Source organism: Aulonocara stuartgranti, assembly GCF_965226115.1.
Source record: "Aulonocara stuartgranti genome assembly, chromosome: 10".
NCBI lineage: Eukaryota > Metazoa > Chordata > Actinopteri > Cichliformes > Cichlidae > Aulonocara > Aulonocara stuartgranti.
Genome location: NC_138946.1, coordinates 17,621,011 through 17,909,368, shown reverse-complemented (window position 1 = coordinate 17,909,368; position 288,358 = coordinate 17,621,011). Strand labels below are relative to the sequence as shown.

General features: G+C 40.8%; 7 protein-coding genes across 19 annotated transcripts; 4 read left to right on the top strand and 3 right to left on the bottom strand.

Moving 5' to 3' along the window:
* Positions 1-6,851: 6,851 nt before the first annotated feature.
* On the top strand, positions 6,852-93,946 carry dchs1b (dachsous cadherin-related 1b). Of its 2 annotated transcripts, XM_082549471.1 has the most exons (29): positions 6,852-7,462; positions 20,501-21,346; positions 21,431-21,628; positions 23,024-23,797; positions 69,998-70,186; positions 73,659-73,890; positions 74,016-74,252; positions 74,805-75,866; positions 76,080-76,267; positions 76,490-76,586; positions 76,690-76,847; positions 79,024-79,464; positions 79,785-80,080; positions 80,172-80,287; positions 83,068-83,307; positions 84,839-84,964; positions 85,100-85,309; positions 85,806-86,062; positions 86,153-86,359; positions 86,448-86,844; positions 86,960-87,073; positions 87,201-87,412; positions 87,542-87,693; positions 87,862-87,992; positions 88,159-88,445; positions 88,955-89,096; positions 89,205-89,376; positions 89,463-89,872; positions 89,975-93,946. In XM_082549471.1, the coding sequence occupies exons 2-29, from the start codon at positions 20,519-20,521 to the stop codon at positions 92,020-92,022; spliced, it is 9,921 nt and encodes a 3,306-aa protein (XP_082405597.1). In that variant the 5' UTR covers positions 6,852-7,462; positions 20,501-20,518; the 3' UTR covers positions 92,023-93,946. The 2 variants fall into 2 exon arrangements, with proteins under 2 accessions (XP_082405597.1, XP_082405598.1); XM_082549472.1 differs by lacking the exons at positions 6,852-7,462; positions 20,501-21,346; positions 21,431-21,628; positions 23,024-23,797 and adding an exon at positions 53,967-54,018.
* A 33,858-nt stretch (positions 93,947-127,804) lies between these two features.
* arfip2b (ADP-ribosylation factor interacting protein 2b) lies at positions 127,805-143,934 on the top strand. Of its 5 annotated transcripts, none has more exons than XM_082549140.1 (10): positions 127,805-128,096; positions 131,084-131,194; positions 134,481-134,513; positions 136,138-136,246; positions 137,216-137,272; positions 139,375-139,490; positions 139,626-139,847; positions 139,966-140,123; positions 140,839-141,013; positions 141,131-143,934. In XM_082549140.1, the coding sequence occupies exons 2-10, from the start codon at positions 131,096-131,098 to the stop codon at positions 141,284-141,286; spliced, it is 1,125 nt and encodes a 374-aa protein (XP_082405266.1). In that variant the 5' UTR covers positions 127,805-128,096; positions 131,084-131,095; the 3' UTR covers positions 141,287-143,934. The 5 variants fall into 5 exon arrangements, with proteins under 5 accessions (XP_082405266.1, XP_082405265.1, XP_082405268.1 ...); XM_082549139.1 differs by having other exon boundaries at positions 134,481-134,537; XM_082549142.1 differs by lacking the exon at positions 134,481-134,513.
* Positions 143,935-145,430: 1,496 nt separating this feature from the next.
* Positions 145,431-152,856, top strand: fhdc3 (FH2 domain containing 3). 5 transcript variants are annotated; one of them, XM_082548332.1, is made up of 14 exons: positions 145,431-145,567; positions 145,871-146,029; positions 146,110-146,273; positions 146,515-146,998; positions 147,267-147,328; positions 149,128-149,230; positions 149,528-149,613; positions 149,985-150,085; positions 150,191-150,261; positions 150,364-150,471; positions 150,685-150,755; positions 150,891-151,008; positions 151,101-151,265; positions 151,495-152,856. In XM_082548332.1, exons 4-14 carry the CDS (start codon positions 146,570-146,572, stop codon positions 152,530-152,532), a joined length of 2,352 nt encoding a protein of 783 aa, XP_082404458.1. In that variant the 5' UTR covers positions 145,431-145,567; positions 145,871-146,029; positions 146,110-146,273; positions 146,515-146,569; the 3' UTR covers positions 152,533-152,856. The 5 variants fall into 5 exon arrangements, with proteins under 5 accessions (XP_082404458.1, XP_082404460.1, XP_082404456.1 ...); XM_082548334.1 differs by having other exon boundaries at positions 145,868-145,961; positions 146,077-146,273; XM_082548330.1 differs by having other exon boundaries at positions 145,868-146,029.
* A 19,618-nt stretch (positions 152,857-172,474) lies between these two features.
* On the top strand, positions 172,475-187,363 carry trim3b (tripartite motif containing 3b). Of its 3 annotated transcripts, none has more exons than XM_082547880.1 (17): positions 172,475-172,676; positions 176,379-176,554; positions 178,439-178,568; positions 178,677-178,787; positions 178,941-179,092; positions 179,244-179,424; positions 179,641-179,742; positions 179,929-180,027; positions 180,536-180,688; positions 181,052-181,430; positions 181,938-182,041; positions 182,153-182,320; positions 182,481-182,649; positions 183,398-183,439; positions 184,142-184,212; positions 184,328-184,468; positions 184,571-187,363. In XM_082547880.1, exons 2-17 carry the CDS (start codon positions 176,421-176,423, stop codon positions 184,721-184,723), a joined length of 2,289 nt encoding a protein of 762 aa, XP_082404006.1. In that variant the 5' UTR covers positions 172,475-172,676; positions 176,379-176,420; the 3' UTR covers positions 184,724-187,363. The 3 variants fall into 3 exon arrangements, with proteins under 3 accessions (XP_082404006.1, XP_082404007.1, XP_082404008.1); XM_082547882.1 differs by lacking the exon at positions 172,475-172,676 and adding an exon at positions 176,729-177,267 and having other exon boundaries at positions 176,445-176,554; XM_082547881.1 differs by lacking the exon at positions 183,398-183,439.
* Positions 187,364-195,154: 7,791 nt separating this feature from the next.
* Positions 195,155-200,643, bottom strand: LOC309715018 (uncharacterized protein). Its single transcript, XM_082547796.1, has 2 exons — positions 195,892-200,643; positions 195,155-195,708 (listed from the first exon to the last, which is right to left on the bottom strand). The coding sequence occupies exon 1, from the start codon at positions 198,846-198,848 to the stop codon at positions 196,065-196,067; it is 2,784 nt and encodes a 927-aa protein (XP_082403922.1). The 5' UTR covers positions 198,849-200,643; the 3' UTR covers positions 195,155-195,708; positions 195,892-196,064.
* A 3,410-nt stretch (positions 200,644-204,053) lies between these two features.
* On the bottom strand, positions 204,054-213,592 carry trim47 (tripartite motif containing 47). The gene is made up of 8 exons (XM_082547883.1): positions 213,305-213,592; positions 212,722-212,933; positions 209,869-209,914; positions 209,607-209,702; positions 207,438-207,662; positions 206,463-206,485; positions 206,263-206,384; positions 204,054-205,839 (listed from the first exon to the last, which is right to left on the bottom strand). Exons 1-8 carry the CDS (start codon positions 213,485-213,487, stop codon positions 205,310-205,312), a joined length of 1,437 nt encoding a protein of 478 aa, XP_082404009.1. The 5' UTR covers positions 213,488-213,592; the 3' UTR covers positions 204,054-205,309.
* A 2,040-nt stretch (positions 213,593-215,632) lies between these two features.
* frem2a (FRAS1 related extracellular matrix 2a) lies at positions 215,633-284,637 on the bottom strand. 2 transcript variants are annotated; one of them, XM_082549113.1, is made up of 24 exons: positions 279,434-284,637; positions 276,643-276,732; positions 257,417-257,563; positions 244,817-245,047; positions 238,971-239,096; positions 236,654-236,905; positions 231,180-231,329; positions 230,856-231,065; positions 230,156-230,353; positions 229,612-229,776; positions 227,975-228,157; positions 226,814-226,944; positions 226,222-226,380; positions 225,115-225,418; positions 223,570-223,701; positions 222,861-223,192; positions 220,437-220,629; positions 220,183-220,308; positions 219,964-220,088; positions 219,707-219,841; positions 219,407-219,533; positions 218,877-219,064; positions 218,630-218,776; positions 215,633-218,237 (listed from the first exon to the last, which is right to left on the bottom strand). In XM_082549113.1, the coding sequence occupies exons 1-24, from the start codon at positions 284,415-284,417 to the stop codon at positions 217,689-217,691; spliced, it is 9,384 nt and encodes a 3,127-aa protein (XP_082405239.1). In that variant the 5' UTR covers positions 284,418-284,637; the 3' UTR covers positions 215,633-217,688. The 2 variants fall into 2 exon arrangements, with proteins under 2 accessions (XP_082405239.1, XP_082405240.1); XM_082549114.1 differs by lacking the exons at positions 215,633-218,237; positions 218,630-218,776; positions 218,877-219,064; positions 219,964-220,088; positions 220,183-220,308 and having other exon boundaries at positions 219,444-219,533.
* Between the last annotated feature and the right edge of the window lie 3,721 nt (positions 284,638-288,358).

Sequence of the window (288,358 nt, the reverse complement as noted above, 5' to 3'; positions counted from 1 at the left end):
ATCTTGATTATTGTCCTTTTGTGGAGGGCTATTTTTTTTGGAAAAGACATCTAAATGCTTCCAAAGAAACAAACAATCAAAGAAAGCTGGAACAGGAGGAGAAGACTGGACGTATAAATCACACTCAAGGAAAGCCGTAAAAGAAATCTCCAGCTTCTGCCCTGGCTCCATTCGCAGACAGCTGTGAGAGTTACAGAGCTGATTTTGGACTTCTTCTTGATCAACTTCCAGACACAAAGTAGCCTTAGGTTTCTGGTTTATGATTCCAAGAAGACAGGCAAAGCTGTGAATATAATCTATCAACTCTGTTGTCTCAGGGTAAACGTACACAGCTTAAACAAAACAATCGATCAAACAAACAAATAAACAACAAACAATTAAAGTGATTATTTTTGGGTGAGAAAATAATCCAAAAATCCTAATTAAATGCAATAATCTTTGCTCATTAGCTTCCAAAGATGTCTAATAAACTTGCACCATCTAAATGTGAGTAAATGTCAGGTCAGAGTGGTCATGTGACGAGGCGTGACAGTGCAGTGACCAGTACGGCTATCCGTCGCAGGATGTGCTTCTGTTCCGGTGGAGTCAAAGGCCAAAGCCGCGTATAACAACGCATCAGTGCAGCAATAAACAGGAAGCAGCTGATCCAGAAGGCCGACTTGAGTGACAACTTATCTCCCCCGGCGTACTTGACCTTGTCATCTTCCTCTTCCTCTGAAGTGTCCAGCACACACCTCACAGGCTAGGCCAAGGTTCAGAAATCCCATAACACGTGCGCAAGACACGTACACACATAAACAAAGCAGTCACTGCTGTCGCATGAAGCTGCAAATTTCATTTTGGAAAACTATAGATGATGAAACAAAGCGAGGGGATGGTATGTGTCTGTGTAGCATTATCCTTCTGGGGGGTATAAATTTGATCCAGAACATTCTCCTCCACCCTGCAAAGAATGTAGCAATGTAAGGTTTCGGGTAACGCAGCGCCTTTTTTTCATCTCTCTTTTTTCTTTCTTTCTTTTTTTCAGTCTCCAGCATGCAGACTTGTCTGTCATTAACACTATATATAGACTCATGGTGGCACATTCACAGCAAAATGTCACTATAGTTGTGCAACATGGCATCACATCTGGCTCACAACACCCACTAAATCTGCCCCCGTCTCTGCTGTTTTATGTGTTTGGTGACTGAGCCAGCTCGGTGTGTGGAAGTGCGACTCACTCTTTCCCACGATGCCGTGCATCAGCAGGCGGGGGGGGGGGGGGGGGGGGGGGGGGGGGGGGTGGAGGAAGCAGAGGAGATGGAATACTGAATGGCAAACACACACACACACACACACACACACACACACACACATACAACACACACACACACACACACACACACACACACTTAAGACACATTCAGGAACCTCCTGTGCCCATAGTGCAGAAGCTGGGCCCTAAATGGGCTTATACAGGAAGTTCTCAGCTTTGGCTACTTCCTGTTTGCTAGGAGCTTGTATTAGAAGCACATTGTGTGGTAGAAGGAGCTTTTCAGAAGAAATTCACTAAGTGTAACAAACCTTCATGCGACAGTGGAAGCAACTGTTCCAGCAGCAGTATCTCAGTCTCTACTAAATGCACACATTAAACATTTTTAGTAGAACTTCTGCTCATTTTATTTCTATGGAACGTGTCTTGAGTTACTCCAACTAAACAGTTTCCTATGACCACACGGCACGGTGGAGCCAATCAACTGCGGCTATTGTACGCACAAGTTTAATGTTCATCAGCATAACAATGATAAAACTGTTAAGTCCATGCTTTATGGTCGGCAAGGTTTTATAGCATGTCTGTCAGCCAGAGGCTAAATAGTTTCCTCAAAACCTAAACAATTTTAGGTCTTAAATCGAGGCTGTCGTACTTTTACTGTATCAGCCTGCTTGGTGCATTTGTTTTGTGACAATAAAACATTCTGATAGTGGGAGGAAGAAGGAGGAAGGGAGGTGTCATGCAGAGATAAATTAACGAGGAGGGGGAGGCAGGTTCGAAGGAGAGGAGGATGCAGCGTGCAGGTATTGTGTTGATGTGATGTCCAAGTCGTGCAAAGAAGGTCGATTGAGATAATGGCTGGAGCAGGAAATAATAAGGGAAAAGGGAGAACTCCTCGAGAGATATAAGAGAAGTGATTCTGGTGATCTTCCCAACAGCATGCAACAGCCTCAGATAGATTGCACCCAATTCATTTTCTTCGCTAAACAAAACCTGGAAGCTCGTCAGAGGAACTGCTCTGATATCAGCCTCCATGTAAAGATATGCAAAGTGTCAGGGGCATTGTAGCTGTTCAAAAGTTAAACTGCCACTTTCCTGTTTGGACTCTTTATGTCAGGAATAAAAAAATTACCAATAAAAAAAAATGCAATCATCATGTGTGAATGTGTAAGTTAATGTTTAGTTAATGCTGGGAGGTCTTGTTGAAGTGAGGCCTGCCAAGTGGAAAAAGGCCAGGCTGTGAAATCGAGTCTCCAGACTTATAACAGTTCAGACATAGATGATAAAGTTTTTAACATTTCTTCAACTGTAAGCATGTTATGGTGGTGACGTAGTTCGAGATAAGGGCTAAATATGAAGCTTAGAATTAGTGGAAATCTTCACTAAATGAAAAGAGGATTTAGTGAGGGATTTTGGAAAGCACTGAATTAAATATAGGAGATATTTCAGGGGTAAGTAGCTGCCACGGTGATATCTCAAGTCAAAACATTTCATTTCAGACATCATTTCCTTTTGGATGGAAGACATTATACGTGATTTGGTTCTTCGGAGCTCCATCTCTCACATCTCCTAGTAACAATGCCCTTTTCCTGCTCTGTCATTTATCATTCTATTTATCGTCGCAGTCTTTCCCTAAAAATAGTCCTGAAGCTGCACATGTCCATGCGGAAAACTCACCTAAACAATGCACCAGTAAAAATCACTGAACCTAAAAAAAAGGCAAGCGGAAACCACACATAACCAACAGGAAGTGTGATGCCAACACCCAGCAAAATGGCAAAACTTCAAAAACAAAGCATCTCCACTAAATTTATATTCAATTCAACTTTTACTTCCTTTTAAGTGGGATCAGCACAAATGGACAATGTAGAAGTTTTGAAAGAAGAGTGAAATCCACCGGCCTGGTGTGTGGTTGCATGGTTTGGAGAATGGCCTCAAAGCAAAGTAAGCTATAAAAATCTCTCTAAGAATACCCTAGAGGCACAGATGTGGACAAAGACAACTTTAGACGGTGTACTTTGGAAAACAGAAGAAAGACAGTATTAGTGAAAGTCTTGCTGGAGTTAAAAGAAAGGGCACTTATTCTGTAACATTTTTTAATGTCCAGGATTTTAAAAGTCTGGCTACATTTTGCTGGGAAGCTAATTAAAGATTTTAAAGGATAACACTAGCATTAGTCTGTATTTCTTTTCCAATTTTCGACAAATACAAAGCCCAAAATGAAGAAAAGACTGGCCATTTCTCAATGATTCACTACTTCTCGGCGTTATCTGTAGCGCTGATTCCAATCTGATTTATTTTGAGCCTTGTCATAGAACTTTCATTCATCTGTAAGAAGAATTGAGAGTCATTTTTGAAAACAACCGGGTACCAGACTTTAACTGATGGGAGTAAGCGGTACATTTGTTTAACCGTTACTGACTGCAAGACGTTTTATGATGTCTAGGCACTGATATCTAAAATACATCTAAAATACATAAACTGGCCCAAACAAAGCCATATAGTCAAAGCCAAAGTAAACGTTGTCATCTCCGCTATGTATGTCATTAGAAAAAAAAGAGATTCGAAGTATTTTTATTGTGAAATTGAATCAAAAAGTAGTTTCCCTTAAATTCCTAGTCATATGCGATGTCCAGACAAATTATGAGCAGAAACAGACAATCAGTTGAAATCCCTGAATCTATTTAAAATAAAAGAAACATATGATTTTTTTTAATCTTATAGACTTTGTCGACAAAGTCTTATATATAAGATATAAGATTTTTATGCCTTTTTTTAAAGAAATCAAAAATACTCCAAAGTGAACTTTTTGAATTACAGAAGTCCCCCATTAAGGGGATCAGTGGTGTTTTGGCCATGGGAAAGGAAGGTCTGAGTAAAGCACTGCTCTTTCCTCTTTTGGCACAGAGTCACAGAGTGACGCGGTGACCTCATCCCATCCTGTTGCACAGGAAAGGTGGATCAGATAGCCGGGGTCGGCACCTGCAGAGACACAGTGTGTGTGACTGAGAGACTCACAGAGAGAAGTGCCAAAAAACAAGAACTTGTGAACTTGTGCACAGACGATATTAGGTACCAACATAAGGACTGCAATGAAAACATTTTGATGTGTGTGAAAGTGGGAATAACATAAAATGGAAACAGACACATTTACCTCATACCTCAAAACAAAGGGAAAAATAATAATTTATAGTGTTGAAGTTGTTACATTTATGTTATCCGTTACTTACTGATAGCATCAGCTTGTTCCAGTAAGTTTCAAAGAAACTAAGTGAGCTGCAGTCAACTGTGCATGAGTGTTTGTATAGGATAGAGGTACCCTGCCAATGAGCCCAGTGGTACAGCCAATATAGACAGGCCCCTCCATTAGCTCCTAACGATGCAAGACCTCACAGCTAGTAAGTAGTTATAAGCTAACCACCACATTATATGTATTTCTGTAGTGTGCTTATAGATTGGGGTTTTTTATTCCCAGATAATGAAAATTAGTAGACATAACAGAAATATGAATTTATTCCTTTCTGTGGATGCTGGTTTAATCCGTTTTGCTATGGATGTACAGACTTGGAATGAATACAAAGCTTATCTAAGTGTTGACGTTCTATAAATTGATAACCCCCAAATTGATGAACTCCAGCTGATTGAGGTTATCATAGTCAGGATGTCGATTTTGTGGTTAGAGGGAGGAAATGACAGACAGGATAGACACAGGAGCCAAATAAATCCTTTCACGATATTCCATGGTCACGATGTATGTTTGCATGTAGGAGTATGTGTCTGTGCGTACGTGGGTGTCAGTATTTGACTGAGATATTACATTTATGAACGTGTGTGGCAATGACGTAAATCTCGCAGTGGTCTCCACCATGGTGGTGAGTCCCACCAAAAGTGTCACACCCAAACCATCTGCTCTTGGTTAAAGCTGTGTAATTGTTAGGCTGAGGCAAGTGTTCATGCAGCAGAATCAAGGCTAAATGAATTCACTCACAAACACCTAGAATATGGTTACAGTAGAGTTGGACTTTGGTTGGTCAATAGTGGTTTATAACCCACATATTTGTGTCCACATATATGTTGCCCAGTAGCCACCAGTATCATTTTCCTAACAGTTTCAAGTTAATTCTCAGCGAGCAAACCTTTGTCTGATCCGTTCACGACTTTGCACCTTTTAAACTTGTCAGAGCTTTTCTGCCAGGTAATGCTTTTCAAACCCAGCATGGTAAGTACTGAGCTCATAACTTCCAGGCAACAATTGTGCCTGTTTTTATAGATTTTTATATCCCGTGTCATATCCAGTTCAAGTGATTTTGTGGCCTCGGATTCAGCCAGGAAGTAAAAATACATTTCTTTTTTACACGGGATCAACTGGTTCTTTTACCTAACACTCAAACAACATCATAAAATGTGATAGGTGAATTTCTTATGTTCTCGTCCTCTTCTCCTTCCCTCTGGTATAAGATAATACTTTAACGTTAGCACACTGCACTACTGTCATGACTTATGGTTCAATCACAAAGTGACAAACATCATAATATGGGGAGATTATGCTTGTTTGTGTTTCATAAATCACTGTTGCCTGCTTTAGCCATTAACCAAACAGTTTTTAGTGTAAATTGGGTCTGTTGTAGAGTTCACTGGGTTTGAGTCCATGGTGTCTGGCCATCATGTCCCACTCGCTGTGGTTAAATATAGCACTTAGTGGTAAAAATGTTAAAGTACCACTTCCCCTATACTGACTGCAACAACACATCTATCTCTGGTGGACTCCTAAACCAAGAGGGGACTGACTGATTGCTGTCCTTGACACCACCACCACTCCCACGAGCCCCCTTTTCACACATTCTCCTGCGACACAGCTCTCCCTCATCTACCTCTCCTCCATTGCTCTGCTTCAGTGATGCAGGTAGAGGCTTGACCTAAAATCTGGGGTGATGAATGACTCTCATCTTGCTGATTCTAGTAGTGTGTGTGTGCGTGTACATGCATGGGTGATGGTTGTGTGGTCTATATGTGTCTGAACCTCAGCCCAGCCTGATCTGCTGCAGGTTATAGTCACAAGCTTTAAGATGCCTGTAAAATCTCATCAATTACCCTAAACACAACTTCAAAAAATAAATTTGGTTACATATGTAACAGTATTTCCTCCCATATGAAAAAAAAGGATTTAAGGCATTGTTGTGAAGTGTAAAAGTGTCATTCAATTGCATAAATATAAGTAATTGGTCATTTTATTTAACTGTAAACTATAATAATTTTATTATTACCATTTAAACTTGGAATTTAAATGCTAGTACAATTAGATATTCATGAGAACGCCGCATTCCCGAATCACTATCACATGGGCTATGATTCTAATTTTTCGTCATTAATAAAAAGGATCAGAAAGGTTAAAATGGAAAAATATATACAGGGACCTGCATAATGACTAGTGCTTTGATGGCGCATGGTGCGCTTCTTTGTTTCAAAGACTTGGCCACTTCCACTGAACGGAGCTGGGGGGCACCAAAGTCTGCTCTCCAGTCTTCCTCCCTACTGTATTTCACAGCCTCCCTCACGTCTGTCCCCCCTTTTGTGTAGCTACCCGAATAAATTAGCAATCCAAGTAAGTGAAGGAGGAAGGAAGAGGTGGAGGAGGGTATGGAGCTGAGTAGGGGGCTGGGCCTTGTGGCGGACGATTCGGCTTTCGGTTGGTGAGGTGCACTGTACCCTGAAGCGACTCTGTCTCAACACGCACAGACACACATCCAAAAAGCACCGTGTCTCAATGACTGGATGCTGAGAGAGAGAGAGAGAGGGAGCGAGAGAGAAGCGAAAAGTGAAACACTGAAGATCAACGAGAGACTGTGCAGAGGACCACAAGCGTCTCCTTTCTGCTGCAGATAGTGAAGAAGCCGTGCAGCTTCCCAGCTGATCCAAACGCGCTCACCTGACTCTCGGGGACGGAGACGCATAAAAACCCTTCCCTGTGGAATACCCAACCTGTCGGTCAGCGGGATTAGAGCATCTGTGGAATTAGCACTACTGGCGTTTTCTGTTGATATTATGGAACATCAAAAAGCCTAGTCCAGCTGGCCAGCAAGGTTCCATTCAAGATTCTGTCCTGGCGGATTGTCTGTCGTTTGTGAGGGACTGGAAACCCGTTTGCATACTAATCAGGTTGTGAAGGGGATATCCAGGGTGCACATCCAGAGCAGCGGGGGTCCGATGAGTGTAAGTGATCGCTTTTTACTTATCTAAACAGTGGTGTCTCATTCACGGAATAAGAATAAAGAATAAATGCAGGCAGACAGTCTCTTACTGGGAGGAGGCTGGTGGTTTCCCATGCAGACTGTGCAGAGGGGTATGCACCCTGCATCTGCACCTTGCGTGCATGGGCTGATAGCTGATCTCTGTACTGTGCTGTGGAAGGCTATACTAGAGAGACTCAAAAGTAGCACAAGATCAGCGCATCACAGTGATGCACTGTAACTTAATATTGATTATTGATTCCCAGTCAGAGAGGATGGAAAAAAAGAGTGATTCATCCCCATTTGAAATGAAAAAGCGGCCAATCCGGTCGACTACCACACAAGCTAATTACGCTTTATGGAGCTGGTAACGGCAAGTCAGTGGTTTCTTCCACAGTGTTGGCAGGCTCAGAGTAGCTACTCTTTTTATTTTGGAGGGACGACAGAACCACTTAATGGGAAACACCATGAAGTGCACAAAGTGGGTCAGCGTTTGTTAAAAGTATTTCTCAGGGAGACCAACTGGTGTGACAATGAAAAATGCCCGCAAGGCATCACTAGCGGAAAGAATTTTAAATATTGCTGTGTACCACTGAGCAGCAGACCCTATGTGTGCCTTACACATAGGGTCTGCTCTGCAAATGCTGCTGTAGCTCCTCATTTCTGCTTTTCTGATTATGAAAACAGAACCTCAGACTGGAGCTGGACTCTCTCAGTAGACATGGACTGTATACTTTAGTTTAGTTTGGACTGCTCATGGCAGTTTTGTTATGCGGCAAACAGATTTTGACTCAATCTAACTTTTCCCCCCTCTAACATAAAAGTGTTGTTATTTCAGCCATTTCTGTCTGTATATGTTTACATGGCCAAAAGCTAAAAATGGGAACCCACAGGCATATTTGAACTCCTAACCACAATACTTATTCCAGTCATATCTGGTGTCCACTGAGCTCCTCGGCACTTGGTTTTCTGCTGCATGCAGGGGATACTGATGTTTGCATTATTGCACTATCCACTTACATCGTCCCATGTGCTCCAGCCTTGCAGTACACTGACCTCAGAGACAGCCTCTGGTCTGCATAAAAACAGCAAGAGTTTGGTTTCTTGCAGAGTGATGAGGCGTGCAGCAAGACATTTTTCTAACAGGAACCATATGCATATCTAGTGCCACTAGTAGCTACAACTGAGCAGAGCCTCAGTTTATACTAACAACTTATAATTATTCACATCAACAGATCCTTCTTCGCAGGAGAAGGATTTTAAACAACCCGGGTTATTTTCACAGTTGTTTTTATCTCGTCCTGGTAAATTCATGCTCCCTGATGCAAGAGGAGTATATCTGGAGGCTGGATTAGCTTTTAATTTGATGCTGGGTGGGGCTCATTCTGTTTCTTCAATCTTGAAATCCTACATCTGAATCACACTGACATACAGCCAAATATTGTTCTATTTCAGTTTTTGAGCTGTCATCAATTTCTTTTTCCTTGTTCATTCTAATGCTCTTCCTTAAGGGATTGTCCAAGCTACCGCTTTATTCCTTTTTTGCAAATCTCAAGCAATGTTTGGGAGTTTACCCTGAAATACATAGGGTAATCAAATTGTGCATTTGCCACCCACATTGACACTGAAATTCTGTTAGTACTGTATACACCATTGTCCTCTTTGCAACTCCCACAAAAGCCACGTAAGAAAGAAAAATAGCTCTTTTCCCAGTCAGGTTTCATTACTTGCGTGATATAATCCCATAACTCTTTTCTCACTGTCTGATTTAAAAAAAAAAAAAGATTGCGAAAACAATACACATACAGTATTGCAGAGAAAACTGTAGCGGGTAAAATCTTTTGTGTTTCAGCTCATCATCTCAAACCACCAAGTGCTGCCAATGAGGGAGAGCGAAGTGAGAAAAACTGAAAATATCTTCCCCATCCAAATGATGCCTCTGAAGCAAAAAAAAAAAATCTAATTGTATCCCAGAACTGTTTTTTCCTGGGTTTTTGTTTCTCAAGCATGTGAAATCAGTGTCTGAGCACAAATATCGGAAAGTGACTCACAGACTCCTCTCCATCTAACTCTTCCTCTTGCACGCACACTCACACACAAATACACAACAAACCCTAACACGTGATAAATGCCAAGTTAGACTCGTGTTCTCTCAGGTATGCAAATATGATGCAGACGCACTACCAGCCAGCAAAACACAAACACAAACATAAACAGCAAAGGTTGTTTCCATTCTCTCTGGCTCCACGATGAGTAGCTCGTGTGTTAAATATTTACCCTCCATCTTTTTACTCACTGCATGCTGCTGCTGCCTCGAGACTGTGTCGGTGTTTTTATTTACCTCTCAGTCTGCCATCGTAGACATAACATAAGCCAAAGACCCAATATTTTGGGACTTTAATGCCATCTTAATTTATTACGGAGGGTGTAGACCATAAGCAGTTGTAGGCTGCAGTGCTGTGTGAGGGAGTAGCTCTGTTTTCCTGGAAAGTCACTTCTTGTTTGAATCACCATCCACACAGGAAGGCCAGACTGTTATTAATAGCTTTACTAGTAGAGTTAGAAGCAAGATTTCTGCTGATCAGGAGTCTCATCTGCTAACTATTCCTCGATTGTTCTTTGTTATAATCCCACGTCTTGATTAACAGCTACAATCGCCAAGTTGGTCATCTTGTTATCATTATGATTTGTGAAGTTTTCCCACTTTAAATCCTGGCTTACATGTGCATGGATTACCCAAAATGAAAATCACAGTTCTGTGTAGAACAGCCGCATTCTTGCTGCTGCAACTGCGGAAGATCATTTTTGAGTTATGAAGTACAAGATTATTCTTCCCACTGTGTGGTCATAGACTTGCTTATCTTATGAATATACTAGCAAACTTCATCAAACCCCCGTTAGTCAGTCATCCAAAGTCTTGCCTCATCTTTGAGCTCACACTGAAAACTATTTTCAGAGTTCTCTGTAGTCTGTCCCTCTTTGGGAAATACAGATCTTACCTTTCAATGTATGGAATGAAAATCCATTTATCTGTGGCACTGGAGAAGATATTACTGTAGGACAGTCTCAACCATTCAAAGGAAATGGCTTGACTCTCCTGTCAGACGCTGAGCTTTTGGTTTGTTCTGAAACCCATATTTTGAACTGCTGTCTTCATTCATGGTCTTTGTCCTGGCAGTGGGGATCCTACTGTAATGATAAACCGAACATGAAAAATTACAGACAAATGGGGAGAAAAAAAGAAGAGGCTTTCTGCATGGCTTTTGGACCAGTTTCCCTACTTTACCAAAGCGCTAAGCTTGAAATGCATTACCTTGCTACACTCTCATCTTAAAATTCAACATCAAACATTATCCCATAAACTGAGTGGCTTTTAGCTGATTCATGATTAAGACCTAGAAGACTGACTGCTTTGAATGGGTTGCTATATTCCTGATTGAAGCTGCAGATGGAAACCTCTAAAGCTTTATGTTGTCTCAAGTTTCAAGTTGGTGTGACACTGACTTCCAGAAGTGTGGCCAGACCACTGGAAATGTGAGTGCCTTGTTGTTGTAGCAGATGAATGGGTAAATGCATGCGTGTGTGCACGAAAGTAAGTGTGTGGCTATAGCTGAGATCTCTCATTAGGGGAGCAACTAATCACTATTTGCAATTAGCAATTAATCTCTCAGCTGTTTTCTTAACTAACACAGTAACCATTTAATCTGTCAGAAACTACTAGAAAACCCTTCTATAATTTCCAATATTCTAATACTCAACAGTCCAAAACTTAAACTTCGTTCATGTACATATGTGTATAACACTATTAGTGGCAGTTACGTAATTTGTTATCTTTGCAGCACTGTAGCCTTAGATAATAGCAGAAAGATTTCTGCTGAGATTGTTTTATTGATTCTCCCTCAGTGAGGAGATGATTAGTACTGGCAAATGCTCCACTTCTACTCACATGTATTGGAATGAAGTGATGTATTCATTTCATTAGACACACGAAGGGATGAATTTAGGCTCTGAACAAAGATGAATGAAATGCGGTAACTGGCTCCTGCCCATGTGAGCACTTTATGGATAAGGAGTGTCTGCGCTCAGAGTCAAGCACGCCGAGCGGGGAAGAAGAGAGAAGCTGTCTGTGTAGCGTCTCATGTGTTTTTAATGAAGTAAGTGAGATGATCTGAGCTTCTGGTAACTTCAAACACTTGCGGCGAGCTGAGAGCTGTATAGGGCATCGCAGCTCAGGTGAAGCAATGTGTTATGCAAGCTAAGGGATTCATTGCTGGATGTGTGTGTGGGCGGTTTGGAACAAAAAGGAGGGAAGAAAAAAAAGTTGGCTGGGAAGAAAGTTTTTGGGGCTCTTGATAACTTAGACACTTTTTATATGTGAACTATGTGAAAAGGAATCTGGATCCACATCAGTAGACGGTTCCTAGGTAGAAGGTGCAGGAGTGTGGGAGTGGAGGTAGAGTGGGGCATCTACCAGGTCGGGGGTTTGATCCCTGTCTAGTCTAGTCTGTGCATCAACGCATCCATAGACAAGATACTGAACCCCGAGCGGCCCCTGAAGCATCCGTGTGAGTGCATGTGCAAATTTTAGACGTTTGCACACACTTACACACCTCTGAAAAAGGACCTTTCACAAATCTGTGTGTGATTGGGTGAATAAAGGGTAGCATAAAGTGCTTTGAGGGCTCAATTAAATTAGAAAAGCACTTTATAAGTACCAGTCCATTTACCATTTACAAGATTTTGAGCTCAGTTAATGAGAATTTGATGAAGTTTGAAAAATTTGAAAAGCAGCCTTGAAGGTTGTGAAAAATGTTGTCTGTTGTTAACTTTTATGTCAAAGAGTGAGCTTCATGCATTACGCTTTCTATTGAAGCCTCAAGCTGTCTATCTCATCAGATTTTTTTTTGTCAGTGTTTAATTTTGTCGTATTAGCGTCATATAATTGATGTGTTTGGATGTCTGTTCAACTGTGTTGAACAAATTGAAAACAAAAGATAGACAGTTTTAATTCCCAGGCTTACCACAAGAAATATAATGGAGAAACATGATACAAAGGCATTTTCTTTGGAGAACAGCTGCCGGCGCACCACCAGCCCAAGAGTTGATGGAGAAATTAATAACTTATAGGCCAAGGCGCTGTCCTCAGCTACAGATGAGTAATTACACATTTTGATAGTTTCCCAGATAAGTCGCCAGAAAAGAAAGTTCAATGTCTCTCTTTAGGTTGTTTTTTTTTATTTTTAACAAAGATACTGACCTTTCTTCACCCTAAGAAATTGCTCTGATAGCTGGCAAGGTTTTCAACAAAACATTTTTATCACCATGATTAGTATTTATGTGTTTTCTGAAACAATAACATGACCTCATACGACTTTGTGCCTGGCTTGCCGTTAGGCCATGTCTCTGATGATTTCATTGGATGGAATACAGAAGGAGATTAAAGTGTGCACTCGCACACTTGTGTATCTCATTGTGTATGTTTAAGTTGCAAGACAGTGTGCCGTTTCCCTTTTACTAACCATGTTTTGGCTACCAGCTGGGTGTTTTGTCTTTGGACTTTTCCTCTTTTTCTTCATCTTTTCTTCATTAGCTGATTCTGTGAGTCTTCTGATATAACACTCTGCGCTTCATCACTTGTTGGGACAAAAGTCTGCCTCGTACACCTCCCTTACAGGGACCAGGTTTAATCCTCAGAAGGTTTAAGATTCATTTTAAAGTTTTAGGCCGAGAATTACGACTGGGTTGAAGAGGGGTTAAAGGTCGGGGTTAGGCATTTAAGGTTAGGATAAGCCTCTAGAGAATTAAAGTAAGTCAATGAAGTGTTCTCACAAGTATGTGTGGGTGTTAGTGATAGACACAGATATATATAAATCAACAATGGAATTTATTTGTTCAGGTTTTCATTTAAACATAATAAAGTGTACAGTGATTGGTAATTATATGGATTTACTTAATAATAACATCCAGAAATAATGAATAAAACATACAAACTATGAATAAAAACTTCCAGTGTAACAATATTTCTGTAACCGAGCACTATGGTTTAGAGCATTATGCAACCAAATGGACTCATTAAGTAGCTGTTGTTACATTTTAATGTCTTCCACATTCAACAATAATTCCTGATGTTTAATTGCTTCCAGTCGCTGTTTTCTTTTCACTGGACAAAATAGATGTTCTTCTCACGTACAGAGCTCAAAATGCAAACCATGAATAAAAAAAAAGGAATGCATGAGCTCCTGTCATGGTATTTTTTTTCATTTCACCTGCAGTGTAATATTGTTTGACATAGTCATGGATAAGGTTCAGCTCGACAGCTTGCCCATATGGGATATTAAACATGCTCTGCTGGTGAGGGGCAGCGAGTGATGTAGGTGGCAGCTGCTGCTTCACTTTATTAAACGTTTCACCACATAATCTTTTTTGTTTGCTTTCTTCCCCCTCTGTCTTTTGTCTTATTTTCATACTGAATTCTCTCTTATGCTGCTCTTTTTTGAAAAAACTTTTCATAAAACCTTTAAAACCTTGAGAAAAAACACACATATTCATCAGAAGAGCTAAGCTCACTGCACGTTCACTTGGCCTTGAAGGTTAAGAGGTGAGCGAAGCAGCTCCGGCTGTGTTTTCACTTGCTCCATGGCTTCACAGATGGTCCACAGGGTACACATTATTTATGTGTGTACATGTCAGTCTGCATTTGTGCGTTCGCTCACACTAACCTTTTTGTTTAGTTTTCTTTAAAGAAATCCTATTCTGAATCAAACTTTTCTTCTGCTGCATCTCTATTTTCTTTTCTTTCTCTGCTCTTTCCATCTGCACGGCGCCGTTCTCTGTCGGCCGGTAAAATCTAGGACGTTTTGTCACTGGGGACCTGGTGTAGTTTGTAACTGCGTGTGTCTGCATTCTGGCTTGACAGCCTCTGTGAGAGTAAATAAACAAATCTTGAGTCATCACACTAGCTTTGAATTGTCATCTTGGTGCTGCAGAGTTCTATGTCTTTTGCAGTCTTTTTTTTTTTGCTTCAGCTGGTATCCCCATTGAAGTAAGAATTTGAGTAGTAATGTGCAAAAATTAAAGCGTAACTTGTCTATTTTTGGAGCAGCATACTAAATTGAAATGGACTCGTAACTTTAGCCAGTAATGACTTCTAGGAATTTAGCACAATTACAGATAAGTAAGTCTAAGTAATGCTCAGAATATGTAGCTAGGCAGTGATTCCCAAGAGCTGTTATTGGTTTTATTCTGCCCCAGCTCATAGAAGAATGTGTGTGTGAGTGTATTTTTGGGATGTGACCTGATACATTGACAACAAAGCAAAATAGAAAGTATATATATGTAGAGCCAGATCCAAATGTTTTAAGATTTGGATACTATTACTATTTGGTAAAGAGAATAAGCAATCATTTTTTGAGTACTGCTATCTCCGATCCACCAGTGTCACCTGTGAATTTTATTAAATTCAATTTTATTTATATCACGCCAAATTGCACTTGATAATGTAAGGTGAAAAGTCTACAATAACACAGAAAAATCGCCAACAACCAGACAATCTCTCGTGTGAATGGAGCTGTTTTCTCTCCTGGCTCAAATGTAGGCTGTGCACTGTGAGACTCAAGAAAGACAAAGTATAAAAGCCAGACTGGGTAGCCTCCTTTTAAACATTCATGTGTTAGCAAAGGGAAATGCAGTCTCCTTGTCTGAAGGTGCTCCTTTCTCTCATTTTGGACTGAAAGCAGACCAAGTGCTACATTGACTCATTAGCCCACCTGGACCAGCGCTAACTGGTTGACATGCTAACTTCAGTAGAAATCTCTGCAGCACTGCACATGTTTGTCATAACTTCGTAGCTGTTAAGTCTTCACATTCTGGCGATAACAATAACTGTGTTTTCATTTTTCAAAATCTATTTTAAAGTTCTTACAGATTGCACCTTTAAATAAGTCATGACATGGTTTTATATCCAAATAAGAGTGTGGAGGCAAATAACTAACTTTCCAAATACCTTTGGATTAGACAGTTTTTTTTCTCTTATATTTACATCCTCAATCAGAAAGCCTATTGTTTGAACTTTTTTCATTTTCTATTTGATTTGGCATGAAAGCCACAAATGAAAACAGATTATGGACTTCATTCTTATTCTCAGTAGGTTCCTGGCACAGACCGCTGTGCTCTCTGTGAACTCACTTCCCCTTGCCCACCCTCTGCAGCCATGCTCATGTCACTCGACATAGGAAAAAGGTGATAAAATCAAACTCCAGAGCAACGTTTTATGGACAAAATTTAAAAAACAAACCAAAACCTTTCATAAAGTTGAGATAAATGTGTAATAAATGAGTCCTTATAAGAGAGTTTGTAATTGAGCTTTTAGCTCTTAGTAACAATTTGATAGGAAGAGAATTAAAAGTCAGAAATTTTATTCAAATTATAATAAGATATGTGAGATGAATTATGACACTATCCACAGGAGACCAACGCCCGACCAGTTTTAGCACGTTCTCTTTCACTTTTTTTACACTATCTGGTTGTGGATGGATTAGGACTGACGTCTAAAGCAGAGGAGTGCCAAGGAACTGGTTCTTATTCCAGCATAATTAATTCAAATGTACTTACTAAGGGCTTACCAGTCTTCACACTGGAATTAGGCTGCGTTTCACTGGTTGTGAGCGCTTTTACAATTACATGCATCCCTTGGGTGATGTACTCCAGTCATATGACACAGTCATGAACTCGCTCTATGAGTAGTAGTATTAATATTGATTGTGTTTTGGTGTAGCACAAACATGTATATTTCAGTGTGTGTGCAACTTTCCAGACAGTGGCCGTCTGGCTGTCTGAGAGCCTGGTGCTGTTATCCTTCAGAATCACTGGGTGGGGGTTGATTCAGTTGTGGAAATGAATTGAAATTGATATTCACCTTTAGTGTAGGTTCTTAAATTGAGGAAAAGTAAAAGCAGAGCCAGGGAATTACACGTAATATGCACAAAGACACACAGACGGCTCACACGCACATGTGCCTACTGCTGGTGACAACTGGGGTTAGAAATAGGACGTCTATATCCAGATATGCATGGCAAGGCAACTCAAGGGGACACAGCAGTCATTGTTTTTGTGCTCCTAAACACACACACGCGCACACATACACACAACCCAAGTGACATGAAAACTGAAGAACAAAGCTTTCCTCCATCCTATACCCCCTGCAAGACTCAGCCCTCCTTCCCTTGTCCCACAAAGCTTTTTTGGCACTGCAGACCGCTGCAGCCTGTTTCACTACAAACTGACCTAACCTTTCATTCTCAGTCATTTAAATGTAACCGTATACTTGCATAGAAAATGCTTTGTCATACTTTTACAAACCAGAGCATTGCCATGTTGGGGTTATCAAGCATGCAGGTCTTGTGCCTGATGATACACTAGATTTTAACAGATGGGGTTTTAAAAATGCAAAAAGATGGTTGTATTCAGTGTTCTGTCTTTGTGGCACATTTTATTGTTGACTTTTGACACAGCATGAAACCTTTTCCTTTTATTCTCTTCTCTTTCTGTCTTTACTGTCAATCACAAAGTTTGGCCAGTGTTCTGAGTGACACGGAAGCAGTTCCAGAAGTGACAAGTATCTATAGGCAAAGCCCTACCCTTTAACCACTGAGAAACCAGCTTAATGCAACCCTTTTGCTGTTCCATCAAAGCACAAGATGGCATAGATATCGGTGATACAGAGCAGCCTGTTTTTACTTGGAACTTTGTGACTTTGAGTCCTGTTTGGCTTGGCTGAGCGTAACTATGGCGTGCCCAGCCAGATCTGCTAAATACATTAGAGGGAACGGACAGAGGGAAGGAGGAGGAGGAGTAGAACATGCAAGGGATTGGGAGATGGCACCGCACGTGGAGAAGCTATTCCTGACAACTGAGTTTCGATAGTATAAACACATTTACACACATCCTCGCGCACATACCGTACTGCTTTAAATGGTCACATATAGAAAACGCTATGGTTTTCTATTATTTGGCTGCAGCGCTTAAGAGCGGAGGCCCATGCATTTGAGGCTTTGAGGGCTGCACACAGCAGAAGGAGATTATGGGGGTGCAATGCCAGATATAATGTGGCTGAGACTGCGTGGAGCCCTAAGGGTCTGCCCTGTCTGTCAATGTGGTCGCACACAGATGATATCACTGCTTGCATGCACATGTCATGCACACATGAAAGCCTGCAGACAGGTTGAATCTTGCTTGTTGTGCTGCTTGAACCCCTTTATGTCTTACTTTTCTGTTTTTTTTTAAGATTAGGAGAAATTCCAAACCTCTTTAAATTGGCCGTGCATAATTCATCATAATTTTAAAGAGAGCCACTAGAGGGAGTGTATCAGGTGATTATCTTTTACTCCGCTGACTCTTTGTTAAAGCCAGAGTACTTTCAATACGAGCTCTATTTTAGCCCCTGCACTCTCCATCCCTCGTCGGCTCGTGTTGTCCAAAGCAAACACAAGTGTATTGCAGCCCATGTCAAAGGTGGAGATGATGTCATGGACAGACTGCTCATTGACAGTGACAGATTGCAGCCATGCGATCAGTTCATCAATATTACCTTTCACTGACACTCAACTGAAGCAGTGAGAGAGAAAAGACGTAAAAAGACTGGAATACACCCTTTCTGACATCATAAGTTCTGCCTGCACAGTCCAGTGGTCTCTAAAGGCAACAGGCCTGCCAAGCCAAAGCAAACTGCAATGAATGTTACTTTTGCTATTGTGTTCCAAATCTGCTTTTTCCACGTCTCTGCTTTGTTCTTTTCATGCTGTTCTCCTTGGTCTGCTCAATGGCTGTGTTATGGTACTGAGTTAATTTCATCAGAGCGACGTCTCAAAAGGCCCAAGCTATGACTCTGAGTTTCCCTCACTGCAGTTAAAAGGCTTTGTTTTATCATCACACCCCTAATTGTCTCCCAGGCCTCTTTCAACTTCTCTCTCTCCTCTCTTTTCGTCTTGTTTCAGACAGACACAAACACTGACAACTACTTTGAAACACAGAGACAACAAAAGAAGGGCTTTGTGTGGAGACATGTGCTCAGCCTGAGCATTGTGTAGGAGTGCAGCAACTGTCCAGAGCAGCCGTCTGTACCAGATGTAGGGGTCAGTCAGAGGGGCCAGTATCAGTGTCCCCTTCCCCAGTCCCCGTGGAGCTATAGCCTTTATTAATCTTTCCTCCTCAGAGGCCTCATAAATGACCGCAGGTCAGAGTCAGTAGAAAGACTGGTAAAGTGGATGATAGCACGAGGATTCATCACATAAAATATTGTTTTATGTTTTATTTGTGTCATATGCATACTTAAAAGTTTTTAAGGAGACTTGTAAATCTAAACTACTAGCAAGAAACTCATTTCCTTCTGATTATTGTATATGAGATAGCAGTCATTCAAAAGGGTAAGTGTATGGTCCTTTTGTGTGTGAGACTATGAATTCTTTAGTTTAATGTATGTGCGAAATCTGCAGCCAGCAGCAGGCTGGCTTTTTCTCTAGAGGTGAAAGACATTCCTAAAGTTAACTGTCCAGATTATACATGCACTATGGGAGTGATTTTTTTTGGTGAATATGGCCATCCAGCAAGGGCCACCGCCCGCCATTGAAAACTTGTCTCTAGTTTGCTACTGGCCTTTTGCCTGCATCGCACATTTATAGTTTTGATAATTTAACAGCAACAGGGGCAGGAATCATTCACATTGCAGAGAGTTTAAACATTAATGTTCAGATCGCCGTAGAATATTGTTAAAGCATCATCTCTCTGGTCTCAAAAGTGTGATGAATGAGTTGTGTCAGGGCTGGACGGTTCTCCTCATTGCAGGATGTTTTGAAGAGTTATATGCTCAATAAATCTTCCCTTATAAATACGAGTGAAACGTGCATAAACAATTGGTCTCATTTTGAAAGTAATCTAAATATTTGTAGACTTCGCCAAGGGGTAAAACGTGCATCTATCTCGTGAGAGTCCAGTTAAACTTGTTCGGTTAAACTTGCCAGAACATTTATGAGCGTATTTCCAGGATTTTATGCTAGTATGCAAAAGTATGTGTCAAAACTGGGTCAGTTTCCATTTGCAGATAATTATTGGTGTTTGTTTTAACTTGCTGGAAGAACCAGATGGTGGTTATGCCGCAGGTTAGCTTAAAACACTGTCAGGTGAGTTTTAGTTTGACTTCGAAAATCTTGTGATTAAGGTTCCTGCTGTCGACATGTCACCATACCGCTTTCTGGCACAAGAGGCTAAGCATAAACAGTTGCTAGCAAGAAGCGTGTGACTCTGCAGGGGTTTGTGGACAGTTGTTCATCATTACTTCCATTGATTTGGCATTAGCATGAGGAGGATACTTTATGGAAGCGTGCATGATTTAAAGTTTGGGGAACCAGAGAGGCTAAGAGGCTAAGCTATAGGCATACTTTCCCAGGCTTTCTGCGTTATTGTAAGCATTTGCTGTTCTGATCTGTGTTATCTATAAAATATTTGACAAACAGATCTTAATTCCCAGTGTGTTATGTTCTGCCCACTTTAAGATATTGTCACAGAGTGGATAAAAGTTGTTATCCTGTGGATAATTATAAGTTATGACTGTCCTCAGTTTGGTCCACCCACTGTGGATCCTGGACAGACTCAGACGTCCATTGTCATGCTCTTTCAGTGCTTCCAGATCCAGCTGGAAACTTCTGTCTAAAATGTTATATATATCTATTTTATGGGGAAAAAGCTGAAATTCATCAGGCAGTGTCTTTAATATCTGTTCTATACCACTATAAATGTGTTAGCACCTTGTCATGCGGGGATTTAAGATACATACTCAGTGAAAATAAAAAAGAGATGAACATTCTCTTTTTGTTTCATGCAAAACAGCGAATTTTCAAGAGGGAATTTTCAATAGCGAATGAAAAGCGCTGTACACTTGCTCAATTCAGGTTTCATAAAATATACCTGCACTTTTAAAAAGTCATATTTTTGTGGCTAATATTGTCTTCCCTCTCTTCTTTTCTTCCAGGAGTTTTAGAACCCAGCCATGCCGATAACAAGTAAAGGGTCAAGAGGGAGGTTTTGGGTCAGTGAACCCTGTGTGCGCTCACGTCTTTGGCATCAGAAGGTCTATTTTTATTTCTGTGTCATCCTTGTTCTGGTCCAGACAACAACTGTTCTCGGTGCACTAGAACTCCAGCTGGATGAAGAGCAACCGGCAGGGACCATTGTTGGGGACATCAGTGCTGGGTTACCGCCTGGTGAAACTGCAAGTCTTTATTTCATCTCGGACCACGAAAGCACAGGTGTCAGCAATGACCTCAATATTGACGAGACCACAGGCATCATTACCACTGCACGCCGTCTGGATCGTGAACAGAGGGACCACTATAGCTTCATTGCTGTTACAATGACCGGGGTCACTATTGAAGTGTCAATCACTGTCAACGACATCAATGACCACGCACCTGTGTTCCCAAAAAAGAGTGCTGTTCTTAAGATCCCTGAGCACACAGCTGTGGGCACAAGGTTTTCTCTGGAGCCAGCGACCGATGCAGACAAGGACCAGCTGACCACCCAAGGCTATGCTATTCGTGAGGGCAATGTAGGCCAGACATTCAAACTTGAGACCAAGAGAGGTGCTAACAAGGTGCTATATCTAGACCTGGTAGTCAATGGACTGCTTGACAGGGAAAAACGCTCATCGTACACCCTGGTAATAGAGGCTTTTGACGGGGGCTCACCTAGGAAGATGGGATCTATGACCCTGGAGGTGACTGTGACTGACATAAATGACCACGCGCCAGTCTTCAATCAAAGCAGATACCACTCTATTATCTCTGAAAGTCTCCCGCAGGGAAGCAGTATCCTTCAGGTTAGTTTTTGTGCTCTAATTTGGTTCTAAAATAATGTTTTTGACTCCACATTCATCAGGATTTTGTTTTTGCTGTCTGTGCAGGTGTTTGCCACAGATGAGGATGAAGGTGATAATGGGTTGGTGCTTTATGAAATCAACCGACGTCAGAGTGACCCTGAATGCTACTTTGTCATTGATGTAAAGTCTGGGGTCATCACTCTGAATAAACCCCTGGACTATGAGCTTAAGAGGGTTCATGAACTGGTGGTCCAGGCCAGGGATAATGCCAGCCACCCTGAGGTAACTGCATTGTGGCCCCTTCATTATAGTGCATTAACAAAGCCGTGCAGTGTGTTTAATAGGTTGTAGCATATCGTATTATATACTTATATTAGATAGAAATTGCTAATGAGCCGCAAAGAGCACGAATCCTATTGATTGATACTGATGGTCCAAATTCATTATTATCTAGACATGGATTCCTCGCTGGTTCCATTCAATTTTGTGGTTCCCAGACGATGAATGTTAGTGACACATTGTGGTTGGTTTCACCTTTTTTAAGACAAATATTGTATGGCATTGCTATCTAGTCTGTTTCAGGATTTGTGATCCCCTGAGTTTCCTCTATCACCATCATCATGTCACAGTCTGGCGAGGGCAGACTGTATGAATTGAGAAAAGGACCCAAAACGCAGACTCCAAGGAACAGGGAACAGAACTTGAAATGTTAACAAAGGCGAGCCGTTTAATATGGCTGGTAGAAAAGGTACAAACAAAGGGCAAGGCAAACTGAAGCAAAATTAACACAAACCTAAACTGGGAAATCTAAACAAACAATAAGAAAAACCTAGACAAGAAACTTGGAAGCATGGCATAGGAAACATGGCGTGGACAACAGACGACCTGACAATCACACACTGAAAACAGAGGACTTAAATACACAGGAGGTGATTAGGGGAAACAGCTGACTAGGATAAACATAATGATGCACAGGCAAGAGTAAAACTAACCGCATGAGCACAGAACACAAGACCCCTTTTCAAAATAAAACAGGAAACATGCAGACGTAGACACGACAACCAGAACTTGACAACGTAAGACACAGACATGAAACGCATGAAGAGCAGGGGAGATTTAACATGGTCGGAAACGGAGGGGGAAATAATAAGAACTAGAAACACTTAGGCATAATAATACAAACTTGATAACATAAGACACGCAGCATGAAACACGAAGGGTGAGGGGAAGCTTAAATACAGGGGAAGAAAACACAAGGAGTCTAATAACCAAATGAACTTACATAACCTAATGAACAAAATAAACTCAAACTTAAAACACTGGGTCAAAAGACCCAGGACCATGACACATCAGGTCAAAGCTAATTTGTTTTTCCATCACTTTGGTTTAGAAGAGTGACTGTAGGCCTAGTAGCACCTCTAGTATGAAGAACAACTTTATTGCTTGACCAACACATTTCAGTCTGTAGCCTTCATCAGTGTCAACACGTGGTGACATGATGAAGTGTTGCTGGAGCTTGTTTTCCTGACCACTAACATGTTTAGCCTAAATTAGTCTTAAATAGTCGATTTAAGCATACCAACAGTACAAACTAATATAATGAATGTGAAGAACTTGTGCTGCGCTGATGAATTCCCAGTAGAAGAATTATCTAAATCCTATAACTTGTTTTCACAGGTGACCAATGCATTTGTGACTATTCATGTCCGTGACTACAATGATAATCAGCCTACTATGACCATCATCTTCCTCAGTGAGGATGGTTCTCCAAGAATCTCAGAAGGAGCCCAGCCTGGCCAATATGTAGCTCGGATATCTGTCACCGACCCAGATTATGGAGAGTACGCCAACGTCAATGTGTCTCTTGAGGGTGGTGATGGGAAGTTTGCTCTTACAACCAAGGACAGTATCATTTACCTTATATATGTTGACCAGGTCTTGGACAGAGAAGAGCGGGATTCGTATGACCTGAGGGTGATGGCCACAGATTCTGGCACACCCCCGCTCAGAGCAGAGTCCTCTTTCACCATCCAGGTGACTGATGTCAATGACAACCCCCCTCTGTTTGACCAGCAGGCGTACAGACAAACCATTCCTGAGGTTGTGTATCCTGGATCCTTTGTTCTTCAGGTTACTGCCAGGGACAAGGACCAGGGCCCCAATGGGGATGTGCGATATAGCCTGCTAAAGGGCAAAAACTCTCACTCTGATTGGTTTTCGATCGATCCAGTTACTGGGATCATTACCACAGCAACTGCTCTGGATTTTGAATCAGAGCCAGCGCCTAGTGTGACTGTGGTTGCGATGGATAGCGGACGCCCGCCGCTGTCATCGACAGCGAAAGTGGACATTGTGCTGCAGGATGTTAATGACAACACGCCGGTGTTCTCCAGCAACTTCTACAATACCTCCATCAAGGAAAACACCCCAGCGGGGACTTGCTTCTTAGAGGTAGGAGAAACCCTGACAGAGAAAGTTTTCTCTTCAGCCTTTTGCTTCTCCTTCTAACTTATAAATCTTTTATCTATTTTTCTCTCTACTTGTCTTCATTTTGTAGAGGAACTGACATTTTTAATTCTTTGAGAGCTCTATCTTGCAGTGTGTTGAACACAAAACTATTGTCCTACTTACGCAGCCAAAACCTAGTATTCACTGTCTTCCCAGTCCTCTCATCTCTTTATTCCCTCTCTCTTTCCACAAACACACTCCCCGTAAAACCCACTATGATTACTCCCCTGGCAAAGGCCTGATTTATACATCAATATAAAGTGGTCTGGAAATCAAAGTCACGTCTGAAGTGAAAAGCAGTCTCAAAGTCCTGCTTCACAATGGATGGGGCACTTGGAAGCACTGACACATTGTGATGTGATTCATAAAGTCTGGGATATTCAATGATCTCATTTAAAGGGAAACTATATCTAACAGAAAGAAGAAAAAGAAAAGCAGGGAGGGAGTCTTTACCTGAATTCCTGAAGCTCCTTTGAGGAGATTTACTCTCTTCTGGTGTGTCCTCTCTCTCACCTCGTAGGATTGCCATGGTAACTTAGCCAGAAATGTGGGGTGAGCCCTTGGTATCGGTGCAGTACCTCGCTTCGGCTTAACTGTCTTGTTTTCGTCACGATTTCAGCAGCTTTCATATATGAGGCGGACCTCGCCTGATTAAAAAGGAGCGCTAGATTGTCTTCCAGAAAGGTCTTAACATGGCATCGTGCACAGATCAGACCAGCAGATTTTACAAGCCAGTTTTAAACGCTTTGACATGAGGCAGAACCCCCCCCACCCCACCCCTTTTTCAAAAATTTTAAGATAGCTCACTGCTGGGCCTAAAACACCACTGAGATTCTAATAAAAGGCTCTGGTGCCGTATTAAAACCAGAAAGACTAGTAGAGTTTCATGTTCTTGTAGGTTCACTTACCATGCATTGGAAAAGCTGGCATATGGGCTGGCTCCTTTGGGAAGACATGAGACGTGACGAAATGTAATGAGGACTATAAGATGTAAATGAAGTAAAACAGCAGAGGAGAGAGGGATTGATATGTAGAAAGAACAAGAAATGCACAGATGGAACCTTTAAATGTTTTCACAGTCAGATCCAGGCGGTGATTTTGTCTGAACCCTGTACTTTGTCCTCAGTTAGCTTGCCCTTTTGCATTATTACATCCCTTAACCAACTAAATGAACCCTCTAGACCCTCATTCCAGTTGTTGCAACAGTTGTAATCAACTGTTACTGATTTTTTTCTTTCTAATCCTAGCCGGCAGTTATTCTGGCACTAGGTGCAGGCTAATCCCATGCCAGACATCACGGGTAGTTTTCCAGTGTGCCAGAGAGATTGAATTTAGTCATTCCGGCACGTTCCTCAATGCTTGCTTCATCTGTGCCGAGAAACTCCAGGCGAGAGTCTCCCCACAAGAGCTGCAGTTTTTCAGTATAATGGCAGCTGGTGTTAACTTTTTTCTTGGCCAGTGCAACATGGACACACAAGCGCACGAAATAATCTGAGACCTGACATCATAGCTTAATGAATCCTGTTCCAGATTTGTTTTGAACTGATCATTTAATTATTGTGATTTACTAGCATCATTTTTTTTTACACTGTCAGCTAGTGGGAAAGTCGAGATTTGGGTCAGCTGGCCTGCTTGGATTCAGTTTACATATTTTCTTGCGGTGTTATTTGGCACAGATTAGCCGTTTGTGAGATTTGTCACGGTCCGCACAGTCAAGACAATGGCAGAATTGTACAAATATTTACAATATTTAGCAATCACTGTTTGGAGTTTGGAATTACTACGCTGGCCTGGCTGGCTAAGTTTGGATTTCGGACACTTAAAAATGGGGGGAAATCAACTAATGTTTAATATCTAAACAAGGAAATGTGTTATCAGGAGACATGTATGAAGAACGTTCTATATGCTGCTTTTCTTCCAGTCTTTCCTGAGTCCCACAATTTGCTTTTTGTTTTGTCATATCTTTATTTTCATTGTCATTTGTTTTCTCCCAGTTTTTCCCTTGTTTCTGTCTCGTTACATCTTTCTCCATAGGTTGATTTTGCTTTCGCTCACTCTTCACCTACACATACACACATATAGTACATGCAGTGTGTAGGAAGCTTCTTATCAGTTTGGCCACTCTAGTAATCTGTAATGTGCTGCACTGTTTATATGGCCACGACACAAAGGGGTTATTTATTTCTCAGTTTCCTCGCTTTCCTTTTCTTCCGCTTCCTTAAAGTATTTCCCAGGCTGGTGAGGTTAAAAAGTGGCTGTGTGTGTTTGTGTGTGTGCGAGTGTGTAGCATACACATTCGCCGGAATCGGGTTCACAACCTGAGAAGGTAAAGGTCATGAGAACATTGGAGATTGTAACTGGTGGTGAAAAGCAAGCAAAGTTAGTCCTTAAAAACTAAAAATTTGCATGTGAAGGTCGCTGAAATCATCTGATCTCATGTCATCATTCTTTCTGAATGACTGCTACTTCTACTGAGTGCATATGATTACTTTCAGATTTCTTACTCGTTTAAAATTTGTGTTTTTCAGAGTTAAAGCATTTTTCCCATCTGTGTGGGTTGTTCCTTGCAGAGCCTCTGTCAAATCCAATGACATGCTGAGTTCCAGCATAACCTGACTGCTGGAAAGGCACTGTTAATCTCACAAGCAGTAGCACGCACACTCTGGTCGTAGCTCCAAAACAGCCTCAACTGACATCAGCGAATTGATGCTTTGCTTTGATTAAAGAATAAAGCAAATCAAGTCCAAATTAAATAAAAGTGAAATGATGATTTCAAAACAAAAAGATAAATTAGCTTCGATAGTTAAAAACAAAACAACAAAGCGGAAAGCACAAGTTTTTTTTGTGCGTGTATATACGAGTATGCGCATGTCCGTATGTCATCCAGTATGTCTGTGTATGTGTATGTGACCTCATTTTCAGCAGGTGATCTCCCCTGTGATGTTCAGCATGTGGTTTCCTGGTCAGGGCTGTTGAAAAACACTCATCCAGACAGACACAGATGTGCTCTTCTGGGAAATGTACTATATGAAGAGATGGGAAATGGCTTGTTGGCATTGCTCTACAAAAGCAGTGAAGCGCTCTAGTACCACAGCCCAAATACACAAATCTGCTTAGTAAACTCGAGTTATAAAATTAGAGCTGCTGGCTTCAGGCAACTGAGAACATGATGATTTTATGACAGTCTCACTAATCCAAAACGCTGTCACTCCTAAGTGGACACTTTTTGTTAGGCTTAGACACCAAAATATTCTGAAGTTCATTCAGACCACTTTGAGGTGCATACAGTACAGTACAATATAAAACATTTCCTGTTTCCACTTTGAGGCGCTCTAAAAGTTTCTTACTACTATGTGTTTGACGCACGACTCTCATCAAACCTGTTAAGTTTTGTGCAGACTGGACAATATATCTTTGAATTACAGCAATTGCGTGCTTCATGACAAAGCATCGAAATTTAACACGCTGGTAGGGTAACGCCCTGTGATGAAAACTTAGTTTACAAAATAATGTAACACCAACTCCTTAAGGCTTTCCCGAATAAATTTTAGATGTCTCAGGTCAGTCAGGTGGATCCAGTACCCCAAACTGTTAAAAATGTAATTTGAATGTTGCCACCATATGACTCTGTGACTGTCGTTTAATATTGCCCTATCACGCTTGAGAAGTTTGGGTCATTGTTTGAGGCATAGTTGTGCGGTAGTTGCACCATCACCTGAGACCAAGAAGTTCTTGAGTTCAAATCCATCAGCTGGCAGGAGTCTTTTTTCTGTGCTGTCACAGCAACTCACACAAGCACATATGGGCATGCCTTTGAAGGTAACCGAAACTAAGTGAAAAACATATAGGTGGGGGAGGTTTCTTTTAACAGGTGGAGTTAGTCTTTCTGAACCTACCAGAAAACCACTTAAGCAAACACAGTGTGTCTATCTGTCAGAGCAATCAGCCCTTTTGTTGTGAAGTCCAAAGTCAGAGATCCCACAGCTAAATTCTATTCAGCCTCTATAAGGAACGCTTACACACATCCACACTGAGACTAATCACATTTGATAAACCAATAGCAATAGCTCCAGAGATACATTGTGACTCACTGAAGGCAGGAAGGTATTCAGCATAAGCTTCCTGTAACACCAAACCAGTCTCCCAGTCTCCTGCTGGTGTTGCGCTGAATCTAACCCCCATGGAAACCAGAGCCAGAACAAACCACAGCTTCCACTTGGAGCCCATTCCCCTTTTCCAGCCCAGTCTCAAAACACACTATAGTTTTTTATTTAGCTTGAAAAAGTGTGAGGAAGATGAAATTTATTGTCCGCTTGACGTCTTCCCTCACTCTTGCTCTTGCACAGCAGTAGCTGGTCTTTAATAAGGCCCGCGCCTGTTGAAACTCTCGCCCGTGACTTGGGCGTTTTGATTAATCTGTCAGTGTGATGAATTTACTTGGATCAATAGCTGAATGGAAAAAGAGAAGAGTTTTCAGCGCTCGCTGTCATCACATGCCACAATTTGCATTTAACAGGTGATAGTCGACAACAAATGCAGGGTTTTGCACAAAGACGCGAGCGAGACTGAAAAGTTGGTGAATCGTTTCATGCTGTTAACAGCTGGCCCCTCTTCTCATATGCTTTTTGTCTGGTACAGTATTTCTGCCTCTTTTGGCCTCTCTCTCTCCGAGTCACACGTCTCTCAGCTGCCGGCGTTGTTGACAGGATGTGTGTGACGAGGGATCAGGATGGTGTGTCTGCTATGTGAACTATTCTCATAACATCCATCAACACTCACTCGGAATTCGTCACCTGTTTGCTACTGGAGGCTCAGATACCATGAAGAAAATCCATTTTGGTTTTCGACTTGTGCCTGTAAACTGTTGGCATAAAGAGGTGGGCTTTACTTCTTAAAATTATTGTAGTAATAACTTTCTAAGGTCTGAACTCAGGGGAGGTTCTCTGGTTTTATAAATGTTATATGCTACCCCCAAGGGTTTCTTTTGTTGGACACCTTTTTGCAGAATATATTAGATTGATTACTGCCACAGTGTGTCTTTTGTCCCCTCTCCTTCCCCTCATCCCTAATCAGTCATCAGTGCTTGCTCATAGGGGGCCATCTGATTGTTGGGGTTGTCTTTAAATTAAAATGTAAAGCATCTAGTTGTTGTGATTTAAAAGATCAGCCCTACGACTGTGGGTGTTGCTTGCTTTATAGCCCAAAAATGAGAATTTATTTCTATGAAAAAACATGGAATAGATGTCATTTGAAATTTGATGCTACTCAATCATATTCTTTGTTGGATCAGTTTGTGATTTGATGTTTTGAATTTTCATACAGTGGTATCACTGGGTCAAGCTTTCATATTGCCAGGACGCTGGTTTTTGACCACATGCATACAAATCTAATGACCTGAACACCAACCTTAGCTGTAATAGCATAATAATTAAACAATATGTCAAACTAGAATGGTGATCATGTTATAAATGAATTTATTGTGTAGTACTGTTGTGTCCCCTTAGAGCCTCTGGGTGAGTTAAAAGAGCTGATTATGGTTCTGACACTCTTAGATGCTGTTTTTTGCCAAAAAAATTTAAATCACACTTTGATTGTTTAGTTTAAAATACACTGTGGTGGTGTACAGAGGCAAGATTTGTGTCAAATTGTGTCATAATCCAAGAGTTCTGGTTTTATTTAGCTGGTGTTATTTCTGCAGACGTTTTTTGTAGCGACTGTTTCTCGAATGGAGAGTAGATCTAATGTGATTCTATGTGATTTTATTATATTAAGCATAAGCAAGTGTCTGCTGTAGTGAGATCTAGCTTCCACCAACTGCACCTTATCTCTAAGGCTAGGCATTATGTTCCGCATGAGGACCTGGAGCGGCTTATTCACGCTTTTGTGACCTCCAGGTTGGATTATTGTAACTCCTTGTACTATGGTCTTCCCTCTTCTCTTCTTCTTAGATTGCAAACTGTCCAAAATGCAGCAGCCCGCCTTTTGACTGGTACCAGGAAATTTTGCCATATTACTCCTGTCCTAGCTAGCCTGCATTGGCTGCCCATAAAGTACCGTATTCAATTTAAAATATTACTCCTTACTTTCAAAACTATTAATAAATTAGCGCCAAGTTATCTTAGTGAACTTCTCAAACCACATACTCCTGCTAGAACACTCAGATCTGCCACTCAACTACTTCTGACCCAACCCAGATCTCGACTGAAGTCCCGGGGTGACCGTGCGTTTGCTCTGGCTGCCCCGGTACTGTGGAATGCCCTTCCTCTCGACCTCCGCGCATCTGATTCCATTGCACTGTTCAAATCACGATTAAAAACCCACTTATTCAATCTTGCCTTTCCCTCTAGTTAATATGTCTTTTATGATTTTATATCATGCACTTTTATGCTCATTTAAATTCTTGTTTGCTCTGTACCTGTTGCTTCGTATCAGTGACAGTTATCTGCTTGCGTATTTAGTACTTGCTTTGGTCCTATTTCTATTTTTATTATCCTCCTCCTATTCTCTATCTTACTTGTTAAGCACCTTGGCATACCCTTGGTTTTTAAGTGTGCTTTATAAATAAAGTTTATTATTATATTACCCAAAACGATATTCTTTCCTTTTACCCGGCATTAGTGATATTTCTGATTCAGATGTATAAAGGAAATGTAACTAAGCAGGATGCTGCTGTTGAAAGCATCTGTGTATTTTATATACCTTTCAGCAACTCGGTGAGGCATTTTTAATGAATCCTGACCACATTGTGTCCAAAAGGAGATTTCAAGATATGTGTGCAAGTTGGTAGTGCTGTGGTAATGAAGGAAATGTCTCCAGCAGTTCCAGCAGGGTGTGATTTGGATGTCAGGAAGTGGAGCTGAGCTTTGATGGGATATGGTCCAATTTAACCTTTTCAATGCATAGATGCATTGGACTACATGCAGAAGCAAATCTGTGAGCTGTGAGGGTTTTTTAAGGCCCTATTTTCAGTTAACTGAGCAGGCAGCATTTTTAAGTCCATCATAAATTTGGTCCTATACATGGATAAGTGCTGTTCTTCTTCTTCCTCCTCTTGCATTTACAGGTGAGAGGCCTCACAGTGCATATATGCTGCTCCTGGGATTTGATATGGACAACCCTAAGCCTCCTAAGAACTTCAGGAGCTGTTTATATAAAACACTCTTGCTGTTATATAGAGGAAGTGGAAGTGATGCATATAACAAGACTTGCACTATATAACCTAACAATGTAAACCCTGCCCATTTAAAGTGGTTCTCTATTTGATGGTGGCACAGCTTCAGAGCCTCAGATTTTCCTCTGATCTCGACAGTATCTCTTTCTGCTAGAATATTTTCGGTTGTAATCAGATTGAAAATGTTGAAATCTTATCAGAACGCTTTCATTTTTCTCTCTCTTTTTGTTTTTATGCAAGCATTAGTTTGATTCCATATCACAAGTTGTTGGCATATGCTGTGTTGTAAACCTATCAGAGTATTCATTCATGTGTGATCTCACTGGCCAGTGCCTCTGTGGAGGGGATGGCCTCACGCCTCATTAAGCCCAATGCTCTGTACCATATGGCAGTGAGGGCTTTTCTTCTTTCACCCCTTTTTTCTGTCTCTCTCCAATCTGACTGCTTTCTCTTTCTTGCATTCATCTCATCTGGTAGTGACTACTTCCTTTCACTTTTCTTTTCTGGCGTGGATACACTGGATCTAACCAAAAGGTGTTTTCACACAAACACGCACATCTTGCTGCCATGAACTGTTCTAGAGGTTACCCGAAAGAGGAGCATGCAAGAATGTGAATTCCTGAATTAGCCATCTGGGAGTTAAAACAGTCTTTAACCTGTCAGCTTCTCAGTCTAAGTTCAGTCTGAAGTCCAGTTTTGCTCATGTGAGAACAGCTCAGGTATATCTCTGGTGACTTCACAGTTAGTGAGTGGATGTCATGTGTACTGTCTCCTGCATGCTCTATCTTGGTCTCGGCCTAAATCAGCAAGGGTATTTTCCAGGGAAACGAGAACGAGATTAAAGCAGACTATCGATTGCTGTGTGCTACGTGTGAGAAAGGGCAGCTTCTCTCACACTGTCAGCTGGTTGTTATGATGTTTTCCAATGTTTCAAATATTTCAACAATACTTGACTCGTCTTTCAAATGACAGAGGGGTTCTTGAACATATACCATTTTATCGTCTCTGCAATGGATGAAGGGGTATACATGACACAATGGTAAAATGTGAAGCTTATCTTTAGTGCAGAGGGTTTCTATCAGCAGTCTGAAACAGACAAGGTAGAGGCATTCAGCTTTAGCAAGAAAACAGTCGAGATAGCTCCCGTCGTCTGGTGAACAGGCCGATATCAAACATCTGCAGGCACTGGATCCTCCATACAGAACACAGAGAAAACTGCAGCCACACTCACACTCAGATGCACGATTTCTTTATCTCTCTTAGGACTATCTCCTTATTCCAGTTCTCCTGGGCAGCTCGTGCTTTGTGTTTCCTTTGTGCAATATTTTTTGTCCATACTTTGTCTCTGAGCATCCATTTTGTTGCTGTCACATCTGTTATTGGTTGAATCTGCCTTTTCTCTACCCGACAGTGGAGTTTGAGAGGGAAAGGGAAAAAACCCAGCCACACACATATACAAAGTGACAGAAAAGGGCACAAACGCACGTGAGCAGCAGGTTCATTAGGTCACACTAATCTAATTTCATGACACACTGAGTAGAGTTGGTGTAAATTAGCATGCTTCCTGTGTATCTTTATGTCATATTTGCTTTGGGAGGGGGTTCTGCAGTTTGGAACAGCAGGTGGTCAATAAGTTAGGGGAGAAGGGCAGTATGAGTGCTTGTTTCCCAGTATATCAGTTTCTGTCGGCTTTACAGAGGGATAGATTTTAGATTGAAGTCCCAGTTGGGTGTGACCATGATTTTTCTCTCTGAGGGCTTTGTTTGTGTCATATATGGATGATTTAATTTGTGTAATCCAGTTTGCCTTGTTGTCTTTTTCGCATTAGTTGGGCAGTTTGTTGTCTGCGTATATGTTATAGTGTACATATGTAGATATTTGTTGTCCTCTTCTACTTCCTTCTCACCTCAGGAGCTCAAATATGGAGAGATGCTCAGAGTAGCAGAGAGGGGGAATATTAGTATTCCAGATATAGTGCTTTGAAAAACCAACATTACACAACGTGGCTGGTTTTGCTTAGTCTATGTGATAGCACGGAAATCTCACTCATCAGTAAAATGGGTTTTATATCCAGCATGGTCCACATCACGTCTGTCATGCATGCACCTTATATCGTCTTTTCATCCGATTTCAGTTTTTATAAGGATGGCTCTCACCATGAGATGACTATTAAAGGTTTGAGCGGCATCAAAAAGAGTGGGAAAAAGTTTCCACTCCCCTATAGTGGAATCTTTTACAGGAGATCTTTTACTATTTCTCACCTGCCCACACTAACCTCCGTTACTGGCTTTTTCTTCCTCTTTTTCAACTCCTGTCTGGTGTTCCTGAACTATACAGAAATGAGGTACTTTATATGCACATACTCTGTGCTGCTTTTGTATAGCTGTAATTAGATAAAGAGCTAATAATTATTTTTTAAGTGAAAAATGCATGTGCAAAAAAAAAAGAAAAAAGAAAAGGAGCATATGATGAAACCATAAAGCATGGGCTCTAAGGATAGAAACCACAGTGAGTGGAAGAGTTATTTCCACTGTCAGCCTCTGTACATGTGAACATGCATAGTGTTTGTGGTTGCTGGCTGCGGTCTGTCAGACAGGGCTGGAAGCACTACACGAGTGGAAATAGCTTTACTGTTTGTATGGGCAACTGCTGTGATCTGTTTGGATTAACTGTGCAAATCTTCAATTGCGAGCGTGAATGGACAGGAATGAGTGAAAGAGTGATGACGACTAATGGTTCAATGAGGAATGATCAGAAAGGTTGGAAGAGAAAATCAGTAAACACGAGGAAATTTGATTTATGGAGTTTGATGATTAATTTTCCTCCATCAGCAGAAGACGTCCCATCTTCAGAGTTCAGAGTTGGTGATGTTTTTCTGCACTGCAGCCTAGTGCACTCTGTGAACCTGTCAATGTAGGACAAGCAGAACCTCAATTCAAATCGCAGCCTTAAGATGAGGAATAATGTTCCCTATCGTTTTTCCTTTTAAATGAAAAAAGTACTGAGGCATGAATTAAACTGTTTCAAAGGCAACAGTGTGCTTATGGCAGACTTTAATGTCCCCTCTCTAAATGTATCCCTCATGGATGGTGGTCTTATAGTTTTAGACCAAATCAGTGTTGTTGTGAATAAGCCCTCGATGGAGTATTAAAAAAAAAAGCTTCAAATATCAACATTTACAAAATATCTTTAACCCCCACAAGACTTCTGAGCTCTTGTTTGGGATGTTTCTCCTAGCTATTTGTGATTAGTTGGGACTGATAAGTATATATATGTACACTAAGCTTCCTCTTTGAACTTTGTTACTTAGTTATTACATACTTTTAACAAATATAAAACATACGTGCAGATATAAACTCACTGTGCCATATGTATGGGTTTATTGTACAGCATAACTACGGTGCAAACTAACGAACTGCAAACTAAAGACAGCAACAGCAAATAGAAAAAAGTACAACAGAAGTGAAATCAAACACAAAAGAAATAGAAAAAAGAAAAGACTGGAAGTAGAAAAAAACAAAATCTCTCAAAACACAACAGAAGTGTTTTTGGGCCGTCAACAACCAGATGGAACAGCTGTGTGATAGAAACCAAGTCATGTGAAGGATTCGTTGAGACACGCTTTGTCTAAAAACTTTAAACATCTTCTTCTGCAGGCTGCATTTCAAAATTCAACCCACATTTTAGCTGCTTCGGGGTGGTCTATTGTTCCTTCATCTCTCCTGTCACTTTGCCTGTCAGTATTCCCATGTTGCAATTTATTAAAAGTCTAGCAATTACAAAGTCCACGACAGAAGTTAGATGATGCATAAGGTGTTAGTGTTGGAATCGCGTAAGGACTCCGAGATGAATCTTTTTGACAAGAAACAGTAGTCGGTGTGTGATGTTTTAACCTCGAGTACATTTACAGGCGTTTGGCTTAGGCGATAGGTGCTGGCTGAGCTTAGGTAAATCCTCTGCTTTGGCCCAGGTTTTGTCTCGCTGCTGTAAGTGATTTCACTTTTAAAGCAAGGATGTGTTAGATTTAATGTCAATTTACAATAACCAACATTTCTGCTGCATGTAGACAAAATACAGTTTTGTGGTTTTGGATTAGATTTACTCTGGCCTAACACACCCTGGTATGTGTTGTACAGTTTAGGAGGTTCTTGGAAAAAAACACCCCCTTTTTTCAAATAACATGTCCGTCATATGGAATTTAGCAGTAAAAGTGCCTCTGGATGATGTTTTCAAGCCAAACTGTACTATCTAAAAAAACTGGTAGATGAGGTGTGTATTACTGTAAACCAGGGATGTCAAACATTAGGCCTGGGGGTCAAATTCGGCCTGACAGACTCTGGCACACCAGACTGCTTTGGAAAATGTGAAGGAGTGCATAAAGACTTTGAACACTCCCACCCGTTACTACGCCAGGGTAATTAAGTAATGGATAAACAATTAAATGACAGAAAAGTTAGAATTTTTACACAATATGCTAAAGAAATTTCTGTTTCATGATCAAAGGAACTGACAAAAGGAAAAGTAACAAGGAGTCGCACCGGCCGACTTTAGATGTCGACATCTGGTGTCTTAGCTGCTGTCACTCAGCGCAGCGTAATGTTTTCACATCACGGCTCAGCAGAGCGGGACTGTTGTGGCAGGCAGGAACAGTTGGATGGTTGGAAGATGAAATGAGATATAGCTTTATTCAATCCGATATCCCACTCATTCATTTTCACACAGAAAGGAAGAAAAATGGCTTTGGTTTGTAGCCATGAAAGAGCCAGATGTCAGAAATAGTGTACATCTCTTTTGAAAAAAAAATGCAAAGAAATAGATTTTAAAGCCCTTTTTAAACATCATTCAGAGCAAATGAATGCAAGGACTGAATCATGGTCTGCAGGCGAGCCAGATATTTTAAATCACGTGGTTTGTAGAACATACAAGGCGTGAAAATAGAGAAAGTCTGCAGTTGTATTTGTATATGATTATAAAAAACTATTTCCAGTCTAGACTGGTAAAAGAGGGAGAGCGTTCCTGTTGGTGATGCAGTCTCTTTCTCTGTCCCCAGCAGTCAGGGACGCTGGTCTCTTGGCCGGCGTCCAGCTCTCTGTAGGGGAATATCAATTTAGAAAGCTGGAAGTGATTTCTGATGCTGTCAAGTGGTGTTCACATACACAAACTACATACAGACTCACACACTTTTATGTATACCCATGCATACACGCTTCCCTGCAGTCATGTGCATTCTGGTAAACATCCACACCGCTGGCAGGCTGTAAAGAGTATTTTGTGCCCTGCTCCAGGGGACGATTACAGAGGAGCTGCTTGATTGCAAGGACCTCAGAGTGCCAGATCTGCGCCTCTAATACCGGATACAAGGGCTAATGCGAATCCATTGAAAGGATATTTTCTTCTCTCAAGGCTTTGTTTCTTATCTAAAGAACAGCTCTTTCAAGTCATACAGATCAAGAGTCCAAGATCACAGGAAGTGCAGTGCAGGTGATGTTTATTTTGGCGATAACACATAACACAATATAAACATTTCAGTGAAGCCTGCTGATAAAATGCAAAATTTGGCACCTTATCTTACAATATGATAATTTTATTTGTGTCTAATGTGCACATAAGGGAGTTAACGCATTTGGATTAGTGAGTGTAAAATCTTGAAGCTGAATAATAATCTAAATTAAAAGAGAAGATTCAAAATTTCAGCCTTTGTAGCCTTTTAATTGTCCTTTTCACCTTTTTATTGGTTTCCCTTGTTTGGATGCGGCAGCAAATGTCAAAGGTCCTTTTTTAAAGAGTAAATTTGCATTTGGAGGTTGAAAGGGTGGCACTGGTTCACTTGCTTTTCCCTTTTCCCTTTATCTAGCTCTTTAGCTTCAGGCACTCACAGCTGCTTGTTGTTGGTTTTGGAAAAGATTTGTGATTTTGATAAAAATGTGCCCCTTGACAGCATTAACCCAGCACACTAAAAAGTGATTCTTACTCAGTTCATTTTGATGTGAAGGCCAAGTTCCTTTACAAATGCTCATATATGACAAGTTTGGAGGGAGGCCTGGTGTGTCACGATATAGACACCCTATATCAAAATGGAGCTGTTTTCCCTCTCTGACAATGAGGGTTGGTTATACGTCATTGTAGAACCCAATGTGGGCCTTGAATTGAATCATCATGAAGCAAATTAGGGAGTAACTGACATAATAGGTCACATCACAATTTCAGCTCAGCTGCCTTTGATGCTGATTGATGCTACATAAGACAGATGTAGTGTGAGCATGGCTGAGAGGTACAATGGCAAAGCCATTAAGTTAAAAAAAAAAAATCCAGTTTCCTAAGGAGCACTTTCACTGCACAACTCTAGTTGGTCCAAGCATACAAGAAAAGCTTCACAAAAGGTCTTTGTGGAACATTATTATAGTATTATATGAAATATACAACACATGTACTGTTTTTGTGTGAACACCTAATGAAAAGGTGGATGATTCATAGTAAAGAAATAAAAGGCTTTGAAAGGAACGCAACTCAGCAGATTTCAGACAAGGAGTGAGGATAAGGAAAAAAAAATCTGATGAAAAGGATGGCTGGTGTGAAAGCATGAATGCAGGATGCAGTAGAGGTGCTGATGGTTACCATGACAATGAGAGAAGTAGAAAGAGGACAGGGGAGGTGGGGCCAAAGCGATTCATCACCATTGCTCGTATCTGTGTGTGTGCGTGCGTGTTTGTATGCATGCTTTCACCTCTATCTGTCTCAGTACCCTTGAAGGAGGCTATTTGTCTGTGGTCTACCTTCCTTGCAGACACGTTTAAGCACATATTTATCAAGAAGCAGAGCAGTGCAGTGGAGGATTGGATGTGGAGCAGACGGGTAGTGGATAGGGGAGCCATGCAGGGAAAGTGAAAGAAGACAAATATTTCAATCTCAGTCTTGTTCATGTTCAAGTCGACTGTCACTCACTTTATTATCTTTTCCACTGCACTTCTGAACTGAGAGTGGTATCCCAAAATGGCACAAGGATGCACTAGATGTTATCATTAGAGGATAATAGCTGCAGAGGACTTTGTCTTTGCAAATTTTAACAACTAGCTGAGAATGACTGTAGCATAGGCTCTCTTGTGCATGTACATGAATCTTCTGCCCAGTGATATTTTTCATCTCTGTCAAGGGGAGAGGGGGTCATGTTATTGTAACTGGGCACAGAGAGGAGCAGGCAGACGGACTTCGTACGAACACTCAGCCACGTGAAGGATGGTTGCCATTACTTCATACAGATAGCATGTGCAAGTGTGCATGTGTGTGTGGCTTTCAAAGGGTTGGAGCCATCGTTCAGCCGTAACCATGGTAACAGGACTCTCAGGACCACAGGGAAGAAAAAGAGAGGAGGTGGTAGAGGAAGGGGAGAAAGAGGGTGAGACAGAAGGAATTAGGCATGGGGGGGTACCCGTCTGTATCTTCTGATAAGCGGTGTCGAGCCAAAATGGGGGGGTCACTTCAGATGAGTTAGTGGTTCCTCATATCCTGGAATATGCAAAAACACGTACTTAAATCTTCACAGTTAACTCGAGCCGTTTCAGAAATAGCGAAGTCTTTTTTATTTAGCTTGTAGGAAACTACTTACGTAGGACTTTTCCTGTGTTTTGTGTGCGATTATGGGTAACATAATTTCACCGCACACTTGCTGGGCAGACTACGTGTGTCTATGAGTAAAACCCCAGCTTGCTTTCTCAGCACCTGAAGTGTGACATAATGTGAGGTTAATGATTCTCAGCCAGCTGTAAAGAAACAGCACGCGCTGGCGTTATTTACATCACCTTTAAATCGCTGTGGTCTGCTGCTGCTTTGAGGTAAACTGAGGTAATGAGTACTTTGCTTTCCACAACAATAAATAGTCCATGCATGCACCCCATTGACTGGTAGAGCAGCAGCAGCTCAGACCCAGTGGTTAGAATTAGAAAAATAAATGTGCTTTTTGGTCTTGCCTGCTTTTACTCATGGATTCTTTTCTTTTCTTGCTTATCTAAACTGACAGTCCAGGTTTACTGCAGCTTTTTAGGCTACTGCATCCACAATACTTCCCCTTCTGTCTTTTTCAATTCTGTAAAGAACTGATGAGGGACACACACAGGCACACACACGAAGTATACACAGCCTCCAACTGTGTTCCAACTGTGTGTCTAAATGGATTCCATTGTTTTCTTAATTGTCAAATTAAACATGTCACTCTATTTGAATGGGACATACATATGCCAGCTGCCAGCTCATCCATTGGAAAAAGGGGGGTTTAGCATTCATTCATTAAGATACAAGGCCCCTTCCCCCTAAAAAAACAACTTGAAGGCGCTTGAAAATTCCCCTTTTCTGTCTCACACACACATCTGTACATCCACATGCGCACACGGACGCACAATCAGGCGGGGATGAGGAAAAGTCAGCGTAATCTTTTGTCTATCTCTGAGCGAGGGTGGATGGACAACCCGCCTCATCTGGTAACAATCACCTCACAAGCTGCCTCCAGTATCTTTCCCGTGCGTGTGTGTGAGCATGTGTAGCACTTGCGAACATTTTAGGACATGCATGCATATGCGTGTCTGTATGTGTTTATATGTGTGTGCCTAATCCCAGAGTGCCACTAAAGAGCTTCATCCATCCCAGCCGTGTCTGAGAAATATGAAGGCGGAGCAAGGAGGGATAGGCTTTGAAAACGGAAACTGAAACATGGGATAGAGTGGACTCTTTCTGTTATCCCTTTTTTTTTGTGGCTGATTGTTTCGTAGTGTTTTTTCATTTCCCGTCCTCAGACCAGTCACACATCCACCATTTTACAAATTAGCTTGGCCTTTCTTGCAGCTGCTTCTCTTTCACAGTGGAGTGGATGTGAACCCCATGGAGCTGCCCACAGCTCCATACAAAGCACACCTATATTTCACGCTGCAGGAGCAATTCTGCTCCTTGTTCCATCGTGAATGCTGCAAAGTGTTTTGTAGAGGAAGGATCATTTAGCTTAATTAATGTCCCCCTGCTGCACAGCCCTGAAGACACATAATTAAAGCTTAGAATTCAGAGGCTTCTTTTAGTGGTTTAACATTCAAAAGAGCGAGGACTTGAACCTTGGCTTGAAATCCAATCAGTGGCTCATTCAGTACTTCTGAATGAAGGCATAGGTAGGGCCTACTGGGAGTATTTTGCAGGGCTTTAAGGAGACATTTTGGGTTTAAATAGACAAATAATCATATTATCTGGCAAAGAATTTGTCAGTGAGAAATCTGTATCCCTTGGTTAGATCTATATTTATTCCAAAAGCAAAACAGGTCCTCCTATTTTTGGAGGAACATTTTTCCTAACCACCTTCTTTCTTTCTTTCTTTCTTTTTTTTTTTTACATCATCTGTTTTGGTTTCAGGCATGGCTTGAATACAAACCAGCCTGTGCACTGTGTAATAAAGTGATTTGGCTCCTTCTTCCCTCTGCCATTTCATCTCTGTGATTTAGAGAACTCCACTCAAGTCTTCATTTTCACAAGGTCAAATTTGATGAATAAGACTTCGTCTGGCACAGCTTTTTGGGCATCTGAGAGTGCATGCATGTGAGCTTTTCGTCTCTCCCTCTCACTCTTTTGACTTAACATCACTGGGGCATGACATACACCAGAGACCATTTGGCTGAAATCCTAAATGAGATCCACTGAGTCACCAGTGTTACAGATAAAATTATGCCTCTGCATGAGGAGTTAAAAATAAAAGTAAAAGAAGATGCCGAATAAACGGGCAAGCATGCAGGTGGAGGAGCAAACAGGCTCATATTCAGCTATACACACAATTTCATGGCCTTTCCGTCTCATTATATGAGGTTAACACCATGCTGGTGGTCTGCATGGAGTTAGCGTGGTGAGTGTTCCATTAATTCAACTCTGCTGCACATTGCCCACTCCGATACACACACACACACACACACACACACACACACACACACACACACACACACACACACACACACATTGGACATCGCGCAGAAATCTACAGCCAAGATAGAGGAGAGCTGTGGCAATTATACACCTAATAAATCAGTCATTCACTCATTTTGTATGTGCGCTCTCACTGTGCACCCTCTCCCCAAGCTGGTCACTGCTGACTTGTACACACACATTTACACATATACAGAAACACATAAGCACACAGTCTCACAAATGTAGAGGCTTGTATAATCACGCTCATTCAGAGATCACCTTGGCTGGAGTGTATGGACGTAAAACAAAACACACACTTATTTCATGTCTGACTGCAAACTTATGAAGTGACTTACAGTAAGTATGACACTGAAATTCCACAGCTCATGCTTCTGGTTCGTCCCCAGCCCAAGGCAGACTCGTCTGGATTCCACTGTTGGGTGGAACAATGGAAGACTACTGTAGGTATCACAGTCCTGAATCAGAGATGTAAACACACTCTCTGGTTAAGCCATCAGTCGCTCGCTTCTCCTTTTTGGAAACCACAGAAGAAGAGATGTTGGGTTCTGCCTGTGTGCTACACTCAGCAGTGGGTTGGGCTCAGCTGGGCAGAACAGGATGGATATGTCAGATATTGTAGGTTTCTCAGGCGTGAGAGACAAAGGCACATTTACTTCTTAACATCTGCGACAGAATTACAGCTGGCAGTTCCATTTGTGGGGCGTAACCACAACTGCCACACAAATTCATATTCATATTAGAAGAACAAGGTTATTTTGCAGTGAAAAGAAATATGTGAAGGAATCCACAGCATTTATTATCTGAAATAGATAATTCAGCATCCTGGCTGTTTGGTTAACAGCTTTAAATATATTAGCCAAAGATTAAATTGTATATTTTCTCAGTTCAAGCCTTCTCCTGAAAGCTCTACTTTAAAGAGCTTATTGCCCTAAAATAAGTTCAGCTCCTTCTGCGTGCACAAGGTAACTGGTTGATTTTTAATATTCAAATTACACTTTTACATCTATTGATTATTTGTGCACAACCTGAACTCATTTTTGCTGGGTGAGAGGTAGCTGTGGTTCAGGAGGTAAAGCACGTCATCTACTAATTGGAAGGTTGGTGGTTTGATCCCTGGCAGCTCCAGTCTGCATGCTAAAGTATCCCTAGGCAAGATAATGAACCCCGAGTGTGATTGTGTATAAATGTTAGGTAGAAAGCACTTAGACATAGAAAAAGTGCTTGCATGAATGTGTGTGTGCATGAGATATATTGTCAAAAACTGCTTTGAGTGCTTAAGTAAAGTAAAGCACCGTGTAAGAACCAGTCCATTTATCTACAGGAAGTGCGACTATACTTTTGTATTTGTTTTCCAGTTTTGTGTTGGTCATTGACTCTATCGTGGAGACATAGATTCAGTTTCCCAGGATGACTTCACCTAAGAACTTTTTTTTAGGCCAGTTTTACATGGATTTGAATGTGAAAGCTGGGAATCAGGTGGATAGATAACCGCAGGTAAACTGAAGCAATAATTGAAACAGTAATTCTTGTAGACATATTGAATCATTAATATGATTTCCAGCACCTGAGTGCCAGACCATTTTTATATTACTTTAGACCCTTAGTGGCCCCTCTAGCTAGCTTATGGTGCCTTGTCTCCAGTTTGGAAACCACTGCATTAGGCTTAATGACACCTGAGAGAGACAGGAGTCAGGTTTGGGAGTAAGGAGTCAGGTTTGGTTAGTCAGCAGACCACAGAGTCAGGACAGAGGTAATGTGAGATGCAGGCTATAGAAGACCTATGGAAACAGAGAAAAGTCATTTTATAGTCCAGCTATAGAGATTTAATCTGCACTATTAAATTGGCTGGTGGCGTCGCTCTGCTGGTCTGCTCTTATGGGAATTTTCAAAGAGAACTATTACGGTGATTTACTGTGGACAGCTCTCAAATAGTCCAAGCTCTCCGCCTGTGTCTTTGGCTCTGTTCTTTTTCCTCTTTTTTTGCTCTTCTTCACTTTGCCTTTTTCTACTTGTGAAGTGAGCCAGACACACATGGAGGAGTTCAATACTTAACCCACCATATAGAGCAGAGAATGTGCCGTGTTTATACATTCAATAAACCTCTGAGTCTATGTGTGTACACAAATGGGTTTCTCTAGTACTTCCCCTAAGGGTCTCTGAGGTTAAGGTCAGAATCTCATGTAACCCACCCCTCCCAGTTTTAAACTTCAGCACCCTCTCAGTCTAACTCCAGAGTACTGATCATTTACAGCTATACGCGAGGCGCCTCCTTTCCTCAGCTCCACTATGTTCCCTTCTCACCTCATTGCCTAAATCGTTTTAGTCATGGTAAAGCGCAGTTGCTTGCCTAATTTTTCTGTGATGGAGGGCCTGGACAGAAGTGTAGCCTAACACAGGCAGCATATCAAGTAGGGGCTCTGCCTATCTGCAGTGCACTGGTTTCGCAATGATCACTTTTCTGTTTGGTATTTCATGCATAGCATCCAGATTCCACTCGTCACACTTTAAATTAAAATCATTTTCTACGCATCAGAGGCTCGATTTATTTCTTTAACTGAAAACTAATTTCTGACTTTTGTCACATCTTCTTCATTTTCTCCCCTCACACACACTTGGAAGTCATCTGGCACAGCCACATGAACACTGTCACATGTTTCGTCGCCTCGTGTTGCCCCTCAGATATTGAATGGTGGGAAAGAGTGAATTATCAACAATGATCTCAGCACTGTAGCTCTGTATTCTCCATCTGGCATACAGTTTAATGCTGACCTCCTCCAGGGTGAGTCAGCTGTGAGGAAATTAGTCTAATTGCTGATTTGAATTTGCAATGGCAGTGGCTTGGTAGCATAAAAGAAGGCACAAGGAAGACTTTGACTAGGCTAAAGGATGGTAGAATATTGAGAGCTTTGTTATCTCGGTTTCTTTGTCTGTGTTACACAACTAAGTTCACTCTTATTGTCTCTGCCTCCTTCTCTTAGCCGTTTTTACCATTAGGGATAGACGTAGAAGTCGTATGTAAATATTCACATATGCTTGTCTGGTTTATACATCTCGCTGATTAGGTTAAGAGTGGGGGCTGATATAAAGATTGGGGAGGGGGATAAGAGCTGAGCCTGGGACCTGCTGCTCATGCAAGGTGGTGAGTTGGGACCTTAAGCCATCTGTCAGCTCCATCTCTCTCGCACAATGTCCAAGAAGATGTAGAGGGGAAGTGAAACTACTCAAGCCTTGAGCGAAAACCCCTGTCACATATAGGGCTGAACGATTATGGAAAATAATCTAATTGCGATTTTTTGCCCCAATATTGCGATTGCGATGCGATATGCGATTATTTTTTAAGGTATTTGTCTTCTGTATTATTAAACAAAGACAAGCAATACATCATATAGTATGGCCAATACTATATTACATTAATTTTAAACTGTTCTTTCCTGGAAGACAGACCTCTGTTATGATGACATGAGGTGATGCATGAATTGATGACTGACATTTTTATTTAACTTCTTCAATCACAACAGTATATTTGAACATACACAATAGTTTATTTTTAGCTTACAAACATCTGAGCATAAAGTGCTGACAAGGAACCCTGGTGTAAACATTAAAATGAAAGTCAGTACAATGTGCAGATTGCAGAAATATACATAAAAAAAATCAGTGGCTTTACCACACTCAGTTTTTCAACATCTGTGAACTACTAGACAGTCATTCAATTAAAAAATAATATTAAATAAATAAAACTAATAAATAAAAAATACACACATCTTACTGATCTCTGCAGTCAGTAACATTACACATAAAGTGCAAACATAATAGCAATTGTATAAACACACACACAAACACGCCTTTAAAGTTTAAAGGCGTGAAATTGGACGGTCTAGTTCTGATTAGCGTCACCGCTGTCTCGGTGGAGTTTAATAAACTCGGCCGTCTGCTTCTTGCTATCTAAAATATAACCAGACACTGGTGTAAATTCTCGACTGTCTCATACTTCTGTTTAATAAGTTTTCTGTTTGACGTTTAGTCAGCTGTGTGAAAACCAAGGAGGAACCCACCCGGGGGATTAATAAAGTTTTATTTTATCTAATCTAATAACTTTAATCTCAGCCAAACCGATTTACTCACGAACAAACAAAACACTGAAAAAAGCCCAACAATAACATTTTTAGGTTGTCTAAGTGACTTATATATCACGTTTAACCCGAGCAGCGAAACTCCGCGGTGATCTGAAAATGATGTGCCGGGAGTTGTGCCGTTCTCGGCCGCATCAGTAACCCTCGAGCTCCCGGCTAGCTGTCGAGCTGGTGGGTAGCAGACGCCTCTGAAAACGTCGAAGCACTTTTGCAAATATGGGATATCTTGATAAACCGAGCAGATATTTGATGTTTACACAACTACTTTCTCGCCTGAAAATATGTTAAAAGTTTATTTTGTGACCCAGAAAGATTAGTATGAGTAATTTTAAAACTTAGTAGCGGCCGCCATTGCTGGAAACTGGAGTTTGGCTGGGCCGCGCTATGAATTCTGGGATATGGTAGTAATTTGGACAGCCTTCGGCGCGTCGCTGTGACGTAATCGGTCTACAAATGCGGCCTCAGGAGGATGCAGCCCATGAATTGTATAATATAATCGCAGTATAATCGCAGCCTTTGTGGTTAGAAAATTGCACTTGATCATGTCGCGATATTATCGCAAATGCGATATATCGTTCAGCCCTAGTCACATAATGCTAAAATTTACTGTTAGATTGGGTTAGATGGCCTGCATAAACTTCTTTTGTAGTACGTCACACACTGGCACCTGTGAAATTTGCCACAGACACAAGGTTTTGACTTTTATTTTTCATCAGTGGGACGAAATGGAAGATAAATTAAATGCTACACCTGTCAATTGCTAAACAGAGCAAAAATAGTTAAAATTAGGTAACAAGGTAAACTATTCTCATGTTGAATAGGTTTTGAGGTTTTGATACTTTGATTGAAGGGTCTCACTTTCGTTGAGAAAGTGATCATTAGCATGTTTTTCTGTGTCCTTGCTGGAGATCCTCACGGGGTCATTCGGGTTAATAGTGCAGTTCCAAAGTCCGTAAATCAGGAAAGGTGTAATTTGGAGTTGAACATGTGCGGCAGAAGGGGTTTGTCTCTTCTCAACCATTTAAAAAAAATGTAAACTTGCCTGTTGTATCAGTGTTTCTGTGCTTATTTCATACCAAAAAAAGTCGTATAAACATACGAAACACTGGATTAAAGCTGTAACAAGCTAGAACCTTCATTCCAACAGTCATATTTGAATTGCCTCCTCTCCCTCGACCCAGCTTCCTACCGAGCAGAGGTCAGCTTCCTTTGTCGTAAATACAGCCTATCATGTTACTCGTGTCGTAAAGCTGGACTCGCATTCAGGCCTAACTTTCGCTCATTCATGCCTAGTTGTCATTCAACACCCGCAGTAACCTGAGTTCAGCTCCACTACTGCACAATGGGCCGCATTTTGAAGTTACCTGAAGTGTATGCTCTAGATGTATTGTGCATACAGTGTGTATTGGGTTCGACTTCATTTGGTGTATATACATGCAAGTAAATCATGTGGAGCCAGGGTTGGGAAGAGTGTTTGTAAGAATGCGGGTGAGTGGAAGTGGAGTGCTTAAAGGTAATTTGTCATGTCAGCGGTTGTTGAATGGGAAGCCGGTGTTCGAGCTATGTAATGGTTTATATGTAAACAAATTACACATAATCTCCTTTAGTCTGTTTATGTGTATTTTGTCTTGTGAGGACAGATCATTTTACCAGCGACTGCCTGTGACAGTCACAAGTGTTATTGATGAAGTGCTGAAAATAATCACAAACTGAATTAAAGATCAATCAAATCATCGAGATAGAGTCTCAGGCTCTGTTCTCTGTCTTTGTCTCCTCCCTCAAACGCTGGTGTAGAGTAACTGAGGGTAGTTTATAATGCTGCCTGGCTCTCTAGGGTTACCCCCCTCCTGCTCCATGCTATATCCCAGGAGATTGTGTTTCACTCTTGCGCCTCAATATTTTATGCCCCTTGTAGCGTCAGTGCTACAACATTTACAGGCCTATTGATCATGTGCTGGTATGAAGGTGCTGTTTAGAGGACCACTTTCCCAAAACCAGACAGAATGCATCAAAACGTTGGCCCTAGATGTTTATACTACATGTCCACTTGCTGTACGGTCTGTCTGTGCTGTTCAGACTTTACCGACATCACAGCACGCCTAGCTCTAACTTTGGTAAGCCAAGTACCAGGGTTATCCCCCCTCTTTCTGAACTCTGCCATGCTGAAAATAATTTTCTGGAATTGAATTCCTTCGGAGATTTTTTTCCCCTCCTACACTCTAATGTCAAGACAACCGATTCATTTCTTCCAGGCAGTGCATTCCCTGAGCTGACAGAAGGAGGTACACTTTAGATGTTGTATTGATGGAACAGAAACAGACCGTACCCTAAACCTGGTCTTTATATTTCAGAATCAAATCAAAGTTTCCTTACAATTCTGTTTTGTGTCTAATGCCATCATATGTGAGCAGCATGTTGATCAAGGCTCTTTCGTTTTACTTTCAAAGCTTATGCGCAACCTTCCAGCTCCTCTGAATCAGTGACTGGAGAGCCTGAGAATATCACATACAGTGACGAGCTGTTGTATATTATGCTTTACCTTATCAAGGGAGCAATCAAATCATTTCGCAATGGGGATATAGACGCAAGCAAACAACAAGCTTGGTTTATATTATCTGCTGTCGCCACTGTTTACTTGGATAACAGGACCAAGATGGAACGGGGGATAGAAAAACAGCTGCATTAATTAAGATAGATGGATTAATTCAAACAATGGGAAGGCAGTATATTAAATCCTTGTGCTAATAATATTATAACAATATTATTCCTATTAATGTCACAGCAAGGCCATTAAAACTTTGTCAGTTATTATCTATCTCAAAGTTGATGGATTTTGACACACAAACTGCAAACTGCATATAAGTCCCAATGCAAAGAGACCACTTGATATGACTGCATGAAGAATCCAGATGTGTCCTCCTGCGAGTGTACTCCCATAATGAACCAACGATATGTCCATTCCACCTCAGCTTCTGTCTGCAAAGATTTTATTCTTTATTATTTTACAGAGCACTGGTCATGGCTGGGCGAGATGGGTTTTCACATGTAATCCCTAACGCCTAATATAGTCTCGCTGTCACTGTTGGGTGCTCAATTATGTACACATATTTATACTTTCACGCACGTTTGAGCACAGTGTCTCTGTAGCTGCGGGTAGCATGAAGTAATTCCATTTTTTCCACCATGTTCTGACTGACATGCATCTTTTTTTTCTCGTTTATAATGAGGCTCGCCGAGTGAATGGAGATGGCAGATCTGTACGAGCAAAGAGAAAGCTATACAAAGAGAGCATGCTCAACGTAGCTAAGCATTGGCTTCCTTGAGGCCATTTCAAGGCTCTACGCTGTGTCTACCAATTCTGTTTCCTACGCGTCTATGTTCGGTTGGTATGAGAAAATTTGGAGAATCTGGGATGTTGATAAAGAGTTTAAGATGTGTAAACCAGTGCTGTGTGCAACACAGAGACTTGGACATTGGAAATCGTATTGTGTGTGTGACAGAAAGGATGAGAGAAGGAGGGTTGTGCATATTCTCCTGGGGCTATACAGTAAGAGGGTTTAATTGATTCTGTGCAGGAGAGGTGTGAAATGCATGTCAGCAAACTGCAATTGTTGAGTCAGTCTAGTGAGTAAGTGACTGCTGGGGTTATCGTCTTCAATCACAAGGTTTCAGAAAAAGCATGGGGGATGAAAACGTGCAAAATCCAGTTTGGCAAAAGACTTCTTCCTTTCTGTTTGCAAAGCATGCACTCAGGTTCACCTCACCTGGGTCGTCATCAGATTTTTAATAGTTCTTTCATGGGTTCTTGATTAACCAATTTTTTTTTCTCAGCATGCGCAGACAGCTTTTTATTCTTTCTTATTAATACTTTGTCAGATATGTAGACTCTCAAATGTACAGATTTATACTCAAATGTAACACATTAAATTCTTGATAATTTTTTGAGGAAATATCATCATCAGCATATCTTTATGTTCACATAGAATATTTGAGGGTGTGTGTCTGTTCTCTTTCTGTGGTGCCTCCATGTGGATGTGCTTCTTGTGTGATTTCAGCACAGACGTCCAGTTCTTGAGCATATCGTCCTGAGCAGAGCTTCCGGTTTTTGGTCCTAACAATAGTGGCGAGTTCCTGAGTTATCGCATCATTTCCTGTCTCAGTTCTAAGACAGTCTCACACCACAGTGTCCGGTCCAAGAAACTGGAAATCCATCACTACCCCAAACAAGGAATCAAGGCCAGGGCAAAAGCTGAAAGGTCTTTGAAAGATAGTCCAACTTTTTGATTTGTGATTTAATTCACCAAAAATCTCTTTTTCAGTTCACTCAATAACCTGCAGGAAAACATGAACTCATTACAGTCAGCATATCTAGCACATCTAAACATCACTTGTTCAACATACCCTGAACTCTCTCTAATCTTCAGACATTTTTGAATTCATCACTCTATAGGACATGTTTGCCACTGATTTTCAGTCCATTTCTGCCTGTTTCCCTTGCTTAAGTATGGCTTCTTGACAGCAAACCTTCCACTGAGACCTTTTCTGATGAGGCTTCAGTGAACAGCAGATGGATCGACTGAACCTCCAGATGAATCTCAGGTCCTGTGTCAGATATTTTTCCTGATATTGTTTATCAGCTGTAGATAATTTATTTCAGATCTGTTATTTCTTGTCCTCCACTTGTCCAATTTGTTATGCTTCATTGTTTTAAGGATACACTGGACACCATGCAAAGAAATGTCAATCTTGTTGATGCAAAAGCTACAATTTTATGCCTGTCAAACTATTATCTTCGCCATTTTTCTGTAGATTCAGTTATCATCTTGCTTGCACATTGGTGACAAGTTAATCTAGTGCTTTAATTCATGCAACACCCACTCACATTCATGTCAGGGATATGGAGGAAACTGGAATGGCTCATTGTTGTGCAGAACTTTGTTTTTGTCATACATTTCACGTAGCCTGGGAAACTTATGTAATGGAAAAATCCGTGCAGTGCCATGCAGCAATGATGCATTGATTGAGTGCAACTTTTTGGGCTCATTTTAGCTTCTATCATATATAATCAAAAAGTCTGGCATAGCAGAAATGTAGAATGATTTTACTCTAATTACAACAGTTGGCTTCACCGTGGATGGGTTCATCAGACTCGAAGGTCGGATACCAAAATAGCTCTGTATATGACACAAATCTAAATATGTATGAATTTTATTGAATGTGTCTATTTCTGTCAGCATAGACAAAAACAGCCAAAAACAGTATTTATATATAACTGCTGCGATGATTGCAGACAGATATCTGCATCAGCCGAGTGCCAAAGAGCAAATCAGAGCATCGGGTTTTGAAGTGAGAATGCCACGAGGCAACACTTTTTGTGTCCAAGGATACCGAAACAGTGACTCACAGGGTGCTCATGGTTTCTATTTCAGATTGGCATTTTGCTGTGGTAAATTCTGCTCATGTTCCAGTAAAAGAGATGTCAGTTTCCATTCTTCAGATTTTTATTCAGAATTTTGTCAGAAAACATTTTGAAATTGCTGAAATCTCATCTTATCTGGGAGAAAACTTTCTTACACCATCCATGTGATTTGTTAAGTGTAGGAGAAAAGTGAAGTCTTTAGCAAACCATTATGCCTAATTTTTGTGGCCCATTCAGAGACACAGAGACACTGTTAATGATGAATACCTTTAAGTGAAGTAATCAGCTGAGTTTGGGTGTGTGTGTGACCCCACTCAGCCTTCTTTGTTTTCTGAACCTGACGCTGCTCAGTTTGCCATTTTTCTAAAACACAATGATGGGGCTATTTCTTTAATGGAAGCTGTTGTAATCCTAATTATGAATCCTAATTGTGCACCTGCAGATTTTGGTTTTCCAGATGTCTGCTTTAGAACTCTTTGTTTATTCTTATTGTACACGCCACAGCATAACTCCATTTGCATGCTTTGTTCAGAGACGTTCACAAAGATGTTTGAAGGCCTGCGTGCATGTACTCAGGGCTGTACATCTCTGTGCCAGTGTGTGCCACAGCGAGTGCTGGAGATTAGCGAAAGCTTCAAAGCAGCAAATCAGTGAAGCGGTGTTCGAGCAGTGGCTGAGTCTACTGCCCCCTAGCCTTCTGTCATCGGCCACACCTAGTAGAGAACAAAGGGAGCAGAGGCTGGCACTGACTGAAGTGTGCAGAAAATGAGGAGGAGGGGAGTGGGATGCAGAAGATGGAAGAGGCAAAAACAAAGATTTAAACTACCGGGGGTTGAAAAGACCTGGCAAGGTTACGACCGAGGAAGGCTTTAATAGATTTTTCCTGCTTTTAAGGGTTTCTGGCAGTCCCTTTGTGGGTTAGGGCCAGATGATGTCACATGCAAATATTCATATCAGTGTTGGCATCAGCGCACAGTTGTGTGCATCATAAAAGCTAAATCTTAGACTTTTCACAGCCTCGTTAATGTGACATTGATTGAAAGATAATATCAGTGCCATCCTGAGAATAAAATAATTATCATGGGAATAATCTAATGGTTAGAAGCTTTAAATATTTTAGTATTCTTCTCAGAAGTAACTGTAATTCTGAAGCTGTTTTCCTGTTTTTCTAACTAGTGTTTTGTAGGGGGGACAACTGAACATCCCCATCTGTTCATCACTAACATTGTTTACAGTATGTGTGCACGGTGGTTGTGTGCTGTGTCTTTGGGAACAGCAGGAGTTGGAGTCAATTTTAGCTTGTGGTCTGTTTAAGACAAAAAAATGAGATGACCATCCCATTTTCACTTTCAGAGCTTGTTGCAGTACAGAAACATAAAGTTTTATTAAAATGAAACTACACAGGAGTTCAAAAAATCATAAAAAGTGCTGTGTTTGTGGGAGGACAGTGATGATGATTAGTATCTTATCTGTCAGGTTTCCTTACAGCTTGGCTGACTTTTTCCCGCAGTGCGGTGCAGCCGCTGCTGGATGAATGTACAGCAGAGGAAACACAGTGCACCCTGAAAATAAAATAATACTCAACCAGAAATATTTTTGGGTTCGCTTCCTCAGACAAAACCAAAATGAGAGTGGAAAAAAAAAAAAAACACCCAAAAATGAATGCGACACACCCTGTCACTGTAACCAAAACTGAAAACAGAATAAAAAAAATGCACAAAATGTTAAAACCTGAAACACTTCTATAAAGATGACTTGGACAGAAATGTAAAGATTTAAAAATACAGATGGATTGCATTCACTTTAAATAAAATTGATTTAAGGATGGAGTGAAGGAAAAGAAATCAGTTTGTAGTTTAACAGGCAATTACCCTGGCTTTCTGGGTTTTACTCGCAGCAAAGAATATTGCACACACTGCCTTTAGAGCTCAAGGCAGTGGAGACAAGCTGTCAATAAAAGAGAGTCAGAAGACAGAGAGACCATGAAAGTAAGACTGGGGTGACCAGGATCGAAAAATGGACTCGAGTAGGAGAGTGGGATATAATACAGGGGAAACTGAGGTATAAAAGGAAGCAGCTTAAAAGGTGAATACCCTGTCAGTGAAGAGATGGGCCAGAAAGGGGGAACCTGGGAGAAGTTTTGGTTGGCCCTCCACACAAGGCGCCATTGTGTGTCTATAGTGGCTTGCTAACTGAGTTTGACGGGTCTGTTTTGACTGGCCCCTTTGGGAGCAATGTGTTTGAGATGGAAATTTACAGTGGCATGTTGTTTCTACATGTTCAAGCAGCTGCCGTCGTTTCCGTCACTGAAATTAGCCTCCTTTCATGCTTCATTGATACCTGTAAGGGATGGCCTTTTGTCACATGGGGGCATAAAGCTGCATGCTGGACTTTTGCTGCTGAGTAGAACGTCCCATGGACATGTAGCTGCTACATAACGTGCTAAAAAGATACATTTGCGCATGCTAGCACTTAGTGATTCCTCATACATGGATGTGTTGGTTAAGGTGTTGCAGCTAATACAGGGAGCGGGCGTGCTGTGTAATAAAGGATAAAAACCAATAAGCCTTTTAAGATAACACAGATCCCCCTTTCCCCCAAAGCTAGCTTGTTGTAAGCTTCGCCCCTCCATCCCTGTCTCTTTTTTTTTTTTTTACCTTTCTGCTGTTATATCTTATTCTGCTCTCGCCACTGTCTCTCTTCTGCAGTTGTATCAGTTGTCCCTATGTGGTTCTCCTTTGTAAGTGCTGAGCTGAGCTAAATGTGACCCTGGCGAGGGTAAGCTTTGCTGGCTAAGGCACGATACTGCTATCTGAGCCGTGTGTGTAGGGAGGGAGTTTAGGAGTGAGAAAAAATATCATCATGTTGATATCTTTTGGAGGTCAAGTAAATACACTTAAGGGTGAGCTAACAGAGAGGAAGCATGAGCAGAAGCTGTTTTTGGCAGGAGTATGGTATAGTGGGGGTTGGGAAAGTAGGGAGCAGTGGGATGCAAATCTGTCACAGCAGATGCACATTTCCTGTTTAAACCTGTTTTCTTTACCTAAAAGTGGGAGTCTGAGGTGAGCAATGACTAGAGGTTGTTATTATTTAAGCTGTTAACTTGTTTACTGTATCTCTACATCTTCATCCTTCCTTCGTCTCACATATTGGCTCTTTTTTCTCATTACTGAAACCCAAATTTGCTCTAACTTTGCTTTGATCTGGGTAATAATCTGCGCCACCCGTAGTCCGCCACCCCCTCTCATCCCACTCCTAGGCAGCTTTAGTGTGACCAGCCATGTGATAGCTGGGACCCCGTCATTTCCCATTACTGTGTGGCTTAGTGCATCTTAGTCAGCGCCTCCTACGTTGAACCCCTTGACTCACTGTGTTGGAGGTCTGTTTACCCCGTGACTTGAAGCTAATCCCCCCTCTAACTCTTAGCTAAACCTCCTAACCTTCATCGCCTCCTTTGTGGGTGAACTTGATGCCGAAATGGACAACTGAAAGAGTTAAGTCTTCCCATTTAGTAAGCACATTTCAAATAAAAGTCTACACAATGATAACAGTTTATCCTACCACCATTTTCCTTAGGCAAACTTTTCTCCTGTTTCTTTTGACTTTCTGGTCTTTCCCCGCTGCTTTGTCTTTCTTCCCCCTGTCTCATATCTTCAAAACACCACATTAGTTCATCTCTCTCTCTCCCTCCCTTCTTATGCACTTTTCCTCACGCACACTTAGTGTAACAATTTCCACTCCTCTGAACGCATCCTGACACCGACACTTTCACTACACGTCATCACCTCATCTCTCAGCATCATACACATTAGTGTAATCGCTCTTCCATCCCTTTAACTCCTGACTGACTTCTGTTTACACCTCCTTTCTTCCTATCTCGGATGGCAATGATGAGTGTGTTATGATTTATACGGCACAGTGCAACTGATCATGTCCAACATTTCTGTTTGGTCTTCATCGCAGCCTGTCCCGAACTCCCTGGAGTGCTAAGCAAATTCCTGCGTAGAGGCCCTCCTACCTGACCCATGAGCCATGTAAACCATTTTCTATACAGTCACAAAGGAAAAGTTCACATGCTTTTCTGACATTTAGTGCTGTTTATTCATTGAGATTGGTGTGAGTCGCCTAGTTTCAAACAGCATACTGTCTGTGTGAAGAAAACAAAAAGTCTTGCTGTCGCTTTGTGGTAGGCCAAAAAAAGGCCAAAAAAGATCTGAGATACACAATGTCTTGCTTTAGAAATCATGACCCAGTCTGGTCGGCACAATGTTGGCTTTTTAGAGACAAAAGTTGCCACATGTCAACAAGAAGGAGGAGTGCTAAGTGATAAGCTAATGCTAACAAGCTTGGTTAGCATTAGCGGAGTGCTAAGTGATAAGCTAATGCTAACAAGCTTGGTTAGCAAGCTGCTTCCATAAACTGTAAGGATACAAGATACAGAGACAGTTAGGGCTGATTAACAGACTAGAAGTTCACAAATGAAGAGTGTTTTTAAACTGTATTGTTATGTTTTCTTCTTAAGGACTCAAATAAATAGCTACTTGTAACAGTGGTAGGGAAATCTATGTTTATGTATCTGAAAGAAAAAAGTTTTGGCCGATATATGGGATTTTTAGATGACAACATATCAGTAGTCATAGGACATATTAGTTAGTTTCCTCTGTATTTGATTTGCAGTCAATTGTCCTTACAATTGATTAGGACTTTTTTTTCCCGTCTTGTGTGTGGGTAAATTAGCTAAAACTTTCAGCCTGAGACATGAGGTAATGGACAAAGTTTTTTTTATGATGATGTCAGAGATGGCGTGAAAATGATTTAGCGCTGTGGATGAAAGCAGCTGAGATACAAATAATAGGAAATATTTAGTGATGAAGACAGACAAAGCCCCTCAACTTATCAGTCGCCGGAGACTTATTATTTCTTTGTTTGAAGCCAAAGTGTCTCTGTATAGAGACTAGTCAGCATTAAATGAATCTTTATTCCCGCTTATCTTTGCTTCCACACTTCTGTTCAAGCAATTAAGATTTTTAGTTTCCCAACACTCAGATAAAGTAACTGTCTAAGCATTCAGCATTCCTTTGAATACCTGTGGTGTGCTTTTCTAGCGTTTTATTGGAGACAATGGAGTAATCTGTGGCTCAGACTCCGTCTCCCCGGTTCTTGTCCACAATGTTTTTGTTTGAAGCTACTGCTTTGCTGTGTTGTGCTTCAGGTCTGTCTTTGTGTTGAGAAGTTATTTCCCAGAGAGCTGATTGATGAAGTGCGGATGGCAGCTGATTTAAGTCTTCTTTCTGCACGCCTGTAGAATTGCAGCAATAGCCCCATTTACTGTACTGTACTAACCCCCCCCCATTTTTCTTGCCTGATTTGCTCCCAGCATGAGCTGGCTGCATCTCTGACCCCAGGGCTGCATCATGCATAGCCAACCTGTTTTTCTTGGAAATTTGAGTTGGCTGAGCTGATCGTGGAGGATGAAATGATAATTGTGGGGAACATCATCCACATGCATGTTTGTGCACCTCTACACATTTGATAGATGTTCTACAGCACTGACAACCTGGTTTACCGAGTATGATTGGGTATTAAAAGCCCTCTGCTGCTTGCTTCAGTCTGCGAGGTTCCCTGCTGCTTGACAGAGCCATCAGTGTCATCAGTGGCTGTCTTTAGTAAGCGGCAATATCAGAGGGACAGAGAAACAAATGAGAGAGAAAGTTGCCGACACAAAGGAACAATTAACTTTAATCCCCTCTCACGAAACTCATGAGAACAGATGAAAAGCACGAGGACTGAATCAATGGGAAAACAACAGAAAGTGAGGAAGATTTAAGCAGCTGAAATACCTTTGGACAGAACAGTTTATCCCAAGAGTAACTTGGCTGCCTCATCGAAGCACGGCATTTCTGCCGGATCAGGCTTTGGTTCTGCACGAACTGTGGTTTAACAGGTGCTTTAGGAATCAGGACTGTGTTTCTCACCACTTCCTCATATTCACCTCACATGTGCAGAGTCAGGAAATTAATTTAACAAGTATAAGCTAGTTTTTCACCCCCCCAGGCTGTGTATGAATTTGTAATCGCGGTGTCTAATACTCTCTACTCAGACACATGGAGGCTTCTTGTGTCTCTGCAGGTCAATTACGCACAACTGTGTGTGTGTGTGTGTGTGTGGGTGTGTGTGTAGAGCAGACAGAGTTTGTCTCCTGAACCTTCAGCAGAAAAAAGCTAATCAATAGAATTCATTAAGATGTAATAGCTTGGTGATCATTCAGCAGTTTGTGTGTTCGTGTGGGTGCGTAGTGGGTCTAACTTTCTAAATGACCAACAAGCACCATCTGCAGTCGTTAGACTACCTTCTCAGTATTAAATTTGCAGACCGTGATTCGTTTCAGCTTTAGACTCAGATGCTGATGAGCATTAACAAAGATAGAAGAACGTCTCTGTTTCCCTCAATAGTAACCTGCAAGTGACCCATCTCTTATGCTGGCTGTGGTTCAAGCTAGGTCATTGACAAGCTAATCCAGTTATACTAGCTGTCTGTTACTACTAACTGCACAATCAACTTAGCTCCATTGTCAGTCTGAGGTCCAGTATTAACACCCGTTGATCTTTGCTGCCTGTTGTTTGACAAGCATGATGCAAATGTAAATGCAGTAACTGCACGAGGTCAGGGTGATATCTAGCTGCAGAAATGATCCGCACGAATGCACACACATTACACAATTTTACTATTAGCTTGTGAAGTTCTCGTCCTCTTTGCATATCAGTTCTAAAGTAACAGATGTCTGCATGACCTCAGAATACAAACATTTTCGGGCAAGCGACCACCGTAAGAATTCAACAATGTGGTGATTTCTGTTTGAAGCCTGAAGAGCAATGATGAATTGCAATAAAACTGAAGTAATACTTGTAGTTTTTGGGTCCAGGTGGCCAGAAAATGTCCAAATTGGACAAAAGGCATCAAGGTTTAATCTGTGCAGTAAAATGTGTGACTAATGTTGTCAACTACAGAACATCTGGTTGTATTTCAGTGTCCCCCCCCCAAAAGTCCTATTGTTGGTTGTTTCCAAGATTGCCTTTATGAGACCTGAGAACATTGCTTATATTTTAGTAGTGTGCAACTACAAGTGTTATAAAAGGTTTATAAATCATAATTTTTACTATCATGCATGACATGCAGGACTTAACTTGATGTGAACATGGGAAAAAAATCAAAGGATTTGTATTAATTTCTGCATGTGGCTGCACAGGGATACTGGTGTACGTACAGTGTGTGTGAAAGAGAGACAGGAAGAGCATGAGTGAGCTTTTACAGTGGCTGTCATATACAGGAGTGTTAGTTGATGTCTGGCCTGGATTTCACCTTTGTTAAATGCTGTTTTGTATAATATTAAACAATGTTTATTGTCCCCAGTTCCGTGACATCACCCTGTGCACAGACGTGTTTCCTCTCTATTGTGATTTCTACATAAATTATGCAGACTTGGTATAAAATTGTGTATAAAATCACACAACAGCATTTGCACAAACCCTCTGATTTTCTCTCCCTCTCTATCTCTCTCTGCTGTCAACAACTATCAGAGTAACCCAATACCAGATGTAAGCTCAAAGCTCAGGGGGTGCTCCTGCTATCTTTTACTATTATCACCTCCCTGAGGTGGAGGTCAGTAACCGCCCGACCTCAGGAAGAACAAGGGAAACACGAAGCGACTTGGAGAAAGCACAGACATAGACAAGGGGTTCAGGGAAAGTGAACCCGCATGTGCACTCTTGAGCGATTTGTGTGGCTCTAATATAAAAGAAAGAAATGAAAAATAAAAGTGAGATTAACTGTACAGAATTACATCATCTGTGTTTTTGATTACACACTTATTTTGCCCAATATGACACAATTTGATTCCCTATAATCAAGTCTCCATTTTTCCCCCTTTTGTACAAAGATAACAGGTGTTTCTCTCCCCTGTTTTGACAGTGACACATTCAAGTCTCATTACGGCTGACCTGTTACACGAATGCACATGGTCTCTGGAGGTTAGAGAAAAAAGAGAGCCGCAGCTGGAAATCTGTCTCACCTTTGACCCTTGAGACGCTCGCTGATTTGATCACAGACAGACGCGCTTAGCGCACACTTGAGCACAGGGTTAGCACAGTTTGGAATGACCCTCGTCCCTGAAACTAATATTGTCAAATGAGCATTGGCTCTATGAGCGACCATTCCTGGAGGGCAAACAGAGGTGGTTTAGTCTGTCCCCAATAAAACCCATCTCACTTGTAATGATAAACACACTCCGCCTTATTAGAGCGAACCTCCCACATAGCTGCGTGTTGGTTTACAGATTGAGAAATAAAATGACACTGAAACATAAATGTTTATGTGAAGAAAATCAGGCTTCGACTGGATTCGAAGACTGCTGCTCCACCGAAGGGAGGACTTGGGTTCAATCAGATTTATTTTACGCACCCGCAATTTAGTTTGAATTGGAAACATGTCAGTATAGAATCCTTTAACTCCAGTTTGGCTAGATTTAAGCAAGTCGTAGCGCACGGGCAGGAGATAGTGATAGATAAATAGCGTAGTAGTAAGCCTTTGTTTTAAAGCCTTCCATCTGGCAAAGCGGGACAATGAGGCGGCACTGTGGGCGTGTGACACTAGGAATCACTGGGACAGTGATGAATGATTTTTGGAGTTTACCTCTGTGGTTGTTTGAGGCCAGCCATTTTTATCTGCCTTGTTTTGACTCTTTTTGTGGTGGAGAGTGGGGAGTAGTGGAAAGACGTGCGTGGCGTTTCAGTGAGTCATGTTTGGGTTCTCTTTTCAAACAAAAGCTCACAACACAATTTTTTTTATAGGGTGGTCACAGTCAGTTGATACATCCAAAAATTCCCAAGTTGCTCTAAAATTTAAAAAAAAAAACTTTTTGAAATAAGTGTTTTGCAAGTTTGTGGCACTGTGGTCAAAAATTACAATGTTAACACGCCATGTTTTTTTTAATATCTCATCTCACAATCAGTCAGATGTATGCAAAGTTACATGCAGCGTTAAACAATCAAAAAACCCTTTTGTAATGATGTCTCTCACCAGACAAAGCTTTTCAGTGTGTAAAGAAAGCTTATGGGAAATTGTTTTATTCATCATGACACTATTGAATCAGGGCCCAGCCCGAATTAGGATGGATGAATGTTGACGGTAAGGCGCTCTTGTGATTAAAATCTAGTTGCCATAATCAAAACTGTGCTTTATTTTAGCTGCCATCTGGTCTTAATTAATTTACCTCCATTGTCCTTAGTGTTGCAGAAAGACTGTTGACACGTGACTGATGAGGCCACGATGAATCTGTCCAGTGGCCACAGGGATCACATCCAGGAAGCTGGACTAAATTGGCGGAGGGTTGCAGAGGCTTATAGACACTATTTTGGTTAAGTGGAGCGAAGCTGTGCAATCAACGAGGATAAACCTGAACCGTTGTGTCGCGTGTTTAGAGGTCATTGTGTGTATCTATTTGTGAATGAACTTGAACCGTATTATTGAGAGGGCAGGAGTTTTTCCTGCTGGCCCGAGATTAGAAAAGTTTGTCTAAACATCTGAGACTAATGAAAAGATGGTGGTAAAGACGTTTATTTTAAGTCTGTAAAACATCAGCTTTGTCAGGATAAGCTCACCAGGAGTACATAAACATGGAGATGGGTCTTCCAAGAGAGCATGGCTGACTTAGGACTACATTTTTTTTCAGATTTTTTGTCTTCACTTTGTTGATGACAGAGTCTTATTTAGAAATACTTTTAGATCTCCGGAGAAGATTTAAATCCTTTTCTACTCCCTCAGCAGCTGTCTTCATGATAGATCGATCAAGTCACACCTATTGATCTTCTCGTTTCTGTGCTTTCTTTTTGCTGTCACAGATGGACTAATCAATAGCCTTAATCAGAACTGCTCACTGTGCACTGCGACTTTCCACAAAACGCAGGCACACAAAAATACTGTATATAGGAATACACATCTTCTAGTTTGCAAAAACCACACAATGAAATAATGACCAGCAGAACAGACAACTGATTTTACTGAGTCTCACAAAGCACCGAAATACTGTTTTCACTTGATAATACATTTTATTTTTTGCTGTGTATATACTTTAACATGATAGCAGATGTCCTAAAGGGGTAAAGAAAGTGGTAATATGACTAGTTCCAAATTTTATTACCGTGTCTCTATCTGTTTCTCTGTTTCCTTGCAGATGCGCTACGAACATAAAATACAAATTGGAAACAGTAATCAACAAGCAGATGCTAACCCTCAAATTCCAGGCACTGACTTCAGCACCCAAGAAAATAAAATCCTGTGGTGTGACAATTCAGGGAAAAAAAAAGAATGTCATGTTTTTATTGGATAAACCGCTGAAATGCCCAAAATTTATATATACACACACGTCTGCTCCCATTCTGAGACAAAGGCTGGAGCAGAAACACAGATGCATCCTCTTAAACACATACTGCTGTTTTTGATCGCTGGAGGATTTAAAATTACCCAGAGTGGTGTCCCTGAGGCAACTGTGAGCCGCTCACTCTCAATCATTCATCCTTTCATTCATTCAAAAGCCCAACAGTTCAGACAGTCTCAGACAACAGTCCCGCATCTGAGCCGGTCCAGCGCCTATCCGTCTTTGTGCTCTACTTTTTAATTACTGTTTTCTTCTCATCTTTGAAGCAAACTTGCAACCGAAAGACAATAAGTGACAATCTTTGGTTGCTTTGTATCACAGACCTTACTGCTTAAATCAAAGACGGTGCCCTGAAAAACTTACTTTCATGCAGTAGTGTGATAACTTTGAGATAAAACAGAACAGTTACACTGTTGATCAGCAGCATAACAGCGCTCAGCCTCATTAAGTTCACAAATATCTGAATTTGATTGCGGAATAAGGATCATTTGCAAGGGTGCAATATTGATTTCCCTAATTATGTTTAAAAGCAGCTATAATATTGAAAACTCTTGATAATTACAGAACATACAGCTTCTATTGTACACAGGCTCAGGACCATTTAAATAGGAATGATTATGCTTATTTTAAACTTCATGTTTTTCTTCATGGGCTCCACTACAGTAGCGTTGCATGATTCACAGGTCACAATAATCCTTATTTTTCGTCTTTACTGCGGGTATTGGTGCATCCCCTCAGTTCACCATCTAAAAACAGAGAATCTTTTTAACAGCAGGTTGCTGCTTAAGCATATCTCCTCTACCTGACAACATCAGAAATCAAATGTTTAGAGCTATGTGAAGCCTAAACCTTTGGCGCACATGGGTTATTTGCATATATGGTAGCCTCTTTATTTAAAACACTGTCCACAGTTTTAAACATGACAAAAAAAGAAAAAGCATAATAAGCTCATTTGAATGACCACAAGTTAAAACAGATGTCACCAGAACTCATAGTTATGGTACCTTAATGCCAAAATGAATTTAATGACTAGTAACATCAATCAGTCAAACAACAATTAAGGATTATCTGTGGTATAAAAATGTGCTAAAAATGCAACCAAGATGGCGACAGTGGCTTCATAATGGATTTTAGAAACCAGTGAGTAAAGTCATGGTAGCTACATCCATCTCTTATATTTTCTATGGTACTAACTACTGAATTTTTGGTGTGAGGCTGTGACATCCCTGAAAGTTAAAGTTACTTTTTATCTCTGGGTGGCACACACAACATTCCTTCTTTGATCTTAATATCTGACCTCGGTCTCCTCATTAGCTTTCTTGTTAGCAGCTAGCCACAATAAAATGTCTGGTATTTCGCAGATATGCAGGTCTTTTGCTAGCAGCTGCCGCACCAGTCAGAGTCGGTGCACTGAGGCCTGAGATGGGGTTTAAACGGCTATAAATATTTAACAATAAGTAAAAAATAGGTCTGATAAAGCCAGCTGTCAGTCAGAGCCCAGCGAATTCACTTTGAAAAAGGGAGGGGGAGAGGCAGGCACAGAGACACACGTACACAGCGCACGTAAAATTGCACAAGAGTAGCCAGATTGCAGGGCTTTGCACAAGATAGGATCGCTACCATCTAAATCTCCTGCGTTTCTTATCACTCCACAGAATCCAGTACAGTGATGTCATCCCACATTGTGCTCCTCTATCACTGTCCATCCCTGTAAACAGCTTTTTATCTCCTGCTGACCTCTCTTTTAACCTCCATTCACAACCCTTTTTTCAGAAAAGAGATGGCGAAGTTGTTCTTGACTCATGTTTTGATAGTTTGATTCTGATGGCTGACGTTGTCATATGGTACTAAAAATCGAAATCTAAAGTAATATTCTGAGTGTGTTTAGGGGGAAAAAAACAACCTCATAAAAATAGTCAACGGAGCAGTCAGAACTAACTGCCGATTGTTTTGATAATTTATGTATCAGAGTAAGTAGTCTTTGTTTCTAGCTTAAGTGAAAGAGAAGTTGAAGAAAATCTGAAGTAATCATGTCCACAAAGTGGTGTGATCATATGCTCGATCGTAACTCATTTCATTTATTGTGGTCTTGATCTCTTTTGGTCAGCAGAACCCTACGGCTGCGCTGCCTTGTCCACGATTTTAAGCAATGTATAATTGCACTTCAGTGAAGCCAAATGGCCACTCCTATCACCATTCTGTTGTTTCAAAGTGCTGAAGTGAGCCGCCCATTCAGAGGAACAGATTTCTGCTACGACCCATCTGCCACTAAGCTTTAAATATGAGCAGGGAGTGACAGCACGTTGGTAAACCAACACTGGTAAAGCATTCCTGGTGTCCTTTAACATGTGAAGCATCCCAAAGATAAACTTCCTAACAAACACCACATGTCCGCATGTTAAACTCCACAGGCTAAAGCTCTACCCACGCTACACTTTACTGCTAAGCTTTCAGCGTGGACCATCTTAGAAATGTGCCTCGCTGTGTGCGTGTATACAAGTATGTATGCACATTTGTGGGAGACAGAGGAAAAACAGAGTTTTTGGTGACCATCACCCCTTATTATGTTCATTAATAGTAATAGCATTCTTTCTTCCAAATATAGAAATCAATCTCTCGCTCTTGCTCGGTCTCTTTCACCTCCCTCCCCTTCCCTTTCTTTCAGAGGTTTGATGTTCCTAATCATTTCCAGCCGTGAACTCCACATGAAAGACAACAAGTACTTGGCGTAATAGGGTGCTGAAAGAACGAGTGAAAGAGAGGGAGAGCGAGAGAGAGGGCAGAAAAGAGTCGAGACTGTATAAAAGAAAAGGAAAGGTCAAGGGAGGAATAGATATTGAAGGAGAAGGGAGATGAGGCCTCAATCCTCCTCTTTCCCATTTCAAGGTCTCGTGTTATCGTTAGCCCAGCCTTTTGTTCTTCTGCCAGGATATTTCCCCTCCTTCATTTCCCTCTCCCACCTTCCCCTCCCTGCGCTCCTTCCCTTCCATATATCTTAATTGTACCCATAGTGCCTTAGCTCATTGGCAACAGCAAGTCAGAGATTGATTCTGAGACTCGAGAATGCCTAATATGAGGAATGCAGCTCACTAGAGAGCAAAGGAATGTACGAGTGGAAAAAGAGCAACACAAGTTAAATGAATGCTTTCTCTCCATCTGACACGGCGTAACCTTTAAATAACTTTTAAATCAAACAGCTTCGGCGTATGTGCAATTACCCAGCAGTGATGCATTCTGCTCACTAGCTAGCTCCAGATCCAGTATGCTCTTTTATGGTCACTGCTGTTCATGTAAAGAAAAATTCCATTTTATTAAGCACGGGTATAATTTTAGAGGGTTTTTTTTGTGGGGGCCATTATTTAAAGTGACTATAATATGCTCGCGCTCATTAAAGCTAATTTTGTAATCTGGCAGTGCAGTGACATCCTTAAAACAAGTTTAATGAAGGAAAGGAGCAAGACCATGGAAAGTCATGGTAAACAGTCAACCGCTTGTTTTTTTCAAATAAATAAAATCTCACTTTTGCCAAACTAGAAAATGAAGATTAGAAAAAAAATCCTAAGAACAACAGTTTTTCTTTTATGTAACTGAGGAAAAAACTGTCAGAGAATAAGTAAACATGACTAAGAATAAGTGGCAGTTAAATGCCACGGAGATGGTGGCCAAAGCTAATAAGTTGTAGCTGTAGTAGTGATATCATCGTAGAGCATCGATATTAGGCTTCTTCTTGGCCCGTCTGACTCAACCACTGATGATGGCTTTATAAACATTCAGGCCTGGCACTAGTCAGAAGGGAAAAAAAGTAGATTAGATCAGGACAGCTCTCTGTGTTTTACAGGTTTTACCATCAAAGCTTATAGATGCTCTCTCTCCCTCTCTGTTTCTCTCATGAGAAGCTGTAAAAGAACCTGAGTTGCGGCAGAACCGCAGCTGTGTCAGAGAAGCTGTGCGCAAGCTCCCTTTGACATTAGCTGATGTTTTACAGAGACAAACTGCAGAGAACAGCAGGATCTATCTGGACCTGCGCCCACATCTGGAGAAGATGAAAAAAGATGGGTTGGAAAAGAGTGCAAAAAAAAAAAAGAGTATGGCAAAAGGTATAAAGTCATGAGTATAATGAAAGAAAGGACATAAAATAAGGTGAAAAGAGGAAAAGCATAATCTAGTACAGAAGTAAGAGCATATAAAACCTGAAATGGGGTCAGCTGATGTAATACTTGTATCTATTGAGGTGTGAAAGTAAAGTATGGGCAGTTCTAAAGAAAAAGGCTTTGACCCACTGGTATCATTAAACATTACCTGTTAGCTTACACCACACCCCAGACAGGAGACCGCTCCGTCTCTGCATCACAAACTAATACTGACAGATAAATCTCTTTCACTCATGACCTGCGCTGAATGGCAGAGCGTGAGGCGTGTATCTGACATCTAAGTGGACCCTTGGTGAGACATCCAGTCTTTTTCAGAGAGAATTAGAGTGACAGTAGGCGCATAACAGAAAAGCTAAGTGGAAAGGTAGAGAGACGAGGGACACAAAAAAGGGAACAGTTGTGAAGAAGAGTGAGGCAAATGAATGATGAGGTCTGGCTCTTTGCTAATGCTCCGGTGAGTGATCGCTCTTCTACTCTCCCAGCCAAGGATGAATGGCTCTCTGTGGACAAAAAAGCTCCCAGCCTCAGTCCTGGGTGAATCTGATACTCGGCACGCTCTTCGCGACTGTTTTTCACATTGCCCTCGGCAGGCTTTGACTTCAAACTTCAGCTGTGCCTTTTAACAGATATACAGTCAGTCAATGGACTGCACCATAGGCAAATCAAAACTGTGTTTTTATGTGTAACAGTGTTTGATGCATTTCAAATTCAGATGCTTAAGTGAAGCATTGTTTCTTTTGTTTCTTTTAAGTCATTTTGTGTTTCACTGCTAAGTGCTCTGTAAGACTTTTGGTACCAGAAAGGCCAGAAAGGAAGTTATAAATATGGAATTTCAGAGGAAAGCATTTAGGACTTCACATACAAGATCTAGAGGTTAGTTACAATAAAATGACATTTTAGCCATGTTGCCTGCTTTTTTCACTCAGTTGAATATTTCCATCCAAACGGCTTTATTGCACACGGAGCCCTGGTATGAGGTTCCTCGTACTAATGGCTGATTTATGTTATCTTAACCCGCTGCTATCAGTAAATTCCTGCCTTATTTTTTCAATCTTTTCTCTAAAAATTTCTGCCTTTTCATACGTCAGGTGTGATATCAGCGTTCCCAAAGAAAGTAACCACATTAGTGGTTTTGCAAGATTTAGCCCATTAACTGCAAATTGTGTATACTTAGCATTACTGCCAAAGTGAACCACAGTTCAGGCATTTACCACCTTCCAGGCAGCCATTAGTTTCTCTTTGCTCCACTAAAATGTAAAAGATCAACTTGCAAAACCACTATTATTGTCCTTTCATGTCATATCGAGCACCATATGTGCTTCTTAATTCTGTGTCTGGCTATAGAGCTTCACAAAAAAAGGAAATGAATCTTTTTGGACTTTTTGTTTACAAAACAGATTCTCTAATAACTTGACTTTAAATATGCACAAACCCACAGAGAGACTTAGATGTTAAAAGGTACAGACGGGTGTCTGTTTTTGTGTTACTATGTAGCTACATGTTTACCTCCAGGATGTACGATAAGGAGTAGTTAAGCAGAGACGAAGCAGGCTGTTCATGGAGCACAGAGCAGGCTCCCTCGTTGGAGCGATTCGTCCCTGGCAGCAACCCTTTTCTGGCCTACCAGACCCCTTGATTTATGAAGACATGTCGAGTGTGTGTGTTTACAAGATTACCTTATTGGCTTTAAACCTGTGCTACTTTTTTTGTAAGTCGAGATAAGAGCTGTAGGTTATGGCAACAAATTGGAGGGGGAATTTCTGATATCTTATGGCATCCATCCTGTCGGCCTGTGCAGTCTAAACTAAACACGGTGCCATACGGGTTGCACTGTCAGATGGATTGACAGAGGAAAAAATGACTGATGACAGAGATAACTCTGTAAGCTCATGTCTTTTCAGGATTGTTGATTTGATGCTACACATCTCATTTAAAGATATTGTCATGTGCTCCATTCTTAAAGTTTTAACTCTGCATTTTTTTTTGTCACACACTGGCTTTTGAACAACACAGCCACTGTACTGTATACGGTTTGTAGCAGCATGAAAGCACAAATCATTTTGTCTTTTTTTTATAGCTCCCGTGGTTTATGTGAAAGTGAGCTTTCTAGCCATTTTCTACCACAGTCTTGTGTTTTTGTCTTGCATATTTTTCCAGCATGAAGAATCCATACCATACTGTTTAGGTTTTTACATTTTAGTGCGTGGAGAATCAATGTGCTGCTCTTCTTTTTTTCCCAGACTCCCTGTGCAGGTTTTTTTCCAGTCCAAGTCCATTAAAAAAAAAAAGAGAGAGTATTTCATAACCCATGTGTGTCATATAAGCCCAGCAAATTTAATTACACCTCCTGTGTTGTCCTACTTATGGTAGAACATCCTCTGCCCTGTCTTTATGGAGACATGCCTTTTGGGGTAAATATAGACATGTCCAAGTGGGCGGTCATGGATGTTTAATTATAATTAGTGAAAAAATTGGGCTCATCATATATACAAGCACGTGGACAATGGCCCAAATATTGTGACCACAGGTGGCTAATCCATCACAGACAGCTGGGAAGATATGATGAACATTCAGACATGAACCTAGATCCTGAAGATAGCATAGTCTCAACATTGTACTCAATAGGAAGTCCCAGCGATGATCTAAATCCCCCTTAGGTGTAAACACAGCCCCAAAAAAAGAGGCACAGTATAACCCCTCAAATCCACGACTGTCTCGCCATGGTAATGCAGCAACTGTAAATGAGCTCTACTAATATTACCATGTCTTAATTTCCTATATGAGAAACAGTATGAGTCAAGGTGGTAGTGTTCATCTGTAGCTAATAGGTAAGTGTAATGATGAAGACATGTGTTGCTGAGTTGGAAGGAAGACGAGCCGGATGTCTGCTACGGTGGTCCTGTCCTCTGTGGGGTTCTGGGCCAGAATGCAAGATTCAGATGTGTGACAAAGTCATTAAATAACAAGCACAGACATAAGGAACGTGTCTTTTACTTGCATATTTTATGATTTGAAATGACTTTTGAGAAGCTAGCAGGGAGGGAAAATCCTGTGCCAACACAAAAACATCTGAAGAAATGCAGAAATGTTTATATGATGAAGTTTGTAATTGATGGCTGTGGATGGTGGTGGCTCAGGTGGGAGAGCAGGCTGTTCACCAGTCAGAAGTTTGGTGGATTGATCCTCCTGTCCACGTGTTGCTGTATCCTTGAGCAAGATACTGAACTCTTGAGTTTTGTGTGTGTGTGAGTGTTAGATAAAAGTCCTTAGGTGAAGATAAAAGCACCGTATGAATGTATGGGACCTGGTGAAATGGACTTGCAGTAGAAAGTGCTTTGAGTGCTGCAATTGAGTTGAAAGGTACTATATAAATACCAATCCATTTACCATGTATATTGACTGGTCATTGTAGCCATGTTTGATAACCTGTGTGTTTTCTGTTTGTAGTCTGGGTTCTGGATCTGTGTGGAGACAAAAGAATGACAGCAGCCACCATAATTAAGTTTTGAAATTATCAGCTATAATCTGACACTGGTTTAGCTTTTTCTTATAGCTTTTTGTCCTCATCAGTAGGCAGTGACTAGAACAGGAAGTGTTAGCCCAAAAATCTGCTGGCTGCACTGAGTGTGGTAAGACCAGGTGTTAGCCAGGGCTGTAACTTCTAAAATGTTTTCTTATAAAATTACTGCTTAATTCTTAAACAAAAAATATCCAATATTCTCCAGGTCTGAAAATAAAAGCTGTTTTTTTTTCTATATAATACTGTGTCTTAGACAAGCTTCCTTTGTCAGAAAAAAATAAAAACCTAAATCCAAGATTTCAGATGTTGTAAGTTACTGTTGTTGATTTACCGTAAGAGAAGCGACTGTACTACTGAGAGGGAGCGATGTCGTGAGGCCTCCTGGATCTTGGCTCACCTTCAAGGCTTGGACATCTGAGCAACAATGTTACTTTTAACAAGGACCATAAATGCCACCAAACAAAGTTATGGAGTCGTGCAGAACTTAAGTCAGAAGCAGCACCCCAGAGAACACAGGCCGTTTCCTTTTTTGTGTTTTGCAAGGAAATCTTTGTGGTATTATAAATGTTTTAATAGAATTTGTCAGCACATACGGGTTAATGTATATTTATGTGGTGGGTGCTTTTCAGTTTGTGTGGTAAAACAAAAAGGATGTTAGGTAAATATGAGCAAATGGGTCTGAGGTTGGGCCATGCAGACCTGTTTAGAGGAAAGAAATAGAGAAATTTTCTGAGGTGTATTTAAGTGGTTCTCAAGTCGGGGTGTGTATCAGTCTGAATCATAGTTCAGTGTGATATGAAAGCCATCGTGTGCCACTTGACTTTTTCACATCCATTAGTGTCTTGTTTGAAGCCATAAGCTGGACTCCATAAACATCCACATACTCTTCTCTTCTCTTCTCTTCTCTTCTCTTCTCTTCTCTTCTCTTCTCTTCTCTTCTCTTCTCTTCTCTTCTCTTCTCTTCTCTTCCCTTCCCTTCTATATGCATGGTTTCTTTTGCCAGCTTTTCAAACACACCATTGGGGAGATCTACTTTTTTACATACCACAATCTGCGGTATATAAAAAAGAATTGCTCTCACAGATGCTCGTTTTTATAGTAGTCTGGAAATCATAACAAGTAGTGCTATGGTGTGTGATATTTGGACAAGCGCAGATGTATGGGCCTATGAGGTGATTGTGTTATGGGACATTATTGTGATAACAGAAAGGCCCTTAGCTCGTATATAATAGTCATGACACATGTAGGATTTATTTCATGCAGATTGTGGGACCTGCTGGATGTGATGGTCTTTGAAATCCTTATGTGTCTCTTAGGCTAGTTGGCACTGGCGAAGCATCTGTCTTACATTGGTCTCTTTTCCCCTCAGGTATCGGCCACAGATGAGGACCGTGGTTCTTTTGGTACTATAAGCTACAACCTGGGTTCAAGCTCTGGAAACACATTGCCAACCCAGTTTACCATCAACAAGGAGACTGGCCAACTTTGCACCAGCACAGCTCTGGACCGGGATGAGGGACTGGACAAGTTTGACCTGACTGTCACAGCAACAGATGGAGTAAGTAACTACAGAAAATCGTTGTAAGCTCTGCAAGGTTGAGATCTTACCAGAATATTCCTCGAAACATCAAGTGACATTTGAGGAATATGCTTCATTACTTTCTTGCAAAGAGACAGGATTGAAAGCTCTCTGTGTAATGTGGGAAAACTAGTAGCACCATCCTGCAAAACTGCAATATGTATTTCTTATATTAGGATAGATCCCAGTTTTTCTCGATTGCTTTGATGCAATGTTCACATCAGTTTATAGCAGAGGTGGGACCAAGTCATTGTTTTGCAAGTCTCAAGTAAGTCTCAAGTCTTTATCCTCAAGTCTCAAGTCAAGTCTCAAGTAATGTCAGGCAAGTCAGAGTCGAGTCTCAAGTCACTGGTGTAAAAGTCCGAGTCAAGTCACAAGTCTGAAACTTTGAATTTCAAGTCCTTTCGAGTCTTTAAAAAAAAAAAATGAAAAAATAATGTTGCAGTTATGCTAAATGTAAATATTAGACCATGTAATTTTAAAATCTGTGTTTTTCTCAACACATGACAAAATAGTGAACTTAGAAAATATACACAAATTGTGAAATTGCACCTCTTTAAAATGCAGCTCAATTAAACCTAGCTCCAAGAATAATTTTCACCGACAGTTCTGAGATAAGCTGCATGTTATTCTTGGATGCGGTTGTAGGACCAGCTTTAAAATCGCATGACAAAAATATCATACACATTAAAAAAAACTGTATCACCAACGTAGCCTGGACAACATTTGCTAGTTAGATGAAGTCAGCTATCTCATCTTAGCATATTTATATGCATATTTATAATTATACGCTTCTTGGAGTGAGTGCATACACTCATGAAGTTTAGTAACTTCAGGTCACTGCAACAAGTCCAGGTACAGTTTACCGACGGATGGGTGCAGGACCTTGAAATGCACCGTGTAGAACGAAAGACCATCGTACGTATCATAAGTTTACCAGTCTCACAAATTGTCGTCATAAATACACATTCCTTAACCGTTTATTAATAGGACCTTTGAGCTCAACGGTAATTAATTAGTAGTGGAAATAATTTCTGGTACCCATCACAGAAATGTAGCAGTGACAATAATACTGTATGCTGTAATCGTACTGGACAATTGGTGATACAAAAAACCTGTTTTATCCTGTGAATAAAAGTATATGTTTTTATCAGTGTACCATAATAACAGAAGCGAAACACAATATTGTGTCAGGACAATTCACTATTTATGCACAATAAACAAAGGAGCATAGCGCGACAATTTCTGTTCAGCGCCAGACTTGCTTGTAACCTATATCACCAGTTATGTTATGAAAAATGACGTATTAACTACTAAAAAACACTGACCTTCGTGTAAATGCTTGGAGCAGACTAACCTGTGAGCTGGAGTGTTGTTATATTTGATCTTTGAATGGCTGCAATCCAGGCCATCCGTAGCGTCTTTGTTACTTCGGAAACATGGCTCGAACAATTTCTCTTCAACGACGTAATCCGATAACAACCGATCTCTTTACCCGTCGGCTTCCCGTGGCTGTCATGCGACCGGCTATTGCAGTTAATAATACAACAGCTTCTTGACATTTTTGTGTTTCTTTTTATCGCTGTGTGACTGATTTTAATTGAAAGCCTGCGTGCGCTAGTACCGCTTGCCACGAGTTCCCAGAATCCTTTGCGGTTCTACCCGTGAATGACGTCACATTTTCAATCTCTATATAATATGTATGTTAAATTTTATATTTGGGGTAAAATATCAAGTCTTTTCAAGTAAACCGGTTCAAGTCCAATTCAAGTCCCAAGTCATTGGTGTAAAAGTCCAAGTCAAGTCACAAGTCTTAGAACATTTTTTCAAGTCAAGTCTAAAGTCATAAAATTAATGACTCGAGTCTGACTCGAGTCCAAGTCATGTGACTCGAGTCCACACCTCTGGTTTATAGGATGGCAGTGAGACTTAGGGATAGGTTAAAACAGAGGTAGATAATCCTTTAAAGGGAGCAGATGGAAGAAGAAGAAGCAGTAGGTGTTTTAAGAACTGCGTTAAGACTGGTGAGAATTACATTCCTGATGTGAGAACTGCATGTTAAATGTGAGAAAAAGTGTAACGACATATGTGTTAATTAGTGAGCCTTAGAGATTCTGCTGGAAATTCCTGTTTTCAGAGAAAATAAAATGCGCTTTTATGTGTTCCTCGTGCTAAGCTAAGCTAACCAGCCACAGTTACATATGGAGCATTTCAGCTACCTCTTTGAGTCAAAGCAAAAGCACATTAAATGCTGAAGTAATCCCTCATGCTTTGCATGTTTTTGCAATCAAAACCTAATTATTTGTAACTGAAATAGACTTCTGAAGGAGACGGAAAAAGTCAAAGGCTCGAACTTCAACGAAAGTCACGGCATTAGTTCTGTAGCTAGATGAGGGATATTTCAGCTGATTGAAGATGCTTCATGACAAAACACGTTGCCTGTTGCATATGTAATATTTCTTCTGATCAAAGTGACAGGGTTAAAGCAAATTAAAGAAGTCTAAAGCTGCACTCGAGTAAATCTGATCAAAGTGACAGGACGCGTTTAATGAGGACACTATCCAGTTCCTCGGCAGCTGGGCAAAACAATCAGAGGGAACTCCAAGAGGGATAAGGTTAAACTATCAGTTATTCCCAAAGGATTGACTTAAATAGGAATTGAAACTCCTATTTCGATAGTACATGTAATAAACCATTGAATCTCTTGATCATTGTTGGCTTACATAAGGTAATAGAAACGCAAGAATTGTTGTAAATTTGTTATTGTTAGTCATCGTGGTCCTGTAGTGTTACCTGCTCATTTCCAAATACTCAGCTCGCGTCTGCCCCTTGTCTCAGCTGTTTCTGTTTTTAATGGTCTCATAAAGAGAGATAGTGTAATGAGTGCAAACTCATTGACTAATGCATTCAACGGCATGGAGATGAAACTGTTCTAATAGTTTAATACCTTTAAAAGCCCTGCATTGTTACTTTTCACTAGGGGGTAATACACAGAGTGAATGCTGTTTTCCTTGTTACATTGTGCTAGAAGGGAGGGAGACGTTGGTTTAACTTAACTAGCACTTCTTATGGTTTAGCATCCAGTTATGGGTCAATAGTCAAGTCAGCAGAGCTCTGATATATCATTCGAGTTGTGGTTTCTGCTAAAGACAGCACATAAAACATGGATGTAGCTTCTGTGATGTCACCAACTGATGTGTGGATAATCCTGATAACCTACAGTAAATAACTTTCAGAAACTTTTAGAGCTGTTGGGCTGTTGATAGCAGCAAAGCAGGTTAAAAAAGCAGATTACACAGCACAATACAGTATTCCTCCTGCTGATCCAGTCTAGCACTGTCCTTTTCTTCTTTGTGCCTCCTCATGTAAGGTGGCTTAGCTTGCTGATACTTTAGGGTTTTCTGTAGTCAAATAAAGTAGACCAAACCATTTTTTAACATTTCCTTTACAGGGTGGTCTAAGTTCAGTAGCCCGTGTGAGGGTCACGGTGGTGGACATCAATGATAACCGGCCCATCTTCTATCCAGTCCTGTACACGGTCAGTCTCAGTACCCATAGTGCTCCAGGAACGTCTGTCGTCAAGGTAACAGCCAATGACCCTGATGTCGGAGAAAACGGAAGAGTAACCTACCGCACTGTACCTGGAGGAGGATCTAGTTTCTTTACCCTTAATAAGGACACAGGTGTGTAGTGTTTTATTATTATTGCATGTGCAGCACAATCATGTATGTTACGACCGTAACCAAGACATGTGAAAATGACTCACATAAAAATGAACTTGTTGTCTGTATGTATCTATTTTTTGCAGGTGTGATCTCTCTCTCCCGCTCACTCCATGGCAAAGCCAACACGGTAATCTCCATGGTCATATCGGCTGAGGATGGGGGCGGTCTTACAGCACCGGTAAATGCCAGAGTGAACGTGAGCGTCGTCGGGGGCTCAGTGGCGTCTCCGGTGTTTGAACAGGCACAGTACTTCTTTACCGTGTCGGAGGATGTTCTCAGGGGGACGGCAGTGGGAGTGGTTCGTGCTTCTGCTAAGACAGGTGAGGCCCTTGTACGCTCACATGCTTTATTGGATTCCTGGGTCTGCTTTGGTTATTTCAGGCTTGCTTTTAACACTTGCATACTTCCCTAGTGAGAAGCAGTTCTGTGCGGCTTGCCCATTTTCATCTTCCTGACAAGTACCAGGACAAAAATGCACTAATGGGCTGCAGCATGATGCCTTATCTCTCGAGTAGTTGTAGAAATAACCAAGCAACAATTGTATACACTCCATTAAGAAATCACATCCGCCTCACGGTGCACAATTTACTGGCGATTATTTTCTACTCGCACTCCTATTTTCTCTCACGGTTAATGATGGATTTTAATTGGGATGTAATTTTGAGTCAGAATAATCAGTGGTGTAGTTGACAGATGGCTGTGGTGGTATACAAGGCTCTCAGTGAATCTGATTCTTGGTCTTCATATTATTATTTCTTAGTAAACACTTAATATTTCAACCTCAGTTGTTTTCTGTTTTATTGTATTTTCATTTGAAAATCCCATGTGGCATAATTTCTCACTATTTCCTTACATCTTCTGTCTTCCATCAGGTGGCTCTAAGGATATTTTCTACTCTATTTCATCTGGAGACCCTCATGGCTACTTTACAGTGGACAGCGCCTCTGGTACCATTCGCACAGCCCTTCCTCTGGACCACGAGACCTGCTCCAGTCTTGACCTGGAGATCCAGGCACGATTTGGCTCTCCTCCGGCATATGGAATCAGCCGGGTACACATAACCATTGCAGACATCAACGACAATGCCCCTACCTTCCTGCCATCCTCATCAGAGTCCCTTCTTTTACCCGAGATCACCAAAATGGGGACGATTATCTACCGTATTCAGGCCACCGACAAAGACTCCGGCCATAACGGTCAGCTCAGCTTCGATCTAGTCTCTGCTGGGGCTGCAGGCAGCAGTGGCCAGAGGACATTTGGCGTCGACAGGGGCAGTGGGGAGGTACGTCTAATTGGGAGTTTATCATATGAAAGTGTCCCTCGCTATGACCTTCAGGTGGTTGCCAAGGATGGTGGAGCCCCTCAACTTAGCTCCACCTTCACCCTTGTGGTCCACATCCAAGCACAAGACGCACAAGGCCCAAACTTTGATACCCTTACGTACCGCGTGGAGCTACGTGAAAACACCCCTCTAAACACGCGTTTCCTTCAGGTCCGTGCACTTAACAGAGAAGCTTCTGGAAATGGTGGAAGCTCCTCCTCATCATCATCTTCCTCCTCTATTTCCTACCGCCTCAGACCTGATGGTGATGCCGCAGGTTTTGGCATCATGGCAGATAGCGGTTGGCTGTTTGTTCGGAGCTCTTTAGACCGAGAAGTCAAAGACATGTTCCTGTTGACTGTTCTTGCCACCTCGGGCCCAGGAGGTGCAGGAAGAACCGGCAGCGCGACCGTCCGGGTAACAGTGACGGATGAAAATGACAACTCCCCTCGACTGAGCCAGGAGAGGGTGTTTCTGGCTGTCAGAGAAAACCTGCACGCGGGAACGGGCTTCGGCAGGGTTTCTGCAACGGACAGAGACGCAGGACTAAATGCTCGACTCACCTACAGGCTGCTGCACACAGACAGGCATTTTCAGATAAACTCGCAAACAGGTAACAATAAACACCGTAACCATAACACAAATAGGGATAATAGTACACTTTTTTTTAACTGTGCTGCACAGCATGAAATGTAGTTACTTCATAAGCAGTGATAATACCAGCATAATTTCCCCTGTGGAGTTGATGATTTGCTCTTTCTCAATTAAATTAAATTAACACGGTAATTACTCAACGGCTTCCCTCGTGTCCTTTTTTTTGCTTTAGGTGAGATTAGCACCCGCCTTGCACTGGACAGAGAGCAGCAGTCCAGCTATCAGGTTATTGTGGTTGTACAGGACGGGGGTACGCCCCCTCGCAGTGCAACAGGGACTGCACATATCACTGTGCTGGATGAAAATGACCACGCCCCCAGTTTCATTCATGCCAGACCTGACAGGGAGCTGGTGCTTCAGGTGAGAAGGGAGGGGGAGATTAGTTATATCAGCAAGCAGCTTTGGGGGATAAATTTTATCTATCAATGAATCTAATTTTCTTTTATGCATGCTGGGGTTTTATTAGTGGGGTGTGACATAAACCCACAGAGAGGTGGTATCGTAGCAACTTGCCCTAAAAGTGAGGATTTAATGGATCTGCAGTTGCGTTCATTCCCGGTGAGTAACAATACTTCTTTGCAGGTGACTGAGGGGCTTCCATCAGGAACAGTCATAGGGACGCTGGCAGCTAAAGATCCAGACGAGGGAGAGAATGGCACCATCTATTACTCATTATCAGGTGAGCCTCATAATTCATCTTATAGCCACAAATTTACAGATTTTTCCACATGCCACGGCATCCACATAACATACATCGTTAATGTTTGTTTCATTTACTTCAGGCTCCAGAGCAGAGCGTTTCTCCATCAATCCAACCACCGGTGAGCTTAGAAGCGCTTCCCCTCTGAGATTGACAGAGCGAGCCGAGTACGCCTTCACTGTGACTGCTGCCGACCACGGCGCACCGACACTCAGCTCCACCTGCCAGCTACGAATACAAGTAAACACAATCTGCACATTTTCATATCCTCATCCAGCTGCCAAACATCTTCATATGCACTGAATTTCCAAAATATTCTGTGACGTCTCCTGATTGGACACAAAGTCTGGTGAGCGAACCTAAACATCTGTGCTTCACCTCAGTCCTTCTGCGTTTCTTTTTGTAACACAAGCTGTAATTTCCTCAATCTGAGGACAACAGTGAGCAGTTTGACTGTCAAAGGAATTTGGAAAAGAGGTAAATATGAGAAAGAGAGAAACTGAACCTGTGCCTTTATAAACAAAGAGCTCTATCCAATCTAGTGGGTGTTTCCTGATCCAAAGGTTAGAGGGGTAACTAGAACCCATGGTGCGAAAGACTGAGCTAATACTGTGAACTTTCTGGAGGAGGGTCAGTCCTCCATATCAACATACAATATCAGGAATTCAACTGCAGGGAAAAAAAAAGCTTAGGAGCTCAGTGTTTTTGTGCGATGTGGTTTCAGAAAGGAAAAGGATGCTAATTACGATGGGAGTCCTTGCCTTAGATTTCGCCTGTGCACTGCTTGTGCGGCTCTGAGATTAGACAGAGGGGAAACAGGCACCTTGGAATCAAATGCTCCCAGATGAGATCTGATGAAAGCCAGCTGCATCAAATCACACAGAGAGAAAGGGAATACACTGCAGTACAGTAGCAAGCAGTGATACATGCACGCACAGAGACACGCTCGCTGTAATGACACGTTCAAACACTTGCATGAGGTAACGTTTCCAGTTAATGATTTTGAGATAACATTTCCCTTAGCTGCGCGTAAAATCAGACACACGGATACCGTTGTACACCACATGTACTACAGTACACATGATAGTTAGCCTGTACAGAGAAAAGGCAAATGAGGCGAAAAAGTATAAGTAGTGCAGTGCAGCACATTTGTTAGTGCTGCCAGCTCATTAAATTATGTGATCTGAGGAAGTGCATTTAAGCAAATTACTTAAAAAACAGACTTTCACCAGCTGTAGTCATCCATTTGGAGCTTGAGCCCAGAATTTCAGTGCAATCAGTTATTGTTTGTGTCGGCACTACAATCAAGCACGGAGGAAAAGCTGCAACATACTTCTGCTTCTACTGCTGTTTTTTTTTTTTTTTTTTAATAAAAAGTGATCAAAAGTAGTGATGTAGTCCTATAGGCACTTGAGTTATAGCAACTGGAGGCTTCAAGGATAGAGGATAGAGGCTTTTTCAGTTCTAAAAACTGATGGAAAGTCCCCAAGAATTGAACTCTTACGAGTAAGAGTTAAAAGGTTGTTATTAAAGGTCTCATGGGTCAAGTTGTGAGTGAGTGGGGGTGAGGTAGTAACAAATGGGCCTTGATAACGTGTGGATAGTAGCGCATTTCACCTGCAAATACGTGCAAAAAGTGGTCAGACTTAACCACATCATGTCCCTCCTCTTTTAGTTTTAGTTTGAATCCAATTAATGGAGGAAAAAAACCTCCACTAATCGCTATAGGTATTGAGGACAAAGGAGTGTGTGTGTCCGTGTGTGTATTTCATGATGATGAAACCAGAAAATCTGCTTATATTTCCTCAGAGCTCTTTGATCCGTCCCAGAGCAGTGTTGAACCCTGAGGTGGTTCAAAGTGTCAAAGGCCCTCTGGCTCATATTTGTTTCCCATTGGAGCAGCCTGTAGCATATGTGGAGGTTGCTTATTGCTCTGAATTATTTGAACTGGAACACTTACAGTTTTCCCTACTATCACACCCTTCATTATTTTGTCACAGGTCACAAAGCCTGACTCTCAAGTTGAAGCCAGAATGCGGCAGTGTCAAGATATTTACTGGAAGGATTACACGTAATGCCTTCATGCACAGTGAGAGTGCCTGTGAAGGTTATTATAGCATTAACAACAAAACAGAAACAGACTACAGCCCAAGGCTATGTTTAGGGATGGGTTGGGGTGAGAGCCATATAGATGCATTGTCTGCAGAATATCAGAGGAAATCAGATCCTTTAACACACGTATACAGCTTCTTGCCGCTTTCCTCCTTTTTGTTACCGAGAAGTGTTGTTTCAGTCTGTTTTGGGACAGATCCAAGGATGAATTACACTGCAATTTAAATTACAATTATTATTGGAAAGACTTTACCACAAATACTCAGGAAATTGGTTTGTTTGACACTAGTTTCCTTTTCTTTAGGTTCTCAGCTCTTCCAGGTCCAGCCCCAAGCCCAACGTTCTCTCTATGTCCCTGAACACAGTCGAAGGGGCAGCTCCAGGTTCTGTCATTGGTTCAGTCCGTCCACCTGATCAGCATGAATCTGCTCTATTGGAAGGCCAGGTGACCTACCTGGTCGTGGGAGGGACAGATCGCGATGGGACCTTTATGGTGGACCACTTAAAGGGCGATGTGTACGTGGTCCGGGAGCTGGACTATGAGAAGGGCTCAAGATACACCCTGCACATCGAGGTGTCGGACTTCTCTCAGGCATTTCCCAGCAGCCACCTGGTGAAACTAGATATCAACGTGCAGGACAGCAATGACCATGCGCCCCAGTTCACTGAAGACCCCGTTACCATTGTGATCCACGAGAACATCGAACCAGGGGCTTCCATATACACCTTCCAAGCTGTGGATCAGGTAGGAAAGAGTGTATGGGATCAATATGCTTTCAATAAAGCACAGTTAATCTGAGTTATGTTGTTATTCATGTTCTTTTCAGCTTTGTATTCACTGTTTTTTGTCATTGTTTAATCCTAAAATATCAGTTATTCTGTTATCTGTTAACAGAACTGACATCTTCAAATTGATCGTTTTATCCTAATAAAGTATTTTATTAATTTAATGATCAATTCATTATCATTGTTGTTGTTGTTAAATTTTCTGCAGAAGAAAAGTAGAAGGAGAATAATCTATCCACTTCCTGTCTAATTTATCTATTCTTTCTTTTTGTTTTATAGGATGGCAGTGGACCCAACAGTGAGCTGCGCTATTCCATCGAGCACTTCTGGCCTGAAACTCCTGACTTCCTCATCCTTGACCCGTCAAGCGGAGTCCTCACCCTGGGGCAGAAGTTAGACCGTGAGTCCACACCCTCCCTTTACCTCGTGGTGCGAGCCACAGACCAGGCAGTGGATATCTCTCAGAGACGCTGGAGTTCGGTCACCGCCCGAGTGTTCGTGACAGACGAAAACGACAACGCGCCGGTCTTCAGCTCTCCATCTGCAGTCAGCGTCATGGAGGATCAGCCTGTAGGGTGAGTGTCACGTCAGTGTCGGTAATAAAATATCTTTGGAATCCTCAAGTGCATTTCCGTGATGATGTTTGGTTTGTGTCTTCGTTGACAGGTTTGTGATTTTGTACGTCATGGCTCGAGATTCAGACGAAGGAGAAAATGGCAGAGTATCATACAGAATTCAGGCAGGCAACAGTGCTGGTCGCTTCAGCCAGAACCCTGACACCGGTGAGCTTTGAGGGTGGGGCGTACCATTTGAAAATGCTGTAATGTGAAATCGATATCTCAAGACGTAGGGAACTTTCCATGACTATCCAATTTACACTCCATCAAAAAACGAGTAAAATTCACCACATAGTTCCTTGTGCTTTAAGTGATCTAACACAGCAGGACAAGCCTGTAGCCTTTTTCTTTGGGATTTAATGATTGATGGAAGCCGCCTGGATGAACAAAACTTTCCAGAAGATCATAATTAGACACTGAAGTGCTGCTGTGTAATATTTCTTTGGAATCATACTTGGTGTCCTTTTCTTGATGGATTTGTTCATGGGAACCAATCTTTATTTGGGCTCGAGATGTGGATAGCTCTTGATATTTTTTTTCTTCATATGTGATCTCTTCATTGTTGGAGCGTGGTGGTGTGGGCGTGCTCAGCGCTTTCTGGGATGAGATTAACAACTACGACACAGACACTTAATGTAGCTTCCAGATGGAAGAAAGTCTTTACGCCATTACTGTCAAGTGTCTGGCTCCTTAACAGGGAGTGATTTCACCTCTGGTTTGTTTCTCAGGCGTGTTGGTGTTAGGCTTTTGGTTATTAATAGCTGTAGTGACACATTAGCATGTATTGTGAAGACATGCACCAAACCCCTGGGCTAATGTGAAGGGTATCACTAGATTTATTATTGCTTATAAGTGATATATCTGCTCTGCAAGCTGTTCTAATTTTCAATTACTTTATTTTATGAACTACAATTTACATTTTATTGATTGCCTATAAAGTTCTATATCTGACTATTTAGAGCATCATTTAAGTAATATGCTTGGATAAATGGATACTTGGGTGATTTATGCGCTGTGGATTAAATATTCTTACTTACTTTGCAAAAGTTTTGAGCCACCCCTGATTTGTTTATATTTAGCTTCCAAGAAGCAACACTTTCTTCTAACTTTTTAAAGTGGCGTTGAGGAATAGTTCTCCAGGGTTTGTGAGGGTCTTTCAAAGTTCATCTTTGGACACTGGCTGCTTTTTCCCCCCTCGTTTTCAGTCCAAGTCTTGTGCCTGAGCATTTTCGAAGGAATGTTTTTGTTAAAACACTTAACTCTGACCTATGAATCATTCAAACACACAAAAGATTGAATGATTGAAGTAGTTTTTTGTCTAAGCATAAGAGACAACTTAAGGCGCTTTGTTACCAGCAGCCTGTCGCATAACACATATTTTTCCCCATTTCTTTAGTCGAATCTACAAAAAATGCCAAAGATAACACACTTTAACAGACATAAAATCAGATTTTTGCAACAACAATGTGACTCCCGAAGAGCTATTAGCTGAAAACTTGGCATATCTTCCCATGCTGTGCAGTGAAAAAGATGTGGCAGGCCTGTAAAATTATTTATAGAATATGAACAATACATGAAAGTCATGTCTTAAAGCAATATGAAAAAATCCAACAAAAAGTTGACACAGGACCTGCATCTGACCCTTCAGTTGATCAAACTAGTGTTTTCTAAAGCCTAATAATAAGCCTAATATTCAAGACTAATTGAAGAAATTATAAGAAGGCTTGCCCAAGTGAATTCAGGCTATGTTGAAGAATAAAGGTGGTCAGACCAAATATTAACTTTCAAGTTTGTTAGAGTTATAAAAACTGTTCAAAACACTGTTTTGCCTTATATACTGTTTTTGCCCTACTTATATAATATGTTTCTGTGTGTGGCGACACGTTTCAATAAATTGCTGCACCTGTTTCACATTTTCCTAACAAAATATAAAGAAATGAGGGCTTTTTTACAGCACTGCATTTTCTTTAATGTACATTTTCTTATATTTAATATGGCATTTGATGATAAAGGGTAACACCGCCTTTATCATATGGTCGATACTGTATCAGTAAAGCAAAATAGGCTCGAGTGTGTAATGCAATAGTTCGCTAGATGGTTTGCATCTGTTTTCTTTTAACTAAAACAGGGCAGCTAGCGAGACCTCACAGAAACATCAGAGCCTCAGCCTCACAAAAAGTTCTACACACAATGTATGTTTGGCAAGCTGTAACATTTAGAAATTACACACGTCTCTCAGGCTTCTGCATGCCGGCTAAGCTTGTAGACTCATGCGAAAAGTATACACACACACACACTTCATATGGCCTCTTACTTTGCCTTGAACGTCAGGGTGATGACTGGTTTGTGACATCTAGGTAAGAGTCTGAATCACAGACGCTGTGTAAACTGGTATGATTTACATAAAATACCCATTTCGGTTAATGGCTTGCAGACTTAAATGCAAACATATGATCGTGTTGCATTAAAAAAAAGCATATTGACCTAAGGCAAGGCCATGAGTTGATTTGGGATTGCAGCTCGAACAGAAGCGTGTGTTTACCTGTGTGCCTGTTTTACAGTGTTTACAGTAATCATACATGTTAAGTGATAATAAGTAGATACACATTTCAATGCATGTTCAAAGTGCCAGAATTGAATAGCTGGTATGAAGTAGCTGTACTTTCTGGGCTTTCAGTGGAAAATCTCATAAAGCAAAGCTGTGAAGGTTTTTGCTTTTACAAGTCCTTCAGGCATAAAAGATACAGAAAATCACAGGTACAGAAAATTGCACGTTCGCAAAAATAATCCAAACACACACTTAGACACAAAAACAGCAAGGAACACAGAAAAAGGCCAAAAAAAAAATCTGTTTTAGAGTATCTGTTTCAATTTGAGTATTTGGGGGAAAGTTTTCGAAAGCTGTTATGCAGCACTCTCTGATTATTCTTCTCTTTCCCTCCTAGGCTCTCTCTCCATCCTTAAATCCCTAGACCGTGAAGAGCAAGAAATCTTCAATCTCACTATTGTAGCAGAAGATCATGGAATACCGCAGCTTTCCACCTCTCAGGTGCTGTGCGTGCAGGTGATTGACGTGAATGACGAGGCTCCAGTGTTCCTGCGGGCAGAGTTCGAGGCACAGGTGATGGAAAACCAAGGACCAGGAGCCTCAGTGTTGACAGTAACGGCCACTGACCGGGACCAAGGTTGGTTTAAATGTTTTATTACAGTTTTAAGTTTAGAGTATGTGCAGTCAATAAGAAGAAGTGAGCTTAAAGGGCAGGGAGGATGTGCAGAAATATGTTCTGTTTGCTGCAGAATATATCTGCAATTTATGTCTTCAATTTGTCCGCTCAACTTGCTAGACATCTAAAAACATGGCCAGTGAACACTAGTAGGATATATGAGGTTAAAATGAAAGTGAATTTTCTTTTAAATAATTGGGACTGAACATATGAAGCTATAACAAATGAATGAGAGTTTAAGAGACTCAGCTTAATCTCAGTCATGACTGCTGAGCTGAGAGGTGGGAGAAGTGCTTGAGTTGGAGAGCAAGAGATTAAAATAGACCAATCATGACTTGACAAGACCACTTTATCTCAGTCACATGACTGATGGGTGACATTTTTCTCACTGCTGTTTAATGTTTTAAGTGAACTAGACTAGTAGGAATGTGAAAATAAGCCAACATAAGCATTAGCTGCAAAAAGTTTGTTTTATTTAGTAAAAGTAAAAAGAAATCATTTAGTAAAAAAAAAAGAAAGAAATACTTTACAAAAATAAGGTAAAATTCACCCAATATTGCTCCATCTATTCTGATTGGTTTTCTTTAATCGCAACACTTCTCCATAAGTTTGTATTTATCCAGCTTCCTTACTGATATAAACCTCAAAAACAACAACAAACCAATTTCTAATGACAGAATATACACACTGTGTAAAATATGAGTTATTATATCATCATGTTTTAAAACACTAAACTAAATCATGAAGTAGTAACTTGCTAAACAAAGACATTCACTGAAATTCTTCATTTTCTTCTTCTTTATATTTCATGAGTATCGTATCTTTATACCTTTTGTTAAGTGCTCTGTGTTTATGTTAAGTGAGCTTGTATTGAAATGAACTACTCTAAACTTTGAGGTGCGAATTTGAAGGGACCACCTATGGGAACAAAGGCTCCCAGTGACTAACATATGACAGAGTGTTATGTAAGCTAGTAGCTTGATACCTGTGCAGCAGCAGCTTGCATTGTATTTTAAAATTAAATAAATGTGTCCTAAAAATGAGACATTTTCCAATTGCTAATACATGGCTCTGACAAAAACGTCTTTAAAAAGTAAGATCTCGTTTAGTTCAGGATGAGCAAATTGTACAAATTGAAGACAGTTGTTATTTTTGGCCAAAGGAATAATGCCAAGAAAGTCACGATATGGAAGGAAAAAAAGGTTCCAAGTTTCAGTGCTGGTTTAATGAGTAAGAAGGAAGCCGATCAGCCCCCAAAACCATAGAACTAAACCACACACATAAATGGTTTTGAGAAACCAAATCTTTTTAAATCAATCACATGCAGATGCTAACGATAATGTGTGGTCACAATCTTCATCCAGAGCCTTATAAGTTTACGGCACCGGCACTTGCAGCTGTAATTCTTTGAAATTACTGCCTTATTACATTTAATGTAGCCAAGTGCATTGTGTGCCTTTATTTCTATTTGCGTCTTGTTTTTTTTATGAAGGTTCTAATGGACAAATAACATACGGAGGAGTATCAGAGGAAGGCTTTATAATCAACCCTGTGACAGGAGCCATCACCACCACAAAGGAACTGGACACAGAGCTACAGGATCACTACACTCTTACAGGTATTAAATCCCTTATGAGTTTATTTAAATGCTTTAATTAATGTGTTAGTTTAAGCATACATCAGCTCATATGAACAGTTTATTTTAACTTGCTTTACTCACTCTAACATCTCTTTTATTTCTGTCTCATATCAGTATATGCCAGGGATGGAGGCCTCCCTCCTAACTTTGCCAAGACTGTAGTCCGAGTGGAGGTGCAGGACGTGAATGACAACGCTCCAATCTTTGCAAAGCCGTTTTATGGACTTGAAGTGCCAGAGAACCAGGCTCCTGTAGAGCTTTGCATCCTCAAGGCCACAGACCCTGACTCAGGTCCTGGTGGAGAGCTGGAGTACAGAATTGCTGGTGAGAAACTGCATTGTGTGTCCAATCCAAGTATTTTATTAGATTTTAAAGAGTGATTTAGGTTCCCACAATTGCTGTAATTACTGTTTACTGGGAGAAACATTACATTTTTGTCATTTTTGTTGTTTTTTTAGAGGCCAGAAAATCATAAAGTTTGAATTTAGAGATTTTAATGTGTTACTAAAATTGACTCCTGGACCCATTTTTGCTGATATTGTACCTACTCTATTGTAAGAGTTTAGTCCTGACTAGGAGATTTTGGACTAATTTACCCTATTGTGTTTTACTAGACCCTGTTTCTCCCATATCTCAAATAAAACCTGCACAGAGTGGCCAAATGTTTGCTCCTGATATAGTCTTATCAAAAGCACTACTACCTCTCTAGAGAGAAAATCTGGACTAAGTGCAGAGCTGGCACAGATGTCTCCATTCCTCTCCGTCTTTCAGCATTAAATTCAGGTTGGTTTTTTGTTTTTTTTCTATCCACTTCTTCTAGCCGGGGACCCTGATGGAGATTTTCAACTCCACGCCAGCACAGGAGCTCTGTCGACGTCTCGCGGGCTCGACAGGGAGACGCATGCAAAGTACACTCTGGAGGTGGTGGCCACAGACCGAGGCAGCCCTGCTCTCAGTGCTACTGTCACAGTGGAGGTCAACGTGCTGGACGTCAATGACAACAACCCCGTCTTCAGCAAAAGTAGCTACTCGGTGGAAATTTCAGAGGATGCTATAGAGGGAGCACAGGTTCTTGAGGTGGGATGAAATGGAAATAAATATATTCAAAAATTGTAAATACTTGAAAAAATGTTTTTAATAATCTGACTTTTTTTTGTATGTATCTAGGTTTCAGCCACTGATACTGATGAAGACCTTAATGGGAAGGTTCTGTATTTCCTCAGTCGAGAGGCGCATGGCGCATTCAGTGTAGTTGAGCACAATGGTCGCATCACCACGTCAGCCCCTCTGGATCGCGAAAAACTGGCGTCATACAGCTTCCAGGTTTTTGCTGTTGACCTTTCACCGGCTGCACCTAGGAACTCGTCTGCTCAGGTAAATGAGGGGTTAGCTGTTTCAGGTGTTTAATGGGCTTGAATTTATGATCTGAAATCTAATTTCAGACATGATATCTTCCTTACAGGTGACAGTAACTGTCCTGGATGTCAACGACAACACCCCCTTCTTCATCCAAGATCCACTGGTCATTGAAGTGTCCAACAGGCGTTCCCAGCGGGTTTTAGCTACGATGAAAGCAGAGGACAAGGACTTTGGAGCAAATGGTTCTGTGTTTTACCGTTTCGCCACCCCAGTGAAAGGCTTCAGTATCAACTCCCTAACTGGGGAGATACAGGCCACTGAGCGACTGGCGGACCTCACCCAGGCACAAAGGACCCTGATAGTGGAGGCCATGGACCAAGGCAGCCCAGCTCAGTCGACACAGGGTGTTGTGATCATTTATGTGAAGGAGGTGGAATACAGCGGAATTCGTTTCTCGAGGAATGCTAGAGATGTCAGCATACAGGAGAATGCAGAGAAAGGTTGGGCAGTGTTATCAGGAATAGCAAGTAGTGCACCAGGTTTTAATTCTCCTATATCATTTTTTAAAACAATTACAAACACATTTTTTTTCTCTGCTCCACTGAAAAAATTCAGGTACCACTGTGGCTCAGGCTCAAGCTCAGTACCCAGATGGTTCTCGTAACGGTATCAGCTATAGCCTCTTCAGTGGGAACAGAAAGCAGGCCTTCAGTATCAGCTCTTCGACAGGTAACACTCACCCTTTAAGTGTTTCTTAAAGTATGTCTCGTGCAATGTGTTATCAAGATGGTTAATTAGTATAAGGATATTGTGATCTTCATTTTTTAATCAAATCTTCCTACTGTTTGTTCCACAGGTGAAATAAGGGTGCAGACCTCCAATGAACTAGACTTTGAAGACACCCCAAGACTCCGTCTTGTTGTGAAGGCTGAAACTGTGTCCTCTACATCTTACATGGCTTTCAACTTGATCCTGCAGGATGTCAATGACAACCTTCCTCGCTTCCAGCTGCAGAATTATGTGGCCTACATGAAGGAAGCACAAGGATATGAAATGCCAATCATACAGGTGCTCATAAATGTTAAAATAATAATAATAATAATACAGAGTTACAGAGATATTTGGTCTATTGGAGTTCTACAAAGGCTACAAATAAATTTCCTCCTCTTTGTTTCCCTTTCTGTCCTCGCTTTCCAGGTTGTTGCTGAGGATGTGGATCAGGGCCAAAATGGTCAGGTGACCTACTCCATCCAGTCATCAAGGATGAGTGGCCTCTTCAAGATTGATCCTGTGACAGGAAGCATTACCACAGCAGCCATCATGGACCGTGAGATCTTTACTCAAACTAAGTAAGAACTTCAACTTTTACTTTCTTGCTTTTGTAACCAAAATGTGATCAGTCTGAAACGGAATATTCACATAATTTTCAATCCAGTTAAATTCATTTCTATTCATGTAGCACCAAAGTGTAATAACAGAGGACAGTTTGGATTATCACCTTCTCTTCTCACCCACAGGCTGGTAGTTACAGCAACTGACAGAGGAAGTCCACGGCTCGCAGGTTCAGCCACACTGACGGTCATTATTGTTGACCAGAATGACAACAGTCCCACTATTCCCATACACCAGGAAATCCGCATCCCAGAGAGTAAGTTTTGCTGAATTTAAAAGGTATTGTTGGAGTTTCTGGTTAACACCCAGTGCTGACATTTACAAACAGTAAGGATCATCATCAAACAAATCATGCCTGTGCAATATATGTGGTGTGTTTGAATGCAACTAATAAGTTCATTTCCACTTTCTTTCTCTGTTAGATACTTTGATAGGCACTGAAATCACTCTCGTGACGGGCAACGACGTCGACTCCAGTCCTGCCCTCTCCTACTCTTTACAGCTAGACCCAACAGCACTAGGCAAGTTTGGGATTCACCGCTATAGTGGAGGCGTGTCACTCACTGCCCCTCTGGACTTTGAGGAGAAGACGTGGTACACCCTGACTGTCAGAGCCACTGACAGCCAGCACCAAACTGAGGCCAACATTACAATTTTGGTGGAAGATATTAATGACAATGCACCAGCATTTACACATGATCTTTATCAGGTATGCCGTTAATTTTATTTTTATTGTGTTTGTTGTTGTTTTCTAAAAATCCCAACAGGCACCTAAAGAGAAAGTTGCTTGAATGTGTTTTTGTCTGAGGTATTCACAAATTATAAGATCTTAAAAGAAAGTGAATTATTTTCAGAAACAGTTTATTTCTAGTAGACAACATTAAATGCACTTGTGGGCTTGAAACACATTGAATACACATTTGTACACTTCTGACTTGCACACAGTGGGTGTGATAAAATTTAACTGCCTAATATTAACTTGGGGACCATTGTGGAGATGAGCCTGTAAAAAATATACTACTCTGTCTCAGGAAATGACCTCAGTATAAAGAAAAACACACACAGGATAAAGGAACTACATTATAAAAAGTATTTTCCCCTCTGTGAAGGCAGTGCCTGTTGCCCTCCACACAGTGAGTTATAGGTTTATATGATCCAATGCTGGGGTGTTTGTTTCCTGTATCCAAATGTTAGAATTAATGTCTCTTTTTCTCTTAGGTTACTCTTCCTGAGCACACACCACCAGGAAGTGCAGTTATCACAGTAACAGCGACTGACAGGGACTCCGGCGAGAACGGCAGGATCACCTATAAAGTGATGTCGTCAACCAAGGAGGGTTTCTACATTGACCCGAGCAATGGTAAAGATAAGCTTGGCTGCTTCCTGCTCTATTTTATTTCCCTGCGCTCATTTTTAATAACACTTTTGGCACAATGAGTAAGTTCATCTCATTTCCTTCTGATTTCAGGAACTCTGTTCATCAATCACAGAGTTGAGTTTGACCCCGAGCGCCCATCAGTCAGCATCGTCATTGAAGCTCGCGACAGAGGCCTGCCCCCGCTCTCCTCTCTTACTACAGTCCAAGTTCAAATATCCGACGTCAACGACAACGCTCCTGTGTTTCACCAGTCGGAGTACAGGTCAGTCTGTGCTCATTAGAATTTGGACATATTGAGGTGCAACCCGAACAGCCGTCTTCACATAATACTCTTTGGTTGGTTTGCAGGGCTACGGTTTCTGAAGACACGATCCCAGGGTCGACAGTTCTCACTTTTGAAGCCTTCGACAGCGACCTCTCTCGAGAAAACTGCGGCTTCGACTTTGCCATTGCCAGCGGAAATGAAGGAAACGCATTCCAGATCGAAAGCAGCGTGCGCTTCCTGGAGGGACGGGGCTTTCAGACGGTTGGGACTCTGCTGTTGGCCGAGGGAGTTGACTTTGAAACCAAGTCACTGTACAACCTCACTGTGGTAGTGTCAGACCGCGGCGTACCGCAGAGGAGCTCTAGTGTTGCTGCGGTGATAACGATCGGTGATGTGAATGATAATCCTCCAGCATTCACCAGAGCAGAATACACCGTGTCACTGATTGAGGGTGCTACCGCTGGGACTGAGATCATACGACTGACTGCTACAGGTGGGTGTTCCTTCTTTCATCCAGTCACCTGTAAATGTTTCTCGCTGTCTTGTTTGGTCTCTCAGTTATATACTTGAACTCTGTTGTTGTATTTTTTAACAGACCCTGACTCAACTCCTAATGCTGAAGTCCAGTATTCTATCAGCTCTGGGAATGAGGTGAACTTATTTACTGTGGACCCGTGGAGTGGAGCCTTAAAGCTTCAGCGAGCACTCGATCGCGAGCACCAGCCCACACATGTTGTCATTGTTCAAGCGACAGATGGACAGGGTCACTTCGCCCTAGCTCCAGTCATTGTTGAGGTCAAAGACGTGAATGATAACCATCCGTTCTTCCCTGTGGATGTCCTGATAGCCAGTATCAGAGAAAACCAGCCAGCCAACTCAGCGGTGACTGTTCTGCACGCGATAGACCACGATACGGGGGTTTTTGGCCAGCTGAAGTATTACATGTTGGAACGGTCTGGGGCAGGAAAAGAAAGCTTTGCTGTGGACCAGAACTCAGGAGAAATCAGAAGCAAAATTCCATTTGACTTCGAGAAGGTCAACACCTTCAGTTTTGTCGCAGTGGCAGCGGATTCAGGCAACCATTCAGCCACTGTGACTGTACAGGTGTTTGTCACGGGTGAGGATGAGTATGACCCACTCTTCACATCCTCTGATTTCTCCTTTGAAGTTCCAGAGGGAGCCAAGAAAGGACAAAGCATTGGCCAGGTCCAGGCAAGTGATGAGGATGAAGGGGTGGATGGTATTGTTCTTTATTCTCTTACTGCCAGCTCTCCATATTTTGATGTAAACAAAACCACTGGGGTGGTCTTTCTCAAGCTGGACAGTTCAGGCAGCAGTAGCAGCAGTGGGTCGGGTCGGAGTAAACGGGAAACCAGAGTTATGACTTTAGACGTGCAAGCTCACAGCCCTCTGGATACATCTCGCACTACTACAGCCCAGGTCTCCATCGATGTGACAAACACCAACTTTGGCCTGGCCGCTGACGTCAACATCCTGGTTATTAGCATAGTTGCTGTGTCTCTTGGTTTTATCGTATTGCTTGTGGTCATGGCAGTGGTTGTGTTCCTGGTCAAGTCACGCAGGAGAAAGAAAGGCCAGGAGACAGGAAACAGAACTGTTGCCTCGGGAACTGCCTTGCAAAAACTGGATGATTGCAGCCCTGGGCCAGGGGGAGAAAGGATCTACCACCAGGCCTTGCCAGGCTATGCTGGTGACCAAGGTGGTGCTGGTGGCGGACCCTACACTAGAGGAGGGTCTTTGGATCCTTCTCACTCCAGTGGTAGAGGATCAGCTGAAGCAGCAGAGGATGATGAGATCAGGATGATAAATGAGTATCCCCGCGTTGCATCCATCACCTCATCAATGCAGGAGCACATCTCTGCCAGAGGACCAGACTCTGGAATCCAGCAGGATGCTGACCAGCTTTCTGATATTTCCTGTGAGCCTGCAGCTTTGGAGGGCAGCACTTGGTTCAAAGGAAAGAAGCTAGGTGGCAGCCTCAGTGGGACCTTACTCTCTGGACAGCTCCCGGTCTACAGGGATGAGGGAGGTGGTTACCTAGGAGTGGGCCGTGGTCTCAATATTTCCCTCCCCAAGGATTATGCCTTTCCGGAGGATGGGAAACCTTCCGTAGATGGTTCCCTCACAGCTATTGTTGCCAGTGACGAGGAGCTCCGTGGAAGCTATAACTGGGATTATCTACTCAACTGGTGCCCTCAGTTCCAGCCTCTTGCAAATGTCTTCACAGAGATTGCCAGGCTGAAAGATGAAACTGCTCAGCAAAGTCAGAACCCTCGCCAGCCCTTCCAGCCCAAGCCCAAAATGGATCCTAAACCTAGAATTGACCCTCCACCTCTCATCACATCAGTGGCCCACCCAGGAGCCATGTCAGTTCCTCCCAAAGTCCCTGTAATTGGGCGGACATTCCCCCACTTGGCTTCACTCCGCAGGTCCCCCATCAGTCACGAGGGATCTATTTCATCAGCAGCGATGTCACCGAGCTTCTCCCCGTCTCTGTCCCCTCTGGCAGCTCGATCGCCAGCTGTTTCTCCATTTGGAGTCAACCAAGGGCCCTCAGCGTCCATGATCAGCACCAGGGAGCCCTCACTGGAACAGAGTCCCGATCATGAGATGAGAATATAATTGAAACATTTGAAACATGACATTACTATTTAGGGAGAAACTCTAAGACGGACAACCTGAACAAAGCATGACTGACCAGCATTTGGATGTTCTTTTGCATGGATCAAAAGAAAGCAAGCGGTGATGGTGTCAGTTTTATTGTCATTCTCAAAAACATTTGTCTTATTCCACAAAAAGAAATCAAGGTTTCCCAAATTCCCCGCTAGTGACATTTGGTGGGCAATACCCACAAAAAATACTTAGCGTCTGTCTCCTGGTAGAATATTTGTACTGCCATTGTGTCGGCAGCTTTGCAGGAATATGTGTGATGGGCTCGACTGCAGCAGCCCACCCATCCACTACAAAGTGACGCAGGACTCCACGAACTGATCGGGGTTAAGAGCCAAATAGAAAATGTGCACTTACCATGCCCTGCAGTCAGAGATCCCTTAGTGTGTAGATAGATAAATGTGTAGTTTTCATGTTACCTCGCTGGCTGGCCAGAGAGCTAAGGACCTCGTTCCTCTCTTTGTGTCTGTGGACTTCTGTTTTTTTACCCTCCAGTATTAAACCCATCTAGTGGCTACTCTGAGAATGGTCTCTGGACGCACCCGTCGGATCATATGGACAGACAAACGGTGTGTGTTCACAGAGACACTGATTCATTGATTTGCCAATGCATTGCATAGTGAAAAAACAATTGAGATTATTATTTTTCTCACCTTTCGGACAACACTCGTTTGGATTTAACCTTTATTTTATATTTTTATATAAATTTATGATTTCAGATCCATTATTTCACATGAAGAGGTTATTGTTTTTGAGTATTTGAATATATGTGTATTTGTATGTATGTGGGCTACATTATGTGTACTGTATGTGTCTCCTAGGTTTATAGAGACTTGTGATTGTTCAGAATTGAGTGACAGGGAGGCGTTTGTGTTTTTAGCATTATTTATAATAAGAAAAGAGGACTTTCAACCACAAGCTTTGGAAACCATCAGCAGCTCACTTTATGCTGTGTTGAGATTTTTTTTTTGTCAAATTGTTGATCATCCTAAATCAAACACATATAAATCAGATGAAGAAAAATCTGTGATCAGTCTGTATTTCCACTTTGCAGCTGTTCAGCACTGTCGTGGCATGCACTTGCACTTGCACTTGCGCCACGCCGTGACAGAAGATTCCCTTTGTTATTCAGGGACAACTCGGTTTGCTGTTCACCTCTGTGTCTTTCAAAGAAAGTGCTTCCTAAAATCAGTTACATCACTCATTCACCTGAATGCGTTTTACTGTGAAGTTGTTCATCTCAGTACAAAGAAAACAACGATGAACAGGATGAGATTCTCAAATGGCAAAACCCGGAGAGATGTAGCACACGAGCCAGACAAGTGGCAACCAAAAGGCTGAATACATGAGCCCTAATGATTGTACAAGGATTTAGCCACCAGTGCTGTTTTTTATGTCTGTGACTTTACACATCGAGAATGTCAGTAGCATGATGAGGTGTTTTACACCAGCCCCCCCACCCACACCCACTGCTCAGACTCAGTTTTAGCAATCTTAAAATGTTGTTTTTGTTTTTCATTCTTTATATATACTCATCATCAAACTCATCATTTTAATTGCAGTGATTGGATGTCCTGATGTTTTCAAGATTTGGTTTCTACCTCTGTTCTGTGTTCAACCGTGCAGATCCCCATCATGCAAAGCTGGCACTGGTCCAGCTTAAAGTTACTCATGTCACGAGCCCAGCTCCAGCACTACATGCTCTTTGGCTGTTTCAGAAACATTTCTTTGTTTGAGAACCGCAGTTTGGAGTTCAGTTTGAGATGACTGCCAGTGACTGATCAGTGGAGCAATGGAAGACAGAAAGAAAAAAAGAAGAAGCTGTATTTCTTTTTTTAAAGCAAATAATAAATTCCTACTGATCTCTTTTGACAAATTGGAGTCGTACTTCATCTTTTTCAGGAGTCAAGACAGCGAGAGGAGAACTGAGAAGCGACTGATCTGAATGAATAATTGCAAAATGTTTATTTCATATGATGCATAGGCATGTTTGCATAGCTGCTTGGGATTTCTGCCTCATTTGGTCATCACGCACAGCCTCGCAGCATTTCTTTGTTATTGTTATGTACAGAAGGAGCTAGTCATGGATTATGACAAGGCCCAAGAGAAAGAGCCAGAGACAGAAGCTCCTGAGTGTAGGAGAGAAATGCAAGGCCTCAAATGAGAGGTGATGATGATCACTTCAACATGATCACTTGAACATATCACAGGGGCAATTACACACAGATAAATGCATTCTTCTGATATTAAACAGACAACTGTAGCTCATCTGGCTGCTTTGCAAATGAAACATATAACCCAAACTGTGGCCTTGCCAGAAAAATAAAGGGGCTTGCTGCCCCAGCTTGCCTGTTCACCTCCACACACAGCTGTGTGTACAGCCTGCTCTCCCAAGACTCCTTCACTAACCCCACACAACTTCAAATAATCACAACCACACATGTACTTAGAGGCTACTACACAGTGACACACATGGCCCAAAACAAATCTGCCCCAGCTGATATTGGCTACGATCCAGCTCCGACAGGCACATACTTGGCTGGTTCTTCAAGCTGCAAAATCTGGGAGAAATCTACGCGGAGCCGAGTGCAGGACAAGACGTAAGCCAAGTCTGAAATCCATGGTACAGTACTGTTGTGTCATAAAATATTGTTAGACTTTTTTGTAGCCGTAACAACATGCAGCATTTAAATATGCTTTAAACTAGATAAAAGAAAGCCCTGTAACCCAAGAAATCTCAGAGTATCAAAACTGAAATAGTAGCTCGTGAAAATAAAAATTAAAAGATGCACAGAATCATCACTGATGTCCATTTGACTTCCTCCTTTACATTTACTCTCCAAATTGATTTAAGGCCCCTCAGAACTTCACAGGTATACAATGAACACTGGGCACGCTGTGAGTTAATGGTCTATAAAGACAGTCTTGCCTAATCTCATCTTCTAAGATTCAATGGATGAAAAATGAGACTAGCTTAAGCCTAAAAGTTTTAGGAAAATTTGGACTGTTTTTTTGACATAAAACTGTAATTACCAGATAAGGGATCCCAAGTGTTTGGAAGCTCTGGCAAACGGGAACTTTGATGAATCTTATTCTCTCCACTCATTACATTCCAAGAAAGTACACACTGTTAAAGACTTTGTTTTCCTTCCAGTGGGTCTGGGTAATCTGCAGCTGCACTCAATGGGAATCAAGCCTGTAAACATCATATTAAACTTGGCCCACACTGTAGTTAAAACCCAGGTGCTCTCTCATTTTGACTTTGATCAGTTCGGTTTCATTAAGTGATGAATCGGTACATGTACCTAAATGTACTGGTACCTCAAAATAAGATATGCATGCTGCTGGTAAGGATGATGTACTGTATACAGTACGAGACACTATAAATGCACTCTATCAGTTGATGCATTACTCTTTAATGTAGGTCAGTGCAGAGAGAAAGAGAGGGGGGGGGAACTTTTAACTAGCTTTGAGTTCTTTCAGGGATTTACAGTATAAACTATTATTTACCAAAGAAAGATTAAAAATGAAAATTAAGACCAAAACAAGGCATCTGTGGCTCAACTGGAGCATTATAGTAAAAACACAGGTTACCCCAAGTAGGCATCCAAGGGGGAGAAGAGTTCAAAGACATTAATTATTTTGTCTTGTACTCGGAAATGAGTGCAAAGTATGAAAACCTATGACCCGAACTAACAAACTACTGTGTTTTCCTATTATATTGTGAATCAACGCACATATTTGGTGATCAAATATTTTAAGGAGCACAGTGCCGACTTTTCACATGAAACACGAGTGTGAACAGACGGACTATGAAAACATTTTACCATAGTTATGATTTCTTTCATGGGTCTCAATGAGTAATGTTGTGCTTTTTTTAAGGCCAAAGCTTTTATTTTTTCTGCATGGACAATTTAGCACTACAAATTACAAATATACAGATTATAAAATGGAAACATGAGTTTTGAAAGAAGCAAACTTCACACTTCCAGTGTGGCTGTGGATCAGGAGGTAGAGCAGGATGGTTGGTGGTACAGTGTGCGTACCTTGGGCGTGGGCCAAATACTGAGCCCTGAGTTTCTGCCAGTGAATTCATTAGAGTATCTATGTTAGATAGAAAGTACTTAGATGTAGAATAAAGTGTTTGTATGTGCTTATGTGCCCATGTGTGTAAATGGGCACATAAGCACTTTGAGTGCTCGTGAACGGCAGAATAGCACTATATAAGAAGCAGTCTTTTTTTAAATGGCATTGTGGGAAAGGTTATTGCTGCTTAATCCAAACTGGGAACCTCTCATCCTCACTGGAATGGCCTTTAAAAGAAATCCTGTTTAAAAAGACATTTATAGAACTGAAAGAGATGCATTCAGAATAAAATCGGCTCATCATTTTCCATTTCACTTCACTGGAGTCAACAATTTGATCGTCCCATGTAAGGTTTTATAAGAATAACTCAATTGATTCTGTCCAATCTAACCAGAGATATCTTTGAACACAGTCCCAGAACTACAAAGAGGACTTGTGGAAGTTGGCTAAATCAGCTTTTACTCCAAGGTCAGGGCTGACCTGGAGAAATTACCGTAAACGCACACTCATCCCTACGTTTCGTGACTCGAAGCCTCACAGGAGCTCCTTTGGTTCCAAGATCCAGTTTCATGCTGTTCATCACTTGTTGCTGTAAGGGAGCGTTGTGCATGTGTGTCCTGCCCATATGCGTTGAAAGGCTGAGATGTTTGTCTCCCTGTTTTTCATCTCTGAGCACATTGTCATGTGATCAACTTTCAAATATCAGCTTGATCGGTTGCTGTGCCTCACCTGGTTTTCATTAGCCACAAACAGTTGCAGAATTCTCGAAACTTTAAGTGCAAAATTTGCCAACATTGAACTCATTTCTGTTGCCTATGCAGAGTTCATTTCTCCCTCCTATTTATGTCGTGCCACTTTCATGACTAACAGGATCCATGGAGGGAAAACAGTCGCCGGGGCTATTTGGCTCTTGGCCTCCAAATTGCTATTTATAGTGAGTTTCCACTTTTTTTTCTGTGGTGTCAAGCAGAGGAAAAATGACAGAAGAAATGAGCCAGCTGAGTCAGTGTGAGGCTGGTTCTCATTTGTGCTGACCTTGTGTTACAGGACTCCCTCACTAGTGTCACTCACACTTCACACTGCAGGAAAAAGGAGGGTGAAGTAGAGGGGAGGAGAGGGCGCTGTGGAAATGGCAAGGGAGACTGTCCAAAAAAACAAAAAACCTCACAGTACCTGTTTGGTCATAAAAACCAAATGAAAGTTTGTGTTCCAGAGTCAGAATAACAAGCCAGCGATTGAACTCTGCTACTCTGTTAATTAGCGAGAAATTACAAGGATTGAAGGGAATGATTCCACAGAGACTGGGGTTCAGTTCAAGCCTTTCTAAATACATTTTTGAGTGAGTGTTTAATGCACGTTGTTTGTACATTGTTAAAATCGCAGCAATAATTAATTTTAAATGCTGAAAAAATAAACTCTTCTCTAGATTGCAGTGTAGAGCAATCAGTCTGTAAAGTATAAAGTATGAAAAATACACTGAGCTTCTGAGAAATAAAGCTCATTTCACCCCAACTCCTGAACTGAATGTTTCCTTGTGAGAGTGTGCAGGTGTCAAACATTCTGGTGAGGGTCCAAACATTTCCTTTATGGTCAGTAATTCAATCTGTTGGCTTTCAAAAGACTGAAAGCACCTTGAGCAAGGCATAATATATGAACTATGCCAAGCTGTTCCAGGAAATCTTTGCAAATGTCTGTTACATTTATGTGACAATACAACCTAACAGTCTATTTTTTTTTCCTCGTATGATGTGTGAGATGTATGATGGTTTTTTTTTTTTACAGTTTATGCAATTTTAATTTTACTGTTCTCGTGATTAAAGCACAAGAGTAGTAACAGTGTGTTTTAGTGCCTCATAGAAAGTGTTTTATAGCCATAAAGCGTCATAAAGTGTAGTCATAAAGACAGCAAATTGACCATTTCCATCACATATCTGTACCAAGTTAAAGTTTGCCAGCATGAGCCATCATAGCTGAACCAATCAAATCCCTTCTTTACTTCAACAAAGATGTTTTTTCATATCAAAGGTTTCAGATGTCAAGTTTACCTTTAAGTAGGAAAACTAACATATTAAGCATTTAAAATTTGGCAGACACAGTTGAAGTTAAGCAGGACAGCGTGGTGGTGCAGTAATCAGCATTGTTGCCTCACAAAAAAAGGGTCCAGGGTTTTAATCAATCGGCTGGCTGGGACTGTGCACTGGTTCTCTATTTGCACTTTGGCTTCCTCCCACAGTCTAGAGATATGCATGGGGTTAGGTGATTTTAAATTGGTTGTACATATGGATGGATATTTAAATGCAACATTACAGTATACAGTAACATACTGCAAAACCCTAAATGAGCTTATTAGATTTTGACCATTTCTTATGCATGACTGCAAGACTTCCTAGTGATGAGATAATACACCCAAATAAATTTGCTATTTCAAACCATTCTCCCTTTTTATATTTTGCTAATAACCATCCTTTTAATAGTCTTTTGCATTTTGACTTACGTTTCACAAATTTCCCTGTGGTTTTCCCACCTGAGGTGTGATGCAGGTTGAATAAGACACTCACCAGACAGCAGAAGGTCAAAATACACTCATCATTTGACACTATCCCCAAGACTTCTGTCTGCTTTTACTCATTATGAAGAATAAAGTACATATTCAAGATCTCATGGTCTGACCATGAATGGGACACTTGAACATGTGTATGATTTGGTGTCACTGGCCAAGACATTATGGGTGGAGTACATTTTTGGTTAGTAATTCTTTATTTACATGAATTAAAGGCCACATCTGCTTAGACTGGGTTCAAAGGTAATGTGGATGGCTTCCAGTTGGAAAGCATGGAGGAAAAGGGAGGGAGGTTGGCTGAGTGATTGCTGGGATTATTTTCTCGCAAAAGGTCTAATGGGCTCCGTACCTCTCTCTACCTTGTCTCTTCATTGTCTTCACTCTGTCCGTGACTGCATATTTCCACAGCACCTAAAAGCAGCAGGGGAACTGATACTGGTTTTAGCTCTTCTGCTAACAGCCCCATCCGTCCATGAGGGCTTTCTTAAAATCATATATATGCATGTATAATTTCCTATCAAAAGTTTTTCTTGCATTCAGTCTATTGTCGTGTGGCAGTCTCTACTTCTCCTCTATCTATTCCACTGTCAAACTACCTTCTTCCTCCCTCGTTCTCTCTCACAGCTCAAATTTATTTTCTGCCTTCTTTTTTGCGTGCAAGATGTGAGCCAAAGGTCTGACAGAGATACAGAACTTAAGAAAACACTCTTGGCCCTCAATCATGAAGGTTAAATCAACACCATAGGCAGCGGGGCAAAGCAAGAGGACAACAAAACCACTTCTCTCTGGTATCGCAAACAAAAAAGGCCCCGCGCCGTCCCATAAAAGGAAAAAACTGCGATTATAGTTGAAGCGAAAATATGTTTCACATTACAAGCTATTATGCTGATTTATGATTGATAGATTGATAGACTGCAGGTCAAGCCTTTTCTTACATGGAGAAATTCAGTCTATACTGCTGCATTGAATATCTAGAGCATGTTAAAACATCACAGTTGTTGGTTTATTTCCCAGCGGCTTTGCAGATCACGTGAACACCTGCTATTTATTCTGCTCTGTGATAGCCCAGATTTTGCACGGAGGTATAACAGTCAGTGATTCCTCTCTTTGTATGAAATGTCAGGCATTGTCCTCCACAGATTTTCCCCATAAAATCCAAAACAGTTAGTTTCATTTTTAAACTTTTCTTTTCAGTCATTTTCGATACTAACTCTTGAGCTAAACCTCATGCATATAAATCTTCATAATGGATTCAATTAGAGCAGAGCAAATCAGTGGGGACAGCAGATCTCAGTGCACCCATTTGCTGTTTTGCATTTTGGCCATATGCGGTGTAAACAATTGCAGAAGGTGGTTTTTTTTTTTACAGAGTCACAGAGTTTTCTGCAAGTTCCCTTTTGAATAAATTCTCTTTTCATTCTAATCTCCCATGACCATTATCTGACACAAATTTATTCAGGAACTTAAGCCATAAATAATTAGTTTCCACTGAGTTAACTGGCCTCCAGAATTCTTTTGTGGCAACTTCTGTTCACCCTGGTCTATTATGGCTTTCCTACAATTATTTAAATTTTATTCCTTGGCATTTGTAAACAACATCTGTCCTTCTGAACATGTAAATTTTCTGCTTGGCGGGCATGTGCCCATCAGCAGACACTCTCCGAGAGACTGATCAGAGTGGAATTTTATGAGTGGAATTAGATAAAAGCAGTAAAAAGGTAGCTCGCCAGAACTGTCCATCCTGTACTTGTATTTAACAAGTGTGATAAATATCCACGCATGTTGAAGATAATGAAAGTTAGCTTGCTTAATAAATCATTGCATGCTGTATTGTTCTTTACTTTTTCACAAAAAAAATTCTAATCAACAAAAATTGAAATTGAGAAAATAGAATGAAATCCCCAATCAGTCAAGTGCAAGCATCCGCAGGGCTGTGGCTTCACTGACATTTTTGCTTCTTTTCAATTCAAGTCTGAGTTGAAATGTGAGAGCAAATACCCTGCTTTTCTTCAAAACATGCTTCCTATTAATTACATTTATATGCAGCTATTCTGCAGAAGCATTTTTATGTTTAATGCTGGAATAGAGTGCAATGTTTCGACAATGAAAACAAAACGACATGTCTCGATGGAAGACAGACCATTGTTTAGTTTCTCTCCACAGAACACAGGTTACTTACGATTTTAGTAAACTTCCTTTTTTGTTTCTCCAAAATAAAATTATTTCTATGTATCAATCGAAAAGCAAAGATGCTGGTTTTTTTTTAAAGAATTTAAAATGATTATTAGCAGATTCATCTCACAAGTGTCCTTTTTCTGGCTTGAACCAGAAAAAGCTATATTTTATATTCAATGCAACTTACTGCAAACTTTTTAATGGCTGAATGAGAAGAGCCGTTGCGTCTTTCTCTCTTCACTTAATACAAGATGTCATTTTAGAGGATTCTGTCCAAAGTGGAGAAGAAAAACAAGGAATTAAGGAAAAATATGGGAAGAGGGAGATCAGTCGTATGGGGGAATTTTAGCCAAGAAGAGACGGGGATCAGACTTATCACTCAGACAAGCCAACTGCCTGTCATTTCAGCTTATAGCACAGGAACACTTAAGTACTCTAGGCACAGAAAAACTTGCTCAACGCTTTGTTTAGATTAAGCTGAAGGGGGGACGTATTGCTAAGCAGCAGGGCTTATATCCACACCATTTGCACTTAAATAAATTGACTACAAGTCAAGCAAAGCGTATTATGACAGACACATGTACAGCAACATCATGTTTGCAAAATGACTGAGTTTAGAGTTAAGAGAGAGACTCAAACAACATAAATATCAGTTGAATATATGGTAGATCACCAGTTTCCCTGCCTCTCAGCCTCCAGTGGCCCTGACTTTGATAAGTGGAAGAGGACAGATCGATGGATGGCATTAGCTTGCATAGTATCAAAATGAAATATATGACAAAGAAAACTCAGGACTGTTTAGCCGCTAGATTCCAACATCAGAAAAGAATGGGACAAGATTCCTCTCTAGGCAACTGGTCTCCTCAGTTCCAAGATATTTACAAGTGTTGTTAAACGAAGAGGGGATGCTACACAGTGGTACACATGGTCCTGTCCCAAATCTTTTGAGACATGTTGCTGCCATCAAATTCAAAATTAGCTGATATTTTTCCTAAAATGGTCCATTTTCTCAGTTTGAACCTTAATGAATTTTCTGTTGTGAATAAAATATGGATCAATGATTACATTTGAGAGATTTTCCCAACTCTTCTGGAGTTGGGTTTGAGGTATGCACTGGTGTAACAGTGTAGATTGGCATTATCTGCCCAGTAGCTCACCTTCACATTGGCTATAGACAATTAGTGTTGATTTTTGGAGTGCTTTTGTATGCATTTCACAGCTGCTAGTAGTGAATGGATGTGCTCAGGCTGGTCTTTTTATGCACCACACGGCGAGCACTTCCCTCACATTTTCCTGGTTCTCCGTTGCAGTTCTGTTATACAGTTTAGACTGGTTGTTCAGATTAAAATCAATACTTTCATAGCAGACACTTATTTGTGGTCCTCTGAGTCGTACAGTTAAGATCCAGCTGAATACTGTTTTCCTGTTTCTTTGTGTAGACCAAGGCCTTCTACAGGCTGCAGACTGGAGGCAGAGCTGGCCTGCTGAGGCTGGGCTGACCCACAGATCCCTGTGGAGGTTGTCAGCATACTAGAGAAGGTGACTGACCTGCAGCACAGCTGGCTGTTCTGTCCCTTTTGCAAGTGGGACACTCAACTGTTTATCCCTCTTAACTTTTCTATGTTAAATAATGTAGCCGAGACTGTTTCCCTTCTGATTTAAGTGTTTGTCTGATCGACAGAATACAATTCTGCTTGGAGATCCCCATTTTGCCCACTGTTGGTCAGACTGATTACACTTACTGTATAGTTGGGTCCATACTAAATAATAACATACTATTACAGGATATTACAAACTTACCTAGGAGTGTATGCCATACACAATGGGCCTGCCTTTATGTCATTGTAATCTTAATTCAGGTATAGCTAATGAAGACAGACCAACTTTTAAAAAACTCAGCAGGGATACTGACTAATCCAGTGTGCCCAATATATAATAAATCATTACTGGAAATGACATTCAAGTATGTCTTTGAAAAACCTGAGTCATCACAGCTGTCAGTAGAAGTAGTAGCTGACTCAGGATGCTGTGGCTCCTGTGTTTGATTATAACCCAGTGTGTATGGGCGCTACACCGCTCCCAGGGACTCTTTCATAGGCTGTTTCTGTGGTGAAAAATCAGGAAAACAAGGACAATCTGTTTTGGCCCAAATGAGTAATGAAACCACATTTCTTCTCTCTCGCACGGAAAGGAGTTAGAAAGCGAGAAGAGCCGTGGTACTGCAGAGATGTGAAATCATATAAATTTACAAGGTTTGGCTACTTCCAAAAATTGTTTTCTGACTAATAAAAACCTGGATTATTTTCACGGATTTATTACTTTTTTGGGGGGGTGGGGGGGCTTATTCTGAAGTCATTCGCGGTGCTTAAAAGGTCAAAAGACGTAAAAGGATTATTTCAGACAAAGTGGGTGGTGTAGCTGGAGATAAAATTGAGTGTTTTCTTTTAATGAACGGAAAAATTGGTTTGGCTTCTTAACCGATGAGAGCCACCGACTGTATAATAGAGATATCAGGCGGAGTGAGCTGTGAGCGATGAAGATTTACAGGGGTGCTGTGGATGTCTTCGAGGTGTCCCCCATGGCTCCCATGTTTCCTGTCATGTCCAGTAAGTTTACTCCCCCCGTAACCTGAGCATAAGAGTTCACTCTCATCACTGTCACCTCCTCTACTGTGTCCTCTTCTGCTAACTCCCTTTACCTCCCTTCTCCCTAAACTCTGATAGTTATAGAGATTTAGATAGATACTCTGGGGTATTGCACCTTTCCAAAAATCCCTTTTGTATCACACAGTGCACTGTCATTTTGAATTATATCTCCTGTGGAAAAACACAGGCTTAAACACTTGCTGATTGAGGAAAAACAAGTGCTGGCAGGGTATGGCGGCAGGGGGAGAGGGGGGGGGGGGGGGGGGGGTGGGACTCAAGCAAGGAAAAATATTTTGTTGCAAGTCACTGTGCTGCTGGTGATGTTTTGATCCGTTATTATCTATTTCTGATTTGGTGAAATTACTGCATAGTGCTCGGTCCTTCTAGGCCATATTTTATTTTTAAGGCTTTGCACAATGAAACACGGCACCGCTCTGTGTTTCAAGGTTTCTGTTCCAGCTGTGTCAGTGTGAAGGATGGCTGCACAGTAAGTCTTTTCCCTTGGAAAGAAACAGATCTGGATGTGGGCTTGGCTAAAACTTTCATAGTAAAGCATAGACACGATTCAGTGCCAGGGGAGTGTATACACAGAGCACAGAGGTCCATTTTACACCAAATTAAACTATATTCTAGGTCATGAAGAGATGGGGGGAAATTTGGAACAATACATAAATATAGTAAAAAAAAAACGAAACCCAACAACATTCATTTTTTCCCCCTAAGACCTACCGAATCTTTTATTTAAAGGTTTATCCAGGTTTAAAAAATAAGGGGCTTCCACAAAATTGTGAAAATATATATTTTAGAAGGAAAATAGTCTGTTCTGCTGCTTAGTCTAACGGTCACTGATTTGAAATCTTAGTCTCCAGCTGCAAGCTTTCTCCGCTTCACAGCACAGAATAACAACATCAGCTCGCTTTTTGTCGACCAGAAGAAAAAAGTTGCCTTTCAGATTTTAGAAGAGTCACAGGAGCTAATTTTGACATGTTTAGCTTTGCCTGGTTCACTCCCTCTTAGAGCAGAACTTCCATCCCCTCCTTCTCACGCCTCTCTCGGCCCCCGCTGTGTGAGCCTTCCAGGTTGTAAAGGATACGGTTTGTGGTTGTACGTAGCTCAGATGAACTGAATTCCTGGCAGCGTGGCATGTCACTCGGAGAAACAGTAAGATGTCAAGGGCAGCAAGCCATCACTGAAGGCGGGAGAAAGTGTGGGGGTTTGGGGGGGGGGGGGGGCCCTAGAGATTGTTTGTTGGAATAAGATGGATGAGGTGAGAATTACATTACATTACTCAAGCCAAACAGAGTAAAACACTTTTGGTGTAAAAAAAATTTCTGCTTAATATAAATTATTTTACACATCTGCAGATTGTGCAGGTATAAATCAGCAGCTGTGTGCCGTCAGGTGATTCCAGCATTTTAAACAAGTGGCACTGATAAAGCATAGCTGAATCAACCCAGTGTTGGATGTGGTTTGCAAAGACGACATACTTTGCACCGAAGAATTACAGGCTACGAGGTAGACGATATACTGTAATAACTTTCTGACAGGAATCACTGCTTGTTGTTCTCCACTCAACTTTGAAGGTAGAAAGACAAGATTTGAGCATCAGTTACAGTTCTGTACGTTTGTATCTTAATATTTTCTCCAAATGCTTTAAACCTGGTATACATACTGAGGGTTTGGGTAGTCTCAAGCAAAAGATAATCAATGTGAAAGAATTTTAAAGTGAGAGAGGTTCAAAGTTGGTCAGAGTTGTAACGGTGTTGCAATCACAGACACTTTGGAGCACTGTTGCCTTTGATACTGTAGGTGTGGTAATAATAAGGTCTTACTTAAGCTTATTATGCGCACAATGTGGCCTGCAATGAGCTTTTAAGCTTGTTTGTATGTTAATGTTTGTAGGCACAGTTAGAGAAACAGCTGCCAGCAATAGACAATTTATCACTGCATGTATCATTACATCATCTCATGGCATCTTACACCTCAGTGTGCTGTCCCAGAGGTCTCAAAGAAGTGTTCTAACAATTTGCAATGCAGACCTAGAACACAGCAATTCACTTCTGCTTTCCTGAGTGGCTGAAAATTCCTTTTAATTCATTTCGATTAAAGTCGTGTGTGAGCACAAACAATCAATTAAATTAGTATAATTTAAATGTACATAATAAATGGATGTGCTGGTACTTATTTGGCACTTTTTACACTGAGAACTCATAGTATTTTTTATTATGAGCCTCATTCACCCAATCATATCAGTGCTTTTTTTCTATACCTAGTTCACAAACACACTTGCTCTGATCCATCAAGGGGAACTCGGGGTTCAGCATCTTCGACATGCAGACTGGGATTAAACCACTGATTTTCTGACTGGTAGACAACCTGCTCTACCTACTAAGCCATACGCTGCCCTTAATAGTAAAAAATATTTACTTATTTTACAGTTATTGTTTCTGATTTTTCTTTCATAAAGGCACATTGCTTCATCTGCAGAGGACTGGAATTTCACTATACTTTTGAATTGTGGACCTTAAAAAGGTTTAGAAAACCTAGAGGACTTGCAACCCTCCAGACAGCTGTCAAACATACCTTAGGATGATGCAGAGGCTGCGTTCAACCTGCACAGCCACGCAAACTGAAATGAGCGTGAAAACAGCTCTTCAGGGCGAGTCCTCGAACACAACGGAAGAATGACTTCAGTGTGGATGCTTTTGTGTTTCATTGAATAATGGGTGTGTGGGAGACTGTTCACAAAATAAGCTACTGCCATTAATCACCTGCTAAAAATAAAACATGCAAAAGCACAACACTAAGTGATGGAGAAGGTGGCCAAAGCAGCGACTCTCCAGAGAGCACGGCCAGAGATGATGGGATGGAAGCAGCTTAATCACCATCTATAGTTTATGTGCACTTGCCTTTGCACCTGGCTTTACAAAACACACACAATAAATGTGTTTCACAGAAGGACTGTTGCTTATGGTAGCTCATGTTTGTTTGGAAAGCTCAACACACCTTTATTGTGAATGTCAAATATAAATGCATAGGTGTGTCCATTTTTTCCCCCAATTAACGTGCTCTTAAGCTTTCACACATTCTTCAGTCTCAGGCTTTTTGAATGGGTGGCAGTTTGGTTTGTCTGGATGGAGGATGCACAGTGCAGTCAGGTCACCCTCTTTGTGTAGAACAATGCAGATGGTGTGTTCATATGAGGATAAATAATGTGGCTGGTTATTTGCTAGCCTTTGTCTCACATTACAGTTAAGTGTTGCAAACATTTTTGCGAAGAAGACAAAATAAACGGCCTCACTATTTTCTAAACTTTTACTGTAAAGTATTGTGTGCCACTACAAAAACACTGTCAGCTAACCTCCGATGAACCTCACTCGGCATTGTTTAGCTGCAGCGCTCAACAAGGCATCTCACAGTTTTTGTTTTTGGGGTTTCTCTCACTCTCACCCTGTCATTGTGGAGGGTCTTGCCAATACCCCACACAGCCAACCAGCTTGGTGCAAAGCATATGTTTCCTGCATGCCTGTGTACTCTTTAAAGCCATTTCTCAAACATCTGTGTACAAACATGCAGATCTACATTCTTGTAAGCGCAGGCTGAATTTGCATATGTGTTCCTATCTGCGGTTCGAAACCTCTCGTTGAAGGCTCAGAGCACAGGTTGAAGAAAACTGGAATGAGGTCAGAAACAACGAGCAGAACAACAAGAGTCCAAGACTTCAAGTGGAAACTATTCCAGACTGACGTCCCATCTGCTTTCACTTTAGAGTCTGACTCTAAACTAAATAAAGATCCCTCCTGAACGCTTTTATTGCCCTTCGCTTTCTATCCATCCTTCTTTCTGCCCCAGTCTTTTCCCTGTATCTACTATTCCTAAGACAGATTGGCTTTAGTGTTACTTTGTGTGAGCTTTAGAGAGTTGACTCGAATGCGAGCGGGCTACATTTACTCTTCTTCTCTCTGCTTGTGAATAAAACTGTCCCTTGGTGTTACGAGTTAAAATGTTCTTGGTAAAAGCCAGATCTGAACCATCTCATATGCAACACTCAGGTTTCTTTACCTTCTTCGTCTCATGGGCTGTGCCTGCCTTCTTGTTGTTATTGGCCTATATCAAATGACCTGATGGCAGACATGTTTTACATTTTTTGGCTAAATCTACGGACGACTGGAAATGTGTAACTGTACTGCTAATATCTAATTCAGCTGTTCTTCTATCAGATGGAACAAATGTGTTGCCAGTACACTACAGGAGTTGGCCTTATACCTTAAACCACCACAAAAATGTCAAAAAAAGAGCTTTAAAGTCATTTTATCATAAAAAGCTGTCAAATTTTAGCACATTTGGATGACAGGTCTGTCTGCATAGATGCACCCTCCCTCTGGAACTCAGATACTGATTTGATCTATGGTTATGGTCACAACTCAGCAAATCCAATTCCTCTGACAAATCCGAAAAATTAACTGTGCTAACATTGGTATCTGTATTTCAAGAATGGGCATTCTGCTCATTAAATAACTGGTAGCAGGATAACGATAAATATTACACATTTTCATGTGTTTTTAGTCATTGTGCATACGTGTTTTGCTCTTGCCATCTGGGTCTCTCTTCCTACTGAGGACTCGATAAAAGGAATATGAGAAAAAAAGAGCAATAAAAGAAATGGGCAAAAGAATAACGGAATCAATTTTTGTTTATGATATCTGAGTCACGCTGAAAAAGAAAACACATTTTTAGTCCAATGCATGATTTAAAGTCCTTTCATTTATACGCCTTGAAGATCATAAGTTGATTAAGTCTAATGCTCTACACTTTAGTCTGAGGTTGCGTCATATAAAGAGGCTTGTCTCTGAAGACAAGAAAACATTTATCAAAGACATATTTGTTTTGCACTTTGCACTCTTCCCAGCAGTTCAAAAAAACCCACAGAGTAGCACGGCAGCATTTAATGTTCCAATCAATTCGGCAACAAAGAACTGTTGAGCGCTCAAAGCGGTCCCGCCATAATGAATGGTTACCACTCTAAACCAAGGTGACCCAACTGAGTCAACACGACTCTGAGTGCGATTAAATTCTCAGTGAGTAAAGAAAATACCAAGTACTGCTGGAGGTAGGCCAAAAGCCATTTGGATCAGCTTTTAAGTGTCTGTATTCAGAGTTAATATTATTTCAGCATGCTGCTTCTGTCTGCATGGTTTGCTTTGGACTGTCAAACTCTGCAGCCAGTGCAGTCACTGGGATACTCCCTGCTTTTGTTTGTCTTAAGAAACTGTCCATTTTTTCTTTGTGTCTCGAGTTTAAAAGGAGTGATTTGGTTCTTGAACAAAGGCTTCTTTGTCAACATAAATAATTCCTGAAATGAAGAGCCACACAGATCTGAAGATGCATCGGCTGAGAAAGTTAGAAAAGAATATAATCTTAAAGAGATAATTCTGCTTACCGATGAGGAGCCCCACGGGGCAGGGCAAACTTTCCTCCAAGACCTTTTGCCTAGTAGTGAGGTCAAATGTGACGTCCCGGTGCTGGAGACACCGAGAGTGCACTGCCTCCCATCCCTCTAATTCTTCCCATGGGACTCTAACCAGCCACACAGGACACATAAATAAGTCATGAAGTACCAATATCTTTTTTTATCTTAGGTGATGCTCCACTTTCCTCATTGGTATCCCCTTCTTTCTCTTTGCTTATTGCTCATTTATATTCAGAAGAAAGACTCTTCATTAAAGCAAAAAGAGCCTTCTAAGCTTCAGGGCCAGTTTTCCTTGAAAAGATATGGCTTTGCCCTTCTATTCGCCCATCCTCTATTCCTCCTCTGGGTCCTCTTGTGGTGAAGAGGGCAATTTATTCATCTATTGATTTACTCGTTTGTACGTTAACCCCCATGTGAGGGAGGGTGATTTCTCTGCTGGATTCTCAGTTGGCTGCAGCGAGCTCGGCTCTGGCCAACTCACTCAGATGGAGCAGACGAGTAAATCCCCTTTGCAAAACATCGAGACGTGTAAGATGAGGTCACAAAATGATGAATATGGGTCTGTAACTGCGAGATAAGAAGAAGGCAAAGGCGAAATATTTATGATTTGCTGGCTTATTTTTGTTCTGCTTGTTCGCTGAGGTGGCGTCCCATTGAACGTTTGTCTTTTCTGCTTGAGTTTGGGCCCAACCCCCCACGCAGAACATGATCTGCATGATTTGGGCATAGGGGTTAAAGGTCAAAATTCGAAGTGCTTATGACTGCTGAGAAAGGCTTCAAGGATGATTGACTATGAGAGAAAAGAAAACAAATTTAAACGGTAACCCGACGCTTCTTGGAACTAATTCATGTAAAAAGGGGCAGACGAGCAATAATCACCTTTGAAGGGGGAATGCAGTGAGACTAAAAGGGTCTCAGACACCTGATTTTTCCCATCACGTATCCTGCTGCCTCCCTGCAGAATATTTTTGGAACTTAAAATCAGATTTATGTCGGATTCTACTGTTGTATTTGTAACCACCTATTTACGGCCCGTTCATTTAATAAGAAAAAGTGCTCATATTAGCTGACGTAACACTGCCTTTGGTGTCATGTTGTGCTTTGTTGCTATGCGACTTTATTTGTGTAAACATTTGCTGGCCTCACGTCATTGGACATATCCAGCTCCATGAAACGACTAACAGCAGAACACTTTTGCAGGAAAACACTTTTGAGAACAAGCCAAAAAAAGAAAACAACAACAAAAAAAATCTTGGCAGGAAGTAAAGAGCAAACAGTCACAGACACAGGAGGTAGTAAATCAGAGTTGTAGTAAAGCTTCAGAATATCCCTCTGGTGTGTGGTACGGGTGTGTGTGCACATGCGTGGACACAAGTGTAAGCTGAAAACAAAATCTGCCCATCCTGATGTGCATTCACAGCAAAAAACAGAGGAATCAGAGGAAACGTGTATCTATTTTGGGAGGAAATTCCTTGGCAAGTGTAACTCAGAAGGCTCAAAACACAACCTGTTTTTTTCCCTTCCTTTTCTACGATTTATGACATCTAGTCAGATGGGAAAGAAAAACTTGCACTGGCTGATTTCAATGAATTACAAATCTTCCCTGTCACTAAAGATTGCTCAAAAAGCACGATAACGAATGTCACCTGATGGATGATGTCATAAAAGAACAAGTGGAAGGGGAGCATTTGTTGTTGAGATGAGAGGAAACACGACAGCGTTTGCAGTCAACATGCTTTTATTTGATACCTTTCCACAGCTGACAAAAAACAGCTGTGGAAAGGTAGTACACCTCCCACCCCATTCCCCTTTTTTGCCATTCAGCCTATTTTTGAAAGTAGAAGAAGTGAGAGAAAGAGAGTTGATAGTGGGGGTTTGGGTTTTTTTGTTTTTTTTGTTTTTTTACCAAAAAGAAGACATTAAAGTTCACTTTCCACATCTAAGTTATAATGCACGATTAAAAAAAAAAAAAAAACACTCTGTAAACTGCCAGTCTAAACCAAGCTGAGATTCAGGCAGCTGGGGGCATTTAACTGGTTCTTAAGCTTCTGCAGAGAAATATACAATGGTAAAACCCTTTTCTGTCTTACCCTAGATATGCTGTATGCACTCTTATGTGAGGTGGATGTGAGTGAGGAGCACAATAACCACTGTGCTGCATATTTCTCAACCGTGAAGGATGTATGTCTTAGTGCTATCTGAAGCAATTGTGGGGTTAACATGAGCAGCTTTAAGAGTAAGCCACAATGAAAGGCTTTGAGAAGCCATGATGGGCAGTGTTCTAAGCTGCGCTCACCAAGAATAAAGTTAACGCCGCTTTCCTGAACTTTTTCTCCCCCTTTAGGAGGATCAGGACTCGTACGAGAATGCGGGGCACGCTTTACTTTTACCCCAAGTTTCGACTGGTTTAATCTCCACAGCTGATCCGGCGAATGTTCAGAGGATAGAAATTGCTGGGAACATAAAAACCAGCTCACTCACTCACTGCTCGCCGTAAAGCGGAACATAAACCTCTGTGGCAGGTACATAAGAATGGTTGGATGGACTGAGATTCAGCAGCTGTAACCAAAGGTTGCAAAACCACAAAGAGAGGTTTTCTAATTATGGGTCTCTGTGATAAAAACAACTCAAATTTATGACATAAGTTGGCTCGCACTGTGAGTTTAAAAACAGATCAGCACTGGTTTGCAATCATCATAGCGGCTATAAAAAAATCACTCTTTGAGTCCTGCGAGTGCTAACCCAGGTTTACAGGTTTTGATATTCTCTAAACAAAACCAAGATTTAGTCCAGGCAGCAGCACAGTGAGGAAAAATTAGACCATGACCATATAAGGTCAACATGTCTCTGATCTACCATCTCAAAATACAGCTCCCTGTGTGCATGTGTGTGAGTGTACGCTTTAGAAGTAGCTCTTATATCTGCAGGTTTTTCAGAGTGAGGGCAATTTTCCTGACATTCACTTATTTAAGAAGGCAAATTCAGAAGTAAAATAAAGCTTGAGATTTAAGGTTATTCTAGAGTAAAACTCAACACAATGTGTTGTATCTTTGTGATGTGTTTGTTTTGTTGTTTTCTTTGAAAACTACAACTTGTTGGGATTGTACTCTTTTGCAGTTTAGCTGCTGATTTCTGGCAGAGTAGAGTATACACACAGAGCTGGATGTTGGTATATCTCATATCCAAATAATCCAAACAATGTATTTCACTCTGTAAATAAAAAACAAGGAACTTTTTTTTCTTTTTCCAATTTGCGAGTTGCTAGGTTGCCTCATCTTCACAAACAGACATTGGGGTATATCCTCAGTGTTCATCTGTGTGCATAAAAAGAACCGCAGTAAAAAGGGATACATTATCAAACACAGGGCCAGTTACAAAATGGAATGGATACACGAGTAAACAAAATCTCTGAATTTTAAAATCTACAAGTTGGGGGGACAAACAAGTAGGTGGGGAGAGCCTCTTGTCTGAGCTACAATCCTCCCTTTCACATGTAAAAGTGAGAGAGAGGAAGACTCTCGCACAGAAAACCATGTGAAAAAGAACGTTTTCACAGGGCTCTGTGGAATCCTGTGAAAAACCAAGCACAATGCACCATTCAATAGTTTGCAGAACCACCTTTAGAAGCAATAACTTGAAGTAACTGTTTTCCGTATGACTTTATCAGTCTCTCACATCATTGTGGAAGAATTTTGGCCCACTCTTCTTTACAACATTTCTTCAGTTCATTGAGGTTTTCAGGCATTCATTTGTGCCGAGTTCTACCGCATTGTTTTAATTGGGTTCAGGTCTGGACTTAGGGCCATTGCAACACCTTCATTCTTTTCTTGTTCAGCCCTTCTGTTGTAGATTTGCTGGTGTGCTTGGGGTCATTGTCCCGTTGCATGACTCAACTGACCACCGTAAACATGCTCCCCTGGAGTCCTCCAAAAATCAAAGTGCATGTTGTTGGATGTGGATGATATATGCACTGATTGAGTGTTTACTAGCTGACAAGTGGGCCACAATAGGGATGGGAGCAACAGTGTAGTTCACCGGGAATGGGAGAAGCACAAAAAAAAAAAAATATATATATATATATACATATATATTAGGGGTGCAACGATACACAAAATTCACGGTTCGGTTTGGTTCGATACTTTGGTGTCACGGTTCGATATTTTTTCGATACAAAAAATGTTCATGCTTTTTTAATTTGTTTATTAAAATTATAAATATATATTTTAACTCAAAAGTACAGTTTTTAAATTTAATGTTGCTGAAACAACAAAGTAATAAAAAAATCTGATCGAGAAATCACTCATCTTTGGAAAAGAGAGTTTATTACAGAGAAATGGCTCTTTCCAAAATAAAAGCTATACTATACGCTTCTTCTGGGCTATATTCTCAGCAGCATATTAAACATATCAAGTCCCCATGAGGAGAATCATGTGCTAACGGCTGTCTAAATGACTCGGGTAAAGTTTGTAGCATGCGTGCTTGTTGGGCGCTTGTTTTTGTCTGCTTCCACTTGTCTTTGCACTAGGATGATGTCGGTGTAAATGTGCAGTCATATTCGTTGTGTTCCCACTAGTGCTGTCAGCATTAATCTGAAATGACTTTAACGCCACAACACGGCAAATCTCCGTTAACGAGCTACCGCGGATCGCCCCGTGCGTGGGGTTGGACGGCGTCAACACGTTAACGAGCAAACTGTGCTAACGCACTAGTTCCCACCCATGTAATTGAGCATTGCGTGGCACATCCGACATACTGTTTTATTTTTGTCCATGACTCGCTTACCTTCAGGGTCATACTTCACATGAAAACCAAAATAGTTCCAAACGCCAGATCTGAATTAGGGTGGGGGAGGTTCAATTTGCCATGCTGCAAGGAGAGCTTAACTTCTGTCTCGCTAGCTTGCGTTGCGCTCAGTGAATCAGCGTTCGACTACTCCGCCTAGGCTGCACTGTCGAGCGCAGATCCACTGAGCGCTCAACACAGACAGCATCTCAGAAGGAATGTTGATAAAATAAATTAAACATTTTGTATTGTTCATACATATGCGTACCGAACCGAAAGCACTGTATCGAACGGTTCAATATCGATACGAGTATTGTTGCACCCCTAGTATATATATATATATATATATATATATATATATATATATATATATATATATATATATATATATATACATATATATATATATATATTAGTATCAGAACTACAGAAAGTGGCTGCAGTGGACACCTCTCTTTTTTTGTACTTGATTTCATTTCAGGTGTTTCTATGTTATCACTTTGTTCTTCTCTGTGGCTGCCTGATGGACCAACAACAGCACAAGCAAGTAGCCAGTATGGCCAGTCATCTTCAATTTAACATGCTATTGGTGGCCTATCCGGTCTGACGTCATTAGCTGTGTCTGCGCCCAAACTACGCTGCAAGTCCCTGAGTCAAACAATCACTGCGGGATCACTGAGAGTTGAAAAACTGTCTAAATTCTTTCATCTGTAATACAATGATCAGTGTGACTGCTCTACCAGGTGTAACAATTAAGTTTAACATCCAGGCATCCACGAAAACAGAATTTATGAACTTTAACAGAGTTAGAAGTTAGCAGGGAGTTAGCTCGCTAGTTCCCATCTAAATATAATACACCATGTTCTGACTGAAGGATTTCTAAAAAAAAAAAGAAGACGTACAGCTCTGCTATCACTTCCAATATAAATTAAGATAATCCATCCATAATATAAGGTTAGTCATTATTAATAAACTGCTGCATTGCCTGGGCTGTAGTTACATCGTACGGTTTTAAAAGCTGAACTTTAAAATAAATAGCGGTAATAAAAACCAAGAGAGGCCAACAGTGATCACTAACTGTTTTTAGGGCCTTGTTGAGATTATATATAACAAGATACAAAGGATTAAAACATGTGAAAAACCCAACAACCCTGATAAACAGAGAGTAGTTTGGGCCCGGAAGCAGGATTCATCATAGCATCACTTAAAGACTGGATTGGGTCTGAAATGTAGTTTTCTGTTTTGTTTTCATTTGAGCTCTTTTGGGTTTCCAGATTACAGCACTGTGTCAACACACCTCAATGCTCAGACCAGCAAACTACATGGTCACACTTGCTGATGATCAGCTAATCAAGTCTATTTGATGGGCAGCACTTGGCTGCTACTTACCTTCTTAATTCCCATGGAAGCAGTAAGTGTATGCCTAGTTTTGCACATGAATGAAAACTGTATTTTTCAAGACAGTAGTGACAGAGGGCATTTTGGATGTGCAGGATCTCAGGAATGCAAGGGCAGGTTTTTTGAGTATGCCCTTTGTTGGCCTTATTTCAACAGATTTGAAGGGTAAGTTCATTTTGATGAGCAGCCTTACCCATACTAGACAAGCTTAGGAAGTGGCTGTTTTGGGTGGCTGCAACCCCCTGCAAACCAAGATCCTTGTAAAGCTGTATAAATTAACCCCCTTGAGCAATTCACTTCCAGTTGAACTTGTGTGGCTTTCATTGTGTCTGGAAGGTTCACAGCAGGTTCACTGTTGATTGTTTGAAATGGATGACTTTAAAACACACAGCACCCTGTGTCAATTTATCTATTTTCATTCTATTAAACAGTCACCCAGTCAACAGTTAGCTTTTGCTTCCTTCCATCTTATTGGAAGGAAGCAAAACACTGTGATGATAGAAGAAAGAATAGGAATAGACAAAAGACGAGGAAAACAAGGTGAGCACAGGAAAGATTATTTGCTTTTTTTGCAGAGGAGGGAGATGGTTTTGTCATTTTAAAGGGTTTCGAGGGGATGTTTACTCACCTTCTTAATGGCTTAAAAGGACTGAAAGCATCCATCTTTCTCTGTGTGCTTTTGGGGGGGAGGTGACCCTGGAGGGATCTACCAATTCTGTCCGGTGACTGATTGCACGAAATCTAACAGATATGGCCCAGCACACATGGAAAAATACCATTATTAAAGTAAACATCCCAATGGAATTTCCATTTTGTTGACATCAAACTGGGATATACTCCGTATTACAGTTTTTTCTGATTGCTTAAGCACATTTTTTGTAACTATTGGCTAATTTTGCAAAACTCTTCACACAAATAAGAAAACCTGTCACCCAATAATCAAAACATTGTAGTTCTCTTGCAAAAGCAAACACAGCTAGATTAACTCCTCACACCTTCGTAAAAATGGTGTTTCCGTATCAAACAGTACACACAAGCCATCATCTACTAAGCACACAATGCGCCAACTGCACACTGATGGTATGAATACAAAACACATCTGGCTTTTGCTTTCTCTGTGCACAAGGTAGGCTATGTCAGTTTGAGCTCATACTTCTGTCATAGATCCATAAGCATAGATGGATCCAAACTTCAAGTACATCAAAACAAACACAAGTGTTTATTTCCAAGTATAGGATTATTTGCAATCGCCATAATGACTATATGGGTTACTTGGTCTGCAGTGAACATGCTTCCTCTGCCCCCAGCATCTGGTCATCTAGCAATTCTGTAAAGTAACAATTTCAGTATTTTTACATCAATGGTATTGGTGTGTTTCTCATTGGCATATGGCAGTGCTACAAATCTTTGTGCGAAGTGACTGTACTAACCGATTCTCATTTCAAGATGTCCCTATGGTACTTGCTACAGTGTAGCGGCTCGAGTTAGGCTGGACCTGTTGGCCAGCTACCCTCAGGGTCATTCCACGGTTGATTACATGGTCCACTATTGTAGCTCTGATGTCATCAGCAATTCTATTTCTTACTCTTCCTACCCTTCCTCTCCCCCCTCCTCATCTTCCTCTCCCTCCTCCTCGTCTTCCTCTTGCTCCTCCTTGTCCTTGTCGTCCTCTTCATCCTACTTCTTCACCTCCACGTCCTCTTCCTCGGCCTCCTCTACTTCTCACTCTTTCTGCTCCCTCCATTGTACTCCGCACACACAGCTTACCTGTATTATAGTGCTTAGGCTGATTGCAAAGTGAACGAATTATCTAAAAAAGTTTTCACATGTGAAAGTGTGCCAGACAGTTGGCAAGTTAGTGTTAATGATAGCCATACATGTGTATACTTTTGCTAGGAGTGTGTTGGAAATTTGGTAATTGAGTGTTGTGCAGTGAATTGTGCCTACAGTTTTGCAAAGTGTGTGTTACAAAATTGCAAACTGAGTGCAAAGCAGTTTTTGTGCTTTTAGTTTTGCAAACTCAGTGAGTGGTTTTGCTATAAGTCTGAATAGTTTTAGAGATTGTGCTACAGGAATCACAGTTAGGGTTTAAGCATTCAGAAAAAACTGTAATAGTCCCGTGAAACCAGTTTACATTTTAATGCACTCATCAGAAGCTTAGGCGAATATATTTTTCAACTTTAATAAAATTTTGAAACAAAATCAGTGCTTGGACCTTAGAAATATTTGTAGATAATATCTTTGCGTCATCACACTGTGGAACAATGTTTTATGCAGGCAGACTGCAAGCAGCTACTTTCGTCATCACAATCGATTTCAGTTCATTTAAACCAAATATGTTGACTGTGTATTTTTATGGTGTGATTGCAATGCTGAGTCCAATGCAGTAAAGTGATGGTGCAAAGTTGCATAGTGCAAGATATGTTATATATTATAGCAGGGGGGGGGGAAAGGCAGAATCAGCCTCTAAATCATTTACACTAGCTGCCACTGAGCATGACCAGTGATAGCAATCTGTTGTCTGCCAGGTTTCTGTCAGCAGAGCCTGGCACCTGAGGACCAAACAGACCTGGAAATCTCTGGGGGGCTGGATAGGCTCTTTCTCCACCTCCATGTCTTGCACATCTGGATTACTGCTCTTATGTTACGGCTGGGGGGTACAACGGGGTAAGGGAGGTGAGGAGAGGGTAAGATGTTATATTCTGGCGCGAAAGATGGGGTCTTACACATTACAGAGTCTTCTGTTCTGTGGTTTCTTGCTTTTTCTTCGGTGCGGCTTTTCTAAAAAGCTAATAAATTTTTGAAGATTTAGCTGCACATATTATGTGGTTCATTCTGTCGTTCTGAAGAAAAAGTAGAATTCCTTGTCTTTATTTATGTGTATGCGTATCTGTGCAGCTGCATCTCTGGCTTGTTAAGAGTTGTAATGCCTGCAATCACACTGGGTCTGTCAGTGGGTCGTTTGACATAAATTTGGATATGACATTAAATGCTTTCAAAGAATGAGTATACATGGATCAGACAAACCATTATAAGCAATGCCTGGTGAAAAGAATAGCAGTGATCCACATTTGCTTCAGTTCTTTGAGGTTTGTATTATTTTTTAGGCACAGTTCTTTTAAGGTCCTGCCACAGCATTTCAATTGGGTGAATCAACACCTTGATTCTTTTCTCTTTCAGCCTCTCAGATATAGATTTGCTGGTGTGCTTGGGGTCATTGTCCTACTGCATGCATACTCAATTTCAGCCCTAAAGCCATAATTACCACGCCTCCACCACCGTACTTGCAAGTTAGTATGAAGTCATTGTGCTGATATGCTAATAAATTCACTTCAATTCAACTTTATTTATATAGTGCCAAATCACAGCACCAATTGCCTCAAGATGCTTCACATTGTAAGGTAAAGACCCTGCAATAATACAAAGAAGACACAGAAAATTCCAACAATCATTCAACATCCTACAAGCAGGCGCTTTGGTGACACTGGGAAGGAAAAACTCCATTTTAACAGGAAGAAACCTCCAGCAGAACCAGGCTCAGTGAGGGTTGGCCATCTGCCGCGACTGATTGGGGTTATGGAAGGATAAAGAATAGCACTGATAAGTTTCTTCTAATGCAGCATTCTGCTTGCAAAATCTGGGTCCTGTGATTCATGTAGATGTTACTTTAAAAAGTACAACCCACCTAAAAGCATTGTTGCATACCAAGCATACCCCTTCATCACAAGGGCACTCCTTCATGTCAGCAGTCTCATTCAGCAGAACAATACATCCTGCTATGATGAAAAAACTACAGTACAAACAGCCCAAGGCAATGACCCCGCCTTTTAACCATAGCCTATTATGCATCCATGGAGTGAGTTTATTGTTGTGGCTGATAGAGGCATATTTCAACTACCTCTACAGTGGTAAATGCTGACTTTTGGTTCTGCTTCCAATCAATCATTTGGCAAATAAGGATTTCTACCTTTTTAATTATTCAACTTTAGGATTTACAGTGAGAACTGCTTCAGATATCAGTGAAGTATTTAGAATATCTCTTTTGTTGTGATGCCTAGTCCTGCAGAGGGACTCACACAGGACTTCAGCTCTCAAACCCAAGTATCCTATCTTTTCCGCTGCTCATCTGCCCTAAATTCTGCCTCTCCTTCTTCTGTTTGGTTTGACAGCTGACCAGTATAATAGAAAGATCCATACCAAGCCAGACTGGAGTCAATGCACAGTGCAATCTTCCTGACACTTCCATAAGGTTTAAATGGTGTACAAGGCTGAGGCCAAACAGACTGGCTGGAACTGTGTACAAAAGTGTATAATTCACCGAATTGAACGGTGTAGCAGTTTTAACTCATCCTGGGCTTACATACATACAATTTCTGAAGCCTCAAAGCCACATTTAACTCATTCAATCCACTGAATTCATATGGCCCTATCAATTTATGTCACAAATGAGAGAGGAAAAGTAATTCTAACATTTTATTACAGCTTCATAATAGAAGACCAACATTAAAAACACATTTTGGAAGACAACAGCGTGGAATGTCTATGGAAAAAAAAAGTGTTATTCCTTTCATTGTGTGGTGGTTGGCTGGATATGAATGCTTCTTAAACCCATGAATGCTTGGTGTTTCTGTGGTTGCTTGTTTGATTGCCGTCCACTTCCCCTCTCCCACAGCCCCACCAGGTGGCTGCTCGGCTCTTCTCTGCGAACCGAACTAACTGCGGTTTATAGTGTTGTGCAATTGTAATAGCATATCAAAACTTTATTTATAATGAGATGAAATGTACTTTGAATTTAAAATCCTGTCTATGAAAGGTTGTAAGCAATTCGGCGATGAGCTCACTAATCCAAGTACCACTGGGCAAATGTTTTTAGAGAGAAATATCCCTAAAGGTCTATAAATAACGTTAAGGTAAAGAATCATTGCTCATATTAAAAAGTGATTAAAACCAGATGTTGTAAATGTTTAGGAGATAACTCTTTATTTTATTTAATTTGCATTTTTCTCCACTTTTGTGATTAGATCTATGGATCCACAGTTTCCTGGCTGGATTAGTGTGTTTGCTTTGATGTGGGCTGTTTCGTGCTAAGTGTGTATGGGCAGGCCTCATACTCCTGTGTGTGTGTGTGGCATGGTTGAGGTGAGGGGGTATGTGCTAGCCCCCTTTATACTCTGGCGCTGTTTAGATGTAACGTGGAGTGCACTATAAACCTGGAGCTTCAGGAACAAATACAGCTGTAAAACACCAGTCTTGGCAACTAAGGCAAATGCTTTTGGCCACAGCCTTCTTATTTGACCACATCTGTGTCTATTATGCGAGTGTACATTGTACATTTGTGTGGTTTTTAACAAGCTATGGTGTGCTCTGCCAAGTGCAGGTAGCTGGTTTCAAAAGCAAAATAAACTTAGGAAGCATTAATAACATGTCTGGCATACAGGGGGAACACTGAATGCTTCCAGCATTGCAAAAGCCTCACAAGGAATTACTAATTCTTCAGTGGGAGAGTTTAATACTGTGTTCAACATGCATCTACATCAATGCTTATCAGTGATGAATCAGTGGTGGTAAGAAGCATTATCAGACTGTCAGTTGAGGTTCAAAGGTAAAACATTACAGCTAAAAAAAAATGAGAGTCCAGACTGTTGTTGCTATGGTAATAGCTGTTTGTGCCAATTAATGAGAGTTACCCGTAGGCTACTTTAAGTAGGGGTCAAACGCTTGAAGGCTCAAGGACAGCCTCTTGACATGGATAACCTAAAGTTACGTGCCATTGTGTGTCTATGTTTGGTCTGTGTGTTCTGAGGTCTCCCATTACAGACCATGGGCACCTGTGTAAAGATGTCAGCTGCCCATAAACATGTTTTCTGTTTGTCTACTAATTTTCTCCCTCTACATTTTTTACCTATTTTACATTTATTTGGTCTTTTTTTGTGAATAAATAATTTTCTTTGACATCTAAATCATCATGTTCTTCTTTATGTTGTAAGCTTTTTAACTCAAGGTCCACTTTCTTTTGCAGAGCATTCACTCACATTTCGGAGCATTCCTCTCTGAATACCTTTGCTCAGGTTGTCACTGAGGTAGCTCAGTTGACATGCCTACATCATGTGTTGACCCCATTTCAACTCTGCAACTCCATGCAAAGTGGTCTTGAATGTATTATTATCATTGTTGTGAATGTGCAAGCGACATTTATTAATTTAATCATGAAATCCATCCATTTTCTTTTGCTTGTCCAGTTCAGGGTTGTGGTAACAGATATTAAACCTAAAGAAATTGAAGGCCAGCTCAAGTAGTTGTCTTAATGGAATTTTAAACTGGCTCCTAAACAACGATGCTAGAAAAACATCCAAAAACACCACCTTCTTCTTTTAATTCTATTTATTTATAGATTGATTGATTCATAGTGAACTAAAATATTGCATAATTCTTTTCTAACTGACCCTTGAATGGACAGAAGCTCCAATTGAAGATTGGTCTATCCTGCTACGCTTTGGCGTTAATCAAAATATTAAACTCACATGATCTCAAAAAGCATACAAGAAATAGACATTTGTGAGCACGTGTGCCTGCTTCAAAGGAAACACATTAATCAAGTATCTTTTAATGGAGAGCATTCAGCTTGGGTGTTAAACAACCCCTGTGAGATCAAACCCTCTTTGTTTAAGAAGAGGGTGGGGTGTCTATCTACAATGTAAACACTTCAAAGAGAACATCAGTCTATTAGCAGCGTTTCTCATTAGCTGATGAACAAAGCAATCAAGGCTGCTGTGGTCTCTTAGAGAAAATACATCAGTGCCATTTGCTCAGGGCTTGGTGGTGACTGGCGTGTTCATTACAGGTCCTGTTTGCAATAAGCAGAGGAGACTACATGGAGTCAGCAGATGATTTCAAGCAGGTTTTAGATCATTAAATAAACATAAAAGCTGCCATGGTTATTATCATGTGGTCTCATCATATCTCTTAGAAGAGATGATATCAAAGAGGACTTGAGGAGTTTTTAAAGAGCGTAATGAGAGCAAAGGAAGCTTGCAGAAGTTTTTATATGATGTCTGTTTTTTTGTGTATTTGTAGAGATCAGCAACAAGATGAAAACCTGCTTGATATTAAGCAGGTCAGTGGATTGGATCGTTTGCCCCCAAGCCAAGAACATTCAATGTTGATGAGATGATCAATAATCTACAAGTAACCTGTCAGTGATTTTAACGCCGTGGCGCATTCTTTACTGGAAACATTAAACTTGGTTAGGTTTGGGATTTGGTGCCACCATGAGGACATATCAGGTATACAAAAAGTTAAAACTAATTCAGTATTTTCAAATCATGAATCAAATTTATTTATAAGCACATTTAAAAACAACACGGGTTGAACCAAAGTGCTGTACATAATGAAAATAATGAACATTTTGCCATGGAAGTGATGATATTCAGTTTGATAAACCGATTTATGATATTTGTCAAACTTTGCACAGGTCGCACATGTCAAATGTGCTGATTTCTAATTTCTTATGTGCAGTATGAGTGGGGAAAAACATCTTGTGTGCGATAGACTTTAAATGTGCGTGAATCTGTATGTGAGTCAACAGGTGAGTCTGCAAAATAATGAATGAGTAAGTAAAAAACATCTCCTGATTCCAGTAAACAGTGGCGGTACAGCCAGACTCACACTCACATGTGGCCGCTGACTAACCAAGAGATCAAAACTTTCTCTCTCACTTTCTACAACAGTAAAAATGTGTTCTTACCTCCTCTGTGTTTCACATGGCTAATTCTTCTTTTCTGGTAGCAGGAAAGCGTGGTGGTATTCACCCTACCAGTGCTCACGCCATCTCCATTTTTCCACATGTGTTCATTGACCTCATGTTGTTTGCATATTGACAAGTTTTCCTACTGATTTAACTACCAATGAGAGGAAAACCAGGAGGGGTTAATCGACAGTGGCTACTCAGCTAGTTACACTTGGTTGTTTGCTTTTTCACACAAATAACTAATCGGCCAATCACATAACAGAAAACTCAGTGCTTTTAGGCTTGGAGACAGAGTCAAGATGACCCGCTGAAGTTCAAATTGAGCATCAGAATGGGGAATAAAGGTGATTTAAGTGACTTTGAATGTGTCACAGTTGCTGGTGCCAGACTGGCTGGTCTGACTATTTCAGAAAATGCTGATCTACTGGGATTTTTCCACAAAGCCATTTCTGGGGTTTACAGAGAATGATCAAGTAAAGGAAAAATATCCAGTGAGGGGCAGTTAATATTAGAGATTAAATGAAAATGTCCAGACTGCTTTGAGCAAATAGGAAGCCAAGAATAACGCAGATGATGCCAAAGCATGCAGAAGAGCATCTCTAAATCCACAACATGTAAAACTTTTAAGCAGATGAGCTACAGCAGCAGAAGACCATAAAGGAACAGGAAACTGTGGCTTTAATTTGTACGGGCTCACCCAAGATTGGACAAGGAAATTTTTCCACCACCTTACTGAAGGTAAGCGAAATAAGGCAGGTCTGAAGGTAAAAGAGGGTCCAACCCAGTATTAGCAAGGTACCATAATAAAGTGGCCAATGTGTGTGTTATTTTTCGCATAAAAATCAGCTGAATTATGGCCCTTGATTTAAAGTTAAGGTGGTACAACTTTGCAATGAAGAGGACGTCCAACATAAGCTTTTGGGAAAGCAATTTTTGTCAACAGCACACTTTTTTTTATTCCAAATTACCATCCAGTTTTGGGATGAATTTAAATTAAATGAGAATTTAAAGAAGGCTTCTCTATAATTGTGAACATGAAAGTGAGTGCATAAATACCTTTCTGTACATTTTAGTGTAAGAGATAGTGATTCACATTTCATTTCACTAGTTGTCCCCCAGAAACAGCACACGCTTGTTTTCACATTTCTTTAAAGATCATCATTTATAAAAATGTTTTCATACTTGACTGCCTCTCAGATATCATCTCCCAGGTATTTATCATTTTATCTATCTCCCCTGTGTTAAACCACCTCAATGAAATAAATCAAGATTCACTGCACAATCATAACTATAAAAAATTGATGGTATCCGGCCAATCGCGGGTGGGACCACGGCGGGTGTAGGCTATAATCTGGGTGGACAGCACTGTGCACACACATTTGCAGTAGCAGCAGCTGTAGCTAATTATGGTGTATGTGATTATACTGTTAACATGTCTGCAAGCTGTAAAACACTTTCATTGCTTTAAAAGAAGAGGACAAGCTTCCACGTGTCCAGTCGAGCAGGCAGTGACAGAGACTGGTATCAACAAACAAACAAACAAATAAAAGAGGAGAAGAAAACAACAACACTTTTTAAAAAAAGAACAAGGAAAATCCCATATGAACAGCTGGAAAACTCATAGTGTATCCCAGCACACTTGCATTAGTAAAATGTTCCAATATGATATTTCACACCCTCTTCCAAAAAAGCCTGAAAGAGTTTCTTTTGGCTTCGCACTGCTTTCAACTTCCCTTCTGTTCATGAATAAAACACTCACTTTTTCCCTTTATTTTCACTTCCCAGCTCTTTCCTCAGAATATGAATGACTGCAGGAGCCGTTTGAAACTCCTCAGCCCATCACTAATCACAGGGCTTTCATTCATAACCTACACATACTGTCACATCAAGAATATGCTGTGTCTGTGTTATGCTCGCACATTTACTTCTTTCTGTCATCAAATTTCAATGAGAGGCTCAATCACACGCTAATGATCAGCGGGTTCCTGCAAGGGAGTGGAGTGGGCTGAGTATTAATGTGCTCAAAGGCACACATGAATTACTGGAGCACTTTTTTACTGCTGTTCACCTTCTGTGAAACAACTATTAATGCACCGCTGAGTCACCAGTATGTCTTTACATATTCACTATTATATTATAGATTTGATTTACTTTATAAAAACAAACAAACAAAATAAAAGCTTATCAATATTGTGAAATATATGATTATTGTTATTATGAGTACTATATATCATTTTACACTGTAAAATAGGAAAAGACACAAACAGCAGTGGCCCACAAGAGTTTCCTCGTCATTCAAATCACATACTAAAGCACACCCACAGAGGGCAGAGTTGTTACTTAACACAGAGGCTGAAATTTGGACGTTAAACCAACACAAAGAAGAGGACCACACAAATGAGATGGTCCTAAAACTCACTAAAGAGCGGTCGACGAGGCGATCGTGGCTCAAGAGTTGGCAGTTCGTCTTGGAAGGTTGCCGGTTCGAGCCCTGGCTTGGACAGTCTCGGTCGTTGTGTCCTTGGGCAAGACACTTCACCTACCGCCTAGTGGTGATGGCCAGAGGGGCCGATGGCACGATATGGCAGCCTCGCCTCTGTCAACCTACCCCAGGGCAGCTGTGGCTACAACTGTAGCTGCCTCCACCAGTGTGTGAATGTGAGAGTGAATGAATAGTGGCATTGTAAAAAGCGCTCTGAGGGTCTCGAAAAGCGCTATATAAATGCAATCCATTATTATTATTATTATTATAAAGATCTGTGAAATTAAAGACCAATGAAAGAAACCACAGATAACCCATCTCCAAAACAGCTGTGATCCTGTGTAAAATAACCCAATTTTTGAAGCGGTGGCTAGCACTGTTGTCTTATAGTAAGAAGGACCCGGGTTTAAATCTTTCTGGACTCTGGCTTCTTTAAAAATCACTTATAAGCTATAATGTCAGTGTACAGTAATAATGATGTATGCTAAAGTGTGTAGAACATGTTGTTGTTGTTTTTGCATATTTCCATTAAACTGACTGTAGTGTGGAAAACCCTTTTTCATTTTACAATTGAGTAAAGTGTTGTGCAAAAGTCTTGAGCTACCCTTCAAGTCTTTATATCTTCCTAGAAAGATGAGAATGCAGCAATTTATCGAAACATGTAGAGTATTTCATGCATGATTACACAAGGGGAAAAACAGAGGCGGAACAATTCTAACAAACTTGAAAGTCAAATGCTGGCATGACCACCTTTATTCCTCAGCACAGCCTGAACTCTCTTAGCCAAGCTTTCTTGTCGTTTCTATTAGTAGTCTTCATGAATAGTTAACCAGGTTTTTTGAAGGACATTCAAAGCTCTTATTTGGATGTTGGTTGCATTTCATTCTGTTCTCTGTCAACATTATTTCACACTGCTTCGACATTAAGAGGTCTTGGCTCTGGGGAGCCTAATACACGACTGATTGTCAGTGTGTTTGGGATCATTGTCATACTGAAAAATGAAGCTGTTGACAATCAGATGCTTTAATATGGTATTGCATGGTAGAGCAAAACCTGACGACACTTTCTGCATTCATAATTCTTCAGTTTTGACAAGATCTCCAATACTACAGGATCAAATGCAGCCCTAAACCATGTCACAGCCTCCATAGTCAGATGGCTGTAAAAACTGCTGTCTTACATTAGTGGCTGTCCAATTCATATACAATTTGACAGACATGTCTTTTCTCTTCCTTAAGAATAGCTTCCTGACACCCACCCTTCCATTGATGAGACTTCAACAAACTTTAGATGGCTCAACTGATGGGCCAGATGCATCCCCCAGGTTCTGTTTCAGGTCCTCTTTCCTCTCATAATTTTTAAGGGTGTGACTTTCTGATACTGTTCATTTACTGTACATTTTATTTAGGTTTTTAGTCCCGTCACTTCTTCTCTAGTCTGCCAATTGTCCAGTTTTCTCAATTTTTAAGGACATTATGCCAAGACATGCCATATTTTCAGGTACCGGTAATAGCTTTTTGTAAATCACCTGGATGGTGCAAAAATGTTCAGGTAAAAGGACTGGACTGAAAATAAATGAAAAAGCAGCCAATGTCCATAGAAAAACTTTGAAAGACCTGCAGAAAAGCTGGAGAACTACCGCTCAAGATCACTTATAAAATGCAAGAAAGTCTGGTTCATTGAAAATACAAAGAAATGAGGGGAGAGTCAAGACTTTTGTACATTACTGCATTGCAGCCACAGCGGGGCAGGGTTTCTTAGACTAAAGAAACCTGCCCCACATTTCCATTCACAGGGGTCATACGCTTTTCTTGGGGCAGTTAAAAGAACAAACATCTATGAGGTCACTGAACAAACACCTACATGAGTTTAATGTTCAGCAACCAAGAGTTTTCTGACACGTTCACGTACGCCCTGTCAAGATGCTCCCAAAGATGGGCCGTATCGAGGGCGAAGACACAAAAAACTAAGAAGTCTCACTCAGTTCGAATTTCCTGTAGGATTCAGAGTATGACTTATCCAGTGGCGTTTTCATTTTTCTTTCTTTAAAAAAAAAAAAAAAAAAAATCAGTTTATCAACTCAGTTTTAAACTAATGGACACTCATGATCAACCAAAGTAATTAATTATCATACTTTGTAGTCATTTGTTAATTAGTGCGCTTTCAGTTGTAACATTTATTTCTCAGTACATGAAACAAATATGTGAAGGCAACTCATTTCGTGTATATGATGTTTTCATATAAAAAAAGCAGGTATTTATATAATTATTTAGAAACATATATACATGTTTTAAATGTATTATAATAATTTTATTGTGGCAGTAAGCCGGGAAAGCGCCATTTGTAACGAGTGACCCGCCTGTTTGTAGACGATCTTTGGCTCGCAGTGCGTCTGCGAAATGAAATCCACGGTGTCGTCAGATCCGTAAAGCGTTCCCCCTCTGGCTTCATTAAACAGAAGATATTGGGGGAAAAAAGCTCAAAGACAAGAGCAGTAAGAACCAGACTTTTCTCGCAATGTCACTGAAACATCCTTAAAGAAGAGTATTGTGTCGTTGCCCACGGACACAGCAGCCTCCTCCGAGCCGCGCGTGAGCTGGGATGCACTGCCGCTAGCCTGCTATTAGCTTACGCGTTAGCTTTCCGAGCAGCTCTGTTTTTACGACGGGACCAAGCAGACCGTAAGTCAAGCTGTTTGAGAACTGCCACATTGCCTTTCTGTCTGCGTTCTGTCATATATTGTTTATTTATTTATTAATTTATTTTAATTTCTGCGTCTCTGAACCAGGCTTTGCACGTTGAGCTTGCAGATTTGTTTACCATTTCTCCAGCTTTTTCTCAACAGCTGCATATGTGAACTGGAAGCGGGCCTTCTTTTCGCACAAAAATGCATTTCTGCCTTAGTTCAGCAGATTTTTGTCAAATGGGCCCTCCATCACTGCGTTGTTCGCCCGAACTCACCGGCGACCTGAATATAGTGTTACCTGAGAAAACTGTACACCTGTGCTGGCGCACCTGTTAGGCTCGTATTTACTACTGCATCCGGGTTTCAGTACAGCTCCAGCCTGTTCTGCAGTATTTGCCTTAATATTTTTTTAAGCATTACGAACTCTTAAATTTGCCATTGATTTAAAGTTACTTGCATCCGTCGACTTATTGTACGTCAGTGTTTATTAATAGCGTTTGCCTCTGATGCTATTTTCGAAGCTGCTAATTACGAATAATTAATGAGACGAATATATGAAATAATGTGCCGTTTGGTATTTATTTAGCCTGTCTAGTTCACTTGATTGAGAGACAAAACCTACTGAACAGTAACTGAAGAATTGTTAAACTATCCGACCCACATTACAGTTGCAGTAAGCTGTCTTTATTGCCATGGGTGCTGTTGAACAAGAGAAACACGTTTTCTACATCTATTGTAATGTCGTAAGTCAACAGAGATGGCATGGCCAAGTGTGCATTCACAAATGGAAAAGCTCCTCAGGAGAGGCTTTAGCTAATGTAAACATGGACTACGTGTACTATACCTGCCTTCAAACAATAGGACATTAATACCAGGAAGGATCTACCAAAACCCTGCAACATACAGCAGCTGAATTTTAGTCTGCTAGTTAATAGCATAGTTCACAAGGACTCAAAGACTGTTTAAGTTACCAAAGTAACACAAATTGATCACAGAATTTGTAGCGAAGTTACTGATATTTCTTATGACCTTTTCATTAACTTGGGTTAGACAGTGAAGCTCTGCTTCATCAGTGCATTCATTTGTTACCTGCTAGACTCTCTTAAAAGTTACTTTAGTTCCCCAAAGCCAGGGACTGAGCCGCCTCAAAAGCCTTGCGCACACTCTTCTGCTCTCAAGTTTGTCACATTCAAATGCTGTCATAATAAGAAGAATATATTACAGTGGCATTGGAAACTAGGTGAGGGACTCAGCTTTGTATACCAAGTGGGGTCATGTGTTAAATGGAGTAATTGGCTTCGAAACTCCAGTTCTAAGATCTTTTCACATTCAGAATTAACAATATATACCACAAATCACCCACACATCCATAATTATCAACCTGCCTTTTTTTCTTGTCTTCAGAAATTTATCAACATTAGAGCAAGTTTTTTTTTTTTGTTTTGTTGGGGGGAATTCTAATTATCTCGTCAGTGTACATTGTAGAAACAGTGTTTTTGAAAAAGGCTTCCAAAATGCAGTTTTTGTATGTATTTTTGTATTTTATACTACACCCAGAGGAGCTGTTCGGTCATGGAAACCTAATGCCATTAAGCCCCTTTTATACAGTTTCTTTGTGCTGATGTTAATGTCAGTGGAGGTTTGAAACTGTGCAGTTGTTGAGTCGGGAGAGTGTTGGTGACGTTTACATTCTCAGCGCCTCAGCACTCGCCAACCATGCTCTCTAACTTTCCATGGAATACCACTTTTTGGATGAATTGATGTGGCTCTCAAATACTTCCACTTTGCAGTAATAATAAAACTGGCTTTAACAGTGTTATACTATTACAGTACCATACTTAAATTCAGTGAACTTTTTAGAGTGGCCTATTGTTTCACTAATATTTGTAAAGGCAGTCTGCATAGCTTGATTTTTATACGCCTTAGCAACTAGATGGAAAGAATTTGAATTCAGTGAGGCTGTGTTTCTCAAACCTTTTGCTTATGTAGTGTCTGAAAAAAGCCCTACTGATACAAGTTTGATTTCCATTTTCACTGTCTAATATGAACTCAATCGCTGACTTCACAGGTAAACCTCTGAAAGTGCTGGGAGAATTAGGTCTGGGCATTGTCCAAAGTTGCACACATGTAGCAAACAGTAAGAAATTTGGTGTATCAGATGCTACTTGAATTTGGTTTTGGCTACATGTGGTGCCTGGGTATAGCATGCCTGAAGGTGGACATGTGACACCAGCTCACTCACTGTGTATTGTTTGGACAATTACCTGCTTTGTTCTTATATGGTCTCAGTCAGATTAGCCTATTAAACAGGTTAAAGACAATTGAATACCCTGCTTGACTGATTTGGGCACATGTGTTTGCCAATACAGCTCCATCAGGTTATATCTGGAAAAGTTTTTGTGGAAAAATGTCATTATTATAGGCATTAGCTTTAGCATTTAGCTTTGTGCATTAAACTGAACTGTGGCCCTCATTAGTGAATTTATTATTACTGTCAAATATGATGTCCATATTACTGCGTGTTTATCTTTTTGGGTTTTAAATGAATGTGTGGCAGGCTGCATCAGTTTGAGCCATTAAAATGACTGGAGCGTTGTGATGTAAACATTTTGCTGTTTCCCTTCACTTTGGGTTTTTAGGGAGTGGATGCTGGTCACACAGTCGTGCAATTGTGCTTTAGAACAGAGTGGCCACTTAACCAAAGCGGCTCATTGTACTGTCTGCATCTGTGTGTAGTAGTCTTTCATAGGTGTGTTGTTTTTATGCTGAGCGGTAGCCTTGCTCTTTGAAAACCACCTCCTCACTTGTTTGTGGTAATTATAATCCCATCTGCTTAATGGTTGGGCTGTTTAGACTAAGCTCTTTTGGTCTCTTCCCTTCAAAGTGGCACAGTTTTTCTATCTCTGCCACTTTTAATTTATTTACACCTGGTAGTTTTTAGTTTACACACTTTGTCTCGCTCTCTCTTTCTCTCTCTCACAGGTGTAGTGCATTATGACAGACAGCATTATGAATAAAGCTGCCACAATGGAGATTCCTATCAACAGTAACGGTGACACAGGGACACTAACAGAAGACGACAGCCTTGAACAGGTAGGTCGGGCTGCCGTATCAGTTCAGTCTCTTGTGTGTAACACTTGTAGAAAACCCCTTTTTGGCTTTTTGTGAAACAACAAACTGTCAGCAAAACCTAATTTGTATTTTCAAGTCAGATAGCTGCCAACAGAGTACGCATGAAACGGAGCTGTTTATCTTTTTATTTGTTGTAAAGAATACATTAATTATCTTTTTTTGTGTTTGTATTTCTTTGTAAACAGTTTATGGTGTATTATAAATCTAAAAGGACTTTCTGTCTTTTGCCAGGCGCTCACATTATTTTGTGCTTCAATTTTTATCCAAAAGAATGAAACAAAGGAAAAGCATCGATGTTTCAGCCAGTGGTGTATCTTTCAAATTAGAGCCTGTAGGGAAAATTGAACCTAGATACTTTAGCCTTTTGATTACATCAGGTTTGATTATGTGTTGTTAATGGTGGTTGGCTCAGTAATATTAAAAATGGGTACTTTTTTGAGTTTGAAGTTTGAATTTGACATAGTGGATGTTTTTCTTAGCTGCTACAAGATTAGCCTGGTATGCTTGTTCCTTTCACACCATTCACAGCAAAGTGTGAATAAGTACAAGCTGTATGGACAGTACAGTTTAGATAATGTTATTATTAACAACTGTGAGCCTTGAGTGCTTTAGTATACGAACTAGTGACCTACTGTTTATTTACCTTTTTCCTTTATTTGACTTAATTCACTGAATGGTCACTCACAGGCAGGATCCAGATCTTACAGTAATTTTAAATGAAGTTAGTTTTCTGCACAGGTTTATCTGTTGTTTGACGCGTTGCCAACTACACAATATCACAAAGCCTTGTGTTATGTAGCTTGCATACCAAGAACTGTGGAAAGAGCTTCCATGGGGAAATCAGGTGTTGGAGACCAGCTGTTTCCCTGAGAACAGCTGTTCCCACTAACATATAAAGGGATATATATAAATATATATCAATCAATCAATCTCTGATGCAATATATGTCTATATTGATCTCAAGTGTTGGATTCTCACACATTTTTCCCCAGGTGAGAACGGCTTCAGAATGGGGGAGGGGAAAACACTTTAAATGGACAAGACAATATGAGATTTGGATTAAGTAAAGTAGTAGTGGATTCTCTGAGAGATATTGGGAACAGTTTGTTAGCTGTCTTCCATCTCAAGGCACACCTTGTTGGGCAAACAGACTGAAGATCCTGCCGGAAACACTGGCAGGGAACTGCATTAGGGTATTTGCTTACCAAACTATGTGCTCAGCTCACACGTAGTAAAAGAACAACCTTCCTTCTCGGAAAGCTTACAGTGTGTTGCGTGTGTTCAACCATTTGGTGTGACTACCTCAGTTTAATATGTTTATGTATGAGAAGTGTTCGGCTGCACTGTTTTGTATTGGATATTAACCAGTTGTCATAGCAACTCTGCAATTAATCTGAAACTGGCGATGCTTTGTCCTTGGTTGAAAGCCCTGTGAAATCAGATTGATATCTGCTGCGCAGCACTTGATTTAAAGCGGCACAAGTCTGTTATTTCTCACATGGGATGAAGACTGGCAGGTAAAGAAAAAGCAGGTCCAGTTTCAGATGTTGCAACATCATGTGCATGACAGAAAAAGGATGGTGACTGGCAGCTTGACGTGACAGAGACATCACTGACTGCCAACAACGTCTTGGCAGCAAAGGCTCTCTGGTGTCTCTTCAGATAACAGCATTTTAAGATGCTTGTACCATCATACACAGTTTCTCACAGGTGGTTACTTGTGCAAATAAATCTTTATTTATATAAATATCCCGTGGGTAGTTGTAAAGTTATATCTTTTCATGCTTTGGCTTGACTTGTGGTAGTTTGGCTGCAAAGGAATTGAACCTGTACAAACAAAGTGTCGAGGGAGGGATCGGCGTTTGCGTCAGCTTTCTCCCACATTAAACAGATGTCATAACACAAGGCAGAGCTGTAAGGAAGAGTTACAATGACTGAATGATGATAAAGCATAGACTTTTGGTTAAAATGTATTTGCGTAGATATAATGCCCCCCCCCTTTTTTTTTTTAAAGGTCTTTGTATTTAATTGTATGTTGTTTTTTTTGTTTTTTTTTTGTTTTGTTTTTTTAAGCCATTAAAAATTTTGTTTAGAACAGTAGAAAAACAAGAAAATGTTGACTTTACCTGTCAAGTCAAATTCAAATTGTGTTCAGTTTTTAAATGGTGTTCAGAATATAGGAAGTCCTGCTAATTCAAGCAGCCACGTGGAGCTACAGGTGCTCTTTACCCGCCTGGCATCTTTTTCCAGTTTGGGCCAGAGGTAAAGCAGATGTTTCCATAGAAAACGGGACATTGCCTTGACTAGACGGTTGAGGCTATGTGGCCACTGATCACTGTTATGCTTATTAGCATAAGCAAGGTACCGTCCCTACACACTGCTCCCCGGGCGCCTGCTTAGTGGGCTGCCCACTGCTTCACTGAGTGAATGGGTCAAATGCAGAGAAAAACAAGTAATTCCCCCATGGGGATCAATAAAGTATCCATTATTATTATTATTATTATTATTATTATTATTATTATTAAAGATAAGAGGTTTTATGAACTACTAACACAGGTTGGCTAAACCAATTGGTCGGCCTTTGCGGGATGGTCTAGACTGGCAACTATTATTATATTGAACTCTGTTTGGCTTGAAGGTAAAACATTATTTTGGCACGTTTGTTTCAGTTAAAGTATTGTTGGGGAATTTTTTTCCACTTGTCAGAGTTGTGAAATCTGGAGTTGGGGCACTAAAACTTTGCTTGTATGGATTTATTTTTGTGTCTACATTCAGTCCCTTTTAATATTTTTCCCCTCCCTTCTTAATGTTGTCACTTTTAATGTCCACGTCTTGTATGAATAGCTTAATTTTTACAGTGTTGTGTTAGAGTCTGTATTTTCTTTTTTCCAGACAGTGACAGTTAATATTATAAGCACCTATGGCATCACATTGGAGATCGAATGCAAACATGTTCACCATGTAGACTAGACTCTTGAAATTATCACATAATCTAGTCTAATGATGCAACCTGACAAGCTGTGATATAAGTCATCACTGCTCTCCATCCTGCATCACTGCTGTCTGTGGACATTGCAATGGTTTTTCTGAGATTTCGTTTGCATCCTCCTATCTTGTTTCATATTTCAGTCATGGATTTTTTCCCTTTTGTCTCCTTTTCTGTTTGTTTCTTTTTCTGTTGTTGTTCTTGTTGTGTTTGTCAACCCAACCCCCCCACCCCCACTCCCCCTCCTCCATCTCTGTGCAGGCTGCAAAGCTGCAGTGGAGCTTAGATGAGAAGGTAGGGAGCTCCAGAGGCACCAGGGTGAGCAGGCCATTTGTGCATTTGCGTGTATGTTGTAGTATGGTGTGTAGTACTGCTCAGTGGTTTGACTTCAAGGGGAATTAAATTGCCTTGCATCGCTGCACTGGTTTGTTTCACAAAATGTCAGATATTTGATCTTTAATTCAAACCACTGTGCAGCTTGCCTGGTAAACTTACTCCTACTAACTGTAGCTAGAAAGAGTCTCCAATGACTGACATGTTTCGTGGGATATCCGTCAATTTGAGATGTTATGCTCCATTTGATTATTAGATGCAAAGATGTCTAGTGTGTGTCGTTTTCGGTTGCCTAAGGTAGCCCAGATAGAGTGTGTGTGTGTGAGTGTGTGAGATGCCTAAATTTTTAGTGGGTGATGGTTAACAAAACAAGATTGTTCTGTTTTATACTAATGGTCTTTATTGTCATACTAATGCTGTGTTGTTGATGTGATTTTGCTTTACTTGTTTTGATGTGTAAGTCGGTGTTTATTACAAAAAAAAAGAAATATTTAATTCTGCAGGTCTGACTACAAGATGAGTCTTAAAAACCAGATAATGCCCTGAAGCAAAGCTTTCAGGACATTAAAGATGGGTCAAATCAAAGCAGTTGTAATTTTTTTTTCTGACTCTAAGGTTGTATCGCATATGTTATGTGTTTGTTTACAAAGCGGAAATAGCCATTTCCCTTGCAGGGCGTTATTCTGTAATTTCCTTATCACATACTGTGTAGTCTAAGCATGAGCATTTGAAAATGTGGGCTCCTTTGTTCTTTTTTTTTTTTTGTTTTGTTTTGTTTTTTTTTTTTTTAAATCGTCAGAAATAACAGAAAAAACAGACTTCCATTAAGTAACTCTGTTTATCTAAACTAAATGAGGCAAATGTTTAGCAACTTATCAGATGTCCAATTGTTACATCCTTTAAGTTTTTAGATGATTTAACTCATAGTTAAATTACTTGATGTATGAAAAAGAGGCTTTCCTGCAGACATGAACACATTTTCAGTCTTTTTTTAAGTTCTTAGGCTCCTTTTTTTCTCGATTTTCCTTCCTTATAATCCTACATATTTTTTAAATTGCTGATACTTCAGCAGGAAGTCAAACAAAAGAGAACCGCAGCTTAAACAAAACCCGAGGGAGAGAGTGGCTCATAATCCAACTCTGTTCCTGAGCCAAAACTTCAAAGAAGCCTCTGATGGCGATTATAAGTAGAAAATTACTTATTTGTGCTTTTCCATAGATCACTGAAATCACTGTCTGGATTAAACTCTGAGTTTATTACAGCTGTGTATAGAAGTTCAAGTTTGCAGGAGATTCAGATCACTTGGATTAATTATTGACGGACATGTTAGTCATGTGTTTTCTGTTTTTTTTTTTTTTTTTTAACACTTTCATACAGTTTTTCCATTTTGCTTCCTAACATTCCTCACGTGGTGTTTGTCTCACTGTCAGTGGATAACCTTTTGACTGAGGCTTTAGCCTATGTTATCTTAATTTGGCTCTCAAGTCACAATCTCCTTTCTGTATATTCCTTCCCCAACCCATCTTTTTATCCCGCCCATCCTTTTTCTTTTTTCTTTTTTTTTTGTTAACATTACATTTTGCAGGACCTGCAGCAGGTGATGGTATCAGGTCCCAATCTCAACGAGACTAGCATTGTATCTGGGGGCTATGGAGGAACAGCAGAGGGCATTATCCCCACCAGTTCAATCAAAGGTAGTGCTGCTTCACCCTTTGTTCCCATTACTCATTTGTGATGTTTTTTTCAGGCTCTGTACTGTCTCTGACTACCCACAAGATCATGCTGCAATTAATGTATTATTACCTACTGACTGTGCTTTAAAAGGTAGTGCCTGTTGTTACTTACTGTTGTCTTTTTGCTTTGTATCACCTCTTTTTGTGCCAGCAAAACAAAGAAAGATTCATTATAGTTAAATAACATTTTACCAGCATACAACTGATGGCACCCAAATGACAAACACTGGCGACCGCCATCAGTAAATGTCATTATTCACTGATGAGCTGGTTGCAGTCTACAACACTGATAACAGGGTTTGGGTGGTGTAGCTGTGCATTTCTAATACTGATTTTATGAAAGCACATTTTTCCATACGGTGATGCTTCTACTGGAAGTGCTGTGCATCGTAAAACATGTTCTTAAAATGCAGCTAAACCTGTTTGAAAACAAACGGTAGCCTTGATAGCAAGAGTCATTTACCATCACATATGGCTGAGGAGGGGGGAAAAGCAGTCCATGATTTATTAATGTTTTTTAAGCGGTAAGGTGATGGTGCAGAGGGCTTCAGCATGAAAACTCGGGCCTCTACACTGAAACGGAAATATCACCAAGGCCGTGCAATAGCCACAATGTTTGTACTTTTGTGAAAATAGTATTTTTTTTTTTTTTTTGTTGTTCCTTTGGCAACTAAAGAACCATTAAAAGAAATGACTTAATCCATGATGATGTTGTTTTTATGTATCTGATAATGGTGATCATAGATATTACTGAAGCTGGCTTATCTGTCCTTTCATCAACCTTAAAAAGATTTTTAAGAATTTGTTTTGCAATAAGAGGAGCAGAGGTTGTTGTTGTTTCAAATGATGGTGCATATAAAGAAAGTTTTAGATGGAAATAGTTAAAACTTTATTTAATAAAATAATTCTTTATCCCTCCCTCTCTCACAGGCCCTGCTGTGCACTACAATGCTGAGTTTAACAAAAGGATCCCAGTTACAGGATTAGGTGCCTTAACCTTATTGTTGTTAATAATAGAGAGCTTATTTCCAAAATACTATTTCTTTTTTACATTTCGCATTGTTTTTACAGTTACATCTGTAAATGCCATTGACAAGGTTAGTTAGGGTAAAGTAAGGTGATTAAAGAAGATCTCAAGTGCATTAAAAGTGCATTTTGATAGCTCATTTTGGAAATATGCTCTGTGTAGAGTGTCCTTTTCTTCCTTTTTTTTAGGTGACTGGGAATTGACTTGTCTGCCCTTTTTCACCAGTTTTTCCTCTTTTTCAGTGGAAACAAGGGCATTGCACTTACATCTGCCTGCTGCTCTTTTTGTAGACACCTTGTGGCTTTTTCTATAACAGTATTTCTTTCTCATTTGTAGGTTTTGGGTTGGTTTCTCTTGTAAGGTGTGGGTGTGCACCCACTGAACCAAATCCATCTTCATGCTTATTAACTCACTCAAGGAGGTTGTTTTTTTTTTGTAGTGTGTGTGCCATTCTTTGTCCAAGTAGCTTGAAAAGTTTTAAATGAATTCTGATAAAACTCTGCGTGGGTGTAGAGGGGGTCGTGTTAATAATACAATAAAATTTGACTTGCATCCATCAAGGTCTACAAGGTCGTCTTAATAATTTATTGATCAAAACAAGTTATAATTTAGAAACTATTATTCTTACAAGTATCTTGTGTATTGTCAACACTAAGTATCATGTCACATTTGACCTCTGACCTTTCCTTCAAGGTCAAAAGATTGATCTGAAGTGATAATAATATAATAATACGTATTAAAATTATTTTTCTTACTTCCATTATTTGCCTTTAAACATATAGTGAATGATATATGGGGATTGTAAGTGTCACGGTACTATAGACTTCTGACCTCTTCTCTAAGGTCAAATAAGGTAAAACTTTCTTAAAATGCGTTATCCTAATCTGTTTATATTGGGAATGTTTAGGAAATTATACTGATGTGTGTAATCCATGCAAACATTTGTCATGCTACACTAATATGAATCTTACTGTACTATGAACATCTTAAAGTATGTTTTAAAAGACCAAAGAAAACAAAATGAATATACACAAACTACAACCCTATTCCCATGAAAGTAAATACTGCCCCGAGAGTGAGGTCCCTTGGCTTGAGCTTTTTACATTTTACATTGTTAGTTTTTCCCATCTGCTGTTATTTAGTAAAAGCTTTAACCAGTCTGCTCCACACACAGCATCCTAGCAGTTAGTGTGACTGCAATTCAAACTCTGGTGATCATTGCTCATTTCTCTGCATTGTTCACTGACTGTCATGTACTTAATGTTGCCTTTTCATCTTTGTACTTTTCTATTTTTGTGCTCCACCTTCTTTTTGCAATTCCCTCCTACATGCATGATTCTTATCCCTTTCTCCCTTTGTTTATCTTGTGGTCTTGTTTGCATCTCCCTGCATTTTCCCACATCTTCCTCGTACCTCGTTATTATTCTACTTTTGACATTTTTCAACTGTTAACGACTGTTTAAAACATAAATATCAAATTACCCAAAATATTCCCTTAATTAGTAAAAACATGTAAATTCCACTCCCACTCCTTACCATAATGAATGCTCACTGAAAATCATTCTGTCGTCCAAACACCCATTTAACGTCATAGAGCTGCGTATGAAGGCCAGGCAAAGTAGCCGTCCTGCCATCTGTCCAATCAAGGTACTGAGGAGGGGAAAATGATGTTCGCAGCCTCTACGTTGATTAATTAGATTGCCAATATAACAGTGTGAATATTGCAGTATTTCTTTAATCAGCTTCATAAAAAGGATTTGGTGTCTTCCAAAAAAATCTTGTTTTTCTGTTCTGCCAGTATTTCTATTCAGTTTAGTTTTAGTATTTTCCTGCTCTGTAGTCACTCATTAACGCTCTCTGATTTATGTTTAAGGGTTGGCCGTGGCTTACAGAATAACAGATGTTAAACAATCCTCAGTCTAAACTTTCTTAGATCCTGGACACTTTCAGTGGTTAAAAAAATCCAGTTTCATCTGATTTTGTATGGGGTAATTTTGCTGTCCAAGAAGGTTTTGCTTGTGTTCATGTGTTTGTGTTACTATATCTGGGTGTTCCACCTCAGGTTCCAACATGCACCACAGCAGCAGCAGCTCATCAATGACGGCAGAGGAAACGACCCGCGGTGTGGCTGTGGAAAAGCTAGAAACAGTGAAGAAATGGGGTCTGAATACTTACAAGGTATCTGAGATTTTGTTATATTGACTGAGTAAAACTGTGATTAGCGAATAGCGTTATTGTAAAATGGTAATTTTTCAAATTTACATTTATTTTTGTGTAACTCATGTCTCTTTGTTCCTTCCCACCGTGTCATAGTGTACAAAGCAAATGATCTCAGAGCGTTTCGGTCGGGGTTCCCGGACTGTGGACCTGGAGCTGGAGGCTCAGATTGAGGTGCTGAGAGACACTAAACGGAAATACGAGAATGTGCTACGACTGGCCAGAGCTCTGACCAACCATTTCTACAACATGGTGCAGACACAGCATGCGCTTGGCGACACTTTTGCTGACCTCAGTCAGAAATCTCCCGAGCTTCGGGTGAGATGTCACTTTGTATTTTAACTGTTTGTGGCTTTGTTGGTGAGCCACACTGATGCCAGTATGATTATTAGGTTTATTTTAGCCATTTAAAAACTTTTTTTTTTGTTGCTTACAGGATGAATTCGGTTACAATGCAGAGACTCAGAAGTTGCTGTGTAAGAACGGAGAGACTTTACTTGGTGCCATTAACTTCTTTGTGTCCAGCATCAATACGTTAGTCAACAAGACCATGGAGGACACCCTGATGACTATCAAGATGTATGAAAATGCAAGGTTAGTACATGGAGTACATAATTAAATCAGGGGCCTTAGCATTATTCTAAATGGATAACTGTGTTTCATACCTGCTCTTTGCGTAAATCTGAAGCTGCTTGCTAACAAATTTACTATATCCACTTAAAAGATGGCAATAATGTCAGTAATGATGCATTCGGTGTGCTTCTACTGCCCTCCAGTGGCCAATATGATCTGTTAAAATAGTTTAATATAAAATATCTAAACTTTTATTTAATATATAATGTAAACAGTAATATTTTCAACTAGATAAATTATTACATTTATTAATGTGAAGAAATACACAGTTGGTTTAAGCAAGATTGGATGCAAACTGCATGTTGGCTGGTTGAATAAACCTCATCCCTCAGCAACTCTTAATTTAATGGTTGTGTCAAAATCGCCCATTAGCTGTGACCAGACCAACAGTTAGACCTTCGAGTCAATAGATCATTCGAATCATTAGGAAATATTTCTGAATGACCAGCTAAGGGGCAGAGTTGGCATATTATATATGAAACTGACAGATGAGAGAAATAACTTTTTTGATTTGTAGCTCTGAAAGAGAAACTGTTATTTTGTTTGATCCTTTATCTCCAAGGACCTCGCTAAAAACTTCTATTTTAATTTTATTTATGATGAAATTTTAAAACAAAGCATTATTTTGTCAAGATTGTTGCACTGTATCATCTCCTCTCCTTTTGTGTACTTTTAGACTAGAGTATGATGCCTACCGGTCAGACCTTGAGGAACTGAGTATGGGTCCAAGAGATGCTGTAGCCATGGCCCGTATAGAAGCTGCTCAGCAACAGTACCAAGTCCAAAAGGACAAGTACGAACGTCTTCGCTCAGATGTTGCCATTAAGCTCAAGTTTCTGGAGGAGAATAAGGTTAGAAGCATAATTACGTCATCATGAACGAAAAAAACATCTTTATCCAGGTTTAATTTAAGTTCTGTCATTCATGATGTGCACAGACTAAATCCCTAACTCTCTGGTGTCTTTCAGGTGAAGGTGATGCATAAGCAGCTCCTTCTCTTCCATAATGCCATATCAGCATACTTTGCTGGCAACCAGCAGCAGCTTGAGCAAACGCTGAAGCAGTTCAATGTAAAGTTGAAGCCCCCAGGGGCTGACAAGCCCTCCTGGTTAGAAGAGCAATGAGAGGCCCTCGCTGGACCTCCTGTAGCTTCCTTCTCAGCCAACAACTCCACCTGTTACCTGTTGAAACCCCCAATTTAACAGAGGACCACTACAGAGAGAAACAAAGAAATAACTGGTTGGATGAAGATTCAAGATGAATGCATGGCAGGATATTTGGACGGATGAATAACAGGGTATTAGTCGTGAATGAGCTAAGTGCAGCAGGAAACCAAGTGGCCAGTTTCATGAAGAGTCAGAGGGCTTTTAGTGCCTCTTTTCCCAATTTCCTTTTTTTCACTTTAACCTCTCTTTGTGCTTTGTTCCCTGAAAATCCTTTAACCGTTCCCTTCCCTCTCTTATACTTGACTCAATCCCAATCTATCTCAACACTCTTTTGCTGTGTGAACTTGTTAGTCATGTTTATGGCCATCATTGTATTCCTCAAGTGCTCCCAGTTCTTAACTTAAACCAGACACACACACACACACACACACACACACACACACACACACACACACTGAGATATCAGTAAACATCACTTCAAAACTCCCAGACCTTATCTCTCTCCTAGTGTGCCTCCTTATATATGAGCTGATCAGTTAAAAGAAAGCATGGCCTGAAGGAAGAAAGACAAGTTCATAAAAAAGGATTTCCATCCACACATGAAAGGGTTTTTACACTGTTCACTGGAATCTTCAAACTATCAAATCAATGTACATTTCAAATTTAAGTACTGTTTTATTTTTCAAATACATACGTGATTGTTTGTAGCACATTAAAAAAAAAAACACACAATGTTGTGTTTAGCCATTTGGTTAATTTGGCATCTGATCTCCTTTTTTTTCTTAATTATTTTCCATCTGTTCAGCTGTACTGTATGTCTCGTGTTTAAAGTGAAGGAAGGTCTGCTGTTTGGGACAATATGTGCTGGTCTTCTGGATTACAAGCACCGCAGTGCTCGGTCTGTAATTTTTACTCATAACATGAAAATCCTTTGACTTTGAATCTTATATGCAACAATCGTTGACGATTCCACAGCTTTCCAAAGTCATACTGGTTCAAGTCTTTACTAATTTTATTTTATTTTCCCAAAGAGAAGAGAGAGGCCTGTTTGTTGAATGACAGGACTTAATATGTTTACATTGGTTAAGCCTGGAGCATCCCTGTGAGAGATGGGTATTTCAAGCAAACTTGACTGGATTCACTTAACCGGAAATAATAAATTTCATTCTCTTTTACATTTGCACATGGTACATTAATATGTGCATTTTTGTTTTTTATTTTATCTTTTTAACGTTAACAAGGGCATGTTATTGGGTCATATCATTCAGTCCTCCTGAAGCAGAACACATTCGTCTATAGTTACCTTTCTTCATACTGAAGATTACTGTAGCTGTCTGATATAACTCATACTAATATTTAAACCTCTTGTGATTAGTGGTTGGGTTTGGATGTAATAACACTAATGATCCATCTGTGTTTTCTTAATGTAAACATTGTTATAGTAGTAAACAATCATCAGTCGTTGACAATTAAAATATAGCACATGTTGAACTTTTAATCATCACTGTATCACGTTTATTATATTTTGAATTCAACGTGTTGTACACAAAATTATCCAGTTTAAGACATTTTGCAGACGACATGCTGAAATGAATTCCTTTACCAAACCAAATCTGTAATTGAGCTACTCAAAACAACCTCTAAATTTAGAAAGTGACGTGGCAAACCTCTGTCAACTTGAAGGGAGAACCTAATGTAGTGAATGTTTAACCATGCTGCATTTAACTCATGGTAGCCTCTAGTGACAGATGGGAGTGCTCCACGAAACCTCCATCAGTTAATGGGTGACTTCTCTAGCTTCTTGTCCCTGCATTTGCATGACAGACAGCAAAGTATAGGTGCAGATATGTGCGCTCTCACTGATGTTGTGCTCTTTGCCTTCTGCGCGCTAGCTCGCATGGACTACGTCTGTTGATTTCAATTTTGGAAACGACTAAAGCAAAATCCACAACATTTCACTTTAAATGTGTACTCGTAAAGACAGCTTAGAAAAGCAAATGGTGAAATTCTAAAGTTTGTTTGGCTTCTGTTTTTTTTTGTTTTTTATTCCCCCCTGAATTTTATGAGTTTTGGCTAAAGAAGTCGTTCAGCATGACCCTGGCCTTTCTCGTGGCTAAAACTGCAGTTTCACTGGCCAGCTGCTGGTCTGTTTGACCATCACGAAGCAATATTAACAAGATGTGACTCCTCTTTTCCAAAAGCTGTCCTTTTGATATTCCTAACCCTTACACCAGACTGAATGGCAATAGGATTTGGTTTTGTTTCACTGTGGTAAATCCTCCCCTAAGTTTGGGGAAAAAACACCAACTGTGTGAAAAGTGGAAAACATTTGAAGTAACTTTTACTAGCAGCCTCGCTAGTCCTCTAGATTGTTGTCGAGAAAGATCAAGATTTATAAAATGAGATGTTTTATTTGTGTACAATCAATGTTTTCTAGGCTGAGCTGGTGTATTGTACTGTATGGATGATTGCAGACAAAATATTTATGATGATAAATGAAGTGGTGTCATGGATTGATGTGATATTTTGCCTTCATTCCTCACTCACACCTGAACAGTCCTACCCCACCCCAAGGGAACTGAAATTAAAAGTACACATTTTCAAAAGCTTTGTCTTCATTTTATTCTGTTTTGTGTTGCACTAAGAGTGTGTGTGCATTTGTTTACTTCCTGAAAGTAGATGAAGAAGTAACTCTGGAATCGGCTGAATAAACTTTAATAACCAGGTATTCAGGAAGTACCTTAACCATCATTTGTTCAAATTGCTCTACAGTTGGATTCTTTCTCAGAGTTACCTAAACTACTGTGCAAGTCTTGATCCACCTATCATTTCTCTATATTTTGATAGAAATGTGGAGATGGGTACAGCAAATTATTGAAAGTTACCCAAAGAATTACAGGCACCCTTCCACTGACACCATTTCTGATGAGGCTTTGGCAGAGGGCACTAAAGGGCCAGATGTATCTTGCAGCTCCTGTGGGATGTTGCACAGGACCCTGAAGCTCCCAGGCTTCTGGTAGAGGACCTGAGCTTGAATTATTATTTTTTTATACATAATATATAATCTTTTTTTTTTAAAGAGATGACACTTGTTTGTTTCTTTTTTTTTTTTTAAAGAACACACTGCACACCATGATATAGGTCAAGTTTTTGGTTCATAACTCTTAATGGGTTTTTTTAGTCCCAGTTTTATGTGTAAAACTGTTAATTTTGGTGGTTTTTTTTGTAGATTCGTCTAAAGAACAGAATAAATGTGCTTTTGTGACCAACTGCTAGTAAAGTGTACAGAGTACATTTTAAAAATCATTATTTGCCAAGTGTTCTGTTAAGGCTTGGCTAGAATGGGCCCAGCAAATGCTCCAATTTAGATGATTTTGGAAAATGTGAAAGAGGACTTAACTGTTACAAGTTCTACTGTTTTTCCTACTGATAAAGACCATGACTGTTCATACTACACCAAAGTCATTAAGTGATGTTTTACACATTTCCAATTTAAGCCAAAAGAGTCAAGCTGACAGACTCGTTACTACAGTATCATTTTTTTTATCATGTGGAAAAAGTCAGACATTCTGTCTGAATTGTGCTTCTTTTTCTTATAGTATTGATTGATTAGATGGTTAGTTAAAATTATGTATACTTACAGAAAGGGGGATTTCACTCGTCCAGCCCACATAAGATCAAAGTGGGTTGACATCTGTGGTGTAGACAACGTTATCCCTTGGTTTGGTCCCTTTTTAATGCTTGAATGATACAGAGGTCAGTGTTAAGTGGCTTAAAAAGAACTGGACTGAATATGAATGAAAAAGCAGCCAATGTCTAAAACAAAACTTTGAAAAACCTTCAGAAAGTCTGGAAAACGTTTTGTCAAGTTCCTTTTAAAACATCTGAAGAAAGTCCGGCTCCTTAGAAGTAAAATATAAAGAAATAAGGGGTGGCTCAAGACATTTGAACAGTACTGTATATCATTCATGATGTCAATGTATATAACAAACACATCCTTCAATTAACCTTACTGTTAGAAATAGTCTGGCCTTGTTGATCACCAACTCCTACCAATCTCCTTTACCTATTCACAGTGGGCGTTCCCACATGGAAATCGGCTTGTATTTGATTGGTGGAGGAGCTTCCCGCACCTGTGACTGCTGTTTGTCAGACTGCCTGCGTTCAGCAAAGGAACGAGGTCAAAACGGAGTGACGATTTTAAAACAAAGTATTTAAAAAAAAAAAAAAAAAATCACGGTGAGTAAAAATGAAAGGGATGGCTTATAAACATGTACGTCCATAAATAAGTTAACTGCGACTTTCATTGAATTCAACATCATTAATGTATTTTTTGAATTAGCTTTGATGGTGGTGATTTGGTTATCTAACATTGGTTGGTTTGTAAAAGCATTAACAAGCAGCTGTTTTCTCCTGACCACCTACGTAATGCCTAATGGGAAAAAAACATGTTTAATAAATGCATTTAACCTGTTTTAATACAGTTCTTCTTGGCGTTTGAAGCAATTAGGCTACCCATCTTCTCTCGCCTCTCCACAGAAGGGCGTTCCCTACTGTGGGGGGAAAATGAGTTGAATTTTAATTGGTGGAAACACCTGCACCTGGGACAGCTGTTCGTGATACACACTGCTGAGTATGTCCGAGCACGCGGCAGGATCACGTCAGAGGATTTGTTTAACAGCGACGTTTTAAAAGCAAAAGGTGAGTTAAATTAATGATTTCTTTTGTTTGTTTTTCACATAATGTAGTGTCCCGTTACAGTGCCTCTCTCTTTCATCAAGCTGCCTTTTGTGACGAAGAGTTAGTCTGACGTGTTAACGGCAAGCTGTTGGCAGCTTACTTTGGTCGCTTAGTTGCCAAGTGCGACTCTGGAAATTGTCAGAGTGGCTTTTCGCTTGTGACAACTTTTATATTCGACGGCTGAATGACCATATGCCACTACCAGGTAAGCATTATAGTTAATTACCGTTAGATCTGTTGCATCTTCCGCTTTTTTCTTTCTTTTAAATGAGAAATACTCCGCTTTTGCCTACTGATATTTGGTGTTAGTGAGTTAGTTGGATAATTAAGGACAATATTTTATACATGAAGCAAAGGTTAATTGGACAGAATTTCTTTGATATTTTGCTGAATCACCAATTGACTCTCTCTCTCTCTCTCATATATGGAATTATATTTTCCATCAGGTCTGAGTTGTCTGCTGCTGGACACTTCCATCATCTCTGGATTAGAGACAAACAGATGGAGGGAGTGCTGATTTTTAAATCGGCTTCTCTTCCCAACTGTTCACCTCCAGACTCGTCTTCTCTTCCTCTGTCAGCGCCTTCTGAGCCTCCTGCCATGCATGTTACAACTGTATCTCCAGTACCCCCACCACCACCTCCCCCACCACCCCCACCGCCACCTCCCCCACCTGTCCATTCCTCTTCTTTCGGGTCTCGCAACATTCAGAGACGTTCCATGAAAAAGCTGAACTGGGATACTATTCCCAGCCAGCGTGTCCTGGGCAAACTGAATGTGTGGACATCTAGTCGGCCCCAGAGGGACCTGGTGCTTGATATTCGGAGCATGGAGGAATTGTTCAGTCACGTAGACAAACGGGCCTCACTGTGCACTTCAACAAACCTGAAGAAATGTGATGGCACGGATCACCTTCCACAGGAGCCTCAGGTAAAGGGTTCATTGTACCTGATGCAGATGCTCTAAATTATTATGGACACAAAACACAGAAGGAACAAGCAAGGGAAGTGATTAACAGACATGGGAAGTAATTTTAGAAAAGTTCCAGCTAATCAAGTCCTGAGGGCAGAAGTGAAACTGTTCTGAAAGCATTTCAGCTTCCTCCAAAACTAGTTTGCCTTGTATAGATTATCCACTTTTCCTCTTATCTGAATATGTATTTTGTTTTTACATTTGTGTGTGACGTTGTTGTCTTTAGGTCACAATTCTCGACTCCAAAAGAAGTATGAATATCGGAATCTTCCTGAGGCATTTTAAGAGGTAATGATGCTGCTGAAGTGTAGCGACACATGATACCAGTGATGAAAAGAACTGCTTAAAAGTAAAAGAACATGATTAAAATGGCAGTGAAAGAGCATTGCAGTGCACCATTTGAAGACGATAACACAACAAGAACTAAATTGTCTTTTAAATTGAGTAACTACAGGAAGCGGTGGTCGGGGCAGTGCTTTTAACATCAAACGCAGTCAGAAATGCGGATCTTGACGCATGAGTCACTTCCGCTATGCTAATCATCTTCCAGCTGACAAGCTCTTTATCTTAGTTAACCATATGTAAATAAATGGAAATAAAATGTAACCTTCAATGAAAGATGTTAGCACTAACAGTAAGGGCAATGCCTTTTTAAAAACTTTTATGACACACTTTCATATCTAAATTGGAGGGAAGCATACTGCAAAGTAAGTGAGGCTCAACAGAGATGATGGAACATGCTCGATGTGTTTGCTATGAGGGATTATCATCGTATTTGCCTTCACACAGTTCCTCTTTAACAACTCCTCATTAAGTTTCTGGTCTGTGTTGCTGGGTGAGCTGTGTCATTGTGTGACAGCTGATTTTTTTTTGGGGCCCTCTGAGCAGTGATGAGTTGCCTTTTGTTTTTGCACGTGTACCTTTGTTTCTGAAATTATCACTCTGGCTAGCAGTTGGTGTCAGTTTGCTTCATATCAAGATGGTTGTCACCTTCAGTCCAAAGTTCAATTGGCTCTCACTTTGAATAACAAATTACCGCTCAATGTCTGTCGGCAGCTAAATGCTGTAATGTCGTCAGCGTTACCATCTCAGTCAAATTAAAAGGGTTTCTGCTTTTGTCTGGTAGTGACTTCATAAAGCTATTTGTATGTTGTCATTTACTGCTATTGCACGTATACTATTAAGCTCGCTGTAAAATCAGAAATTTGTTACATACAACCTTTTGACTACAAATCTTCCTGAATTCACAGTTTTAGTATTTCTATCAGTTATGGTCTACTGTTAGGACCTGAAGTATTTGAACAATTTTTATTTTTACTCCTAAATTGTGCATAAATGTTTGTATGGATGGAAGTGAATCATCCAAAATGGTTAACATTGGTGCTCCCCTGCCATCAAACATGAATGCATTATCTTTGTCAAACTCTTGAATTTAAGCTAAGTGTGCACTTTGCTCACATAGTGCTTTATTTATTATTATGTTTTTTTTTTTCTTCTCCTTTCCTTCTCATTGGCTTTTAGTTTCAGTTGGTTTCCAGACTGGGGGGTTTGGTTAAGTTTTTCTATGGTTTAAAAATGTTTAGTTTTTGTTAGTTTAACTGTTAATATTTTATTTACCAAGATTTAGGAAAATTAGTTACAGGTATTATAATGCAGACTGTCAAAGGCAGATGATTCTCAGTGTCAGACATCCAGTCTTGTCCCCCCAAAACCTTAGTCTTTATATTTGAACTACATTGTTGGCTGTTGTTTATTTTTTCAGCTTTAGTTTTTAAAACCTTAATGATGTGACGAGGCTGAAAATCTGTCAATGTCCAAATATTTATGGGCCTAACTGTGTCTCTTGGTTACACTTGAAGGGTTTACAACCAGTGCTACTGTAGAAGAAACTTCTCACCAGCAGTGTGGATAACTGAGGGAAGCGAGTCTTTGCGGTTTTCACGTTGTCTTGAGATAAATGTAAACTAGTGGCAGCATGGAAAATGGAAAACTGCGATAACTCTACAGCACTGTATTTAATAGGTCACGCCGATATGGCAAGAACTGAGTCAGTCTTGTCACTGCTGACTTTTTGTCTCCCTCCACAGGCCTGTGACAGAAATTGTGCAGGACATTTATCAAGGGAACTGGCTCCGGTTTGGAAATGGGAAGTTGAAAGAGCTTTGTAAGCTGCTGCCAGAGGAAAGTGAGGTAACAGCAGCTCCCACCATTGCTTCCCTTTTTTGTTTTTTTTAGCTTTGGTCATCTGTGCATAATATTAACTTAATGATTATTTAAAGTATTTTTACATGAGTAATGCCAGACTGAGTAGCCTTCTGAAATATAAATGTTTTTCTTTGAGGCTGTTAATTTTATTAAAATATAATTTTGAGACAGTATGTTCATTATCAGATGCATTTTATTTGGCCATTCCAAATAAATTTCTTGTAATATCTCCAACTGGCATGAATATTATCCTTGTTTACTGACACTCGTGTGATTGCACAGGTCAAACTGCTGATGTCGTTCAGTGGAAACCTTTCTGTTTTGGCTGAGGCTGACAAGTTTATGGTCCAGCTGGTCAAAGTACCAGGGTGCGTATGGAGTTTTCTAAAGCAGGGTTTTCAGTATTTATTTATTTTTGTCCTTTTTGGGGTGGTGTAACTCACACATTTGTGAAATATTTGACTGCATATTAAAGAAATGTTGCTTGAGATCTCAGATAAGCTTTGTTTGAAATATTTAACATTTTGCCACATACCAGCTCTTTGATTCATAGTCGTGCTGACAGTTTAAACATAAACCGGATTGTTTGTCTTTTGTATGATGTCGTTTTATAATTCTGCCAATTTTCCATATGTCTAATTTTGAAGTGTTCCCTTTAAAATGTTTCTCCACACTCAATAATGGGTTTAGAAAAACAAAATTACAACAGCTAATGCAGTTATTTGTTTCTTGGCTTTAGCTATGAGGAACGGTTGAAAATGATGGTGCTAAGGGAGGAATTTTTTCCTCTAATGGAGGAGGTGAAGAACTCAGTTGGCGTCATGTCCAAAGCAGCTAATGGTAATACTTTACACACATTGAGCTGACTTATCAAGTTCTACTAGAATTACACAACCTGTCTATTTTGATGGTTAAATTAAGTTTTCTTCCCCATTATTTTCTCAGAACTGTTGGACTGTGATGACCTCCACTCGGTCATTCGGCTGGTATTAAAAGCCGGGAACTACATGAACGCTGTTGGTATTTTTCTACACTTTTACACATATGTATATGTATGTTTATTTTTTTTCCCCCCAGGTCTTCATAGCTATTTTACTTATTGTTCATTTATTATTTAGGGTGGTCACAATTCCAATGTTATTGGCTTTAGGATGACCTCTCTGCTTAAGCTGGCAGACACAAAGGCCAACAAGCCAGGCATGAACCTCATGCACTACGTTGCCAAGGTGAGGAGGATCCTGGAAATGGAGGGATTCACATTTTGATTAAATCACAATGAATGAATTTTGGGAAGATCTTTTGCTTATCTAAAAAGCCTTTAACTCTCACTAGTCAGCCCAGTTGACTGATGTTCTGTCATCCTCAGATCTAAACAGTTATTTAACAGATTTATCCCGCAGCATTATTTTTGTTTCTTACTCCTTATCTCTCACCCACAGCAAGCAGAATACATTGATTCTGAGTTACTGACCTTTCCCAACCAGCTTGAACATATTGGGATGGCATCAAGGTGGTTATCACTTCATATCCTGTCATTTCATTGTCAGTTTAATTGCTGTCACATCGTTTGTTTATAGAAAATCGGTGAATAGTTCTGCACTGACGATGTCACTTTTTTCCCACAAATGTGCAAATGCTACCAAAGGATTTGTAAAGAGGAGGTCATCTCAGATTTTGAGAGGGAAGTCAAGAAGATCAAAGAAGTGAAATTGTACAGCAGCAGACATCCTGGCCTCATACAACAAATGGAGACGTTTTTAATTGTAAAGATTTCTCTTCTTATTTTACTTTTTTAAATGGCTCAATTTAAGATTGACTATTTTGTAATGTATAAAATCTCTGAATAACTTCTTAGAGGGCTGAGGCCAAGCTTGCAGAAGTGGAGTCCTCTCTCCAGGAGTTAAAATCTGTGAGCAATGCTGTTGCTGAATATTTCTGTGAAGACCCATCTACCTTTAAATTAGAGGAGTGCTGCTCTATTTTTCACTCATTTTGCAAGAGGTTTGACACAGCTGTGCAGGTAAGAATGTAATTTTGTGCAATAAAAATATTAACCAATGAAGATTCATCAGGGCAATAAATAAAACTTTGATTTTAAAGGTGTATTGTAATTTTCAAATTTTAAACCTGAGGGTTTAATGTTGAGAACTTTGAATTGCCTTGACATGCAAAATTGTGCTCTTGCACTCTTTGCATTAAGCTGCTGAGTTGTATCTTCCTAAATATACCCTCTCTCTTCACTGCTTTAGGAAAACCGAGAGCGAGAGGAAGCAGAGCGGCGGCACAAGCGGAAGGAGAGCATGCGTATAGCACCCAAACGCCGATCCACAGCATCAGGACCCAATGGTGAGTCGTCAAGCCTGGAGTCGGCCCTGCACAACTTTCTGTCTACAGTCCCAGAAGGTTTGGCCAGATGCAGAAAGAATGCACTGCCCCCAATCGAAGGGTCACCCTCGGAGTGCTCTTCCCGGACTGATTCATCAGTAGAAACATCTGAGCAAAGTCCCCGTTCTAACCAAGATGGTCATAAGAAACCATTCCAAGCACAAAAAGAGGATAAAGACATGACAAAACTGGAAAACAAAGAAGCCGAGAAGATGGAAAAGATCTCTCTGAATGTGCTTTGCTACCAAAAAAACACAAAAAGCCTCAACTGTGAGAGAGGTTCAGGTACTCCTTGTCGTTTGCAGAGAGAGCAAGACACACTTGCTACTCCAAAAACACCTCGGCCTAGGACCAGAGACTACTTCTTTGCCAGCAATGGGGATGTGAGCTCCCCGTGGACTATCCTGAGCCCTTTTACTTGCACTCAGAAAACCAGCCCCCAGAGAAACAGACCAGCCCACCAACGCAGGCTGTCATCCACATATGGTGGCGACAACCTTGATGATGGTGTGTGGAAGAGCGATGAGGGCAATGATGCACCCAAATCTGTCAGTGAGATGTCTCCATCTAGGGGTTCTGGTTTTCTTCCTGAATGCCCCAATCAGAGAGGTTTGTCGCAGGGTACCACCTACAGGTCTCATTCTGTTGATGAAGCTGTGCAGTCCCCTCCATCTGGCTTCCAACTGGGAGACCTGCTGCAGAAACACTCATCTCAAAGGTCATTCTCCTCTGGCTCAAGGACGGAAAGTGTAACAAAAGAGGAAACTGGAATTAGTAAGGCTGGGAATAATGCAGAAGGGCAGGTGAGCACGTCTGGATTTATATCCTTCTTCAGGCGTATTGGAGGCAGAAGCAAACCCAGTGATTTGGAAGAGCAAAATTTCAAAGGTTCAAGTACTTAATATAAGAATTTTTTTTTTTTTTTTTTTTTTTTTTTTTTTTTGGAGATGGAAACCAAGCTTTGCCTTTTTTGTTAAAAACTGTCTGTCTTTTTTATGTTATGGTTTTACCCTTCAGTGGAAACAAGGCAAACATGGACTTGCTTTGAACTGAAGGTTTTGTGATTTTTGAGACTAACCACATTCAAAAATCGCAACAGGTTCCTCACTTTTTTTTGTCCTTTTTGTATGAAATAAAGGCTGACATTCTATCTTTTAAATTTTTATCTGTAATATTGGCTGTACTCAAATGGTAAATAACTTTTCAAATTAAATTGTTGTCTCATATGCTATTGTTGTGACTTTCTTGGATGTCTGACTGAGGGTAACTTCATCTTGGTGATACTTGCTCAGTTTCCAGTTAGCCTTTGACCTCATCTATTATTTCTTTAGTCCTTTTTACTTAATGAGTAAGCCTTGGATTTGAGGTATATCAATTATGCTTTTAGTTCACACAGTAGTCAGGGGCTCCTCCAGAACTGTTTCATAGGGTAGGCCATTTTTTGGGCCACTAAAAATACTGGGGTCGCACACCACAAACAGAATTTCCAGTTTTATTGTTCTATTTTCAAATATAGGTTACTTGGAAAAATTTGGCAAAAGGCGAAAGTAAAGAGTTGTATGCTCAGATAATTTCATAGTAAAGTTTATATTACTGAAAATTGGTACGGATTTTGAAATCCATGATTGTTTTAATTCTTTGACTCCCAATCGTCACTTTAATGATTCTCAGCTGAGCAGAAGCAGCTTACCTCCATTCTGGGAGACTGAATCTCAACTTAAAAGCCAACTTCTTTAGAAAAGACATGAGTATTTGATCATGTAAGAGTGTGAGCGGTTGCCCGTCTCTACGTTGGCCCTGAGATGAACCAGCTTTTCTGCAACCTTATTATCATATTAAAAACATAGGACGGTCTTGCCTGGGGGCCCTACTCCTGACTGTAGTAACTAAAATGAGCCTTTGCTGAGGACACATTGCTGTTGAGCTCCTCATGCTGTCCTGGTGTCTCTGCTCAGCAGTAGATAAGATTTTGGATAAAAAGAGGCATTCAGTGCTGTTGCTTGGGTTACAGGGTTTGTTTACAGCCATTTTGAGCTCACAGTATAATAATGCATCCTGGAACAAACTGCTTCATACAAGCTCCTTTCTGACTGTTCTTTGGCCTCCCACATCCATCCCTCCCACCAGCAAGTGCTCCGTGTGGACATTTGCAGTTGCCTGGCATTTCAAATTAAAGGGTAGAGTGAATAGGGAGTTTTGGAAAGATTTGGACTACTTGGTCTGACAAATTTGTGGCTATAAGCATGTAAAAAGCTCTTTTTGTCAGAGGTGCTTACTTTCAGAGCATAGGCTACTACATTAAGTGGAGATGAAATTAAAGGAGCGGTACATAAGCAGCAACTGGCCTGTCTGATGTAAAACTAGCGCTCCAGTGTACAATCGGACCATTGTGATAGACTGTTGAGCACAGCGAGTCTGTCTCATGTGAGTCAACTCCCTAGGACAAGAGGTGACCTGCTGTCTTAGCCAAGCTGCACTCTCACCAGGGCCATGCTAATGAAGTGTTCGGAGTTTAGTGTGTCCCAGTGAAAGATGAGAAAGGAGGTGGGGAGGGGGAAACTTGGACTGAGAAGTGAGAGAGGGAGGGAGACTTTCAACTTGTTTTGTGATGAAGCATTTAAGCAGAGAGGAACATTTGAGAGGAGAGAGGGAGTCATTGTCTTCATAACACAGAAAACTAAAAGGGAATGTAGAGGACAACCAAGGAACACAAGACTTCCAGCAAATAAGGTGACCACCCTGGATGTTTGTTTTGTTAAATGTGGGGACTGGAGTTTGGACCAAAAAGGTAGATAAACACTAAACATATTAATATAATGTATTACAACATAATAGGAAAGTGATTTTAGTCTGTGGACAGGTGTTGTTTTAATATATTCTGCTGAAAATTGTTTGTGTGTCTAGTGTAGTAATAGTTAGAGGAGTTAGACTGTTTGCACAGTGCTCCATTTAGATTTGAGGTTGGACAGGAAAACCACTAAGAATCCACTCGTGATTAACTCAAGCGTGTTTTCAGAACAGCACATTAGACTTTAACCTTTAATGTGACTTCAAGTCAGGGATCCTCTGTGATGCACCTCTGCTTTACAGGGGGAAAGGAATGGTTAAGCTTTTCGGCTCTCGTGTCTAACCACGGGGAAACAGGACTGTGTTTCTGGTTGAAGACCATTCCTCAGCCTCCGTGGCTATCACCACATACGTGTACATTTTAATGCGGTGCTAAACTGATGTGAAGTTACTCTGACAGGTTATGATGGTTCATTCAGATTTTTTAAAACTCAGATTAATAAAATTAACTGGACTCGCGTGGAGGTACTGTCGGTAGACGGTCAGCGTAAACGCATTCTTAAAGGAATTAACACGTTCAGCGTTAAGACACCTTGGTTGTATTGTTGTTCCGCTATAATTGGCAAATTTAAGGCAAATTGCAAGCGTGTGAAAGAAGAAATAGATATGACCCCGACGTGATTTGAACACGCAACCTTCTGATCTGGAGTCAGACGCGCTACCGTTGCGCCACGAGGTCTCTGCGATGGCCAGCCAGACACCAGTGCTCATGTGGCTGTGTGTCGACGGTTATGTCTGCGCATTTTATTTCCCTGTCTATCCGTGCCGAACGTTTATCTCATTAATCACTGAGAAATAGTTTCTTTATTGAAAGTTTCAGCGTGCTTCTCACATACCAAAATCATCACACGTGTTTTACTTTGTAAATACTTTCAAACCAAAAGTATTTACACCATAGCTGTTCTGATTTTACCAAAATTTGAGATCTCATGTAAGATACTTTGTCGGTTTATGGTCTTATGGGTTTTTTGGGGGGGTTTTTCACAGCATGTACGTCCACCATATAAAACAATTCATCGATATCCATATTAAATATGAACGCGTTGCAGGGTCCAAATCTTTCAGTAGATGGCGCAATTTATCCGAGGTTAATCATAGGGTGCCAAGCCACAGAGGAATCCACAAAATAAAAGTTTTAAAATTCATGCTTTTGACAAAAGTAATGCAATCTATGGTGAAGTGCACATGACATATTGTGTTGTTGAACTCTACACAATCTAAAGGAGTGGGTGAATCGCTCAAACGTAATGTCGAAGGTGCTTGGTTTGTTTGCTTTGAGTTATGCGGGTTTGTTGCTAATCCCGGTTATTCTCCATCCAGGTGGAAAATAATTTTGGACACTTACCTGCTGTCATTTATTAGCAGCCGGACTGTACATTGCAAAATGGACGGGTAAGTACATACAATTCATATAACAACTTATTTTGTGTATGTGTGTGTTTTCCCCTTTGACCACATTTTGTTTTTATTTTTATCATCACTATATTTTTTTTAATGTTCTGATACATCATTTGTTGCCATCACTGTAACCTAAAGCAGTCATATCCATTAGTCACATATAAATAATCCTGCACAGGGCTGAAAGTGGTTACTCACATTAGGCTGTTCGCAGGTGAGATGGGTGTTAGCATCAGGGAGCTCCAGCAGTGCAGGGCTCATTGATTAACTGGGTAAATGTCAGTGTTGGAGCATGCAATTAATATTAATATCTTCTCTGGTAATTTATTTTTTATTGCAACTTCAAAGGCAAATTTACTTTCAGTCATTTTTGATTTCATTTTAGAAGCAGCACTATTGACAGAGAGGACATGTTTTGCATGTCTATTAAAGTATCCATCACATTAGTTTTGCACAGAAATTCTCGCTTAATATAAAGATATGCATGCCTAGATTGACCTAGATTGTCTTTTAGGCTTCACTTTAGAGTATCCATAAAGTGGTATGCCTTTTTTGAGCCATAACCAACAGTTTTAGCTGTTGTTATCCAATTATGGCACACACATACTGATTGACTTGACACCTTATTTTCCCTGTGTGCAAATCTGAAAAATAATTATCAAAAAAGCCAAATAACAATATAATAGTTTCATTTTCTATGTGGTAGTTTTCATCATATTAACAAAATCTGGAAAGGTTGTGACTTTTTGGTGACTTGTAACTTTCCCTTATAAATATGGCAATAGACAGGGCGACCTTCTTCTGGCTATAATAAAAGGCCATCCCTTAATATACTCTGGGTAATAGTCAGACTTCAGAAAAGTGTATGTTCTTCAGAGCCAACCAGTCAAAATGCGGGACATTGGCTCAAGATGTAGTTTAGGGGGACAAGGAATAAAAATATTGTGTTGCCCCACATAAAAAGGGACCCTAGGCATGCCTGTTGATGTGTATTTGTTTTGTGTTTGGACAACACATAAAGACTTATGCCACATGTCACAATTCCTCTTGTTGCTGTGAGGCAAAAGAAAGAAAGAAAGAAAGAAAACACTACTAAAAAATAGTACTGAAAGGACTTCATTGGCTCCCAATACAGTGTAGAATTCCCTTTCCTTTTTGTTGGTTAATAAAGCCCCAAATGGTTTGTCTCAGGGGCAGATCTACTGTGGTGGCATGGGGTGGTATGTGCCACCCCTAGTGCCACAGTAGTTTTGCATATGAATCAAAATAAGCTGGCATTAGGAATTTGAGCATAGCTACAACTGAGACCAATAACTGTGCAAGAGCACATTTTGAATTAATACCGTGGGCAATTCAGATTTCAACAAGGTCACATTTTTTTGTGTAACTGAAATGTTTAGTCATTTGGGTTAAAACCCATAAGAAAGTTACAGACTATGATTATATGAAACATGTGTATACCTGCTGCAGTTGATGTATTTTAACCATGTGTAGTACATATTACAGAATGTAATACCTGCATATGTGTGACAAAATGGCTTTGATTTTGCCATCCCATCTGATTTCCATGCCACCCTTGTGTCACCCTAAAAGAATTCCTCTAGATCTGCCCCTGGTCGGCCTCACAGTAGATTTCTGACGTGCTCACTCTTCCTAACCCAGTCAGAGCTCTTAGGTCATCTGGCTTTTGACTGTTTCCAGTATTAGCTCTAGGTGTGCTGAAGGTGCTTTCAGTTAATTGTGGTTCAGTTCTTTGGAACAAACCTGGAGAAATGAGATAGGATACAACATACTTTACTGTCCCCTTAGGCAAATTTGTTGGGGACTTAAGTGCTGTTATAGGAGCTGCTTTTAAAGAAAGGAGAAATAATCAATTGATTAAAAACCAGACGTGTTTCTGTAATCACAGATCAATTACATATGTGCACACATTTATAAACATACCTTTTTATTTTTAATTCACACAAGCTTACACTTTTTAAAATCTCCTTAAAATATACATATATATTGTGCTTTTTTTCACTGCCTTACCTGTTATCATTCCTCAAATCCTGTTTTATTTTGGTAGTCATTTGCCACCAGTGCTTTGCATTTCCTTTTACTTCCCCTGTGGATTTATCCTAATTAGTTTCACCTGTGCCTCATCCCCCTGATTACCCCTCAGTGTGTGTCTGTGTGTGTGAATGTTAATTCAGTGCCTCTGGATTATTTACCCTTTAGTTGCCTTTTATGGACGTTATCATCCGCTTTAAAATAAAGCTCACCGTTTTGTTCAGCCCTGCATTCTGGTCTGAATTTGGGTTTTCTGCCACAGGTGAGCGATGGTGAAACATGAACTCTTTTTCACTATATTTACTATAAGATCTTGTTTTAGTTCTTGATTATGAACGTCAACAAAGCATACCAGTGATTTACACTTTGAATGCATTATATGCAAATTGGCAAAAATTGTAATTTTTCAGTTATTGAACCATACCTGGAGGTTTTTCTTTTAATTTCAGAAGGTGCAGCTTTTGTGAATTTCATGTCAGGGATGAAAAGCTAACTGGACGGTTTGGGAAAGCGAGGGAGCAGCCATCTGCGTGTTCTGCTGCTCTGGATGCAGTCTCCATGGCAACATAGTGTTCCTGCAGCAAAAATCATGGGAAGACAGCTCGGTCCCAACCCCCAGGCGCATGCACACAGGCACTCCACTCACACTTTTGAGGCAAACGGTGCCTGCTCTGTCCATACATATAGGGATCATACAAGAAACACTGCAGCAGTTTGCCTGTCAAAATTCTTTACGCTACTTCCCATCTTCACCACTATGTTTCTCTAGATTCTTAAATAACTCACAAAGACGATGTCCTACCTCCCACCTTCCTCTGATTCTCTTTTATATGGCATTTAATAATTCATTTCATCACTCTTTTAAATTGATGTCCAACTAAATTAGAGTTTCCAACAGGGTTCAGGCAATTTTTGGTCCTCCCATCTCATCTTCCACATCTCTATGCAAAAAGAGAGCCTCTCCTCATGTCAATGAGTGACTGTCTCACAGTTTGGCTTGTTGGATATTTCTCATTATCCTTACACACGCAATCAAAAAGAGAGGCAGAAGAGTTAAGGGACACCGAGAGCAGGAAATGGAGGGGGGAAAAAATCTGTCTTTGTTGCCATCTCCTCTTCACTCTGCTCATCTGTTACACTATTGGACAGTTCGGCCCCCTCCCATTTTCACACCAGCCAGTCAGCTTGTACAATATCTCTGTATCTCTTGGCTCTCTCTCTTTCTCTCGCGCTCTCTCAGCTTCTATCTCTCCCTCCTGTTAGCACAAACATACATGTGTTAAAGCCAGATCCCACACGCACACACACCCTGCTTCTGTCTGTCTTACTAGTCTCTGTGTGTGAGGTGCTTTTTGCTTTGACAATGTCAGGTTTTGTGGACGGATATCGCTCCCTCCGGAGGAGAGCACGCTGAAACTTCCTCCCACCTCTCTTTCATCTGTCAGGAATCTGCTGTAAGTAAAAATCTTCCCCTCTGACATCCCATCTTATCTTCAACGCCATCCCGCCGATATGCCAGCACATATTTGCTCCACCTACACAGTTTCCTTTCTCCCCTTTGCGGAGGGTGCATACCTCTCCTCCTCTCATGTCTCCCTCTCCACTCCATCACTCTCCCTTATTTCCCCTACCTCCCACTGGTGGATGCACACACCCTATGTTGTCTGTATGCTGAATAATGGTGCAGGCCATTTGCTGGCCTGTGATTGGCTTTTGCCATGTAACATAACCTGAATAACCATATCTTGGTTGTGTATGCAAGACACCTTCTATGAGAGTGACTTGACTGTGATTATAGATGAGTGGCGAGATGATGTGTAGTTATCTGTGGTGAATAGGTTACTGTGTCCATAATCTGACATGATTGCAGACTCTGAGACACTCAAAAATGTAATTTGCGGCTTGTAGCAGCATGCTGTTAAAAGCTTTTTATATATAAAAATGGTTTGCCTAAAGTATGAAAACACAACCTGTTTTCAGCTTACACCAATTTGTAATTTTTATTCTCCACAATTTATAAGATAAAATATCTCTCACCACAAATGTTAGGTGACATCCTTCTACAGCCTATTAGAAAGAAAAATATATCTTTCCAAGCTATCTGTGTGGTAATAATGCTGTGGCATTAAACTTGGGGCAAGATTGATTTCTCTGTTTCTGAAATATCTTAACTAGAAGTGAAATGTAATGCAGGAGGTTTACACTTCAGCTGTCACCAGTATTACACTTTGATCTCAATATAAATCCTTCCTAGCGCAACCTCACTTTGTTTTCAGGCATATGAGGGAATTAGTAGATGGCTTTAACAGAGCTCTCTTGAGCCTTGAGACTTGAAGCACTCTTGAAACAGTGATCCAGGAGAACGTTTGGTTACCAGAGTAACCCTAATTATCTGAAAGATCTCAATATAGGAAGTGCCTTGTGGACACCAATCTAACCAATCACTTCCAGGACACGGGTCCCCTGATCCCTTTCATAATGCCCACTGGCCAAGTATCAGGCATTCTTCATGTATGTGCAAGTTGGGCAGTTTGGTGAGATACCTTGCTTGGTTTTCAGAGAACCAGGTTACACTGGTAACCAAATGTTCTCCTGGTTTTTGTGTACAGGACAAAGCGAACTTGCCCATGGCTGTCGTTGGAAAATGGCAGTAGGCAAATAGCCAGTAGCTCCAGTGTAGGTAGATAAGTAGATTGGATAACCTTAGAGATGACGATGAAGTTGGAGGCAAAACTGCAGACAGGAAGTATGGCTAGATAAATCGTATCACTGGTTGTTTTTGCCGTTGCAAAAGGAAGCAATATGACATTTTTGAGTGGAAGTGCCTTTAAGTCAATGTAGTCCAAAGGTAGTTCTGAGAGTGGCTCCAACATTGTGAGTAAATCCCAGGACAGAACAACAAAATTAGGCAGTGAGCAAATGCCAACCCCAGCTCAGTAGCCAGACCCTGAACTTCAACATGTAACAAAAGCAGTGATGAGTAGACAGGCTGTGATGTTGACTTGTAAACCTTTTGGTACATGGAGGCTTTGAAATATTCCCTTTTTTACATGGGAGAGCTGGCCTTGGTGACGTGAGTGTGGGATTTTGATTTGGGTGGAGATGATGTACCACCCAAATCCATGATAATGGACTGGTTATGGTAAATGGACTGGTTCTTATATAGCGCTTTTCTACTCTGTCTGAGCACTCAAAGCGCTTTATACAACTAATTCATTCACCCAATCACACCCATTCACACAAGCACTTCTTCTAAGTTTAGGTGCTGAGTATCTAACATTCATACACATTCACACTCCGATGAATGCATCGGAGAGCAACATGGGGTTAGTATCTTGCCCAAGGATATTTGGCATGCAAACCTTCTGGTTAGTGGCTGATCTGCTCTGCCACCTGAGCTACAGCCACCCCTATATATGTATATCTCATATAGGTCAACCTCACGGGGAAATGGAAAGGCCTGAGTTTCCCCGCTGATGGAGCTGCTACTGATCAGGAGTGCAAATAGCATCCTCCTCATCTTTATCCGTTGTCATCTATGAATTCCATGTTAATGTCATTCTTATCTTCTCCATACTCCCCTTCAGAGTCGAGGAACTGGTTAAAAGAGGGGGAAATTCAGCCCCAGGGTCTCAAGTGCCGGCAGAGCTGGATTTATCATTGGGACCAGGTTTTGAGGCCACCAACATTAGCAAATGGTGTTCCAGGATTTTGGCTTGCACTCTGCAGCAATTCTGTCAGCGACAGTTGTGCCTGTTTGACACCCACACATGTGATGCAGAGGAGATGGAGGTCTTTCCTCGACATGGTCAACCCATAAATGACTGAGCAACAGCAGACTGTGTCCCTAACTTTGCCATTGTCAGCGTTTCCTTGAGAGGATTCAGTGGTAGTCATAACCACTAATGCTTAGCTCTGACAACTAGCAAATAGTAACACAAGCACACTTGTACTTGGCATATAAGCTTGATAAGGCATCAGTCTGCATCAATGTGACAACTACTACCAGAAAAATATATTTATGTAATGAAAATATAATTACAACATCCATCCATCCATCCATCCATCTTCATCCGCTTTATCCGGGGCCGGGTCGCGGGGGCAGCAGCCTAAGCAAAGAGGCCCAGACCTCCCTCTCCCCAGCCACCTCCTCCAGCTTATCCGGGGGAATACCAAGGCGTTCCCAGGCCAGCCGAGAGATATAATCTCTCCAGCGTGTCCTGGGTCTGCCCCGGGGCCTCCTCCCGGTGGGACATGCCTGGAACACCTCACCCAGGAGGCGCCCAGGGGGCATCCTTGTCAGATGCCCGAACCACCTCAGCTGGCTCCTTTCGATGTGGAGCAGCAGCTGCTCTACTCTGAGCCCCTCCCGGATGGCCGAACTTCTCACCCTATCTCTAAGGGAGAGGCCAGCCACCCTTCGGAGGAAGCTCATTTCTGCCGCTTGTATCCGCGATCTCGTTCTTTCGGTCACTACCCACAGCTCGTGGCCATAGGTGAGGGTAGGAACGTAGATCGACCGGTAAATTGAGAGCTTCGCTTTTACACTCAGCTCCCTCTTCACCACGACGGACCGGTGCAGCGTCCGCATTACTGCAGCTGCAGCCCCAATCCGTCTGTCGATCTCCGGCTCCCTTCTCCCATCACTCGCGAACAAGACCCCGAGATACTTGAACTCCTCCACTTGGGGCAGGAACTCATCCCCGACCCGGAGTGGGCACTCCACCCTTTTCCGGCTGAGAACCATGGCCTCAGATTTGGAGGTGCTGATCCTCATTCCCGCTGCTTCACACTTGGCTGCAAACCGTTCCAGTGTGACCTGGAGGCCCTCACCCGATGAAGCCAACAGAACCACATCATCTGCAAAAATCAGAGATGAGATTCTGAGGCCACCAAAGCGAAAGCCCTCCGCCACTTGGCTGCGCCTAGAAATCCTGTCCATAAAAATTATGAACAGAACCGTCTCATTATAAAAAATAATCCTGAAATCAGGAAAAACCCACGTTCAGGGACTGCCTTGACATCCCAAACTGTAGGACAGATAAATGGATCATACAGGTTCTTGACTGTTGAGGAGCTCTTGTGATCTTCTCAGGGAAGAAAGTGAAAGTGTTGTGGGGCCAGGCGCTGCTATTAAAGGGTTTTGGAATACCTGTGACTTTGAGGTGATTGGGCTGTCTTAGACAGATGTAGGGGTAGTGGAGCTTCCGTGATTGGTCACGCCAGAAGGTGCCTCTCATAGAGACACTGAGTGAGGTTTGAAAGAGAACCTCTGGTCATCGTGGGGGGAAGTGGAGACTGGAATGTCCAGCTGGCACGGGAGGAATGTCACTGGAGCTGCATGGGAGGGTGAGAGCCAGGCGAGATGTAAACTTAACCATGAAAACACAATTAATGGATACTGTTACTACTGGATTTTCAGCTCTGTTTGTGCTGTAGCTGTTATACACTCCTATTTGACTTGTTAGGGTGTTTGTCACAGTGTTGGAAAGCTGTTATGCTCAAATTTGTAATTGTTCCCTACATCCACAGTTAAGTATTTACTAACAGCATGAGAGAAATATATTAATTACATCATATATCACAAAAGTAACAGCTGAGCATGATTTGTGAAGATGACCATCCTTGCTCTTTTTTAATTCTTTGTCTTCCTTGCAGACCTGAGCAGTGTTAAGATGATTGTGGTGCCTGTTGAACCCATGCTGCACTGTCAAATTTTTGTTGCTGTTTTGATATGAACCCCTCAGTGAGGGGATCAGGTCTTTGCAGCTCAAACTTAAGTTTTAACTTTGTGAAGTCTGAAGAAGAGTGTGTCTTTTATTATAGTCCATCTGAGAGATGCAACGGCATACATGAACTTTGTTTTGTAAATTTGCTATTTCGTTTTTATTTGAATTTGGTTTTTATCTGTGCCTTTGTGGCAAAAAAAATACATCAGTAAAGTCAAAGATTATTGGCCAACATATCATTGTATATTATATACATAATACATTGATACACATTGTTTTATGTTGATAATGTCTGTAGTGTCCATTTCTTTTGGGCTATTCTGTTTATATTGAGAACAGAACCCAGTTCTTTGTATGTGTACACATACTTGGACAATAATGCTGATTCTGATAATAGATTTACCAGGCACAGTTGGATTTGCAGCAGTGAAGTAGGGCTGTGCGATATGACCAAAATCTCATATCCCGATATAAGAATTCTATCGTCCGATAACGATATAAATCACAAAAATGTAACATTTTGTGTAAATTCTGTAAATCTCGGGCAGCTCGTCTTGCAGGAAGTGTTTCCAGCTGCGCGTCATGTAGCTGGAGTCGAGTGTTTTAACCGATGCATGAAACTATACATTTTTAGACATAAATTGTAAAGGCCGCCGTTTTCTTTGTGAGTATTTATTACACAGCGTGCTGCGGGGAAAAGCCTGTTCTAACGTTTGAGTCTAAGGTGTATTTTTTTTAGCACCCGGCGGCTCTTTTTTAATTCTCATCCGTAAATAATCTGCTCTTTCACGTGATTTAGTTTATTTTGAAAAGTCTCAACAGGATCTTGAGCTTTATTGTGAAAGTAACATAAACAAGCGGACACCCGATGCTGTTACCATCGTTGTTGCTAACCACAACGCACAAAAACAGGGGCTTTTACCGTCCGTAGTGTGGTTATATAAAATATAAGAGAAAGAGAGAACTTTAAGAAATTAATATAGCCACTACAGTGACCATCAAAACAGTTTATTTTGCGACACCACGAAACAAACGATAGCGTAAAATGAAACGATAGACGTTTTTATATCGTCATCCGATATATATCGTTATATCGAACAGCCCTACAGTGAAGTGTTCCTTTGTGGATTCTTGCCCCTTGTTTGTTTGCAAAATAAATCTGTATGTGTATGCTTACATATGCACAGTATTTATCTGTGTGATAAATAACAGGTTTTCCACATTTAGCTGTATTTATTTGTAAGTAGAGAGTCATGTAGTGAAAGCTTAGTGACGGCGCTGAGAGACGTAGTCATGTCACTGGATATATTTAGCCAGGTCCCTGTGGGGGGGCTCAGCAATAGTAAAGTCCTTACTGTAAGAACATTTCATGTAACAACAGCAAACAAAGCTTCCGTTTGGCACTCTTCTGTTACGCATAGCTGCACAGAGATGCTGCAGTTCATATATTTTATATACTGTGATCTGAATGTCCAGAGAGGGTAAAAAAAATCTGTCACTATATACACAGACATTTCCTGCTCTATGGTAGAGGTAAGGGTGTCCGGTGAATATACTGTATATACAACTGGGGAATAAATGGGTCGCTTATGTCAAACTGATATAATTACTGTCATGACAGTAATCCTAGAACAGATCCCAGATAGTTACTGAAATGGCTGCATACCAAGCAGGCCTGTGGAAGATGTGATCTGTGCTACATGTTGTAATAAGTATGAAAAATAAAAACCACAAAAGTTATTTTGATTTCTGTATACCACAATTTACCACTGCTAGAAATTAAAGAATTAAGACTGTGGTGTCTCTGTGGTTGTAAAATAGTGTGCACTTGCTAGGATCAGCAGGTTTAATGTTGTAGCATATTACAGGCTGTAGCCTGACACAAAAACAATTTTTTTAAAGATACACAGGGCAAATAGGAGAATTTACCGTGGATTAATGATGATATTTTGTAGCTCATAGAGTCTGAATGCTCTTCTGGGATCAAATTAAAATTGTAAAAGCACTTCTAATCAGCTTTGATCAAACATCTGTAAATAAAACATTTTAAAAAATGCTTTCTTCATGCGCTGAGTGCAGTTAGGAAGGCAGCTGATTTGAAAGATCATCTAAACTCTATTAGTGTCTGTGTATGGGGAAAATCTGTCATTTTATTTATTTGTTTTTAAATGGTACCCTTCCACAGTAGTGATGTGCAGCTGAAGCTTTGCACACCTGCACACATGCGTGTGTTCATGCATACTTGCGTGCAGGAGCGTGAGCGGTGTGTTAATATGTTGATACAGGCGGTTCCTGTGACACATTCCTGCACAGCTTGGCTCAGATCAGACCAACTGATAATTTTAGCTGTGTGCCTGTGTTGGTCTGTCCTGCTGTGTGTGGACAGTGAATACAAGGTAGCACTTAATGCTTGTCATCCACTGCATCATTCTTGCCAGAGAACCACACGTTGTTTGTGTGTGAGTGTTTGTAACATGTCAGTTAGCAGTCCGTCCTCCCTGTTTTCCTGGTTTGCCAGCATAGCAGCAATCTGGCCTTAAAAGCAGACAGACTACTGTAAACATTAGGTTTGGCATCACAAATGACTGGTTATTATAGTATAGTTTTAGAGAGAGGCAGCAATCCACTAGAATCCTGCAATCCTGAACTATACTTCCAAACTACATTTGAAAACCTTTCCTAGTCCTTTTGAATTAAGATGGATTCAAAGAGGTATTGATTTGTCTCTGTCGTCATTCTGGTCCAAGTCTTGTCAAACTGAGCTGTTATTTTGTGCACCTGGAGTTTGCTTTAGACATTCGTTCCAGGTCTTTGCTTGTACAGTATTTATGCACAGCATTTATTCACAGAGTTTAAAGGATGTGCAAATGATTAATCCGCTGACCTATCGGCGTGACGAACAAATGACGGAATTTCTAATCCCCTCAAGTTAATGACTTTTCACCCTGTTAGGGATCCCAGCTGTAATGCACATTTATGATTCAGCATGGCAAGGCCTGCTTAGAATGAGCACCATGAGAAAATACATTTTCACAGTGAAACGAGATGTTCTGCCCCTTGCAACCAGAGAGTTAGTTTCCTCCTTTATGTGGTGATGGTTTCTGCTATGTGATGGGCATGTGAGCAAAATTCCCATTCACATGGTTACCTGAACTGCTAAATACTAAAAAAAACAACAACCAAAAAACCCATAGATAAAGAAGGTCCCATATACTTCAGCGTACCTGAAATTAATATCACATGGTTTTATTATGCCATGTTAGATGAAACTATCTGTTTATGTAAATATATATTTAGCTCAGGGCATCTACTCCCCCAGTTATTTAAAGAAACAAATTATTTCAGGATCAGCTCCTCTACCCCGTGGCACATGCTCTTCTTTCACTGAAATAATTCTCTCTGCTGGGAAAGGCAGAGTTGGGTAGGGAAAAGAAAGAAGTGGAAGAATCTGCGAATTGTGTCATTTTCTTTGAATGTGCTGTATCTACCTTTAGTATTCTGGAGTATATTTTACACTGTGGGATAAAATTTGTACACACTGCTGTGTTACAGGCTCATAAATGGCTATTTGAATTCTGTTCTGATGTTCTGTGTAAAAACCATTCAAGAGTAATGAATGCCAATTTCAATGAGAGCCAAAAAGACAGGGGTTGCATCTTTTTCTCTCCAAATTTGGTCACGTATTAGGAGGTTGTTACAATTTGAGAGTTCTCATACACTGGCCCTTAATCATACACACTGAGAGATGTGAAGGAGGCTGTATCTCCCTATCTGAGCTGCTTGTGTATCTGTTTCTCAAGGCTTAGTGCAGCTGAACTTCTGTGCTGATGTCTGCCTCGATCTTATTCATGCAAGAATCTCTTGATGAAGTTCTGTTTGCATTAAAGTGAATACGTCGATGGATAAAATGGCTTTCAGGTTGCAGCAGACACAGAAACGTGTTTTGTTTATGGTTTATTCCAGAGGTGTATCGGCTGAACATTAAACTCCAGCAAATGCATAAGGATTAAAAAGTGTTGCTCCAGGGTACAGCTTTACTCTGCTGCTACACTGATTTTAGAGGCTGTACTTGCCAATTATTCTGCAGGTTTTGCGAGTTAACTATGAAGACTTCAGAGTATGATGTGATGTTGTTTAAAGTTCATCATCAGAAAGGGTTTAGGGGTATGACATGCCAGTACTGAACGCATAATAATATGTGTAAATAATCTATTAGCGGGGAATTATAATATTATTTTGACAGACCTTGATGCACATTGCCATCCAGCACAAAACAAGCAAGGCAATGCAGTAACTAGCTAACAGACTACTATGAAAACATGTAGGCAATAGTGGCAATATCAGTGAATGAGCAGGTCGACAATAATTGAAACACCAACTTCTGCTCATATACTATGATTATATACACTGACCGACCATTTTATTAGCTACACTTTGCTAGCAGGTTATCAGAAGACAGTTACACTTTTGTCATAAAGGGATAGCAATAATACTCAAGTAGGCTGTGGCATTTAAACAATGCTTAGTTGGCACTAAGGGGCCCAAAATATGCCAGGAACCTACCCCCCACACATTCAACCTCCACTAGCCTGGATTGTTGATACAAGACAGGATGGATTCATGCTTTCATGCTGTTTACATACAAAAGTTGCAGCAGAAATCAAGACTCATCAGACCAGGTAACAAGTCCAAAGTTAGTTGACATGAGTGAAGCCGACTGCACTCTTCTGTTACTGTGGCGCATCTGCTTTAAGGTTCAACATGTTGCGCGCTGAGAGATGCCGTTCTACATATCTTTGGCTGTAACGAGTGGTTATTTGAGTCACTGTTGCCTTCCTATGAGCACACTGCATGTCTGCCCATTATTTTTTGGCCTCTGGCATCAACAAAGCATTTTTTCTATTTTCTTTATTAGAGCATTGTCTGTAAACCCTAGAGATGGCTGTGCAGGAAAAGCCCAGTAGATCGATACAGATCAGTCTATCTGCCACATTCAGAGTCACTTATATCAGCTTTCTTCCTCATTCTGATGCTCTGTTTGAATTTCACCAGGCTGTCTTGGAGACAGTCGACGCTCTACTTGGAAAAGTTTGCTTGGCAGTTTATTTTTTTTATGCTCATGGACACAGCTTGAAAAAAACAATTCTAGTTGAAACTCTTTAATGACATACATCGTGTAATTTCTTACAAACTAAATGACATAGTGGGCAGCGGGATCCAAAATCCTTAACCCTTTGAGGCTTTAGATTGTTTAAGTCGTCATTCTTAATTTTTAATTTTTCAGCAGTTTACAATTAGAATATAGAACTAATGGTCTAAGAAGAGAGAGTGGAGTAAAAAGTGTGACATTTAACATTTACAGAATAATTGCAGAAGGAAATGTGTCAACACTATTGATACTTAGACACTGGCCTCCACTAGTTTGCAAAGCCGAAAGGAAATTTGTGTTAAGTGGAACATCCGCTGCACAATTTATGCATGCACACACCTGCTTTCCCTGAGGCCAGCCGTTGTGTAAAGACAGTTTGATAACTGCCACTGTATTTGACAGAAAGCATCACTATTTTCTTTTTACCCTTCAGTCAAGTGACATTCATGTACAGTATACCTGTGTTTACTGCATGCTGACAGTAACTGGTCTTTCTTACAATAGTAGATGTATATAGTCTCAGCATCTACGTAGCCTAAAACAATCTGTCTGATGAATTAATGATCTGTATTTAGACAATAACTTGCCGAGAATTCAGTTAGAAAACCTGAGATAATAAAACCTTATGCAGGCATAACAGCCAGCATTATGCAGGTCAGTACTTGCTGTGATGCTCTTTATTTTTTTCATTGGTAACTTTGCACACATTCGCACATACTGATGTATACTAAAAAACAAACGAACACTGAGGACTTTGTGGCCATGCTTTGAAGTGTTGATGCTATAGCCAGTTTACATGAATGTAGCACAAGAGCATGCATAAAAAAACTGCAGGTCTATACTATGTGCGGTAGTTATGCACAAGAGAGGCTGATGTGAATGTTTGGCTCCTTCTTAATGTTGGAGTCATTTTTATGCTGGTCATCTGAGGATCCCTGTGCTTTTGCACAGTGCGTTTGCAATGCTGGGCACGTGCCTGGTGTGTGAAGGGAATAAGAACTGATAGCTCTATATATAGAAATACATACATGTATGTAGGAATTTAAGAGTGGACTGCGCAAGAGAATAAAAGGTTGCTGAGCACACAAAGGGGGATTACACGTGCTGGACTATACACACCATCTTTGTATTTTATGCTGGTGTATATGTCTTTGTAACAACAAATTTGAGAGTGAGGTATGCTTTTTATTATGTGATTGCTGGCTGCCGTGTGACTGCTGTGGGGCTATAGTATGACTCAGAATTGAAGAGCTTATGTGTGTTTGAGGAATGGTGTCAGACCTGGAGCTGTCAAACTCTAGCACCATCACAGCAGTCTCTGAGATCTCAGTATCATGTTCCTTTTCATCTTTCCTGTTCAATTTGTAATTGTAGAATAAATAACCAGCAGTATTTGCGTGTTCCTTGTGTTGCTTCTGATAGATTTTTTTTTAATTCTCTGAATTTCCATCATTTCCACATCTTTCCAAATGTTCTCAGCTGAGCTTCCAGAGAGTTTGGCAGAGAAACACTACGTCATGTAGGTAGAGAACCTAACAGACAACAAGATCAAGCAAAAAATGGCAAAATATCAGGTAATAATGGATTGGATTTATATAGCGCTTTTCAAGGCACCCAAAGCGCTTTACAATGCCACTATTCATTCACTCTCACATTCACACACTGGTGGAGGCGAGCTACAGTTGTAGCCACAGCTGCCCTGGGGCAGACTGACAGAGGCGAGGCTGCCATATTGCGCCATCGGCCAACACCAGTAAAGTGTCTTGCCCAAGGACACAACGACCAGGACAGAGAGCCCGGGGATCGAACCGGCGACCTTCCGGTTACAGATGCGCTTCCCAACCCCCCTGAGCCACAGTGCAGCACTGGGAGCCCCATGTGCAGCACTGGGAGCCGGTATGTTATTGGCTCCAAGAAAGTACAGCAACCCCTTGTTACTCACGCTTATGTAACATTTCTTGTCACATCATTTGCCACGTTGTGTCGGTTCTCACAGGACTGACAAAAAGAAAAAGAACACCAAAGGCCCCACCAAAAAAATAATTAAAAACAAACGCAGCATGAAAGCTATTTGATTACTTGATTATTTTTTGTTCACTCCCTGAAGTGAGGGTTGGATTTTATTTCTTTGGGGTTTTAAGGGAACATCCCTTTCATCGCTGTCATTACTCCAACCCTGAGGCAGAACGGTTTCTTTTGACTGTTGACATTACGCAAGTCGCAGGTTTAACTGCAGCTGTGTGTTCATCCAAAAGCATTAGTGTAATAAAAATGAAAAAGACTTAATTGCAATCTTTATTTATTTTGGAATAAAAAAGAGAAAAAAGGTCTTTTTCGGCACACTCCTTTCATATTACCTTTACTTATTTCAAGGGGCTCATTGGTGATACCAGTGGTGGTTCATCTTCTTCCCATTTAATAACTGCAGGTGTCATATATTCTGAACGAACTGTCGCTTCAGCAGAAACTGTGGAGAACTAATAATGCTTTTGAGTGCGAGTGCTCACTGCAGAGATGACAAGGGCCTTTTTGAAAAGGTGGCCCATGCTGCAGTGATGCATTGAGTATATTGGTCACGCCAGATACCCTCTCTATGGAACCCAAAAACAAGATGTGCTCATAGACTGTTTCATCCAATGGTGACATGTTAGTAAGTGCTATCTTGTAACTATCAAGTTGCACAAGTTTTCAAACCGCTTGTTTAACAGTTATAAGTGGCTACAAAAATTCCTTGCGCTTTGAAAGTGCCATACAATGCCACACAAAAATGTACAAAACTGCCAGAACATCGATGAGGCAACAATAAATTCCCTTCAGACGGCTGCTCATATCTCATTCTGTCTTCATCCTCTTATCCCTCTACTTCCTGTTACATCTAGCACATCAGTCTGCGTTTTGAGTTTAGGATGACAGAATTTTGGAAAGGTAGGTGTGTGTGTGGGTGGGTGCAGAGGAAGTAGAGCGTGGGAGGAGAGAGGACTGGACTTAATCCGAACAGATTAAATGTAGATTGATGTTTTTTGTCAGAGAATCGTCACCTCTGGCTTCAGATTATACTCTGACCACATCACAAGGACGGGTCATTTAAGGGATTGAGTGCAAAATTATCCCACGGCAAGAAATTTCATAATGATGATCCCCTTTTCAGTTCAGAGTGTCCGTCTTAATCCGTGCATATGTGTAATTTGATACTAGATGGAGAGGGCATATGCTCTGATATTCTCACTTAAAGTTATTTTTTTTGTAAGTGACTTCATGAATTATATAAGTCTGTTTTATTTGGCTGCCCTAAATGTGTCTGCAAGCATGCATCTGCATGCTTGGATGGCCAAGTAATGACATAATTCCTCATAACTGGATACTAGATTATACAAATATAACATATATTCTAATCATTGTGCAAAGTATTTCACAAATTTAATTATTACTCAGCAGGACTTTTGTGCAACATGTTCTTTGGATTTTAAGATTTTCTGTCCAACACTCACACCCCCCAGTCCAGCGCAAATTGTTGGCCCATGATGCAATACATCTTGCTTGCTGGTTTAGGTTTCCCAGCCAATCAGAGCACAGCAGTAGGAGGGCATAGAGTGAGCTCATGCTTGTAAACGGCACTGACAGTAGGAGGGACTTTCAATTTACAGTCCCACCCTTTGTTGTCATCCCCGCTCAGCCCTCTTCAGTGCGTGTGCCTTGCATGGAAAAGGGAAAAGCGAGAGAAGGAAAAGGGAAAAGGAAGAGCGGTCAGAGGAGAGAGACTAGAAGGCAAGAGTGTGTGACTCAGGGCGTGTGCTGGTTCTTGAGTGCTACAGTGGCTTAACACAGAGTTGCCATGAAGTCTTCTAGACAGATGTACTCCACTTCACCGACAGTAGGTAGTGTCTCTGTCGACTTTGTGTTTGTTTGTTTTTGTTTTCATGTCCGTGTGTGTGTGTGTGTGTGTGTGTAACTTTACAGTATCAGCTCACCTGTCATCACAGTGGAGTGTTGGTGTTTTGTGTGTTTACACAGGCTGTCAGCTCTTATCTGTTGGTGTTGCACAGGTGTATCACAGTGAGAAGACAGCAGAGAGTATCATACTTCTCCTGCATTATTTCTCTGGCCTGTTAAAATGTCTCGCGCTCTAACCCATCTCTCTCCCACCATGCTTCTTAAGCGAGAAGAAGACATTTGATATCCCGTCTTGCCACTTTTTCAGGTTTATCTGCATGTGTGTTCTGTAAGAGAGAGTTCACCCAAACTGTGAGGATCCTGTGGTACGGTAAAGCACCAGCAGAGGTTTCGGTCGTGAATGAGACGAAGAACATGGTCTCTTTTGTGTTCTGTAAAGCCAACAGTAAACAGAACGTGACACATGCGCTTAAGCGCACACACAAAAACAATTAGCTCAGCACTCAAATACTATAATACTGCGAGTTTGGGGAATTACTTAATCTAAGGTCACCAGCAGCATTGCTGCTATTATTACTGTGTTTATAATGGCCAGGAGAATTATGACACATTTTTGCTTTTATGGTATTAGTTGGCAGCTCTCTCAAAGACGCGTCCTCTTCATGCATAATTTTTCTTCATGCATCCTGAATGTGTTTGGCTTTATCCCATCCCAGTGCCTTTAACTGCTGAGTTTAAATTCTAAATCTGCTTCCCTTCACTCACTTTAAAGCCTGTCAGTTAAAAACTGGTCATGGATACTTTAGACCATCAAAATTAAGCATCGTGGCCTACTTAGGAGTTTAAGTGAGCATGAATGAAGATGGGGCCCGTGTCAAAACTTGGTCTGCTGAATTCATGTAACCGTGTACACGCACGAGTGTATTCATTCATGTGCATCCACGGCGGTCAAATCTTCTTGATGTTACAGCGTTTGCTTTTCATGTCTCCATCAAGTTCATTTTAAAGCTCGAAAGTGCAAAAGGTTTGCCTCAGCTATAGTTTAGATACAAAAAAAAAAAAAAAAAACATGTTAAATTAAGTTTCTTTTTTGAAAGTTGCATCATCTCACACTGCTACTTTAATCTTTATTCCAGTGTTTTAAGGAAGAGTACTTATTATTTGGCACTTTTCAGACTCCGCATTCTTCTTTCACAGCGGTCCACCCAAGAAAAGTGCTGTGAAACCAGCAGTAGATGAATGGACACAAATCACCTCACTGTCCTGCTGTCCCGAGGACCGGTGGTCTTATTTTAGCCTCACTGTCATTGCTTCCTCGTCTAGTCACTAATACACGAGTCTAAATTTAGACAGACGTCATAACAGATGATATTAGTATCGGTGTTTTCTAGTACAGAAAAACAGAATGACGGAGAAGTGTGAGAACTGTGCTGAAGAACTGAATACATCCTGTAGTTGATCCCCCCATTATTTCTACACTCGGGAGACATTCCAGCTTCTTTTCATTGGAGTCCAGCAGAGACAACTAGATACTCTTGAAATGCCGGTTTAAAGCAGAGGACTTATGGAGAACAATGCATATTTCGATTTAGACAAAACATAAGCTACTTACCGCTAATCATTTCCGTTTGACACCCTGCATGTCTTTAACCCGAGTAAAAATGTGACATGTTGTTCTTGGAGTTGATGGCTTAAGATGTGACCTTTACCCTCCCAGTGTGGGGACTGTATGTCATTGGATCCTCTGTGCAAAGACTGGAAAGATACAGCTTGGCTTTTACCCACTCTGGTGTGTGAGTGTCCGTGCGCGTGCTCATGCTCGGTGGGCAACAACTAACAATAGGACACGAGCGGAGATGGGACAGGGGATTGAGAGCTGTATTAGATCCAACAGCGACAGATGTGCAGACAGGAGGGAAAGTCTGGTGGGGGGATAATGATAGTCAGTGTGTGTCTGTGTGTGTGTGTAATGTTTATAACTGCTTTCCTATCATTGTGTCATGAATCGCTGTGTGGCAGGCAAGCAGGAGTGGTGGACCCAAAATGCAGAACTCAGACACGGAAGTGAAACTTAAGGCGCAGCTTTATTGCTGGGAAAAACCTCGTACAAACTAAACTCACCAAAAGAAAACCAAAAGTCAGAACAGAGGAACCAAGGACTGAAACACTGGAAAGAAACACTAAACTGGAGCAGGAGACCAAACACTAGGAACATAGAAGCAGAACACACAGCTAGTTGAGGGTACGACGCGACACTGACACAGAGAAACACAGGGCTTAAATACACAGACGGCAGAAATCAAGGGATGAGAGACAGGAGGGGAACACACCTGGGAGAAATCACAGCTGACGAGACAGGGGAAACGTAAACTGAGCACACTCACATATGACACAAACCTTCACAATAAAACAGGAAACTCAGACACATGGAACCAGACAAGACATGAACTAACCAGACAGATTCACAAACAGATGGGGTGACACCATAGACAGAGACAGACTCAAAGGCAGACCAAATATAACACACAGAACTCAAACAATAATAATCATCATCATCATAAACTAGAAAATGATAACTAAAAGCGCTGGGTCACCGACCCAGGACCATGACACATTGTGTATTTACTTGAGGCATGTACTACTCTTCGCTCACCCCTCCATCTGTATGAGCACATGAGTGCATGCCTGATGCATGAATAATGCATGTGCTGACCTACTGAGAAAATGTGGCTGGATTCATTGCTGTTAGCAACAGAGAGATGAAAATGATATGAACAGCATTCAACAAAAGTGCAAATTCAAGCCATGCATCAAGTCAAGCTATGTGGTTATGACCTCTTGTTACGTATGTACAATATTTGCACTGGATGCTTGTTTTCAGTTAACACCTGATCTTGCAAGCGATGCTTCACTAGCATTTTTTTACTGCTGTAATTAATTTTGCCGTATTTGCTGACCTTGCACTGCTGAATGTGAAAGTGGGCCATGTGGAGGCAGCAGGGGTTTGTGTTGCTAGGCAAAATATCCATACCTTGCATCATATATATAGCTTTTTTTTCCTAATGTGAGAACAATAACAGACTTCTCTGTTCTGGTCACCCTACAGTTGGTTTCTGGCTTTCATGTAACTTCTACCTACAGAGGTGTGCTGTTTGCTGTGAATGTGAAAATGTAGCTGTGTGGTTCATAAAATAAGAAATTAAGCCTATTCCAGCTTAAACGTCTTATGTTTTGTTTTTTTGTATGTTCAAAACTACGACTGTTTCAATGGATTATTGTGGATTTGTAAAAAAAACCCAAAAAAACAACCCTTTTGTTGAGTGCTTACTTGCTCGTTACAAAGCCTTTTCTTTCTTACGCCTTCTTTGCTTATTTTTGTATTTTATAACTTTAATGTGTTACTCACGCATTTGGCCATAATGGTTCATGTGCATCTGCTGAGCATGAACTGCAAGCCTCTTTCAGCTCTCTTTCAGATGACGTTGCTCTGGTATTAACCTAGAAATAACTGCATAACAGTGTGCTTGTTCTGATCAAGGCATTAAACAGCTTTGTTTTGCTTTGGTTCCTGGTACCTTCTCTGAAAAGTTTGCTGAACAATAGCTCAGCAAAGAAGACCAAAGAAAAAGCTGGAGTGCAGCATTTTTCTTTAATATTTTCATCTTTCTCTTTCTCTTGTTAGGTTAACTGCTGTCGTTGTCCGTGGCTTTAAATTTCCTTTGCCATGGCCAAGCGCGAGGCTGGAAGTACCAGCCCTGTGGTGCGTCAGATAGACAAGCAGTTTCTGGTCTGCAGCATCTGCCTGGATCATTACCGCAACCCCAAGGTCTTGCCCTGCCTGCACACCTTCTGTGAAAGGTAACTAATGTTTGTGCTGTCTGCGTCAATGACACCGGTCAGGAGTCCTAATTACTGCTGCTCGCACTGTCTGCTGCATGTAGCTATTTCTGGCCATTCAAAGGAGCTACAGTACATTGTTTACCATACCTGTCTCTCTTCTAGTAAATCCTGTCTCTTACCCTGTTATCATAGAATTCCTGTCATACCTACACGCTGGCCAATAGAGGAACCTCGTCTATTGCAAATCCCTACACACAATTAAAAAGCTCAGAGCGCTTCTCGTCACTGACGCTGCTGGGATAAGTGCATTCCTCAGCATCAGGGACTGTCAAGGACTGCAGTCTGAAAAAAGGCTCACTGTTGAGAGACACAATTACAGTGGCTCAATCCACAGTTTCTTGGGAAGGATGACACCCCCTCAGGTGACAATGCTAGAGCCGAGCCAAGCAGGAGGAAGCTTTTTGAAAGCTTGTTGTGGGTCATGGTGGGAGGATGGAGAATGAAGAAGGGGCATATTGTTGGCTGCAGAAGAAAACCAGGATTATGTTTCAGACTGGTTTGCTCCTAAACCCACGATCTACCAAATATTTATCGAATGGCTTTTTAAAAGCCACACAGTATGAGATAATTCTCTTTTTTTCCCCCATGCAGTCTGAGCTGCATTTGCCCACCGGAGGGCAAGTTTAATCCCTGGTTTAACTGGATAGCATGTGATGTGGAGTCCTGCTGAGGTGAACAGATTTTTGTCTAGGGCTATACGCAATATTTCCAGACAGATGTTTTAATGCTGGGGTGGGTTTATGTACTTTAAAGAGGGGTGTGGTGCAAACCCCCGCTGGGCCTATTCCTTTTGGGAGGGTGTTACTTTGCTTCATTTTGCTCCCGATGTCCTTTGTATGTGATTGTCATTTTTGCATATAACCTCAGGATACGACTACTTCATAATATAGAAATGATGCCAAAATAATTACATTTTACAACAACAGTAAAAGCAATTAGAATAGATAAATAACATTTTCTTACCCTTGAATCCCTGCCTGCTGCTCCCAGCGGGCTTCATGTCTGATTTTTGACAAAATATTTGATAGAAAAAATGTTTTCGTTCAACCTCTCAGTTGTTCTCAGAAGCAGAAACAGGGAGGCTTGGCTGATACGAGCTTGTATGCTGTCATAAATTAAATATAATTGTTCCAGCATGCAGCCTAAGCAGCTGCCAAACATACTTTTGTAAAAACACAGAGACTTATCCTGAGAACTGACTCAGGGTTTCTTACTGTATTAATCGCCAAATCATTAACTACAGAAACTAAAGAAATACAGCTGTACATCACCTGAGGGTGGGCACCTGGGCTGTAGACAAGGAATGCATTGCAGTCTGCATACTGCACCTGAAAGTTACTGACTGGCTTTGGTTTTTTCCCTTGTTAGCGTCTAATGTTGTTGATACACTCCAGTGGGCTTGTTAACCAAACCTGGAAAAATCTTTAGCATGTAGAGCCAAGCAGGATAGATGTGACTACTAGCATGCGTGAAGCCAGGCCAGAATCCAAACTACACAAACGCACACATAGATGCACAAACAGAAAAAAGCCTTAAAAAATGCACTTCACATGTATTCATGATTGAACTGTTTTGCCTCTTAGTGACTCTGTTAGTCAAATTGATTTGCCAGATGCTCACTTACTCAAAGAGAGTGTACATGTTTTCTCTCAAGCCTGTGGGCTCTGTATTGATTTAAATCCACTCTATTGCCTTATTTGTTGTGACAGGAGCACTATTTAGGCACTGCCTCTCTTTATTATGTGATTGCTCTGTCTTCCTCACACCTTCCTCTTCTTTTTTTTTCTGCTGTATTGGTTATCTAAGTTTTATATTTATATATTTGTTGGCCTCTTCCTTCAGCTGTCTCCAGACCTACATTCCCCCTGAGTCTCTGACACTCTCATGCCCAGTGTGCCGGCAGACATCTATCCTGCCAGAGAAAGGAGTTTGTGCCCTGCAGAACAACTTCTTCATCACTAATCTTATGGAGGTTTGAAAACACAATGCATTAGCCAGATAATTCAAATGCGCATTACAAATAACAAAATAAAGAAATACCTCCTTGTTCCACACTGAATATAAGAATGTATTGCATTAGGTCCTTCAACGAGACCCAGAGTGCTCGCGGCCAGAGGCCTGCAGTGTGTTGGAATCAGTCAGTGCTGCAGCTGCAGGGAAGCCGCTCTGCTGCCCAAACCACGAAGGAAAGGTGAGAAGCTCTTTTGAGATATGCTACTCAAGTCATCACCTTACCTAAATTCCTTTCCATGTTATTTCAAGCAGTAATTGGTGTAAAAGGAACTGAATGTTACATTAATTTCTTTTTTTGCAAGAGAATGACTCGCTCTGTCTCCCTCTGCAGGTGATGGAGTTCTACTGCGAGTCATGTGAGACAGCCATGTGTTTGGAGTGCACAGAGGGCGAGCACAGGGAGCACATGACTGTTCCTCTGCGGGATGTGGTGGAACAGCACAAGGCTACGCTGAAGACACAGCTGGATGCCATACACAGCAGGTGGGGGTCTTGATACCTCGGGAAAGCTTTAAGCAGCTTAAGCATTTGGTCCAGACCTTAGGCGATCTGTCCACACTGTGCCTCATCTGTCAGACATTTTCATTGTGTTCAGCTGCTATGGAATACATTTTCACCTTGTTTCATGTTGCAGGCTACCTCAGTTAACAGCAGCCATTGAGCTGGTGAGTGAGATCTCTCGACAGCTGAGTGAAAGGAAGAATGAGGCAGTAGCGGAAATTACAAGTACATTTGAAGAGCTGGAACAGGCGCTGCATCAGCGCAAGACGGCCCTCATCACAGACTTGGAGAATATCTGCAGTACCAAGCAGAAAGTTAGTTGATGACCAGTTCATTCACTCATGTATATGCACATGCATATGTTTTTGTCCTTAATACCAGAGATTTATTGCTTTCTTGACATTTAATTCCTAATTTTCCTCTTTTTTAATGTATTCAGCTGCTTTTTCTCATCTTCAGTATTGTTTTAACATGCTCTACTGACCCTCCTGTGTCTGTTTTCTCTTATTCCTTCTCATTCTTGAGCACAGGTCCTGCAGGCCCAGCTTTCAGCTCTCCTCCAGGGGAAGGAACATATTCAGAGCAGTTGCAGTTTCACAGAGCAAGCTCTCAGCCATGGTAGTGCTACTGAGGTGGGCAGGCAAATTTTTATATACCAGCAACCTGTCAAACAGGATTATAGGATTTGACTCTCAAGTTTCATGCAGCAATGTAGCAGAATGTCTGTTCTGCAGTAGTTATATTGTTCTGTATTAAAAGGTACAGATGGGGGGGAAGGACTTTAAATAAAATACAGTATGCATCTCCTGTAAGAATAGGTGCTGCTGGTTCAGAAGCAAATGAGTGAGCGAGTAAACGCGCTGGCCAGACATGACTTCCCAGAGAAACCTCATCAGAATGCACACCTGGACTGCCAGGTAACGACTGCTGTCTGTTGTGACCTCTGTTTTTATTGTGGTGGTTTGACTGATTCTCCTACATTGTCGCATCGCAGGTCTGCGTGAGTCCTGTCGAAACTTTTTATTTTTCACGTGACTGTAATTTGACTACATGTATAACAAGCAGTACTCAGAAAGGACAAATCTCCACCAAGGCAGCTCAATCTGTGGGCAGTGTTTACTTTTATAGGATTTTTTTTATATATTCAGTTTGTTTTCTTTTTTTAAATGTAATGAAAGAAGCTTGTAGTGCAGCAAAAGTAATATTTACAATTCCCATATACCAGCAGATTGAACAGCAGGCATGCAATGCTACAAAAACATTACCTCCTCGGTGTGGGTAATAAAACAAATGTATAAACCCAGTCGTAAAGTACCATTAGCTTGTTAGTAGTTACCAGCTGCAGACACAGAAAGACTTAATAATAAAAAATAATAATAAAAAGTATTAAGAAACTCAAAAATTCAAATGTGCTGTGTGTTCAAGGTGGAGACCGAGGGCCTGCGGCGCTCCATCCAGAACCTGGGTGTTCTCCTCACCACAGCAGCTGTGGCTCACACTTCCGTGGCCACAGGAGAGGGCCTCCGCCATGCAGCAACTGGGCAACACCAAACTATTACTGTGACAACAAAAGACAAAGTACTGTCTCTGAATTATGTTGCTTTACTATCGTAATATTGTTCTGCTATATGTGTAAATTAAGCCATTTACTTTTTGCTTTGGCTCTAATGGGTTTACTGACATTTATTTGCTTTTCTTGTGTGTGGCTATTTCAATTTAGCTTTTCATTTTAATTCATAGCATTTATCAGAGTTCGTTTCCAAAAGTTATTTCACGGTGGCTACTCTGGTCACCGAGGCAATTTTCAGGGATTATTTTTATGAAAAGAAATCTATTATAAGCTTCTCATGCATGTGTGGAAAGTGCTTCTTTAGTGGCTGCCGTGTGAATATTGAAGATTTTGTGTTGTTCGGAAATTGACTCAGTGAACCCTATCTGCAGGATGGGGAGCTGGTGCGGACAGGAAACGCAGTTTTAAAAGCAGAGATAACGTCCGCTGATGGGAGCCGGGCTGCAGAGACGGAGATAACGGACAATAAGAATGGAACATACGAGGTGGGCTACACGTTACGCTCTGAGGGAGAGTACTCGTTTTCTTTGCTGCTGTACGGACAGCCGGTACGTGGCAGCCCTTTCCGACTGCGAGCAGTTAAGCCGTCAGATGTTCCGCAATCTCCAGACGATGTGAAGCGGAGGGTGAAGTCCCCCAGTGGCACGGCTGGCCACATACGGCAGAAGGCAGTGCGACGGCCTTCCAGTATGTACAGCACGACTAAGAAAAAGGAGAACCCCATTGAAGATGAGCTCATCTACAGAATGGGTAAGAGAGACACGGAAAAGCAAATTATGTCCTACACAAGTTACATTATCTTTGTTACAAATCAAGAATACTTATGTCATCATTTATTAGCTTCTAAGCCACAAGACAGGCTTTTAAATTGACACTCTCCGCTCCAGGCAGTTGCAATTTCCAGTTCATGCCAATAGACTACACAATAAAACTTTGATCTGGCTTGATTGTTTTATAGATTTTTTTTTATAGACAATTTGGCTTTGGCTGAGATAAAAAAAAATGTCACTGGCATTCAAAGGTTTTGCAACTTCTTCATATTATTTAATTCAAGCAAGTTTCTGTAATTTACTTTTGAACTCTTTTGCCGCTTTAAACAAACTTTCCCAAGCCTGGGAGACAGGAAATGAATCCAACAAAACGTATGTCATAGTTTGGTAAACGATCGGCATGAGTGCACAGTGTATAAGACTGGAGACTAATGTGAAAATGGTAAATGACACATTTCTTGAGTATTTGCCTTTTTTTTTCTGTCAGGTTCTCGGGGTAGAGAGAAAGGCGAGTTCACAAATCTCCAGGGGATCTCAGCCTCTAGTAATGGCAGAGTGGTGGTGGCTGACAGCAACAACCAGTGCATACAGGTGAGGCAGTGTAGCCACGTGTTTCACAGTGATTGCACAGAAGTGGATATTCAGACGAGTGTACTCTGCCGTACACTCTAAAACTGTTTGCTTTGATGGACCCAATTGCAGGTTTTCTCCAATGATGGCCAATTCAAGATGCGCTTTGGGGTCAGAGGTCGGTCTCCAGGGCAGCTGCAAAGACCAACGGGTGTCACTGTTGACATGAACGGTGACATTGTGGTGGCCGACTATGACAATCGGTGGGTCAGCATCTTCTCTCCTGATGGGAAGTTTAAGGTAAGATCTCTGTGCAGGCTGAACAGCACTAAATGCCTCATTTAAGGGTTGTTCATATGTGAAATCTATTAAAAAATAGTCTTTTGGTGTTTTTCTGCCTCACCATTTACCTTCAGCTTGAAAAAGTACTAAACTACTTTTTTGTCTCTCTGCATCACAGAATAAGATCGGTGCAGGACGGCTCATGGGTCCCAAGGGTGTGGCTGTGGATAAGAACGGACACATCATCACTGTGGACAACAAGGCTTGCTGCGTCTTCATCTTTCAATCCAATGGGAAACTTGTGACCAAGTTTGGAGGCAGAGGGACTTCTGACAGACAGTTTGCAGGTGAGAAGGAGGCAGCCACTGCCGGGGAGGAGACAAGCAAACATCTGTTATGAAATTTTGAATATTTGGCAAACTAATTAAAGTGAGTTAAAATATACTGAAAGAAATAAAAACACACTTCCATTATTTAGGATAACATTTTTTATACTTCTTTAAAGGAAAATAGCAAAGGTAAATATCTGACTGCACAACAGTGAAATGCATAAAAATCAAAGGTTAATTTATTAAAATAATTAATCATTAAGGGAAATATGGTTGGTATAAACTCAATGTGTAACATTCAAGTAAATTTCATTTGACCATATTCCATTAAATGTAATGTTGTACACTGTAGTTACATGGAAAATTTACATGTAATCAGATTACTTCATTTTATGCATAAATATTTTTTGAGTGTAAGTAACAGGATTGTTTTAGTAGACAGTAAATCAGGATTTTGAAAGTGTTTGCAATGTGTTTTTTATCATTGTTTAGTATTAGCAACTAAAAACCCTCATTGTGAGCACCATTACTAATGTAGGCGCAGTTTAAAGCGTCAGCTCTGGGCAGCAAACAGCATGAAGAATATTAAAGACAACACTGGCTGTGTGCCCGTAACTCCCACGGTATTACTGCATTAGCCGGGCAGCAGCACCCCCCTGCACCTCCCTGAGCTTTTTCTTCTTTGGATGTCTTTATCTCTGACTAGCTATTTTTTTTCCTTCCTTTCTTTCTTTCTTTCTGTTCTTCCTTCTGTTTTCCAACTCAGAAAAACTTGGCCCAAACATAAATAAATCTGGCTCAGTTTTCAGTAAGTACTAAGTGTGGCCTTGCTGCAACCTTAATCCCACAGTGCAGTGCCCTCTGTCTAACCCAAATCCGTGATCATGTGTCTGACCTCCTGAGATCTCTGATTGTTTAAAAAAAAAACCCTGCAGGATGAAGCTGTGCCTGTGCAGCAATGATCAGAGATGAGATTACATGCCATTGTAATAATTACATGAATCATAATTATTCTTTTTTAAGATAAGTTTGTTGTGTGTATTGTGCTTTGGGTGAAAAACGGCTATGAAAAGAGAGATCGGTGTGAATGAATTTTACTGTTTCCAATAACTCATTCTGTGGTATTTTAATATAATCAGTTTCGAGGTCTGCTTTTAATGATAAGTTAACTGGACGAGTAACCCAACCATCAGTGTAAGCACTGACAGTATGACTAAGACAATATAAATATTCTGTGATTGGGCAGTGCATGCATAACAATGATTTAGGCCTTGAGCCTCTCCATATAATTTAACTTTCAGTATTGACTTGAAATGTTGCATGAAAAGAAGCACAACATACTACTCGCATTCAATCAGAAGGGTTTCCTATTTTATAATTGCAGCTTTAGACAAACTATAGATGAAAACTACATTTAGTCAGCCTACTAACAGTGAAGCCAATGCATAAACAACAGGAAACAGTCTCTGCTTTAACTACCAACATAACCTGCTTCTGTCTCCTCATCCAGGCCCGCATTTTGTTGCCGTGAACAACAAGAATGAAATTATCGTGACCGATTTTCACAATCACTCTGTGAAGGTAAGAAAAAAAGACGACCTATGTCTGAGTTTGCCACCTTAGCTGTGATTTTTATTTTAAAGGGAGGCCGTGCACATGAAGATGCTGACCGAACTTTTCTGGCTTTTTGCCTCAGGTGTACAGCGCTGATGGGGAGTTCCTGTTCAAGTTCGGCTCTCATGGCGAAGGGAACGGCCAATTCAACGCTCCCACTGGCGTGGCTGTGGATGCCAATGGAAACATCATTGTAGCTGACTGGGGTAACAGCAGAATACAGGTGAGGCAGCTTGCAGTTTACGTGTAGATGTAATTTTAACGCCGTTGCTGTGTTTTGTTGTGACAGAATTGCTGAAAATTCTGACCTTTTTTTCTGCATCAGGTGTTTGACAGCACAGGGTCCTTCTTATCCTACATTAACACTTCGGCAGACCCGCTGTACGGCCCCCAGGGCCTAGCGCTCACCTCAGATGGACACGTGGCTGTTGCAGACTCTGGCAATCATTGCTTTAAAGTTTACAGATATCTGCAGTAGACTGAGGGGAAGATGTCGCCGCCACCACCAACTCCTGCTTTAAAAAGCAATGTCACATATTTCTTGCAGAGAAAAAGTTGCAACATGCCTGCACACTTCCCAGAGGCTCCATGTCCACAAATTAATTTCCTGTTCATTTTGTCTGTAAATACTTCAAGGATTTAATGTCCAGAAATGATATTAAGAACGAACTTCCAAAACATGCAATTTTAATGTTTTCAAAGACAAAATTGGCTAGATATCACAAAAACTACTGACTACTGCAAGAACAGAAACCATAATTACTGAAACGGCAGTGAGTTCTTGGATTACTTCTATTTTTAAAAACAATCAAGCAGGTAAACATATCTCATATAGAGACTTTCAAATACTTGCGTTTTTTTTTTTTTAAAGAATGTGAGACAGCCTCTGCTCAACTATACACCTGCAAAGTTAGATGACTACATCTTGTACAGTCGCGTTGTTGTTACATGGCTAAATAGGTCCATAGACAGACATGCATATATCAAAAACACCTAAACAATCAATTAGGCATGTCTATATTTTGTCATTCTTGGTTTGTCTAACTTTAACTTTCCATAAAGCTGAGCTATAATGCTTCTCTCCACCTCATGTTTTTATTCTCGGACTCTACTAGAGTAGCTTTGCATGATTCTGTCTGAAACAAGCTGTTTTAGTTTGAGGTTTGAGATGGGCTTTATCAGCAGATGGGCAGTGTTGCGCTTCTCACAGAGCTGCGTGCCTGAAAATCAATAATTCAATTTTGGTACCTAAAAATTTCAGCTTAATAACTTGAAATGTCAAGTTATTGAGGGAAACAGAGTGCTTTAGGCAGCTAGAAGCCTGAGCTATTAGCGCATGGGAATTATTTGCACAAACACTTGGCTAAATTTGTGATTAGTATCAATGTCACAGTAAAAAAAAAAGTTTGTGTGTGTGTGTGTGTGTATGAATGACATAGATTAGGTATAAGCATAATAGTTTACTCTGATTGGCTTAGAGCCTAAAACTAACCAACTATCGACAGGAAAAAATGAACAGGAAATTAACCCCTGGCTCAAAGGCCTTTTAGCTCTATTCCCCAAGTGTATCTTCACAGCCTGTCAGTCTTAAATTGTTTTGGCAATGCAGATGGGCAACACTCAGTATCCAGCAAACAAGGCAACGCAATGAAGATTCCCTGTTTCCTGAAAGGAACATGATGCTTTATGAGTAAAAAAAAATGCTCAGGTCTTTCCTTGAACAACGTTGCATGTTCGTGTGCTCTGAAAATGATCTTCTTGTCACTGCCTTACAATATTCATCAGCGAACTCTGCAGAAACTTCAGGAATGTGTTGTTTTAAAAGGAACTGCTTATCATTCTCATTCTGCACCTTATCAGTCTGACATGATCACTGCACAATTAAAATTATTCTTATCATTGTTTTTTTTTTTTTTTTCTATTTAGCCATAAGATGAGTTTACGTATATGCAAGTTGTTTCATTTTGGGATCCAAAGACAAGCATCAAAAAGCACAGTAGTTAAAAAAAAAGGCTAAATATCTGAACCAGCTCCCCTTCACCCTAAAGTCGGAGCCCTACTAGCAAAACAAAATAATAGTAACTAGTCCTTGCACTTTCGTATATTCATACCTACAATTCACTGTAGTTGTGCATATGCACATTTACACGTATGTATATATTTATACATATATATATGGATTTGGTGTCTATATAGCCTACATATTCCAGCACTTAAACAGAAACAAGGTCACGCCAAGTAGTTAACTGAATGAATGAAACATCAGTGGAACAAAGTTGTAATAAGTACATATTATTTGCTGTATTCTTTTTTTTTCCTTTTTGCAAAAGAATTTATTTATTTACAAATTTCTTTTCTACATAATTTGTTTGACAAATTATTTTTCTAATTGGTCGGTTTGAACCTTCTCCTCCTCTTTGCCAAACTTAGCTATACCATTGTAACTTGTAGCACTCAAAGCTGTTTTCTGTTTTTGACTCTTCCCGGTCAAACAGTGACGTTTCCTTCTGCCAAAACCTATTGTTGTAAGTTGCTGTTGAACATTGCACAGAATACAAATAATGAGAGTTATATAGTTTGCAAGAGTAATATATGCCTCTATGTATAGTTCATTTTGACATAATCAGAACGTGTACTGTATATTACAATCATATTCCTGTTGTAGCTGACAAGCACTTTTATCGTGGATTTTCCAGGATTTGTATTCATTTGCTCTGTAGTTCAATGTTTAGAGGTTTTTGTTTTTTTGTGCGTGTGGCTCTTACAAAAACACCAGCTAATATGCAGTGACACAAAATCATCTCTCACCTGTGTTTTAGAAATACTGTCTGTCCCCCAGTACTGACTCATTCTGATTTTCCATCTGCATTTCCTATTTATTGGAAAACTGACAGATTGAGCTAAACTTCCCTTCTCACTAGACTGTATTTATTCTTTTTGTTGTTGCTTTTAACTGTCAAAAGACATGTGGGGGGAAAACTGAAGCACACAGTATTAATAAAATGACATAAACTTTTGTGTATACAACTGTGTACTACAAGAGGCCATTTACAAGTAATCAGTCCGTTCATGTATCACGGGGAAGGTATGATTGTAAATTAAAGAATGACTAAACTACTGCAAATTGCCTGCTTTGTATAACTAAACTTTAGTTTATGTATTATACAGTAGACTCATTTTTACAGTGAATTTTCAGTTGTTTTCCTTTGTTTCTTGGCCAGATTAGATATCAGCATCTCTCTTCATGCCTACTTTGCCTACTATGCCAGTTGTTGTTTTTTTCCTGATGTCAAATAAGATAAAATGTCACTTGCCTGCTTCTTGGCTTCTACTGGCTTGGCATTTGCAATAATGTTAAAAGAACTCGACATCACTGGGACTTAAGACCTGAGAATCATATTCTCACGGCTTTTTTTTGCACAGAAAAATGTTACGTAATACTTTATAAAACACATTTACAATACACTGACACGAAGCCTCTCAAGAGACCTTTGTATAAATCAAATGAGTCATAACAGCCCGGCCTTTCCAGTTTCTTGCAAGACACCCCAGCAGCCAATAACTTTTAAGCATTTGATGAATCAGTCTCTGCTGGTGTATAACAAGTGTTTGCTACACACCAGGCATTCAGTGGTGCAGTGTATAAATAGATTCTTAAATATAAGGTTAGATTAAAACTATCTCCTGGTAAAGCTATTTAAAAAAGATTGGCTAGAGTGAATAAATATTAACCTCTAACCTTTAAAATAAATAAATAAAGAAAATAATAATCATAATAATATCAGCTTAATCTGAATAAAACCCTGCCAGAAGAAAACTTTAATCAGCAATGGTTCTCTGAAGTATTACTTCAAGTATGCATGTGATTGTCAACCTAAACACATTTGTATGGCCGTCATGAAACCCAAATTATTTTAAGTCAAGAACAAGTAAGAGTCATCATCAAAGAAAGGAGGACACAATAAGAACAGCCTTCTCACCTCTTCCTTAAATGTTCTTGCAGAATGAAATTAGCAATACCACACCCAATTTCAAGATTAGGGAACGGAAGGATGAAAATGGCAAGCAGCCTGTTTTGTTAGTAGAATGAACCAAAGCTATTAGCATTTTTATCAGCTGGATGTAATAACTCAGCGTAAATGAAAGCTGATGAAAACGATACAGTCATGGTAAACAAAAATGACCTTTAAATTTAAAAAGTGTAAGTCTTAAAAGTAAAACCTCAGATAAACTACAAAATGGCCTTCCACCCAACCGCAGGAACAGCATGGGGAAAACATAAGTACACACTTAATGCTTTCATAGGAATTAAGGGGTCATACAAAAGTTTTAAAAGTCTGGAGAGTCTGTTAGGTCTTTTCCACTGCGGTAAAGTGAGCCGTCATTTGTGAGCCGCGGTCAAGCCAGCCGCCTCCTATCCGCCGCATAAATTTCCTTGCGCTTTTACACCAGTCTTTACGGTAGCGCCTTTTCGCTTTATATCCTGATTGAAAGCCTAGACTCGCGCACACACGCACGCGCGTGAACAGTCACACGCGCGCGCGCACACAAATTACAATGGAACAGCTCAATACAGCCATCGTGACAGTCTGGTTGCATATTCAAAAATTCATTAAAAATCATTCTTAAAAGTTGATGCCAAGCTTTCAACACAATCCTCTTCTCGGACACCTACTTTACCTCTGGGCCAGTTTTTACCCAGATTTACTGTAATATTACTCAGAAATCACAGTAAACTCATATTCAGTGCAATACAGTCAATGCACTACAATTATGTTTATTTCAAAAATTCATTAAAAGTCATCCTGAATAGTTGAGGTCCAACTTTCAACACATCCCTCCTCTGGGACACCTACTGTACCTGTGTGCCAATTTTCATCCAGATTTACTGTAGAATTCCTCAGAAATTAAAGGGTACTTGTATTCAATGCAATACAGTCAATACAATAGAATTATGTCAATTTTCAGAAATTCATTAAAAATCATCCTGAGTAGTTGATGTCCAACTTTCAACACATCCCCCCTCTGGGACACCTACTGTACCTGTGTGCCAAGTTTCATCCAGATTTACTGTAGAATTCCTCAGAAATTAATGGAAACATTTATTCAATCTAATACAGCCAATACACTACAATTGTGTCAATTTTCAAAAATTCATTAAAAATCATCCTGAGTAGTTGATGTACAACTTTCAACACATCCCTCCTCTAGGACACCTACTGTACCTGTGTGCCAAGTTTCATCCAGATTTACTGTAGATTTCCTCAGAAATTAAAGGGTACATGTATCCAATGCAGTCAGCCAATACAATTTAATTATGTCAATTTTCAAAAATTCATGAAAAATCATCCTGAGTAGTTGATGTCCAACTTTCAACACATCCCCCCTCTGGGACACCTACTGTACCTGTGTGCCAAGTTTCATCCAGATTTACTGTAGAATTCCTCAGAAATTAATGGAAACATTTATTCAATCTAATACAGTCAGTACAATAGAATTATGTCAATTTTCAAAAATTCATTAAAAATCATCCTGAGTAGTTGATGTCCAACTTTCAACACATCCCTCCTCTAGGACACCTACTGTACCTGTGTGCCAAGTTTCATCCAGATTTACTGTAGAATTCCTCAGAAATTAATGGAAATATTTATTCAATCTAATACAGCCAATGCACTACAAATGTGTCAATTTTCAAAAATTCATTAAAAATCATCGTGAGTAGTTGATGTCCAACTTTCAACAGATTCCTTCTCTGGGACACCTACTGTACCTGTGTGCCAGGTTTCATCCAGATTTACTGTAGAATTCCTCAGAAATTAATGGAAACATTTATTCAATCTAATACAGCCAATGCACTACAAATGTGTCAATTTTCAAAAATTCATTAAAAATCATCCTGAGTAGTTGATGTCCAACTTTCAACACATCCCTTCTCTGGGACACCTACTGTACCTGTGTGCCAATTTTCATCCAGATTTACTGTAGAATTCCTCAGAAATTAAAGGAAACTTATATTCAATTCAATACAGTCAATACAATAGAATTATGTCAATTTTCAAAAATTCATTAAAAATCATCCTGAGTAGTTGATGTCCAACTTTCAACACATCCCTCCTCTGGGACACCTACTGTACCTGTGTGCCAAGTTTCAGCCAGATTTACTGTAGAATTCCTCAGAAATTAAAGGGTACTTGTATCCAATGCAGTCAGCCAATGCAATTTAATTATGTCAATTTTCAAAAATTCATTAAAAATCATCCTGAGTAGTTGATGTCCAACTTTCAACAGATTCCTTCTCTGGGACACCTACTGTACCTGTGTGCCAGGTTTCATCCAGATTTACTGTAGAATTCCTCAGAAATTAATGGAAACATTTATTCAATCTAATACAGCCAATGCACTACAATTGTGTCAATTTTCAAAAATTCCTTAAAAATCATCCTGAGTAGTTGATGTCCAACTTTCAACACATCCCTCCTCTGGGACACCTACTGTACCTGTGTGCCAAGTTTCAGCCAGATTTACTGTAGAATTCCTCAGAAATTAAAGGAAACTTATATTCAATTCAATACAGTCAATACAATAGAATTATGTCAATTTTCAAAAATTCATTAAAAATCATCCTGAGTAGTTGATGTCCAACTTTCAACACATTCCTCCTCAGGGACACCTACTGTACCTGTGTGCCAGGTTTCATCCAGATTTACTGTAGAATTCCTCAGAAATTAATGGAAACATTTATTCAATCTAATACAGCCAATGCACTACAATTGTGTCAATTTTCAAAAATTCCTTAAAAATCATCCTGAGTAGTTGATGTCCAACTTTCAACACATCCCTCCTCTGGGACACCTACTGTACCTGTGTGCCAAGTTTCAGCCAGATTTACTGTAGAATTCCTCAGAAATTAAAGGAAACTTATATTCAATTCAATACAGTCAATACAATAGAATTATGTCAATTTTCAAAAATTCATTAAAAATCATCCTGAGTAGTTGATGTCCAACTTTCAACACATTCCTCCTCAGGGACACCTACTGTACCTGTGTGCCAGGTTTCATCCAGATTTACTGTAGAATTCCTCAGAAATTAATGGAAACATTTATTCAATCTAATACAGCCAATGCACTACAATTGTGTCAATTTTCAAAAATTCCTTAAAAATCATCCTGAGTAGTTGATGTCCAACTTTCAACACATCCCTCCTCTGGGACACCTACTGTACCTGTGTGCCAAGTTTCAGCCAGATTTACTGTAGAATTCCTCAGAAATTAAAGGAAACTTATATTCAATTCAATACAGTCAATACAATAGAATTATGTCAATTTTCAAAAATTCATTAAAAATCATCCTGAGTAGTTGATGTCCAACTTTCAACACATTCCTCCTCAGGGACACCTACTGTACCTGTGTGCCAGGTTTCATCCAGATTCACTGTAAAATTCCTCAGAAATTAAAGGACATTTATATGCAATTCAATACAGCCAATACACTACAATTATGGAAATTTCAAAAATTCATTAAAAATCATCCATAATAGTTGAGGTCCAACTTTCAACACTTTCTTACTCTGGGCATCCTACTGTACCTCTGGGCCAAGTTACATCTCAATTCACTGTAATCTTTATCAAAAATTGAAAGAACAATTATATGTCAATGCTGGATGTGTGTCCTTTCAAAGTGACACTAAATAACAGAACTCAGGCACATCAGGGAATAATCCAAAAGGCGGATTTATTAAACAAAAACAACATACAAAATATCTCTAACCCATACTACATAACCTAAAAAGAAACAAAGGGACACTTAGAAGCACAAGGAAACAATACTGAAAGGGCAAGAGACACAGTCCAAACATAATCCACAACTAAAATGCCAAAAGAACAAGTCATCCCACATAGCAGACGGGTCTTGCCTGGATCTGGTGTCAAGCCGGCACTGCTGGCTGACTTCTGGCATGGTAAGATGGCACTGTTTATGTGATGGCATGCCACATTTGGCCTGATTGGGTGAATGTGACATGTTGTATAGAGCACTTTGAGTAATATGGGTGAGTAAAAAAGTGCTGTATAAGAATCAGTCCATTCACTGTCTGAACAGAGTTTCGTCATGTTACTTTTGCACTATTATGTTCCAGCACATGTTGTTATTACATGGCTTACATGGCTAAGGTACACATTAGGCTGACATCTGGGGCCAGAGCTGAAACTGTTCTGGGCCAGCACAGGGCCAGCAGTGTGTCTGCAACTGGCCTTGTGCTGGCTCATCAGAATCAGAATCAGAATCAGAATCAGAATGGGGTTTATTGCCAAATGTTGAGCAGGTTTACAACATTAGGAAATTGCTGCGGTGCTTCAGTGCAAACATGGTGTCATAAATAACACTTAAATAGACATGGCAAAATTAAAAGTAGGGATAAGAATTAAAAGTGCTACGTGGAAAGATATGTGCATGCGATATACATGAGATATATACATGAGAGTAAGAATTAAGAGTGCTACGTTGAAAGATATATACATGAGTGCAGGTGGTGATCAGTGCCAAACATGGAATGATACAGTGAACACAGCGTAGGGTCATGTGTTAGTGGCGGGGACAGTCATATGGTTATTGTTCATGTGTCCAACAGCAGAGGGGAAGAAACTGTTCTTATGGCGAGAGGTTCTGGTGCGAATGGACCGGAGCCTCCTGCCTGAGGGGAGCAGGTCAAACAGACTGTGTCCAGGGTGAGAAGGGTCAGCTGAGATCCGAGCTGCACGCCGCAATGTCCTGGAGGTGTACAGGTCCTGCAAAGATGGGAGTCTGCAGCCAATCACCTTCTCAGCAGAGCGCACAACACGCTGCAGTCTCTGTTTGTCCCTGATAGTGGCTCCAGCGTACCACACGGTGATGGAGGAGGTGAGGATGGACTCAATGATTGCAGTGTAGAACTGCATCATCGTCCGTGTTGGCAGGTTGAATTTCTTCAGCTGCCTCAGGAAGTACATCCTCTGCTGGGCTTTCTTGATGACGGAGGTGATGGTGGGCTCCCACTTCAGGTCCTGGGTGATGGTGGTACCCAGGAAGCGGAATGAGTCCACAGAGGTGATGGGGGTGTCAGTCAGGATGATGGGGGGGAGTGGGGCTGTGTGCTTCCTGAAGTCCACAATAATCTCCACTGTCTTCTGGGCATTCAGCACCAGGTTGTTGTGGCTGCACCAGGACACCAGACGTTCAACCTCCCTCCTGTAGGCAGACTCGTCACCGTCCGAGATGAGTCCAATAACGGTGGTGTCATCTGCAAACTTGATTAGCTTGACAGACTGGTGGGTGGAGGTGCAGCAGTTGGTGTACAGGGAGAAGAGCAGAGGAGAGAGAACACAGCCCTGAGGGGAGCCGGTGCTGATGGTCCGGGAGTCCGAGACATTCTTTCCCAGCCTCACATGCTGCTTCCTGTCCGTCAGGAAGTCAGTGATCCACCGGCAGATGGGATCAGGCACATTCATCTGGGAAAGCTTGTCTCGGAGATGGTCTGGAAGGATGGTGTTGAAGGCAGAGCTGAAGTCCACAAACAGGATCCTGGCGTAGGTTCCTGGGGAGTCCAGATGCTGCAGGATGAAGTGTAGGGCCATGTTGATGGCGTCGTCTACAGACCTGTTGGCTCTATATGCAAACTGCAGGGGGTCCAGGAGGGGGGCCGTGAGGGTCCTGAGGTGGGAGAGAACTAGGCGCTCAAAGGACTTCATGACCACAGATGTCAGAGCCACGGGTCTGTAGTCATTTAGTCCAGTGATCCTAGGTTTCTTGGGGACAGGGGTTATGGTGGAGGACTTGAAGCAGGCAGGCACATGACATGCCTGCAGTGAGGAGTTGAAAATGCCAGAAAACACTGGGGCTCATGTGTGGGCCACCTCTGGTAAACCAGATCTGGGCCACCATAGGGCCTTCATTCTTTGCGGTACGCAGGCCATGTGTAAGCACATTGTGTGGGACAGATCCAGGCCATACCAATTTTGCTATGTGGGAGGAATTATGTAAAAATAGAAACATCATAAAAATGAAAATGAACATAAAGTAAAATGTACTGAAAAGAACATCAGTATGGCCATCATTATTTGCTTGGAAAGTCTAAAGTTCCATGGCTTTAAACAGCCAGAGAACGCAATGCCCAGCTTAGAATGACTAAAAGTAACTTCTTTTAACATTCTGTCATTCTGCTTCTATATCAAAAATCCACTAAAAATAGTCATTTGAAAAAAAATATTCGCCACTTTTCATCAGTTTGGGTTCCTCTGTTTATAGCAATTTTTAGAAAAGAACCCAATACCTTTGTCACTATACAGTTGTACAGTGAGATACAGAGCATCTCCTACTCATTGCAAACATGCTGGGAGGGTGGCTCTATCCGCCTTAGTGCAGCTGCTGTACCATACTGTGATGCAGTAAGTTAGTAGGCTCTCAATGGGCGAGTGGTGGAAGGGTGAGCTGTAGTCCACAAAGAGCATTCTGGCGTAGCTCTGCCGCTGTTCTAGGTGACTCAGCACCGAGTGGAGGGTGATGGCATCTTCTGTGAATCTGTTTGCATGGTATGCAAACTGGTGGGTGTCGAATTCTGGGGGGAGGTAATCCTTGGTGTGCTGAAGGACTAGTCTCTCAAAGCATTTCATGATTACCGGTGTGAGGGCCACAGGGCAATAATAGTTCAGGCTGGTGATGGGAGACTTCTTTGGTACTGGGATGATTGTGGCTGATTTTAGACAGGATGGGATGGCTGCTTCATCCAGTGAGAGGTTGAAGATTCTGGTGGAGATGAGGGTGAGCTGGTGGGCACATGGTCTTAGCACTTTACCACGTATTCCGTCTGGACGCCTTCCTGGGGTTCACTGCTAGGAACACTCATCTGACATCGTGCTCTGTTACAGTGAATGGAGCGGTGCAGGAACCAGGTGAGGATGAGGATGGGAGCAGGGCTGAGGCAGATGAATGCTGCTGTTGTGGTGTTTCAAAGCGGGCAAAGAAGCTGTTTATGTCCTCTGCTAGCTGCACACTCAGGTTTTCTGTTTTCACAGTTCTGCCTCTGTGGTTTATGATGTCTATTATTCCATGCCATGTGTTGTTGCTGGACAGGTGGGACCCCTTTTCAGGTCAGCTCGAGCAGACCTGTACAGAGCTCTGTCAACAGACCTACAGGGAGTGCAGAATTATTAGGCAAGTTGTATTTTTGAGGAATAATTTTATTATTGAACAACAACCATGTTCTCAATGAACCCAAAAAACTCATTAATATCAAAGCTGAATGTTTTTGGAAGTAGTTTTTAGTTTGTTTTTAGTTTTAGTTATTTTAGGGGGATATCTGTGTGTGCAGGTGACTATTACTGTGCATAATTATTAGGCAACTTAACAAAAAACAAATATATACCCATTTCAATTATTTATTTTTACCAGTGAAACCAATATAACATCTCCACATTCACAAATATACATCTCAGAATCAGAATCAGAATCAGAATCGTGTTTATTGGCCAAGTATATGTGCAGACACATACAGGGAATTTGGTTCTGGTAGATGGTGGCTCTCAAGCACAGCAATGTAAATCTCACACACACACACACACACACACACACACACACACACACACACACACACACACACACACACACACACACACAAGTGTCTATATATACACATTACACATACATACACAAAGCTATGTAAACCAACTATAAATAACGAATCTAAACTTATATACATAAAATACAGAAATGAATGAGGTGGAATGAATACTACAAAATGTACATAAGGTGCAGTTGCAGTCTGGCAGTGGGAGCAGTGTGACAGGTCAACTGTTAAGAAGGGAGATGGCGAGGGGAAAGAAACTGTTCCTGTGTCGGGTGGTCCTGGTCTGCAGGCTTCTGTACCGTCTGCCAGAGGGCAACAGATCAAAAAGTCTGTGTGCAGGGTGTGAGGGGTCTGCGATGATTTTCCCTGCCCGTTTCCTGGTTCTTGAGAGGTACAGATCCTGGATGGAGGGCAGGGGGGCGCTGATGATCCTTTCTGCTGCCCGTACAGTCCGCTGCAGTCTGCTCCTGTCCTGTTTAGTGGCTGCTCCATACCAGACTGTGATGGAGGAGCACAGGACAGACTCAATGACCGCAGTGTAGAACTGGATCAGCAGCTCCTGTGGAAGACTGTACTTCCCCAGTTGTCTCAGGAAGTACATCCTCTGCTGGGTCTTTTTGAGGATGGAGTTGATGTTGGTCTCCCACTTCAGGTCCTGGGAGATGGTTGTACCCAGGAACTTGAAGATCTTCACAGTCGACACAGGGCTGTCTGATATGGTGAGGGGGAGCAGAGTTGAGGGATGTCTCCTGAAGTCCACTGTCATCTCTACAGTCTTAAGAGTGTTCAGCTCCAGATTGTGCTGACTGCACCAGAGTACCAGCCGCTCAACTTCCTGCCGGTATGCAGACTCATCACCATCTTGAATGAGGCCAATGACAGTGGTGTCATCTGCAAACTTTAGGAGTTTGACAGCAGAGTTATTGGAGGTGCAGTCGTTAGTGTAGAGGGAGAACAGTAGTGGTGAGAGGACACATCCTTGAGGGGCACCAATACTGAGGGACCGGGTTTCAGAGGTGATCTCCCCCAGCCTCACTTGTTGCTTTCTGTCTGTCAGGAAGCTGGTGATCCACTGACAGGTAGCTGGTGACACGCTGAGCTGGGAGAGTTTGGAGGAAAGAAGTTCAGGCACAATGGTGTTAAAAGCCGAACTAAAGTCCACAAACAGGACCCTGGCATAAGTTCCCGGGCGGTCAAGGTGTTGCAGGATGTAATGCAGCCCCATGTTCACTGCATCATCCACTGACCTGTTTGCCCGGTAGGCAAACTGCAGAGGGTCCAGCTGGTGGCCTGTAATGTCTTTCAGATGGGCTAACACCAGTCGTTCGAAGGATTTCATGACCACAGACGTCAAGGCGACAGGTCTGTAGTCATCCAGTCCTGTGATGGTGGGTTTCTTGGGAACAGGGATGATGGTGGAGCGTTTGAAGCAGGAGGGAACTTCACACAGCTCCAGGGATCTGTTGAAGATGCGAGTAAAGATGGGAGCCAGCTGTTCAGCACAGCTTTTGAGGCAGGAGGGTGAGACGCCATCTGGTCCGGGGGCTGTCCTGGGCTTCTGTTTCTGGAATAGTCGGCTCACATCCTGAGTGTGTATTCTTAGTTTCAGGGAGGAGGAAAGGGGGGTGAGAGGTGTGGTGGAGGTCGTTGAGTCTGGGATGGAGAGGGTGGTGGTGGTCGTTGAGTCTGGATTGGGGAGGGTGGGGGTGGTCGTTGAGTCTTGATTGGGGAGGGGCAGGGTGAAGGGGGGAGAGGTGGAAGGTGTGTTGGGGGTCAATGTCTGAAGCAATGTCCCTGGGAAGGGGAGGGTGGGGCGTGGGAGTCTGTCCGTCTCAAACCTGCAGTAGAAAGTGTTTAACTCGTTGGCCAGGTCTTTGTTTGCTTCAATAGTGGGTGGGGGGCGTCTGTAGCTGGTGATTTCCTGCAGGCCCCTCCACACTGATGCAGGGTCGTTGGCTGAGAGCCGTTCTTCCAGCTTCTGGGAGTAGATCCTTTTAGCTGCTTTGATCTCCTTGGTCAGTGTGTTCCTGGCTTGCTTGTACAGGACCCTGTCACCACTTCTGTAGGCGTCCTCCTTGGCCTTGCGAAGATGTTGGAGTTTAGGAGTGAACCATGGTTTATTGTTGTTGTATGTGCAAAAGGTCTTTGTTGGCACACACACGTCTTCACAGAAACTGATGTATGATGTCACAGTGTCCGTGAGCTCATCTAGGTTCTCAGATGCAGCTTCAAAAACAGTCCAATCAGTGCAGTCGAAACAGTCCTGCAGTTCCTGCTTTGCTGTGTTAGTCCACTTCTTCACAGTTTTGACTACAGGCTTGGCACGTTTGAGTTTTTGCCTATAAACTGGAATAAGATGGACCATGCAGTGATCAGAATGTCCCAAAGCTGCCCGGGGCACAGAGCGATAGGCATCTTTTAGAGTGGTGTAGCAGTGATCCAGTATGATGTTGTCCCTGGTGGGGCAGACTATATGCTGTCTGTATTTAGGGAGTTCGTGGTTTAGGTTTGCTCTGTTAAAATCCCCAAGAATAATTGTAAAGGAATCCGGGAATTTCCTCTCCAGGGTAGTAATCTGGTCAGCCAGCTCGCACAGTGCGTTGTTCGCGTTGGCCTGTGGAGGGATGTAAACTCCGACCAGCATGAAGGAAGAAAACTCCCGCGGTGAATAAAAAGGTTTACAGTTGATGAGAAAACTTTCCAAGTGTGGGCTGCAGTGTTTCTGTAACACTGTGACATCAGTACACCAACCTTCATTAATGTAGAAGCAGACTCCACCACCCTTTGTTTTCCCTGAGAGCTCTGTTTCGCGGTCCGCCCGGTGAAGTTGGAAGCCCGGCAGATTTAAGACAGCGTCTGGGACTCGCTCACTGAGCCAGGTTTCAGTGAAGCAGAGGGCAGCAGAGCGTGCAAAGTCCTTGTTAGTCCGGTTTAAGAGCAGTAATTCGTCGACTTTGTTTGGAAGAGAGCGGAGATTCGCGAGGTGAATGGAGGGGAGTGCCATGCGGAATCCTCGCCGACATTCAAAAAAAAAACAACAACAAATCAGCGACCAATATAGCCACCTTTCTTTGCAAGGACACTCAAAAGCCTGCCATCCATGGATTCTGTCAGTGTTTTGATCTGTTCACCATCAACATTGCGTGCAGCAGCAACCACAGCCTCCCAGACACTGTTCAGAGAGGTGTACTGTTTTCCCTCCTTGTAAATCTCACATTTGATGATGGACCACAGGTTCTCAATGGGGTTCAGATCAGGTGAACAAGGTGGCCATGTCATTAGTTTTTCTTCTTTTATACCCTTTCTTGCCAGCCACGCTGTGGAGTACTTGGACGCGTGTGATGGAGCATTGTCCTGCATGAAAATCATGTTTTTCTTGAAGGATGCAGACTTCTTCCTGTACCACTGCTTGAAGAAGGTGTCTTCGAGAAACTGGCAGTAGGACTGGGAGTTGAGCTTGACTCCATCCTCAACCCGAAAAGGCCCCACAAGCTCATCTTTAATGATACCAGCCCAAACCAGTACTCCACCTCCACCTTGCTGGCGTCTGAGTCAGACTGGAGCTATCTGCCCTTTACCAATCCAGCCACGGGCCCATCCATCTGGCCCATCAAGACTCACTCTCATTTCATCAGTCCATAAAACCTTAGAAAAACCAGTCTTGAGATATTTCTTGGCCCAGTCTTGACGTTTCAGCTTGTGTGTCTTGTTCAGTGGTGGTCGTCTTTCAGCCTTTCTTGCACTGAACATAAGTTCCCTGCAATTTCTGAAGAATATTACAGTAAATCTGGCTGAAACTTGGCCCAGACGTACAGCAGGTTTCCCGGAGGAGGGATGTGTTGAAAGTTGGACCTCAACTACTCAGGATGATTTTTAATGAATTTCTGAAATTTCCATAATTGTAGTGTATTGGCTGTATTGAATTGCATATAAATGTCCATTAATTTCTGAGTAATTTTACAGTGAATCTGGCTGAAACTTGGCACACAGGTACAGTAGGTGTCCCAGAGGGGGGATGTGTTGAAAGTTGGACATCAACTACTCAGGATGATTTTTAATGAATTTTTGAAAATTGACATAATTATAGTGTATTGGCTGTATTAGATTGAATACAAGTACCCTTTAATTTCTGAGGAATTCTACAGTAAATCTGGCTGAAACCTGGCACACAGGTACAGTAGGTGTCCCAGAGAAGGAATCTGTTGAAAGTTGGACATCAACTACTCAGGATGATTTTTAATGAATTTTTGAAAATTGACACAATTGTAGTGTATTGGCTGTATTAGATTGAATAAATGTTTCCATTAATTTCTGAGGAAATCTACAGTAAATCTGGATGAAACTTGGCACACAGGTACAGTAGGTGTCCTAGAGGAGGGATGTGTTGAAAGTTGGACATCAACTACTCAGGATGATTTTTAATGAATTTTTGAAAATTGACACAATTGTAGTGCATTGGCTGTATTGCATTGAATACAAGTACCCTTTAATTTCTGAGGAATTCTACAGTAAATCTGGGTGAAACCTGGCACACAGGTACAGTAGGTGTCCCAGAGGGGGGATGTGTTGAAAGTTGGACCTCAACTACTCAGGATGATTTTTAATGAATTTCTGACATTTCCATAATTGTATTGACTGTATCGGGCTGCTACATTGTAATTTGTGCGCGCGCGGGTATAGTCTTTCAATCGGCACATAAAGCGAAAAGGCGCTACCGTAAAGACTGGTGTAAAAGCGCAAGGAAATTTATGCGGCGGATAGGAGGCGGCTGGCTTGACCGCGGCTCACAAATGACGGCTCACTTTACCGCGGTTCATTTCCAAACAAGTTCAAGTGTGTATCATTCTGTAATGAAAGATACGCAACAGGAAAACATTCAAGACAAGTTTTCAGAAAACAAAGCCTACCACATTTGGACACCTGGGCCCTATTTCAGGAAGCCGGTTTAGTGGAAAAACTGAGTAAGTATACCCTGAGTTAACGAAAACTCTGGGTTTTCGGTTTCACAAAGCGAGTTCAGATGAAGCCTCAGTGAGTCACTATGACGACACACGCCGTGAAGCTAACCTGCCCCCTAGCAGGTTTACTACAACTAACCCTGACTGTCTCCGCCCCTTTGTCGGAAACCTGACAGTAGGAAGTGTCAGACATGGCGTGCCCCGTCCTTGAAGAGCCAGTAGATCGTGAAGCCCAAATTCTCCGCAGAGCTCTCCGCCGGGAGAGAGTGATCAGAGCGCGTTTGGACATTTTATCATTTCCTGATGATTTTCTGTGCGAACGTTACCGTTTCACAGCACAATCTATAAGTTATTTGGATAACATCCTCAGGCCATATATTACGCATGTGACACATCGCGGACATTCTCTCAGTTCTGTACATATTATTTGTATTGCACTTCGTTTTTTGCAAACGGGAGCTTTCTGCATAATATTGGTGACGCTGAGCACGTTTCCAAGGCTACCGTCTGTCGGGCAGTCAGGAATGTTACAGTTGCACTGAAACGTCTCCTGTACTCGTCTGTGGTGTTCCCCGGTCATAGACCCACAAGATTTATCAAAGAGGGATGCCACAAAATTGCAGGTAGCAGGATGACCAAAACTTAATTCATGATGTGGTGATACTTGAACTACTACTTAAATTTTACATTTATTTCCAGGGTTCCCAGGCGTGATTGGCTGTATAGATGGTACTCACATTCCAATCATTGCTCCTTCAGTAAATGGAGGAGACTATGTGAACAGGAAGTCTTTCCACAGCATTAATGTACAGGTACATAGTTCCCTGTAGCATTTCAAACTAACAAATTATTTCATTATAGTAATGGATGCTAATTTGTGTTCTCTGCACTGTGAAGATCATATGTGATGCTGCCAACATTATCACAAATGTGGAAGCCAAGTGGCCAGGCTCTGTCCATGACTCACAAATATTCCGTGAATGTACACTGAGCACAAAATTTGGACATGGTGAGTTGAGAATACTTTAAAATATATAAAGACCAATTGCTTCAGGGACATTTGAACTGAAGTGTATCCTTCTGTCTTAGGAGAGTTCACTGGCTACTTGCTTGGTGATAGGGGGTATCCATGTTTACCCTATTTGCTTACCCCTTACCCTGACCCGGGCCCACAGCAGCGATATAATCTGGCTAATTGCAGGACAAGAGCCAGAATTGAAATGACTATCGGAATGCTTAAGGCCCGGTTCCAGTGCCTGCAAAGACTCAGGGTCACCCCAGAAAGGGCATGTGACATTATTGTGGCATGTGTGATTCTTCACAACATTGCCACAATTAGAGGAGAACACTGTCCTTCTGAACCAAACATCAGCAGTGATCCAAACCATGAACATCCTGACCCTCCCACGGACATACAAGATGGAAGCGCAGTCAGAGACACCATATGTCACAATCATTTCTTTTGACCCATCACCTCAACATGTTGAAAGACGAATAAACAGATTTTTTGTTCAACTGGCTTTATTGGTCACCTGTATTTCCTGTACACAAAGTATTAAAAGATGTAAACCTCATAAAGTGTCTCTGTTGCTTCCTCCTCTGTAACAGCTGTCAATGTTTCTCCATTATTTTCCTGTAGTAAAGAAATAAACAACATTGCTGTTCTACTGTGAACTCATATAATCTGTGGAGTATTACTCACAACTGCATGTTGGTCTGGCTCAACAGGAGGCTGCACCAGATGCAGTACACCACCACCATCAACTGATAGAATATGAGGTTTATACAGGACACTTATAACTTACAAGGGACCAAATGGCAATTAACAAACATACCAATCAGCTTACACTTCATTGTCATTATGCTCTCAAAGACGACCAAGACTGAGGGAAGGCAAAATCAGTAGGAAAATAACTTCACTACAAAATAACCCATTATGGTAAAGAGTTTATCAAATGAATGAGTAGCACTGCAAAGGTGACTGTGAAGAAAGGATGTATGCACATCATGTATTATTTTGAATTTACCCCCTATGTAGGCACTTGTGTCTTGCGGGGTTATTGACTCAGAGGATGTCCCCGCAGAGATGCCTTCGGCCACAGGGCGCCCACTGTTTTGGCTGAGGGCCAACTGCTCAGCCTCTGTGAGTGGTGGTGGTGGTGGAGGACCCCCACCTGTTTTTTGGGCCTCCGCTTTTTTTCTGTTGGCTATAACGGGGTCACATTTGAGCATACAGAGTAAGCAAATATGTACTTGTAATGTGCTCAGATAATTTCAATAAGTGCTTACAGAAAGAATATTAATGTAGCCTCTAACTGCAATTGATTTACATCGGACAAACAGACCAAGCACTATGGCTCATAATACAATTACACCTTACCTGTTTGGACTATATTTTTATATTTCATTTTTACTTGCTGCCAGGCACGTTTGGGGCCTGTTGGGTTGCACCTGCGCTCACATCACATCACAACATAAAATGTATACAATAACAAATAAAATAACATATGATAAAATAACGTGTTAAATGGGTGGTAATCCCTAGATCAATGTTTATATTAACACTCACGCATTGACTCTGTCGGCTATGTTTTGCCATGCATGCTCCCTTTCTTTTGCAGCTGAGGCTGTGTTACTTTTTTCCGCGGAATTTGCATGTTATCGGCATATGCTGCCATCAGAATTTCGGCCTCAAGCGCTGTAAAATACATTGACCGCGCCTTCTTTCCCTCCATCTCCATGGTGACTCGCTTACTCTGTGCTCCGCTTATCAGGGCTTTATGTATCCTCGTCCGCGCGCTTCACTTGGGGTTAAAGCAACTCCGCGTTGATTGAACTACTTGTTATCAGCCTTTCTGAAACCGAATATTCCGAGTTGGACAGTTCGGGGTTACTCAACCCTGAGTATCGTTTTTCACTCTGAGTTTTCTAAACCGGCCTCCTGAAATAGGGCCCTGGAACTAAAATATAACCCAAATATCCCAAAGTACTCTAGAGTTCAACGTAAGGCCATCTCTGTCTGACAGCTAAAGCATGGCAAAAACTGAGGCATGTAACAAGACAACGATCCCAAGTGCAGCAGGAAATACTAAATTGCAGAGACTTGTCGTGTTTTTGATCTTTAGTAACCTTATAGCAAAGATAAAGTTCAGTTTAAAGGAAATTGTGGAAGAAGTTGCAATACTATTCTAATTTTACTGCATTGTCTAAATACAAAGTGTTTTAAATGGATGACAGACTTACAAGTCAAATACACTTTGCATCTTTTAATCCTAATGTGAGAAACACCAATCACATTAATAGAACCCCCCCCCCAAGGGGGAAAAAATAAAAAATAAAAAATCCAACAATACATTTCAGTAATAAAAAGTATGTATTGAATAAGATACACCATCTGAGACAACATTTACCAGCAAATACTCAAAGTTAAAGAGTAGAGTTTCAGTCCCAACATGTGATGGCAGACCTCCGTTTTAAATGAGGCCGTTTAAGATTACAAAAAAAAAAAAAAAAAAAAAAAAAAAAGAAAAAAAACCCCCACACACAAAAAAAAAAAACTACCAAAAAACACATTTAAAAAAGTTAAATGGGGACAAAAAGACTTAAAATACAATGGTGATGATTTGAAAACAAAATTCTGTTTATGGGGGGGAAAAAAAAAAAAAAAAAAAAAAGTGCAACAACTAATGCTTGCTGAGCTGCAGTTAGAATACTGCGGTAGTTTTTCCTTCTATCCAGATCAATACCAACACTGGCTGAAACTGATTTGCTTTCAACACTGCGGGGGGGGGGGGGGGGGGGGAAGGAAAAAAATGCAGCATCAAAAATAAGCTGAAAGAAAGATGCAACTCCGCAATATACAGAGGGAAAAGTCCAAAAATGCCAAGCGTGCAACTTTAAGTTTTTATCATCTTATATAAAATTAAGTGTTTAAAAGGTTTGTGATAAAATGATTTGTACTGATGGATGTTGCCACTTCCATTCATTCCTGGAAGTCTAATTGTAAAATCAGTACAATATGGACAAAATTGAGTGTTCAGTCTCATATTGATGAGGGAATGTAGCATGATAACAACAGACAGTCAAACTATACCAGACAATGCTTCACCACTGACCCTTCTAAGAGTGAGCTTTTATAGTAGTAGAAGTATGGCATAGTTGTTGCTAACGGGATAACAGCACTGAATATGCTCTGAACAACAAGAGCATCCGAGGCATCTGCAACCCAGCAGACACAGTGATGAATAGCAAAGCACTTCTCCAAACCCCCAGCCAAAGGAGGTGGTATGAGCCTACAGTGTGTGTCCAAGTTGAAAACTACCAAATTTGTGTACACCTGGTACTTTTTATTCAATGTAAAATGTACTTTCTAAAAACCAGTAAGACAACTCAAAAGCATACATGACTTCAAGGGTCAACATCAGCCTATCACTCCAGCCTGATCTATGAGATAAAGCCTTGCCAACAGGCAGAAATGAACACGCAGGCGTTAAACTTGTTTAAACTCTCAGTAATAGTGGCATATTTGCAGTCTGCTGCCTGGGTCATTTTTCCCTGGGCTGAAGAAAGGGTAGACAGGCTCCTCAAAGCAGGTGTCAAACATGTACAGCCTCTTCATTGTTACAGCATCATAGAAGCTAAGACGCCCGTTGTCATAGTCCAGGTACACACCCACGCGAGGAGAATTCCAGTAGTCGGCAACTGGAATGCGTCCGTCCTCCCCATTGGCGTACAGCCGGTCCTGCAGGCACAGGCTCCAGTATCCTGCGGAGGGTGTGAGGCTGACGAAGCCCTTCCTGTTGCTGCACTCTGTGGTCACTCCCAGGTACCACACACCTTTGTCCCTCACATCCACCTCCCAGTAGTGCTGGCCACTAGCATACTGGGCTGTGGAGAGGATGCCACAGAACCGATTGAAGCGGGCAGGGAGGTCTGGCTCCTGGCTGCGGACACGGCCCTCCTCCACTTTGGTGTCAAAGTCCGAGATAAGCAGGTTCGGGTGAGCGGTGTCTGGGTCCAAGGTGAGGTTCTGGGGCACTATGGAGACGCCATGACAGATTAAATCACATTAGTCTTAAGCTGACCTGATACTACATTTTTAAAAGAGCAGACTTGGTAGACAAACTGCCTGCTGAAATTGATATTTTTTTATATTGTCATTTGTGCTTAGAAATATAATCATTTGTATGCTGATAAAAGTCTGTGTGCAGAAAAAAAAGGTAGATTAGTTGACTATCAAAAAGAATCATTAATTGCAGCCCTATTAGACAGTAACCCGTTTCAAAAAGAAAGCATGCAGAAAAGTTAACCTGCATTACTGCAGTTTCTTTAGAGACTTTAATATATTCACCATCCAGCAAGCTTTAGGCTGAAAATGCCCAACCTCATGCCTAAAAATCTGTCTTACAGTTCAAATATAGCATCTCTTAAGCACTAACAGTACATGATTCTTCAACTTACTGGTGTGCAGCACGTGCATCATCTTTTTCCACATGATGAGCTGAAAGGGCCCTGAGAAGTCTGTAAATTCTGTCGGACAGTTAACCGGCTCCAAAGAGGTGAAAGGCTTGCACTGTACAACTCTGCAGAAGAAACATGGAAATTAACATGCTGGGTTTTTGTAAAGCATTTTTGTAATAAATGAACAAAAAGCTACTTACTCATTAAATGTCTCAGCAAGGCTCTGTTGCAGGGGGGGGGTGGGGGGGGGGGGGGAGAAGAAAAGAAAGAATATACTTAATTTGTGGTTTAATGTATAATTCAAACCCTAACAAACAAGTTTCATAACATTTCTGTTGCTTTGAGCAGCCCCATGTGCCCATATGCCATTTTAAGGACGCTTTGATCCTTAATCCTTAGTGCACAGTGGTAAACTGTCATCAGGGTGTCTGCAGTTTATCACAAATTAATATTTAAAGTCCTTTTATAAGAATATGAAATCAGACCAGTTTCATGACCGTTTGGCTTTGCATGATGAATGGCCACGCAGTATGCTCACATCCACAGCAACTCTGCTTTTAATGGTAATTTGGAGAAGCTTGTCAAAATAAAGAATGTTGGATGATGGCGGCTATTTGCTGGTGGGGTTTTACTTCACATTTGACTTCCCATGTGATATTTAAATACAACAATTTGGGCTCCTGAGTATCTACAGTAAACAGTATTTAAGGCTACTCTGGTTGACTAGGGGCGTGTTCCTAGGTCTAATTTTATAACTACAACTCTGTGCACCAAATTTTCCCATCGCATTGTTAACCTAAAGACAATGGCTGTGCTTTTATTTCAGCTTTAAAATGTATGATTATCACCCAGTTATAAACAAGCATTTTCACTTTTGCGTACAGTTTAAAAAAAATTAAAATAAAAGGGGGCACATGTTTGTCATAGGCAGCATGATTGCATTAACACAAAAAGGTAAAGGCAATAGTGCAGCTTTTAACAGAAGAAGCCTGATAAAAAGGAATGTTACAGGCCTGCCAAAGCTGTATTTAAGACAGTCTCATTCTTAAGAATACTGCTTTATCCTTTTTGAAGCAAAAGGGTTTGGGATGGGGAACTCAGCAATAACGTTATCCAACTCTTATGTCATAGCCATGGTCTGACAATTTACAAGTTAAACTTTGAAGTCAACTGACCTCAAAGTTAGTTTTTCCATTGATCTGGCTGTGGATAGCTGCTATAGCTTTGTCCACAGCTGCTGCTTCCGTTTCCACAGTCTTCAAGTTATCATCTATAACAGCCATGGTGGCCACTTCCTCAGCGTCCAGGCTCTCAAGCAGCGAGTCCCTCTCGTCCAGCAAAAACTGGACCAAGGCACCGACGTCTGCTTCAATCTTTTCCTTGAGTCTCTGCTTTTTCAACTAGAGCAAAAGAAAAGTATAAGATAAATGTGTCGCATTCAGTGTTGGGTAAGTTACTTTAAGTAATTACTTAATATTGTATTTAAAATACTTAATTACTGTGTCGGGAAAGTTACTTAATTACTCAATAAGTAATTAAACTAAATACTTCTGTGAAGATTATGAGTAAAACATGTTATTTTATGACCATAGTCAATGTAGTTGAATTATGTTAACAGTTGTAGGACATGTATTATCCTTTAGTTTAGATGGTGTGCTGTGTATGTAGTCTAGTTCTCATTATACTCTTGAGTTAACAGAACATATTCACATATTAGTTTATTAGATAAATTTGCATCACTCTGTATCCTTGATCTGCTGTGAATGTCTCACACTGTGTTCTTGACATGTTTTATTGCTGAATCATGAAGAGAAAGGAGACTCTGAGTCTAGGGCAGAAGAGATAAACCACATTCTATACCCCCACCTTTGCAGGAAGACAGGGAGGCAAGGTCAGGAGCCAGTCTCGCTAAGAAGTAGAAAAACATGTGAAGATGTAGCTTTTATGACTAGGTGGGGCTGTCAGAAGCTATAAAAGTCTGTGAAAATCGCCACCATTTTGAGAGACATGTGCCTAACCCTCTGGCCGCATCTCTCCCGTCCGGACGTCTTAATGCTCTGTGTGTTGAATTGTATGGAAATAAATGATTGTTGATTGAGCATTTATACACCGAGTATTGTCCTTCCTTCAGCCCAAAGATTAAAAGAACTGGGAGATTACAACACTTCTTAAAAACCCTATAAACCTTGAGTGGACAAACAATAGAAATTAAAAAAAAATAAATAAATAAATAAATAAAGTTATTATTTAAAGAGTTTAAAGACTGAGACTACAGTACGCAGCGGTAGCATCTCTTCCACAATGTAGCCTGCAATCATTTTTTAAGCTCACCTTCAGATGCTTTCTGTGCTGCTGAAGTAAAATCTAATTTTGCCTGCTTAGCAGGAGTTGCCGCGGTGTTATCCATGGATGATGAACAAGGATCAGTCAGAAGTGTTCGTCTCTGCTCTCGTGTCAGGCGCTTCAGTAGATCACTCCTGGTATTAACAGCGGCTGATTTATTTATTTTTTTTTCCCCTCCCCAGGACATAGCTTACACCTTACTGTAATGTTCTTGTCTGCTTGTTTCAGACGAGTGAAGAGACAGGAATATGTCCATTTCATAAAACAGCCACTCGCTTCAGCCTAGTCCGACATCTTCCGCTTTAGAATACGACTACGCAGCAAACTGGCACGAAATGACGTGCACCTGGACTACAGCGATGTTAAAGCGGCAGAGTTTACTTCTACGTTTAGAAGATAAATTATTGAAATTAAATGATATTCAGCGAGTTTTAATTTTACAATGTAATGCAAGTACATTGTAAGTAACTAATTAAAATACCTAAAAATGAACAGTAATCAGTTACTCTACTTTTTCAGTGGTAAAGTAATTTAATTACAGTAACGCATTATACCCAATGCTGGTCACATTGCAGTTCTAGTGATGCCTACCACAAACAACGACACTGTTGGTTTAAAGTATAAATGACACACGATCTGTGGTTTAAGTCAACTTTTAAATGTGACCATGCATTTCCAAATAATATGGCAGAGTCATTTGTGCAAACAAGCACGTCAGCCTGAGCAAAGCGTTATAAACAGAACTGAGAATCTGCTAGAGTCATCCTGACAAGGCTCTTACCCCCCAACAAAAAACAAAAAACAAAAAAACCCCAAAATAATATTGACTGACCAGAACTATAATGTTAACATAACTTCAAGACGAATGCTCAAGAAATGCATGTTCAGCAGTCCACTAAAATTTCACTGTGCACAACTGAATGTTTGCATGCAATATGCAAAAAATGGCCACTTGAACACCAAGTTCACAAACAGAGCAAGTAAGAACGGTCATTCCATACCCTCAGTTCACTTTTAGTGAGCTCATCAGCCGTAACAACTTTTACACATTGAGACTTCTGCCAGTTGAGCTCCAATAGCCTCAGTTTCAGTTCCATCTGTAACAAATGTACAGGAAGACATGTAGTCAGGAAAGCAGGGCAACAGTGCAAATATTAGAGATGCAGTAAATAAGAGTCTAGGTTACCAATACATAATAGGAGACTACTTAAAAATAAAAAAAAAATATAATAATAATAATAATAATAGGAACACTACTGCTACCTTCATGTCAGTCACAACTTCTGGCACTGGTGCCACATCATGGTGTCTGAAACGAAACACTCAGCATGTTACAGAACAATTTGTTTTAATCAAAAATAAATAAACATTGGACTCACTGTGTCATCTAGAACTTCCTTTCAGACAGATGTTTAGATTGTGTTTCTTACAAATCCCAATGGATTAACTTTCCACAATATAATTATCCAACAGAGCAAATGTTATTTTACACAATTCCTCATCTGAGGATAAAAAAGGAACAAATAAACACAAATCATATGATTGTTTTGCACAGTGTGTCATTTATAAAGAGTTTCTTGTTGTTTGAATTAACTGGGAAACTGCTATGACAGAAAAATAGCAGTTTTAGAACCTCTCATAGTGAATTAGAATGGTTGAAAGTTTTCAGCGAGTCCTTTTTTAGTTATATGAATAATGTTTAAAAAGTGACTCGTAAATACCTAAGACAGGAACTAGCCACAATCAGTTTTAGGTTTCAGTCATCTTTCACTTTAATCAATGAACATTATTCGTGTCACATCAGGTCTCCGACAGATTACAAAAGTGAAGGCTATGACATCAATATGGAGACAAATTTGCCTCAAGAGGGTTGTAAAAGTGTATGATATGATCCACAAGCATAAACTAAGCTTTACAAATGTGTGCAATGTTGTGTGTAACTTATGGACTCATGAGCATGTGCTTCAATAAATAAAATATAAATACTGATCAGTTATACACAGTCAAGTTGAGCTCACAAATCCAATAAGTTTTCGAAAGGTAAAATTTTCTGTGTACAAATTATTCATCCTGAGGGAAATTGGTGTAGGGTCTGGTGTAATTGAGCGTAGGTCTGTGTCAGTGCACATTTGTGTTCAGCCGAGAGAGAGTGTCCCTTCACCCAGTTAGGCAAAAGTCAACAGTCTTTAGTCGATGCGGGTGGCCTTGGGGTGGGGGAGAGAGTCAGTCTTGTTATCCAAGGAGAATTTTGTTATTCAGCTTTTGCCTTGAGCATCCAGCTGGCGCCAGGAGGGCCGCATGAGATGAAGATGGTAGTTGTTTTGTTTAGTGCGAACAAACTGCTTCCAATTTTGAGACCATCCTCTGCATTAAGTATATGCTCCATATTATGAATACAGATATAGTCGAGGTAAAGTGGAATAAATCCTTTGTTAATCTGAGCATTCTCTAATGAAATCAGGCCAACATTGATATTAGCGTAATTAATTATCCTTAACATTTCAGAATGTGGCAGGCTACTCTGTAGGGTCTGTAATTGTAAATCTGTATTTTCTTGTAAAAGGGATTACCAGCTGTTCTGTTTATTTAGAAAAAAAAACAAAACAAAAAACCCATATGCATGCAATGGAAGGCCAGATGTCCCAGTTTTACACTGGGATTTGAACATAGCTTATATTTGTGGATCTTGTGGAGCAGGGAAATTATTTTACTGCCATTGGTAAATAATCATTACTATTGCAGTTATTTGAAGATAAAGATACTTTTTAAGTTGCTTTTTTGCAGACACTTTGTAGTTGACTAGTAGACTTTCCAGGCTCTGGTTGCCTAGGTACCACCACATGCTCATTGACAAGTTAGCTTATTTTGGATAATCAGCATTTCCTCTACTTAAATGTAGTTAAAGAAATTTGTTTCGCCTACAGTATGACCTGAATTGAGCAACCAAACCCAGAAATGCAGGAGAAAATGATTAACAGTTGTGGCAGAGGGAAGTTTTCCCTATAGAGCTCTAAAAGATGGGAAGTCTTTTAGAACCATAACCAACATGCCCCAGTGCATATTTAAATAAAATGTTTAAAGCACTTTTGCATTGGCTTCACTTTTCAGAGGTACATCCTCTATATAATCTATGTGTGAGCCCCACCCACTTTGTCTGCCCTTGCTATAAGTCGCTTAATGCAGCGGTCCCCAACCCCCGGGCCTCGGACCAGTACCGGTCCGTGAGTCGTTTGGTACCGGGCCGCGAGAGTTGAGGCTCAGGTGTGAAATGTATAGTTTTCAGGGTTTTTAATCTGTTTTCAGCGTTATTTTGTTATCCTGTGTCTTTTCACGTGTTTTATGAATAAATTCTCTTTTTCTGTACCGGTACTAGTTTTATTTTGTTGTATTTATCCACGACACCTTAAAGGCCAGTCCATGAAAATATTGTCGGGCATAAACTGGTCCGTGGCACAAAAAAGGTTGGGGACCGCTGGCTTAATGTCTTGCTGAGGTCATTGCACACTGTGTGGCTGCCCCTCCTCAATACTGGTCTCAAACTAAAGTTAATTCACAGATGGACACTCGTACACTAGGCATTCACAATGATGCTTCCAAATTTCGTTGCCTTGTACCTGTGATGTGCGCAATGACCATAAAGTTGAATTCTATTCCAAATGAGTCTTGGGTACATTAGTGCCAAAAACCTCATTCTACAACCCTCCTGGGATCTTACTATGAAATGCAGATATACTGCAGTGCTTCCCAAGCTTGGTGTGGGGTCATAAGCAGCTGCCAGTCATGCTATGGGTCCCAATTTCCAATGATACTGGTTACATTAGTAAATGCTTGAAAGTTATTTAGGCGATACAGGATTGAAAAAACAAAAACAACAAAAACCCCACAAAGCCACAAACTAAAAGTAAAAATGTGAAATTATTCTGCTAATATTAAGGTAATACCATTAAGCATGGCAGACAAAACATAAGATGAAAATGGTGCTTTTTACATCGCCCCCTTATTATTCCTAAAAATCTGGTTCATACTGTCCAGTGTACTAATATCTGTCATTAATAAAATCTTTTCAGGGCACAGAGCTGTGGTGTGATATTTGTAAAGTCAATCATAAAACCCAACCTGTGTGATCTAGATTCCCTGCAGACAACACAGATAGGCCTCTTATCGGTCTGGCAGTAGAGTTTCAGCTCTTCACCATGATGCTCACACTTTTCACCAAATTTCACAGGCTTGGAGGGGGCAGGACAAGCACCCAGGCACTCCAGATCGTCCAGTTTGGCCACCAAGTTCTGCACCAGATAGTTTTTAGTGAAAGTCCTCTTGTTGAACACCTGACGGAATAAAGAAAGAAGCTAAGGACGACTAACCAAGCACAAGGTTGCGTACATCATATCATTTTTGGAGCTAAGCTTTTAACCTGCCAGCTCATGTGTTGACAGGTTGACTATCGTTAGCTAAGGGAAGGAGGAAAAAAAACCCCAACAACAACAACCAGCTATCCTAGCAACTGCAAAATGCACTGCGTAGGTATCCGTTATTTTAAAAGCAGTAGCCAAACACGCGGTGTTATTTCTCGTAGATATTTATAAAAGAAAAAAAAAAGACATTGGAAGAAACACTGGCACCGCCGTGTTATTGTATTTACCTTCAGACGAGGTTCAAAAAAGAAAAACAAAAAGGCGTATATAATGTATTAACTTACCGTTCGGCACTGAGGACACTGATACCCATAGTCTCCGCCATTTTCATCCCAGTGCATACAGATGCAAAAGCGGCAGAAATTATGGCCGCATTTCAGAATAACGGGGTCCTTGAAGAAGTCCAAACAAATAGCACATGTCAGTTCCTTCCTCAGGTCATCTCCAGATGCACCAGCAGTCGCCATGTTTACAAACCAACCAGCAGCGGAGAACTGCCACTGCAGGAAGTGAAGGAAGAGGATGGAGGGAGGGAAGTGGGCACATTTGTGCAGTGTCGCTTTCGCTCTCAGCCAATCAGTTTTCACTCTCTCTCTATTCAATTGTATTTCAATTATATACCCTTTATTGGCACAGCAGTCAAATGAACCATAGTCTTCAATCTAAGAAATCACAAATTGCACTTTTATTTTACTGCTTCCCAGAGGAGCATTTAAAACATTTTCCCCTACAGACATTGTGGAGCCTAACTCATTTCACTGACAGTCATAATTGTGCCATTTTTTTCCTTCTTAATCGTTCCTACTTTGCCTAGGAAGGTGAATTAACAATGTGTGTGCTTACAGGTCAGCTGCTAACTGAGCTACTTTAACTTATTACTCACCAGTCCAAATAAGCTCTTAAGTCTGTGATAGCAAATGGAAAATTACTAGTACAGTGGGGGAAATAGTCCCTAATTTTTGTGGTAGTTTCACTTTAATGGTGAGACAGAATATCAACTAGAAATCTAGAACCAAAACACATTATATAAAAATTGATTTTCATGCCACTGAGTGAAATAAGTATTTGATCCCCAACAACCCAGCCAGAATACTGGCTCCCACCAATTGGTTGTGTGCCCACGTGGCACATAGATTACAGTTAATCAATTAATCAGTCAATTAAATAGAGATAGTACTGATCTCAACTCATTATGTGTATAAATCACCCCTATTCACAGCATAAATATCTTCCAACCTCTCCCCCCATCATGGGTAAGACCAAAGGACTTCGGGACCAGACTGTAGAGCAGCAAAAGACTGGGATAGACCAGAAGACCATCATCAAGAAGCTTGGTGAGATGGTGACTGTTGGTGTGATTCTTTGTAAATGAAAAAAGTATAAAATGGCTATCAGCCGCCCTCAGTCTGGCGATCCAATGCAAGCCCTTGCCTCATGGGGTGAGGATGATTATGAGAAATGTGACGAATCAGCCCAAACTACAAGCGAGCAGCTTAATGATCTCAAGGCAGTTGGGACCACAGCCACCAAGAATACCACTGGTAACATGTTTTCCTGTATAACATGAATAACTGGATTGAAATGTTGAAGCGTCCGCAGGGTCCCCCATTTAAGAAGGCGCATGTACAGGCCCAACTCAAGTTTGTCAGTGAACACCTAAACGATTCAGAGAATTGTTGTGGGAAAGTACTATGGTCAGATTAAACCAAAATCGAGCTCTACTCGATCAGCTTGCAATCAACTTGACACATCATGTTTGATGGAAGAGAACTGCTGAGTGTGACTCAAAGAACACCATCCCCTCAGTCAAGTCCACAGAAGTGGAATCATTATGCTTTGGGGTTGATTTTCTGGTCAAGTTATACGTCGACCGCATTGAGGGACTAGTGACGGGGGAATGTAGTGTAAAATCTTGGACGAGAACCTCCTACTCTCAGCCGGAACACTGAAGATGGGTTAGTGATGGATGTTTTTTTTCAGCAACAAAGAAGTGGCCTAAAGAAGAAGCGCATTAGGGTCTCCAGACCTGGAGCTTCAAGTTGCCAAGTGGCTGCCAAGAAACCTGAAGGATTAAGGGAGTATCAGTAAAGAGGAGTGAGCCAAAATCCCTCCTGAGATATGTGCAAACTTGATGACCAACTACAAGACACATCTTACTGCTAAGCTTGCCAACAATGGTTTTTGCACCAAGCTTTAAGTCATGTTTTGCTTGGAGATAAAATACTTTTTTTGCTCAAAGACATGCAAATAAATTACCAACTTATATGTAATGTGTGTTTTTTTTTTTAGTTTTAATTGATATTCTATCAACTACTATAAAAACGAGAGAGAGAGTTCATTTCCTTATAAGTAAGCAAAGTTACAAATTCAGCAGGGCATCAAATAATTACTTCCTCCACTATATGTTTTTGTTTCTATGAACATAAACCAGTAAAACAGATGATTTTAACATGACAGAGACAAATTTGGGGAAAGCATTCTCAGTCTCAAAGCAGTGAAGTCAAATCAAGTATCAAAGCCGCTAAAGTTCATATGATCCACCCCACCTCTAAACCTAAATGTACTGATTAAATCAATGAAAATAACAAATGGCACCGGTAAACAGTATTTATTCTTAAATACATATACATAAAAACCCATTCATAAAAAGACACAAAGTAAATATCAAGTCTGATTGTGCTAAATTTGTCATATTATGGGAATAACTGGCTGTGGGGTATACATTACATTGCATAGCTAGTAGTGGCGTGTGAGGGAGGCGATGCAGAAAAGTGCATTTGATACCAAATATGGTGTTATTTCCAAGTTCATCAGGGTAGAATTAAAAAAGGAAACGAAAAATAGAAAAATACAAACACATACGCAGCTGGCAATCAGATGTATAAATCCTGACATACCTCGAGGATTCACACCTCAGCTGCTTTCCGGCTCATGTCCAGCACATCAACTAACCCTGATGAATAGTAGAAATAATTATACAAGGATGACTAACAACACCATAAGAAGACAAATATTCAGGAACACTTACATCAGCATGTCGTATATTCATAGCAGAGTAAGACATAGTTTTAACAATACATATAAACAAGAACCTTCACCAGTGACATCGACAAAATTATGAGATTATATCAAAAGTCTCAAATGTGATATTTTCCATAGTGACATACTGATCTGTGAGCAGCTATTTTCTTTGCATCATTTGTTTGGGAAAAACAAAATGAGTCAGAACACTGAAATCCCACACAACACTAGTGACAAGTAATATGAACATAATGTGGGAAGAGCAGGGGATTAAGTCATTGGATATGGATACAGTATTTGAATGTTCACAGCACCACACTTATTAGCAGTGTAACACACACGTTGAAAGTGGCTCTTGAGAGCTCTCCAGTCAGCAGTAGTAAATTGTGTTATAACACACAGTCCATTCTTTGTAAAAGAAATAACTCCTGAGATGAGTGTCTCGTTACAAATGTACCTCAATCAGTGTTAAATAAAGAAACAAACAAACAAAAAACCCTCAAAATGACAGAAAGTATTAGAAAAACACAGAGCAACAACACTGTGAGGATAGCAGTGACAGCAGTGAACATTGTGCTATCAGACGCAGCGATGAGCTGAAAACTAAAGTGTCAAAACTGTACTAGTAATATTTAAAAAACTAAAATAAAAAGGAGCAACAGAGATGCCAAATACATGCAGGAAAACACTCTTCGGTATATGGTAAACATGATGAGGAACAGTAGATATGGTGGAGGAATAAAAAAAAAGTTTAGCTGGTGATTAAACATTAAATTATATCAGTAGTTGTTTTCAATTCCTGGAGTTTGATAATAAGAGTTTTGCAAGGTTTAATTCACAGATAAAACACAAGTGGTGCCATCTTGTCTTTATGACTGCCCCAACAAATATCTTAAGACTAAACTGTAGGCTTAAAGGCACAGTTCACCCCAGATTTAACATGAATGTGCTCATACAGCAAAAGTTTTGCAGCCAAACACTTAGTTCACAGAAGTCCAGTATTTACCTTTTGTTTTCTATTATCTCCCACCAGTGGATGGAGTTTCTAACAACCTCAGCTGCACAGCATGTGTACATTAACCTATTTTATCCTCAGCATACTGCAGAAATGATGGGATAGTTTATCATTCATATTTTTTAAGGAAACATCAGAGCGTTCTTTGTGAGATGAAATATTCTTTCCTCTGATGCACATATCGTTAATATCTAGCCTCCTTTCCCGGAGGTACACCCGCGGCGCTAAAGCTCTCGACTTGTCCTGTGTGACGCTTTATCGTAAATGTTCACTGGGTGACTGGGACTGTCCTGAAGGGATGTATTTGCTTCAGGCACTTTAACACCACAAAGCCACTCAGCGAGCACAGCAGTATTACGCTACTTGCAGGACAAGTCTGAGTATTAAATAATTTTTTTTTAAAAATGTTGTTGTTTTGCTGTTGCAGTGATAAGTATATATTCTGTACTGTAGAGCGCACCCCCATTTACAGGCACACTTAATACCATACGTGATGACTCTTGAGTTTTGGTGTTATGAAAGCAATTTAATGCCATTTTTTAAATATATTTTTTAAGATATTCCAAAGAAAAACTTATAAAAGCTCCCATATATTTCCTACATGTCCATCTGTCTGTCCGTGCATTCATTGCTCAGACCTCTGAGCTGTTGCGGCAGTCTTGCATCCTCACCACCAACATGGGCTCTGTACTGACAGACCCTTTCACCACTTCCTGCACGCCCTCCCTCCATCCTTCCTTCCCATCCTTCTGTCTGGATCTGAGCACCAGCACGATGGAGACAATAATGAGGACAATTAGCAGGAGGCCGATCAGCGCCCCTACCACAGTTACCAGACCCTCCTCTTCGTCATCTGCATGCAGCTCCCTGGGTTCCAGGCCATCAGCAAAGAGTTCATTTGGCCCCACTGGCCTACGCTTGGTGCGATCCAGAGCTATGTGCATGATGTTAGTACCACGGTTCTTATCCACTCCAATATCTTCAGCGATTTCAGGAACTTTATTGGCAGCTGACCTCCTCCAGCGGTGGCCTTTTGAACTGGATGGGGTCAAGGCCACATCATTGCTTGTGGAAGTCACAGAGTGGTACTCTAAGCTGCGTTTTCCAATCCCTCTGTTAGCATTCTCCTTGGAGCGAACTGTGTAGATGGTGTGAATGTACCATTCACGACCTGCAGCAACCTAAGAAGCAGTAAAAATGATGGATATTTTTAGAATTATAGTCACCTTAATTTGATGCAAAAGACACAAAGACTAAAACCAGACACCTAATAAAATAGAAACTGTAATCCTTAATTGTTCAAACTTAACTAGTGCAATGAAAATCTGGTATCTATAGCCAATTTATAGTCAGTTTTCTACTGGCCCTAATTTAAGTAATTTCTTAAAGATTGAGATTTTTTACATCCCTCCAAGTAAAAGTATCACAAATGCATAATCAGGATTATGTTATTCTCCTCATATCCTGCAAAGTTGCAGGGCCTCACAACTTTGTCATTCAGGTTATTTCTGTAGCTTTTGATTCATACAAAAAATGAACTGTTGGCTTCAGGAAACATTAACATATAGGATACCTGAAACATGGCTGCAGAGTCCAGTCTAAAGCCATCAGACCCTGGTTGCCTGATGAGTGACATGGCCAATGGATCGTCCGCTGCCAATACAGCATTAAAACTGACATCGCCGAATGCCCGTGCCCGAGTCTCCGGCTGAGCCTTGTCCTGGTGGAGTATTTTAGATTGAAAATCAAAAAGGGATGGAAGATTGTTAAATGTTATTTTGCATAATGAAATGTTATCATTAGAAAACAAGAATACTCACAAGAATCTTGAATCTATACAGCAATGAAGGGGAGTCTGCCAGGCATCCAAATTCAAACTTGGTCGGGTTATATTTGGGTACATATCCATCGGCGCCTGTGCAGAGGAACACCTTCTCGATGCTACAGAAGAAAGAATTTCCCAGGTTCTGCACAGGGTCCACCATGACACGGCCGTATACTGTATCACCTGAGGAAAGACAAACGTAAAATCTAAATCGTACCTTTTTTTAAAATTGTATTGTCATTTTTGTCCAAAAAAGAAACCATAGATGCATAATCTGCTGCCACTGCTTTAAGAATTATTCTCAATCAAACCAAACCAAAACTCTAAATTAAATGCTTTTATTAAAATCTCATACGATATTTTCTTTTAATAATATAAAGCAAATCATTTACTTGAAGCAACCCTATGTCTGCATGTAAGGTAAACATTTCCTTTACAAAACTGACAGAAGCAATGTGAAATATTTTAGACTAGTATAGTTCTACTAGTATAATTCTGTAAATCTTGGGACCTAATAGGCCTTACCCTCAGAAAAGGCAACATCACTCTCCTGTCCAAAACCCATGGATCCATCAGAAAGCCATAGGCTTCTTTTGGACAGCAAGAGCATCTGAGTGTTGAGACTGAATTCTACTGCAACTGGATCACTCACCTAAAAATGTATGCACATATTTAGAAAGTGATAGCATCATAAAAGAAGACAGATTGCCAGTTACAGCTGGAGACAGAGAATGGAATAAATAAATGAATACAAATGAATAAATCCTTCCTACAACGAGGAAACATGCCACTCTTGAATCTTAATCTTAGCTGATGCTGACTTACTTGCTGGAATCTGATGTCCAGATCAAAGGTGACGGGTTCTCTGGGACTGCATACAGGTGGAACGGTGTATTCCATATTTTGGGATGTTGTACAGGGAATCAGCTTCACTGTGTAGGTACCAGAGTAGTCTCTCACCTATATGCAGCAGCGGGGAGATATATAAAAACATCAGTCTGCATCTGCCCTTGTAGCTGCTTTGAAACAGACTACATGTCTCAGATTACATCGTGGCATTTAAACGTTTCATGCAGTCTTACTGCAAAATCAGAGGTGAAGGTCCACTGCTGGACTGGTTGGTTGTAGGTGGGCTCACTTCTCACTAAGGTCAGATTAAATGTCAGGCCAGTGTGGTCCACACTCATCACCATGGATGACATTGAGACTGCAGGGTAATTTTGAGAGCAAATTTTATACTTTATACTAAAATAATGGTCCCAGAATACAATTCTGATACGATGACAACATTTCAGTCTCACCAGATCGTTTTATTCTCCCAGAAGAATGAGACCTCACAAACAGACCCCTAAAGTGAGCCTTGGTATGGAAGTTTACCACCAAACGTCCCTGCTCATTGATGCGCATGCTCATAGGATACAAAGCACCTTGAAAAACACACACACATAATATACACATTCTGAATTTTGCAAGAGCTGGTCTTGTTGATGTGGAGAGTATCCTGTGCAAGAACAAAAACACAAGCTATAATATTCTTTCTGTCTTGGTGACATACCGTGTAGCTCTGCCTGTGGGGGGCTGCCGATGCCATCCTTCCAGAGGATGGCCGTGTCATACACAAAGGTGAGGCGCAGCTCGGACTGTAAATCAAAGTGCTGCCAGCCACCAGCAGCCAGAGGGGAGTGGAACACATACGATACATAAAGAGGCACACGCAGGGTCACATAGGACTGCACCAGGTTCAGCACCTGTAAAGATGTTTCAATGAAGAACTGGTCATTTGATTTTTTAAAAATGAAACAAGCTTATTGAATTGAAGGGTGAAAAGACACTACAGAAATCCTCAACATTGATGAAAAGAGGTAAAATCTTTTCAGATTAAAGGGCGATTGTAGGTCGGTAAGCTATAATAAGTGCAGAGAAGATGTAACAGATGAACACACTGTTCTCCTCCACAAGGTGTTTAATGTTTGAACTCTTTCACTCCCACTCAGTGTTTCTACAGAGATGCAGAAAACTCCTGTGTTGTACACCAAGAACCACAGTGGGCATTGGTGTGGGATTGCATTGTTTTTTTAAAGGTTTTCCAAACACTTCAAAACTTATAATTCATGTTGATCATTGATGAAATAAAGATGTGAAGGATGTTTCCAAGTATTTAAAAGTGATTTAATTACATTTTGCTTTTTCTGCTGCTACAAGATACATGCAATGTCCAGTGTTCCCTGGTAACAACAAAACAAAATCACCACTAGGTGTCTCTGTTCACCAATTTTGTTTTAGCAATGTTGTCTGACTTCACAGCTTTTGAACTATTTTATGTTCCTTAAAAACACACAAAATAGTTCAGTTTGACAGAAGCTGAAACTGTAGTCAATTATCATTGTTTGGCTTGAAGGGAAAATTACTCGATTTGCATAGTCAATAACAGAAGTGGATTCAGAGGGGAGATTAAACGATGCGAGAAACTACGAGAAGCAAAAAATGATTCCGTAACAAAAAAATTTTGTTCTGTCTTTTCTTTTTCTGATCAACTTTTGCTTGTCAGTTGAGGACAGATGATTTAAAATCCAGTCGTATTTCTAAAACAGCATTTACATGCAAAGCACTGAACCAGTGTTGAAAAAGGAAATCAAAAGCTGGCTGATTGAGAAACAAACTCGCTCTGTCCACAATTTCACTACAACGGCTTCCTAAAATTAGCCATTCTTTCCTTACTTTCTTGAAAAATCATTTTCTTGCACTTTTCTTGGGCATTCAAAGTTCCACTTTTTCAAATACACGCACTCCACAAAGAACAAAATAACCTAGCAGTTACACAGAAAAGCAAAGCTGTTATTGAAAAAAAGCAAGAATAAATCACAGCTCATGATTTTTTCACCCAAAACTCAGGCAAAAGTTTGATTTCTGAGTTATTACATTTTTTTTCTGTGCTCTTTGATATGAGCAGCTGCATGGTAGCGCCTGTCTTTTTGTCTTTCCACAGTCCTTGAGGAACCTTACAAATGACATGGACTAGACACTAGTGGAAGGCTTGCATCATGTGCAGCTAATTGGTGTTTGCTGCATGCTATGACTAGGGACAAGTACATTCATGTTTCCATCTATAATTCCCTTTCTCTCTCTCTCTATCTCTCTCTCTCCCTCTCCATCGCTGTTTCACACACACACACACACACACACACACACACACACACACACACACACACACACACACACACACACTTAGCAGTCTGATCAACAGCAAGAAGCTCCCAGATAAAAAGCCAGTGGAACACTAACGAACAGCAGGACATGAGCAAGGGAGCAAGGGTCTGTCTTCACAATAACAGGAAGCAAGAGGATAGTCCTTATAACATCACAACATTTGCAACATCTGCTGCAATGATGTTGCAACTGGAAGCTTGTTAGCACATAAATGACAGATTGCCACATTGCCAAAATTGAATGCAGTGCTTGACTTGGTAGTGAGCCCAACAGAAAGCCAGTAAAAGTACCAAAAAAAGCTTTAGAAAAGCTTTCAGGTAACTAAGAATTGGGGATATTGGTGTAGATGCCCAGGACTCAGAGATTTCATGCGGATGTAAGCTTTAGTGCTCTGTGTTGAGAATAGTATTGAGTATTTATGAGTGACGGACTGGCAGGTTGGCAATTCTTTGTATAAGTGTGTGTGTTTTATGTGTGTGTGTGTGTTTACCTTCACACTAAAAGCTGTCAATCAAATGCTTGTGTATAAAACTGGCAAACACACACACACAAACAGCAAATGAGACATAAAATGCAGGCAAACAGCTCTGGTGCCATTGAGTCTGGGTGTCCTCCTCATTCACAAGGCTGCAAATAAACTGAACATACAGGCAAGCACGCATACAGGTGAGCACAAACACTCACAAAGGAGAACAGTCAAACAGATGAACACGCAAAGCCCAGATTGGAATTTATGCATTGTGGAGAAAGGTACACAAGCAAACAGACTCACCTGTCCATCAGTCCCTATGGTGCCTCCACAGTCAGTAAGCAGCTCAGACATGTGGTAGTAGCTGGTGAACTCCCAGAGACAGGCTTCCAGGTTGAGGTTCCTGTAGAAGCGCAGTGTGCTGTTCCCCCGCAGAGAGCTGCTGAACTGATATGGCGCAGGGTCCCCCATGCTCTCAGGGCTGCCCGTCGATGCAGTGATGAAGCCGTGAGCTGTGGTGACCTCGGTGTAGTCAAGCAAGTTAGAGCAGCGGTGGTTTCCGACCCGGGTTCCATCGGGACTGAGAGTCAGTTCAAAGTTCGTGAGGCGGCGAGTTGAGATCACTGGAAGCATTCCTGCCAGACAAGGACATTTTTGATTTTGAGCGTGCCCAACTACCTTTGATATTTGAACTGAGAGAAACGATTATTGAAAAAAAAAAAGTAATGCAGAGGAAAGAAAGAGTATATAGACAGTTAAAACTGATGGGGGGTGAGGGGTGGGCATAAAAAAGGAGAAGTAAAAAGATGAAGCAGAAGGAAACTGATTAAAAATCAAGAAAGGATTGTTAAGTAGCAGGTGTGCTGGAGGGTTTCTACAGGTTCGGTACAACCCGGCGAGATCTATATTCTGGCTGTCACGCTCCTGAGGAGCCCCAGACGTGAATATTACACACACTACATTACACCTCACTTCATCTGTGGTACGAGCTCTGCCTTCAGCTCCTACATACCATCTATGTGAGGCATGGTGACAGTCACTTTGATGAGGTTAGGGTGTTTTGGGTCGTCTGCTCCAGTGTAGCGTAGCTTGGCAGAGAAAGGCTCGGCACCAACAGTGCCCATCTTGCGTGGTTGACACATACCTTTTAATGACAGAAGAGCAGAGAAGAGATATTCTAAACACAGGAATAGACACAAGACAGTTACAAAACATTAGAGAAAGCAAGATATAGTAACTGGCAATGGCTTACAGCTAATTACATGTGATAAATCCTTATGTAGTTATTCTTTTTTTTTTTTACACATTACAAATGCAATATCCTCTTAAATCCCTTTCTGTTCATAACCTGCCCGAACTACTACTGAGTCATATAGTGATTTCCATATTTCTAAGAATACCCTGTGACCACCCTGAGAGAGTGAGTCTGAACTTGTTCCATTTGGGATGTGTAGGTGGAATGAGTGCGGCATAAGTGATAGCATAGCAACAGCAAAAATTATTATTATTTTCTTTCCCATTTGAGAAACGAGTGAGAGCTCTGACCCATTCTCATTGCACATAGCTTGTAGCTGCATTGGATTATGATTCATTAGGGCTATTGTAACCAATGAAAATGGTCTGTGTGTGTGTGTGTGTGTGTGTGTGTGTGTGTGTCTGTATGCCACTTGATTAATCTTTTAAAATCGGACAAAGTTGCAAATTAAACAATGTGTAAAATTGGTTCAGATCTTACCAGCTACAATAAAATTCCACTACATCAATTACCCAATAAATTATTCTTTAAAACTACAACATATGTAGAGGACACGGACCGTTTTCTCAATTAGGCGCTTTTTGTTTTATAATTAAGTACAGCAATAAGACTTACTTAATTTGATCAAGTACCATTGTGATTACAACCTTTATTTTTTTAGTTTCCTTGCTGGCATTAATATTTTTACTTAAAGATCTGAATACTTGTCAAATAATTTAAATCATAATTCAGAGATAAAAATACGGAACTTCAGGCAGTTTAATCACCTTATATCAGTACCGACCCAAGTCAGCGGATTGCTCAGCTGTGGATCCAGCTTGCAAATCTTATATGGGGATCCCTATTTAGACCGCCACAGCCTGCGTACAGTTGCTGCTTCCCACTTGCATGCAAGCCGCTTTGCAACCCACCTTTGTCTCCAGCTCATCATTTTCATCTGTGTTGTCAATGATGGTACTTAAAGAACATGTTTTTCTACCCATGTTGAGTACTCAAAGAGTTTTGTTAATAAAAGCCTCATTCAAACATTTATGTGGGTCAATGAGGCAAAGGAGTTTTAATATAGCACTCACATTTGCTCTGATGCATTAATTGGAGTGTGAGTACGAGTGCGGGGATGACTGGGGATTCAGCATCTTGTCCAAGTATTGAATACCAATCCTTTTTTATCAAACGTTGCCCCGACTGAACAAAGCTGTAATGTATAGTAGGTTGTTTTTGCGATTCTTGTAGAATAATTCTCCAAAAAACACCTGGAAACATCAGGCCCAGATAAGATTTAATTCATTTTTCAGTCCTCACCTTCCACCCGGCTGATTGTGACAACGGGGCTGCTGAGCTCTAAGCCCTCATCCCCGTTCGAATTAACAGCTCTAGCAGCACACTGGACCCTGGAGCCTGCTTGGAAGTAGACTGAATCCAATGTGATCATCTTGGAGGATGTAAAGAATGTGTCAAAGTCCACCTCCCTCATGGGACTGGTGACGCCATCAGGGCCAGCTGGGGCACTGATGAGCCAGCGGTAGCGGGTCAAGGTGTTGTTGATGTGCTCGCTGACACAGATAGAGCCCGTCCTGTCATAATCTGAGTATTTTGTATTGCAAGCCTGGAGGATGGATAAGGAATTTAGCAGGAGTGGGTGGGTAAGCAAGGACAGCAGAGAGATGGAGAAAGATACAGTACATGCCAGAGGAAAGAAGGAGACAGATAATACAAACGAGTAAGTGATGGTTGCCAAGGAAATCCAGATGTTTCAGTGGTTTATATTCTCACATTTGTGGTCTTGGAAATATTTTTTTTATATTTAGAAAGCTACAAATATTGGATCGAGGGTTAAACCTCAAATAGATTCTGTAGATTTCCTTTGTAAACCTGTTGACACTGAGCTTCCTGCCACAGCACTCGACACTTCAATTTCGACAAGACTTCTTCATTTTGCCTCTCCAGGGAACCTCCTACGCAGCTGACCACACTGCACGAAAATAAACACACACGTGCACTCTCTCTGTCTCTCTCTCGCACATGCAAACACATACACAGTTCTAGCCACATTCAGCAGTCACCTGAGGAGCAAATGACTTAACACATCACGACAATCCATTTAAGTTTCTCACTGAACACGTTTTCAAGAGTGGCAGAGATTCTCCTGTGTATGAGAGCATGGCGACTGTGGCCTACCAAGCTGTGTAATGTTTATTTTAAGAACAGAATAGCTGATTCCTGGTGGACAGTTTGATCCTGAGGAAAAAAAATGCTACTTTCGTTACTGGAGAAAACGTAATAAATGTAACTGTTTTCTGTTAAGCTGATCTCTCCCAGGTGTTTCTAGAAGGCATGTTGTCGTAGAGTGAGCAAGACTATTCCTCCAGGGCCACTTGTGTCCCTAAATACCATTTAAGCGTGACTCACTGTGACACAGATGAGTGGATAGCCGGCTGGTGGGTGGAGGCTGTCTTGTGTCCTGGCGACATCATCGTAATGGAGCAACGACGCCACATGAGGAAGGGAGGGAAAGGTGACATCAGCCATGCTGTTGATCTCCTCGATGTAAACGATCACTTTAGTCACCTGGTTCAGAAAAAGAGCTTTAAGGAGTACTGACACAGAGGTGTTTCTGAGTAACGAGTTATCAGTGAATGTGTTTAAATTCTTGGACATTTCTCTCTTCAGACTTTGTTTCCCCTTTTATTTCTCTTTCTACTCCTTACTTCTCCTCACTTCTTCTGTCTTTTTTTTTTAACATAATCTATTATTCATTGCAAAATGTTTTCATTGCCCTCTTGGTTGCAACTACAGTAAAGTGCTGCCGGTGTCTGGGCCAGGACACCCTTGTAAAAAAGATCCCTGATCTCACTGGGACTGACCTGGATAAATATGGGTCAAATCAGAAAAAAAAAAGCTTTTAATCTTTTACGTTTTCATTAAGCTTTAAATTCCTGAGCCGTCAGTTTGGATTTTGTGTGATCGCTCTGTGGCGGTTAAGCACGCGCACACTTCTGACCTGAGTTTCAGCCACCATGTTTTCATCAGGCTTCAGATGGAGCGTAAACGCTTCCCTCATTTCTCGGACTCCGTCAAAAAGCACCTGCACCTCCACCACATTTTGCTTATTCCCCTGCTTGAACTCAAGGACTGGGCACACACAAATATAGAAGAACACAATCATCAGGGAAACAGTTTAAAATGTACACGATATAGCACAAATAGATCGTTATTAGGGAAAGTGTACTGCACCGATCGATATCTTTTCCTGAGATAAAAGTAATCGACTTGCAAGGCCAGATTTCCACCTCTTTTTTGCCAAATTTACATTTTTACAGGAAATAAAAAGGCCTCGCAGATTAGCCCAATGCACATTTTATTGCTTCAGAAGAATATATCACTTAGCTAAAAAGCATTGCAGGTTTCTATTTGCATAGTGCCAAAGGTGGTCCATCTCCTTGCACGGTAAGTAATAGAGCTTTGCATTAGAAATGTGCTGCGGCGAGAAAATATTGTGCAATATGAGAAATTCACGGCTGTATGATTCAAAACTGCGGGGAAATTTTAACGGTGGGTAGGCAGGTATAATTTGAATTGACTGAATGTATTCTATAAATATTTCAAGCCTTGATTAAGCTTAGAAAAGTTCACTTTGGGCTAAAAGCTGAACAGATAGAACAAAAGACCTCATCCTGCTGACATGAAGACTGCTGAAATTTTATTAAAAATTACATAACCTCCCACTGGACTATAGCAGAAATCACCTTTCTCCATTTGAGATAAAATTATAAATTAATGACCCTTGCCCAAATAAAACCCTATGCCCACTTTCATTAATCTAACATTCCTATAGGGACCCTTGTTTCACCTCTCTGGCTGCCGCAAATGCATAATAGAAATCAATCAGGAGGATATGTGTAGGTCATTAAGTGCAAATTTGGTGTATCTCGTGATTACTAATGGTGCTGTAGGGGTTTGTATTTATTAGTGAGTTACTGAACGTTCTGCTTCACATGCTTCAACGCCACTAACGTGCTGAGAAAAGGGAATGAGGAGAGGAAGACAGCTTTTGGTCTTTAATAGCAGTTCAAAAAAAGAACTGTGCACTGCATTGAAGCTCTTTTATGCATCTGGAGCTTTTAATCATATCACACCATAAGAGGATATATGTGGGATTTACCTTGAGATACAGGATAATAGTCTTCTCCTGAGACAGCTGACCCATCTTTAGTGTGAACGCGAACCACCGACACTTTTGATGTGTCACCCACTCGTACCACAGGGATCTTCACAGTAGCTACAGCGCTGGCTTCCTTTGGTTCATTAACACTGAACCTGGTGTCCAGAAAACGGATGATGGGTTCTAAGGTGGACAGAATTAAAATGTAAAGCAAACTCATTGAAATGTATGCAACAACTTTTACAACATCAGTTCCAAGTCGATCAGAAAACTGTGTAAAATGTGAATAAAATACAGAATGCAATAATTTGCAGTAATTCATGCTTTATTCAGAGTAGAACATAAAAAACATATCAGATGTTTCGACTGAGATATTTTACTATTACATGAAAAATATTGGCTTATTTTGAATTTGATGGCAACGTGTCTTCAAAAAGTTGAGACAGTGGTAAAAAAAAAAGGCTGGAAAAGTAAGTAGTGCTAAAAAAGAAACAGCTGGAGGAACATTTTGCAACAGGTCAGAAACACGATACGAGAGTTTCTCCAAAGAACAGGTGGGCAGAGGTTCTTCAATGTGCAATCCCCCCCCCCCCCAAATAATAGTAGAACAATTTCAGAATATTGTTCATCAACGTAAAATTGTGTAGATGTAAAATATATATCATCATCTACAGTGCATAATATCATCAAAAGATTCAGAGAATCTGGATGCAAGTAGTTTTCAGGCCTCCGAGTGGACGGCATTAAACACAGGCACGATTCTATCATGCAAATCACTGCATGGGCTCAGAAACACTTCCAGAAATCATCGTCTTTAAACACAGTTCATTGTGCCGTCCACAAATGATGGTTAAAGAACATTTAACCAGTTCAAAATGGATTTTAAATAAAAAATGTATTTAAAATGTGGTAAATCATTGAAAGTGGTAAACCTCGTCCTCTGGAAGAGGAGAAATACCATCCAGCTTGTGTCAGCACTCAATTCAAAATCCTGCATCTATTGCACCGGCAGCTTGCACATTTAGAAAGACATCAGTGCTGAAAGTTATATACATTTATTTATAAGTCTTAGAGGAACATAAGCTTCCATCTAGACAATGTCTTTTTCAGGGAATACGTTGCATATGTCTGCAGCTATTACTGTCTAACAGCATTTATAGTAGTATGGGTGTTGACCTGACCTGCCTGGAGTGCCAACCTTTCACCAACTAAAACATTAGGTGTATCATGAAATTAAAAATAGGAAGAGCTGCTGATCAGCTAGAAGCCTATATCAGATAAGAATGGGACAACATTCCTCTCCTTAAAATCCAGCAGCCGGTTTCCTCAGTTCCCAGATGTTTATTAGATGTCTATTAAAAGAAGTTTAAACATTTGATATGCTTTCCATGCTCAGTTGTGAATAAAATAGGGGTTTTGAGATTTGCAAATCACTGTGTTGTGTTTTTACATATATTCTACAATATTCTACAAAAATTTGATTGTAATTACTACATGGTCATCAAGAATGATGATGTATTGGTGTACTTATTTTCTCTGCGAGTTATATTCAAAGCCAGTGCTCTTCATCGGCTTCTATTTTTTAAAGCAGTTAATTTGTGACCTTTTTCAACCTCTGCCTTCTTTCTTCCACTTACTGTCTGCCGTATCCTTGATTTTCACAAGCGTCTCGTTTAGAGCTCCAACTGATGCGCCAAAATGTGAATTGCTCTTCGGGTTTCCTAAAACCAGCCGGAGCTCCTCTCCATCCTCATACAGCGTGTCATCAACCAGAGACAGAACACACGGCTTCTCCACCTCGCCTAAAATGTACAGCAAAACGTGTCACAAGATGTGACATGTCAAAGAAATTGAAATGGAAGAAAAAAGGCTTCTACTCTTCTTTTATCTGTAGAGGATATAAAATCTTATTTATACAATTATTCTTCCCTTTATTCAGTCCCTCAATGGTTTAAGGAAGCTGTTTGCATGCTGAGTATGTTTGAAAAAAAAAAATTAAAGAGAACAAAAACAAGAAAAAAAGGGAACCGTTAAAGCAGTATTGGAGTATGTGGATTTCTTTCTTTTTACATTTCTGCGAAACTTGTTTATTCACCTGAAAAGGTGTCAGCTTTCAGAACGCAGGGAACAAAAGAATTTAAGGAAAGCATGCATGATGTAACAGTGCAGTTACTGAAGAACCTGGTAAGAAACTGATGACAGAGGCATCTGTGTTTGGCCGCTCATCAAAGTCTGAGGCGACCTGCGCAGAGGCCTGACGGGTGTAACAGCGGACAGAAGATTTATGTCTGATGTCACCACTGCGGTACACTGTTGCTGTGATCTGGCCGTCGCTCTCCTCTCCAGTGTACACCGACTCACGAAACTGGACCTTTGGCACTGTAGTCAAACAGGATAGTTCAGTCATTTCATAAGATTGACGCAGAGATAATTTCTCCCTTGCTGGAATTGGAATAAGCCGCAAATGAAAGACCAAATCAAATAACATAGCTGTCACATCAAGCTAACAGTGGTAATGATTGCAGTGGAACTATGAACACACAGTGACAAATTAATTAATTATAACTTTGCGTTTACTAAAGCAGCCAAATTAAAATCTGAAGAAGTTTGACAAACTTTCTAAGGCTTATTTATATATTTCTATACACATATATTAACAAATATCATTATTTTTATTATATTATTATCAGTAATATAAAGAACAGAAAAAACAGGCTGGATAGTGATGCTCTAGCTCAATGCTAATATCATTTTCCTACAGTAATGTGTTCCCAGTGCATTTCCAACACTTTGACCGTGTGAGTTAATCACATTAAACATAAAGTTAAGATGCCTTTATGAATGTATTTATGAAAATTCTCAGCAATATAGAGTGACTCACAGTCAGACACTGAGTCATTTATGAAGACTGTAGCCTTTCCAGGTTCTCCCAGGATGCCATTCACTGGCATGCGTAAGACCAGCTCAAAGCTCTCAATCCCCTCCAGCTCTGGCTGTCCCAGGTCATCCAGGATGATTACCCTGAACGTCTGCGTGCTGACGCCTGGAGCAAAGTCAAGGTTGTGACTGATGCCCACATAGTCAATACCGGCTGTAAATAAAATATACAGACAAACAGAATGCAGGTAAATGACAAATAATGCTATTGGTCAATTCAATTATTCTTATCTGTCAGAAGCAATACTTTAACTGTATGGGAGCTCACCTTCTGCAGAAACGAGCTCTGCCTTGCGAGAGCTGACAGTAACGGCTGCAGATTTGGACAAATCCGTTCCCGTCCTCCACACTTTGATCTCCACATACCCATCGCTCTCATCCACATGATACTCTACCTCCCCAAAGTAAAACACAGGAACTGGGGAGAAAAGACAATAAATAAATAAATGGCTGTAATTAATGGTTCTTGATTCCAGACTACAGCTTCATAATATCCGTTTAGTTTCAATGATTTCTGTCTTTAAATAATTTCCCCCAGGGATCAATAAAGTATTCTGATTCTGATTCTGATTCTGATAACCTCCTAGGACCTGGCGTCCACATATGTGGATATCACATTTTGGGTTATTTAGACTAAAATAAATTATTAAAAAAAATTGCTCTACATGGGCCTGATATCCACTTACGAGGACATTATACTGCTACTGTTCTATCAAAATTTTAAACAAATATCCTCATATGTGGCTCTTATTGTTCTTAAAAACAAAAATAAGGTAAAGAAAAAATCTGGTAATTCTTTGTTTTTACATTCATTTGGCCCCAATATGCCCAAGTATCAAAGAGAAATTAAAAATGCATGCCGTGGAAGAGTTTGGATCTGAGGAGGTTAAATGTATTAGTTGACTCATTATTTTCTTTAAATATTAACACTCTGAGATATTCAGTATTTGGGGACTTTTAAGGTCAGCACACATTTTTTCTTCATACTTTAACTTGACAGCTGACGTAGCATATATGAGCTAAATCAGCAGTGGTACTAATCTATAGATCTGTATAGATCTCCAGCAGCCACTTGCAGCCTGGCATGATTCATTTGTATAGCCAGTAGCTGGACAGAACGGTCAAAAAGCGGCAGGCCATTAGTCTGAAGCTAAACTGCAGGGGAGTATGACCTTTCAACATCTATCGGCCTTAAATCCACACATTTCTTTATTTTAATTGTTTCTCCTGACAGAGTAATTAAGTACTTTTAACAAATATGGATGCTGTTAACACTGAAACAAAGCCTGTGTGTGTATGTGTGAGTCTGTTCCCCTGACTGTAAAGTAGTGAGATGGAGAGACAAAGAGAATGCGGCCCCCCAGACTGCTCAAAGGCTTGTTTGAACTAGGATTGTTTCCTGAGGCAGCAAAGTGGAGGCAGTCCAGTGTGTATTTGACAGTTTCATCTCTCACAAGCCGCCCCCACCCCTTTCCCTCGCACCCGCGTTGAGTCATAAAAAGTGACAGAATAAAAGTTCTTCTGTCTCCATTTTAAACTGGCCTGTTTCTTATATTCCGGCATATAATCCAAAAATAGCACGTGTGTTATTGTGTTTTCGTGTCTCGATCAAATACTTAACAAGCCAGAGATTTTTTTTTTATTCTGAATATTACTCTACTGATATATGAACTTTCATATTTTATTTATATACTTTAACTAGGCCACATAACAAAAGCTAAGTGGAGTACTTAACAAAGGGACCGAGAAAAAAAAAAATCTGCAGTTGCATGTTGACTGCCAGCTTCACATAACAAGTGACAGCTCAGGGTAATAACATCCAGCGAGTATTGCACATCAAGTGCAGCCTGTGCCCTCTCTCGCCCCATCCAAAGACTTCTTTCCTCAATGCATCTGTCTTTCTCATTTACCTTTTCTTCCTACACACTCACTGTTATCTAACAGATGCATCACTGCAAACAGAATGTGTGTATTTGCACAAAGGCAGAGTAAAAGCAAAGTAACAGACTGCGTAGGTAGGAAAAACACATGGATAAAAACGTCTGACCGTAAACACTGATAAACAAGGGGCTTGTAAGAGTGTGGACGTGTAGCTTATCTTTAAACACTAAATGCAAGCAATCTGGCTCCAGTTCCTTCTGTGCTCAGCGAGGACACTTCTGCTAAGATGCTAATAAACATGTCTGTATTCACACATGTCTTGACTGCGCTCCCCTCTGCGTGACACCACAAGAGGGAGGTGAGTGATGACTGATGAATGAGAAATGAATTCTCTCTCCCCTCTGGGACAACGCCTGTGGTTTAGCACTCTGAAGTGTGTGGGGAAGGTGTAAAGCCAAATTATGATAATTACCAGTGTGTGGGTGTCTGTAGCCATTTGTGTGTCACTGCACCTTTAAATGCAGTTTATAGTACATTCTCAGCTGTCCTGTAAAGAATGGGCCCTTTTTTGCAGGAGGCTCGCTAATACAAACTGTCTGTATGCAGTATTTCACTTGGTATGGAGGCTTTTAGGTAATAAACGTCATATCGAATCGTGGAATGATTAAGAAGGTAGGTCATATCTAACTATAATAAACAAACCTTTGTCTTTTTGTTGGCATTTAGCTTTTATCAGCTAGAATAGTGGAAAGGGCTTAAAACAGGGTATCGTGACACACAGGGAACAGGCTGGCTCACATTTGAACCCATGCCCCTTCAGCAGCCTTCACCTACTCCTCCAGGTTTTCTACAGTGGCACCTGTGAAATCTGTTGGTTTTTGGGTTTTTTGGTTCTTTTTTCTCCTCCTAGACCATCAAAACTTGGACCAAACCCCATCACACACAGACTGCTCGAAGAAATTAAAGGAACACTTATTAATCAGAATATAGCATCAAGTCAATTAAACTTTTGGGATATTGATTAAAACAGTGCTGTAAGCTAAACAGCAGAGGAGGTTAATCAGCTTTAGCAGCTGTACTAGAGGGGCAACAATGAGACAACCCCCAAAACAGGAGTGGTTTTACAGGTGGAAGTCACTGATATTTTTTCCCCCTTCTCATCTATTTTGAATGTTTTTTTTTCATTAGTTTTGCATTTGGCTGGGTCACTTCTGTTGGCATAAGATGACACCTGGACCCTACAGAGGTTGCACAGGTAGTCCAATTCATCCAGGATGGCACATCAATACGTGCTGTTGCCAGATGGCCATGGAGGAGAGTCCAGTGGATGAACAGTTATTGTGGGATAGCTGGACGGACCAATAGAAGGTTGTTAGCCCAACTGCAGGACCAGTATCTGCTCCTTTGTGCATGTTGGCACATTTCAGTAAACATGCAAACTGAATTTCAGTGGTCATATTTCATATAAAAAAAATTAAGAAATAATGGGTAGTTGAAGACTTATACTGTAGAAAAATAGTATTGCTGATAGCAGCACAAACAAAAACTCTCTAAGTTCTAAGTTCTGTTCTAAGTTCACCTTCTGAAATGCAAAGTAACCCGACTGTTTCACCCCAGTCAGGGCGTACAAAATAGCCAGAGGTATTCTGCAGCTTTGGTGTGACCAACACTCAGGCTGCCCTAATATTGAAATGAAGGCCTGGGTTTCCAAGAGATACTCAGAGCTAATCTACAATTCTACAAACTCAGCTGTGGCCATATGCACCCATCCGAAAAGTCTGCGCGTTCGTCTCTCCTTGGCAGGGTACAAGGAGATGACAACACTCACTTTGAGTCAAAATGTGCATCCATGCAGAGCGCAACACTCAGGGCGACAGGTACTGTAGAGTTTAATCTGATAAAGTACTAAATCAAGCAGATATCTCTGGGACTTTTTTTCTCAGATGAAGTGAGAAAACCCTGTGTGTGTGTGTGTGTGTGTGTGTGTGTGTGTGTGTGTGTGTGTGTGTGTGTGAGAGAGAGAGAGAGAGAGAGAGAGAGAGAGAGAGAGGTATAGTGGATAAATAGATGGAAGGAGAGCAGCCAGGTGAACTTGACTCTAACCTGAGGGAAGGAAAAATGGGGCTAGAGAGAGGACTACCAGTCACACTTAAGTGTTCTTTAAGTGCTTTTCTCACCATTTACCTTACCTTACCTTCACACATAAACATCCATGCAGATGCAAGGAACCATGTGACACAAGTAAACACATGCTGCAAACTCTTGTTTCACTATTTTCCTGGCCAATTGGAGGTTGCACTAAAGAAAATGAGGCTGCAGTTTGACTGCCTGGGTGCAGGTATTAGAACACTGTCAGACAGCGTATTATCCTCTGGGAGGCTAAAAATGACACATAATCTCTCACTGGAGTTGGGCTCTCACAAACACATTTCCATTCCTTTGAACTCAGCACCAAGTCTGAAGTCTTCTGACAATTTACTACCAATCAGACCATGTGTCATGTTTCTTGTTAACTAGCCCCCAGATGCCTCCCTGCACATATGCACAGTCAGTCAATTTGGCACAATTGTTTGTATCCCTAAATGAGTTCTCAGTTGTAAGTCGTCATTGTTTTATTTATCCCAGGCTGCTGTTTGGTAGTAGCATGATGAGGCCTCTGTGATACAAACAGTTCATGACAAAATGAAAGACTAAAAGGAAAGCAAGATTATAAAATGTCTGTAAAATAAGACTTCATTTTTCTACATTTTAATCTTAAACCCAATAAAGAGCCTTGCCACAAATTACAGAAAATGAGTAAGGATGTGTTCTCAGCTTGATTATATATCTTACAATTTTTTTGATTTGACTTTTTCCTTTGTCCTAAAACGTTGGCTCTTACTCTGCTGCTTTAAATCTGCCAGCCTGTATTTGTCCAGATAGATGACAAATGGGTGTCTGAACAACAAGCGTGTAAGCTGAGAACCACGTTGTGCATAAAGGGAATGAAGACTGTCTTTATGGCCTTTGTTACATCACTGGTATTTGACCCAAATTCATTATAGACATTACAGCCTTATCTCCAAAAGAGATACAAAAATTGTGACTTTTACCGACTTTCACTTTTTAATCGATTTGGTGGCATTTAGCAAAAAAATCCAGAGCACAGACATCATTCTGTCACCGTGAAGTCTCTAAAGTAAATCAATGCAGAATAGTGAGATGGTGGAGAATGCATACAGATTGCAATAGGTATTTCCCAGCAGGCATGTCAGTCCCCAGATAAATCATCTACACATTTCTCTTGCTTTCGGAATATTTAATCTACTTTGGTCCATGCGATGCTGTAACTGGATGAAAGCAGACAAGGGACACGTGTGATAATGCAGTCCCACCGGACTTGTGCTCGCTTCTCGACTGTAATTAAAAATTGTCAGAATAGCAGCGTGACAGGAGTTTGATTCCATCTGTCTGCTGTGAGTGCAGGGTCTATTTCAGCACTCTAATCCTGCATGCCTTAACACCCGCTAAGTCTGTGAAACAAGCATAATTAAGAGAAATTCTGTGATATGAGGGCTCTGAAGAAAATTCAAAACAACAGAAATCCATGCACTTGTTTGAAAGAGTGCATATAAGCACGTGTGCTTTAACATTAAAGCCAAGCTGAAATAAATCAAATCTTCTAAATCTCTGGAGTGAGACAAGAACCTTTTGCAAAGTTCGCCACAGCCGCTGTGATTCAGGTTACGGTACATCACATCTGGCAGCAAAATGGTTTGACCACAAATAGATTTTGAAGTTTTCTCTATGAAGCTCTTAGAACTTCTAGAAATGATCACCTGAAAAAGATAAAGTTAGAAAGCTATTATTAGAATGCATTACCATCATCCGTATCTTCCAAGATGTTAACTTTGGTGGTGGGGTAGTGCATTCCCAGACGTCCTCCCACAGGCAGTGACAGAGTAACGTTGAAGCTCTCCTCTCCCTCGTACAGGGAGTCGTCTATGATCACCACGCGGCACAGCTTCTCCCTGTCACCTTTGTTGAAGCGAAGGAGGCTGCTGTGTTCCTCAGGACGGGAGATGTAGTCCGAGTAAGAGAGGACAGTGGTGGGAATGGTTCCTGAGGCCGAACCTTTAGAAAGACCAGCAACAAGAATGGTGAGTACGATGCACAAAAGCATAAAAAGAATAAAATATGATTGAAAAGACCTAATGAAAAGACCATAAATGGTATCCTCTGTACAAAGAAGATGTGTTATTGATACAAATCTTTTAATACAGTGTTCACAAAAAAAATTAAAGGAACAGTTTGAAAACGCAACAGATCTCTGTGGGAAAAAATCATGCTAAATAATAATATGGATATGGACTGGGTAATGTGTAAGAAATGAATGGATTGTCTAACGGAAATGAAATGTATTAACCTACAGAGGATTCAATCAAAGTGAAAAAATGATGCAACAGGCTTTTCCATTTTGCCGAAATTCCATTGCAGCAACTTAAGACACTTCGTAGTTTGTATGGCCCCCACGTTCTTGTATTCTTGACTGACAATGTCGGTGAATGCTCCTAATTAGATGACGCCAGGTGTCCTGGAGGGTCTCATCCCAGATCTGGACCAAGGCATCCTGGACAGTCTGAGGTGCAACATAACAGCATCACAAGGACTTAAAATGATGTCCTAGAGGTGTTTTACTGGATTTATGTCAGCTGAGGGTGGGGGCCACTCACTGCACCAGCGTAGGGTCTAACAATGGTTTCACGGTTTGTTCGTCTCTCCATTGGTGAACGATGTTACAAGCAGCATAATGTTCTCTGCGTCTTCTCCAGAGCCTTTCACATCTGTCACATGTGCTTAGGGTGAACCTGCCCTCATCCATGAAAACCACAGGATGTCAGTGGTGGTCCTACCAATTTTGGGGTTCTTTGGCAAATACCAATCACCTTCAAGGTGTCAGGCAGCGAGCACAGGGCCCACTAAAAGATGTCGAGCCTTCAGGCCATCCTCATGAAGTCTATTTCTGATGAGAGACATTCACACCAGTGGCCTGCTGGAGGTCATTAGTGTGACCTAACGGGAACAGGATGGCAGTGCTCTTCCTGTTTGTCCTTGTACAGAGGAGCAGATACTGGTCCTGCTGATGGGTTAAGGACCTTCTACAACCGTGTCCAGCTCTCCTATAGTAACTGCTTGTCTCCTGTAATCTCCTCCATGCTCTTGAGCCTGTGCAAACCTTCTGATAAACCCTCACCCTGGATGAGTTGGACACTGCACCTACTGTTCATGTCATTAACACCAAAGTAGCTGAAACTAATTAACAACTGTCTGTGCTACTTAACTGACCAGATGATATTCTCTGATTAAAAATAGTTCCTTTAATTTTTTTGAGGTGTGTATAAGAACTTGGATTAAGAGCATAAAAATAAATATGAAAATAATGAAATGAAGAAAATATGAATATGTTGTGTATCTCAGTGCTACAAATCTGTATTTGAATTTCATAAGATTCAGATTTTCAGCATAGCTAAACTTTGACTTTTAATTGCAGCAAGTCCATTAGGTCTGTCGGTGTATGGCAAGGAGCACAGAAGTAAATTTCCATCAAGTTCTGGCAAATTTGTTAGAAATCTTTCATTTTTCATTAACCGTGAAAAGCAAAAAAATAGTATGGCTGAATTATTAAAGGGGAAGCGGATGTTGTGGAGCATGTAAGGAATCAAGAATTCTTGCAAAACTTAACAGCTAAGTGTGATCCTGCTGTGCTTAGGCTGCTAACATGTGATTTGTGAAAATGCAAATGGCGTGTAAACAGCTTCTTTTCCAGAGAGCTGACTTGACTTTAAACAGATTTAACGGGTACTGTCAAACTGCATAGGTGAGGAAAAAAGCTGCACCCGACACTCCACCTACACATCAATATAACAAAGACATCGCCTGTCATCCAGACGCATATATCACAAGACTGAAACATGCCTCACTTTTTAGGTTTTAACAATTACATGATCTATTTGTTTTGTAATTTGAAGTAAGGACATCTGAGACTTCATTATACAGGTGAATATAACGAATGTAAATCAGACCCAGCTTTTTATACCGTTAACCAAGTGGTGCGATCACTGTCTGCAAATATGGCAGGATTGCAACGTATACAGGGGGGGAAATGGGTTAGATGAGGTGAAAAAAGGCCAGCCTGTACCCTGCTGTGTGTAGCAGACCACCATGAGCTCCTCGCTGATGTCTCCACTGCGGTGCACTGGGATGAAAAGCTCTCCAACATCTTCCTCTACTGAGCGGATCTGTTCAGGGAAAAATACAGTCGACTCTGTTTGGAAGGGGAAAAGAGAAAACGAGACAGTGAGAGAGAGTGAGAGTCAGGGAAAAAAAGAAAAGGGTAATGATATGTATAACAATCTGCAAAAATCCACAGTGCATTAGGCCATCAAGGACTAATACAGGCTTTTGTTCTGGTTCTGCATTAGCGAGCTGCAGCTGACATTTTCCTTTCATTTTTTTTTATTCCATTGAAGTGGTGGTCCTGCAGTGTGCTTATTCATATTCGAGAATAACTCTCCATCGGTCTTTTGGTTTGGTGTAACCAGACGGGCTCTTCAAAGAGACCGCTTTGGAAGTTTTTCTTCTTGTCTCACGTATCGCGGACAATTACACAGGCAAGAATCTGAATTTATACCACAGAGTCAATCAGCTGGGAGTTTCACCCATCTACAGCTCCATACTCAGAGGGGTCAATCATCTCTCTCATATTTTCTTCCCCGCCTTTCTCTCCGTCTCTGACTGGAGTTTGTGATTGAGGGAGAAACTTTGAGCTAGTGAAAGCATCATCTATCAAAGCACAGAACTTACTGGCATTATAGAAACAATAAATTTTGGAGGCTATTTTCCACAGACGCACTGGGACCAATAAAAATGCTAACAGAGTGGCCGAAGCTTCAGCTCGTCCCAGTTCTTCGCGTGCCTTTGTTTCGTGCGCTCTCTGAAAGAATCGATGACTGAATGATGGGAGGTGAAAAACACTGACGAAAACTTCAATTAAAAAGGCGAGGACTGGCGCGTGAAACAGATTTATATCTGACTCAATGCCCGGCGTAAAGAGAGATCAGCAACCTGAGCTGGCTGTTTGGGATGAAGTCATCAACATAAGACAATCTTACACACAGCGGGGGGAGGAGGTCGAACATTTCTTTTATCTTACGATAAGTCGCTAAATTGTTCTCACAGTCTTCTTCCACCTCTCCGACTTTTTTTCATTCTGTTCCTGTCCACAATCTGTCACTCCCCGGGGACTCATACAAGGAGACTGAGGTCCACCGCTTACCTATTCCACACACACGAGTAACGTTACAACCTGATTTTCTTCCCTCTTTCCACACACGTACTGTACACTTAGTCTCCTCCTCGCACTCTTCTATTGCCTCTAAATCCACCTACGGTTTGGAAAAGCACATTTTCAGCCAAGTGGGTCAAGTTCACCTCCTGGAGGAAAACCCACAGTCTTTTTTTAAATCATTCATGGGGATTGGAACATAAACACAGGCTTTTATGCTGGGTGTTAAAACAGCGAATACTTGCACCTGATTTTGCTATTGTTTCACCAAATAAAATAAAAACTGCTTTTGTTTTCTTTTACTCCAGCTTTTCTTTTCTTCCTATGCCTTGAACCTCTCCATTATTGATAATTTCATAAATATTCTATGGATGCTGGGATATTTTCCTTGTTGCTGCTGTTTGACTGCGTTGTGATAAATGTGCACTTTACTCATTACCACCTTGCAATGCTGGTCATGGACAAAATGGAGATGCACATGTATAACAAATGAGCCCCTAAAAACCTGCAGTTAATAGCACAATATAAGCAAAACACAATCCAGCATAAGAAGATGTAGCTCCTTGCTTGAAAGCTCTGTGTTTACGACTAGAGACAAGTGTCCATGATGACACACAAAAACACAAGTGCGTTCTTGTTTGTTTAGCAGAATGACACTGGTGCAAACGCAGTAAAAGTTGTCCTGATGTATTGTGTTCTTAATGAGAACACAAGAACTACACGACCACCTGTAGCAATGTGGCTGCTGCTTAGAGTATGCAGTCCAACAACAGGCGTTTCCCTTCATCTTTAGTCATCATTGCGTATGCATTACATATATAAAGAATAAAATCGTAGCAATCACATGGGCAGACAGCAGGCAAAAAGTAGAAGCACACTCACACATCTCTATAAAGTATGTGTTCTTGCTTAAAACACCAGAGAAAAACTCCAAGCATCGACACAGACAAGTGCAGTTTGTTCGCAAACTCCACTCCTTAATTTTGGAGCACTTTTACTTAACGATCCTCTCTCCTCCTCTAAAGCTGATATTAGCCAAGCTGACATGTTCTCCGGGGAGTGACTCTCTGGGATAACCAGACGACTAGACAAAGCCCGTTTTCATCATTAGAGAAAGAAGCTGGAGTACAGCTAACACCACAGGCATAGCTAAAGCTTCACTAACCCATTAGAGTACAGAGTGGCACATCTCTGCCACATTAGACAGTCCCCCGAGAAGACGGAAAACAAACCAGCCCCTGCCCTCCACACACTTCGTAATTAACCCACTGGGGAGGATAGATTGAGGAGGGAAAATGTGGCATGGGGAGTGATACTGAGAAACAAAGGACAAGAAAACAAATGAGAGAGGGGTGAGAGCAACTGCAGTATGTCACTATAATGGACGCTTCAGCGTTTCCATCTTTGGTGCTCAACTGTAATTACTTGGAAGTTGCACTGAGGAGGGGGGTAATGCATGCAAAAAAATGAAAGTAAAAGCAGAAGAAGAGTAAATCTCGTCTGGATGGAGCACCACTCAATATTCCATTAACATTTCAATTTGCAGGAAAAGACACAAAGAACTATGAGAGTGAAAATGGCAGATTATAACCTATTTAAGAAAGAAAGCGAAAGACATTGTGTGTGCGTAGATGTGTGTGTGAGTGTGTCAGGGTGTGATTATTCTTCTTTTTTTATGCCTTATTGGATTTTAAGAAGCACAGATTGTGCTCAGTATTTCCATTGGGTATAAAAAACACTACTACCATTAAGAGATGAGTATTATCCTTATAGTTATTTTTCACTGGCTATCATGACAAATATGTATTTCTGCTCCTTTCCTCAGGGCAGACCTGACAAGGCCTTATATTAGAAAATACTTATATTGACAGTTCTTGATTCTGCGTGTCGGGCATATGTATTTTTCAGCCTTCTGTAAAGAAATACTTGAGTGGCAGAGGAGAATTTTTGTGCTATGCTTTATGCATTGCAGAAACTTCAGTGAATATTCAGCCTTATTCTTCGATCTGGGTTAACAAAGGAATTATTTCCACTATGCACAGTGGTTTTAATTGATTTTAATTTGTAATGCTGGGTAAATCCTTCTGAATAAAATAACCTTTTAGTTAACCAGTAATGACAAACAATGTTGTCTCAGTTCTTTCTACTGCAGCTCAATGTATAGAAGTAAATAAATCATTTTCAGCTTTCATGTTGTGTTGTCTGTTGAGAAAACAAAGGACACACATCAGATTAGCAGGAAGAGCAAATTGGATCTAGAATGAAATACTGTCATGACCCTGTGCCTTCTCGGCTGACTCTGTATGGCTACAAGTGTTTTTGTTGTGCTGCATCTCCCTCTCTCCCCTTCCGCGCACTGCGCTCTACCGGGGCGGAGTCATGACGGCTCCAGCCCCTGGCTCGGACACCTGCAAACAATCCTCTCACTCACTTCTTAAGGCGGCTGCTGAGAGTGCTTCCTCGCTGGATTATTGTGTAACACTCGTCAGTGTCATCACCTATCTGAGCCCTTTTCCGAGTTTCTGTCGTGCCACTACTTACCTGCTTTTCCTCTCTGTGCCAGATTTCTCGCCAGCCTGAGGACCGCCGTTCGGTGACCTAAGACCGGAGCCCGAGCTGCCTGAGCTTCAGTAGATTGTGTATATAGCCGTTCCCTTCCCGTGCCTGTGTTCCCCGGAGACCCTCTTCCTGTGCCCCCTCACTTGTATATACCCGCACCTGGTGTCTACGTGTAAATAAAATTGTGAACCTTAGTGACGGTCTGCCTCCGAGTCTCTCCTGAGCCTGACAAATAAAATGACTGTAGATGCATGCCTCTGCCCCTCTTCCTTTTCTGTCCAAACACATATAATAAATACAGGTAACAGATTAAAGGAAAAACTGCAGTAATCTGTAGTAAGGGTGTCCGGTGGCTATGCTGCTGTAGCCATTTTGCCAGACGTCCTTGGTGCCATTTCATGTAGTTTCAACCTTTATAGTAATGTGCAAAATTCTTGCGCTACCCCTTTTCATTAAGAGTGCCGTCTTGACAACCACCCTCACACTGAGCCCATTTCTGATGAGGCTCAGTCAGCAATATATTTTTTCCCTATTTCTTAAAAAGATGACTTTCAGATACTGTAGACCTGCACTAGGCCTGCCACTTGTTGTTTTGTCTTCCACATGTCTAGTTTACTCTGATTTTTTGAAGGACACACTGTACAACATGTCAAGATTTCACGTTTTGGGCTAATAGTTCTTTGGGAATCACCTTGTTGAGGAGAAAACATTTTCTGCCTGTCAAGCTCTGTTATTGTTGGCAGATGGGAACAAATTATGTTTTACGACCGCTTGCCAGTAAAGTGCCTAAGGATATAATTTAAAATAGTTTCTTAATTAATTGCATATCATGTGTAAACATAAAAGTGATTAATCCCACGCGTTGAGTTCATTTTTATGATTCATAAGTTCATGTTAAGTGGCTTAACAAACAAATATAAAAACATACCTGGGAAAATGGTCAGGTAAAAATCTGAGCTCTTTGGAAGCCAAAAAATGAAAGAAAAAATGAAGACACAAGGGGCTACTACTACTGGCTAGATAGTTTAGCACAGTAATATAATTTATCACATGCCTGTATATGTAGGGAAGACTTAACTAAATGAAAGGTATCATGTGCATTATTGTTTGACCAATAAAACAGAACATAAAGTTGCTGATCAGGCTGCAGGGAGGTAAATATGTACATACATTTTCAAACCAGCAGCACAAATCAACACATTTCAAAGGTGGGCACCAAAGTGTCACTAAGTCAGTGCTCAAGCAGTTGTAACGAACTGTCACAAATGTGACAAATGGCAAAAATGATGATGCTGTAGTGAAGGAGGCCTTTGACTTTTAGGATATTAAGCACTTAGTATTGTTAGATTAAAGTATAGATTTTTCAGTTCTGGTCAAAAATGTGTTTTGCAAAGTCAACATGTGATTCTAATTAGTCCCTCATTTAATGCTTTGGCCAAATTTGGCAATATCCTTAATTACAGCTCTTAGAACATTAATAAAAGCTGCAACAATTTACTTTGTAAAACCATATCCTGTTATTTGTTCATGATTTGTTCTCTTCCATTTCACAGTCAGGAGCTAGCTTACCTGAAGTAACTCTGGCCATTATCATGCTTTTCCTGGTAATGTCACTAAGTTCATCTGCCTACTTCTCACACATCCAACACGCTTTTCTCTTTTTTTCTAGTACACTAGAGGCCATGTGCTCTTCTTATGAGATAATCCTCCACCTGCATCATTTGTGAATAGTTAATATTTGGCCTCCTCTGGACATTAGTTCATTAGAATTCATAGGAATTACCTAGGTTGGAAGCATTAAAGGGGCCTTGTTGTAACATCTTGAAACGGTGTGAGCAAGGATAATATATGTGCAATATTACATCATAATTCAGTAGGTGATTCTATAATGTGTCTGCAAATTATCAAGTCACTAAAGCTCTCAGAAAAATCGAGTTATGAGAGCAATAACTGCCTTACTTAAGTAAATGTATTTTACCACTCATCACCGCTGATAATTGTCACATAAAACATGTGTGTGTGTGTGTGTGTGTGTGTGTGTGTGTGTGTGTGTGTGTGTGCGTGTGTGTGTGTGTGTGTGTGTTTGTGTTTGTGTGTGCGTGTTGAAGGCAGGGTAAAAGGTGCATATGGGAAGGACTGACCATCACTGGGATCCAAGATCTCAACTGTTGCCATGACGGGGAACTCTATCACTCCCATCACCGGCTCCGATAATAAAATTTGAAAGGTTTCTGCCTGCTCGTACTTCCCATCATTCAGTATCCGAACACGCCACGTGGCTCTGGTCTGTCCCGGGTTGAACTGAATTTGCCGCTGGGACCTGCCCTTGAAGTCCTCCTCCTTCTTTGCGCTGCCGTCCTGGGTGCCAATCCCTGAGAGGTGAAGGCGGTGATGGGCATGAAAGAAGGAATAGACAAGAAAAGCAAAAAAGATGAGTTAAAAAAAAAAACAAAGGAGCGGAGACAAAAGAAAATGACAATGAAAGGATGACAGGCGGGAGAGAGAAACAGATGACAAACAGATTAGATATTCACACCCTTTAATGTTGTTCAGAGAGGTGAGAAAAAGAGTGCTTTGCTTCTATTTTTTTTCTCCACTGATCACTACAGTGCCTCAATGTGTGAAATGAATTTGTGACTGAAGGATTTAAATAAGCATATTTTAGCTTACTGAGATGGATTAGCTACCATAGTTGTTAGGTACGCATACATGAATGGGTATATGTGTGTGTGTGCGTCACGACCCTTTCCCTTCAAATGCCGCTCACTTCGTCTATCGAACGTCTTTCATGTGAATCCACTTTGCAGCAATCCATCAGACATTCATGCTTGTTGATACATTTCATAAAATGAGGAAAGCTTGCTGGTACCAATGGGGTTACACATTAAACAAAAAGGAATCCAGGTGGCACAGGCCATAAAATAAAGCCTTACATTTGGAAATATGCTGCTCAGATTCCTTCCTCTATATTCATAGAGGAAGGAGTCTGAGAACAAGGTGTGCATAGCCAGGCTGATGCATGTGTTTGTACATAAAAGGATTTGTTTTCTTTTTCAGATACCCCCCCCCCCTCCCCACCACACACACACACACACACACACACACACACACAAAAAGAGACAAACGTATGCAGATGGGCCTGAATCCATTCAATCATACGCACAACGAGATCGGAGAGGCGAGTATTTTATGCAAAATCTGAGCTGAAAATAAACACACATGCCGGAATGAAAAGTTGCACAGTCACAGTCTTTACCATGCCTGCGAGGACTTTCAGACATTATAATTATTTGCAAAAGCTCTAATATTGCTGTACATGATTTTGGAGTTTCTTCTATATTTTTTTCTCAGTCCACCAAATGCTTCTCTTTGGGCAAAGTGCTTTGGATGATGTTCAACAATAACAAAATCAAGTGAAGCACACTCACGGTCAAACCCTGCCGAACTGTAGCCGGCAACGCATTTAGGGTAACATCTGCTGTTGCTGCGTTTTTGTCAACAGCCCCACAAGTATCACTCGGCCTTTACCTTTCCTGTTTTTTTTCTCTCTTTTTCTGTTTTTTTCTCAACAGGAAAAGCCAAAGATGCTTCTATTGCTCGGTGCAGCTAAACTATCGCAACATAGAAAATCAATTTCTCTGGGGGTGTTGAAAGCCTTTCCGGAAAATCTAAGACATGCCTAGCGGAAGTGCTGTCAGGAGAAGTCTTGGATCCCTTTTTCTTACTTGCAGTGCTATCATCTTAAGCTGGGTGTGTGTCTAAGTGAGAGCTGGCTGGTGCAAACCGGAATCCAAATGTGAATTCAAATATCATTATTGTTACAAAACTACTGCTAAATAACGGCATTGTTGGATAGACTATCAAAGCTGGTTTCATTTGCTATCAAGCTTAATGTCCTGTTCCAGTTTCTTCACTTGAGTTTAAAGTTAAATAAAGCACAAATGCTCGGTTGATTGATTTCCTTAAAGCACAGTGGAAATCCCATCAGCTTTTACAATCTTAAACAAGACATGACGTCTGTCAGCATGGTGACCTTTCCCATAATGAGTGCTAGTAGTCATTAATCTATTATTTTGTGATTACCACTGGCGATAGATCCACCTCGTGATTCTGTCTAGCAATCTGTGTGTGTGTCGTCACGGCAAAATGTGGTCCTGGAGACATCAACTGAAGTGTGAACTACTACAAAGACAGTCTGAGTAGTTTGACAAGTGCTTTTGTCTGACTGTCACTATGGTGAGCAGCTTTACTGAAAACACCAGGCTCAAAATGTAACGTTCAAAATTCAGTCATGAAGCTCCGCAGGTGTCTAGTAGTTGGGATCAAAATCAAGGCCGAGTCTGAAGATGAGTGTGATCTGAGCGCTCGCTGAAGACTCGCAGGGCTGAAACATCAACATGCTAATGACTGTCCGTCCTGGTATTTTGCCACTGCAAGATGGTCACTATTATTCATCATTACGCAGAACTTATGGGTCAGACCATATCTGAAACACAGACTTACACACCCACGCAGAAACACAAAGTGAAAACAATACTCTTGCAGTTGGTAATGAATGCAGCGATGGCAGTCTTTGCATTATTAAAAGCAAGAGTAGGACTGAAATCGGTTTTGCAGGTACTTTTATGTGCTGTTTAATGTTCTGCAACCAAGCAGCTAATTAGCTATCAAGCTTTCAAAATGAAGTTACCCAAGCACTAGTTAATGTTTATAAGGTTGTTGTTCAGAGTCTGTGGGTCTTGTGTTATGCAGCAGGGTGATTATTTTCTCACTTTGACTGTCTCTGCTGCATAGAAAGTTGATAATGGTGTTCTGTCAAGTGAAATCAAAATAATAGTGGGCAGAGTCATTAAAGTAAAAAGAATACGTTTCTTTCTTGCGTTTGAATGGGATTACAGGGCAATTAATTTAGAGGAAATGGGCAATGATGAAGCAACACATTGAACTAGACCCTAATGTATAAAATTATTGTCCATTAGTACTATTTAAGTAAAAAGAAATGTGCATTTTCCATTTGTAGTTGAGTTGTATTTGTATTTGGGAGCATGGCTCTGTTCTGGGACTTTCTCATCTTTCCATGTGCAGACATGGAAAGCCTGAAGCAAATCAGGGGAGGTCTGAAACAGCACAAAAACAAAGAAAGGGTGAGTTGTAAAGTGTCTTGTTGGGGGACGCAACAGCAGTAGACCAGCTGAAACAACCTAAATAATATGGACAGAGTGTCAAATGTATAAACTAAATGCAAAGAATAGTATCAGGTGAGCCATCAGCTAATTTGGGACTTAACTTTGTGGTGACAATGTCTCTCAGCAGTAGTATTATGTCAACCAAACTGGGGATTAGTTTCAAGAAAGCTCGTTCACAAATCTTTCATTTATGCTCTACCATATTCATTATGCAAAAAACTTTGTTTTGAATGTTTGAAATGGCTACAAACAAGTTCAAAAACAAGAACCCGTCTGCATTAACCTTACTGAAATATTCAGACAGTCTTTACTGTCTATTTACAGTAAAATAATTTCCATTGCTCCCAGAAACTTCAGCTAAAAGCCAAACAAGGGTTATTACTGGTCAGAAGAAATGGGGTCACTTTGTAATGATTAAAAGAGAAAAGAAAATAATAACATACATCAGGGAAGACATGTTGGTGGGAAAAGAAACGTGAGGTGGGAAAGGTGTTGATGGGAATTTGTGACCAAATGCTGAGGGAGAACTAAAGCCTTCAAGCCCTCCCACTCCTGTGCAGTGTGAGTGATTAGACCATACACTGGGTTGACATGTTTTTGTAATGTTGTTGCAAATGTAGAGAGAGAGAGAGAGAGAGAGAGAGAGAGAGAGAGAGAGGGAGAGAGAGAGAGAGAGAGAGAGAGAGAGAGAGAGAGAGAGAGAGAGAGAGATAGATAGATAGATAGATATTTTCAGTGTGTTATGATTATGTATGCTTTATGCGAGTTCTTTAGAGTTACATTCTAAAAATCTCATTTGGAGGCCAAGAAACATGTTAGCAATACAGACTACATGAAGAATTTTTTAAAAGTTGCTTCAGCATTGATTCATGCGCGTTGTAAATTTAAAATAAATCTGCGAGACTCTTAAAGGTCTGTAGACGATTCAGAGCAGCAGCCTCGCTCTAGGCAGCTTCTCTGTCAAGAATGCAACACATGTATCTGTTCCGAGCACAGAACAAATGATGGTGCATTTTGATAAAGAGGAGATGACAGTCAGTGCTGTTGTCTGATATGGAAATACTGTATCAGGACTTGTTGTCATTTGCATTGAGACGAACGTATGCAAAGAATCCTAAACGAGACAGCAAACTTCATCAATAACAAGGAAAACTATCGCGCAATGCAAACACACTGAATGGCCATCATTTCAAGAAACACAAGATTAGAACTTTAAAGAAGGGAAGTATGTTTGCTCATAGCTGAGTATTTCTATCTGATCTTCCTATTCTGATGATTTGTAGATCCACATCACATAAAACATCTGTACACCATGGCGTGCCTACTGGAGAGAGGAAGGGCTGTCCTTAAAAGGGTGGTGTCTCACTACACCACCCTCGATGGACTCCCTGGAGGGAAGAGGCACACAATTCCCGAGGTTGCGCTGGGGTTTCTTCTCCACTGGAGGATACATATCCTCTCGAGTGTTTTTGATCTCCATCGCACTGTTGCTTAGAGCCAGAGCGCCTTGTGTTTGTGTCTCCACAACAAGTACAGACTCGCAGATCCAAAGAGTTGCTTGCAAACACAAACACATCTTCTTTTTCTAGCTGCAAACTTTCCTTGTGTTTATTCACTGTTGTAGTTTCTTTAGCTTCTGAGTAACCTCAGCATGGCTCATTGAAACATGCACAATTCAAAAAAAAAAAAAAGCATGATGATTGCATGTTCATTATACTAGACTCATTTCACACTGAGGCAGCAAAGGTGGAGACTTGCGCAAAAAAGATGGAGGGGTCCAACAGATTCTTTTCTCTCCTGGTGAAATGCAATTATCTCTTCATCCCTTCTGCTTGGCAACAAAAATGAGGTTGGAATATGTCCCACAGGAGATAATATATCTTAACCTGGCAAAAGTACACCTCGTTAACAATTCATCTCTCAGGGCAAGGACAGACCAGAGAAGGACAGTGCTGAAATAAAAAAAAAGTCTTCAAAGGATGAGCTTTGACTTATGCAATAAGTAAAAAAAAAGAAGAATGAGAATTCAATTCCATCTTGTGTCCCTATGGGGTCCCTCATATTGCTCATACAGCAAGGAAGACAGGAAGCGAGAAGGAAATGGAAAAAGTCGAGGAAAAGAGAAGGCAAAGAAAGGAAATGAAAGGAAGGGAAGGAAAGATGTACAGGAGATGTGGATCTGAGAATGGAAGGTTATGTGGAGGGAAAGTGCGACAAGGTGCAAAAGCAAGTGGAGAAACAGAGCTGAACCAGCATATGCACCGAAATGTGTAACAACCAAACAAAGGATACAACAGAAGAGGAAGGCAGAGTGGGAATAAGCAGCCAATGAGCACAGCATTGGACAGATATACGACTCATATTTCCACCCAATATACTGTCCAAAATTTGGAGTGAGACTGAAGGGGAAAAAGGTAGGTATAACACAAATAAGGGAACTTATAGAAAAGAAACAGTTGATGTCAAACACCGAAGGCTAGACTATTAGTCAGTAACGGCGCAAGAAAAGGAGAGATGGTGCCTTTGATGAGTAAAAGGAGGTTAGAAGCAAAAGGACGTCTCTACCGTAAAATGAGGTGAGGAGAGATTACGGATAAAAGGGAAAGAATGTGAGACGAGCTAAGTGGCCCGACGTCACTGGGACGGACGCTTTGGCAGAAGGAAAACAGCGACGGGACTTAATTAGCGGGATTTAGGCTGCACGTTTATATGTTTGGTCGAGAGTGGAATTTTATTGTTTTCATAAGAAATGAGAAAGCAAGGTGAAAGCTTAAAAAGTAAAAGAAGAGGATATGAGGATAGAATTCGGTCTAATCCGCATGGCCTTGTCCAGCCCTGTTCTGCCTGAGCTGTGCTTTGCGGGAGCATCTTTGAACCCTGATCTTATCTCTGTGTTCCTCCTTCACTGATCCTCTCTACCTGAACATCCTGCTGTGATGGACCATGTGTAACAACTCTCCTCCACTGTTGCCTGGCACCACACCAGCTTTCATCAGCTAACCCTTGCAACAGCAGCAGCAAGCTTCTGGCAGCATCATCGGGCAGCTTTCTCTCTGCCTTTCAATCCTTGACACAATCCTCATCAAATCCAATGCAATTTTTCCAACTATTTCCACATACGTTATTTACTTTTAACATTTCTTTTTAGAGCTGTAACAGTTTCATGATGGGATCCATGAGTCTGTCAGTAGAATTAATAAAAATATTATTTTCAGATGTAAATGTTTTGCTGCATTTTCTTTCTGTTTTATAATAACACTATAGTAGCTATTAAAGTCATGCACCTCACCTCAGTCCAGCTCGTGTTTCCCAAGGCCGGACCAAAACCGCAGAACAAGCAAGAAATGAAAAAATAGCTGTTCTCCTTGTATTTGTGTAAAAGACTTTAGACACTGGCTGCCACTTATTACGAGTCTACTGAAAGCTAGCAAAACTTTAATGCCAGCTGCCATACGTGTCTTTCATTTCATCATCAAGGTTTCCCTCTTCTGCTGGATCTGAGCTTTGTCCATCAAAACGGGTCTCGTAACGAGCCCTCCTGAATTTCACTCAGAATTCTGTCCATTTATTTCTTTTATAACTGCAAATGCAACAACACTCATGTGTTAATATTTTGCAATGAAAATAAAAAGCGAAAAAGCTCATAAGTTTGTACCATTCTAACAAACCTGAAAGTCAATATTCGCTATGATCGCCTTTATTCTTCAACGCCACCTGCACTCTCTTAGGCAAACTTTGTTGTAATTTCTTTAAGTAATCTTCAGGGACAGTTTTCCAGGTTTCTTAAAGGACATTCAAGGTTCTTCTTTGAATGTTGGTGAGGTCAGGCCATGACTGATGAGTGTTTCATTGTGGTTTTCTTCTTGGTCCAGGTATGCTTTTACTGCTCTCCCCGTGTGTTTGGGATCAATGTCAGGCTGAAAATTGAAGCCACTGCCAATCACATGCTTTCCTTCAGAAGTCTGATGCTACTTTTCTGTTCATAATTCTATCCGTTTAGACAAGAACCCCAACACCACTGGCTGAAATGGATGCAGCAAACCATGGCAGAGCCTCCATGGTGTTTTACAGAACGCTGCAGACTATCATTGTTGTCTCTCTCCTGACCTCCTCAGTACATACTGACAAAGACTTGAAACAGAAATTTTAAATTTGGGATCATCACTCCATCAGAGCTGTTAGCACTGATTTTTAGTCTAGTTCTTGTGTAATATCTGTTTTAATTCTTTAAGAATGGCTTCTTGACAGCCACTCTTCCACTGAGACCATTTCTGCTGAGACTTCAGCAAAAAGCACCTGGATCACGTCGAGGGTAGGATACATCTCACATGTACTGTGTCGGGTTTTGCTGGATTTTTTTTCCATCTGTCTTAAGGACATGACTTTCAGATACTGATGATCTGCTATAGATATTTTTTAGGCTTGCCCTTTTTCTTTGTTCTCCATTTGTTTGGTTTCTTCCAATTTTGAAATATGAAAAGGTCTCAGCTAATAGCTCTTTACCTGCCAAACTGTGTTATCTTTGGCATTTTTCATAAATAACCTAAAGACAGGAACAAATGATTTGCTTTGCCAACAGGCTGCTAGTAAAGAAAGTGCCGAAAGATACAATTTGAATTGGTTGCTTGCTAAGTTGACAGTTATGTGCAGGCACGACACTGGCCCTTGTGACTGTTTTATATATCTCACTGCAGTTTTTACATTTTTGCAATAGAAATTAATTCGTTTTAAATACTAAACATAACTATAAATAAATACATGTCTGTGTATAGCAACAACAACAAAGCAACATCCCTTAGTTGACAGTTACCAATAACAAGGGGAAAATGAAGAAACCTATGAAGAAAAACATGTTGGTTATTTTTTTTACATTGATCACTGTTGCTCTAGACTTCACCATATTTTATTATTAGTGCCTAAACAGTGCCACAAAGGCCACATTAAAACAAATAGACTGAAATTTGAACACTCCATGTGTATTTGCACTTAGAGTGATTTAGGTTGGTGCTGTGGAGGAACGGTGCACTTATTCTCTTAAGACTAACAGCACTTTCAGCTGCCATCTTATTCCTCAAGGGATCACCAGAGCAGATGGATCTGCATCTTCTGATTTGGCTCAGATTTTATACACAGGATGCCCTTTCTGATGCAAGATGCTCATTTATCCAGGCTTGGGAACAGCAGTTGAAATTTGCTTGTTAATGGCCCCCAGAGGCAGGGTTTATGTCACTCTCAAATCACTATTGGTTAACATGTTCACACATAAGGTGAACATGTTACCCACTACACTGGGGTACAACTCCGATGCTCTTAAGACTACAATAAACATTTCTTTCTTCTTGATGTTGCCTTCCTCTAAAATGTACTAACCATGTAAGTGCACATGAATAACACATTCATGCATAGCGGCACGTCAGCATGCCATGTTAGACATTCCTTTTAAAATGCTGGCTTGAAAGTCGATGTGTGCGTGTGTGTGTGCGTGTGTGTGTGTGTGTGTGTGTGTGTGTGTGTGTGTGTGTGTGTGTGTGTACTATGTGAGTGTGGTCAGAGATAACCAGGTGCTCACACACCAACTGTGCAAAGAGATGAGAGTCTGAACGCAAGCTTTCATGTGTGCCCAAGAGATACACTTAAAACCTTCCCAAGAGGAATCAAATATACACACCAGCACACAAACACACACACACACACACACACACACACACACACACACACACACACACACACACACACACAGGTAGATGAGTCTTAAAGCTAACATTAACCGCTACACTGTGATGCTAACACCTGACCCCGCGATTAACAGAATAATGATGAGAGGTGAGAGAGTAAAAGCTGCTTACAGCTGCTACTTCTCGCAGGGCAAACGAGCTGAAGCATAACAAAGTACTAAAAGGGCCGTTCAGGGACAACATCATCACCATCCTTTTAAACTTTAAACCTCCACAAACAGTCAGACATAAGCACAAAAACATGCTGGGCTGTTCTTTCCAACACAAAATCACCTCCGTCTGTTGGTCATAAGGCTTATTAAGAACTCAGGCAGTGATGTTTGTGCGACTGGCTGGATTTAAGATTTGACTGACACACACCAGCATGTTCTCCGCCCACACTGTGTTATGTACATGGATGAGTGTCACAGGCAGCATGATGCCTCCTTTATTTCAAATCCGATGATTCAAGAGGGGACAAAATGCGACTTTGTCACTGCTGCCATTGTTTTCAGTTCCGCCTGTTTGTTTGTCTCTTAGCAGGATTACATAAATACGACCAGGCTGATTTTCCTGAAAGTTGGGGGAAAGTCAGAGCACGGGTAAAAGAGGATTACAATAAAATTCTGGTGTCTGTGGCCTACACACACCATAGCACCACCAATGAGTGGGGTACCTTTATAAATACAGATTGTAAACCAGGAGAACAATTTTCACGTCAGTGTTGGATTTCATGGCTCAAACCAGAATCAGAAGACATCATTTTCCATATTGGATTTTATCTGTATTAGAAATTATGAAAGAAAAAAAAATTTGTGCAATTCTCAAAAAATGTATCTTTAGCTCAAAGCTTGCAAATATTACCTTATAGATTTTTCAAAAGTATTTCTCTCTTACAGCCCATTGATAAAGCTGGCAATCAAATAATTAAAATCATGTATTATATAGACAGGGTGTAGGCTCTGGGTCAAAAAATTGATGCCAATGGAATGACTTACACATGATCTTTTCTTTGTGAAAGTAGGGCGTAACTTTGGCTGGAAAAAGAAGTACATTGTATAAAAATCTGTGTGTACTCCTATCACTTGTCCTCAGTCTGGATGAATGGTGAGAGTTGTAACATCTATGTTTCTATGATCTGTAGCGTGAGTAGAGAGCAGGTCGAGGAGAGCCTGGAGAGGTGGAGATGTGAACTGGAGAAAAGAGGAATGACAGTAAAAGAAAAGGAACACAGGTGTAGCAGTAAATCTGCAAGGAGCAGAGTGTAAATACCTGGGATCATCCATACAAAACAAAGGGCAATGACAAGAGAGGAGAAGAAGAGAGTGCAGAGAGGGTGGAGATGAGTGTCAGCGGTGATTTGTGACAGATGGATTGCAGCAGGAGTGAAAGGGAAAATTTACAAGATGATAGTGAGACCTGCTATGATGTATGATAAGACAGCAGGTGGCAGAGCTGAAGATGTTAAGATTTTCCTTGGGAGCGACCAAGATTGAAAAGATCAGAAATGAGCACATCAGAAGAACAACTGAGGTGAGCAGTTTGGGGACAAAGTTGGACAGGCAAGGTTGAAATGATTTGGACATGTGCAGAGGAGGGATAGCGGATATACTGGACAAAGGATGTCGAATATGGAGCTGCCAGGGGGGCGGAACAAAGACAAAACACCACAGGGGCGATTTATGGATGTATTGAAAGGGAATATGCACAGGGTTGGTGTTATAGAGGAGGATGCTCAGAACAGGGTGAGATGGAGGCAGACGATCTGCTGTGGCGACCCCTAAAGGGAACGGCATCGACCGGAAGGCTTGCTTAATTTATGACCTCAGTAAAGATATTCCCAGTGACTTTATGGTCTTAATTGCTTGACTCAAGTCAAAATATCATTTTGTGAATTACTGTCCCATAAAGAATAAAGGCTTCAAACCAGGATTTTACAAAGCAATAAGCCAGGTCACAGTGCTTTGTTTTATATTCAGGTATTCGGGCACCTGCATGGACACAGGATTCAGTTTCACAGACGTTACACTGTAGCAACCGAGCACCATCAACAAGCAAAAATGCACTTTTTTCAAATAACTGAGTGTTTTTGACTCCAATAAATATTCCAAATCATTTTTCTTTTGCATCGACTTAATGTCGTCTTAATCAATTCCCTGCTCTTTCCTTTATTTTGCAGCTCAGAGTGCTGACTCATCAAACCTGCCAGCAGCTTGACAGTGATCGACTGAAGCATATAGGCCTGCTTTCCACTTCCTCTACTGTTTTCAGTTGCGCTATGCACTACAAAAAACCCCCCAGAAGAAAACAACACAAGTGGTCTATAATAGAGTGCAACTAGCATGCCATGAGTGATACCCAACTCTGCTTTTGGATGATTGCGGGAGATGGGGATCAGGGGCATGGGGAGCAACCACCTGCACGCAGATGCATCTTTATTTGGAGCGCAGAGTGTCAGAGTGGTGCTGTGGTTAGCAAGGCAGAAAACTTGCTCAGGCAATGGGAGACATGCAAACTACACACAGAAAGGTCCCCGCTGATTAGAAAGCTGTTTATATGAGGCACTGCTAACCAATGCACCACTGTCTATTCAAAACAACATTCTGATAAAATAAAATGACAGTTTATTGATGTGAATAAATAAAATAACATGTTTATTTTTATTGTATACATATAATGTTATTAATAATTTGCTTCTTCAGTTAGCTAGATAAGTGATTAAGACATAACAAAATAAATAATAAACTCATTCAAAAGACTGAAGTCCACAAGCCGAGCAAACAGACATTTGTCAAATAGCTAACAATGACCGTGGCATTAAAACTGCAGGGGACGGTCGGCCATAGTCGCCAGACAGAGTGAAGTCCAAAAGTCAGAAGAGAAAAACATATAAATATTCATTCACATCTACAGCTTTGTATTACTTAGAGACAAGGTGATAATGGGGTGAGATTTCTCTTGATATGAATGATAATGACCTAAGTATGTAACAGGAACTTAATGTACAACCTCAGTAAAAGCCATAAAACTGTCAGTGTTTTCTTTGCAAATGTTGCCATAGCCATCTGGTCAGTGCATTTTTTATTGCCTTTTGACATGCACGTGTTTTAATATTTATTTCATGTCCTTTCTTAACCGTCTGGGACAAATACAGCAAATGAAAAATTATGGGTTGCATTACACCGGTTTCCTGTATGCGCCATTAAAGACAAAAAAAAAAGAAAAAAGAAAAGAGTTACATCTCTGTACATAGCAAAGCACTGACCTTGCAACCATCTCAGCTTCCTAAATCTAATAAAACCTTTTTTTTGCAAACTAAATTGGCTTGAAGCCAGAAAATATTACTCTGACTTTGAGGACAAATCTGGTCAAAATGTGCGTTAAAAGGAAATTCTGCAATAGATTTTTAGCTTCAATAGCATTTTCATTTTGCGTGAATGTGTGAGCTTTTGTTAAAAAATTTTTTGTTGCAGAAACAGGAATGTGTAGCTATGAAAAGCCTGGCATTTCAAAAGACACTGTAAAGCACTGAAATTTTAATTGAATTCTACGGAAAAAAGACAGTAAGAGAATATGAATTTGACATCAAAACTAACAGGCCATGCTGGAAGTACTGTAAAGTTGTACTCTTTGCTTTTACTAAATGGTTGCCAGCATGCAAGCATGTGCTGTGGAATGCAAAGCCAGAGCACCACCAAATTATTACAGTTGGCTATGAATATAATATAAAAAATTGAAGCAATCCACCGGACATTATTGTTCAATGCCATCCCTTGAAGACAAAATGCTAGACGATAGAACATATGTCCTCTGATCAGAAAGGGAGACTAAACAGACTCACCAACGAAAGACGTCTCCCCTAGGTATCCTCTTCGTCTGAGCACCACGTCCAGAAATTTCTCCTCCTCATCCACCACATAGTACTCTTTCTCCAAAGAAATCCAGGCCCAATCCAGACAAAACTGCTGTCCTTTCAACTTGTTCCCACCTGAAAAAAAACCAAAAAACATAAAAACACTCCTGACTGTAAACTGTAATATTTTATTAATAGTTTCTCACTTATTAGAAGTTTAGCCATTGATTGAATTCTGTCCCTTCAACAACTCGTACAGTTTTTCTAAATATGGGAGTATTACGGTATTGTGTATGTGCTGAGGTGGATCTGGACCTGTTTATTTCTCTGACATAAAGACTACATGCTGCATTCATTTTCATTTTGCAAAAACTAGAAACTAGAAAACTATGATTGGAAATTCTGCCACCCGTGGGGGTAATTACCGTAAAACTGAACGAAGACTAAGGGTTTTAATTATTTTTCAACGCACAGTCCAAATGTTCACAACACATCTGCTGCAGATTTATGAAAAAGAATCGGCACAATTTTATACCAGGCAATCTTCTTCTTTTTTTTAATGTGCCCTATAATTATATTTCAGCTTTCCTTTGGTGAACTGCTTTTTTCTCTATCTTCTCTATCATCTTGATGATTCAAGCACACCAGCTAACCAGTGTTATGAAAGAAAAGTTTGTTGAACAAATGGATGTATTAGTGCTAGGTTAATAGAGCACTCAATAGCTGCCACTTCAACAAGTAGGCCAGGAGGATGATGCTTTGTGGAGCTGATTTGCCCATCTACTGCTTGCAAAAGTGGATTGGAAAAGGTAGAGGAGGGTCGATTTTCTTTTTTTTACTTTTGTGTAGAAATGAACAATACCTAACTCTGCATGCCATTCCTGGAAATTATGCCTGAGTGGGTGTTATAGTGGTAGAAGATAATGTAGAAGTGAAGAACTGTTTATGGAACCGTTGTTTGTAGACCGTCAGAAAGGAAATCTCATTTAGCTCCTCTGACGACAATTTGCACAGCTGTTTGTTCTTCCAAGTCATTTATGCAGCTTACATTCAGAAGCAGAATTGCTGTTGAAAGCACACAAATCATAGCAATTTTACCTCCATCATCACAGAGGCATCCCAGTGCCTCTGGGGGAAAAAAGAAAAGTCAGTTGACTCTTTAAAACTGTAAAGTATATTTACTTAAGAGTATAATCAAGACTGGAAAAGATATCGAAAATTTGTACTTCTACTGTGAATTCAGGTTCTGCTCATGATCAGCAGAGGTGAAAAGTTAAGTACTTTCCAGCATGGCACAGACACATACGCACAACATGCTGAGGTGAGGAGACAGCTAATCAGAGTTCATGCATCCTCAAAAAAGCCTGTAGGCCAAGTTCAAGCTTCATTTAGCAGGTGCAAATCCAAAATTGCACACATGCGCATCTCTTCGATTTTAACTCCACTGCAGCCTGCAACCTTGACTTTCATCCCGGCTCTCTGTTAGTAAATGCAGCATAAGCCTTCTGAAGTCGTAGTTGTGTGTGTGTGTGTGTGTGTGTATGTCTGTATGTGTGTGCATGTTTGTGCATGTGTGACCTCTCACACTGGGAGAATATCTGTGGACAGACAATAGCGATCTGAGTCAGTGGGCTTCAGACTGTCTCATTCCTCCAGCCTTTTGGAGGGATAAAAGACCTCTCACATATGCTGACCGTACAAAAAAAAAGCAGCTTTGAAATCATCCTCAATAGAGCTAAATTCGCTTTGCAGCGTCTTTCAAAGGCTTTCCAAACAGAAATAAGCAGAAGCTTTTTTTTCTTCACCAATTAGGGCTTCTAGTTCCAGAGCAATACATTTTGAGGATCAAGTTGCTCTGAGAAATCTGAAGATAAAACTTTGATACTTACAGTTCTGATGCTGCATTGTGATGTAGGATCTATTTCATGGCACAATCACTGACTGCCTTACTGCTGTGTGTTTCCTCCTTTCCACTCTATTTTCTAAGATTTGTTATCCAGTTTACCAGCACACTGCTACACATGATGTGAACTACTGTATCTCATTTGGGTCCTTGTAGCTTGACTCAACTTGGATAACTTAGATAATGTTGCATAATTAAAGCGCCACCTATACTTCTATATATTATTACTGAATCAAGTTACTACACATAATCTGAAAGGGTTGTTTGAAGCGTCGAGCTGTGGAACTTACAGCCAACTCTGCCTCTGCAGGGTCTTAAAAGGGCTATTCAGTGTTTTGGTTTTATGCCCTGAAAAAACTGTTTGGTTCAGTCTCAATGCTTTCATTAACCCCACTGTCAGGTGGAACAAACAGCCCTCTTTAGAAAAAGAAACACAAAAAAACAAACTCCAGTATACCCACTGCATGCTACTCGAAAAGCACTAAAAAGGAAAAATGCCAAGGAGTTACAACTTACAGAGTTATAACAGAGCAACCTGATTAAATTACTGTGTAATTGCAACTGTAAGCTGCTATAGTTGCAAAGAAAAAAATGCATAAATACATAAATTAGGTACATAAATTGTTAAACAGAAAAGCAAATCTACACTAACATTCCCAGTACTGACTGGAGACAGATAAAAAATAAACTGGCTGTTGGACAGAGTTGAGAAATGAAATAATAAATATTGGAATACATTTGGCTAATGCAGGTAATATCATGTCAAAACAGTAAAAGTGCCTTTTTAAAAAATAGTCTTTTCAAAGCATGCATAAATCTCATAGTAACCAAAATCTCAGTTTTTCCCCTTCAATGTTCTCCTTTTAATGATATTTAGATCTTTACCACCAGAGGAAACCCTATTTGAAGCTAAGGCATCAAAACAACTGTACCTTCACACAGGCCTGAGTATCAGCTTTGTTCTTGAATATACTTCAGGGACCAGCCTAAATTCTCACACTTTGGGCTTAGGGAGGTTTTCATGTCACAAAACTTGAGGCTATGCAAAGTCAAGAGATGTTAGCGTTAAAGTCAAAGTGGAGTTTAAAGCAGTTTTTGATTTTGTAAAGCTGAATCTCATTAACTCCTGAATCTGACTGAGCCAAAGCTCTCAGATTCAGCTAGTGAGCTATCTGAAGTGAGAGTTAAGCGAAAGGAATATATCAGCAATACTGCAATAAAAGTAGATTAGGTTTTAGAAAATGCTGCTAAGGCAAAGGGTTTCTTTTTTAAATTTATTGATAATAAATGACTATTAATATTGATAATAGTCACTAACCCCCACTATAACAACTTTATTGACATATTCAAAGTCTTCCTCCTATTTTACACAGTGTGTTGCTATGCTGGGTATGATGGAAAAACACATTTACAGTATTTTTAAATTTTCTAGAATTTTTACAGTTTATTGTGTTTTCTTTTTGCAACCCTCCATCTTTTTTTTTTACAGCAATGAAACATCTTTCAGCTATAAACAGACATAAACAGACTACCTTGTTAGCTGGTGGCACTCAATGTGTTATTCAATGGTGTAAAGGCGTAAATTTAGCAAATATCAGTGTTACAAATTATTAATTGTTTTAAAATCTCAAGTGAGTCATGGTATTTGCTGCATCATCCTACTGACTGGGGTCCGTGCAGACCCCAGAAGTATATTTTTGTAATATCTCATAGATATATAAATATATCGAGAGATTTTTTTATCATTCCATTTTTGTATGACTTTGTGAATCATTTTGTTCCTAACGATGCCACATCATTCCTTTTTATTTTTCTTTGATTTGTGCTTTTTAAAAATCCAAATGTTCTATGAAGTTTTAATAAAGGGAATGATTTGCTCAGTTAGTGCTTACAGTGAGTCTTAAATTAAAGTGTCACACAATATCCGGGCAGTAGGGACACTCTGACACTCATTTAAGGAAGAAAAACTCAGATGCTATCACTTCATTCATCACCTGGTTATCATAATATTGGAGACATCCACAGATCTACCTGAGCGAGATAGAGGTCCCGATCATGCAACACATAGCTACACTTAAAGCCATATTTTGAGAAGCAATGATCCTCCAATGTACCTTTGTTCGCGATTTGCAGGCAGGAAGGTAGCACTATTGGTTCCTACTCTAAGATGTTATCATGGCCTTAGCAAAGCATTAGGCAAATTGTATGCTATAACTGCCTTTAGTGTGTGTTTAGCCTTAGTTTCCAATGTTTGTACAACAGTAGTGAGAGTCTGGCAGTAAAGAGCCAGACTGGTTGCTGGGTGTGGGTCTCCGCCAGGACTGCTGCTTCTGACCGATTCTGTTCTCATCTCTGGTTTTCACAGATGATGTGGTTCTGTTGGCTTCATCAAGCCATGATCTCCAGCTTGTTCTGGGGCTATTTGCAGCCAAGTGTGAAGAGGCTGGGATGAGAATCAGCACCTCCAAGTTTGAGGCCATGGCTCTCAGCTGGAAAGGAGTGGAGTGTACACACTGGATTCAGAATGAGTCGCTGCCCCGAGTGGAGAAGTTTAAGCATATGGGTGTTTGTTCAAAAGTGAAGGGAGAGGGCAGCATCAGATTGACAGAGCCATGGTAGTGGTGTGGAAGCTGTACTGATCTGCTGTAGTGAAGAAAACACTGAGCATGAAGGTAAATCTGTTGATTTACTGGCAGATCTGCGTTCCTACCCTCGCCTTTGGTCAGGAGCTATCTATAGTGACTGTAAGAATAAGATCACAGGTGCAAGTGCCAGAAACAAGTTTCCTCAGAAGAGTGTGCTCAGCCTTAGAGATCGAGTAAGGAACTCAGTCATTTGGGAGGAGTTCAGACTAAAATTGCTACTTCTCCAGATGAAAACGAGCCAGCTGAGGTAGTTTGGGCATCTGGCCAGGATGCCTCCTGGGCACCTCCTAGTGAAGTGTTTTGGGCATGTAATGGAGGCTCCGGGGAAGACCCAGAACATGCTGCAGAGATTACATCTCTGGACAGCTGGTTGTGTGTATAATTTTATAGTGGGGTTAAAGTGACCACAAATGATGTGTACTTGAAATGAATGAAAACTAAGTCATAACAGATCTAAAGATGCTGAAAAAGCTCTAAAATAATTTTGTGAACTGCATTTGGAATAATAGCTCAAAGTTGCATTCAATAAAACTATAGATTTTCATTTTACAAAATATGCAAATTAACAGTAACTTTTGTTTCTTTTGATGGAATTAATTGTGTAACTGACAAAGCTTTGAGATTGCTACTAGTATTATTATTATTGCTATTTGTCTATGCAATAAATTATTCCCCATTCAATGTTCAATGTCAGTAGTATGAGGGTTAATTTTGGGTTATTAATTTTTTAAATATTTTTTAAATACAACATACTGATTTATTTATATTTAAATGTATTTAAATTGTGTAATTATTGGCTGTTGCTTCTAAGCTGTAGCAATATGTTAGAAATATGCAAAATTAAAACAGCTCTGGTTTATTGTCTTACTATAATACTATTTGCCTGCAAACTCTTCTTACATGATCAGGAATTTAACCACCAACATTTGCACACAGCTACAACTGCAGGTTCTAATCTACCTAGCAACCACATAATAATTTATTACATTATATTATATTATAACAATTTGCCCATTTGAAGCATTTATGATATTAAAATGATCAAAAGCAGATTATCATTTTATTTCAGTCAACTCATTTAAGTGCAGAAAACTTGAACTAGGCATGATATATCATGATGTCACCATGTTGCCTAGCAACCACTACCAACAGGTTAAAGTCACAAACAATAAGTATAAAATGCAGATGCACTAGTACACTACTACCACTTTAACAATAATAATGGATTGCATTTATATAGTGCTTTTCGGGGCCCTCAAAGCCACTATTCATTCACTCTCACATTCACACACTGGTGGAGGCGAGCTGCAGTTGTATCCACAGCTGCCCTGGGGCAGACTGACAGAAGCAAGGCTGCCATATCGCGCCATCGGCACCTCTGGCCATCACCAGTAGGTGAAGTGTCTTGCCCAAGAACACAACGACTGAGACTGTCCTAGCCGGGGCTCGAACCGGCAAACTTCGGTTACAAGACGAACTGCCAACTTTTTGAGCCACGATCGCCCAACACACAGCGGTATAGATAATGCATGTTCAGTCACATGGTTTAGGGTGTGTGTGCATGTGTGTGATTATTTGTGCTTTTAATGAAAGTGGCTACTGTAACAACCACCAAATAAATGTCTATGTTTTGGGTTTTTTTATTTTTAGAATTCAACACCAAAGTTTGTTTTTTAGCATCTTTCCTAAAAATCAGGGCTGCCTTCAGTTGTGTATATTTGTGTGTGTGTGTGTATGTGTGTGTGTGTGTGTGTGTGTGCTTGAGATTTCACACTCAAAATCAAAGGAAATTTTTCACAGCAAGATTGTGCGACACACTACTTCTCTTCTGCTGCTGGCGGTGTGGCCTTTCTCTCACTGTTATGTCTCCATCTGCCTTCTGTACTCCTTTGTATTTCAACCCCCAACTCCCTCTGCAACTGGCAAACAGAGCTATATGCAACCAACAAACTGAATGATCTCTCACCGTGGAAAACTTTTGAGAAACATTGGTCTACGAAGGAAAAACTAAATCTAAAATTCTATTCGTTCAGTTGCCATAATGTTCCTCTTTTACAAACCACATTGCATGTTTAAGTGCTGGGACAAAAATAGACTACCAATAACATTTCAGTAGTAACAGAAGCCCACGCATCATCCACCTGAAAGGAGTGCCACACTACATAAATTTTGATGGTTGACAAAATAGAGATATCTCACACCCCCCAGGATGTTTCAGTAGCTTTTAGTTTATCCTGACAGATATGTGGCAGTCATTCTACTGAGAGGCTTGGCATGCGTGCAACTAGTGGCAAAGAGGATCAGAAAGACTGTGATGGGTTTTGCACTCAGCTGTTCCTTTCTTCTAAGAGGAACAGCTGAGTGCTGTCTGTGTGTGAGAGTGTGTGCGTGTGTGTGCATGTGTGTGTGTGGGGCTAGGCTTATAGCAGACAGAAAGCAAGTTATTTTGCAAGTCTTTTAGCAGCACTATAATGCAGTGTGTCTGTGCATAAACTGTACATGTGTATTCTGCTACATTTACACTTCACTCAAGGCAATCAGCATGATAGCGGATATCTCCAGAGGTGTAGGGAGTTATCAGTAATCTGACCAGGAATTCACAGCCCTGGGCAATTTCAAGCATTTAAAATGCTGCTCGACTCAAAGGCAAATATAAGCCAACATGTGTGAAGTATTTTTGTTGTTAATTTGCAAGGATCAAGTACATTTTGACAATCTTTGTATGTGTGTAGGTAATTAATTCTCCTAGTCATCGTGTTTGATCACAGGAGTTCAAACTAAACCAAACGTAAAGCTGAATCTTATGCTGCTGTTTGTGCATCAGAGAGCACTGTGTGTGCCTGTGGGCTACAAAGGAAATGAGTGCACATACATTACTTCCCACCTACCCACTCGTAAGAGATAAAAGTTGAGTGTGACAGAATAATGCATTGTTTCCTGCCTACCTTCAATAGCCATTAGGCATGAGAGTACCGCAGAAACACCTTAAGCGACCTTGCACATGAAACCATTTGAAATTGACATTTGGGGCAAAGAATACTCAAACCTTTGAAGTTCTTGCAATACAGTTAATAAATGTGAGGTTTTTCACTGATGTCTACAAAGACAGCCTTATACAACCTGCGGCATAGCTTCAAGGGTAAAGACCTGGGGACAAAGACAAGGTGGAGTGTAATATTTAATTAGGTTAACTTAAGCTTCCTTGCATTCTCTCTCTCTCCTGGCTTCCCAGAAGTCACTTCTTCTCAGCTATTCTGAGTTTCTTCCCTTACATACACTTTGAGCAAACAAGAATGGAGAGAGAAAGTTTCTGGAGGAGGATACAGATAGGAAATGTTCTATGTAGAAGTCTTTTATCAAGTGGTGTACATAAAAATGTCTCACCAGCACGTGTTCTAAGTTACTACTGGCATAGCTTACGACTGTCACTACAGAAATCAAGAATTACTCATTTTACAGCTTCGGGTGCTAGCATTTCTTCCTCCTCCTCCTTTGGACCACATCAGTGCTAATAATCTTGACATGGTGCTTTACTGGCAGTGCATAGATGAGATTTTAGGACCTCTGTTTAAATGTTGGAGCTATCTACTGCCACTTGGGAGCAGTGTCAAAAATATGTGGCATAATTTGTTTTAAGAAAACAAATGATAAATTCATCTGTTTGTCAACAACAATAACTATGACAAAAAATCTTGTATTGTGCACAGGAGGCCGGACCAGAAGTAGGTTTCTCAGGTGTGTTTATATTTGTCTGTATTTAAAGTCATATGAAAAATAAAGTGGACCCTCTTTTCATTTGTGTATGAGGGCATAAAACCAAATCATTCAGTCCTTAGCAGGTCTATAAATTAAATAAATACGACCTCAGATGAATAACAACATATTACATCATATTATTTATTTAACAAAAGCTATGGGAAAATAAAAATGCCCAAATGGGTGAAAAAAGCACACACGTAATCTTTCCACAGAAATTAAAAGAATAATTAGCAGCCAGGTGGTTTTAATCACAGCATAGTTTTTAGCAGTTCTCAGGTTTGGTTCAGGAGTGCGTTAACAAACTGACAAGGAGAAAAGACATTCACAACGATCTTAGAGAAGCAACTGTTACTGCCCATCTAATCTGGGAAAGGTTATAAGATTATTCACAAACATTGAGGACAGTTCCTTCCCATTAGTGAATGTTCCAGCACATTCACCCCAAGGTTAGACTGTACGAGAGAGAAACTGCAAAAAACAAAACAAACCCAAGAGTTACATTTAAGACTCTACAGCAGGGGTGGGCAATTCCAGGCCTCGAGTCCTGCAGGTTTTAGATCTCACCTTGGGTCAACACACCTGAATCACATGATTAGTTTGTTACCAAGCCTCTGGAGAACTTCAGGGCATGTTTAGGAGCTATTTAGCCATTTAAATCAGCTGTGTTGGTTCAAGGAGGCATCTAAAACCTGCAGGGACACCGGCCCTCGAGGCCTGGAGTTGCCCACCCCTGCTCTACAGGCTTCAGTTAGCATAAGAGTACAATTAGAAAAAGACAAGAGTTTTGACTAGTTTTGAAGGTTTGCCAGGTCTCTAAAAACAACGAGGCAGCACAGATTAGGTTTGCAATGTTGCATCAGAGCAAACCAAAATAGTTCTGGAACAATGTCCTTTGGACAGATAAGGCTAGTGTAAAGATGTCTGGCCATACTGCCCAGTGCAATGTCCAGTGAAAACTAAACAAAGTATATGAACACAAACATCTCATCCTCACTGTCCATCACAGCCGTAGAGGACTGATAATCTGGGCTGGGCTGTTTTGTTTGCAATCATTGAGTCGACCATGACCTCCCCTGTATATCAAAGTATTCTAGAGACAAATGTGAGACCATCTGTTTGACAGTTAAAGGTTGACAAGACTGTGTCGTGGCACAGGAAAATGATCCCGAGCACAGCAGCAACTCGACAACAGAATGGCTGAAAAAGAAAAGGATAAAGATGTTGCAGTGACCCAGTCAAAGTCCAGACCTCAACATGATCGAAATGCAGTGGCAGGAGAGCCGTGCATACATAAATGCCTGCAAACCTCAACAAACTGAAGCAATGCTGTAAAGAAGAATGGGTCAAAATTATACTCTGCAATGATGTGAGACACTGGTAAAGTCTCGAATCATCACTTCTTGTTTTTCAAGCTTTTGAATCATGGGTTATATTTACTTTTTCCAGACACTGCTTCTGCTTTTTGGCTTATTTTTTGTTAAATAAATAATGACACTGTATAATATTTTATGTAGTGTTTACAACCTAGAAAGGAACAAATGATTTTTCATTCTGTCCTGATACATAGAACTTTAGATTTGAAAAATGGTGTTGCTTCTTTTTCACTTGATTGTATGTGTAAGTGACTGCAGTGTATGTATACATTCTGGGCTTTTATTTTTTATTTTTATTTTTTTTATGAATGATGACATTTAAAAGCATTCATTCTCCTGCAGGATCTTTTAGTGCTCATCACAAAAAAGGAACTCTAGCATGCATATCAATCCAGCTTCAGCATACATCTCCCCATTCCTCCAATGTAATATTTAACAGAAAGATGAGTTTAATGTATCGCAGGACAGTTACTGGCACTCCTGAGAGCAAACTGTGCCTCAGCAGAGATGATAAACTAGCTACTGAAAGCTCTGGTTTCTTCTTTTTTTTTTTTGTTCTGCTCTCATTTCCTTCCATCATCTCCTCAGCCTCCTTCAAACAAAATTTTATTCTGTCAGTAAATCCTCATTTGTATTTCAGCCAATACAATGATTATGAATAATGTTTACTTTTAGATGTAAGGAAGTAAAATTGTATTTGTATAGCACCTTTCAAGATAAACATCACAAGATGCCTCACATTAAAAAGCTGGATTTATTTAATTTTTTGAATCTGAGCGATTTAATAAATAATGAATAAGGGATCAGAAAAGCTCTCATTTTCACATTAAGATGAGACGCTTATTAATTTTAACAACAAATTAAAGCTTCATTAAGATGCATTAAAAGATAGAAAACAGTTTGGTGAGCTGGAATGGTAATTTTCTTCTAATTGTACTTTGTACAGTGTGAATCACACCCTTATATGACAGAAGAAGGACAGGGTGAAAATTGGAGAAACTGCGAAGAAACAAAAGAGTGAAATGTGTTTAAAAAAGGCAACTAAGTCACTAAAAATGAATAAGATCCAGTGCTGATAACTGGAAGCAAAATAATGTATTCATATAAATGGAAATGTTTACATGACAAGAAAAAAAAAAGTTTACTCCAGAGATTCGAGGATGTTTAGCCGCGTTTCAGTGTTTGAATTACATGTCAAGCATCAGCTGTCAGCATGGACAAACACAGAATCAAAGATGATGAATATGCTGAAAACCCCCTACACATCTCTCAAAATCGAATGCTCTCGTTTCAAGGTTCTAATGAGATGCAGATCATCACAAGCGACGCTGCGCAATGTGCCGTAATCCTACAACAGAAAGAGCCATCAGCACGTTGACATCCACACAGCAGGCGGGGACAGACGGCGGCAAAAAACAGCGAGGGTTAGACAGTAAAACCGAATCCTGATGCCTAGGACAGCCTCGACGCTCATCACAATAAACCGCAACACCTTTTTAAAATTTCACTCGACGAGACAGGGAGGTAAGCTCGTACCTCGGGAGGAAAGAAGGACAATGATGGGGAGACAGTCAAAAATAACACTACAGAACAAAATATATAATGAACACAGATGCCGAGCTGTGTAAAAGAATTGAAAATGAATGAAACACATTGAGCACAGATCTAATAGTGACAGTGTGAGAAGAGGAGATGAAGAGGATAAAGATAGGAGAGCCGGGCCCTGGGAGAAGAGTGACAGTAAATTCTTGAATGCAGACAGATGAAGAGAATCCTCTACTAAAGCCAGGGGATGCTTTAGTGTGTGTGCTAGTCTGTGGAGCGTGCTGATATATCACCTTGCCATTCTGCCCTGATCAGTACACATTGCTTTAACAACAACAGAAAAAAAGGCAAACAACAGAGAAAAGGTCAAAGGATTAAGCTGGTCCATTTGTGTCCATGGTGACAGCCGGTTCAACCCTGTAATTGTTTTCCAGGTGCCTTCAAGTCAATCTGAACTTTCAAAGCTCACAGAAGAGCGGGAAAATACAGTACGAATACTACATGAGTTTATTATGCAAACAAATGCAAACGCTCCCTGTGCTCATAGATGACTACAGATTTCTGAGCCATTATGAGTCATTATTCCACCGGTAAAAGTTATTAAAGATGTTATTTAAAAATGGACTCTGTTCTTTTTCAATAACAATTTCTTTCATCCATTGGAAAGAAAATCTGTATGTACATAAATAATTTGCAATGCTTATCATTCAGTAGCGAAGAGGACAAACCAAGGAGGTCCTTTCATCTTAAAAGTTGGCACTCCTTTTATGAAAAAAGGCCTTTTGAAGAGATTAGAAAAAAAACCTCAAAGTGGGCCCACAGAGCCACAACTAATCATACATCACGCGCAAACAAAAACTGATGATAAAGAAATGTGACCTTGCAGTATATATGGTGATAATTAGTCTTCTAACGCTAGGAAAGGAAAAGTTGCACGCAAAGTATTTTGCCATGAATAAGACGAATGCTTGAGGACTCAGAACTACATTTAATGCGGACTGTGCGCCGTGAAATGTGACTAAAATAGGACTATCAAAGCAGCAGGGAGCGCTTTAAGTGGATATATTGTAGCAACTTTAGATAAAGCAGCCGTGTGTCTGAGCTCCTCATGTGCAGGTGGGGGGTAGAGGGGTGAAAGGGGCCTATCGTAACATTCAGTCTCATTTACATTAGGGTGGAGAAACAAGTAGAGAAAAGCCAGGATCACGGGCAGTTTTTCTTCCTTTGTTTTTAGGTTTTTTAACCTGAGATTTTGAGACATCCACTGGTGCTGCTGCTACCCGCTGCAGCTGAATCAAATTTTAGTTCTAGTGTTAAGAGATTTAAAAATTTAACAGTACCATCTTTTTAGGTACAACGTTTTAGCAACTGTGAATACTCTGAAGACCACAAAGACCTCAAATAACAACTATGCCAGCATAGTTTCAGTGTTATACCTTTAATTAAAACCATCAACTGCACTATTGCTCATGAAAAAATAATATTACATGCTGATATTCATTTTGTATGTTTGTTTTGGTGCACCCAAAACTCAATTTTATTCACCTACATTGTGTCTTACAAGGGGACCACATATTACAGACGTATCTTTAATCACGCATGCTACTAGAGTGAAATCTAAGAAACGTAGTGCTTTCAGTTAGCTTTTAAAAGTAAAAAAAATAGGAAACTAATAATATCCACATCAACAACTGCTATGATCATCACAGGATCTTTTTAAGCAAAGTCCCCCTAAATGTTTGATCTCTAGCTTCTGTAATATGTATTTCTGCCTTTGTTTTTTAAATAATATTTTATACCTCTATGATGAATTATTTAATTGATAATTGAAGCCATTGTTACCTTCTGTACTGTATTTCAGATTTGCATGACTAGTAATCTCTGTTGTTTTCTGCTGCTCTATTATTAACTTGCTGCAAAGAGAAGCCTGGGAAACAAGTTGTGTTCCAGCCCATTGCAGTTAAGTGCAGCTGTCCTAGCTTGTCTTAATCTGTGACACAAGGTTCTTCCTGCCACTCTTCTCCTCTAGATGAGCCTGTAACGGGGCCACACAATTACCAGTGCTTGCCTTGGAGCTCTGCCCCGCTCAGACGCCCAAGGCTCTCATTACCCGCAATGTTGCCTGAGCTCTTAAATATCAAACACCTCTTTGTGCTGGAGGCCTGGACGCCCCTTTGCCTACGGCTACCCCTCTGTTCTCTGCTCTGCGTCATTGTCTGCATGAGCGTGTACATGTACCAGTACACGACTGGAAGAGTGTCTTAACATACCTTTATAACATAAGGAAAGATTTGCTTACACGTGCATTTACATAATAAGAACGTAATGCTAAAATATTTTAAACTTGTTACCTTTAGGCTTTTAAATATATTTGTCCTTACTTCTTAAATTCTATATCTGGAATCAGTTTGCAATAACACCAACACTCCAGGGGAGGAAGGAAGACCAAGTGGCTCCACAAACTTATGGACCAATGATGATATGCAGTCATGTACTTCAAGTAGTGTTTCTTTTAAAAGCCTAAAGCCTTTTTAGTTAAACAAGAATGTAGTCGAGAGCAGAGGCAAAGAAAAAAAAAGCTCTAAGAACAGGAGCATGGACAATCAATTAGTCAATGTTTTTGCTTTTATGTGCATAAAGGAACTGTTACTCTTTTACGCATTAGCACTTTCTTTAAAGTGCATTAGAACCAGAGTATGAAAAAGACTGAAAAATGGGGCCTGAATGGAATTCCCAAAACCAATAGTTCATGTAGTTAGTCCAAAAATGTACGATGCAGGAATTCGTTCTTGAGTTGTTTTGCAGATTGTATGAACAGGACTGTTATAATTTATTCAACCAAAGAATATATGTTTGGCCAAATGTGATATATTTAAAAAAGACATTATATAGTACTGTGCAAATGACTTAAGCCATCCCTTATTTCTTTATACTTTGCTTCCAGCGCTTCCTGTAATTTTAGTCTCCTTTCTGAAGGTTTTTCTTTGGATATATGCTGCTTTCATTTTTAGTCCACTCCAGGAGTGTTTTTCTTTTTGTTAACACTGATCTGTGAATCAATCAAGCACAAAAAAGGTACATAAGACAAGGGCTGAACCAATGTTGTGTCTACACATAACAGACAACTTTGCAAACAAACAATTTGAAAATGTGTCTTTAAGCACTTTGTTACTAGCAGCCTGTCACAAAAACACATAATTTGTTCCCATTTCCTTTTCTTGCAAAGATAACACCATTTGACAGGAATAAAATTGTATTTTTCACCAACAAGGTGATTCCCAAAGAGCCATTAGGTGCAAACGGCATATCTCAGCATGGTGTAGGGTCTGTCCATAAAAGATTGAGAAAACTAAAAGCTGGACAAAAGAAGTGGCAGATCAAAAATAAAAATAAAATCATCTATTGCAGATGAACAGTATGTGAAAGCCATGTCCTTAACAGGAAATAAAATGTGACAAAACAGGATCTGAGAGATGCATCAGATCCTTTGATTGATTGGTCTACTGTTCAGTGAAGGCTCTTCAGAAATCTGTGGTCTTAGTGAAAGGTTGGTTGTCAAGAAGTCATTCTTAAATGTTCATCAGTGTGTTTAGAAGAGGACAGAAGAGAGGTACAGCAGTGAGTGTCTGCATACGACACAGTGGAATCTCTGTCATGATCAAGGGTTGCATTTTAACCAGGGGTGTTTAGTCAAAATTGATATGTAGTGTGAAAAAGTGTTTGCCCCCTTCCTGATTTCCCATATTTATACATGTTTGTCACACTTCAATGTTTTGGATCATCAAACAAAATTAAAATTTAGAAAAAGATAACACAAGTAAACACAAAACGTCAATTAACTGTGGTGTATCACATCTTTGAAAAGCTGAAATCAATTTCTCTAGACACACCTATGTCTGATTATTGCCACACCTGTTCTTAACCAAGAAATCCCTTAAATGGGACCTGCCTGGCAGAGAGGAAAAGACCGAAAGACCCTCAAAAGCCAGACATCATGCCGCGATCCAAGGAAAAGGCTATAAAACCATTTCTAAAGCTTTGGGACTCCAGCGAACCACAGTGAGAGTCAGCTCAACCTTCAGGTTGAGGTCATGACTTGGGTTCTGCAGCAGGACAATGATCCAAAACAAATCCACCTCTGAATGTCCTAAGAAAAACAAAATTACTCTATAGCACAGCGATGGCTCATCTAAGAGGTCACAAAAGACCCATCCGCTTTGGTCACTTGCCTCAGTTAAGGTCAGTGTTCATGACCCCACCATAAGAAAAAGAGTGGGCAAAAGCGGCCTGCATGGCAGAGTTCCAATGGTGACCAAAAGGAACATAAAGGCTCGCCTCAGTTTCTAGCAAAACTGAGGCGTGACCTCAAGGTGAAGAGCACTTGGATTCTGCATCAAGACAATAATCCAAAACACACCAGCAAGAATTGCCAAAGAAAGATGAAGACTTTGGAGTGGCCTAATCAGGAGGATTGACCTGAATCCAATTGAGATGCTGTGGCAGGACTTTAAAAAGGCAGTTCAGGCTCGAAAATGCTCCAGTGTGGCTGAAATACAACAATTCTGCAAAGATGAGTGAGTCAAAATTCCTCCACAGGGCTTTAAAGTCTCATTGCCAGTGATCACAAACGCTTGATTTCAGTTAAGTTCTTATGTTAAGTTCTTATGTTCTTATGTTTCAGGTACATGGGCCTACCTGTTATTAGGTTTGGGGGGGGGGGGGGTATTTATTCACACAGGGCCATGTAGGTTTGGATTTGTTTCCTCTTGATAATAAACACCTTCATTTAGAAACTGCATTTTGTGTTTACTTGTGTAATCTCTGTCTAATATTTAAATTTGTTTGATCTGAAACATTTAAGTGTCACAAACACACAAAAAATAGGAAATCAGGAAGGGGGCAAACACTTTTTCACACCACTATATTTATGATAACCATTTGAAATATGATTGGCAACAGCCTATTTTTTCAACATGTTTCCAGACATGCTGTCAATGCAGTAAAAGCTCTGGCAGTGTGTTGGGGTTTATAAGTAATGGCCTCCTCAGAGCTTGGCCCACCCAAAGAAGAGCTCTGAATGTCCTTCACGAAGCCTGCAGAGCTATTCCTGAAGACTAAAAGAAAGTAAAGAAAGCTGATCTAAGAGAGTTCAGGCTGTACTGAAGAATAAAGCTTGTCATATTAAATATTGACTTTAAAGTTCATTAGAGATGTGCTCTAGTTTTGTATTATATACTGTTTTTTCATGTACGGCATGTTTTCACATGCTTAAATTGCTGCACCTGGTTTCCAATTTTTCTAGTAAAATATGAAGAAATGAAGGAGGTTTAAGATTTTTGCACAGTACTGTATTAACTCAGTCCTCAATGATACATACTCTTGTACATAATCTTGTAATTCACAGAGAAGCTGTGTTGGTAATCTTTAAAGACGCTACATGAGTGAGTAGTCTTTAATGTATTGTGTTGTATTGTCGTGCCTGATCATAGAGGAGGAAAATGAACAGATGGACTGAGCGGTGGTGTCAGCTGCACCTTGTTTCAAATGTGTTAATATAAAACAGATACACCTGTGTGTGTGTGTGTGTGTGTGTGTGTGTGTGTGTGTGTGTGTGTACTGTACATTAAAAGCAGGGCGTTGTGTTGATTTATTCTGGATGGATGAGTTCTGCTCCAGGAAAACTTTTTAACTTTTTATAAGCTCAGCGTAAAACTAGTGTTTTAAAAAATCTGTAGATTTGTAATAAAATGAAATGAAATGGCCACTGCAACAGAAACTACATCACTTACACAAAATTGGTGCTGTATTTGTAATACTGTACGTTAACCTCAATTATGTGTCTCGGTACAAGACAAGGTGATCAGTGCATTGCATTATTTAAAGAAGACAGATGTAAAGAAACAAAGCCAACAATGACTAAACTTGTAGTCCAGTTATCTGACTGTTTTAAAACAGCTTAAACCACACTATGATCACATCGTGAAGACAGCTGCTGAAGAAAGTTTGCATTATATTTTATGATAGGACTCCACCATCCCATGTTCTTATTTATTTATTAACATACTGCTTTGCTTTACAGACCCCTTTATTTTGGTTGTAGTGATACGTAACTTTGAACTTTAGGGCTCACCAGAGCAGCTCCTCTGCCTCCATCTCACCCTATCATAAGAATCCTCCTTTGACACACAACCTTCTGCATATCCTGCTTCTCTACATCCTTCTCTGTGATTTTTCTCTTTTCCTCCTGCCGGGTAGCTCCATCTTTAGCATCCTTTGTCCAGTAAGCCCACTATCCCTCCTTTCCATATGTCCAAACAATCCCAGCCTTACCTCTCTAACTTTGTCTCCAAAGCAGCCAACCTGAGCTATCCACTCATTTCTGATCCTGTCCATTCTGGTCACCCCCAATGAAAACCTCAGCATCTTAAACTCACCCATCTCTAGCTGAGCCTCCTGTCTTTTTGTCACCACCACCGTTTCCAAACCATACATCATAGCAGGTCTTGCTACCATCTTGTAAACCTTCCCTTTCACTCTTGCTGCTATCTTTCTGTAACAAATCAGCCCTGACACTCGTTTCCACTCACTCCACCCCTCCTGCACTCTCTTCTTCACCCCTCATGTGCATTGTCTGTTGCTTTGTCTGGCTGACCCAAGATATTTAAACTCTTCCACATGCATTACCTGTACTCCTTGCAGCTGTGCTGTTAAACCTCACTCTCTTTCATTCACACACATGTATATTGTATTTGAAGACATAAAAAAAGAAGAAGAAAATGCTTCAAACAAGACGGGGACTGCAAATCTTTTGCATAAATTTTGGTATTTTCAATATATCCCACTTAGAGGGATTGTTTGGAATGATTCTACTCGTGTATGTTTCTGCAGCAGTTTTTTCATGCAGAGCACATTTTCAAATATTTTTTCCTGTGCAAATTTTTATTCAATAATGAGCATATATACTCAGTATTATGAGGTTTCTTCTTAGATTTAGTCTTAAATAAATTCAACTGCATCTTAAGCTCTTCCTCCCTCACTGAGATTTTTGGCATCTGCTGATTACTTAATTAGCAGCTGCCTTCATAAAAGGATGCTAAATTAATGCACATTGGAGAGATGCATATAGCATAAGATATGGTGAATTGTACGTGTTAATTTCATGTGCAAATTGGGCCCCAATTGGCAGTTATTATGCATGTAATGTTGGTTTGAACCAAAATAGAAAGGAGGTAATATTTGCCAATGTCGTCACATGTAAAATAAAAGCAAGCAGTTATTTCTTCAAACTAAAATGTTCATCGCTTTATAAAAACTGTACATAAACGGAGACTCTGCATGAAACCACCTTATGTCAGTGTTTATTTTAAATACACATTGTTAATCTTCTGTTCTGTCAAAAAACTCATGAGAAATTTTCTTGCATTCAAGATAAAATATGCACTAATACTGCTTGGCATATCCTGTCATATTTACAAATTACACAAATTACACAGTCAGTCTCATTAACTCGATGAACTGTAAAAATGATCTTCACACCACAAAGAGTTTTCTATCTCCAGTGACCCTGGACATCTAATCAGTTCCCTGGTAAGTTAATAGAATGCAGCAGTACACAGTTACAGGCTGAACACCTCTGCTGGCCTATGCAGATTTGTCAGAATTGATATTCTACGAGGCCGCTCTGAATGGCAGATTATTTTATGGGCAAATCCTGAATCAAATGCAATCAGAGCAAAAATAAACTTCACTGATCTGTTTATAAAATCTGCTGGGAACAATTTGCAAAATTATATAACTGATCTCAGTCTGGGTTAGAATAAAAATGCTTGACAGGTGACTTGTAGATCTCAATTCTGAAATACTGAATGGTTAAGTAGTTTTTTTTTTGTTTGTTTTTTTTAGCCGGACAGCTATTGTAGAAACTCAGAGCAAAGAGGAGTAATACTGACAGACAAATAAATGCAAATATAAAAGAAGGTGAACTCTTACCATTATCCTCAACAGAGAAATGGAAGACATCAGACGTAGCGTTTTCTCCACTCCGCAACACATAGCAGACGCTCAGGCCATCGATATCGGCTGCAACAGAAAAGTAACTTTAGTTTTTTAAAAAATATATATTTTCTTTTTATGAATTTTTCTTTCGTGAAACTTTGAAGTGTCAAATCAGGTGTGAAAATTAGATCTGGAAATAAAAGCACAGTGAACTGAAAGTTTGTGCAAACAGAATAAAACTCAGTCACCTGAAATCCAACAAAGGGCAAAAAACAAAAATCAAGATGATAAGCAAACAGAATTTTTTTTAAAAAAATATAAGTAATTATAGAATGCAAATGAGTGCCACTGTAGCCTGCTTTCCATTTTAAAGTCATGTCTTGCGCTGTGAAGTGAATGTGAGACGATGCACGATAAACAATATCAGTTTGCTCCAACTTAAAGCAAGGTGATGGCCAAAAGTACTAATTTCATCGTGCAGAGATCTGTCCTTGTCAAGATTTTTTTTTAAATACATATTTAGTAAATAAAATTTGCATTTTAAGAGTGTAAAAAAAGGCCCTTCATGTTGTGTTTCATGCTGACTACAGAAATAGCCTCAAACACACTTTGAAGTTGCATTATGGCTTGTTCAAACACTCTCTCTGTCAAATAATTGCTCAAAGATGGAAGCTGTCCCGCTCCAGTACTATATCAGCTACAGTAACAGCAGGTCTCTAGTATCACACTGATTCAGTTCCTTATCAGTACTCAGCATGAACAATTTTCCACCAGAGAAAGCATTCTGAAAGTCATGCATCCGTAATCCAGGACGATAAGGCCGAAACCTCAAATCCAAAAGAGCTCAAGCTAAAGCAACAGAATACATTTAAACCCAGAAACGGCCAACTCGGTGTTTCATCAGCGCTGAAAACCAGGTGACAGTGGATCTTTTTTAATGACAGACAAGGCAAGAATGTTAAAACCAGGAGTTTCAGCAGGCACACAGACACACCTGTTTTTCCAACTTTTCTGAATTACAGGGCTCTGCCTACATTTCTTTTTCCCACCAGTCTCTGCAAACACCCATTACAGTACAGAAAAATCATCAAGACTGTGAAAGGGCTTTGCCCCTTCAAACCACCTCCTTTAATAATAGATGTCAGAGGAAGGAGGTTCATAAAAGTATAAACCCCCGACTCCTGCCTGGGACGAAGCTTAAGTCTGCTTCTCTTGTGCCGAACGTGAAAGGTGACAAAAAATATACCTTTCATGTGATGCAAAGACTTTGTTCGCTTCCAGATTGCTGCTCATGTTTTTCAGATTATTGAGTGTCGAATCTAATCGAACGGGAGGTGCAGCCTGAGAAGGATCCTCTCTGTGGCACATACTTGAACCTGAGGGCCTTACAAATACAAAGTCAACACTGTGAACTAGGGGCACATTGTTCATTAAATATTTAAAAAGAAAGCCTCACGGGATGTGCCCTGGAAATAGGATGAGTAAATAAAGAGCGAGGGATTGTCTCTTTCACCTGACTGATTCTTCTGACGAGCCTGTTTGCTCTCTCTCTCTCTCTCACTCAATCTCTCACACCCCTTCCCTCATTCGTTATTTCTCTCATGTCACCCACACATCCCCCACCCCTCCTCTTCTCTTGCCTCTTTTGCACTCTCCTCCACTTTACTTGCTCTCTCTTGCCCCTCTACTGCCCTTTGTTTCTCATCCCCACTGCACTCTTGTCTCATCTATGCCCTTTATTTTTTTCCAACGACTGCAATCCTCACAGTGGTTGTCAGAAGTGTCCATCTCCTGCAGGCTCAAGTGCTGCTTTTTTTTTTGGCACTGTGTTCTCACACCACGTATGAGCTTAAGCCAAGCTGTGTCATAAGCAGGTGGATTTCCTTACTTGTTGCTCTAATTGCCTCAGCGTGATATGAAATACGGCATTGATTGCATCGCTTTGAACCTCAATCAACGGCATTGTTGTCTTGAATCCCCGCCTGTAATATCAGTCACCGAATGTGCACAAATGCAAAAGAAATGTGTTCAAACATTTAAAGCGGCACAGTGTGCTCTGCGTGTTGGTGTAAAAATGCATTTTGGTGAGAGCTCTCTGCGTTTCAACAAATTCTTTCAAATTGACTTGACCCTGGTCAAACTATCAGAATGTGCTGCAACTCAAATGCCATCCTGTCACTCGAAGCTCCGCGCTGACCTTTTCACACGATCCCCCTACTTCTGTCCTGCTTCATTTAACAGACCACTGTAGAGAACATCAGATGTGAACATTTCCCCAGAGATGCAGAAATAATAAATTATTCATCCCTAACTGTCTACAAGACATTTGTGCGAAACATCAGCCTCTAACTTTGCTCTGCTAATTATGATTTGATGAGCAAGGCACATCTAAATCAGGCGCACAAATTAACTATTGAAATTCCCAGGCCTGTACTTGTCACACGTTTGAATAATTATTACTCCATAAATTAAAGTCTTTGGTGGGCTGGAAAAATTAATCAAAACTTACACATTTGCAAGGAATTTTGATGTCTAACACTTTGCTTCTCAGGACCATCTTGTATTTAAACATATATGATTACATTTTCAAGGACAGGCATGCAGAGGTAATTTTTCTTGCAAAAAATAATAACTGATAGACTTTTCTCATAGAGTGGAATGAGCATTCTGGTTATTAGATCTGACTGATTACTAAACAAAATCAGTGCTGTTTGATTATTTCCTCCACATTCAATATTCATGCTGACACATTATAGAGCTGGTAGGTGTTTTGTTCAAAGCTTACCTTGACTGAAGGTGTTGATGGAGTTGTTGCCGTGCCCGAGATGAATGATGTAACCATGTTTTGGCTGGGTGGTGATGTGGAACAGCAGCGAGGCCGGACTGCTGTCTCTGTCCTCTGCCTTCAGCGCCTTGGAGCTGATGGGGAACCCCAGGTGACCCGTGGCCAAAATCTTCAAAGTGGGCGCACCTTTGTTTACAACAATTTGGGGGATGCCATTGTCGACTCCCACGATAGTAATCTTGAGAGTTTGAGGGCGCCTAGTCTCAAAAACAGTGTCGGGGAAAACATAAAAGTCAGTGTGTGTGCCATCGGTGACAGTAAAGGAGAGCGAGTCCTCTGATGATTCAGTTCCGTCGTGCTTGTAGCTGATGAGGTTTTCATTGAGGTCTTGTTTTGTGAAGCTGCTGATAGGTGTGGACTCGTTGTAGCGCAATTTGCCATGAACAGGAAGCTGGATGATCGTAAATTTGATCAGCTTCTCGGCTGTATCCTGGTCTTCAGCCGTGAGCTCAAAAGGTGTTATCAGCTTAAGCTGCCCTTCTGTGACAACTAGATCATTTACAGTCACAACAGGTTTTTTGTTATCGACGTCCACAATCGAGATTCTGAATGTTCTGAAAACGGGATTGTAGCCATCAGTGACTTCAAACTCAAAACTGTCCATTTTCACCTCATCGTCTGAGGTATGAATGTAGTAAATCTTACTGCCAGCCAGTTGGAGCTGGGTAAAAGACACAATGGGAATCCCAGGAGTGTCTGTGCACTCTAAGTGGCCTCTAACAGGGGCCCTTGTGACAGTGAAAGCCAAGTTCTCATCAGGACTGTTGAGGTCAGTGGTACTTAGGAGATCAGTGGTCAGAGTCACCCTGCCACCTTCTCTCAGAGAAACACCTTTACTGACCACATCAGGGAAGACCATGTCAATGCTGTCCACTGTGATGTAGAAATAACGATCAATTAGTGGGTTTAACCCGTCAGTGACATCAAATTTGACCATGTCTCGAACGCCCTCCTGTCCACTGTGCGTGTAAACTACGAGCCCTGCATCAATTTCAACTTGCGTGAAATTCATGCCCAGCGTGATGTTTTCCAGAGACCCCGATGGGGTTTTTCTCTGCAGCAGACCCTGACCAGGCCCAAACCGGATAATATATGTAAGTGTACTGTCATCTGAATCTAAATCTGTCGCTTTGAGCACTTTGTTGCTGATTTCTTTGGTCTCCCCAATTTCCACCTCTAGACCATTATTAATGAGCATTCTGGGGGTTTCATCATCAACAGCGATGATCATAACCATGGCTGTTTTTTGAACCAAGTACTTCCCATCAGTCAGAATGACATCAAAGCTGTCCTCGATTGTCTCTGAGTCATCGTGCTCATAAATAATACTTGACGCCTCTCTAATCTGCTCTAAAGTGAAATTAGTCACCAAAATGGGGCCTGTGGCTAGCTGGTTTAAAATTGCACCATGTTTGGGAGGTTTGGAAATCATAAACACCAGCTCCTCAGATGGGATATCGGCATCAGCTCCATTCAGAATTTGTGAGTCGATGGCGATGTTCATCCCCTCCATCAAAACTATCTCTCTCAAGTAAATCTCAGGTTTTTCATCATTCGCTGGGATGATAACAATTGGGAAGAAATGGTTCTCTGAGAAATTTATACCATCAGAGCACCTAAATATGAATCTATCATCTACTGGCTCGACTCCCTTGTGAATGCTCTGCACGTAGTAGATATTTCCCTCCCTGATGTCTCTGATGGTAAAAGCACTGATAGCTGTTCCTGACCTGGACTTCTCTGAGCCTGGAACGGGGGATATATTCTCCACATAGCCGGCAGTGGGCTGCACAATGATAGTGCAAAGGATATCATCAGTTGGAGTGTCGTTATCATCAGCGTTCAAGTGCTGAGGGCCAATGGCATATTTTTCTCCTTCAATGACACTGAACTGAATACCAACTCTGACCTCAGGGGCTTGACTGTCAACAGGAAGGATGGTGACCTGAACATGGACTCCGGTGACCTTATTGCCACCTACTGCCCAATCATCAGACATGTCACTAAGAGTCAAATTGAAGCCATCCTGTTGAGAGGTGAGACCTATCTCACCACCAGTGTGTGCATAGACAACTGCACCGTTAATTATGTCAGCCTGAGTAAACTTTGTGGTTGGGACTCCTTTAACTAATATTTCACCCATAAGGGGAGGATCTTCCACAATAAAAGTCAGCCGAAGGTCATCTGTGTCATCATCACGACCTTGAATCACATTAGTTGTTATTTCTGTGGCTCCATTTTCCAGCACCTCCATATGAGACCCGATTATTCCTGCAGGCAAGCTGATGGTTGGAGATTCATCATCGACAGGCTTTACATTAACTTTGACCGTCACGGTCACAATATGAATTCCATCACTGACATCCAGCTGAAATTCATCGTTTACTGTCTCTTCTCCACTTTGAATATACAATAACTTTCCCTCTGAGATATCCTCAAGTCTAAAAACTCCCTTTTTTTCCAGGTCAATGAATGCAACCTGGATCTGACCATGCTTAGGAGGCTGACTCAGAGTAAAGGTTATTTGCTCACTCTCAGTGTCGGGGTCTGTAGCATCTAGTTCAGCGATTGTGATGATATGTATGCCCCGTTCAAGCACAGTAAAGCCGGTGTTTGTGATCTGAGGAGGTTTGTTGTTAACAGACTGGAGATAGATGGTGAAAGCCCCTTCTACACTGTTTCCAGCTGTGTCTTCAACAGTATAACGAAACTGCACAACGTGGGCTGTGATTCCAAGCTCAACATCTGGGGGCTCGTAGGAGACCTTATGGTGGTTAATTTGAGCTTGTGTGAACTCTGTTACTTCAGTGGCGGAGTGGTCTGTCAGAACCAAAGAACCGAACACAACAGGGTTATTTTCATCTGTATCTGTGGGGGACTGGATGACTGTATACTTGAGGTCACGGTCCTCAGAGTCCAAATCAGTATAGTGCAGAACTTCTTTGCTAAAGTGAGTAGGTTTGTACTCCTGAACAATCATTTGCAGGGTGGTGCCAGGGACCAGCTCGGGGGGTACGTCATCGACAGGTAAAACTCGGATTATAAACACACTCTCTTCTGACAAATTAGGGGGGTCGTTGTCATCCTGGACTGTGAATGCAAACTGATCCGTGATTGCATCTGTGTTGTGAGGGCCTGTGTGCTTGTAAAACAACCTCCCATCAGTGATATCTTTCTGAAGCCACTCTGTCACCTCTTTCTCATATACTTCATCCTCAGCATTAAATTTCCAAGAGGAAGGGTCCTCAGGGGCGTCTGACTGCCTTAGGAGCAGCGTGCCAATAGAAGAAAAAGGAGGCACAATGATGAATTTAATAGTTGAGTCCTCAGAATCAATATCAGCAGCGCTGAGCATGAGGGGAGATATGGGCATCATTTGATTTTTGAACAGCACCAAACCGGTGTTGGCATTTATAATTGGTGGCTCGTCATCAGTGGGAACAATTGTAATGGGAAAGAGAAATTCAACTTCATTTTGCCCATCTGTCATTTTGAAGACAATGTTGTCGCTGTATGTGTCAGTCCCGTCGTGCTGGTACACAACAACTCCTGTTGTGAGGTCTGCGGGTGTGAAGAATTTCCTGCGAGAGCCCAGCACTGTGAGGTCCCCGTGGCGCAGCCCATCCACCACTGTGACTCTGACAGAGTCGAGGTTGTCCTCATCACTGATCTCCAAGTTGTGAGCGCTGAAGAGAGGCCGAGACTGCCCCTCATACAGCAGCTGACCTGTGTTGCGTGTCACGACAGGGGCCAGAGTGTTCATGGGCTTTACAACAATCATAAAAGCAAATGGGTCCGAGATGGCCCCGTCTGTGTCCACCACCTCAAATTCAAGCTGGAAAATCCTCTCAGTGTCTGAATCCAGGGAGGGGGGCTTATAAGCTATTTTAAGATCGCGCAAGTCTCTCTGGTAGAAGGAGGTGATGGGGAGGTTTCTGTCATCAGTGCTGACTATATAGCCTTCCTCATAAGATAAGGGGGAAGTAATATTGAAAATAAGCTTGTCTGGGTCTGACTCGGCATCTTCAGCGGCAAGCATATCAGGGGTGAGGGCGGTCATGACAAACTGGCTGACCTCCATCATCATCATGGACACAAAGCTGGGTTTGGGGGGAGTGTTCTCCTCTCCCCCTTTGATGCGAATCATAAGATGAAAATACTCCTGTTTCACTAGGTTGCCTTCCTTATCCTGCAGCTCCACAACCATGGGGACATAATCCCTGTTGGGGGATTTGCGCTGAAAAGTGTGCTCATAGCGGATATCAGCTCGCGTGAATTCATCACAGTCCATCATTGCAGAAAGTTTACCGCCATGGATGAGTTTCCCGTATCTAGGCAGCGAGTTGCTGCCGCTGCTGCTGGACTGGGATGTCACCTCGCATTTGTGAGATTCTCTGTCATAAGTGAACTCTAAAATCCTCTTATCAATAGGGTTACTGATCCCTTTGAGGTTATCAACAGTCAGAGGCATGTTTTTGGTGATTAACTCGAGCTGCGTGAACATTACTTCAACCTCCATCATAAACGGAATAATGACCGTTTCGGTTTGCGCGTCATACCTGAGCTGCATCCTCACTCTGTCTTTAGCCGGACTTCTCGATCCGTGGTGGGAGTAAGTCACATCATTTGGACCAAAATCGCAGGGAAACTTTTTGGGAGACAGATGACCCGGTCTCTGCGAGAGTGGATCATTATCGAGCACGTTGATGCTGCACCGGTCGCCGGGCTGTGTCTGAATGACCAAATCATTGATTGGATCGATAAAAACAGACCTCCCGAAAGGCACGCGTATTCCGTTGTTGGCCACCAAGATAGCGTCCTCAGACAGTTCTGATCTCAGTGCATAAAATAATCCAGAGCTGTCGGACTGCGCGAAGACAATACCTGTTATGGAAAAACACAGGAGAAGTCCACAGGACAACATGTTCACCAGTTATGTGAGCTCTGCCAAGGTGCTGCTGTAACAAAGAAAATGTTTTTCCAAAATGTCTGTTTTACTTAACAAAATAAAAAAATCCCAAAACAATAGGGAGTCAGCGGGGTGCCCACGCAGTGACTCCCGTACATCTATCCGTGCGGACCCTCGACATACTCCGAGAGAATAGCGCTCAGGAGTTTTAACTTCAGCCGCTTGGGAGCCCAGCGTAAAGCGCCACCGCCCATCTCTGCACATATTGGAGGATTTTGAAGGCTTGTTAGCTCAGCCCTATCGCTAATGGGCAGTACGGCTGACAGTCACGGAGAGGTGGAGACTGGAAGATAAACTGAAGTAGACGGATTGATTATAGCTTAATTACCAAGCGTGTCCTCTTGGTAGAACTACTCCCCCCGAACGATCATAATGGAAAGACGAGTTTAAATAAAATCCTCTTTTTAAGCACTCTGCCTAACACAGATAATATTATCATGTAATCTTTGGACATGCAGACACTGATGAAATTAAGAGAAACGGCAAGTTTATAATTGTTTATTTTCCACGGTGTGCCAGAAAAGGTCATTTCAACTCCACCAACGTTGTCATTCTTCTGGTTTTTAACTTGAGAAAGCTGTAAAAGTACGCATCATACGAGCATGTAAAATTATAGTCCTTAAACTAGTTATCTTACTAAGTGAACATTTGCTGGGACATATGCAGGCTACAGATAATTTATGTGTTCCTATACGGCAACCTATTTTTCTTTTATAAGAAATTACAGACAACCTCTTAATTCCATTGATCACTGTTGTATGCCATCTGCCCCCAATATTAATAATACATTTTAAGATTTGAGCTGTATCCCCTACTTAATGGGATATCTCCATTAGTCATTTGGTAGCTGGGCGTATTAATCCCCTGTTGTGTTTCCCCTCACTTGCTCTGCAGTAACTCCTCGCTTTCTGCAAAAAGTTAAAGTACGAAGAAGGTGAGGACGAATTTTTTTGCCCATTTCTTATTCATGTATGCCTTCATCCATTTATTTATTTAGCTTTATATTTTGAAGGGAATACGCAGCTCAGTGTGGACCTCAGAAAGATGACGACCTTCCCTTAAGCAAGAAAAAGCAACAATAAAACCCCACCCACTGCCCATTGATTAGAACGAATGACCCTGTCCTTGTCAGTCCAGAATAGACCGTAATACGATAAACAAAATTCCAACTATAAGCAGGAGCGCGGGGACGTGAAATACGCATTCAGCTGCCGTGGCATGGAGCAAGAAATATTGCAATTGTTGCTTAGAACTGGAGGGAATCTAGTGCTAGACCTTGGCGAACCTGTGAGGGGGGGTTGTTTGAAAATCTGTCAAGGCTAATTCACGAGAGAATACACCCACTTCCCCCAGTTGCTTAGCAGACTGTTTTTATGTGATCAGATTTCTAAGATTTTAACATTTATGCATTTATTTTATTGATTTTCTTTTTTTGGAACGATATTTGACGTCGCACTGGCAAATGTCCTGGTCAACGAAAAAATATATGTTTGACATTAATAAAAGATGAGCATGCCAGGAGTTCTGTTTTGGCACGAACGAGTACACTTAACGAAAAACAAGGTCAGCGAACAAGGGGACAATCTTCATCAGCCCCATTCATAATTTATCTAATGTCACTATGAGGCAAGATCTCACAGTTGCTGTAAACCAGTTGAAGTTTTTGTGAATGTTCTGATACTGGTTATAAGTTTTGAACATGAATATTTAAAAAGTTCCACACTTGCAAATCTGACAGCTCTGATCCGTAGAAGAACTGCTTGTGACTGCATTTTGTTCTCGACTCTACCCAGGTTGAAGATGCCAGGTGATTAGAGGGTTTCTTCTGCTTTGTTTCTTTCAAAGTACAAGGCACCTCCAGCTTTTCCAGCTGTCACACTCGCTGCATGCTCAAAAACACTCATCTTGTGACTTCACACGTGCATGTTAGATTCACCGCTATGGAAACTGAAATTGTACTGAATATTAAAACCCGATACTTCCGAGACACAAACTGTGACAAAGATTAAAGTGAATGCAAAGATCTTAATTAGGGAGGCAAAATAATAAGCAATAGAAAAAAAAAATACACCTGGAAATTTAAGGTAATGAAAAACAACAAGAAAAAGTCCAACAATGATGGGACAGAGTTTATATCTACAGGGAGTGCAGAATTATTAGGAAAGTTGTATTTTTGAGGAATAATTTTATTATTGAACAACAACCATGTTCTCAATGAACCCAAAAAACTCATTAATATCAAAGCTGAATGTTTTTGGAAGTAGTTCTTAGTTTGTTTTTAGTTTTAGCTATTTTAGGGGGATATCTGTGTGTGCAGGTGACTATTACTGTGCATAATTATTAGGCAACTTAACAAAAAACAAATATATACCCATTTCAATTATTTATTTTTACCAGTGAAACCAATATAACATCTCCACATTCACAAATATACGTTTCTGGCATTCAAAAACAAAACAAAAACAAATCAGCGACCAATATAGCCACCTTTCTTTGCAAGGACACTCAAAAGCCTGCCATCCATGGATTCTGTCAGTGTTTTGATCTGTTCACCATCAACATTGCGTGCAGCAGCAACCACAGCCTCCCAGACACTGTTCAGAGAGGTGTACTGTTTTCCCTCCTTGTAAATCTCACATTTGATGATGGACCACAGGTTCTCAATGGGGTTCAGATCAGGTGAACAAGGTGGCTATGTCATTAGTTTTTCTTCTTTTATACCCTTTCTTGCCAGCCACGCTGTGGAGTACTTGGACGCGTGTGATGGAGCATTGTCCTGCATGAAAATCATGTTTTTCTTGAAGGATGCAGACTTCTTCTTGTACCACTGCTTGAAGAAGGTGTCTTCCAGAAACTGGCAGTAGGACTGGGAGTTGAGCTTGACTCCATCCTCAACCCGAAAAGGCCCCACAAGCTCATCTTTGATGATACCAGCCCAAACCAGTACTCCACCTCCACCTTGCTGGCGTCTGAGTCGGACTGGAGCTCTCTGCCCTTTACCAATCCAGCCACGGGCCCATTCATCTGGCCCATCAAGACTCACTCTCATTTCATCAGTCCATAAAACCTTAGAAAAACCAGTCGTGAGATATTTCTTGGCCCAGTCTTGACGTTTCAGCTTGTGTGTCTTGTTCAGTGGTGGTCGTCTTTCAGCCTTTCTTACCTTGGCCATGTCTCTGAGTATTGCACACCTTGTGCTTTTGGGCATTCCAGTGATGTTGCAGCTCTGAAATATGGCCAAACTGGTGGCAAGTGGCATCTTGGCAGCTGCACGCTTGACTTTTCTCAGTTCATGGGCAGTTATTTTGCGCCTTGGTTTTTCCACACGCTTCTTGCGACCCTGTTGACTATTTTGAATGAAACGCTTGATTGTTGGATGATCACGCTTCAGAAGCTTTGCAATTTTGAGACTGCTGCATCCCTCTGCAAGATATCTCACTATTTTTGACTTTTCTGAGCCTGTCAAGTCCTTCTTTTGACCCATTTTGCCAAAGGAAAGGACGTTGCCTAATAATTATGCACACCTGATATAGGGTGTTGATGTCATTAGACCACATCCCTTCTCATTACAGAGATGCACATCACCTAATATGCTTAATTGGTAGTAGGCTTTCGAGCCTATACAGCTTGGAGTAAGACAACATGCATGAAGAGGATGATGTGGACAAAATACTCATTTGCCTAATAATTCTGCACTCCCTGTATATATGATTCTGTTCCCATCTGACTAATTAATACAGAGAGTCCTACTCATCCCTGCAGCCCATCTCTATCACCTGCTAAGCAAAACAGAATTTTTGGGGGAAAGTTGAGGCTAATATTCATGACATTTTCACACTGTACAGGTTGTGGGGTTCCTTGTGCACAGCAGCCGTTCTGCTATTATAAGGCCACAT

What these genes read in the sequence shown, in the direction of transcription:
- dchs1b (XM_082549471.1), top strand. Translation starts at nt 20,519, where the DNA reads ATGCCGATAACAAGTAAAGGGTCAAGAGGGAGGTTTTGGGTCAGTGAA. An exon ending in GGCCACTGACCGGGACCAAG is followed by an intron (nt 83,308 to 84,838) that starts GTTGGTTTAAAT and finishes TTTTTTATGAAG; the next exon opens with GTTCTAATGGACAAATAACA. An exon ending in GGAAATCCGCATCCCAGAGA is followed by an intron (nt 87,993 to 88,158) that starts GTAAGTTTTGCT and finishes TTTCTCTGTTAG; the next exon opens with ATACTTTGATAGGCACTGAA.
- arfip2b (XM_082549139.1), top strand. Translation starts at nt 131,096, where the DNA reads ATGACAGACAGCATTATGAATAAAGCTGCCACAATGGAGATTCCTATC. An exon ending in GGAGCTCCAGAGGCACCAGG is followed by an intron (nt 134,538 to 136,137) that starts GTGAGCAGGCCA and finishes TACATTTTGCAG; the next exon opens with GACCTGCAGCAGGTGATGGT. An exon ending in AGAAATCTCCCGAGCTTCGG is followed by an intron (nt 139,848 to 139,965) that starts GTGAGATGTCAC and finishes TGTTGCTTACAG; the next exon opens with GATGAATTCGGTTACAATGC.
- fhdc3 (XM_082548332.1), top strand. Translation starts at nt 146,570, where the DNA reads ATGGAGGGAGTGCTGATTTTTAAATCGGCTTCTCTTCCCAACTGTTCA. An exon ending in CAGCTGGTCAAAGTACCAGG is followed by an intron (nt 149,614 to 149,984) that starts GTGCGTATGGAG and finishes TCTTGGCTTTAG; the next exon opens with CTATGAGGAACGGTTGAAAA. An exon ending in CATGTCCAAAGCAGCTAATG is followed by an intron (nt 150,086 to 150,190) that starts GTAATACTTTAC and finishes TTATTTTCTCAG; the next exon opens with AACTGTTGGACTGTGATGAC.
- trim3b (XM_082547880.1), top strand. Translation starts at nt 176,421, where the DNA reads ATGGCCAAGCGCGAGGCTGGAAGTACCAGCCCTGTGGTGCGTCAGATA. An exon ending in TCTGCAGTACCAAGCAGAAA is followed by an intron (nt 179,425 to 179,640) that starts GTTAGTTGATGA and finishes TCTTGAGCACAG; the next exon opens with GTCCTGCAGGCCCAGCTTTC. An exon ending in CTGTGACAACAAAAGACAAA is followed by an intron (nt 180,689 to 181,051) that starts GTACTGTCTCTG and finishes CCCTATCTGCAG; the next exon opens with GATGGGGAGCTGGTGCGGAC.
- LOC309715018 (XM_082547796.1), bottom strand. Translation starts at nt 198,848, where the DNA reads ATGGCACTCCCCTCCATTCACCTCGCGAATCTCCGCTCTCTTCCAAAC.
- trim47 (XM_082547883.1), bottom strand. Translation starts at nt 213,487, where the DNA reads ATGGCGACTGCTGGTGCATCTGGAGATGACCTGAGGAAGGAACTGACA. An exon ending in AGTGTCCTCAGTGCCGAACG is followed by an intron (nt 212,934 to 213,304) that starts GTAAGTTAATAC and finishes TTATTCCGTCAG; the next exon opens with GTGTTCAACAAGAGGACTTT. An exon ending in CTTGCTGAGACATTTAATGA is followed by an intron (nt 206,385 to 206,462) that starts GTAAGTAGCTTT and finishes TTTCTTCTGCAG; the next exon opens with AGTTGTACAGTGCAAGCCTT.
- frem2a (XM_082549113.1), bottom strand. Translation starts at nt 284,417, where the DNA reads ATGTTGTCCTGTGGACTTCTCCTGTGTTTTTCCATAACAGGTATTGTC. An exon ending in AAATGACTCAGTGTCTGACT is followed by an intron (nt 230,354 to 230,855) that starts GTGAGTCACTCT and finishes GTTTGACTACAG; the next exon opens with TGCCAAAGGTCCAGTTTCGT. An exon ending in ACATGGTGGCTGAAACTCAG is followed by an intron (nt 226,381 to 226,813) that starts GTCAGAAGTGTG and finishes TTTCTGAACCAG; the next exon opens with GTGACTAAAGTGATCGTTTA.